This window comes from Geotrypetes seraphini, chromosome 4, assembly GCF_902459505.1.
Source record: "Geotrypetes seraphini chromosome 4, aGeoSer1.1, whole genome shotgun sequence".
Lineage (NCBI taxonomy): Eukaryota > Metazoa > Chordata > Amphibia > Gymnophiona > Dermophiidae > Geotrypetes > Geotrypetes seraphini.
This window is the reverse complement of record NC_047087.1, coordinates 21,949,494-22,237,851: the sequence shown is the minus strand read 5'-3', so window position 1 is coordinate 22,237,851 and position 288,358 is coordinate 21,949,494. Positions and strand designations below refer to the sequence as shown.

At 43.4% G+C, this 288,358-nt stretch overlaps 2 protein-coding genes across 7 annotated transcripts; both read left to right on the top strand.

The window, feature by feature from the left end:
- Window positions 1-68,976: 68,976 nt before the first annotated feature.
- Window positions 68,977-279,608, top strand: PLCG2 (phospholipase C gamma 2). Of its 6 annotated transcripts, none has more exons than XM_033941197.1 (33): window positions 68,977-69,063; window positions 102,351-102,590; window positions 154,282-154,425; window positions 158,122-158,215; window positions 163,980-164,027; window positions 169,216-169,300; window positions 173,420-173,503; window positions 179,215-179,258; window positions 183,818-183,890; window positions 185,375-185,476; window positions 187,196-187,314; window positions 190,529-190,614; window positions 192,320-192,440; window positions 196,295-196,463; window positions 197,476-197,580; window positions 208,460-208,552; window positions 209,341-209,519; window positions 211,259-211,459; window positions 214,244-214,363; window positions 219,992-220,172; window positions 223,719-223,793; window positions 228,088-228,191; window positions 231,171-231,267; window positions 239,480-239,546; window positions 239,735-239,892; window positions 247,321-247,423; window positions 252,142-252,351; window positions 255,876-256,018; window positions 257,847-257,961; window positions 265,865-266,032; window positions 270,308-270,396; window positions 275,212-275,396; window positions 278,654-279,608. In XM_033941197.1, exons 2-33 carry the CDS (start codon window positions 102,392-102,394, stop codon window positions 278,691-278,693), a joined length of 3,801 nt encoding a protein of 1,266 aa, XP_033797088.1. In that variant the 5' UTR covers window positions 68,977-69,063; window positions 102,351-102,391; the 3' UTR covers window positions 278,694-279,608. The 6 variants fall into 6 exon arrangements, with proteins under 6 accessions (XP_033797088.1, XP_033797087.1, XP_033797090.1 ...); XM_033941196.1 differs by lacking the exon at window positions 68,977-69,063 and adding an exon at window positions 69,287-69,407; XM_033941193.1 differs by lacking the exon at window positions 68,977-69,063 and adding an exon at window positions 69,447-69,590.
- On the top strand, window positions 91,079-92,839 carry LOC117359059 (dynein assembly factor 1, axonemal-like). The gene has a single exon (XM_033941200.1). The coding sequence runs from the start codon at window positions 91,214-91,216 to the stop codon at window positions 92,477-92,479; it is 1,266 nt and encodes a 421-aa protein (XP_033797091.1). The 5' UTR covers window positions 91,079-91,213; the 3' UTR covers window positions 92,480-92,839.
- Window positions 279,609-288,358: the final 8,750 nt, after the last annotated feature.

Below are 288,358 nucleotides of genomic sequence, written 5' to 3'. Positions count from 1 at the left end.
ATAGGAAAATTCAATCATCTTAAGTTTAAGTTTCTGTTTAAGTTTTCCAGGTTCTCAATTTTCCTAGATAGTAAATTTTTCTCCTTTAGTTGCAGGTTAGAGGCAACTTTTAATTCTGAACTGAATTCTTAACTTTATCCATTCTAGAAGCCTGTTGTTGAAATTTCTGTTTACACTGAATTGAGGTATTTTGAACTGTCGATATAAAATGGGTGCATACCTTATGTAAATTTTCAATGGCACTCCAGATAGCGTCCATATCCACCACGGATGGTTTTATCGGTGGTGCAGGGAGAGAAATAACTGAATCGGGTCTGAAGATTGAGAAAAAGTAACTTCCTTCCCTGCCATACTTCGAGCAATGAGCTCTCCAGCCGCTAACGCCGACTGCCAAGGAGTCGGCAAGTTGAAATCTTCATCCGGGGTCAGGGGTGAAACCTGTAGCGTCGACGGAGACAACAGCTCCGGGGCTTCATGAACTGCTGTAGGCGTCTCCGACATCGTTCCAGGATGCGGGGGAGCTCCAGGCCCAGCGAAACATCGCCCTCCAATACCGAGATCTGCCCACCTAGGTCAGCAGAGACAGCCATTCCAACAGGGACAGCAAAAGACGTTATCACTGTCTGTCGCGTCAATGAAGTGGAAGGGCAGGAAGATCGCTCCTCTGCTTACCCCTGCGCTTCGGCATCTCGGTAAGTAAAGAAAAAAATCCCAAAAGAACAACTTTTTAGACTAACGACATGACTCACTCTGACGCCATCTTGATTTCTTTCCCTCACGGTCCACTGTTCTAACCATTAGCCTATGGCTGCATTCCAGCAACAGTATTTATTTTTTAAAATTCATTTTCTATCCTGTCCTCCCCAAAGAGCTCAAAACGGGTCAATAGTGATGCTTAAACCCATTTAGTTGGTCATACAGGGACTATGCATGAGATATGTTTATGTACACTGGTGGAGGTGGGAGTGCCACTGCAGAGATGCCAAGTTACCCAATTCCAGGCTGGAGATTTTAAGACAGTCCTCGATTTTTGTTCAATCTATCCTGGTGCACTATGGAACTTGCAATGTTGATATCAGTGGACAAGATCAGGCCCTATAAATCCCACACTGCTTTTGGATATGCAAAACCCAGGACTGGTAAGAAAAAAAACAAACCCATCTCCACCCTGGAACTAGGTAATTTGGCACTGGAATATTAGAGTTTAGAAGGAGAAAGATGAAGGCTAAGGATGCTTCTGGAAGGACAGAACTGACAGTACATTTTGTAGGATTTATATATACAACCAACAAACTAAAATGTGTCTAAACAAAATTATGTGTTAGATGAACCAGTGAGCAGTAACACTAATTAACAAACTGGCCTCAAAATCCCAAAGGATACTACTCAAACCAGAGAAAATAAGCTCAGTGAATCTTGTATATTATCATTGGCCACCGGGGACGGAACAGAGAAAAAAAACCTCCCTTGCACTACAGGGAGAAAAAAAGTCTCTGATCAACCCCCCCCCCCCCCCCACCACCTCCCAATTTAAATCTAAAACTTTTAACACAAAACTAGAAGTCAAAAAGAGTAAAGTCACTTATCTTCCGAGCAGTCTTGAGGCTCACAGAGTTCCAAAATAATCCCAATGTCAATAAAGATTTTCGTGCTTGTTCTGCTGGGCTTTTTACATGATTTTCTGAGGATTATTTGTTCATGTTTGTTTGATTTGACAGTATTTGTTTTATTGAATTGTGTTTGTAACGGTATGTAAACCGTTTAGGTTTAAATTTTATACAAATTTTAAAAAATAAATAAATATATCCAAGCTTCCCTCCAAATCAATCGACGATTGTAATCCAACTCCAACTGGTACGTTACAGAACTCAGAACTGTCGTCAATATCTTTCCTCAAAGATTTTCTCTCTCATCTCTCTCAATAAGAGACCCTGCAGGACCTTGTTTCGCGGGTCGCTGCGTCAGGAGAACACCCCCTCAAGCCTTCACACTTCTCAGTGGGCAATCATGGCTCCATTTGCTAAAAAAAACAATGACGTCATCATTGGCGTGAATTATATACGCCAGGGCCAGAGGGCCAGCTCCAGAAAAAAGGACGGATTGAGACATCTGGATTTTGCTCTCATTGAAAACAATGGAAGTAAAAACCCAAATGTCTCAATTTGTCCTCCTTACTTCCATTGCTTTCAAAGGAAGTAAAACCTGTCAGGTAGCTAAGACCGTCCAAACTTGCTTTGCACAATTACATTTGTTGTGTCGTTTGAAGCCTTTGGTGCCTCCCTATGATTTCTGTACAGTAATACAGGCAATGGTGTTATCTAGATTAGATTACTGTAATGCATTATATCTTGGAGTAGCGAAGACAAAATGCCGGGCATTACAAGTGGCACAGAATGCTGCGGCACGTCTTGTGATGGGGACACCTAGGGATGCGGATATTACACCATTTTTGCGACAGTTACACCGGTTAACTGAAATGTTAAGAGTACGATATAAGGTGTTGACAATTTTTCATCAAATGTTATATGAAATATGGGATTTGTTTGGGGTTTTTAAAAAAAAAATTTATTTATAACCCGCTTTTTACAGAGCATGTCACAATTTAAACATACACAGTACAAATCATACACATTTAAAACATGAACAGAAAAAGCGACCAGCGCTTATACCGACACAGAACGTCAATTCCCATATTTCATGTTACAAAACAGGTGTCTCTACAATAACTTCTTAAAAACACCAAAATTACATAGGCACATGATTCCATTCCTGCGGGCCGATGCACGAAAATACGCTTGTTCATGTAAGGTTCAATCTCAGAGACCTAACTGGGGGAACCAGCAAGTCTGCGCAATGGACAGGGCGCAGCTTTGGTAACGGAGCATAAGACTGAATGGTGCTCATCAGGCTTACAGGTGCTTGGCCTGATTTAAAGTTTCTTTGAGGCGGGGCGCTGGTAGCCTCTTTGTGATTTTACGAGGCTTTACATTATTATTATTATTGTTTTATTGATATGTCTGTTGTAATGTATGTGATTTTGCTTATGTATGTAATTCATTGTGACCCGCCTTGGGAAAGGCGGGATATAAATAAATACAAATGATACTATTCCAATGTACTTTAAGAGGGGGGGGGGGTTTGACTATCAGCCTTCTCGGCCATTGAGATCAGAAAATGTGGCATTTTTGAGGAGTAATGCCAATCCAAGTTATGCTGAAACCAGCATGACTGGTTTTCTGGCTGTGCAGGGGTTAAACTCTGTGATTCTTTGCTGGGCCAGCTGATGATGTGTGCCGACAACGGGATTTGGAAAATTGTTAAAGACTCCATTATTTGTAACAGCATTTTTATGAGGTTTGAAGGGATTCGGAAGCAGAAGGCACCACAGACATGGCTTTTATTATGGCGTATGTTTTTTCTTGGAAACCGTCTGGGTGTAGATGGTATATAAATAATAATAATTTAAAAAAAATAACCCTGCAGGGGTGCCATTGGGGGGCACCATGTGTTGTGGAGGGTGAGAATTTTAGAACTAAAAGCCTGCCGAGCCCTCTTGCCCAGCCCCCTTCCTGCTCCACTGCACCATAGATCTTCCATTTTAATCAAGTATTTCAGCACCAGCCGAATACCTGAAGTGTCGTGTCGTGATGCACGGGATAATAAACAAAAGTGTTGCCGCAGCCCCATTAGGTTGCCCTTCAGATTTCTATTTTTGCACATGGAGAGAGAGAGAGAGGAAAAAAAAAAGAAGAAAAAAAAGTCACACTTGAGGTTACCAGTGCTCCCAGCCACAAAGCTGATGACGTCAGTGTTGCTATGGTGACCGAATCTTCAACTCAGTATATGGAGTGCGGCTCGTTCAGTGGCTACCAAGGAAACCAATCGACGTGCCCAGGCAGCACCACGCTCGCTCGGTGCATCAGCGCTAGGGGAAGATTCAGCTGCAGGGAAGATCCCAGCTCTGCCCATTATTTCTTCTCACTAGCATTTTTTTTTTTTTACTCTCCAACGAAGGGGTATTGACAACTCGGTTTGTTTAGAAAAGCACCGTGAAATATTAGCGGGTTTTCGTACAAAGCAGGGGTAGGGAACTCCGTTCCTCGAGAGCCGTATTCCAGTCGGGTTTTCAGGATTTCCCCAATGAATATGCATTGAAAGCAGTGCATGCAAATAGATCTCATGCATATTCATTGGGGGAAATCCTGAAAACCCGACTGGAATATGGCTCTCGAGGACCCCTGGTACAAAGTGAATGTGTGTATGTGTAAAGGATAAAGGGTCATGGATCTGATATACCACCTTTCTCTGGTACAACATGAATGATTTCCAACACAAGGGCTTTATTTTAAAAAAAGACCCGATGCAGAGGATAGACAATTGATAGAAAGCTCAATATCATCAATGAACGTCATAACTGCTAGTTATTATTTCTATAACACTGAAAATGTACATTTTAACATACAATTTACAGTTCCTGTTTAGAAGAGCTTACATTCTAATTTAGACAGGACATTACAGGGTTGGGGAGATTATGGCAGAGGAAATGATACAGTGGGTCTAGGTATCTGACAGCAGCGAGTGGGAGTTAAGACTTGAAAGCAATTTCAAAAAAAGTGGATAACTCCACTTGAGTGTTTTCAGTACTTATAATGTCATCTTCATATCTCTCTCTACATCCTCTCTTCCTTATATTTCTCTCCCTCTTAATTACTGTCCACTTAACCTTCATGTTCGTCAATACATTTTGTATTCTTATTGATTTGGACGTGGCCTTGAACCTAGTCAGGTATAGAGCGACTCATAAATTTTAGTTTAGACTAACTCTGTTATGGTGCAGAACCGCCTGCCTGAGGAATAGAGGTCTGCACGGGAACGGGGATCGCGGGAATCCTGCGGGTCCCGCGGGAGCCCCACGGGGATCCCCCCTAACTCACGGGGACCCCCCTCTGGCCCACGGGACTCCCACAAGGACCCCCCTCTAGCCAACGGGACTCCCACGGAGATGGAAGGTTTTGGAAGCAGGGTTCGTCCATATAATATAATGGACACGTCAGCCTTAGTAAAAGAGGGGGGTTTATAAGTTAATTACCTGAACAAAAAACGGGTCCAACCAAAGAGATTCCACAAGGAAAACAGCAGCGCAAACACAAAAGAAACTGTGGAATTGATGATCCTGTCAGAAGTAATTGCTGCTTTTTATGGGGACGGGCGGGGATGGAGGTAATTCCTTGCAGGGATGGGTGGGGACGGAGAGGATCCTGACAGGGACGGGTGGGGACGGAGAGGATCCTGAGGGGGAAGGGTGGGGACGGAGAGGATCCTGACGGGGACGGGTGGGGACGGAGAGGATCCTGATGGGGATGGGTGGGGATGGAGAGGATCCTGACGGGGACGGGTGGGGACAGAGAGGATCCTGATGGGGATGGGTGGGGATGGAGAGGATCCTGACGGGGATGGGTGGGGACGGACAGGATCCTGGTGGGGAAACATGGCCGTTTTGAGACAGCACTCTTGTGAACCTTGCTGTTTTCAACATTGTATTCAAATTGTTATAGCATCCCGACTCCTCAGGTGCCCCACTTCGTTTGGTTTCTCGTTGTGGGCTAGGTGGTTTCTCATTCCTTTGGATCTCTCTCTTCCCCTCCAGAGCTAAGCTCTTGTGGCATGAAGAAGAGGAAGTGAACTTCTGCACAGCGGGTCACTTCCTCCTCCTGTGCTGACTTAGACGCAACTCTTTATGTGAACCACAGGATCATGGTTCTTCCTCTTCCTCTTGCTACATCCTGGAGTAGAAAAGAGAGCAGCAGATCCCCTGCTACATATGTCTGCGATCATCTATCATTGCCTTTACCGACCCGGGCCCAGATGCACTAAAGCCGGCAATTGTGGCTAAACCTGTTCTGACAGCTTTAGCGACGATCACATTTGTCAACCCGATACATAAAATGGCCCTCTGCGCATTTTTCCCCTCGATTGCCCGTTTTCTCATCTGGCCATGCAAATTAGGTAAAACCCCCATGCAAACTAGCCAAGCAATTGATGCATACAAAAAAAGCAAGGGTTTAAGTGATCTGAAAAAATCAACAGGTCTGCCAACGACCCCCAACGAACGCATCAGGAATCCACCAACGCACTAGCAAAAATCATCAGGAGGGATGCCCATTCCCTCCTGCCATGCTGACAGCCCCTCCATGGCAGTGAAAGAGGAGGGATGCCCACCCCTCCTGCCACTGGAGGCCCATGCTAGGTACCCCCCATCCCCTATCCTCCCTTCTTTCCCTACAAAAAAGGCAGGAGAGATGCCCACTCCCTCCTAACACTTGATGTCCCCTGAACCCCTCCCCTAGCTTTCAAAGAAGTTGTGAGCAGGAGGGATGTTCAGTCACTCTTCCTCTGAGGCCTGCCTATCCATAATGGCGGGCCTTCCCCTCCCTGGTGCATCATGTGATGCATAGGGCATGGCCTAAGGCCCTGATTGGCTCAGACACCTCCCAAGGAACGGGGCCTTAGGCATGAGCCAATCAGAGCCTTGGGCTTCTCCCTCAGTATCCTGGAATACAAGAGGGAGGAGACTAAGGCCCTGATTGACCCAAGGGACAGGCCCTTTGGCATCTGAGCCAATCAGGGTCTTAGGCCCCTCCCTGTGCAGTTGCATTAGGAGACCCGATGATATGTCAGATCTCCGGGGGGGGGGGGGGGTGTCAGGGGGATGGGAGGGACGGAAAGCTGCCGCATAGGGGATAGGAGGGAGAATCAAATCAAATTGAAAAATCAATTCAATAGGCTGAATCGAATTGAAATTTTTTTCCCTGAATCGGGCAGCACTAGCATGGGGAACTCTCAGATATCGCAACATTAACAGGCATGTGTTATACTCGTTTATTAGATCTGCGTCACTTTTAAGGGCATTAATGTGCAACATCCTTGAACCTGCCAAAGCAGCTAAAGATACAGAAACTGGGTGGTCACCTACCTGGTGTGTGGTATGCCCTTTCCCCATGCCACAAAGCAAAGCAAACAAACTGCAGCCCTGATTGTGTGGGATACAGCTGACGATAAGAGCAGAGAACCAAGGCCATCTGTCTCCTTCCCACAGCCGTCCCATGGAAAGAAGAGCGTTGCGAGAGTTTTTTGCTGTAATCAGAAAGCGAATACAAATAGCCATTACTAGACCACATTCAGGCATAAATCACGGCTGTTTACCTCTACTGAACACCAACCAGCTGTAAGGGCACTGTTGCTCCCTCTTGTACCTACTGCAGTGGAGGTTCTCTGAACATAACCTGGCATTTTCCCAAACCAGAGGAGACGGGTTGTTTTTAAAGCAGTATCTTGCACCCCTCTCCTGGAGGCACACTAGGCTTTCCAGGATTACCAGAATTAATATGCATGAGCTAGATTTGCATATGATGCAGGTAGTGCATGCAAATTAGAGAATGGCACGGTGACAAAATTCATCACCGTTCCCATCCCCGCGGATAACCGTGGAAAACCATCCTGTGTCATTTGGTTGCCATATATGGAATCCGGGGGGAAAAGGGTTGCCTATGGTGCTCATTTTCAAAGCAGACAGATGTCTCAAAATACCTTAAAAAAAAGCACCCATCTACTAGAAATGTACAAATCCTGATAAAAGCTGGGTGACCCGGGGAACTACAGGCCGGTGAGCTTAACTTCAGTGCCGGGTAAGATAATGTGGCGTGCATGTTCAGCTTTTAGCATAATATGAGCATAAAATATCACCAACCCTGCTAGATGATGTTTTTTTACCTGAGATCTTCTCCTCTTTTTTGGATAGATTTTTTCACTCCTCTATACAGTGGTGCCTCACACAACGAACTTAATTGGTTCCAGGAGCAAGTTTGTTATGCGAAAAGTTCGTTATGTGAAACGCGTTTTCCCATAACAATACATGTTAAAAAAAATAATTCGTTCTGTAGCATAAAATATGACATAAAAAAAGATAAATTTATCTTGTTAGAGCTGGTGTTAGACACAACTGGGGACTGCAAAGTCCAGGCAGAGGCTTACGGCTCTCTTTGACCAGGGGGGACAGTTGCCCTAGTTGCACTACCCTAACCCTATTCCTGCTATGTGTGACTGTGGTATTCTGTTAGCATGATATTTCTGTGTAGCATTCTATAATAATTTGGCTTATTCAATTTTTTTGATAGTAGAGGGGATATATGTGAAGGGGAGGGGAGACAGGGGTTTTGTTGATGCTTGCTGTGTATTATAATCACCCCCCACATACTCCCCAGTACCTTTTTAATCATCCCCCCTCGGTACCTTTTTTAATTCCTCCCATCTTTCCCAGCCAGTGACGTACAGGCCAGAAGCGCAGAGATCAGGAGCAATTCCTCTGCACGCCTGTGTGGGCCCATGCCGATCTCCGAATGGCTGCAGTTAGTTCTTGTGAGTCCCGCGAGAGCTGACTGCAGCCATTCAGAGATCAGCGCAGGCCCAGGCAGTAGCACAGAAGGCTTGCTCTTGATCTCTGCGCTTCTGGCTGGGAAATTTGCTAGACCACCAGTTACGAGTGAGCGGGTGAGATTAAAGTTGCAGCAGTGGTGGCTTTTTTAAAAAAATATGTGGCGGCGGGGGGAGGTTTAAAAATATGCGGTGGCGGCAGAGGCTTAAAAATATGCAGCAGCGGCGGCAGGGGGGTTTAAAATATGTAGCGCCACTGCACAGGGAGCCAGGCGGAGAGAGGGCAGTTAAGGATGCAGCTCGGGCGACTTCGTTGTGTGAAACGAAGTTCGTTGTAGGAAGCAAGACATGAAGTTCGTTGTGCGCAGCGTTCGCTGTGCGAGGCGTTCGTTATGTGAGGCACCACTGTACTACTGTTCCACTGTATTCACACCCTTTGTTCAGGTTTAACAATATTTGCCTGTAAGGTCCCTTTTACATACACCTTTCTTATTAATACAAACTATGTACAGTACAGTTGGTTTATAGCCATCCTTTACATTTATTTTTCTCTGGAGGTTTCATTATACACACCACCCTTGGCAGCATGTTTTATTCGTTCTTCATTTTTAATTTTTGTGAAGATCATTGCTTATGTATTTTTTATATTTGGTGTTTCACTTTCCTGTTATCCAGTTGAAGAATATTATTTAAGTTTAAACATATTCCTTATTTGGCTATACAGTGTTCTGTATACATCCTTCACTGATATATAATTGCTCTTTCATATGTGATGATTTCATATATAGTAGTTTTTGTTCTTATTTGGCATTTTTAGGGGGTTAAGTTATGATATACTCTAGATGATCCTCTTAAGGGGTTCTTTTATAAGTGATGACAGAATATGTTTAATTTCTTTCTAATGAATGATATAGTAAAAGTTTTTTTAATTATGTTGTTTTAATTGTGGTGATTTTATATGTTTACATTTTTAAGGGAGGTTATTAAATATGTTTTTATTATATTTTAAACTGGGTCATATTACTATGGGGTTAATTCTTGATATCTCATTATAGATTTCTTATGTGATTACATATATATATATATTCTTTATATATGTCGTTGGAATATGATTGTTTTATATGCACATGAGAAACATAAGAGACTTCCATATGTATGTATTGATGATATGTCTTTTAAATATGACGACTTAACATATATTTGCTTGTGTGCATATAACAGTGGGTAATATAGTACCGCAATGTGGTTTTATTGTAAGGGTTTTATATGTGATGGCTATTTATGTGATGATTCAAGATGTTAACTATATTTTTTTTTAAAATTGGTGCATGTTGTGACTGATTTTAACTCTCTACACTAATTGGTTTCTCCTTTTTTCCCTTCTTATATTTCTCTCTTCCTCTGCTTTATGATAGCTTGTTTTATATTATCTTTTTCAATATTTGTTGTGACATATGTTTTTTCCTTTATCTACCATGGTTTGTATTTTTACATTCATTCGTTTTTCTTTTTTTTCTCTTTCTCCATTTCGTTACTCATATTTTCCTTCATTATTTAAATTTGATGCTATTATTTATGTTTTATCATAACACTGGTTCTCCTTCTTCTTTTTTTCTTTTTTCTTTGCACTACCTTATTGGCTTATGTTCCGTCACAGTTCGTTCATACTTAACACTAGCAGTCATTTATTATCAATTCTGTCTTTTCTGCACGCATTTCTATTGACGTGGCATGCATACTTATCACCTTTTAAAACATATATTTGTCCTCGTGCTTTTAAATTTCTTAATATTATAGTCTATGGTCAAATTGATCATCTTATTCTTAATATTTGTTATCTTTTCATTTTTATTATTATTACAACTGTTTATATAATTGTATTTTTAATATTGTGTTTTATGTTATATCTGTACCCAATAGGACCCCTGATGAAGGTTGTCCGAAACACGGACCGTGTTGGGTCCCCCGTTTGGTAAAAAGGTTTTAATATACAGTTTGCTTGTCACAATAAAATTCGCCTACATCGTTGTACGTATCTGCAGTTTTGGTTTGTTTGTTCCTGGCTGGTTTTTTTTACTGCAGACAAGGTTGGACCTCCCTTCTTTTGGTTCTGTAGCACTGATAAAGGACAGCATCTATGAACACATAGAAAAGAATGGACAACTGAAAGTGAGTCAGCATGGCTTCTGCAAGGGAAGGTCATGCCTAACAAACTTACTACACTTCTTTGAAGGGATAAACAGCCAGATGGACAAAGGGGAATCCATAGACATCATTTACCTCGACTTCCAAAAAGCCTTCGACAAGGTACCCCATGAGCGGCTACTTAGGAAGCTGTGGAACCATGGGGTGGAAGGGGATGTTCACCGATGGCAGAAAGAAAGCAAAGGGTTGGAGTAAAAGGCCAATACTCGGGCTGGCAGTGGGTCACGAGCGGTGTTCCGCAGGGGTCGGTGCTGGGACCGCTGCTGTTCAATATATTCATAAAAGACCTGGAAACGGGGACGAAGTGTGAAGTTATCAAATTTGTGGATGACACCAAACTCTGCAGCAGGGTCAGAACCGTGGAAGAATGTGAAGACCTGCAAAGGGACCTAAAGAAACTGGAAGAGTGGGCAACAAAGTGGCAAATGCGCTTTAATATAGAGAAATGCAAGGTCATGCACATAGGGAAAAAGAACCCAATGTTCAGCTACACAATGGGGGGATCCTTGCTAGGGGAAAGTAACCTTGAGAAGGACTTGGGTGTGCTGGTGGATACAACAATGAAATCATCGGCACAGTGTGCAACAGCCTCTAAGAAAGCAAACAGAATGTTGGGTATCATTAAGAAGGGTATCACGACCAGGACGGAGGAAGTCATCATGCCGCTGTATTGTGCAATGGTGCGCCCGCACCTGGAGTACTGTGTCCAGTATTGGTCGCCATACCTCAAGAAGGACATGGCGATACTTGAGAGGGTCCAGAGGAGAGCAACGAAAATGATAAGAGCTATGGAAAACCTTTCATACACTGATAGGTTAGGGGCTCTTCTCCCTGGAAAAGCGGAGACTTAGAGGAGACATGATAGAAACCTTCAAAAATCATGAAAGGCATAGAGAAGGTAGACAGGGACAGATTCTTCAGACTACGGGGAATCACAAGCACAAGGGGGCACTCGGAGAAACTGAAAGGGGACAAGTTTAGAACCAATGCCAGGAAGTTCTTCTTCACCCAGAGAGTGGTGGACACATGGAACGCGCTCCCGGAGGTTGTGATAGGGCAGAGCATGCTACGGGGATTCAAAGAAGGATTGGATAAATTCCTGAACGATAGGGGGATTGAGGGGTACAGATAAAAGTAGAGATAGGTTAGGAAGAGGGGTACAGATAAAAGTAGAGGGGTACAGATAAAAGTAGAGATAGGTTAGGAAGAGTATAGGTAGAAGAAAAAGGGGGAACATAGGGCTATGTCAAGGAACACCGGACAGGTCATAGACCTGCTGGGCCGCTGCGGACTGCTGGGTGCGATGGACCTCTGGTCTGACCCAGCGGAGGCAATTTCTTATGTCTTATGTTCTTATGAGGCATAGAAGGTTATAGGTGACTAAAAATTATGCCAGGTGTACACCTGGTAGGGCCTCCGCGTGTGCGGATCGCCGAACTAGATGGACCGAAGGTCTGATCCGGAGATGGCGCTTCTTATGTTCTTATGTTCTACACTGCAGTTTGTCCAGATATGGGTTTATTGTGTGTTTTGTGTGTGTGTGTGGGGGGGGACTAGGTAGGGCCCAAAAGTAGGATGTCCAACAGCGATTTTCAAACAGGAAGAAATGTCCATGTCGTTTTTATCCAGACCAGTTTCAGTCACATCTAAAGTGCAAATCGAGCAGCTGATCACTGGAGATATTAAAACCTGACACTTCTGTAATCTCCCAGTGATTGCTGTCTCCCTCCATCTCCCTAAAAATGAAACTGAAAGTGGAAATCAGACTCTGACAGCTTCAGGTAGGCTTTTGAAGTTATAGATATTCAAGTGCGGAAGGCATTTTTTCTGCTCCAGAAGGGCTTAAAATTACAACAACAGTTAATCTTAGTTGACAGTCTATTGCACTAATCACTGGGCCACCATCTGTCCTGTATGGATATCTGTGTAGCTAGGGTTGCCAGATTTTCTGACCCCCCTTAGCCCCGCCCCCAAGCCCTCCCTAGCCTCGCCCCCCCCCCCCCCCCACTGCCTGCTCTTGTTGGACGGGGGGGGGGGGAGGGAAGTCCCCGCATGCGCGGATGCTACATGATGACATCACACACATGCAAAAACTTCCTCCCTGCCTGACACAGCTGTCCCCCTCGAAAAGGAGAATATGTCTGAAGTTATCCGGACTTCTGGTAACCCTATGTGTAGCCATTTTCTTAAAAAAAAAAAAAATCCCTTGTTTTCCACCCCTTCATAATTTGGACGTTCTAGTTTGTAAAATGACTGTTCATACTGGATGTCTTCAGCATGTGCACATCCATCTCACATATTTTTGAACAGAAGAGAAGCCCTAGTGGTTAATAAACTGAGGGACACTGGATCAAATCTCACTAGCTCCAGGAATACAAAAAATATAAGATACCTGCAACCCTGAAGGCTATTGAAGTGATGTACATTCAGGTACAGTAGGAATTTGTCTATTCCCGGAGGGTCCACATTTAAGAACTGGGTCAGACCAATGGTCCATCAAACCCAGTAGCTCATTCTCACGATGGCCAATCCAGGTCCCTGTACTTGGCCAAAACCCAAAGAGTAGCAACGTTCCAGCATCTCAAAGAATAGCAAGATTCCGGAACCCCAATGAGAGCAACATTCCATAGCTGAGATTGTTATGTCATAATTCCTCATTCCACAGTGCCTCAGAGCCAACCTCATCAGTGATGTTACAATGGCTTGATTGTCCTATACTTGGCACACATAAGTGCATAAGAACAGCCATACTGGGTTAGACCAATGGTCCATCAAGCCCAGTAACCCGTTCTCACGGTGGCCAATCCAGGTCACTAGTACCTGGCCAAAATCCAAAGAATAGCAACATTCCAGCATCTCAAAGAATAGCAAGATTCTGGAACCACAATGAGAGCAACATTCCAGTGCTGAGATTGTGATATCATAATGCCTCCGAGCCAACCTCATCAGTGATGTTACAATGGCTTGATTGCCTATACTTGGCACACATAAGAGCAGAAGAACAGACATACTGGGTCAGACCGATGGTCCATGAACCCCAGTAGCCTATCCTCACGATAGCCAATCCATATCACTAGTACCTGGCCAAAACCCAAGGAATAGCAGTATTCCATGCTACCGATCCAGGGCAAGCAGTGGCTTCCCACATGTCTTTTTCAATAACAGACTATGGACTTTTCCTCCAGGAACTTGTCCAAACCTTTCATAAAACCAGCTACGCTATCCGCTCTTACCACAACCTCTGGCAATGCATTCCAGAGCTTAACTATTCTCTGAGTGAAAAAAGTTTTCCTCCTATTGGTTTTAAAAGTATTTCCCTGTAACTTCATTGAGTGTCCCCTAGTCTTTGTAATTTTTGACAGAGTGAAAAATCGATCCACTTGTACCCATTCTACTCCATTCAGGATTTTGTACCCATTCTACTCCATTCAATCATATCTCCCCTCAGCTGTCTCTTTTCCAAGCCGAAGAGCCCTAACCGTTTTAGTCTTTCCTCATACGAGAGGAGTTCCATTCCCTTTACCATCTTGGTCGCTCTTCTTTGAACCTTTTCTAGCGCCATTATATCTTTCTTGAGATAAGGAGACCAGAATTGAACGCAATACTCCAAATGAGGTCACAGCATGAAGCGATACAGGGGCATTATGACATTTTTAGTCTTGTTAACCATCCCTTTTTTAATAATTCCCAGCATCTTAATTGCTTTTTTGGCAGCCACCGTACATTAGGCACAAGGTTTCATTAGGTTTGGGTTTGATACCCAAATCCTTTTCTTGGGCGCTAACCCCCAAAGGGGACCCTAGCATTCGGTAACTGTGATTCAGGTTATTCTTCCCAATGTGCATCCCTTTGCATTGGTCCACATTAAATTTCATCTGCCATTTGGACGCTCAATCTTCCAATTTCCTAAGGTCCGCCTGCAATTTTTCACAATCCGCATGCGTTTTAACAACTTTGAACAGTTTAGTGTCATCTGCAAATTTAATCACCTCACTCATCGTTCCAATTTCCAGATCATTTATAAATAAGTTAAATAGCACCGGTCCCAGTAGAGACCCCTGTGGCACTCCACTGTTTACTCTCCTCAATTGAGAAAAATGACCATTTAACCCTACCCTCTGTTTTCTATCTGATAACCAATTCCTAATCCACAACTGAACTTTGAACCTGTGTCTCTTGATTTACAGTCCTCTGCACTAACCACTAGGCAAAGGGATAGGACTCGATATACCACCTTTCTATGGCTACAATCAAAGCAGTTTACATAGTAATGTATATACAGGTACTTATTTTGCATCGAGGGCAATGGAAGGATAAGTGACTTGCCCAAACTCACAAGGAGCTGCAGTGGGAATCGAACCCATCTCCTGTCCCGGCCGACTGTGCCTTCCTTTACCTCCCTCTCGCTTCCTTTACCTGCCTTTTATGATCGCTGGTGGTCCAGCGGCGAACCAGAGTAGGAGCAGCCTTCCCGCGCTCCTGCCCCATGGAGAGCCACTAGTGACTGACTGCCACGAGTTCTCGCAAGGCCTACGACAACTTATGGCAGCCAATCACTAGCAGCTCTCCACCGGGCAGGAACACGGAAAGGCTGCTACTGCTCACCATTGAACCACCGGGGATTGTAAAAGGTACATGGAGGAGGCAGGAAGGAGGTAAAAGCATCCGCTGGGCCTGCCATAAGACCTGGTGGACCAGTGGTGGGAGGGATACCTCCTGTCCTGGCCCACTACTAGTCCACTAGGTCTTATCTACAAAAGTGGATTTCTTACTAGACCTCAAACACCCAAGGCACTACTTCTAATTCTATTTGTGCCCTTACTGGGGTGGTGTTTTCATCATTGGTCTTAGCAAATGGCATGTAAGGGCACAAATAGAATTAGAAGTAGTGCCTTGGGTGTTTGAGGTCTAGCAAGAAATCCACTTATTGTAGATTTGTCCTCACTATCTGGTGTTTATATCAATTGGACATTTCTTTAAGTTTCTTTATTTAGTTGATTTGGCCACCAGGTCTTATAACATAACATAAAAACTTATTTCTGTATCGCAACACCATAAAATTCTATGCGGTTTACAAAAGAAATTCAAGTTACAATTTAATGGAAGTTTCAGTTATGGCAGGCCCAGTGGAGGCCTGAAAGGCATTGGGAGGGACAGTGTACAAGGGAGGGAGGGAAGAGGGACAGGATGCAGAGTCTGGCAGGGCAGGGAGGGAGGCGAGCTGGTTGCAGAGACAGGCAGGGCAGGGTGGGTACTTGAATATTAACCCCCTGGTTTATATTCAAGTTAACCTTTCTTCCTCCTTTTTTGGGGAAAAAGGTTACCTCGGTTAAATTCGGGTCAGCTTATCATCAAGCATATACAATATGGTACATTATTAAAGGAGCATTTATGGAACCAGTATGTGGTCTGCTCCTGTGTTCATTCAAGCACAGGCTAACAATCCTCTTGGTATGATCTACTTATACTAAAGGACATGCGTAAGGAAGAATATAGATCACGTAGGAAGATCCCTCGGAAAGGCAATAAGGGGGCTTTTACTGAAAGTAGAATGAGGCATTAATATTGACCGTGATTAGCTTCTTTCATTTATGGTAATTCACAAATCAATCTCTCCAACAGCTCATGTTGCCATGCCATCACCTCTCTGTGTGCATATGTAACATCTTTATAAGCTTTTCTTAAAATCGTTCCATGGTGCGACCTCACCTTGAATATTGTATGCAATTCTGGTCACCACATCTCAAAAAAATATAGTGAAATTAGAATAGGTAGAGCTGGGAGAATCATGTCCTCTGTGCACCTGAAACTTCTCAAATGGATATATCTTTTGTGAGGTTGAGTCTAAGGTTACTTCTTGCCCTCATGTTCTATCCATTTTTAACAAGCATTTTATGATTTGTGCTAGTTTATGACATCCCACATCATTTTATTGACTGAATAAATGCCTCAATCACGTCCATCTTTTCCGCAGTTTCCTCTTTGTGCTTGGCATCCATTGTTTAAAAATCTACAGCAAGACTCCAGATTTCAATGTTACTGGAGACTGAATACGTAACTGCACAGCGACTCTGAAATGGGCAAAACATTACAAAACACTGTTATTTGCGGTTTCAGTCTCCATCAACAATCCGTGCCTTAGATAGGTTCAGAACCATGTCCAGCTGAGATCAAGAAGCAGAGGGAGCTAGGCTTCCTGACACTTATTAAATCTTTGAAACATTTTGCGAGGGGGGGAGTACTGCTGAAAAACTCTTCAACGCTTGGCTTTATTGAGCTTCATAGTTCACGCATTGAAAAATCTCTTTAAAAAACGAGTATTCTATAAGCACGGTAAGAAGCCTGACTCCTCCTTTGCTAGTGATGTTGTAGCGCCCCCTAGGCTTCAGCACTACCCTGTCCCAGGTCAGACTTCCACCAATCTTCACCACAGGTGTGTAAAAGAAAGCCAGCGCCAATACCTGGGTGTGTGATATTCCGTGAGATCCAGGTAGAAAAAGACTCTCACACAGTTTAAAATAATAACAAATATTTATTGCACATAGAAGAATTCAAAATCTTAATTTTCGTCTGTAACAATTCGGAAAGCTGCCCTGCTAAATAAAGTGCTAGAGCACTTAAAACCAATTAAAACCCAGATTAAAATTAAGTTACAAACTAGTTAAAGTGCTCTTATTAATTAAAACCAGTTAAAATTGTATTAAGCACTACAGATGTGTAATAAAGTGCTCAAAATATGTAATTACATGTGAACCGAGTCGAGCTCCACTGGGAGATGATCCAGTATATAAACCAAAGATTAGATTAGAATACTTTCCCTTTTAGGCCCAACCCAGTGACCTGCTACTTCTACGGAAACTTTTCAGATAGGTAGTACTTTGTGTTGCCTTCCAACTGACTTCCTTAAGTACCAGGTTGGTTTGTGTTGAAATATCCCTCTCTTTTTATCTTTACAGGTACAAGAATATTTAAATGTGGACTTTCAAAACCGAGTATTACTCTCTCTTCTCAGTCCGTGTACTCAGCTCCAAAACCCAAACATATCGTTTTAAAAGCAAATTGAAAATATACCCCCCTCTTCTACGAAACTGCGCTAGCAGTTTCTAGCGCGGGGAGCCGAACTGAATGTCCCGCGCTGCTCCCGACGCTCATAGGAACTCTATGAGCGTCGGGAGCAGCGCGGCTCTCTGCGCTAATAACCGCTAGCGCGGTTTCGTAGCAGAGGGGAGATAGTGTTTGCACTAACAGAAAGAAGCAAATAAAAAAAAAAAAATAACCCCTCAGTCTTCACGCCCTTGACGCTGTCTTGTGATGGGTACCACGGGCTGAGCCTCCGCTGAACCTCTCAGGACTGCGGACTGCAGGACTGGATCCCTCAGGACAGGACAAAGTATGGAACCAACTATCCTCTCCTAACGAAATACACTTCTTCCTCCGCATTCGCTGTGATAGGGGATTAACAGAACCGCAAATACAGAAAAACCGTGAATAACTTTTTCATGTTATTCGTTGTTTTCTATTAAAAGCCATCGTGAATATGGTGAAACCGTGAATAACATGGTGGGAGACCTGGCCTGTTCCTGAAGGAGAGGCAAAACACGGTGAAGAAAGTGCTGGGAATCAGCGATTTTCTCTATAAACGCTTGGAATCGGCGATTTCTCTATGCAAGCTGATGTAATTTTGGGGGGAGGAGCCAGCAAGCTAAAAACTGTGAATAATCGAAACCGTGATTGCTGAAACCGCAAATACGGAGGGAGAAGTGTAAAAGGGAAGCAAAACCCTCACTTCCTGTATGCTTAAGCACCTAAATAAATAGGCACCTAATGTAAGATGCTTATCTTAATTAGTAAATTGATTTCAATTATGAGCTATAACAAGCTAATATTGGAAAAAATAAAACAAATTGGGCGATAGGCACCTATCTTCGTAGGCGTGATTCTACAAAACAGTAAAGTAGGATCAATGGCCCATCTAGCCCAGTATCCCGTTTTCACGGAGACTAAGTCACAAGTCAAAACCCCAAATAGTAGCAGCATTCCATGCCGCCGATCCAGGGCAAGCAGTGGCTTCTCTTAGGTCTGTCTCAACAGGAGTTTATGGACTTTTCTTCCAAGAACTTGTCCAAACCTTTTTTTTTTAAACCGGCTACATTAACCGCTCTAACCACATCCTCTGACAACACATTCCAGAGCTTAACTATTCTCCGAGTGAAAAAATATTTCCTCCTATTGGTTTTCAAAGTATTACTCTGTTAACTTCATCGAGCGTCCCCTAGTCTTTGTACATCTTGATGCGGTAAAAAAATGGATCCACTCGTACCCGTTCTACTTCACTCAGGATTCGGTAGACTTCAATCCCATCTCTCAGTGTAACTGTCACAAAACGCCATGGGTTAAATACTGACTGAAGTCAGTTTCCAACAAGAAGCTGATTGGCTCAACAACATGCAACCTGCTCACACAAAGGGATAGTAATAATAATAATTTATTTCTTATATACCGCTATACCGTGAAGTTCGAAGCGGTTTACAATAAAGATACATTTGACAGTACATGGGATAGAAACGGTTTACAATAAAGATACATTTAGTCAGTACATGGGATGCAAGTGGTTTACATTAAAGATTCAAAATACAATTAGAGAAACATGGCCTGATGACGATTCGTCCATATAAACAGGCAGAAAAAAAGCTCTGCCCAGAAACGCCTTCCACTCGATTTCCCAATTCAAACCACTTGGGCTGTCTGTGTTAAATTGGAAAATCCAGCATTATTTGTGACCCCGGTCTCATTTGGTCTTCAAGATCTCTGAGCACAAATAATTGTATTTACATTTTACATCTGTTGTTGAAGTGTAGCACTCATATTGAATGTCTAGCACTGAAGGATTTATGGGTTTAGCGTTGAAAGAATTTTCCTCAGCGTGTTGGATTGGAAATTCCTCCCCCCCCCCCTTTTTTTTTTTTTGTTTGATGAATAATCCACAGTTAAGCCTGTTAAGAAAAATTAAGTTGCACGCAGAATTCAGTTAAGCATCGCTAGGTGCTACTTGTAGGATCAGGCCCTTTGTGCCGATTTTCAGTGGCACTGCCAAAACAAACCACAGTGGAACAATGGCTCCTGCATATTACAGAAGAAACAGATAAATAAGTACAGTTAAACCTTGGTTTACAAGCATAATTCGTTCCGAAAACATGCTTGTAATCCAAAACACTTGTCTATCAAAGCGAATTTCCCCATTAGAAATAATGGAAACTCAGACAATCCAAAAATTTTAATACAAAATACTATACGTACTTGTCTTGCAAGACCTCGCTCATTTAGAACAGTCACTACACTCCCGCAGCGTCAGAGAGACAAGAACCATCGGCTCAGTTGTGACGATGTGACGCGTGTATACTGTATGTACTCTTATCGCAAGACTTTGCTCGTTTAGAACAGTCACTATACTCCCACAGCATCAGAGAGACAAGAACCATCGGCTCAGTTGTGATGATGTGATGCGTGTATATTGTATGTTCTCGTATTGCAAGATTTTGTTCATTTAAAACAGTCACTACACTCCCGCAGCATCAGAGAGAGAAGAACCACCGGCTCAGTTGTGATGTGTGTATACTGTATGTACTTGTATTGCAAGACATTGCTTGTATATCAAGTTAAAATTTAATCAAATGTTGTGCTTGCTTTGCAAAACACTTGCAAACCAAGTTACTTGCAATCCAAGCTTTTACTGTACAAAGTTTATTGGGTATGTATAATATTAAAACATTTTGAATTCACATAAATACACCTGCAGAACTTTCAGAAGGGTCTTTCCCCCCCTTGCCCCACTCAAAGTTTCAACTGGATACAAAGTCTGTGGAGTGGACACCCTCGCCGGCAAACTCTGGGGAAGAAACTCTATCGGGGAGAGATTCCCGGACAGCGATAAATAAGTCTGAATCCTCCCCAGGCTTTCACGCTGCTGCTCTCGATCCAGTAGGCTCCTTCCAGGCTGCAGGGGTGTCGCTTTACTCTCGGGACTTAACGAGATCCCATTGCCGCTTGCGCCGTTCACTTGCACATATTGTGCGTGTTGCGCTTGATCTGAGGAGACAACCGACGTGGGTCTCGTTAGCATTCTGTGACCTTCCAAGGTAGTTTGCTTCATCGGCGGGACTTGGCTAACCGCTGGGACTCGGACTTTCGCCATTCCCTTTCTCTTGCCCATTTTCTCGGCAAGAGAACCGACGCGCTCACCACCATGGAGCTCCAGAAAAATTGAACTCACCAGCCTCTCACCAAGACACCATCTTGGTGATGCCTATCTTTTTAGATGCCATTTGCAGAATTTCTCCCCTTAATGCCCACAAAATAGATGTCAGTAAGTGCTCACATACTAATGGTAACATTAGCACATGCTATATTTCAATCATTATATTGTCACAGCTATATTTCAATGGTTACCAAGCCAGGCAGTAGAAGGAACCTACAGAGCATCTAACAATCACAAATGTGGAGAAAAAAGCCTCAAATTTAAGTAGCAGCATAAAGACAGAAACTTCTAGATACCAATCGTATCATTTGTATAGGACAAATGGATGAAAAGATGGTTAAACAATCTCCTACCAACAAATCTTCAATACCTCCTTATAAACCCTCCCAGTTGGTTTTTTTTTGTGTGTTTGGGGGGGGGTGTTAATACTTTTTCATCCACTAAAGAAAATACTGCTTTTTAAGCACTGTTATTTTCATAATAACACTTTGAAGCTTTCTCTTGAGCACTTCACCTATACTTAATGTAACCATTTAATTTTTTCATCAAAAGGGGACATTATTGTCAGTCCCACCCCCAATCCCGCCCTAGCCACACCCCAACCCTACCCTAGCCCCACCCCCAATCCCGCCCCCAATTTCTTCCATTCATTTTTCATGTACACATAATATCTTATTAATTCATAATGGTAACCTTAAAATTTAACAAAACTACAAAGCACACTATACGCAGAGAAAATGTTAATTATCATTTATATTTGGGGGTTTCAAAGATGTCAAGGCAAATGACTTTAAAATATGCAATGTCACCTCAGTAACTATAGAAAAATAGACAAATATAGTGCAAAATATAGATAGCAGATATAAATTCTCAAAACTGACACCTTTTGATCACTAAATTGAAAATAAAATCATTTTTCCTACTTTTGCTGTCTGGTGATTTCATGAGTCTCTGGTTGCGTTTCCTTCTGTCTGTCTATCCTTTCTTTCATTTCTTTCTTTTTGCACTCAGGTCCAAGAATTGTCCCTTTCTATTCCTTCCCAACTTCCTTCCTATATCCTTAGTGCCCCCAGTGCCTCCTTCCCATGTCGTTAGTGCCCCTTCCCATATCCTCAGTGCCCCCAATGCCTCCTTCCCATGTCCTTAGTGCCCCTTCCTATGTCCATAGTGCCCCCCCAGTGCCTCTGTCCTGTGTCCTTAGTGTCTCAGTGCCTCTGTCCTGTGTCCTTAGTGCCCCCAGTGCCTCAGTCCTATGTCCTTAGTGCCCCCAATGCCTCCTTCCCATGTCCTTAGTGCCCCCAATGCCTCTGTCCTATGTCTTGCCTTGCCTTTGTCCCACCCCCTCCCCCAAAGCCAGCCTGCCTGCCTGCCTACCTTCTTCCCTCCCTCCCCGCAATGTCTGATTCAACCCCCCCACGCGGATTCAAGCCCCCCCCCCGCCGATCTGTCCATCCGTGTACCGCCGCTGCCTGCCAGCCTGCCTCGCCGATTCAAACCCTGGCCCGCTGCCGCTGCTTCTTGCCTTCTTCCCGACGTCAATTTTGACGTCGGAGAGGAAGTTCTGGGCCAGCCAGGCAGCGATTGGCACGAAATGCACATCCCGGATTAATAAAATACTGAATCTAACTTACACTGCACCAAAATGAATCTAACTTACACTGCTCTGCCTGTCCTTTGTCAGTAAGCAAAACTCAGATGTCTTTTCCCCACCCCCCACCTCCAATAATCCACTTTTTGAGAAGAGCCTGTCTTTAACTAGTATCTGTGGATGCGGCAAGCTCTGCTGCCCCCATATGGAATCAGCTGTTAGTACAGGATGATATATGAAAAATTGCTGGCCGGATTTTATCAAGGATTTTAGCTTAGGACAGCGCAGTAAATGCTCCAGCGCTCACAGAACTCCTATGAGCATCAGAGCACTTACTCACCAGCCCACGCTATAAACCTCCAGCTCAGCTTGATAAAATTAAATTCAGATATTTGTTATTAAAATATTAGTTTTTGTAATTGATTTTCCACATATCATACAAAGCAAACATACTTTGTCACATTTTCAACCTTAAGGAATTAAAGAAAAATATAATCAAATCTTCTGAAAAAAAAAATATTAAATATAATCCAACATGCTATTCAGCCCACAAAAAGAAGACCAAGGAGGAAAATCTAGAAGATAGATATGCAAAATAAAATTAAATATTCAGTAGAAGTAAGGCACGTTATCACCAAAGAATGGCAACGCCAAGGACTGAAACAACTACAGAACAATTACATTAATTCCACACGCCAGCAAAATATTGCTGAAAATAATACAAGAACTACCCGTAGTTCAGGTTAGTTTCAGAAAAGGTCGAGGAACAAGAGACATTATTGCCAGTGTTCGATGGATATTGGAGAAGAGCAAAGAATACCAAAACCCCCTATACCTTTGCTTCATCGACTACAGCAAAGCTTTTGACTGTGTGGATCACAATAAACTATGGAGAACTCTAGTGCAAATGGGAATCCCCAAACACATAACTCAGCTGATAGAGAGCCTATATTAAAATCAAGAAGCTGCAGTGAGAACTGAATACGACAACACTGATTGGTTGCATCTTGTCACCTTACTTGTTCAACCTGTATGGTGAAACCATCTTCAGAAAAGCAAATTTGTATTGGAAGAAGAAAATGTTGGTGTCAAAGTTGGTGGCCGAAATATAAACAACCTGCACTATGCGGATGATACAACGCTCATCACCAGCAGCAAAGAAGACATGCAGTGTCTACGGAGAAAAGTCAAAGTCGAAAGACATAACATGGGATTAGAACTAAACATAAAATGAAGATCATGAACACAGAAAATGATGAAGATTTTGAGTTTGAAGGCGATAGTGTAGAAGTTGTAAAGGATTTCAATCTCCTGGGCTCTTTCGTAAACGAAAAAGCAACTAGCAGGGATGAAATACCCCGCAAAGTATTCAAAGGCAAGGAGGTAACACTCCAAACGAAGTGCACACACTCAGTGGTCAGTTACAGATGTGAAAGCTGGACACTACGGAAACAAGACAGGAAGAAGATCGACTCATTTGAGCTTTGGTGCTGGAGAAGGATTTTATGCATGTGGTGGACCGCCAGGAAAACTAACAAATCGGTTCTGGAAGAGATCAAATTGTCTATATCACTCGAGGGCCAAATGATGGAGTTATGACTGTCTTATTTTGGTCACACCATCAGAAGAGAGAGATCACTGTAGAAGGACATCATGTTTGGGAAGACTGAAAGAACCAGCAGAACAGGGAGACCTGCAATCAGATGGCTGGACACATTGAAATTAACCATGGGGATGATGCTGGAAGATCTTTCTGGACTAGCACAATGCCGGTTTCTTTTTAGATCCGCAATTCATCAAGTCGCTAGGACTCAAGCACGAGTTGATGGCACCTAACAACAAGAAGGTACCTTATACATCATTTGACTAGTCACTAACATCAAATGCTCATTTGAAATAGACCCTTTGTTTTAAAGAAAATATTGCAGTTGAGAGGGTTAACCCCCCCCCTCCAACATAGTTACCAGCTTTCAGAAAATATTCTTATTGTTCAGCATTCACTTGCAAACTCTTGGACTTTAAGTCTACCCTGTTTTTTTAAGAAAGGCAGACGCCTAAGCAATAAGACCCATATTCTATAACAATGCCTTAACTTTGGCGTCAGTAGGTATCCTTCAGGCGCCTAAGTGAAAAATGTCATAAGAACATAAGCCGTGCCTCTGCTGGGTCAGACCACAAGTCCATCATGTCCAGCAGTCCGCTGGCGCGGTGGCTCATCAGATCCAAGACCTGTATAGTAATCCTCTATCTATACCCATTTAGATTTAAACTATTTTATTGATGATGGTTGAAAGCATACAATATGGAAATTGGTCAACTGAACAATAGAGAATCAAACAAGAAACAGAGTATTAACAAACCAAATGATAAATGGTCATCATTAGTTTTACAAAATAAAGAATGCTACTACCATGTTTTCCCCGAAAATAAGACCTACCCCAAAAATAAGCCCTAGCAGGATTTTCGGGGTAGATCTTAATATAAGCCCTACCCCCACAATAAGACCTAGTCCCGGGATTCGCAGGCCATTTCCCTTCCCTCCCTCCCATCCCTTGTGTAGCAAAACCCTTGAGCGAGCACCCGCCACGCAGCTGAATCCCCTTCCTTCCTTCCCTCCCATCGGAACCATGCCGTGAGCTCCCTAAGCAGCGTTGGGCCGGCAGCACTTTAAACAGGCTGCTTCGGCCTTGTCCGCCCATGAATGCACTCTGTCTTTACGTGGCAGAGTGAATTCATGGGCGAATAAGGCCGAAGCAGCCTGTTTAAAGTGCTGCCGGCCCGACGCTGCTTAGAGAGGTAAGTAGGGCTCGCGGCGGGGTTCCGATGGGAGGGAGGGAAGGATGGGGATTCAGCCGTGCAGCAGGTGCAGGTGCTCGGGGAGGGGGGGCGGTGCTCGCTCAAGGGTTCTGCTACACAAAGGATGGGAGGGAGGGAGAGAGAGAGGGTCCTGCTGCACATGGAAGGGAGGGAAGGATAGAAGCTGGGTAAGGGTCCTGCTGCACAAGGGATGGGAGGGAGGGAAGGGAAGCTGGGCAAGGGTCCTGCTGCATGAGGGATGGGAGGGAGGCTAGGATAGAAGCGGGGCAAGGGTCCTGCTGCACAAGGGATGGGAGGGAGAGGAGGAAAGAAGCTGCGCATGTGGGGGAGAGAAAGGAAAGATGAAGAATTGGGGTGAAGGAGAGGAAGGGAGAGATGATCATGTGCATACCCTGAAAATAAGACCTAGTGCATTTCTTGGGCATAAAATTAATGTCTTATTTTGGGGGGAAACACGGTAGTTTGCAGTCATCCCTAATCACAACTGTACCAGGGCCTTGGACTCTTATGGGCCCTGCAGATCATTATCTCAAGAACCCCCCTCCCCTTTCCCCGCTGAATACCCCAAGACAGAGAACAAGCAGAACAAGAGAAAGAAAGAAGAGAAAAAGCAAAAACAAACAAAAAAACCTATTGGGATGGGGGAGGGGGGTGGAGAGGGGAGGAGCAGATGACCAGCAAAAACTTTCCCATCCCAGGGTCCCCAAGGCCAACCCATCCATTAAGAGCTCAAAGTTTCAGAGTATTAAGAATCCGGCTACAAGCTCTAGGAGGCAAAAAATATACATAAGGTCCCCAGACTTGAGGGAAAAATTTTGTTTGTCGAAAAGAACATCGCACCCAACCCCTCTCAAGGAGCATGTAAACCATTCCGTCATGCCCAATAGAACAGGGAATGGGTCGAAGTCCACCCTCCTAGAATGACTTTTTTAGTCAGTAGACCAGCCTTCCTAATGAAAAGCTTCCCACATCTTGCTGGCAATCGGAAGGCCTTGTATTTATCTACAAGAAAGCCTACTGGGGCGAAGGAAATGGAGTGTCCCACCAAATGTTCCAAATATCGAATCATCCGCTTCCATAATACCCTAACAACTGGGCATGAAAAAAAGATTTAGGGTCACGTTGACATTTTTCACATTGTGGAGACCCCACCACTTCCGATTTATAGAATGGAACATGCGTAAAATATGCCTGGTGCAAAAAATGCCATTTAAAAGATATTTTGAAATGATTTTCAAGGCACCGATTGGTGCCTAAGAAAACGGCACTGGAATCACGCCAACGTAGGTGCTTTACAGTAGGCGTGGTTAACGTCATAAGTGGCATTAGGTGCCATAAAGCACTTATGTAGGCCTGATTCTAGTGCCGTTTTCGTAGGCCCCAATAGGTGCCTTGAAAATCATTTCAAAATATTTTTTATATGAAATTTTTCACTTAAGATAGGCGCTGGTAGGGTATCTACCAGCATCTAACTTAAGACATTGTTTATCGAATAAGGACCTTACTGCTTAGGCATTTGCCTTTCTCAAAAAACAGGATAGACTTAAGGTCCCAAGAGTTTTCAAGTGAGTGCTGAACAATAGTCTATATAATAAGAATATTTTCTGAAAGCTGTTAATTATGGTTGGTTTTTTTTAACCCTCTCAACTACAATACAAGCATCTGAAGCTATAAATCTGATGGAGCAATGGATGAATAGTTGCAAGCTCAAACTTAATTCAGAAAAAACAAAATTTTTCATTGCTTCGCCACACCCATGTGACACCACAACACGACTTTGCATCAATAAACTCAGTTACCCTATTCAATCTACCATGAAGATACTGGGCGTAACTCTCGATCAAGGCCTAACCATGAAAGACCAAGTAGACTCCTTAATCAAAAAGGGTTTCTTCACTCTCTGGAAACTTAGATCCATCAAATCATATTTTGATACGCCATCATTCAGAACCCTGGTACAATCCCTCGTACTAAGCCAACTTGATTACTGCAACATCGCCTATTTTGCAATTTTGCAAAAAAAATATGCGACGCTTACAATTGATGCAAAATGCAGCGGTCAGACTAATCTTCAGTCTAAGGAAATACGATCACGTAACACCCTACTAGCTACATTGGCTACCGATGGAAGCACACGTAAAGTTTAAGTTCGCTTGTCTTTGCTTTAAAGTACTATACGGACTAGCCCCTAAATACATAACTGACCTCTTCACATTCTCAGCCAACAAACACAAGAGAAGCTCACACTCGAACTTCGTTTCCCCTCCAGTTAGAGGATGCAAACTGAAAAAACACCATGAACACCTTCTCTCACCTAAAACAGCACTATTGGGTAAAGACCTAGAACAACTGCTTTTGTCCACTACTTATAAGGGATTCAGGAAGCGCCTAAAAACATATCTGTTCCTGAAATATCTAGACAGCTGACCCGTACTCTCTGTTTCCTCAATAAGATTCTGATGACCTACTGTCCACTTTCCCTCACCTCTTTAAGCTCAATCAACTTGTAACGTCTTTTAATCTTTTGTAAACCGCATAGAACTTCACGGTACTGTGGTATATAAACTATTATTATTATTATTATATTTTCTTAAAGGCAAAGGGTCTATTTCAAATGAGTATTTGATGTTAGTGATTAGTGTAGGTCAAATGATGTATATTGTTTCTTTCTGTTATTGTAGGCATGATTCACATCAAAGGTAGGTGCTGGAAATGTCGATCACCCTGGGCTAAGTGTTTCACGGTCAAATCCGTGCAAGACAAATGCGCGCAGTCGCAAGCGCTTAGATATTTGCGTGCAAGACAATGAAGCGCAGAATACATGCGCGCAGGTCTACATTGCGCAAGACAAATGTACGCAAGACATCTGCGCGCGGACTCATGCGCGCAGGTCTACATCACGCAAGAGACATGCGCGCGGGCAAAAACCTGGAGATGAAGAAATTTGGAAGTAGCGTCGCTCTCACCAATGGCAAGTCAAATCTGCGCAAGACAAACACCTGCTCCAGACAAAGTTCTAGCGAGATAACACTCACCCAGGACCGATACCCGTAACAGACACAGTCATGCAGAGAAAGAAGCACATATAAATAGAGCCTACGTAACCATAGTAACGAAAATGCACTCACGTGACTTATATACCAAGAGCCTAGGTAACCATAGTAACACAAATGCACCCAAACATATAAAACTGACGTTCCTTTACGTTGCTCATACGTATACGTCATGTGCGTGATTGTGTTGCTGCACTTTCCTGCACATACGCTCATATCTTGGGCGTGCGCGTGAATGTGTTTTTGCACACACGTGAATGTCTCATTCGCTTGCATTTGTTGTTGGTGCAATCGTCAGTCGCGCAAGTGTCTTGCGTGTAATTGGCACGCACGCGGTTGTCATTGCGCTGAAATGTCGGTGCGTATTTGACTGCGTGCATTTGCCTTGTGCAGATTTGATTTGTCAACGGCCTAAGTACATTAGGAATAGAGAATGACACGGTGACAAAATTCATCACCGTTTCCCGTCCCCCGCGGATAACCGCGGGAAACCATCTTCATATCATTCTTTAAGGAGAGAGGGAAGAATCAGAGTATGAATGGTCACAACCACTGACCCGCAAGCTTTGCTTTGAAGAATACTGAGATTGAGCAGCAACATTCCAGAGCATATATTGTGATGTCATAATGCCTCATTCCACCAGTGCCTAAGAGCCAATCACATCAGTGATGTCACAATGGCTTCATTATCCTTGGCTCACATAAGAATCAGAGTATGAATGGCCACAACCACTGACCCACAAGCTTTGCTTTGAAGAATGCTGGTGTAGAAGGACTGAGGCTGAAATAGACACTAGAAAATGACATGGGATTATTTCCCGCGGTTATCCGCGGGGACGGGAACGGTGATGAATTTTGTCACCGTGTCATTCTCTAATTAGGAACTCTTGTTAAGAGTACATTGATCAACTTGTTTCTGTTGGAGATTTACTGCTCCTTCAGAGCGTTTTAATGTTGCTATATGACAGCGGGAGGGCTTCCAGCCAAGCAAATTCCTTGACTGTCTGACACACCCTTCTCAAACCTCAGTACATTGTTCATGCTGGAAAGGTTGCAAACTTGTTCCAGTGAGCCATGGGAAAGGAGGAACGATTTACTTCAGCATGTTGGTAAAAAAAAAAAAAAAATTTTAATTCAGAACTGCTTATCAAATCAGAGATCTTCTGATTCAAGAAACTCTCAGAAATTTAAACTGTCTTTTCCATCTTTAAAAGGATTAAAATCTATTGGTAATATCACTCGATCTTTCTCATACTTGTACTTTTAGAATGATTTGGAATGGCCCAAATATTATTCGCGGTGTTTAATATTCGCGAGCCGGCTCTGCCCCTAACCCCCGTGAATACAGAGGGGGAAGTGTACTTTAAATCAACAGAATAATATTTCTGCTCTGATCTCAGTAGCAGACAAGCACCAAGGCAGAAGACCATCAAATACACACAAAGCAATGGTATAAGTAGATGCTTTAATGCAGAATAAAAACAAAGCCTGATGAAGCCATGCTTCACTTATAAGGCTGCACCAGAGGCATCTGTTAACCAGTAAATCAAGATTCAATAAATTACATAAATAATAAAATTAAAAATAGACAAATTACTCCCCACTGCCCACTACTCATCACCCCAGCCAGCAGTTTAACCAACCCCTCTAACTGTAACCCCTACCCTGGCATCCTGTTGTCTGTCTTGTTTATTTAGATCGTAAGCTCTTTTGAGCAGGGACTGTCTCATTTGTGACTGTACAACGCTGCTTTGTCAGGTAGCGCTCTAGAAATAATGAACAGTAGTAGTATCAAAAACATAAATAAGTACAATGATTAAAATCACTTCAAAGCATTAAAAAGTCAATTAGAATGACTTAACAGACATAAATAAGTGAATACTTAATCACCAAGATATTCCTAGGAACAGCATGAAGATGGGGGAAGCCACTGCTTGCCCTGGATCGGAGCATGAAATGTTGCTATTCATTGAGTTTTGGCCAGGTACTAGGGACCTGGATTGGCCACCGTGAGGACGGGCTACTGGGCTAGATGGACCATTGATCTGACCCAATATGGCTGTTCTTATGCACTTATGTGTGCCAAGTATAGCACAATCAAGCCATTGTAACATCACTGATGAGGTTGGCTCTGAGGCATTATGACATCACAATCTCAGCTCCAGAAAGTTGCTCTCATTGGGGTTCCGGAATCTTGCTATTTTTTGAGATGCTGGAATGTTGCTCTTTGGGTTTTGTCTTGTTTTTTTTTTTTAAATCATTTTTATTAAGAAGGGAACAACAAGGTAACAAATACAACAGGTACGCCTGAGGCGTAAATACCAAAAGATGCCAAGGTGAAAGGCAAGTACAAAAACAAAGTAGAAATCCATAACAGCACCTGGGAAAAAATCACAAAGGATATAGAATAACAAAAGAATCGCCAAGGAAGAGAGCGTCCCCCCACACACCGGAACAGGGGAGATTTAACGTCAAATACAAAATGTATGAAACAGACTCATCCCGTCCCAGTTGAAAGGAAAGAAAAGAAAGATACCAGAAGCCCCCCAGGGTCCCCCCTTAGGAGAGAAGAGATTCAAAATGCAGCGTCCAAAGGTGCCCCGTTGGCCCCCTACATTTTATAATAAAGGAAGCAACAACAAAAACCAGCCATCCAGAGCAGCTCCCCCTTCCGAGGGACTGCTCACCACAACAGGCAACACCAAAGAGCAACAAACACTCCACAAGCACACTCCCCATTCAATCTCCCCCTATCCCCCCCCCCTATGCCGGGCAACCAAAGGTAGCTGCAGAAACTCTTTCCAAAGAGCCTTATAGGCGAGCCGCTCAGGATTTAACGAGTGCCGGTAATGTTGAAGCTCAAAGCTAGCCAGATCAGACAGTTGGTCCAGCCAACTGTCTTGTGGAATTGGCCCCTCCCTTGTCCAGTGCAATAAAATAGTACGCTTGACCGCCAAGAAAATCAGGTAAACGAAACGCCTCTGAGGCTCCGTTAGTCCCTGGGATTCCAGCAGGGTCTGGTCCCCCAATAGCAGTGTTTTATAGTCCCACTCCAAATCCCTCTGCAAGACCAAGCGAAGCTGCGCAAAAGACTTGTTCCACAGGGTGAGCTGCGGGCATTCCAAAAAGGAGTGCAAGAGTGTTCCAGGGCTCCCCCCACATTTACTACACAAAGCATCGTCCCACAAACCCATCCGCATTCCCCGTTGCTTGGTAATATAGACTCTATGGAGAACCCGAAACTGAGTCTCCTGCCAAGCCCCGAGCGCACAAAGACCTGGAGAACCCGAAAAAGCTACCGGAAGGTCTCGGGTGTGTAGGAAGCAAAAAGATCACGATTCCACTGATTCCGCAAAGTGGTTAATAGGCCCTCCCGATGAGCAGCTCCAGCGAGTTTGTACCAAACAGAGAGCGACCCCAAGGAAGCAGGGATGCTCAACAGATAATCATCCAGATGTCCCCACACAACCATGCCGAACCATGTAATTGGAAAGACTATCGAAGTAGTGACGGGCCTGCAAATAAGCAAAAAACTGAGTATTGGGAACGTCCCAACGGTCCTTGAACTGCGCGAAAGAGGCAAAGGCACCGGATCCAGCATCCATCATCGAAGAAAAGGTACAGGCCCCACGTGAAGCCCAAGTCGTAAAGGGGCCACAGCCCAGCCCAGAAGGAAAGCCGGATTGCCCGTCAGTAAAAATGGGGACACCATGGGTGTTTGCCCTGAACCCTACGCCACCACCGCCACGCCAAACAGAACGGCCTCAAAAACCTCAATTTAGAGGGCAATCCCTCTCTCCCACTCATGGGGTCTCGAGGAGAATGCAACAAAGTCAAAAACTGAAAAGGTGCACACCAATCATGCATCCAACCCGGCAGAGAGAATCGAGCGGTTCCGGATACCCCCTCATGAATAAAGCGTATAAGAGCCGCCACATTATAAACTCTAAGATCAGGAAGACCAAGACCACCCTGGCCTTTAGGTAGGGTCAACTTGGCATAACTAATGTGGGCAGAACGGGAATGCCACAAGAAGGTGGTAAAGATGGAGCGTAGCTTACCAATGTCCCGTTGCAGGATCCAAAAAGGCACAGTTTGCAATGGATAAAGAATTTTAGGCAAATAGCGACAGTGGAAGATCCCTCCATGCCTCACATAGGAGTCCAATCTTCTTGATGGCGTCCAGGATGTTAACCCTATACAGAACTCGGGGGTCCGGATGAAGGTAGATACCCAGGTACCTCATGGGCTGACGCACCGGCGGGATAGGTAAGTGCGCATGCAACGGCTCCCAGGCTAATCCCGCGAGAGGTAACACCTCAGACTTGTCACAGTTAACCTGAAGGCCCGAAAGAATCCCAAAATGCGCTACCAAGCGAAGAGCGATTGGCAGATGGAGAGGAGCCTGATCAAGAAAGAGCAAGATGTCATCAGCGAAAAGGGTGAGGCGACACTCAGTACGCCCCACCCTAATCCCCCAAAGATCAGGGCAAGTGCGTATCTTAAAGGCCAAGGGTTCCAAGGCCAATACAAACAGAAGCGGCGAAAGAGGACAACCCTGGCAGGTCCCCCGTCAAAGTTCAAAAGGTGACGAAAGACCTCCATTAATAAGTAGGCGAGCTGTGGGCCGATCATAAAGGCCCTGAATCCAGTGCACAAAGTTCCCCGTCAGACCATACTTCGGCAAAACCCAAAATAAATACTGCCAGGAGATACTGTCAAACGCTTATTCCATATCTAATCCAGCTATTGCTGAAGTGCCTCCATCCCCTCATCAGTCATGCATGGTAGATAGGGCCTTGAGCAGGTTCATAGAGGCATACCTATGAGGAACAAACCCCACCTGATCTGTGTCCACCAGTTGCGGTAAAAAGAGATTTAACCGAGCCACTAAAATGGAAGCCAATAACTTGACATCCTGGTTCAATAAAGAGATGGGTCTATAAGAACCGACCTGCGTGGGATCCTTCCCCGGCTTCGGAAGTAGGGTGATGTGAGCCAAATTAGGCCTAGGGCCAGTCTCGCTACAAGATAAATGATGATAATAAGCTTGCAAAGGCTGAACCAATATATCAGACAGAATTTTATAATACTCTGGTCTGTAGCCGTCCGGTCCCGGGGCTTTAGCCAGATGCATTTTCTTAATGCCTAAGCGAATTTTCATCCGCGGAGATTGGGCCCATCCAACTGCTCTGCCTGACTCTCCGAGAGACTCGGCAAGGGGAGATCCCGAAAGAAGGTGTCTCGGTCGATTTCCGTGAAGGCACGTCTGGCATAAAGGGACTTGTAGAAAGCCACAAACTGGTCTCGAATTTGAGCTTCCCGAGTGAAACTCTCTCCCTGCTTATTCCGCACCAAGCGAATAAGTTGTTTTTTCCTATAAGGACGCACCAGGGTCACTAAGAGCCTGCCCGCCCTGTTCCCCCATTGGTAGAGCCGAAATTTCTGAAAATAAATACTATGGCGGGCTCTCTGGTCAAGGATCGCGTTGATACGGAGGCGGATGGACTTAATCTGCTGGAGAACATCTGCATCCCGACTAGAGCATATGACGACGACGCAGAGCCGCCAGATTCCGTGAGAGATCCAAAAGCTCTGCCCCCTGCTTTTTACGTCGTGTCGCAACATATTGTATTAATATGCCCCCGCAAGACCGCCTTAGAAGCCTCCCAAAATGGTGTCCGGAGTCACATCAGAGGTGTCATTATGGGAAGCATACTCAAGCCAATTGGCTCTAAGAAAAGTATGAAAATCCTTATCACTATACAGGGCGACCGGAAAATGCCAAGAGCGCTCCTCCCGCTGGTCCGTAACCCCCAAAGCCAGAACTACTACGGAATGATCAGATAACGGCGTATCCTCAATGGTAACAGTGTCGATGCGTGGAAAATAAAGAAGATGATACTAAAGATAATCCAAGCGCGAATACATGTTATGAGGTGTGCGAGAAAAAAGTATATTCACGGTCGAACTGATGGAGCGTTCGCCACGTATCAGCGAGTTCCAATTGACTACAAAGAAAGTTCACCCCCCGTTGGTCCTGGTTGCGTGTCCGCGGCTTGGCAGGAGAACAGTCCAAAGAGGGGTCAGCCACCACATTGAAATCCCCTCCAACTATCAACTGGTAAGTGGGATAGGGATATTGTGTGAGGAGACCCAGAAGCCCTGAGAAAAATTTATGGCTATAAACATTGGGGAGCGTACAGATTGCAAAAAAGAAAATTATACCCCCATAACATCAAGATAGGCTTCACTAGATCAAACACAGCAACAAAGAGTCCTCGACTTTCGGGGCACTGACTTTAACGCATGGGAGACTTCGTCCATCAGGCGCTACAAAACCAAGCTGAAACCAATAATGTAGAGGCTATGTGGTCAATCCTGAAATGCACCTTGCATGAGGCAACAAACCGCTATATAAAAACAGTAAGCAAACGACGGAGGAAGAACAAGCCCCAGTGGTTCTCTGCAGAGATCTCGGATCTTGTTAAGGAAAAAAAAAAGCTTTTATTTCCTACAAGCATACAGGAAACAGGGTGACAAAAGAAGACTATCTGACCAGGTCTAAAGCAGTCAAAGCGGCAGTCAGAGAGGCCAAGATTCAAACAGAAGAACAACTAGCGAAAAACATTAAAAAAGGGGATAAATCCTTCTTCAGATACATTAGCGACAGGAAACGAAACACAGATGGAATAGTACGTCTCAGGAAAACAGACGGGACCTATGCAGAACGGATTCTGATAAAGCCAAACTACTAAATGAATACTTTTGCTCAGTCTTTACTTGTGAAGCGCCGGGGATACCGGTCCACAATTGCAAGCAAGGCAAACCTCGGAAGACCCGTTTCAAAACTTCAAGTTTACACCCAGCAGCGTCCATGGCGAACTATCAAAACTCAAGGTGAACAAAGCCATGGGATCGGACAATCTACACCCCAGGATTCTTAGGGAGCTGTGTGATGTCCTGGCGGAGCCGCTATCCGTGCTGTTCAATCTTTCCCTAAGTACCGGAAAAGTCCCCATGGACTGGAAAACAGCTAACGTCATTCCATTGCACAAAAAGGTTGCAGAATGGAAGCTGCAAATTACAGACCGGTCAGTCTCACCTCAATAGTGAGCAAACTCATGGAAAGACTTATTAAACAAGAATTAGATACGATCCTGACCGAGGAGAATCTACAGGATCCCCAGCAGCATGGATTCACAAAGGGAAGGTCCTGTCAATCCAATCTGATCAGCTTCTTTGACTGGGTTACAAGGAAACTGGATATGGGGAAAGTCTCTAGACGTCGTGTACTTGGACTTCAGCAAAGCTTTTGATAGCGTCCCGCACCGCAGATTGTTGAGCAAGATGACTTCGATGGGATTGGGAGTGATATTTGACGACATGGGTCAATGACTGGCTTAAGCGGTATGAATCCAGAGGGTGGTGGTTAACGGTACCCCCTCCAATACATCGGAGGTGACCAGTGGAGTTGCCACAGGGATCGGTCTTGGGATCCGATCCTTTTTCAACATATACATAAGAGACCTGACTCAAGGGCTTCAAGGTAAAATAACACTATTCGCCGACGACGCCAAACTATGCAACATAGTAGATAACAGCACCCTACCCGACAGTATGGAGCAGGACCTGCTCTTATTGGAACATTGGTCCTCGACTTGGCAGCTGGGCTTTAATGCCAAAAAATGTAAGGTCATGCACCTAGGCAGCAAAAACCCATGCAGAACTTACACTCTGGATGGTGAGACCTTAGCTAGGACTGAGGCAGAACGTGATTTGGGAGTAATCATTAGTGAAGACATGAAAACTGCCAAGCAAGTGGAGAAAGCTGCATCCAAGGCTAGACAAATGGTGGGATGCATCCGTAGAGGTTTCGTCAGCCGGAGGCCCGAAGTTATAATGCCCCTGTACAGATCCATGGTGAGACCTCATCTTGAGTATTGTGTTCAATTCTGGAGACCACATTATCAAAAAGATGTGCGGAGAATCGAGTCGGTTCAGCGAATTACCACCAGGATGGTCTCGGGACTCAAGAACCTCCCATATGAGGAAAGACTAAATAAACTGCAACTATACTCGCTCGAGGAACGTAGAGAGAGGGGGGACATGATTGAGACTTTTAAATATATCACGGGCCGCATCGAGGTGGAAGACGATATATTCTTTCTTAAAGGACCTTCAACCACAAGAGGTCATCCGCTGAAAATCAAAGGTGGGCAATTTCATGGCGACGCCAGGAAGTATTTCTTCACCGAAAGGGTAGTCGATCATTGGAATGAACTTCCATTGCAGGTGATTAACGCCAGCAACGTGCTCGATTTCAAAAAGAAATGGGATATGTATGTGGGATCTCTAGCCGGGTGAAGTCTGGGGGTGGGTCATTAAGGTGGGCAGACTTGGTGGGCTACAGCCCTTTTCTGCCGTCATATTCTATGTTTCTATGTTTCTATAATTCCCCCAGAAGAAGGACATAACGGCCTTCCTTATCCTGAATAATCTTATGGACATGAAAGGGTAGCTGTTTGTGGACCAATATTGTGACCCCCCGTTGCCTACTGTTATATGCAGAATAGCCCACTTCCCCGACCCAGTCTCTGCACAGTTTCTCATTGTTTGGCAGCAGTAAGGTGGGTCTCTTGGAGATATGCAATGTCAACACCGATGCTGCTTAAGCCATGTAAATATTTTCTTACGTTTTATAGGTGAGTGGATACCGTCTACATTAAAAGTGGCTACCTGAAGATTAACCATAGCTGCTGAGAGAAAAAAGCCACCAGCACTCCCATAGTATAATTCCATCCATACATACCGGAATCTGAACCTCCCAGCTAGACTCAGCTCCAGAAAACAACACCACAAAAGCAGGAACATACCCACCAGCTCCTCCAGTCGCCCATGGAGATAACAAGCGTCCCACCCCTCCCATCCCCACCCGCCCCATACACCCCTCCACAAGCAACCACAGCCACACCACACACAGACACCGACCCCCCCCAACTCCCCCCTCCCAGAAAGCTGTCCCCCAAACAACCACCATCCCCAAGTCATACAGACCTCCATACACCCAAACCCTTGCTCACCCCTCCCCTGGATGCAAAAAGAGAATACAAGAAGAAATGTAAGCCAGACACACAGCTGCCAAGGAAGTAAGGAAGCCCCAAGAGCCCCAGACATAGCGGAAGAAAGATACTATCCAGAGGCTAAAGCAGAACTACCCCCCTGCAGTAACAAAGGTAAACAGTGCACAAAAAGGTACAACAGGTACCAACATCACGCAAAACAACAGGAAAGGGAAGAAAAGAACAGAGAAATGCCACCAATTCCCCCAGCTGCCAGGAAGGTGTGGTTCAGAAGCATCAGCCCCGTCCGCTACAGCAGAATATGGAGGTGACAGGAAAAGAGCACTGCCAAAGTTCAAGTCCACTACTCAGTCATGCCCCAAAAGTGCGAAGACTGAGCAGAGCTCCTTCAACAGGTAACCAGGAGCGGACGGGAAGAATGGTCCCAGCAACGTCCCAAGAGGTCAACAGGAGCACCCCTGCAGCACTAGAAAGTTCGGAGAAGTCACCAGCGAGTCCAGTCCCAGCCAGCAAAACTCGAAAGGACGGGAGTCCCCCCACCATCACCCAGGTAGGGTGGCCAGGAAGGCGCGGATCTCCTCCGGAGTGTTGAAATAAGCAGCCCTGTTGTCATGGAACACCCTGATCCGTGCAGGGTACTGCAGAGCAAACCGGATCTGACGTTGGTTCAGCTGGGTGCAGTAGGGCGCCATGGCGCGCCTTTTCTCCGATACTCGAGCTGAGTAGTCCTGGAATATTAAGATTTTCTGGCCTTCATAGGAAAGATCCCCCTTTGCCTTACAGCAGGTCAGTAGCCATTGTTTGTCTGCATAATTCAAAAGACGAACTATGACTGGCCGAGGCCTGCGGTCTCCCTCGCAGCGAGCACCAAGCCGGTGGGCCCTTTCCACCAATAGTGGTACACCTCCCGTATCCAGATTCAGTTCCTTCGGCAGCCAGGTCGACACCAAATCCTGCAGGCCCGCATCAGGGACAGATTCAGGAATCCCGATCAGACGGAGATTGTTGCGGCGGCTGCGGTTTTCCAGGTCCTCGGCCCTGTCTTCCAAACGCCCACATTTCTCTTCTAGCGCAGAAGCCCTCACCTCCAGAGCCCCGGTCCGGTCCTCCTGCGCTGACACCCGCTCCTCCGCCTGCTGAATCCGTGTGGCCTGCTATTCCAGAGTGTCCTTGATGCCATCCATCGAGGACTGCAGGCGAGTCAGCTTGTCGTCCAGGATGGCGGTCAGGTGTTTTTTTAATTCTTCAACCGCTGCCGATTGCAGCGTGACCGTCGGGCCCGGGAGTGCTGTAGCAGGAGATGTGGGCGTCGCCATCTTGACGGGCGTGTGTAGACCTCGTGGTGGTTTTGCTAGCCGGGACGCCCAAGTCGGCATACCTTGAAAACCGGCCAAAAAGGACAACAGCCGGCGGCCCCCAATCTGCCCCACCGGAGGATGTCACCAGCAGCGCCAGAGCCCAAGAAGTGCGGCGAAAGTGCCGATATTGAAGCCGGATGAATCGGGAGAGGTGAGCAAGCACGTCTGCTCAGCTTGAGTGCATCACGTGACCCCCGCTCTTTGAGTTTTGGCCAGGTACTAGGGACCTAGATTGCCACTGTGAGAATGGGCTACTGGGCTTGATGTGACCCAGTAAGGCTATTCTTATGTCTCTGTGTAAATCTTTGGTGAGACCTCACTCATAGTACTGTGAACAATTTTGGAGACCACACCTTGAAAAAATAAACAGGATGGAAGCGGTCCAGAGGACAGAAAATGGTCAGTTGTCGCCGTACATGAAGAAGGACATGGTACTACTCGAAAGGGTCCAGAGAAGAGCAACTAAGATGATTAAAGGGTTGGAGGAGTTGCCATACAGCGAAAGATTAGAGAAACTGGGCTTCTTCTCCCTCAAACAGAGGAGATTAAGAGGGGACATGATCGAAACATTCAAGGTACTGAAGGGAATAGACTTAGTAGACAAGGACAGGTTGTTCACCCTCTCCAAGGTAGGGAGAACGAGAGGAAACTCTTTAAAGTTGAAAGAGGATAGATTCCGTACAAATGTAAGGAAGTTCTTATTCATCCAGAGAGTGGTGGAGAGCTGGAATGTTCTTCTGGAGTCTATCATAGGGGAAAACACCCTCCAAGGATTCAAGGCAAAGCTAGATAAGTTCCTGCTGAACACGGACGTATGCAGGTAGGGCTGGTCTCAGTTAGGGCGCTGGTCTTTGACCAGATGGCCGTCACGTGAGCGGACTGCTGGGCATGATGGACCACTGGTCTGACCCAGCAGCGGCAATACTTATGTTCTTATGTTATGTTCTTATGTATCGGGACAGACTTAAAAATCTCACTATGTATACTTTAGAAGAAAGGCAGGCGAGGGGAGGTATAAGAGAGACATTTAAATACCACCATGGCATAAGTTCACTGGAGACAAGTCTCAACTGAAAGGAAGCTCTGGAATGAGGAAGCATAGGTGAAAGCTGAAAGGGGACAGACTCAGAAGGGATCTAAGGAAATATTTTTTTATGGAAAGGAGGTGGTGGTGGAGATGAAGTCATGGGATAGGCACGCAGAGGATCTTGAAGTGAGAGGAAGGGATTGTAGAGCCTAGTACAGGTGGAAAGATCCTTTACCCCAAATCTTTGGGGCCAGGCATATTTCAGTTTTAGGAATTTTGGGGATTTTGAAAGAGTAACATTACATCAGAAAAAGACAGACCATAAAATCGCTTCTCATTGCCACCCTGAGTGGACTCTGCAGTTGCAATTTTTCTGGCCCTCTGGCTTGAATTAAGCAAAGAACGGGAGAAACACATGCAGCTGCGTTGGTTTCAGCTTGTGTCACATCGGGGAAATTGACTACTTCTACTTCGCAACAAATTTTTGTCTGGGGAATTTTGGATAAATGATCTCTTGTACCTGGAGTTGGTGTGGATGGGCAGAACAAATAGACTGTATGGTCTTTATCTTCTGTCATTTTCTGTCTTTCTATACTCGTTAACAGCATTTTTTAGACATACAACAAGCATTAAATAATACAAACAACAAAATGTAGAGACAACGTTGTTCTTTATCAAGACGTTCACAGGGAGCACTGCATGTGCAACGGATGTAGGTGAAGTGGCCATAAGATGGCAGTATTTCTCCACAAACAGATTCTGACTCCAGAACTTTACTGCCATGAGAATTATACCTAATGCGGTAAAAAGAAAGAATTAAAAAGTACAGAAAATAAATAAATATAATTAGAAGGCTCTGGCTGCAATTCTAGCCTGGTCACAGGATGCAACAATTTTTATTGGTTTAGCTGTTGTAGCCCATTGTTTTACAAGCCAGTGTTCCCTGTGATCTATGTCACCATCTCTACTTTCGAAATAAAGATTGATTTAAAAAATAAAAGAATATAAGTTGAGAGAGGATCCAAGATGGCTGCTCTAAGCTGGACGCGCTGAGCTGCTCGCGTCAAGATAGCGATTTCGTTGAAATAATTTTCTAGCCGTTGATATACTTATCGCGATGCCAAAGAGAAGGGGCCGGAGCGTTGCTTCTGCCTTGCGGTGCCCCGGAGCTCCTGGTCTTGGTAACATTCAGGAACTCCTGAGGCGAATGCAGGAGGTCTCGGCGTCATCGGAAGGCAGCCTGCAGAGGACACAGGGAGGCGAACCCGCGGTGGAACCTCTTGGGCCTGACACCACTCTCAGCCCCGATGTTAGGGCTCCGCCCCCGCAGCCTCAGCTTACCAGCTCCCCTAGGGGTGGGGAAACCCCGGAACCCGAGGTACTCTCTTCTCCGGAGGCAAGTGTGGATCTGCAGGAGAGCTTAGAAGTTGGGGCAGAATCATCTCTGCAGGAGGGTGGAACTCAGAAGACATGCTCCGAAGAAAATCCACAGAACGGTGAGCACTCTACATTGATACAAGTTCCAATATTAACTAAGCCCGCTGAAGTGACTTTGGATTCACTATGGGACTTAATGGCTGACTTTGTAAAGATTATTACTCCCACCTTTCAACAAATTGAGGGGAAAATTAAGGAACACAATAAAGAATTGCTGGACTTGAAAAAAGAAATGACCGCTTCAAATCCATCTATACAGAAAATTGAAAAAGAAATTATTACATCTAAACAACTTCAAGAGTCCTTAATTAAGATAACATTAATTTAAGGAGAAAAATTGAAACTCTTGAGAATAATTCACGTAGTAATAATTTAAGGTTAATTTTCCTAGGCTTGAAATGGTAACACCTAGAGATATGCTTAAGAGATACTTGACGGAAATTTTAGAGATATCTGAAGAGATGTTACCACCATTCTCACGGGTCTATTATCTTCCAGATAAAGGACTTAATCAACAACAAAAGGAAAAATCCTCAGATCAAGAACCCTTAAATATTTCAGAATTATGAGAGACATCTGATAAGGATTTAGCATTGTCAGCCATTTTGATTATAACTCTAGCATTACCAATTAATAAAACATGGTTGTTAAAACTATACTTTAAAAATAGACAAAAAATTTTTCTTGGAAATAAAATACAAATGTTCCCAGATCTTTCACGAGAGATGAAGCGCCGCCAAGAATTTCTTCTTTTGAAACCTGGGGTTATATATTTGGGGGCGACTTTTTATTTGAGACATCCGTGTAAATGTATTGTGTGTTACCGTACTGTTAAGTATGTGTTCTTTGAACCATCTCAATTGACAACCTTTGTGGCAATGTCTCGTCTGGATGTAAGAGGTCATTGAGCCCTATAATTTGTTCAAGTAGGGGGACCTTGTTTCAGCGCTATAGCTTTCAGCATCTTGTTAAATATTATTATTTTCTCTTATGTTTCACTATATTTTCAGTAATCTTGGATCTAAAGATGAGGACTTGAGCATACATAGTTTAATATTGTTATTTTTGAATTATGAATTTGAATTATAACTTTAAAGTATTTAATGCTTTCACTATTATTGCTTTCTGTACAAGTAATACTTGGATTTAAATTGAAAATCAATAAAGATTTAAAGGAAAAAAAAATAGAATATAAGTTGATACTTTTATATTGGACTAACATGGTACAATTTTTAACATAATATAACATAACAATATTTCTTATTTACCGCAGCTACCTTGCGGTTCTGAGTGGTTAACAAAAATTAAAGTACAAGTATACACGGTATAAGCACAATTAATTAATTAAAATATTTACCAAATAGATCAGACTTCATAAATTTTCTAAATGCCAAATAAGAAGTAGAGATAGAAAGATACAGTATACACTAATTTGGTTATCCCATAATGCTGCCTGATACACTATGATCTTACTACAGAAGCGTTTATACACACATCCATTTGCATAGATGTTTTCTATTGGCAAATATAAAACGATCCATGAGATAACTGGATAATAACCCACTGAGAGCCTTGAAACAGATACAGCCGAACTTAAAAATCACTCTTGCCTCTATTGGCAACCAGTGCAATTTATGGTAATACTGTGTCATGTTACTAGCTTTTGGGAGCTAAAAATCCCTTCCTCGGCTCAGGACAAATGCACTACTCTGCTTTAGGCAATTGATATTCCAGTCAGCTCAGGGAAGGAAAAGTCCTGCATGACCCATTCGGTCTTCTCCTGTCTATAATGCCAGCAGTGTTCTTAACCAAGTAATTAGTTACAGTAATTAAATTGCTCATTTAGGAAAGCTAAGAAAAGTTGTACGAGATCTAAAACCACTATTCCCGGAAGATGAATTACATTACATTAGTGATTTCTATTCCGCCTGTGCCTTGCGGTTCTAGGCGGATTACAATTTAGAAGATGTCTGGACATTTCCAGTAGAATTGCATAAGAAGGAGTGAGTATATTACAGGTTACTGTATAGAATAATAACAGAATTCAGGTTACAGAAGATGGTTACATAGTGTTGATGGAAGAAATTACAGATGCTGATAGCTTATAGGTTTCTTAATATGTGATACAACGTTTAAGGAATAAGTATTCTGGTTGCTGATGGAGATTGTTTTTTTGGGTTTCTTAATATATGTTGGAGATATAGTTTGAAGAGAGGATTAGTTTGAGGTTTTGATTAGGCGTTACAATAGGGGTGGTATATCCGAGGGTATGATCTTGAACTAATGAGATAATGGTTAGAATGGTGGGAAGTATTTTTTAAATAGATGAGTTTTTATTTCTTTTCTGAACACTTTAATGTCTGTTGTTTTGTTCAGTATTTTGGAGATGGAAGGGTCAATTTTAGCTGCCTGTGTCGCTAGAAGGTTGTCGTATAGTTTCTTGTATCTAGTACCATTGAGAGGAGGGTAGGTGAAGAGGTTCTGAGTTCTCCTTCTTCTAGGTGGGAGGTAACGGTGTAGGCGGTTGTTTAGGTAACTGGGTGCAACTCCAAGCATTACTTTGAATAGAAGACAGTAGAATTTGAATTGGGTTCTTGCTTTTATCGGTAGCCAGTGAGATTCTAAGTATGCATTGGTGATGTGGTCAAACTTGCTAAGCGAGTAGATGAGTCTGAGGGCTGTGTTCTGGACGGTCTGCAGCTGTTTTATCATGTTGATTGGGCATGGTAGGTAGAGACTGTTGCAATAGTCTACAATACTAAGTACAAGGGATTGGACAACGATCCTGAATTGATCTTTGTTAAAGAATTTTCTTATTTTTCTTAAGTTTCGCATTGTGAAGAATGCTTTTTGGATGATTTTGTGGATTTGTGTCTGCATAGTGCAGCATCTATCTAATTGTATTCCTAGAATTACTAAAAGAAATATCCCCAGCTCCACCTGTGTTGGCCTTCCATGAGCCACCTAATCTGAAACAAAAACTGATAAAAAGCAAACTCCCTACATAAAGCCACAAAGAGAATGGCACACACCTTTGTGGTGTGGCAAGCTGCAAAATGCGTGAGCACATCTCAAAGGATCCCACGGTCATTCATATGGGAAAAACATTCGGGATAAAGGGATCCTTCCCAGGTTCATCTTCTAAAGTGGTTTATATCATTCAGTGCAAAGAAGGATGTGATATTGGTGAAACAGGCCAGATACTAAAGACTAAGATCAACTTACACAGATCATATTAAAAATTGCAATACAAATCAGGGTGTCACCTCTGTCGGACAACACTTCGGGAAAACTGACCATTGCACCGATGAATCTATGGTGAGAATACTAAAAGGAAATTTTAAGACAATCCAAGAATGTAAAACCTTTGAAATTAAAATGATGAAATATTTTGCACCTACCAGACAGGACTTAGGGCGCTAGATTCACTAACAATAGCGACTCATTCGCTGTTGGCCAATTTTGCAACAGTGATTGATTCACTGTTAAGTTTGCATGCAAATGATTTGCACGCAAGCCCACTGACTCAATCGCTCAGTGAGCGATTGAGACATGTGCAGCTTCTGCCAGGTTGTTGGGGGTTTTATTTAATGGCACAGTTATTTTGCGTGTATTATTACACACGCAAAATATCTGTCCCATAAAAAAAAATTTTAATCCAACACCACCGGCCCGCCCCCCAATGACCCCCAACAAACGCCACCCCCCCCCCCGACACGCGGTGACACACAAATGGCAGGAAGGATGCCCACTCCCTCCTGCCATGAAGAACCTACCCTCCCCCATCCTGAAAAAAACAGCAGGAGGGATGTCCGCTCCCTCCGCCCCAAACTTAAATATGGCAGGAGGGATGCCCACTCCCTCCTGTCATTGGCTCCCTGTATCTTTAAGTCATGAGCACGAGGGGTGCTCAGTCAGTCCCTCCTACTCCTCCGCTGTCTGCAATGCAGGACTTAAGCCCCTCCCCAGTGCATTATCTGATTCATGGGGAGGGACCTAAGTCCTTGATTGACTTAGATACCTAAAGCCCCTCCACTTGGGTGGGATCTTAGGCATCTGAGCCACTCAGGGACTCCCTTAGGCTCCCTCTGTATCCTGGATACAAGGGGGAGAAGCTTTAAGCATAGGGTACAGGGGGAGCCTAAGGGAGTCCCTGATTGGCTCAGATGCCTAAGACCCCCCCCAAGTGGAGGGGCTTGAGGCATCTGAGCCAATCAAGGCCTTAGGTCCCTCCCTGTGCATCAGATGATGCACCGGGGAGGGGCCTAAGACCCGCATTGTAAACAGTGGCTGAAAGAGTAGTAGAAGGGACTGACTGAGCACCCTTCCTGCTCCCAACTTAAAGGTACGGGGAGGGGGGTGGCCAATGGCAAAAGAAAGTGGGCATCCTTCCTGCTATATTTAAGTTCGGCAAGGGGGAGAGTGTCTGGTGGCAGGAGGGGGTGGGCATTCCTCCTTTCATTTTTTTTGTTCACGGAGGAAGCGAGGGGGTGCTATGTCGGGGAGGGGGGCGCTGTCGGGAGACTTTTTTCATTTTTTTATTGGGCAGATATTTTGTGTTTAATACATGCAAAAATATCTGTGCCATTGCAAAAAAAATGAAAAAAACCCAACCCTGGCAGACCAGTCAGTAACTACACCAATTGGGTTTCAAGATCAGTAAAACCCGATGCTAAATAGCCCAGCAATGATACGTGAATCAATCGTTTGGCTATTTTGCGTGGGGTTTTGTATGGCTGGATCGGAAAATGGACGATGAAGGGGAAAAACATGAAGTGGGCCGTTTTGGAATCGGGTTGGTTAGCAGCAATCGTTGCTAAACCAGTGAAAACAGGTTTAGCGACAATTGCTGACTTTAGTGAATCTAGGCTTTAATAAAGATCTGGACTTTTTTTTCACACTACAAAGACATGTAAAACTGGTTTGCCACTTCTCTGTCTCCTACTTTTACCAACCCACCCCTCCCTTTTCCTGTGAAACTATCACTGAAATGCTTTCATGTTTCCCTTATATATACTGATTTTTGTCAACCTTTGCTTATTTCTGATCTGAAGAAGGGGTTACCTTCGAAAGCTAATAAGAACATAAGAATAGCCTGATTGGATCAGACCAATGGTCCATCAAGCCCAGTAGCCCGTTCTCACAGTGGCCAATCCAGATCCCTAGTACCTGGCCAAAACCCAAAGAGCAGCAACATTCCAGCATCTCAAAGAATAGCAAGATTCCGGAACCCCAATGAGAGCAACATTCCAGAGCTGAGATTGTGATGTCATAATGCCTCAGAGCTAACCTCATCAGTGATGTTATAATGCCTTGATTGTCCTATACTTGGCACACATAAGAGCATAAGAACAGCCATACTGGGTCAGACCAATGGTCCATCAAGCCCAGTAGCCCGTTCTCACAGTGGCCAATCCAGGTCACTAGTACCTGGCCAAAACCCAAGGAGTAGCAACATTCCAGCATCTCAAAGAATAGCAAGATTCCGGAACCCCAATGAGAGCAACATTCCAGAGCTGAGATTGTGATGTCATAATGCCTCAGAGCCAACCTCAGCAGTGATGTTTCAATGGCTTGATTGTCCTATACTTGGCACACATGAGAGCATACGAACAGCCAAACTGGGTCAGAGCAATGGGCCATCAAACCCAGTAGCCCATCCACTTGGTGGACAATCCAGGTCCCTAGTACCTGGCTAAAACACAAAGAATAGGTTGGTTAGCCTGTTGCACTTTATGTTGGCTTTTAAAAATGAATAAAGATTTATTTAAAAAAAAAAAAATATTTCCTCCTATTGGTTTTAAAAGTATTTCCCTGTAACTTCACTGAGTGTCCTTAACCTTGCAGTTCTAAGTGGATTACAATAAGAGATAAACCGGACTTATTTCTTTCCCTGTAGATAGCTAGGCTAAAATTACACTCAGAAATCTGGTAATTTGGAGAGCTATTATGACATCAGGTGTGCTACAGTAGAATGACCTCTCTGCTCTTCATGGATTGGGAACGCCAGGGAACAGTCATTGCATTGAATCACTTATCCCAGCTCCCTTTGATCCTTCAGCTCAACACTGTCCTAATAACTCTCTTCCATTATATTTACCTCTCTTGTTGCTCCCCTTTTGAGGACTTTTATGTCTGTTCTGACTGCTTAAGAGTAGCGGAGATCAGATGATTTTCTCTCTACAGCCGTGAACAATCCTTTGTCTCTTGTTCCAAATCGTCTTTTATTCTGCAGGAGTAGGACTCCTGATTTGGAAACTTTAATGAGTGTCCTCTAGATGGTGCAAGGGTACTGAATATGAGTAATTGGTGCTAGGAGAATGTTTAAGAATTGTTTAGTATTTTAATTATTAATATTCTCAAGTTGCAGATTAAGATCGCCTAAAATTTTTGAGTAAACAGTAAAAGTATCATACAACGAATGCAACTATTGTTAGCATTTTTATCCCAACAACTTTATTACCCTACATCTCAATCCAAATTGCTTTTAGTAAAACTAAATTTTGAAAATGACTCATACGACCAGCATTACAAAGGGGATGGAACTCCTCTTGTATGAGGAAAGGCTAAAGAGGTTAGGGCTCTTCGGCTTGGACAGAGACAATTGAGAGGGACTATTGATTGAGGTCTACAAGATCCTGAGTGGTTGAAAACGGGTAAAAGTGAATCAATTTTTCGCTCTTTCAAAAAAATACAAAGACCAGGGGACACTCAATTAAATTACATGGAAATACTTTTTCACTCAAAGAACAGTCTCTGTAACTCATTGCAGGCAAATGTGGTAGCAGTAATTATAGTGTCTGGGTTTAAAAAAGGTTTGGAAGAACTTCTGAAGAAAAAGTCCATAGTCTGCTATTGAGTTAAGAAGCCACTGCTTGCCCTGGGATCGGTAACATGGGATGTTGCTATTATGAGGGAGAAACATTAAAGTTTATTAGTAAAAAGTGAAAGTGGTTCAACATGGGGTTTTAGCAATATATATATATATATATATATATACACACTAGTCTTTAAGCCTGTTACATTAACGGGTACTAGAATATATATATCTGTCTGTCTTTCTTTCTCTCTCCCTACCACTGTCTCTTTCTTTCTGTGTCTCTCCCTCCTCCTGTCTTTCTTTCTATCTGTCTCTCTCCCTGGCCCCCTTTGTCTGTCTATCTTTCTGTCTCTCTCCCAGCCCCTGTGTCTTTCTCCTTTCTTTCTGTCTCCCTCCCACTGTTTATCTTTCTTTATTTCTCCCTCCCTCCCGCTGTCTGTCTGTCTTTCTTTCCATCTGTCTCTCTCCCTGCCCCTATGCATCAGCATTTCCCTCCCCCCACTTACCTGTGCAGCAGCCGCAGCATTCCCTCCCCCTCCATTTCCCTATGCAGCAGCATTTCCCTCTCCCACCCCACTTCCCTGTGCAGCAGCAGCATTTCCCTCCCCCCCGCTTCCCTGTGCAGCAGCATTTCCCTCCCCCCACCCCACTTCCCTGTGCAGCAGCAGCAGTATTTCCCTCCCCTCCACTTCTCTGTGCAGCAGCAGCAGCAGCGGTATTTCCCTCCCCCTCCACATCCCTGTGCAGCAGCAGCAGCAGCATTTCCCCTTCCCTGTCCCTTCCTTTCCCTTCCCAGCAGCACGCAGCTAAAACAGCTCCCTTAGTTCCTTGCCAGAGTTATTTTTAAGTTTAAAGCTGTTGTGGCAGCTCCTTTTAGGATACCCGCCTGCGTTGGAAGCCTTCTCCGACGCAGGTGCGGCTTGTGAGAGGAGCCGCCGCCATGGTTTTGAACTTAAAAATAACTTTGGCCAGGGAGTGTAAGGGAGCCGGCCAGACCGCAGAACATTACCTTGTGGTCCGCGAGTGTGGGGCCGTTGTATTTCCTCCCAAGCTAATAGAACTCTAAGCATGCATGTGCACTCCTACCTGCCAAGACCTATGGATCACAGATCATGCAGGTAGGAGTGCGCATGCGTGCTTAGGGTTTTATTATATAAGATATAAAAAGTGGTTTTGTGTTTGCATGAGTGGGTTTTAATCACAGGATTTTAAAATGTTTGACTCATTTGTTTTTTAGTAATTCAGCAATAACAATATCCCCCAATGAAGGTCAGGTGACTGAAACGCTCAAGTAAAAACAGAGCGTCGGACAGTTCAAGTTTACAGAACCAGCGCTGGATTGGCACGTTGCCATATAAGATAAGTGTTGCTGATTTTGAGAAAACAAGCACATGAATTAAGAGAGTAAAAGTGACAGTTTTATCATGATTGGTTGGGCAGCTCGATTGATGTAATTTAATATAAATAGATATAAAACATAGATACACATTGGTATAAAAATATAAGCGATGGGATGGAGGGAATGGAATAAATGATTATCTGTTATGAACTGGACAGAATGCGGACTTGGGATAACGTATGTTATGGGAGGTCCTATGCACTGAAAACTTCATATTTTATGATAATTACCATTTTCCTAGTTTACTTCTTGAGGGGTTATTAATGAGGGTTTTAGATAAAAAGTAAAAAAGACAAAGAAAACGATTAATTAAAGAAGGCAAAGAAAATAGCTTGATGGCAGATTCATGCCAAGTAATATGACTGAGTGGTCGTTAAACATCCTTTAACCCAGTTTGCTATAATCTTACAATCTGTGGGTTGGATTTTGGACTATGAAGATCCGTTCTCTTTACTATTAGGGTTTCTGTCCGTTGCTTGTAGCCTGAATTGGCCATTGTTGGAAACATGATACTGGACTAGATGGCCCATTGACACACTAGACCCGCCCCCAGTCCAGCCCATCTCCACCCCAGTCCCGCCCCCGCCCCTTTGGTCGGGTAGGAGGCAATCTGCGCATACGCAGATGTCACACGATGGCATCATGCATGCATGCCATCGTCGCGTGGCACCAGCGCCGTCATCGCGTGGCACCAGCGCATGCACGGATCGCTTCTTGCCCGACACGATTGAGAGGAGGCTTTTTAAAACCCGGACAAAGTGTCGGGTTTGAAAAACCGTCCGGACCCCCGGACATGTCCTCAAAAGGAGGATATTTCCAGGGAAATCCAGACGTCTGGTAACCCTAGTCTTACCTATTCTTATGTTCTTACCTATTAATTTTCAATGTCCTGGTCACTTTTACTGCTTGGTTCTCATCTTTCTAGTTTTCCTCTATAATTTGTTTAATGTAACACCTCCTGTCAGTGCCATTTTCATCCCTAAGCAATAAATTTATTTAGTTATTTTTAGTATTTGTACATCGCTTGCAGCCTAAGCGGTTTATATTCAGGTATTCAATTATTTCTCCCTACCTGTCCTGGTGGGCTCACAATCTAACATGTCTGGGGCAATGGAGTGTTAAGTGACTTGCCCAGGGTCACAAGGAGCAGAGCTGGCCTTGAACCTGCAACATCAGGGTACTAAGGCTGCAGCCCAGCCCACTACGCTACACTTTTTTTTTTTTTTTTTCAATATTGATGCCATTACCTGGCAGAGCCACTAGAGGTCCCCACATTCATTTTTATTAAAATGTTCAAAAATAGGTTGGTAAGCCAAGACTTCTATTTACTACATCCAGGTGTCTCTTTCCCATTAAACCATATCTTTTTATATGACCAATAATTTTGTTTTTCAGAATAGTTTCTACTATTTTACATGGCACTGATGTCACATTCTCCAATTTATATTTTTCCTGGATCTCCCTTGGCGGCCCTTTTAAATACTAGTATTTCATTGGCCACCTTCCAGTCCTCAAATACCATAGCTTGTGTTAATAATAGTTTACCAATGACTTGTAACAGATCTGCAATTTAATTTTTCTTTCAGAACTCCTTGGTGAATCCCATCCTTTCATGGTGATTCGTTATGCTTTAGTTTATCATTTTGTTCTATGGCATCTTCTAGTTTCACAGTAATCGGCTTCAGTTCCTCTGAATCATCGCCATCAAAGAATGCCTCCTCCATGGGTTTCTTAGGACCATCCTCCTCAGTAAAGACCAAAGCAAAAGAATTTGTTATGGGGCCTATTTAAAAGCCGTGCTAACTATTAACACAGCGGTTAATGATCACTAACAGTCAACAGCCAGTAATTTCCATATTACCGCTAACACTGAGACAGAGAACAGATGGAGAATGGATGAGAAGTTCACCTTTCAGTTAATGTAAATATAGTTAATGTGCGAAATAGTGCAAAACAGTTAGCGTCAGTGATGTAGTAAGGATGAGCGGCACCCAAGGAAGTGGCGGCCTCTCCCCCCACCCTTTTCCCCACCCCCCCTGCCGCGTATGCACCCCCTTCCCTTTCCCCATACCTTTTTAACTTCTCCAGCATGAACAGCATGCCCATGTCGGTGTCAGTTCGCCGTTCTGCCGTCACTTCCTAGGCACAAGTCCCGGAAATGACCCGTCCCATCTCCGCGAGTTCTTTTCCTGTCCCTGTCCCATCCGTGCAGGCTCCATCTTCATCGACACAAGCCTCAAACACTTTACAATCATAAGCAGCAACATTCTAGAGCTCAGATTGTGATGCCATAATGCCTCATTCCACCAATGCCTAAGCTCCGTCATCGTTTGCACAAGCCTCAAACACTTTAAAATCATAAGCAGCAACATTCTAAAGCTCAGATTGTGATGTCATAATGCCTCATTCCACCAATGCCTAAGCTCCGTCATTGTTTGCACAAGCCTCAAACACTTTAAAATCATAAGCAGCAACATTCTAAAGCTCAGATTGTGATGTCATAATGCCTCATTCCACCAATGCCTAAGCTCTGTCCTCATCTGCACAAGCCTCAAACTCTTCAAAATCCTAAGTAGCAACATTCTAGAGCTCAGATTGTGATGTCATAATGCCTCATTCCACCAATGCCTAAGCTCCGTCATCGTTTGCACAAGCCTCAAACTCTTTAAAATCATAAGTAGCAACATTCTAGAGCTCAGATTGTGATGTCATAATGCCTCATTCCACCAATGCCTAAGCTCCGTCATCGTTTGCACAAGCCTCAAGCACTTTAAAATCATACGTAGCAACATTCTAGCGCTCAGTTTGTGATGTCATAATGCCTCATTCCACCAATGCCTAAACTCTGTCCTCATCTGTACAAGCCTCGAACACTTTAAAATCATGTGCTTGAGCTTACAGAAATGTGGCAGGGACAGTGACAAAACTTGCAGGGACAGGACGGCTGCGGGGAATGTCTCTGTGCAATTCTGAACTTAGGAAGACTGCGCCCAGAGCGGATTGTCTCATTGTATCCCACTTACTACGCCACTGGCTAGTGTCACATAGGCACATGTAGCTAACAGAGTTCTGTTATTTGCAATGTACTTAAGCAGTAATAACGTCCTCTGCATTAACTGAATAGGAAAATCTGCTCAGAAAAACCCCAACAGTTAATGCAGAGGTTTTGCAGTTAGTTTGCATTAATTTTGGCATTAACATGACGTTCCTGAGTAGCCCTTTCAGCGTGATCATCAATTAGTCCAACCAAGTCGCCCACTAATTTCTTGTTTCAAGTGTACTTCAGGGTGTTCCATGCTTCTTCCGCCATTTCTTTGACAGGTGGTATAGCTTGATATATATCAGAATAAGAAGTGCAGATGACACAAAACTATTCAAAGTTGTCAAAGCACTTGTGCTCTGTGAAAAATTGCAGAAAGATCTTAGGAAATTGGAAGACTGGGCATCCAAATGGCAGATGAAATTTACAGTGGACAAATGCTAAGTGATGCACATTGAAAGAATAATCCAAATCATAGTTATCAGATGTTAAGGTCCACCTTAGGAATCTGCACCCAAGAAAAAGATCTAAGGGCATCAAACAGCCCTGGGGGGGGGGGGGGGGGCAATCGTGGGAGGGAGGAATCAAAGGTCTTTTTTTTAATTTGTGGGCAGGAGGGGATTTTTTGTGGTAGGTTTCTGAGCTGTCAAGCCTTACTTTCCAGTCAGTGTCTGAGCCAATCAGTGCTCAGGGACTGACTAGAAAGTTAGGCTACAACAACTCAGACCCTGCTGAAAAGCTTTGCCCACAAATGTAGCACAATGAGGTTAGAGAATCACCCGGCAACTTTAGAAAATCGCCCAGGGTGCTCGTTTTAATATCAATGACCTCATTTGCACGGCAGAGTCAGAGTGTGCTAGGAAGCTCGGAAAAGACCAAAGTGAGATATTCTCTCTCTTTTTTTTTTAATATCTTTATTCATTTTAAAGCCAAAAATAAGTGCAACATATTATACAGACACTAGTCTTATAGCCCGTTACATTAACAGGTGCTAGAATATATGTGTGTCTTTATTTCTTTCTCTCTCTCTCCTTAGCCGCTTTCTTTATTTCTGTCTTTCTTTTTCCTTGGCTGTCCATCACCACCCCTTGCCTGCTTCCCCTGTCCATTCTCCCTTCCTGTTACCTCCCCTATGTCCACCACCACCCCTTCACTGCTCTCCTTATGCAGCAGCAGCCCTTCTCCATTTGTTTTACCTCCCCCCTGTCCAGCAGAACCTCTTTCCTTCTCCCCCTGTCCAACATTAGGCCTCCGTTCCTTTTTCTTCACCCCACCCCTGTCCATCAGCACCTCTTTCCTTCTACCCCTGTCCAGCAGTAGGCGTCCCTTCCTTTTTCTCCCCCCCTCCTCCTTCTTATCCCTATGATACACTTACCTTGCTCTGCCCCTGATCAGAGGTTCCCGACAGCCGCCCAGTTGCACCCATTGGAAAAGTTCCCTCTGCCGCATCCCGCACCTCTCCTGACGCGACTCCCGCTGTCTTTCTTTCTGTCTGTCTCTGTCCCCCTTTGTCTGTCTGTCTTTCTGTGTATCTCCCTGCCCCTTTGTCTTTCTTCTTTTCTTTCTGTCTCCCTTCCGTTCATGAAATATAAAAAAACCCAAGAAGAGGAGAGCAGAAAGGACTACAGGGTGAAACTGAAAGAAGCCAAGAGAGAGATACGTTTGGCGAAGGCACTGGCGGAAGAACAAATGGCTAAAAATGTAAAAAAGGGAGATAAAAATTTTTTCAGATATATTAGTGAAAGGAGGAAGATAAAAAATGGAATTGCTAGGCTGAAAGATGCTGGGAACAAATATGTGGAGAGTGATGAGGAGAAAGCAAATGTGCTAAACAAATACTTCTGTTCTGTGTTCACAGAAGAAAATCCTGGAGAAGGACCGAGATTGTCTGGCAAAGTTACACGAGAAAATGGAGTAGATTCTGCGCCGTTCACGGAGGAGGGTGTTTATGAGCAACTTGAAAAACTGAAGGTGGACAAAGCGATGGGATCCATCCCAGGATACTAAGGGAGCTCAGAGAGGTTCTGGCGAGTCCTATTAAAGACTTGTTCAACAAATCTCTGGAGACGGGAGTGATTCCTGGGGATTGGAGGAGAGTGGATGTGGTCCCTATTCATAAAAGTGGTCACAGGGATGAAGCAGGAAACTACAGGCCGGTGAGCCTCACTTCAGTTGTTGGAAAAATAATGGAAGTGTTGCTGAAAGAAGATAGTGTATTTCCTTGAATCTAATGGGTTACAGGATCCGAGGCAACATGGCTTTACAAAAGGTAAATCGTGCCAAACGAACCTGATTGAATTTTTTGATTGGGTGACCAGAGAGCTGGATCGAGGACATATGCTAGATATAATTTACTTGGATTTCAGCAAAGCCTTTGATACAGTTCCTCATAAGAGGCTGTTGAACAAACTTGAAGGGCTGAAGTTAGGACCCAAAGTGGTGAACTGGGTCAGAAACTGGCTGTCGGACAGACGCCAGAGGGTGGTGGTTAATGGAAGTCGCTCGAAGGAAGGAAAGGTGACTAGTGGAGTCCCTCAGGGTTCGGTGCTGGGGCCAATCCTGTTCAATATGTATGTAAGTGACATTGCTGAAGGGTTAGAAGGAAAAGTGTGCCTTTTTGCAGATGATACCAAGATTTGTAACAGAGTAGACACCGAAGAGGGAGTGGAAAATATGAAAAAGGAACTGCAAAAGTTAGAGGAATGGTCTAATGCCTGGCAACTAAAATTCAATGCAAAGAAATGCAGAGTAATGCATTTGGGGATTAATAATAGGAAGGAACCGTATATGCTGGGAGGAGAGAAGCTGATATGCACGGACGGGGAGAGGGACCTTGGGGTGATAGTGTCCGAAGATCTAAAGGCGAAAAAACAGTGTGACAAGGCAGTAGCTGCTGCCACAAGGATTCTGGGCTGTATAAAGAGAGGCGTAGTCAGTAGAAGGAAGAAGGTGTTGATGCCCCTGTACAGGTCATTGGTGAGGCCCCACTTGGAGTATTGTGTTCAGTTTTGGAGACCGTATCTGGCGAAAGATGTAAGAAGACTTGAGGCGGTCCAGAGGAGGGCGACGAAAATGATAGGAGGCTTGCGCCAGAAGACGTATGAGGAGAGACTGGAAGCCCTGAATATGTATATCCTAGAGGAAAGGAGAGACAGGGGAGATATGATTCAGACGTTCAAATACTTAAAGGGTATTAACGTAGAACAAAATCTTTTCCAGAGAAAGGAAAATGGTAAAACCAGAGGACATAATTTGAGGTTGAGGGGTGGTAGATTCAGGGGCAATGTTAGGAAATTCTACTTTACGGAGAGGGTGGTGGATGCCTGGAATGCCCTCCCGAGAGAGGTGGTGGAGAGTAAAACTGTGACTGAGTTCAAAGAAGCGTGGGATGAACACAGAAGATTTAGAATCAGAAAATAATATTAAAGATTGAACTAGGCCAGTTACTGGGCAGACTTGTACGGTCTGTGACTGTGCATGGCCGTTTGGTGGAGGATGGGCAGGGGAGGGCTTCAATGGCTGGGAGGGTGTAGATGGGCTGGAGTAAGTCTTAACAGAGATTTCGGCAGTTGGAACCCAAGCACAGTACCGGGTAAAGCTTTGGATTCTCGCCCAGAAATAGCTAGAAGAAAAAAAAAAATAAAAATAATAATTTAAATTGAATCAGATTGGGCAGACTGGATGGACCATTCGGGTCTTTATCTGCCGTCATCTACTATGTTACTATGTTATGTTACTTCCTCCCTATGTCTGTCCGAAGCAGCATTCCCTCCCCCTCCATTTCCCTCCCCCCACACCAGTAACCTGTGCACCTGCGCCTGTGTCTTTCTTCTTTTCTTTCTGTCTCCCTTCCTCCCTCTGTCTGTCTGTCCAAAGCAGCATTCCCTCCCCCTCCATTTCCCTCCCTCCACACCAGTTCCCTGTGCAGCAGCATTAACGTTTCCTCTACCCCCCCTTTCCCTTCCAGCGGTCCCGACTACAAATGCGGGCCTGAGCCCTTTGCCGCCCCCCCTTCCCTTCCCACGGGCCCGACTACACATGGCGATTCAAGCAGTGTGTGCAGCAGTCTTCACATGTTGCTTCGGGTCCTTCTACTGCCCTGATTTACTCTGGCACGTCCCTGATAACATCATCAGAGACGCGGCAGAACAAATCAGGGCAGTAGAAGGGCCCGAAACAGCGTGTGAAGACTGCTGCACACACTGCTTGAATCACCAGTCGGGCCCGCGGGAAGGGAAGGGGGCGGCGGCAAAGGACTCGGGTCCCAGGCAGCAGAAAGTTGCTGGGCTCCTCGGTGGGGGCGCTGAGCGGCCGCAATCCCTCTCCTCCTAGACCCCCCCGCTGGAGGAACGGAGATCGGTGGCTAGCTGCGGTCCCGGCTAGGATAAGCACTCCTGCGCACTCCTGCAACCACAGACCTACTGATCACGGAAGCACACAAATAGGAGTGCGCATGCGTGGCTAGCCTTTTATTATATAGGATGTTATACTTTAACAACACTTAGGGCTCCTTTTACTAAGGTGCGCTAGCGTTTTTAGCGCACGCAGGATTTTAGCGTGCACTAAACCCGCGCTACGCTTCTAGAACTAATACCAGCTCAATGCTGGCATTAAGGTCTAGCGCATGCGGCAATTCAGTGCGCGTTATTCCGCGTGTTAAAGCCCTAACGTACCTTTGTATAAAGAGCCCTTAACTTCTATCAAATTATATTTATGAGAAATACATATATCATCCCCCCCTTTCTACATATCCAACAATTGCACTCTAATTAAAAGTATCTCCCCATCCACCCTGGACGTTTATGATCAAAGGGCAAAATCAACAATCACTCCTTACAGAATTTTGTCAATGGCTCCCAAACATCCATAAATTTCCTATAATGTCCCTGTTGTATGGCCATCATATGCTCCATTTTAACAGTGTGGTATAGAGATTCCCATCAGAAAGTATAATTTAACTGATCCCAGTTTCTCCAGTTCCTCAAAATAAGTTTTATGGCAACCCCTGTCGTAATAAAGAGAAATTTATTATTATGGGAAGATATTTGGCTTTTAGCCCTCATTATCATGCCACGGTATCGTACGTCAATTCCACTGGATTTTCCAATAATTTATTCACTTGACACCCCAAATGGATCTCCAAAATTTAAGGGCTCCTTTTACGAAGATGCATTAGCGTAATAGCGCGCACTAATTTGCCGTCCGCATTAGCTGCTACCGCCTCCTCTTGAGCAGGCGGTAGTTTTTCGGCTAGCGCAGGGGTTAGCGTGCGGTAAAGCCGCTAACGCGGCTTCGTAAAAGGAGCCCTAAGTATCAAGGGACAATAGAACAGTAGATGATCCAATGTCCCTACATCGAGATGACCAAAGTGAGCTATTCTGATAATCGACTGGTAAAATACTGGCACGCTACACCGGACCATCGTTAAAGGCACGGTAAATTTTGAGAATCCGGCCCTAAGTTCCTGCCCCTCTTCCCCTTCCCCAATCTCACTGGGTATCTGAGGCAAGAAGAGATAAAGTGACTGCCTCAAGGAGTTTTGGTGCAGGTCGGGGGAGGGGGGGGGGGAGAGGGGGATTTCTGCTCTGGCTTCCTGTTCTCAGCCCACTGGTCTAGCAAACCACTTTTCTGTGCACAGGAGAACTTTTAACAGAGTGCAAACATCTGGGTGACTTTCACTTTCGTGGCAGGTCATCTAGTTACACAAAGCACCCTCAATTATGGGCAAAGTCCTTTGCACACAGGGAGAAAGGAAGTCGCCAGAACAGAAGCAAGTGTGAATAATTCACCAGTACTAGTCCTTGAAATTTGCGGACTTCAGAGTAAGCAGTGGGGAAAGCCTGCTGTCTTTTTTTTTTTTTTTTACTCCACCCACGACTTCCTGTGCCTTGCCTGCTATGACTTTTGTGTGACTGAGACAACAGGGTCATCTTTACAAGCTGGACTATGGCTCTTCGGTTGGTTCAGCTTCCGGCTCTGAAAGGGAAGATATTTTTTTCTGGTTTCCTGAGATAATTGAGGAACCAAGTCAGAAAACCCTCTTTCTTTCCGAAAATGGCCCAGTGCAATTTCTTTCACATTGTTGTCGAAGAAGCTTACAGATAAAACGACCCCCCCCAAAAAAACAACAACCACCAGAAGTAGTCAGACTGTGTTTCACCTGTACATTAAGAAATTTGTCCTTCCTTATAGATGTTTGGATTTATTACAACTTTTTAAGGCATGCTTTGCATCAGGGGTATCCAACATCCGGCCCAAGGGCCGCATGCGGCCCCATGAAGTATTTTGTGTGGCCCCGGTCGAGGGCGATGCAGTGTTTTCTTCTGCTGCCACCGGGTGTTTACCGTCTTGCCGGCTCCCTCCTCTGTCTTGCTGCAGCGTTTGCGCGTCTGTGCGGCCCCAGAAACCTTTTTTTGGCCAATGCGGCCCAAGGAAGCCAAAAGGTTGGACACTCCTGGTTTACATTCTTGGTCAATATTCAAAAGAAGTTATAAGCTCACTTATGGTCTATGAACATGCAACTTTTGTATTCCTAGACTTTCTAACTTTATCTGGATAGTATCGGACTGAAACTCAAGGGGAATGGATCGGGTCTTTCCTTGAAGAATGGGCCAGATTTGGGGTAATGCAAGGGAGGCCCCCAAATTGTCCAGATAGTAGCAATAATCAGCTATTATCTAGATAATTGCAATGTTTGTTTCAGGCTTCCTGAATAGTGGACATAAGTAAACAGCAACACTTAACTTACTCTATTCACTACTAAGGAGAAGGAGCTCTATAATTTTATTTACTGAATTTCCTTTGCTGTTCTCCACGGGGAGCTCAGAACAGTTTACATGAATTTATTCAGGTACTCAAGCATTTTTCTCTGTCTGTCCCAGTGGGCAATGTATCTGGGGCAATGGGGGGGTTAAGTGACTTGCCCAGGGTCACCTGGAGTAGCGTGGGTTTAAACACAAAACCTCAGGGTGCTGAGGCTGTAGCTTTAACCACTGTGCCACACTCTGGATTTTATTCAAGCCTCTGCACAGAAACTCTTATTCAGATACAGGAGTCCTTTTTCCGTCCCTAAGGAGACTTACAATCTAACAGTGTACCTGAGGAGCAGAGGATGAAGTGGATTGACCACCATGAGAACTGGGCTTGATGGACCATTAGTAAGGCTATTCTTATGTCTCCAGAGAAAGGAGGACGGATTGAGACACCTGGGTTTTACTTCCATTGAAAGCAATCTAAGTAAGAAGGACAGACTGAGACTTCCATTGCTTTCAATGGAAGTAAAACCCAGGTGTCTCAATCTGTCCTCCTTTTTCTGGAGTCATATGGTAACCCTAGAAGTGATACGTCCAAGATCACAAGTACCAGCAGTTCTGGGATGTGAACCCTGATTCTTACCCCTCCCTGCTTTAACCCCTAAGGTAGTCTTCCACTTGTGGGTTGTCTAATTTGTTTGAACATTTCCATGTGTCTATGTTGTTTTGAATTTTGCAAATAATGTGGTACTTTCCCGCTCTGGATTCCAAAACATCTCTCCAATTTTCTCCCTGTTTTTCTCCTTCTCCTCCCCTGTAGAGATTAACACCCATACAATTGTTTTACAAGTATTCAGATCTTCTTGCAAGTCAACCCTCTCCCCTCCCAGATGTTTAAAATTTGATGTCACCAAACTGAACACCTTTGCGAATTTTGTGTGCTTCATAAACAGGGCTGACTGTACCTCTAGGGCAGCAGAATTTAAGGGGGAAGAGGATGTGGCACCAGTGGAGCAGGACCTTTCTTCACAGTCTTTCACTCAGAGCCCTGATTTGGCCCACCCTTTCTGACAGGAAAAATGCATTGGAAGGGGTCAGACAAACCAGAGAAAATTGACCCCGTCCATCTCAGGATCATCGTCACTCCACAGTGTTTTCTTGGTTTTTCTTGGAAGGGGCCAGGACACTACAGGGCTTAAGCATTCCTACCTCCTCTTGTGCCACAATGATTTGCATTTGCTTCTGGCCCAGATGGAGGTAGGGTGGCAACATTGGCAGGCTCAGCAAAGGAAGAAGTGGGGGAGATGTTGGACACAGAGGGGAATGGGAGATGAGATGTTTGACACCTTGGGGGATGGGGAAGGCTAGAGAAGAAAAGTGACGATGTCAGGTTCTGAGGAGGGTAGGAAAAGGGTGAGGGAGATGCTGAACTGGAGGAGGGAGGGTACTGAAGGGGAGATTAGATGCTGGACACCTGGTGGGACTTCACAGGAGAAGAGGAAGGGGAAGGCTAGGGGAAGGGAAAGGAAGACAATGAACATGGGGGCTAGGGAAGGGAAAGAGATAAGCGGACTATCAAGGGTAGAATAGGGTAGGGAACAACTATACAAAAATAAACAAATATACCCCCTCCCTTTTTACTAAACTTTGATAGTGATTTTTAGCGCAGGAAGCTGCACTGAATGCTTGATAAAGCGAAACTCCACCTCACTCAATGAGAAAAGGAAAAAATTTTTCTTTCTTTAACACTTGCTGGGATCCATCATCTTCCAATATTTCCAGAAGTAAGACAAACCAGCGTCAACTGATTGGCTGGCCCGGAACGTCCTCTCCGACGTCAGAATTGACGTCGGGTGGCGAGAGTTGGTCGGCCCCTCAGGAAAGAGAAGCAGGGAGATCTGGCCTGTTCCCCGATGGCAGCAGTGGCTTGGGGGAGGGCAGTGAGAAGGGAAGCAGGTTGGGCACCCCGGCTGTAGACGATCCACGAGCCGCACTCAAGTGGCTAAAGAGCCGCATGCGGCTCGCGAGCCCGACCACTGCCCTAGGGAGAACACTGGAGGGTGGCCAGCTGTGCACCCCCTTGGGGCTTGCACTCAGGGCAAACCGCCCCCCCGCCTCCCCCTTGGTACGCCACTGAAACAAACACTTACTGATAGATCATATACCCCCCACCCCTTTTACTAAACCGTGGCAAAGGTTTCTACTGTGGCCTGGAGCATTAAGGGTGCTAAATGCTAAGGCCCCCATAGAATATAATGGATGCCTTAGCATTTATGTGCTAAATCAGTTAGTGTGCCTTAATTAAAGGACCTCTAAATGTTCTGACACTGCTATGATGCTCACAGAATTCCTATGAGCATTGGCGCATTTAGCGTCCTGTGCTGCAGTAGAAACCTCTACTTCGGCTTAGTAAAAGAGGGCCATAAACTGGAAACCAATTATCTGGTCATACCATTTCTTACTGAGCTTTTATCTTAATATACCACATGTTAAAAAAGAAAAAATCTTGGCCTTCCTTTAATGCAATGACAAGATCAGGCAAAGTTTACCCTGAAGAATTCTGGGGAAAAAATGGACAGCCACCTAGACATCACAGGAAATAATGCAAGTTCAATGTTGTCAGAATGGAACATACGTGGCCCTCCCCCCCCAAAAAAAAAAAAATCAAGAAATGCAGAACAATTACACAACCTTCGTCCTCAAGACACCTTAGCAATGCTTAAAAGATCTTGTAGAAAAATAGAAAGACAGTGGAAATATTTCAAAATTTAGAAATATTATAATGAATGGTGTGTACAATTCAAAGAAAAATGGGGAGACCCAATGATCCACAGTGAAAACAATCCACTGATGAAAACAAAAACTGTGGATACAGATGTTCTGGAGATAATTTATTAAACACTGACATATAAAACCATGAAAATTCAATTAAAAAAGTACAATGATAAAAAATACTGTGATAAAAATCCAAGCAGACCCTACACGGTCCGTGTTTCGGCGAACACGCCTTCCTCAGGAGTCCTAAAAGGAAGAGGTAATGATGAATAATGATAAAGAGAAAGATAAAAAATGAAAAAATAGAAAGATAAGAAGTGACTGTGATGCCATAATTGAATTTTTGTGGTTTTATATGTCAGTGTTTAATAAATTATCTCCAGAACATCTGTATCGACAGTTTTTGTTTTTGTTTTCATCGGTATACAATTCAAAAACTTAAAAACAAAACAAAACATAAAAACATTAAAAATCCAAAAAGGAGTACTGTGCCTGCTTGATAAGTGAGGTGGAAAACTCATCCAAGACTTTAGTTTCAATTTTTAGCAAATTAAGGGGTCCTTTACTAAGGCACGCTAAAAGGTAACGCGCCCATAGAATACGTATAATGGGCTACACGATCGGTTTGCGACCCCTTAATAAGCAAATTGCCCTCCGGCCTGATTCACTTACCTCTCCTGCGATCCGCTTCGAATCCGTGCATGCAAATTGGACAGCGACCCGATTCACTACGCATAATTTCACATCTGACAGGGCTGGCCGATCGACGGAAGAAGCAACTGCTGGGGAACAGTCGAAAACGCCCTTCTGACTCTCCTGTTCTATTGAAGCCCTGCTCTCTGCCCTGTCAGCCCCGATCTCCTGCAGCCCCGAACGCCTCCCGCAGCCCTGATCTGCCTGCCCCGGCTCTCGCGGTCCTGCACCCCTGGGCTTGCCTGCCCCGAATGCCTGCCTGACATGTCCTCTCTGCTCCCCCTGGCTCTGCCACCTTCCCTCCAGGGCGAGCCTGCGGGTATAAAGCGGGGGCCGCATGACGAAGCGGGTTAAACCCACGGGCTGCAAACTTTTAAAGTTAAAAAAAAAAGTTGCGGCTGGGACGGGTCTGTGCGGTCTGCGCATGCGTACCGATCGCACATGCGCGAGCCGTGCAAGCAGATGGGGGCGTTCCTCCGATCGCCCCCCCCCATCTGCATATTTTTGTTTCCTGAATTCATCGGATCTGCCCGGATCGGGCCCGATCGGGCAGGTTAGTGAATCCTGGCCTAAAGTAGACCAACAAGCCACAATTAGTGAAAACTTAAAAACCATCGCCAGCAGAACTAGCTGAATTCTTTCAATCCAATGTTACAAAATAAGAGACACTTTTGATATAAAATCAGACGATTTTATGAAATCCAGGCCATGTCAAGAACTGTCCACAAATTTAACCTATTACCCACCCAGCTCTGTAAAAAACTCACTACAGAAACTCACTAAAAAAAAAAAAAATCATGCAGCCTAAACATCTGTCCACATCATATCTGTTAAAATCAATCTCAGACAAAAGTACCTTATGGCTAACTTCCTTCATAAACTCAGCTCTAGAAGCAAGGCAGTACCCAGATATCACCCTCACTCCCATCTCCAAATCAGCAGGACTAGATTCTACAAGCTGGCAATTCTCATCCAATCGCTGGCATTCCACGGCTTGAAAAACTACTGGAATTTGAAGCATGCAAACAACATACTGGTAAATATGTAACTAATTAGGATGTCTTACATCTTAGCCAACATGGCTTTGGTAACTGAGATTACAGCCTCTTTAAGCAAGCAATAAAGCACAGTTACTTACCGTAACAGGTGTTATCCAGGGACAGCGGGCAGCTATTCTCAACATGTGGATGATGTCATCCATGGAGCCCCGATGTGGACAGCTTCGCAAGCCGATTTGCTTGCAGAACTTTAGAAAGTTCGCGACTGCCGCACCTTGCATGCATGAATGCCTTCCCGCTCACCCAAGGGCGCGCATCTCCTCAGTTCAGATAGCTAGCAGAGAAGCCAACCCGGGGAGGTTACAGTAAGTAAGTGTGCTTTATTCCAGGACAAGCAGGCAGCCTATTTTCAACAAGCTAACTAGATTGGGATGGTGAGAGAGTTGGCAATTCAGGAGAATAAATTTTGTAACACTGCCTGACTGAAATGGCCATCCCATCTGGAAAAAAACATCCAGACAATAATGAGAGGTGAAAGTATGAACCGAGGACCAAGTGGCAGCTTTGCAGATTTCCTGCGTGGGAGTAGATCTGAGGAAATCTATTGATGCCACCATGGCTCTGACGTTGTGGGCTGTGACTCCACTCTGTAGATGCAGTCCAGCCTGAGCGTAGCAGAAAGAGATGCAAGCCACCAGTTGTAAATGGTGCGCTTAGAAATCGTATGTCCCAACTTGTTTGGATCAAAGGAGACAAAAAGTTGAGGTGCAGATCTGTGTGGCTTAGTTCTTTGCAAGTAGAAAGCCAAAGCACGCTAACAGTCCAAAGTATGAAGAGCTGATTCTCCAGGATGAGAATGAGGCTTTGAAAAAAACACTGGAAGTACAATGGATTGATTGAGATGAAATTCCGAAACCACTTTTGGGAAGAATTTAGGATGAGTATGGAGGACCAACTTGTCATGATGAAATACTGTGAAAGGTGGGTCTGCAACTAAAGCTTGTAGCTCACTGACTCTGCGAGCAGACGTGAGAGCAATGAGAAAACCACTTTCCAAGTGAGATATTGAAGATGAGCTGTATCCATTGATTCAAAAGGAGGCTTCATCAATTGAGCAAGAACAACATTGAGATCCCAAACTACTGGAGGAGGTTTGAGAGGTGGTTTGACATTGAAAAGTCCTTTCCTAAATCTGGAAACCACAGGATGAGCAGAAAGAGGTTTCCCTTCGATTGGCTAATGAAAAGCAGCAATTGCACTGAGATGGACTCAAATGGAGGCGTTTTTGAGGCCTGATTGAGACAAATGGAACAGGTAATGCAAAACTGAAGACAAGGAGGTAGATTGGGCGCCTTGTGGTGAATAGTGCACCAAACAGAAAATCTAGTCCATTTCTGATTGTAGCATTGTCTAGTAGTAGGCTTCCTGGAAGCCTCTAGAATGTCCTGTACAGATTGAGAAAACTGTAGAGTTAAGTTGAGAGGTACCAAGGTGTCAGGTGTAGAGACTGCAGGTTGGGATGAAGCAGAGACCCCTGACTCTGTAAGCAGAGAGGGAAAAACTGGTAGAAGTAGAGGCTCCCTGCTGCTGAGTTAAAGTAGAAGGGAATACCAAGATTGTCTGGGCCACCGAGAAGCTATCAGAATCCTGGTGGCATGCTCCTGTTTGAGTTTGACAAGTCTTGAGAATCAGAGGAAATGGAGGGAATGCTTAGAGAAACTGATTCATCCATTCCAGAAGGAAAGCATCTGCCTCGAGGCGATGAGGAGAGTATATCCTGGAGCAGAACTGAGGTAGTTGTGGGGAGACGCAAAGAGTTCCCCACTGAGAAAAAAATATGATGAAGAGGCGAGGAATTGAGTGTCCATTCGTGAGGTTGCAAAAGATGATTCAATTTGTCTGCCAAACAATTTCTCTCTCTGTGAATGTAGACTGCTTTCAGGAAGGTGTTGTGATGGATCGCCCAGTCTCACAACTTTTGAGCTTCCTGACAAAGAGAGAGAGATCCTGTTCCTCCCTGCTTGTTGACGTAGTGCATGGTGACATGGTTGTCTGTCCGAATGAGGACTACCTGGTCGTGAAGAAGATGTTGAAAAGCTTTGAGAGCATTGAAGATCACTCTGAGTTCCAACAAATTGATCCGTGCTGGACCAATGGCCTGGAGTACGGAGACCATCGAGATGAGCCCCCCAAGCGTAGGGCAAGGAATCTGTTGTGAGGACCTTCTGATGAGGGGGCATTTGAAACAGTAAACCTCTGAAGAGACTGGAAGAGAGCATCCACCAGTGGAGAGACTGTCTCAAAGAAGGAGTGACTGTAATGTGTTGAGAGAGTGGGTTGCAAGCTTGCGCCCACTGAGATGCCAGGGTCCACTGAGGAATTCTGAGGTGAAGTCTGGCAAAAGGAGTCATGTGAACTGTCGAGGCCATGTGACTTAGGAGAACCATCATGTGTCTTGCTGAAATTGTAGCCAAGGAAGACACTTTATGGCAGAGCTGAATGAGAGCATGCTGACGTTGTTGAGGAAGGAATGCTCGGAGTCGGACAGTATCCAGGACAGCTCTGATGAACTGTAAAGTCTGAGAGGGCTGTAGCTGGGATTTGGGAAAGTTGATTTCGAATCCCAAACTTTATAGGAACCAAATAGTCCGTAGGGTCGCTACAAGAACCCCTTGAGATGTTGAATCCTTGATGAGCCAGTCATCCAGGTACGGGAACACCTGGAGGCCATAGTTCCATAGAGCTGCTGCCACTACCACGAGGCACTTGGTGAACACTCTTGTAGATGAAGCCAGGCCGAAAGGTAGCACTCTGTACTAAAAATGCAGATTTCCCACCTGAAATCTGAGGAACTGTTGAGAGGCTGGATGAATGGGAATGTGAGTGTAAGCCTCTTTGAGATCTACAGAACATAACCAATCATTCTGATCTAGAAGGATGTACAGAGATACCAGAGACAGCATCCGAAATTTCTCTCTGACAAGAAATTTGTTGAGGGCTCTGAGGTCCAAAATAGGACGCTGATCGCCTGTCTTCTTCGGAACTAGGAAGTAACGGGAGTAAAACCCCCTGCTCTGCTGTTCCAGCGGAACCTCCTCGATGGCACAGAGACGAAGCAGAGCTTGAGCTTCCTGAAGAAGAAGGGTGGTCTGGGATGCAGTGGAAGGATACTCTCTTGGAGGCAGATCTGGAAGAACCTGAATGAAATGAAGGGAGTATCCTTCCCTGATGATGGACAGCACCAGAGGTCTGATATAATGAGTTTCCATCATTGGTAAAAAAATGATGGAGTTGACCTCCAATGGGAAGGGGAGAGGACAGAGGCAGAATGATGGAGGTTATGCTCTCAAAAAGGCTGAGAGGTTGTAGGCGCAGCAGGAGTCTGAGGTTTCTGTTGCCTCTGCTGCTGTTGTGGTTATTTCTAAGGAGTTGCTCTCTGTAGAAAATGCCTCTGATAAGATGGAAGAGGCCTGAAGCCTGGAGAAGTGAAAGGTTTAGGCTATGATGGAAACAAATGATTTTTGATGTTCAGACAATCGTTTAGTAGCTGCTTCGTTGGAGTCCTGAAACAATTCATTGCCCTGAGAAGGGATGTTGGCCAGTAGGGAGTGACATAGAAACATAGAATATGACGGCAGAAAAGAGCTATAGCCCATCAAGTCTGCCCACTCTAATGACCCACCCCCCTGACTTTACTCCCTTAGAGATCCCACGTGACCTGCGAGGTAAGATCAAATGCATCATAGGAAGATTGAAGGAGATGCATGCAGAGTTGAGCCAGAGTGGTAGCCACATGCTGAAACTCTGAAGACGTTGTTGAGGAATATATGTGGAAATTTCAGGCAGGATATCAACCAAATGCCATAAAATAATTTTGATACAAACGATGACCAAATCCATGGTCCTGTCCTCTCTTCCAGGGGAAACAGGGTTCTGGAAGCCCTTGCAGTAGACCATCCTGTAACAAGATTGTGGTACTGCAGGAATGGAATAAGGTATTTCAAGATTTCGCTTGAAAGTTTGAGAAAGTGGGCCATTTAAGTGGGCCATTTAAGAGACTTCGCAGGAAGACGAGATATACCCATTGCCAGCATAGCTATTGCTAGCAATCAGTATTTTTGGTTGCCCTAACCATGTCAGCAAAGGCCTATGGGAAATTTTATCAATCTGACTCTGGGATGTGGATGCAGATAGACCCTGTGTGCTCATGCACAGAATTCACATACAGAAAGCATCCAGATAGACTGTTTCAAACAGCCCTAATTAAATCATGCTTAAAAGGTAACAAACCAACTTGCAGCTAAGAGGTGATGTGTTAATGTATGATGCTTAGGATATACAATGGATCCAGGTGCACAGTCATTGTCAGAGGCGCATGCTCAAGGCCTTCTGGTCTCGCTCTCTCCTAGATTCAACCCAGCAGAGGCAAGAGGAAGGATCTCCGATGCACCGCCCAGCCCAGCACAGAAGAGAGAGGATCTTCGGGCACTGGCATGTCCTGTGCGTTGGTGCTGGTGCCGGTGCCCAATCGGGGTAAGGGATGTCGTTTCGGTGCTCGGGGGAGGATGTAGGATCGCGGGGGAGGGGGGCGATGCGAGCGGGGAGGGAGGATGCCGGATCGCGGGGGGAGTATGGAGCAGCGCCGGTGGCCTTGGGGAGGGGGGAAATGGAGCAGTGCCGGTAGCCTCGGGTAGGGGGGGGGAGGAGTTGGAACGAATCAAAGCGAGTTTCCATTCATTCCTATGGGGAAACTCACTTTGATATACGAGCAATTTGGTTTACGAGCATACTTCTTGAACAAATTATGCTCGTAAACCAAGGTTCCACTGTAATGAGATGGGCTGGAGAGGACTTCAATGGCTGGCAGGGTTTAGATGGGATGGAGTAGATTTTAACTGAGATTTCGGCAGTTGGAACCCAAGCACAGTACCGGGTAGAGCTTTGGATTCTTGCTAAGAAAGAAAAAATTTAAAAATTTAAATTGAATCAGGTTGGGCAGACTGGATGGACCATTCGGGTCTTTATCTGCCGTCATCTACTATGTTAAAGTGAGAAAACCAGAACCAGAGGAGGCCACTAGAAGCACACATTATGGTTGGGAGCCTGATTGTGGAGTCTTCAGAGTAGCCCAGTGGAAGAGAACTGTTAGTCCAGATTGTGAGGACACTGAATGCACTACCCAGAAAGAATATGAAAAATAACCCACTCCCACCCAAACCCGGAAGTAAGGCAATACATGGGTTGTTGGGTTTTTTCCCCCCCAACCTGCTCTCAACCGGTCAAGACTTTAGGATGTCCACAACGAATCGGTACAAGATAACTTTTGATTACATGTATGTATTTTTCTTATATTATATTCATAGAACTTGTTTTCAATGTTTTGCATTTTAATTGATTGTTGTGAACCGCCTAGAACTTTTTGAGTATGGCGGTATATAAAATTAAATTATTATTATTTATATGCAATTGTGGATGTCCCGGCTGTAGAGAACCCCTCCCCCCTCCCCATAGAGTTTAAGAAGCTCTGCCCTAGTGGGCTGCAATAAAACAAAACAGGGGATAAATACTGCCCAGGCATTTCACAAACTGCGGTCCCAGGACGCGAGTTCAAGTCGTGCCCCCGGTCTCTGTCGGGGGCGGTCACGCCACCCCAGTGGAAGCTAAGGCTGCGCCCCAGGTGAGGCGGCGCGACGGAGGCTGGAGGAGGAGGGACGGTCCGGATTTCCCGAATGCGGGGCGGGGAGAGGAGAGCAGGCGGGGTGGCAGCCGGCAGCAGGGTCGAGAGGCGGCAGCCCAGAGGGAGGCTGGTGGGCTCCGGTCCGGCGCGTTGAAGGGGCGTCTCAGCCCCGGGATCCCGGAGGTAGGAGCTGCCTGTTACCGACTTACGGCTCAGGGAGGGGCTCGGCGTGAAGGAGGAAGTGCTGCGGCCGGCAGGGGGAGCAGCCCGGTCAAGGGAGGAAGGGCAGATACGGGCATCGGAGCAGCACCGGGCAGGGGGCAAGACCGAGTTGTTTGGTGTTGGAATGGGGTGCAGATCCGGGTAGTGCAGGTCAGCAGTCAGAGGCTGTAGCACTATCTCCTTGGTACGCGTTTATTTGGGATCCAGTTGACGGGCAGCTTCTTGTATTATTTGAACTTTTACTTCTAAAATGTGAAGGAACTGGAGATGAGTAATCCGTGCTCCAGAGAGCCACTTCCTCAGTTGATCCTCCGGCTCCGAGTTCAAACCTCGTTAACTCCAATAACGCCCCGCAAAATTCCCCTCCCCCCAGCAGAGGATTCGTGCACTTGAACCCAAAGATGCGAAATGGGAAATGACTCTGTAAACAGTAGGCCCATTTCATGCCTTCACCCTCGCTGGCAGCACACTGACCCAACTAGAAGAGCAAAGTAAGAAGCACCTTGTAGCCCCAAAAAGTTTCACAATTAGGGGGGTCTTTGGTAATCTGGAGGTAGAAGCCACCTGGGGGACTGGGAGTGGCCCAGATTTCTTGCCACACTGGAACATACTAATTCTATGCTGGGTAAAAAAGTTGTGAATCACATCACATAGGTACCAGCTGCCAATTCTGCCTGATGCATTTTTATTTTTTTTTTAAACAAAAGTGCTCAGGGGAATAACCAGTTAGTTAAGTTGTCTCAAACTCGCGGCCCGCCAGATACTATTTTGAGGCCCTCGGTATGTTTATCATAATCACAAAAGTAAAATAAAACAGTTTCTTGATCATATGTCTCTTTAGCTATAAATGACAATATTATTATTAACACTTAGCCAAAAGGAAAGATTTATAAACTGTAAAGCACGGGTGTCCAACCTTTTGGCTTCTCTGGGCCACATGGGCCAAAAAAAATGATTCTGGGGCTGCGCAAATGCTGCAGCAAGACAGAGGAGGGAGCGGGCAAGACGGTAAACACCCAGGGGCAGCTGAGGAAAACACTGCATCGCCCCCGATCAGGGCCGCACAAAATACTTCACAAGACCTCATGCGGCCTTTGGGCCGCAGGTTGGACGCCCAAGAGTTTTACCTCATGCAAAATGGTCATTTCTTTAATAAGACATTAACTTTTTTTTTTTCTGAGGCCCTCCCAAGTACCTAGAAATCCAAAATGGGGCCCTGCAAAGGGTTTGAGTTTGAGACCACTGAGTTAGTTGGTTAAAGTTGTTTCAGTTACTCATCCTAAAAGATGGAGGGGCCAATTTCAAAGTGGTTTAGCTAGCTGCTGACCTGTTAAATCGCTTGGTTGGGGCTAGCCCAGGCTTGTCCAACTTTTTTCTTTCAGGGGCCACATTTTATAACATTTGGAGGGTCAACACGCAAAGTCCACACATGCATCCACGCACACTGAATAAATAATAAGGTGATAATCTTTTAATCGGACTAACTTATTCTATTTTTAACTAGTTTTCAGAGGCCAAACTCACCTCCACATTTGTGGAACAGCCTATACATTTTAGTACATCTCTGTAGCAGTTTACGAAAGTATTAAAGATGTATTTGTTTTTGCATGCCTTTCCATATGCACAAGTGTACAGTGGCATGTGCCTTTGATATTAAGAAGCTGCTTTGGTATAAGTGGCATATAAATGATGTAAATAAATAGATGACATGATACTGTCTAGGTTTTGGCCTCTGAAAACTACGAGGGGCTGCTGAAAGGTTTTCAGGCCACCCAACCAACTTCCTCAATTTTGAGCGTTATTTTGCCACTGTAGCTGAAAAAAGTGTTATCTTATTTTGTTAAGTACCAATCTGCAGAAACTAAATTCTGATTTTTTGACATTGTTTTAGATCATTGATTGAATCATATCCACGTCATTCTCTTCTTGGCTGGGCTGAGAACTTTTCAGCATCCCCTCATAGCGTGAAGAGTTTTAGTGTCTGGTAACCAGAGCAGAGACTGTGATGTCATAATGCCTCCTTCCACCAATAAGAGCCAACCTCATAAGTGATGTCACAGTGGCTTAATTGTCCTATACTTGGCTCACTTTATTACATACGAGGCCGTGCTGAACTCAGCCCAAACAACTTCCTTATTCTGAGCGTTATTTTGCCACAGCTGATAAAGAGTGTTATCTTATTTTATTAACTACCAATTTGCAGAAACTAAATTCTGTTTTTTTTGACATTGTTTTCAGATCACTGATTGAACCATACCCATGTCATTCTCTTCTTGGCTGGGCTGAGAACTTTTCAGCACCCCCTCGTAGTCAAAAATTTTATTTAGGGCTCCTTTTACCAAAGCAGTGAATGCTGTGCGCTGAATGTGAAGCCCATGGGAATTGAATTGGCTTCTTCGGATTCAGTGCCACCACTAACTGGTAATGTTGCTTTGTTAAAAGGAGCCCTTAGTCCTAAAAAAAGGTGCCCTCCCCCTACTTTCCGCTTTTTCTTTATACTGCATTTATTAACTCTTAAAGTATATTAAAGCGCTACCACATTTCTTCATCCTCAATTCAAAATAAAATTCTTTTTCCTACCTATGCTGTCTGGCTATTTAATTTTTGTCTCTTTGTGCCCTTTCTCTGCTCCTGGCATGTAGCATTGCTCTGTCTCTCTCTTTCTCTTCGTCCCTCCTCTCCCCTGTGCCACTCATCAATCAGTACCAGGTCTGAAGGCCGGGAAGGCTGCGATTGGGATTGGGGAGGCTTAACCTATGGGTTCCCTACCAGAGATATAGCCAGCTCTCTGGTTTTATTTGGGGGGGGATGGGGTGGCAGAGATGGACTGAGGGAGAGGTAACATAGTTTTCCACCCATGTGTATAGTGCATAGTGCAAAGAAATTCCCTGCTGAGCCAAATTCCTCCTCCTGGTTCTCCTATAGCAGGGGTCTCAAACTTGCGGCCCATGGGCCGCATGTGGCCTGCCAGGTACTATTTTGAGGCCCTTGGTATGTTACCATTGTTCTAGAACGTTGCCCGCCTCACTGCTGTAACCTCACACAAGCGCTTTCTTGTGTCTGTACGCGATTGTGAGGTGGAGAGGACAATCGCATACAGATGCAGGAAAGTGCTGCATGAGGTGACAGTAGTGAGGCGGATGTTCCAGAACGTAAGGTAATCACTGAAGGCAGTGCAGCTTGTGCGTGTGTACGTAATCTTGTGAACTCTCACGAAATTCGGCACCTCTTCTTCACTTTCTGCATGTTGCACTGCTTTCAGCGGTGCATAGCTGAAATTAGAAGCAATTAAGGAAAGATTCATACCGAGTTTTACCTCATGCAAAGTTGTCATCTAATATAATAAAACGGTAAGCCGCGCATGCGCACTTCCTATGCGTGCGTCCGTTTTCCGTGAGCTGTAGCTAGGAAGTGCGCTTGCGCGGCTTACGGTCTGGCCTCGGAGTGGCGGCTGCCGGCCGCTAGCACCCCCTGCCCTCTCCGTCGCCTCCAGGCTCCAGCGGCGTGACAGTTCCCGACAAGCGTCCTTACTCCAGCAGGGGCTGCAGCACTGTAAACACGCTGCTTCGCGGCCTGCTACTGCCCTAATTTGCTCTGCCTGACACGGGCAGAGCAAATCAGGGCAGTAGCAGGCCGCGAAACAGCGTGTTTTAGAGTGCTGCGGCCCCTGCTGGAGTAAGGACGTCTGTTGGGACTGCAGGAAGGGGGCAGCATAGGGACTAAGGGAGGCAGGCAGGGATCCTGAGAGAAGCCGCTGGGCACTTTTACACACAAAAAAAATTCTCGGTAAGGCACGACGTGGAGGGGGAGGGAAATACCGCTACTGCACCACATATCCGCACTCATACATCTTTCAGGCCGCTACGGCTGTCGGTGGAGCCCGTGTGAAGCCGTGGCCAGCTGAAGGCGCGCAGGGCTGAGGAAGGGAGGGCCTCCTCCCCTCTCCGTGCGGGAGGAGCCGCCGCGCGGCTGCAAGGGACCAGACAACTTAAAAGTAAAAACCACCTTCTTTAAGTATGCTTACAACGCTTGAGATGAGACCTAACCAGCAGAGAATGGCAAACACTTCCTTAGAAGCCATTCCTACTGTATTCTCCTCCCCGCCCCCACTTTTTTAAATTTTTAATCTTGATGTATTTTTCACTCCCCTGTCCCCCCTTCTCCCACTGTTCCAGTTAGTACTTTTCAGTTTGTCAACCCCCAATCATTTTAATTATAATTTATTTTATTCAATACTAGCTGATGCCCCGGCGTTGCACGGGTATTTAATTATAGCAATAACACTGTAAATGGATTCAAATAAAGATACTTTATAGTGGTGAATGAATTATTTTTTTACAGCCTTTATAAAAAGTACAATATTCAAATTCTAATGTGAAATATTTGACAAAATGAATACAATACAACTAACACAAAACTTGATTATAAACAACATTTTTTAGTTTCACCTCCAGGAGCAAGAACATATAAATTCTTGGGTGAAGAGACCCCCAGAACATATCACCCCAGGTAGTGAGGGATCTGCATACCAAGTTTCGTTCAAATCGGTCAAGCTTTTTTTGAATTACTGTGAGAATGGCAGCGTTTTACTTTTTTTTCCATTGACATGAATGGGTGAAATCTGATGTTCTGTTTGTAGCTCCGCCCACGTGTGCAGGTGGGCCGCGAGACCCCCAGAACATATCACCCCAGGTAGTTGGAATTACTGTGAGAATGGCAGCTTTTTACATTTTTTCCATTGACATGTAATGGGTGAAATCTGATTTTCTGTTTTGTAGCTCCGCCCACGTGTGCAGGTGGGCAGCGAGACCCCCAGAACATATCCACCCAGGTAGTGAGGGATCTGCATATCAAGTTTCGTTCAAATCGGTCCCACAGCTTTTTACATTTTTCCCATTGACTTGAATGGTGTGAAATCAGATTTTCTGTTTTGTAGCTCCGCCCATGTGTGCAGGTGGGCCGCGAGACCCCCAGAACATATCACCCCAGGTAGTGAGGAATCTGCATACCAAGTTTCGTTCAAATCGGTCCCACAGCTTTTTACATTTTTACCATTGACTTGAATGGGTGAAATCAGATTTTCTATTTGTAGCTCTGCCCTCGTGTGCAGGTGGGCCGCGAGACCCCCAGAACATATCACCCCAGGTAGTGAGGGATCTGCATACCAAGTTTCGTTCAAATCGGTCCCACAGCTTTTTACATTTTTTCCATTGACTTGAATGGGTGAAATCAGATTTTCTGTTTGTAGCTCCGCCCACGTTTGCAGGTGGGCCACGAGACCCACAGAACATATCACCCCAGGTAGTGAGGGATCAGCATAGCAAGTTTCGTTCAAATCGGTCAAGCCGTTTTTGCGTGATCGAGGCACATACACACATACATACCTCCGATTTTATATATAGATTACTTTTTTTGTTTCTTTTAAACATTGTTTTTTTTTCTCATTGTAAAAGTATTGTAAACCGTTTAGGTATTGTGAGAGAGGGAAAGGGCATGATGCTGGACAGGGGGAGCAGGAAGAGAGGGGGGAAAAAAGGAAGGGAAGGCCTACTGATGGACAGGGGGAGCAGGAAGAGGTGCTGATGGACAGGGGGGAGGTAAAATAAAGGGAGAAGGCCTGCTGCTGGATAAGGGGAGCAGTGAAGGGGTGGTTGGTGGTGGACAGCCAAAAGAAAGAAAGACAGAAATACAGAAAGTGGCTAAGGAGACAGAGAGACAAAGAAATAAAGACACACACACATATATTCTAGCACCCATTAATGTAACGGGCTATAAAGCTAGTTTCTTTAATAAGACATTAACTATTTTTTTCTGCAGCCCTGCAAAGGGTTTGAGTTTGAGACCACTGTCCTATAGTAACCTGGAAGTTGGCAGGATGCCTCCAGCCACCGACTCTGGGATGCCACAAGCATGCTCAGTTCTTGCACCCACTGACTTCCAGGTGACTGCTGCAGTCCAGGAGGAGGTGGCTCAGCAGTGCATTTCATCAGCCGGCGAGGCTTTGGCATCCTTACTGTCCATTTAGCGGGTACAGTGCAGGTCTTCAAAGTCTTCAGCGGATTCAGAACACTGCGGCCAGGCTGATCTTCGCAAAAAGCAAACACGATCATGTTTCCCCACTCCTGTCTAAACTTCACTGGCTTCCAGTAATTTCCAGGGTTCACTTTAAATGCGCCTGCTTAGCTTTTAAGATCCTACACGGCATCCTCCCTCCCCTAATTCCACTATCTTAGAACTCCTTGAGTCCTGATTCCACCAGATCCACCCCAAAAACTTAAACTATCCTACCCCACGCTAAAAGGTATCCACTATGCGGGAAAATTAGGGAAATCTCTGTTCTTCAGAATCACCGAGCTCTGGAATAACCTTACTGCCCCACTACGGAATCTGGGCTCCTTCCAACTATTCTGAAAGCACCTGAAAACTAGGCAATTCACAAAAATGTAATGCTGTCTTCCCCCCCTGTACTCAACATCCAACCTCATTATGCTGTTCCTTCCTTACATTAAGCTCTTGTAAACCGCACCGAGCTCCATAATTATGGAGAGGATGCGGTATATAAACTTAAGGTTTAGTTTAATTTAGGTTTGGAGTGAGCCTGAGCCCAAAGTGGGAAGGGGGGGGCAGGTTCCCCTTTGCAACGCCACTGTTCCTTACTATCTCAGTAATGTCAGTGGCAGTTTCAGAATGAAACTCCATGCTTTCTTCGGTTCCTTTGACCCTCCCTCCTTCCCCAGCTTTTTTTTTTTTTTTTTGCCTATAAGCAGTCCATAAATTTTATACTCTTCTGTCTCCCCATTTGCCCTTTTGCCAGTGTCAAACTGATTTTCTCTCCCCCATGTGACCCCCAATCCTTCACCCGTTCTTTCTGTCATATGTATCCCTCATCCTACACTGTGTCTCTTTCCCGTCACCTGATTGACAATTACTGTTTTTGATGGATTCTTGCCTCCCTGCCACTGGTAATTTCTCAGGTTCTCTGCTTCCCTGCTAGCATTGATTAAGAACATAAGAACAGCCTTACTGGGTCAGACCAATGGTCCATCAAGCCCAGTAGCCTGTTCTCATGGTGGCTAATCCAGGTCACTAGTACCTGGCCAAAACCCAAGGAGTAGCAACAGTCCATGCCACTAATCCAGGGCAAGCAATGGCTTCCCCAATGTCTTTCTCAATAACAGACTATGGACTTTTCCTCCAGGAACTTGTCCAAACCTTTCTTAAAACCAGCTACGCTATCCGCTCTTACCACATCCTCTGGCAACGCGTTCCAGAGCTTAACTATTCTCTGAGTGAAAAAAAATTTCCTCCAATTGGTTTTAAAAGTATTTCCCTGTAACTTCATCGAGTGTCCCCTAGTCTTTGTAATTTTTGACAGAGCGAAAAATCAATTCACTTGTACCCGTTCTACTCCACTCAGGATTTTGTGGACTTCAATCATACCTCCCCTCAGTCGTCTCTTTTCCAAGCTGAAGAGCCGTAACCGTTTTAGTCTTTCCTCATACGAGAGGAGTTCCATCCCCTTTACCATCTTGGTCGCTCTTCTTTGAACCTTTTCTAGCGCCACTATATCTTTCTTGAGATAAAGACAACAGAAGTTCCGTGAAATCCTTTAACGGGATTCCTGCTTCTCTGCCATGACTGGCTTAACCATGAGGTTTAGTCGTGCTGCACTGGACATTGAGGTTAGTCTCACGGTATCGAGTCCTGCAAGACTTGATACTGCGGGAACAGCCTCAACTTCTGATACCGCGCATCTCAAGCTCTCGGTCAGACTAGTGTGGCGGGAAAGCAGGAATCCCCTTGGAGGGTCTTGGGACCAGGAAGTGATATCAGAAGGAGAACCAAGGCCAGTGCGGGCAGCAGGTTGAAGATGCTGCTCACGCCGGCAAAGTTAAAGAGGTACGGGGGAAGGAAAGGCACACGCATGCACGTTGGGGAGGGTAGAGGTTGTCCCTTACCCTCACTATGTCACTGCCCATTGCCACTTAAGTGTTTAATATTGGTTTAAGCTGCTATGTTTAATCCAGTTTAAAAATAACCCAATATTCAAAATGAAGCTTGCACAGGTCTCAGCTTTGAACATCTGGGAATAACTCCATTATCTGTGAGCCAGATGTTTACCAGCTCTGGCTGAATATTGGACCCTTAATTGATACAAAATGGATATTACTATCTGCCTTTAGAAATGTTCACTTATGGTAGATATTTATATTCCAGTCTGAGCAGTGTTGTTGTACTGTAAGCAGATTACATACAGGGTAAAGTCCCTACCCCAAAGAGCTCACAGACCAGAAGGGTATTTGGAGCAACCATTAATACCCCCCCCCCACCCTTTTAGTAAACTGTGATAGCAGTTATAAGCGCAGGGAGCCGCGCTGAATGCTCTGCGCTGCTCCCGACACTCATAGCAGCTCCCTGCGCTCATAACTGATTTAGTGTTTAAGAAAAATATTTCAGTGCTCTGGAAACTCCATACTATTAAAAAATATTTTGACAAAGTTTCCTTTCGTCTACTAGTCCAATCTTCTATCCTGAGTATTCTCGACTACTGCAATATTATTTATGTAGGCGCTCCCAAGAAAATGATTAGAAAATTAAGGGTGGTCCAGAACACGGCTGTCCGCCTTATTTTTGGCCTAAAGAAATGGGAACATGTCACCCCTTCCTATCAAAAGCCCCATTGGCTGCCATTTGAATCCAGAGTTCTGTTCAAGTTTTCATGTTTTTGTTATAAAATAACATTCGGTATGTACCGAGTTCCCTAAACTCTCATTTTAATCTGAGTTACACTAACAAGAGTTCTCGAAGATTACATCTGTTCGCCTATCCCCTCAGTAAAATTTTGCCAGTATAAAAGGTTTTGTGAAAGAATCTGCCTGGTTTGTGTTAGAAGCCTCTTCTTATCTGGATTTTAGAAAACAGATAAAAACTCAATTATTTAATAGGCCAGGGTCTTAATACTTTTTTATATTTTTATCTTGCTTTGTAAAATTCTCCGCATTCTTTTATACTGCATGCATTTTATAATTTATATATTTCTTCCACTAGATGCCTTCAATTGCTGTCTTTTTTAAAATAACTTGTACTGTTTGTATCTTATCCAATATGCTGTGAACCACCTAGAACTCTCGGGTATGGCGGTATATAAAAATAAATTTATTATTATTATTACGGTTTAGTCTAAGGGGGGGGGAGACTTTGATGTACTAAGGCGCAGTAGCTCCCATAAACTGGGTTTCTTGTGCAAAAGATGCCAAACCTCTGAAAATGTAGGGTTCTTTCACATGATTTTGTGTTTGAAACCCCATTTTCAAAAGTTTTCACTGTTGCAAGAATACAATTTTTGCATGGCCTGCTATATGCTAATTTTTTTAATTAAAATTCATTAATGAGCTGCTTTGATGGCAAATTCATGGCAACTTCATGCAAAACAACTATACAGGCAGACAGATGTGAGCAGATAAAAATATTCTACCTTCTATGGAATGTGGTTTGAGAACCAGAAGAGTTGTAGCTATCTTCATGTCCCCACAGCTAAACTTTTTTTTTTTTTTACAAAACTCATTTCTAGCTGTAGAAAAACTGCATCTGATCAGGTCAGGACATCCTGCAGGTGACCACTGACCTGAACTGGAGGTTCCTATGTCTCCAGGACGTCTCTTGGTAATAGGCTGAGCGGAAAGAAAAGTCAGTTTATTTGGCATAGGGAATGTCAGTATTTTGGAGCATTTGTGGGATTGGTCTCCACTCATTTCATCATTTTTATCTGTTCACATTATACATTTGAGTGTTTTTTTGCACTTTGCACTATTAATTATGCACCATGGAAAGTCCTTCGATGGTGTGCTGTGTTGCACCTAGCGCTCTTGCAAGAAATAAGCATTGAATGCGTGGAGGGGCATAATCAAAAGGAACGTCTAAGTCCGTTTTCGTCTAAGTCGCAAATCATCCAAAGTAAAAAAACAGCTTAGGACATATTTTTGAAAAATATGTCCAAATTTTTTTTCGTTTTGAAAATCATCTAAGTATACGTCCTGCCAATATGATCATCCAAGTCGCTAAATCGTCCATCTTTATACCACATTTTCGTCCAACTTTTTGTCCAAGTCAAAAACGCCTAGAACAAGCCCTGTTGGACGTGGGATCTGCAAAGTGATGGACTGAACACCTAAATAGTGAGGTACCTTACAGGGCACTGCTGTGAACTTTACAAAAAGGGTGCCATGTCTTCATCTCACTACAGCTCCCTTCTCAAAGTTTTCTGTACTCTATATTTCCTCTGATATCTGCATATTGTAACTCGCTGAATGTCCAGCTCTCTTGAATGTAAACCGCCTAGAAGTTGCAAGATTGTGGCGGTATAGAAGAATAAAGTTGTTATTATTATTATTATAGATCATGATGAGCCCACCAAAACACCTCCAGAATCCCCTAGACCCACTTATCTACCACCCCAATAGCCGTTATGGCTGCAGGAGCCACTTATAAGCCAGTAAAAAAGGTTTTTGGGGGTGTATAGGGGAGTGTACATGTTTAACCAGCAATGCAGTGATTACAGGGGCTTATGGGCAGGGATCCTTCTCTCCATGGGTCTCTAACCCACCCCCAAGACGGCTTAAGACGCCTCTGTGCAGCACGACTAGGCTTTCCTATGCCAGGTTGCCAGGTGATGATGTTCTGGAGGCACAATTTTCAAGTTGTGATTAATATTTTTATGGGGGAGGGGGGTCGGTGGTCTGTATTACGTGTTTGCAGTGCTTATCTGGTGACTTTATGTGGGTTTTTGTGATTTAGACCATGTTTTAAATGGTCTAAGTCACAACGTCCAAGTTCCGTCGATCCTGTGCTGTATAACTTTCGGTTATACATGCAGTACGACTAAATCTAAGCCTGCCCACATCCTGCCCAAATCCCACCCTCGACACTCCTCCTGACATGCCCCATTTAGCTATGGTCGTTCAGCGGCACTATGAAGGCCTAGGCCATTTATAAATACATCCAAAACCCGGTTTTATTATCGGCACTTGGACGTTTTTGACTGATGATCGTCCAAGTGCCGACTTAGGCCGGTTTTTGGACGTTTTTCTCTTTCGATTATGAGCTCCTTTACATTTATCTGACTTATGCAATTCACACTGAGGACTTCCAAATATACAAAAATTATTATTATTATTTGTATGTATTTATTTATTTATATCCCGCCTTTCCCAAGGCGGGGTCACAATGAAATACATGCATAAGCAAAATCACATACATTACAACAAATAAAACATCATTAAAACATCATCATATAATAATGTAAAGCCTCGTAAAATTACAGAGAGGCTACCAGCGCCTCACATCAAAAAACTTTAAATCAAATCCCATATTTCATCTTACAGAAAGATGTTTCTTCAGCATTTTCTTGAAACTACTCAATTTTGTTTGCTGTTTGATAAATGAATTGATGAGTGGTATCTGTTCTCCAAATTAGCGTGCACTTGAAGAACTATTATATATTTTGACTGCTGGTTCTTAGATCACTTGCCATAGAAAGCAAATGGGGACCATTTGGTTCCTTCAGTTTGTCTATTCTGGCCTGCCAGTAGTGCCACATGAATCCTCCTCAGCCTGTGATCATCTTCTTCCTTCATGCCACTAATATCCTTTCGTGTCTATAGCCACATGTGCCTGAACTCTATCACAGTTTTCTCCTGTCTCCACTGCTGTTCCAGAAGTGCTCCACTCTCTCAGTGAACTGACGAATTGATAGCACTTTAACATTTTCTTATTCATGTTGAACCGAGTCAAGCTCTGTTAGGAGATGACCCGGTATATAAACCGAAGACTAGACAATGGACCCTCATTCTACGGAAAGTGCTGCCTTCTAATACAGTGTATCGCAAACTGCACCCCGGCACACCAGTGTGCCTCCTGAGATAACATCATATATAATAAAATGCTAGAGCGCACATGCGGTCTCGAAAATTTGTGCAGTGTGGCGCCATGAGGTGTGCTTCTGTGGCAACATTCTAACCTCACGGCGCATGCGGGGGCTGAAGGTGCGCGACTGTGCTCTCTCCCTGTCTCGGTGCGACACCGCCCGCCCTCACTCGCTGCCTGCCCGTGTCCTCGCCGTGTCACCTCACTCACCGCCGATCCTTATCAGAACAGCCTGCGATCGTGGCTGGCTTTAAAGAACCTCGCAGGCCGCTCTCCAACCTCAGTAGCATGCTACCGAGTTGGAGAGCAGCCTGCGAGGTTCGCTAAAGCCGGCCACCATGATCGCAGGCTGCTTTGAAGAGGAGCAGGCCAGAAGACGCCGGGATGGAGGGGAGGGTAAGAAGGGGATCAATACCGGGAGCCAGGGGGAGAGGGAAAGGGGGCTGCTTTGGGGGGAGGGGTGTGCTGGGGGGAGACAGAAGAGGCCATGGATAGGGAGAGGGAAAGGGGGCTGCTTTGGGGGGGAGGTGTGCTGGGAACAGACAGCTTTGCTCGGGGGGGGGGGGGGGAAGACAGAAGACAGCCATGGAGAGACAGTTAGGGAGAGGGATTCTAGCACCCGTAAATGTAATGGGCTTAAAGACTAGTAACATAACAGATTTCTATACCGTTTAACCCTTAGTTCAATGCGGTTTACAAAAGATTATGCTATGAGTGGATACAGAGATTTCAGGTGTATCGCAACACTGGAGAGGCGCTGGCTGACTGCCCACAGGATGTGCCTCTCGCAGCAAGAGGCATGTCCTGTAGACCAGTGGTCCCAAACCCTGTCCTGGGTTTTCAGGATAGCTCTAATGAATATGCATGGAACAGATTTGCATGCCTGGCATCTTCATTATATGCAGATCTCTCTCGTAGACAATCAGCCAGTGCTAGCGCCTCTCCGGCCCTCTTCCCTGCTGGTACCTCCCACTGGGGGCCTTCAGGCATGCACGGACGTTGACGTGACGATGTCACATGTGTGTGATGTCATCACAGCCACGTCTGCATGCTTCCGGGTGCCTCAAGCCGCGGCCACTACGTTTAGTGTGCCGCAGCTCCACAAAGTTTGGGGGACACGGTTCTAATACAAGCATGCTCTTCACAGGAGCTCAGAAGGAAGAGGTTGGCACAGGTCCCTCGAGCAGGCCGTGCTTTAAACTGTGGAAGCATGTATTACAGCAGGGGTCTCAAAATCCCTCCTTGAGGGCCGCAATCCAGTCGGGTTTTCAGGATTTCCCCAATGAATATGCATAAGATCTATGTGCATGCACTGCTTTCAATGCATATTCATTGGGGAAATCCTGAAAACCCGACCGGATTGCAGTCCACAAGGAGGGACTTTGAGATCCCTGTATTACAGGAACCCACAAGAGAAAAACATTCAGCATAAGAGGATCCCACTTGCGAGTGTAGTCTATATTTCTCAGTGCAAATATTTTGAAGAAGGATGCTGTATCGTTAAATTTATAAACAATAAATAAATTTTGATCAGGCCAAACAAGAATGAATTCACATAGTTCAGTCTGCTTATCTCTGCCTTCTGTCACATCCATCAACGTTTCCAAGTTTATTCAATACTTGATATACCGTCTATCAACTAGTACCTAGACAGCTTATACTGCTAAAAAAAATTAAAATTAAAACAAGATTAAAAAAAAAAAATATATATATACTGTATATATACATGTTCAATGGGTAAGACATAGACAAACCAAAACAAGCGGATCAAGGGGGAGATAAGAATGAAATACATCGAGATAAAATAAAAAAGGGTGGTAAGTGGGGAGGATAAAACCATAGAAGGGGAGATAGCGCTTCTCTAAAGCGGTTGGTATTCATTATCGTGAATGGAATAAGCAGGTTAGAGGAATTGCCCATTCATTTGTGACTCTTATTTCCAGGGTCACTGGCCCTAAATTCTGCAACCACTTACTTCAACACTTTGATTAGAATCTTGCTGTTTGCCATTTAAGATTAAGTTGATGACCTACTTGTTTCAACCTAGATCCTAATGAGAAAGCATTGATGGATGGAAGAGCCCTTGCCTGTATAAAGCCTATACTTCAGTGGTCTGCTACTACTAGTTATCGCTTCTATAGCACTGAAAGGTATATGCAGCGCTGTACATTTTGACATTTAATAGATGGTCCCTGAGGTAGACCTGGCTATCACGCAAAGCTTTGAAAGCCCCTGGAATCGATGGTTATAGAACTGAGCTTTACAAACTTCTGAAAACTGAAATTGTGACCCCGCTTGCTAATATGTTTAATGTGATGGTCAATGCTGAAGCTATGCCCAAACATCTTAATGTAGCTCAGATCATAGTCCTCCCGAAGCCAGGGAGAGATCCTATCGCCCTATCTCAGAGGCTGTTGTAGACAAGAAAACATTAAATGGTTTCAAAGAGGGTTTGGATAGATTCCTAGAAGAAAAAGGGATTGAAGGGTATAGATAGGTATAGACCATTACTCAGGCAATGGACCTGATGGGCCGCCGCGGGAGCGGACCGCTGGGCAGGATGGACCTATGGTCTGCCTCAGCGGAGGCAACTTCTTATGTTCTTATGTAAAACTGTTAGTGAAGATTCTGGCTAATTGTTTGGCTCGGCTGTTGCCACTTCTTCTTCATGAGTCTCGGGTGGGTTTTGTTAAGGGTCATTCGGTGACTAAGAACTTGCAGAAAATATTGACTTTTTTAGAATACAGTACTAGAATCGCGTCGCCCTCCTTACTTATTAGCTTTGACGCTGAGAAGGTGTTGGAACTGCGTACGCTGGGGTTTTTGTTTGCTACTCTAAGTACGGTTTCAGGGTCGCTTTGTTTTGGAGATTCGCGTGCTTTATGCTACTCCCAAGGCCACTTTGTGGGTTAATAACTGTAGATCCTCCCTCTTTGAGATTCATAGGGGAACCCATCAGGGGTGTCATCTGTCCCCCTTACTGTTCATACTGGCCCTTGACCAACTTCTGCGTGATGTTTATTCAAATCCGGACATTAAGGGAGTTCAATTTGGGCCTCGGAGTTTTAAGCTTGCTGCCTTTGCGGTTGATCTATTCGCTCACCTGATGGACCCTGTTCATTCTTTGCAGGCTCTTTTGGAATCTATTAGGGAATATGGAGATTACGCTGGTTTTCACCTAAATCTGGTCAGGTCTGAGGCTTTACCATCATCCTTGGCCTTAAAGGCCCAGTGGGGCAATTCATTTCCATTGCGATGGACCATGAGCTCCTTTTGGTATTTGGGGGTATTTCTCTCAACCTCTATGGCACAACTTTATTCACTTAATATTCCTAACCTTTTGGCTGATACCAAGGTCCAGCATGAAGCCTGGGGTGATCTTCTGTTGACCTTGAAGGGCCTTATAGCTCTGATACGCATGGTAATTTTTCCTTGCTGGTTTTATGTGTTGTAAACATTGCCCCTTCGTTTATTGAAGAAAGATCTCCTCTGTTTATTGTCTCGTTTCTGTTGGTGTTCTCGTAATCCAAAGGTTCGCTTCCAGTATTTAGTGGGGAGTTGGTTGCAGGGGGGACTAGGGTTGCCCAATTTTGGATGCTATAATAAAGCTTGCTTATTACATCATCTGAAAGATTGGTTGCAGGGGGAACAGCAATATACTCCTTTGGATTTTTAACTGGCTTTTTACGCCCCTCACTCTTTGTCTAGTCTCTTACATTTGCCTACTGAGGAGATACTAGCGCTGTTTCGCTTGAGTGTGCTCTTGAAATGTATGCGTTCGGTGTGGGGGAGTTTGATAGGTAGGCTGGGAGGGGATCCGAGTGACAAATCAGATCTCACTGCAGGGGAATTTGGCCTTTCTGCCTGGTTGAGATAACCCTGCTTTTCTTGGTTAGGCTGAACGAGAGATTAGTCTTGTGGAGCACTTGTTGACTTTGGAGGGGTGTTTGAAACCCCTTACTGCTTTTGTTGATCAATTGGGTAGTTGTTGGGGTAACACTTTTGCCTATTGTCAAGTTAAACATTATATTCTCAACCTACCTGCAGAACAGCTAGCACAGCCGATTGAGGAGCGCCTTTGGGTTTTCTTTTCTAGGGTGGCGGTTTGCTCTACTTTGGTGTTGGCGATGTATAAGGCCCTTTTTTCGTTTGAGAGCCCTAAAGATAACGCCCGGATTAAAGAGCACTGGGGTCAGGAACTTCATAAAGACCTTAGCCACTGGGACGTTTTGTGCACCATACATGGGGTCCTGAGATTGATAACGGGAGCAGTGTTTCGCATGTGCTATGTTAGAGTGTTCTATAGGGCCTATTACACTCAAGTCCAATTAGATAAAATTGAGGGTATTGACTCTCCTCTCTGTTTGAAATGTGGTCGGGATCCAAATACCTTCGCTCATTCTTTCTGGGACTGTTGGACTGTACAAGCTTTTTGGAAATCTATAGTCCATTATCTCTAGCGTTTATTTTCGAGCCTCCTTTTGGGTATGGTGGAGCAATTGGTTTTAGACATGCCTGAGGCTTTTCATGAGCTCCCTTGGGGGGATCCTCAATGGTGTCATAAGGTGTGCTTGCAGAGATGATCCAAGATGGCGATTCGTACCTGTGACTGGTGAGACGCTGTGGGAACTATCGTTGTTCATTTTTTTGTGAACAGATCCTTTTCCCTCGTTGCGATGCCGAAGAGACGGGGTAAGAGCACCGCTGCAGTCTCGCGGCGCCCTGAACACCCCCCTCTCGCTACCATTGAGCATTTTCTACAGCGCCTTCAGAGGGAGCCCGCAGCGTCGGGGAGTCGCCCGCTGGATCCTGCGGTGTGGAGTGACGCCGAACCGGAAGTCCCAGGGCTGGATACTACTCTGAGCCCCGACCAGAGGAATCCACCTCCCCCACCGCTGAGTGCGAGCTCCCCACGCGAATGGAGTGGGTTAGAAGTAGCAGCACTCCCTGACCGAGAGGCTGTAACACCTGAGAGCCAGCAAGGAGAAGTCTCTATGGCTTTTTTAAGCCCAGAGATAGTTCCAGCGGATAGGAGATCTGAGGGAGGAGAAAACCCAGATCGGCAGACAGAAGGCAGTCAAGGTGAGCCTTCCTTAACTTTACATGAGACTTTCTTTAAACATGAAAAACCAGCTGAAGTGACTCTTGACTCAATATGGGATCTGGTTTCAAAACTGGGAGACTCACTAACTAAACAGATTAAAGAAGGAGAAAAGAACATAAAAATTCAAAAACAAACAATAGAGGAAAATAAACAGGAAATTTCCAACATTAAAGAAAAAGTAGGAGAAATTGAAAAAGAAGTAATAATGATTAAACAAGTTCAATCTACAATAATAAAAGATAATCAAATTATTAGAAGAAAAATGGAAACTATGGAAAATAATTCTCGGACTAATAGCCTGCACTTACTGAACTTTCCAAAAATTCCATCTATAAACCCAAGGGAGATGATAAAAAGGTATTTTACTGAGATATTAAATATTCCTGAGGAATCAATACCTCCTCTCACTCGGGTATATTATTTGCCTACCAAAGTAATGGATCAGCAAGCGAAGGACCAGAAACAGGAAGCACAAGTCCTTCAACAAGATTTGACAGCAATTTTGGAAACATCAGATAAAGATTTGGCTAAACCAGCAACTCTCTTATTATCTGTGGCGTTGTTGCCAGATAAGGATTGGATATTAAAAATGTTTTTTAAGAACAAAAATAAAGAATTTCTGGGTTTGAAAATACAAATGTTTCCAGATGTTAGTAGAGAAACTCAGAACCGTAGACGTCAATTTCTTCTGATGAAAGCAGGAGTTACACAGCTGGGTGGTATTTTCTTTTTACGTTTCCCATGTAAATGTATAAGGTATCGAGATAATAAATATGTGTTTTTTGAACCGGCTCAACTTACAGCTTTCTTGACGCTGAAACGTTTGGAAAAGGAAGGAACAACATAATAGTAACAACAAATGGACTTGATTAAATTGAATATAAGCTCCTTAATCCAGTCATTAGATACTTTTTCTTGTATAGAATTTATTAATTGATTTCCTTAAAGTTCACTCACAAATTCTTGGATCATTTCATTGAGGACTTGAGATTATATGATTAGAGATTTTTAGTATTATGGAAATTATTTTTCTTCTTACTTTGTGTATGATCAGATAATCTTTCTGTACAAAATGTTTGATTTTGTTAAAAATTTAAAATGATAAATAAAGAATTAAAAAAAAAAAAAAAAGGTGTGCTTGCAAATGTATTTTACAATCTTGGACGGTTTCTGGTTCATACTTTGGCCTCTTGGGAGGCCTGAGAGACGGTAGGTCACCTTTTTCGGTGGCACAGCTTCTTGATAGTTTGGGGAGTTTATCTGGCTTCCTTACTGCCTAGAGGTCGTAGTCTCCTTTTGAACCCTCTTGCCTAGTATAGCTGGAGTGCGCCATTATCTCTCTTAGGATTGGACACTGGAGGACCATTTTTTTGTGGGTGTGGGACATTTTCTTTTGTTGGGGGATGATTGGTATGGTTGCCAAGGGGCCGCAAGAGTATGGGCTTCTGAAGCGTTTGAGACCTTTTGGTTTTTATTTATTTATTTTGATTTCTATCCCGTTCTCCCAGAAGCTCAGAACGGGTTAAAAGTAGACATTCACAATCGTTTGAAAACAGACTAGTCATGACAACAAATAGGTTACAGTAGACAATAACAGCTTATTCTAGAGACCAGACTGGTCATAGCGAAGAGTACTAGAAGTATATTGAGGAAGCAGTTTTTAATGGCCCAATTGGCGGAAGAGGAAGGTCTTTACTGCTCTGCAGAAGGTCATTAGTGAGTCTAGTGACCTGATCTGTGTGGGTAGTCGGTTCCATAGCTGAGGTAGGAAATCTGTACTCATTTGGAGGGATCTCCCTGCGGGAATGCTGAGTCTTTGTTCTGCTTTGGAGCGGACGAGTTGCCTTTTGTATCCTTTTTTCCTGGGGGGGGGAGCTGCACTCTGGGACTTGGTTGGTTGGGAAAGGTTTGGGTGGGTGGACGAGGGGGGAGGTGTTTCTACTCTTATATACGCAATTTCTGTATTGTTGGCTGTTGATTCCATTGTCTTTGCTGTTTGCATTGTTTTCTTTTGAATCCACAATAAAAAGATTTGAACATAATAGATGGTCCCTGCTCAGAAGAGTTTATAGTCTTAGACAGACAGATATGACATAGGGTTGGGAATGAAGAGCCCAAGGTGAGAGGATATGAGGAGAATGCTTAAAAGAAACTTAAGAGGAGCAGCTACAAAGGTCAACAGTAGCAAATTCCATAAATGAGACAACTGAGTTACACACTTAAAGAGATTTTTTGCAGTTACTATATCAAGTGATTAATTATTAACCATGATATATCGATTCCACAACACAAATAGGATACATTTGCTGATAAACTCGCTTAACTCTGGCCTGTCAGCTGTAGCAAATATCATTAATGAGCTACCTGTGTCTGCATATTGTTTACCAGTGTAACAAATCATGGTTCATAATTTGTCTTGCACATTTGTAACAGACGTTTGAGACTGTTTGCAGTTAGTCTGTTCCTCAATTTTGACTTTAAAACATTCTTAGTTGAAAAAAATCTGTTCACAGATGAGTGGAGCCAAAAAATAAAACATTTCCTGTTACTACTACTATCCCTTCAGTTATGTCCGACCCTTGGATACTCTGTAAGCCAGTCCTTGCCATGCTTCCCTGTGTTCCATGGCTTCTTTCAATTGCTTGATGTTCATTTCCATGTCATTCTTGATGGTATCCAGCCAACGGGCCTTTGGTCTCCTCTGCTTCATTTTACCACTGACTATTCTGAGTAGCTCCTCCTTTTCTAGTGAATTCGCCCTCATCACATAAGAACATTAGAATTGCCGCTGCTGGGTCAGACCAGTGGTCCTTCCTGCCCAGCAGTCCGCTCACATGGCGGCCCCCAGGTCAAAGACAAGTACTCTAAATGAGTCCAGCCTCACCTGCATACGTCCTAGTTTAGCAGGAACTTGTCCAGCTTAGTCTTGAAACCCTGGAGGGTGTTTTCCCCTACAACAGACTCCGGAAGAGCGTTCCAGCTCTCCACCACTCTCTAGGTGAAGAAGAACTTCCTTACGTTTGTACAGAATCTATCCCCTTTCAACTTTAGAGAGTGCCCTCTTGTTCTCCCTACCTTGGAGAGTGTGAACAGTCTGTCTTTATCTACTAAGTCTATTCCCTTCAGTATTTTGAATGTTTTGATCATGTCTCTTCTCAGACTCATCTTTTAAAGGGAGAAGAGGCCTAGTTTCTCCAATCTCTCACTGTACGGTAACTCCTCCAGCCCCTTAACCATTTTAGTTGCTCTTCTCTGGACCCTTTCGAGTAGTACCGTGTCCTTCTTCATGTACAATGCTGGACGCAATAGTCCAGGTGAGGGTGCACCATGGCCCGGTACAACGGCATGATAACCTTCTCCGATCTGTTCGTGATCCCCTTCTTTATCATTCCTAGCATTCTGTTTGCCCTTTTTGCCGCCGCCGCGCATTGTGCAGATGGCTTCATCGACTTGTCGATCAGAACTCCCAAGTCTCTTTCCTGGAAGGTCTCTCCAAGTACCGCCCCGGACAGCCTGTATTCGTGAATGAGATTTTTGTTACCGACATGAATCACTTTGCACTTATCCATGTTGAACCTCATTTGCCATGTCGAGGCCCATTTCTCAAGCTTGATTATGTCACTTCGTAAATCTTCGCAATCCCCCTGTTTCCAAAATAGGTCAGTTTCTGTCTGGCAATCTTGCCTTCCAGGGACAACTCTGGGTTTATATGATCAAGAACATCTTTGTTGGTGATCCTAACTTGACAGACTACTGGCCTTGACAGACCATTGGTCTGACCCAGTAAGGTTATTCTTATTGTCTCTTCTCCAACACTGAAATGCTAGTGTGTAGGGAATGGGGCTAGATTTTTAAGGAACACCCGAACCCCGCATCCTGCTGCTGTGTTTAGTGCATCATGTGATCATCATCCTTCTCTTTCTTAGAAATGCATAATTAAACAAAACAGGAAAAAAAAAATATCAGAAGCAGACTGACAAGAGATAAACATATTCTAAATACAATGCGTTGCTTCAACGGATAGTTGTTGTAACTTCAATGCATCACTAAGAAGCCTATGTATTAATGGCCATTGACATTAATGGAGTGTTTTCCATGGTATGGCTCCTTGGATTGCCAATCTCTCTCACAATCTGGTTAAAACCAGTTTTACCTTTCAAGGAGCTCAGCCTCTGACGCTTGAAAGGATTTTCCGTGGCTGCCATCGCGAACTCTATGCAAATCATTGCAAGAAGCTCAGTATTATGATGAGTATTCCAGGTAATGCTCAAAACGGAACGCCCCGAAACTTCCTGGTCGTCATGGTTACAGAAAAAGCGTCAAATTCATTACGTGCAACGCATTGCAAGGCGCTCATGAGTATTCCATACGATGCACAAAACGGAACGCCCCGGAAGTACCGGTTGTCATGGTTACAGAAAAAGCGTCAAAGTTCGTTACGTTCGGAAGCAACGCTTTGCAAGGCGCTCAGGAGTATTCCATACGATGCTCAAAATGGACCGGAACTTCCTGGTCGTCATGGTTACCTGAAAAGCGTCGGAAGCTAACAGTTGTAGCAATGCAATCAAAACCCGAGCGAGAGGGACCTGCAGACGGGGAAATGAACGAGAAACCAGGGGAGTTGGTGAACGGAAAGCAAACGGAACCTTTGAAACACGAGGGCACGAGAAAGGAAGCGAGCCAAGAGCAGAACCTCAAAGAAAGCGGTGACAGAAAGGAAGTGGAGGAGAGGGGGCCGAGGATGACGAAAAAGTTCCTGCGAGACCACTGCAAACAGCAGAGGTTGTACGTGACTCCCTATCTGAATGACACCCTTTACTTGCATTTCAAAGGTTTTGCTCGAATCGAGAACCTTGAAGAATATACTGGACTGAAGTGTCTCTGGCTCGAGTGTAATGGGCTGCAGAAGATTGAGAACCTAGAAGCCCAGTCGGAACTGCGCTGCCTCTTCATGCAGCAAAATCTTCTTTCTAAAATCGAGAATCTGGAACCGCTCCCCAAACTGGATTCTCTTAACCTCAGCAATAACTATATCGGGACCATTGAAAATCTGTCCTGCCTGACAGTTTTGAACACTCTTCAAATTGCCCATAATAAATTAAGTACCATGAAAGATATAGAACACTTGAAAGAATGCCCAAGTATCTGCGTCTTAGACCTTTCACACAACAGGCTGGATGATCCTAATATTCTAAATATTCTAGAAGTGATGCCTCGTTTGCATGTTCTCAGTCTAATGGGAAATGAAGTAACCAGGAAAATTTCAAATTACAGAAAAACATTAATTCTTCGATTAAATCACCTAACTTACTTGGATGATAGGCCAGTATTTCCTAAAGACAGAGCATGTGCAGAAGCATGGGCCAGAGGTGGTCGAGAAGCTGAGAAAGAAGAAATGGAGAAGTGGGAAACTAGAGAAAGAAAAGAGATCCAGAAGAGTTTTGATGCTTTGATGGAGATCAGGCGACAAGCTGAAGAGAAAAAACGCAAAATGAAGGTGGAAGAAAGAGGAACATTTCTTGTGTTAAATAACAATGCAACTGATGGTACTGAAGAAAATCCAAATCATAATGAGCAAAATGAAAGAAAACAAAGCATCCAGGCTTTTGTAAAGAAATACATGAATGCCGATGAAGAGAAATTAGGTGAAATATCAAGCAAAGATACAGCAAACAATGAAACTAACCCAGACTTCATTTCTACTAAAAAGGAGATACCAAAGATGATGTCCGTTGAAGGAGCACTAGTTACTGAACTGAATAAAGAAGAGGTAGAAACAATTTCATTGGAGACCCAAGAAGACCTCCACATTGATGTATTATGATATATAGAATGTCATTTTAAAAATTCTGTATGGCTTTTATTTATGTAAATGTGTGTAAATAATCAGTGCATGTAAATAGCTATTTTAAAATACTACTAGTTACCCATCTTCAGCAGAGACACTTTGCAAGCGGGACCAAAAATTTGCAAGATTTTTTGATTTCGGAATGGCAGTACATATACTTAACTGGATGTTAGCATTTACACACGCTCTGAAGCAAGCCTACATGTCAGCTAACTTGTTTATTTGGACATGGTTTTTGCACTAGTGATTAATTGAGCAGTTGTGCTTAATTCTGTGATGTTTAAAACAAGTTAAAAATGAAAAAAATTAATACATACGTGTCTTGAAAAAAAACAACAACCCCGGAACACCTACTTTCTGTGAGCATAATTTTCTAGCGGGTCAGGAGGCACTGGTAGCTGTTTGTGCCTGTGTGTACATGACACACACACATAGAACATTCTTCCCCCCATAACTAAAACAAGCCTGCAGCTGAGCTGGCAGTCTCTGCTCTCCCTCTACTGACTCAGCTGATCATGGCTCTGGAGCCACCATTAACAGGGCAGAGGAAGAGCAACAGCTATTGGCAGGAGAAAGAAGCAGCCTGCACAAGCTACTGGACCTGCTCAGAAGAGCTCCGCCTACTGATTTTCTCTTCTGTGCAGGCGCCAGGCACAGTTCCTACGCTCTTTTACCAGGCTACTCTGCACAAATAGCATGCATATGATTTGCATGCTATTTGTGCTGAGCATCACCTGATAAATAAAAATCGCTCCCAACACGGTATTAATTACCATGCTGTCTGAGCTATGGGCATCAGGTCTTGTGTCTTTCCATGGAACTGATATTTAGGCTTTGGGAGATGGCTGGCTATTTCCCATGATTGGTGGCAAAACTGGAAATTCAATGCCTGTGCCTTATCTGACAACCAGCACTAAATTTCTGGACTTTTTTTTGGCAGGCCGAATCATAGCCGGCTAAGCCGATAGTTATCAGGTGACAAGCTAAGTCCTATGGCCAAAGAGAGACCTAATTTTTAGGCCACTCTATCTGGCTACTGAACTTAGCTGGCAAGCCAGTAATATTGGCGGTGACAGGCTATGTCGCATTACATAGCCAGCCACCAGTCAATTCGCTGAAAGGGATATTTAGTGGGAGATAGCTGACCACCTCCCGCTGAATATTGGCAGATAGCTGGCTTTGTGGTATTTGACCAGCAGGGAGCCATTCCTAACGACTAAATAGCACTGAATATCAGCTGGTATGTGCCCAACAATGCAATCTTTTGCATTATCGTATTCAGAGAAGATCTAGAGGATTTATCTGTTTGCATCTTCAAACTGTTTGTCAAGAAATGAAAGTCAATAAACAGCTGCTTTACTTTGCAGGATGTGCAAGACTAGGGTTACCAGATGTCTGGGAAAACCCGGACAGTCCTCTAGAAAGGACTGTCGGGGTTAGGGTTACCACATTTTGCTATTGTAAAATCCGGACCCATGGCCCTACCCCCAGGCCTACCCTGTAACGCCCAAGTGCTGTCCCATTCCGCCCGAGCCTTGCCCCAAGCCACACCCCCTCAACCGGTTCTCGTGTTAGGAGCCGCATTGGGAGGGCATCTGCGCATGCGCAGGTGTGACTCAATGACCGCATACATGCATGCATGCATTTGACATCATTGCATTGCATCTGCGCATGTGGTGTGTGAGACCTTGACCCTCTCTCGCCTGACCAGGATCAGTTTATCTTTTCATCAAGTCAGTTTGGGGAGTTTTAGTGCCCCATGGGACTATGAGGTTGTGGCAGCTGTGTGGAACCAGGATCTGTTCCCCTCTGAACATGTTATGCGGGACTTTGTCTTCTCATGAAATTTCATCCTCGATTGACTTGTTCCATAGTCTTGCAAGAACAGCAGTACAAGTTTCTTCTGCAGCTGAATGTGTCTCCTTACCGGGCATATGTCTCTGAGTTTGCATCTTATGCTCATTATCCCAAGTGCCAGTCCACCCCGGCAGGCTTGCTTCACATGTTTTGGTCGTATGACCAAATTCAGACCTTTTAGTCCTTTGTTGCACTGTATCTGCAGACCGTATTGTGTAAGCAGATTCCTCTGCGGGCGGATATTCTGCTCTTTTCTCAAGTTGCTACTTTGGGTTTGTCTAGAGGGGGAAATTTGCTGTTGCACAAAGCCTCCTTATTGGCTAGAAAATGTATCCTTGTGTTGTGGTGCCAAGCTGAGGTGCCCACTGTTACTATGTGGAGAACCGAGCTGTTTATTAAAATTTGAATATTTGGATGTCCGCAGGGGTGGCCCCAGTCAATCTTTCACCTGCCTTTCTCCCTTCAGACTGTCACTGGAACTCCTTTAATGACCCAGGTTACATTTCTAGAATTACCATCTTTTGCCTAAGGAAGAAGGTTTTACTCCCTAAAGCTCTAGTCCAGGGGTAGGCAATTCCGGTCCTCGAGAGCCGGAGCCAAGTCAGGTTTTCAGGATCTCCACCATGAATATGTATGAGATGGATTTGCATGCACTGCCTCCTCGAGATGCAAATCTATCTCATGCATATTTATTATGAATATCCTGAAAATCTGACCTGGCTCCGGCTCTCGAGGACCGGAATTGCCTACCCCTGCTCTAGTCAATCCAATGAAAAGGTTGCATCTTATATTTTTGTTGATTAATCTTTATTTCTGTACCTTCTTGAATTCAAAACCTGCTAGACATTGGAATGTCTGTCTTATATTTCTTGATTACTTCTTTTTTTTTTTTTTTCCTCTACAAGAGAACCTCTTTCCTTCAGTCTCTCTAGATAGGGATTATAGTCAGTTGCAGAAGTTTGAACTAAGGGCCAGATTCTATAAATGGCACCTAGCAGCGCTTACATTGCAGGTGCCGCGCAGCAGAGTTGTCTGTCAACCTCTAGGCATGGCTTATAGAGGTAGGTGCAAAATCGTGAGAACAAAACTTGTATCAAGCGATGCAGGCAGTGTGCAGTGTGGAGAGTAGCGTTATTTTTGGCTTTTAATAAAATCCTTTTTCCACCATATTTATTGGTGTCTATTTAAAGAGGCAAAGCCCCTGATGAAACCAACAGTGAAACGGTTGAGCACATCGGGCATAAAGATAAGTGCCTTTCCCTTATAGCACTTTATGCACTTTACAATCTATATATAGCCTGTTTACAATCAACATATTTTTGCATATGTCACCATGCTAAGACCAATGATGAAAACACCACCCCAGCAAGGGCACGAAGAAAGACATTAAGTAGTGCCTTGGGTGTTTGAAGTCTAGCAAAAAATTCACTTGATACAAGTTTTGTTCTTACGATTTTGCATTTGATATTTATTTACTGGATATTACTTAATTTTCCTTGTTTAGTTGATTTATAGAGGTAGGTGCCAGCATATTAGACCAGACTTTAGTTTGTCTAATTTACTGGCAACTGACTTGGACACCTAAGTTAACCATGCCTATTCTCTGCCCCTAACCATGCCTACTTTTCAGATATTGTCAAACAAATTCCTTCCCTTTTTATCACATTAATGGTGTGAAAGCTGGTAATACTTAAATAGACAGATAATCACATTTGTAACAAACTTTGCAACTGTAGGATGAATAGAGTGGCACCAGTTACACGTTATACTTTTGGCTCACCTCAACCCTGATGAAAGTTGGTGAAACAGATTTCTCGTTGGATGGGGTGGTGTTGCAAAGCTAAGTAGAAAAACTTTGAATCATCTATTTACTGCATAAAGTTATTTATATACTCTTAAAAATAAGCACTTTAAAATAATAATAATAATAACTTTATTCTATACCGCCACAGTCTAATGACTTCTAGGTGGTTCACATTGAAGAAGGCTGGACAATCAGCAAATTACAGAATGCAAGAAGTGAGGGTATAACTTATCACATAAGAAATAGATAAAAGGAAAATATGAATCTTAAGTATGTAGTATAGATCTCTTGCATGCAACCCAAGGAATAAAGCTGGACAATCTGCAAATTTTAGAATAGAGCTGGACAATAAGGCGAATTGCAGAATGAAGCGAATTACAGAATAAAGCGAGTTTCAGAATAAAACTGGACAGTCAGCGAATTACAGAATGCAAGTAAAAGAAGAAAAATATTTTAAAATAACAGGATCAATGACGATTCCAGCCAGCTTGAGTTACGTTACTCAGCTGGTATTCTGAAGATCCAGTTATCAATAGTTGCATGCTTGGAATCTGTCCATTTAAGTATTATCTACTTTTCAGATAGCCATTGTTAGGCATAAGAAGGTGTCGCTAAGCATCCTGAGAGTTCCACGTCAAACTCTTAATTGGTGATTCAGTGTTTTTTGCTTGGCTGAAAACTGGCACAGTCATTGACCACACCAATTAGCCAAATTTTAAAAAAAAGTTGTGTGCAGATTCCAAAGTTAGATGTCGCTAGGCGTCCTTGATTAGGGTGTCTAGTGGCGTCTAATGTAGGAATCCTATACAGAATCTGGCCCTAAGTGTTTCCATGTGACAGTTTCAGAAACAAGGGTCCACCTCAGAAGATCTGGGAGTGGCTGCTAGTCAGCCTCCTTACTAGGGTCCCACTGCACTCCAGGAGTGGTGACCCGTCAAATGCACGCAGGACAATTGTGTGCCAACATTTGCGTGTGCGCCAAATACGCACACTGAATAATAATAATAACTTTATTCTTCTATACCGCCACAATCTTGCGACTTCTAGGCGGTTTACAATCAAGAGTACTGGACATTCAGCGAAATACAATAAGTAGATATTCAGAGGAAATACAGAGATCAGAGACCTCAGGAGGCAATAGTATAGAAATACAATTTGCTGAGCGAAAATGTAATATGTACATTTTAGTAGGTAATGTCCGACAGGACAGGTGACCCGATAATTGCGCCCCGACAGGATACTATTTTGTCTTTTTGAGGGTTACAAAGTAACCCTCTTTTTTGAAGGGTTAGGTTTACATTACATTAGAGATTTCTATTCCGCCATTACCTTGCGGTTCAAGGCGGATTGCAAAAGATTTATGAAAGGGGGGTTACAATGGTTACATTTGTCATTACTAGAGTTGTAAAGAGTAGATCATCATGATTATGGGATCCCTTGTAGTGGATATCTGGAAGGCCCTGTTTTGCTCAGACTCTTCAGGCCCTGTATTTCTCTGGTGATTACTGGAGCTGTGTATAGAGTTGTTGTTTTTTTTGCTTCTAAACTGCTTTTGCTTCTTTCTGCAATTAGACACCTTTAGCTGTCCAAGCTGCCTTTTCACACTGTCTGCCTTGAGGATTTCAGAAACAATGACATCGAGGTCTCTTGCATGATTACTAGTTCTTCCCTTTCAAAGTGGTATTTGACTCTTCCATTTCTGCATTCCACATAAAGAATTTGCATTTGTTGGAATCCTGTTGACCGTTCTTCCAGGATTTGGATATTTGTAACTGTACGCTGTGTGTGGTGCTGGATTTCTTATATGCCCAGTCAAGCAACCAATCCGTTAGTGCTGAATAATGTTCAAAATCAGTACTGAGGCCTTGGGGGTCTGCTCTTCTTCCTGCTCTTATGCTGACTGTTTCTATGGTACTTCCATCTCTTTTTGAAATTCCGCACGACTCTCACGACCAGCAGAGTGAGACAGAGGCACCGACATTTCAGAATGATTGTTGGGGGGGTGCTCTGAACACAATGAAGGAGCTTGTTTATGTTCAATATTTGGGGGTGCTCAACACCCACTGGACTGGCTGCAGTAATTGAAAATGAATGCATTCTTTGGAATGATGGACAGCATTTACCACTGCATGACTCTGTTGTGTAATCTTTCTCGTTTTCAAATGAAGCAACATGCTGGTTTGAGCAGAAAAAACCCAGTTTCCACATCATTCTGTTTCACGACTCACAACTGCCAGCATTTTTCTTGTGTGCATTTCAGTAATATACACGGAAAGTATCTGTACATTTGACCTTGATTTTAGATTTATTTAGTATTTATAGACTAAGTGGTTTTACATTCAGGTGCTCAAGTATTTTTCCTTAGCTGTCCCGGTGGGCTCACACTCTGTCTAATGTACCTGGGGAAATGGGAGATTAAAAGAGCAGTCTGGGATTTGAACCCACCTCAAGGTGCTGAGGCTGTAGTTCTAACCACTGCGCCACTCTAGAAATCAAAGTGTAGTAAAAGTGAGCCAAGTATAGGACAATCAAGCCATTGTGACATCACTGATGAGGTTGGCTCTTAGGCATTGGTGGAATGAGGCATTATGATGTCACAATGCCAGCTCTGGTTAACAGATGCTGAAACCTTTACACTATTAGTTTATTCAGTTTTCTATACTGTTCTCCCAGGGCAGCTCAGAATGGTTTACATGAATTTATTCAGGTACTCAAGCATTTTTCCCTGTCTGTCCTGGTGGGTTCACAATCTGACTAATGTACCTGGGGGTAGGGCCACCGAGAGAAAATCTGGGCCCCATTACAAAGATTTTTGAGATGACATGTTTAAGGTCAGTACCTGAAATGAAATATAGAACATAGAAATTTGCCATATTACTATCGAGAATTTTGTTAGTGGTTCTAAAGTTAGGACAATATTGCTATTTTCTTTCCACTAACCGTCAAGTCGTTTATAGTCTCGAATCTCTCGATAACGTAGACAAAAAGACACGTGACGTCAGTGGGTCCTTTATGCTACAATTAAAGCATTTACAGAGAACTTTACCTGTGGAATTATTTCTTCCTTCACTGTCCTGTAAAGTCTTCTTTGCAATCCATGATGAATCAGCGTGGCTCGTGTCCTGTTTTCTTCTTCCTGGGATTCGGTGGGAAAGCAAGGAGTAATCTGAGCAATGTTTGAAGCTAGGAATGAACACGTGAGAACACTCGTTGATAGTCACTTTCACAAGTTTTTGTTCATTGAATCTTGAATGCACCGTATTATGTCACTCAAAAGTATTTCATCATTGTCACGGCCTTCTATTGCTTTATGCTTACTCAATGCTTAGTGATCTTGTACGCGAATGTTCTCGTGCCATTCTTTGTCTTAGTTTGTAAGGATGTCTCCTTCTTGAGACGACACGTTTTGGTTTTTGTGATGTTTCATGGGCTTCATTGGGCCCCCTTGAGCTTCATAGGCCCTGAAGCAATGAACCAGCTGTACTCCCCTCTCCTCAGGCCTGACCTGGGGCAGTGGGGGGGGGGGGGGAATTAAACGACTTGCCCAGGGTCACAAGGAGCAGCGAGGGATTTGAACCTACAACCTCAGGGTGCTGAGGCTGTGCCACACACTCCCCATGTACTTTAAAGTGAGGCCATGGAAAAAGGAACAGAAGACTAAAAGAGAGACGTTCTCTTGAAAAATGTATCGAGTAAGGTTAATGGAGAACTTCTTGTGTTCCGGAGTGTTTTCTGTAGCAAGTTACCTCATTTCAGGCTGATGGAAGGCAGAAGTAAGACATGCAAATGCCTGCCAGTGTTGCTTCTGTGACTACCACACGCAAACAAAATCCTTAGCCTACAAATGCCTACCTATGGCTAGCTAAGAAGCCTCCTAAATTGTCATTTTGGTTTGAATAAAGAGGAGACTCATTTTCCTCATCCCACTGGATTCTGCTGGCTGTAGATTAACCATATTTTTTTTGTCTCAAAGGAGTTGCTGATCAGCTAAGCTTCAGAGCGTGTCCAACGCTGCAGGCTGCACACATATTTGAATATTTTCTCTTGCTTATTTTAAATTGTGCTCTCTTCCTGGTTGCATCCTGATTGCCTCCACCAACTCTGGCTTCAGCCTTCTTTCTTGACTGGAGAGAGAGCAAAGAGGTCACTGAGTGAATAGATCAATCATCATTATTGGTGGAAAGAGCGGTTAATTAGTGGGCTGTTAATTACCTTGCCTGGGAACACATTCATCTCAGGTAAGGCAACACCACAACTTGCAAATATGCTTCTCGGAAACTGTGTAGCAGCGGGAATTAATCTGACAGGCACACTGAGATTTTGTGGGAATCTGCTCCATTTTAGAAAACTCTTGAAAGCGTATCTTTTTGCACAAGCCTTTTTCTGCTAGCTGAATCTTACTTTATACTGAATATCTAATCATTTATTAGAATGAGGACGATATAAGGTTTACATTTAGATCTCTGTCTCCTTTTGCTCTTGTCTGTGACGTGAATTTTAAGATTTTTTTGTGTACTCAAAGATTAACCATATGAGCCATTAATTGTGAGCCACTTTGGCTAAAAGCGGAATACAAATGTTTTAAATAGATAAGAGGTCCTTTTATTAAGGCGCACTAACTGATTTAACGCGCATTAAATTAAGGCGCACTAACTGATTTAGTATGCACTAACTGATTTAGCGCGCACTAAATGCTAAGGCATCCATTTCATTTAAATAAATAAGAGGTCCTTTTATTAAGGCGCACTAACTGATTTAGCACGCACTAAATTAAGGCGCACTAACTGGTTTAGCATGCACTAACTGATTTAGCGCGCACTAAATGCTAAGGCATCCATTTCATTTAAACGTTATCCGATGTGAAATAAGTAGCCAGTGTGCCTTTTTTTTTAAATCGGAGTAACGTGATTGAATTTTTTTGGCCTGAAAAATCATTTTTATGGCCATATTTTGAATAATCTGTAGTCTCTTAATTTCTTTATGTGTGAGTCCTTGATATAAAGAATTGCAGTAATCTAGAGTAAAAAATGACCAGTGAATGGACCCCTAAATAAAAATAAATAATTTGCTGTTAAAATCTTTATTTGAACAGTTGACTTATTACAGTGGCTCTTTAACAACAAAAAAATGCATTTGACAAGAGTTTTTCTGAATTTTTTTAACGAGAGAAATATGTTTTGGAAACTAGTACCCTGGGTTCTGCTTGAATGATCGACTTAAAATCAGACTCTGCATTGTTTCCTTTAATGAATAATGCTATTATTAAAATAGATCAGACCAAAAGTCAGACCATATCAGCCCTTACTACAGAAAACTTCACTGGTTGCCAATAGAAGCGAGAGTCATCTTCAAATTCGCCTGTCTCTGCTTCAAAACCTTAACTGGCTTGTTCCCGATATATCTGTCTCACCACTTTGCGTTCCCAGGCACCACTCGCACATGCAATGCCTATCTGTTTACCTACCCATCCCCAAAGGGATGCACCTACAAAAGATTCCTTAATAGAACTCTCTCATTCCAAGCTGGCAGATGGACACCCTCATCTCATCTGCCCCATCTTACTCATCCTTCAGGAAATCTCTCAAATCTTACCTCTATGATAAATTTCTCAAACCCCTCCCCTTCAAATAACCAATTTCTACCACCTCTCCTCCCCCCGATCTCTCCTTTCCTCCCCCTCAATCCAATACTTCCATCCTTCTTACTAACCCCTCCCCTCTCGGTACCCTCCCGTAATTGATACTGGTTGCATTTTCTTGTCATTCTTCACTCTGTATCCTCGCTATATATGTAACTATCATTGCATAGTAAACCGCTTCAATCGCATTATACAGTCTCTTGCACTGTATCTTCACTGTATAAATATCTCTGCTGTATATGTACAGTCTCCTGCATTGTAAATGTGCATTGTTTTTCGCTGTATAAACACCTATGCTGAATATGTACAGTCCCCTGCATTGTAAACTGCTCTCAACTGTATAGTACATTCCCTTACATTGTATCTTCGCTGTATATGTACAGTCTCTTACATTGTAAACCGCTCTGAACTGTTTGTGGTATTGCGGTATACAAAAATAAAGTTGTTGTTATTATTATTATTTACTTGAGAAACTGTATATATAAAAAAGTCCTATATAGAACCCTAAACAGGCTCTTGTGTTGTTGTTTCTTTCCCCAATCTTTCAGCTTGTTTAAGGTCCATAAGTCCCCTAAAACATATTGGATAAATGGCTAAAAGGAAGAGCACAGACTTTGCCATGCTGCCTGAATATGAGAAGAGTCTGATGAAGAGGACTCTTGAGCTGGGGACGGTCATGACGATTTTCAGTCTCAGAAAAGCTCAGCCAGAAAGAAGAACCATCCAAGTTATAATGGAGACCAGGCAGGTGGCTTGGAGCAAGACGGCAGACAAGATTGAAGGGTTTTGTGAGTACCTCAAGCGACTTTATAAGTAATCACTGTTACTAGTGTTTGGATGCTTAGAACAGGGGCGTCAAACTCATTTTAATGTCGAATTGGGTTGGAAAAAAATGTGAATCGCTTCTTCACTCTTTCCCAAAATACTAGGACTAAGGGGGCATGCGATGAAGCTACTAAGTAGTAGATTTAAAACTATGAGAGGGATCGGTGGTAAGAAGTCGAGCCAAGCACTCAAGAGCCAAAGGTATCAGATCAAACAATATGGCAGCAATATTTCACTTGACAGCATCTCAGTAAAATTCTGGGGGATGGGTGGATGAAAGTGAATAGAACTTAAGAGACAATGGGAAGAAAATTATAGTAGACTGTTTTGTGTTCTTAAGGATTGGGACTTGTATACAGCCTTTTTGAAGTTATACAACCACACTCAAAGCGGTTTACATACAGGTATGTCAAACATTTTCCCTCTCTCTCTCAGTGGGCTCACAATCTATCTAATGTTACCTGGGACAGAAGAGGATTAAGTGACTTGCCCAGGGTCACAGGGAGCCATGCAGGGTTTGAACCCACAACCTCAAGGGTGCTGAGGCTTTAGCTCTAACCACTACGCCACACTCTCTTTAGTACCATTTCTCAAGCAGGCCCTGGAGTATCTGCCAGTCTGGTTTTCAGGCTATCCAAAGAAATGGGGGGTGAGATTTACATTCCTGTGTCTATAACATGCAGACGGACAGGGCAAACGAGGTGGTGGCTTTAGGCAGCAGGTTTTGGGCCAACAAACAGAAGCAACAGAACCAATCCTACCAATCAAAGCCTCTCATATGGGGGGCGGAGTAGGGTTGCCATATGGCTGCAGAAAAAAGAGGACGGATTGAGACTTCTGGATTTTACTTTCATTGAAAGTAATGGAAGTAAAACCCGGATGTCTCAATCCGTCCTCCTTTTTCTGGAGCCACGTGGTAACCCTAGGAACGAGTGCCTGTATAACCTCAGAACCGAAAGCAGCCATTCACTCTGCCACCCCTCAATCCAGCCCCCTGCTATTCAGACTCCACCACTGCTATTCCTTCAGCAAAGCCACTCCCCCCCCCTGCCATGGCTAAAAGCCAAATGGAGCCAAGGCAAAAGACTCAGAGGAGGTGCAGCAAAGCTATCAAAGTGCCGACAGATCCCCAGGACCCCACAGGCAGAAGAACCTGCAATTTCCCACCCCAATCAGTTCTTTCTTTTTAAATTGAATTTTCAGTTTAATTACAAGCCATTATATGACTAGAGAAAGGAACAACAAGACTAGCAAAAGGTTCCTACAATGCAAGAAAATATAAAACAATACTACAAAGAGTTCCTCAAGTCCACTCAAGAGAAGAGAGAAGGAGACAATTTTTTTTTTTTTTAAAAGATGAAACTCAATCCCTCAGTATAAGAGCCAACTCATAAATGAACCCAAACCCTTACTTCATCTCATGAGCCAAAACAAATCTCTCCAGATGTAGTGGGTTGGAAAACAAGATGACAAGGAAACCGCAGCAGATGCATTTCCCAAAGCCAAGACTTTGGCTTTCAAAGCTAGGAGCTGCTTCTTACGCCACATCTGGAAATGTTTGCATATTGACCGCAAAGCAAGTCAATTTTACCTTTGAAAATCATCAATTTATCCTTCTCTGAAGCGAAGTTCTCCAATAAAGTTTCATGAGAGGAAACAGAATCTTGAGACTCCTTCAGGAAGGTGGTTAATTCAAAATCCTCAGTAAAAGTAACATTTCCAGCTTCCTTCCCGTGCACCCCTGTAAGGATTCTGGAACATAAAAACACTTACAAATAACAATAGACTCAAAATTCCCCATTTGTGAAAGAAATCTCTGTAAAAAATGTTCTTAGCAAAACCCCATGCAGTCTTTAGTTGACTTCTCCTATGAGCCTTTCCAATTGCCGACCTCATTGTCTTCTATGCAGTCAGGAACAGACCTGGAGGAAGGAAAGATCATTTGGGGGGCGGGGGGGAAGGAGAGAGTTAATGGGGGATCAGATTTGGCAAACAGAAGGGTGCAAAGAGCATTGGTGTGAATTGGTGAACTGGATGGGGAGAGAAAGAACACAGGGCTTGTTAACTAGAGGAGGAGTTTGAAGAGTGTCCAAGTCTCAAACTTTTTTTTTAGCTCTGGCACACTAAATGGAGCAAATGTTTTTCACGGCACATTATAATTGACATTATAAAATCGCAAAACCAACAAATAGTTAAATTTGAGAGTTATTTATTTTCTCAAATATAAACTTATAGTTATATAAGTTCTTTAAGCTATGTATGGGTAATTGTAAAAACAGTGAAACTAAAGTAAATAGAATAGAATTGCTAATCGATGCGATGGATGTGCTTGTTTTTAAGTGCAAATTACCGTATTTGCTGGTGTATAGGAAGTAGTTTTTTCCCCCCTTAAAACACACTTAAAATATGGGGTGCATCTTATGCGCCAGTTATCAAAATTATGAGTTGAAATTTCAGTCAGTCTAAAACTTCTGATTTATATTAATATACCGTCACATTGTTTCAGCTCTCTCTTGGATGCTTCGAGGTCTCACAAGTACGCACGGTACATGCGTTTGAGGCTTGTGCAGATGAGGGCGGAGCTTGCAGGAATGGGGTAGGGACAGGAAAAGAACTCGCAGGGATGGGAAAATGAGTTCCCGCGGGGATGGGGAAAAATTTATCACCGTGTCATTCTCCACTTGAGAGATCAGTATAGAAAATTGAATAAATAAATACAGTGCTTCCCCGTGAATTTGCGGTCTGCAATTCGCGGTCCCAGTCATTCGCGGTATTTTCCTACCGCAAATGACCGGGCAAGAGAGGGCAGCCGGAGTGCCAGTGAGTGAAGGAAATCACTCGCGGTATGCTCCGACTGCCTCTTCCTGTACTAAAGGGCCTCACCAATTAGGAGCTACATGTCAAAGCAGGAAGAGGCAGTCGGAGCATACTCCGAGTGATTTCCTTCACTCGCCGGCGCTCCAGCTGCCCTCTCCTGTCTCCCCTGCTAAAAAATGTATTTGCGATGTTTCAACATTTGCGGGGATTCCTGGAATGGAACCCCTGTGAATATCGGGGGAGTACTGTAGTGTGAAAAGCTTCAGCCTCTGATAACCAGAGCTGGTATTATGATGTCATAATGCCTCATTCCACCAATGCCTAAGAACCAACCTCATCAGTGATGTCACAATGGCTTGATTGTCCTTTACTTGGCTCTCTTTTACTACATTTTGATTTCTAGAGTGATGCCATTTAGAGAATGACACGGGGACAAATATGTCCCTGTCCCCACAGGAACTCAATTTCCCTGTCCCACGCCTGTGAGTTTTGTTGCTGTTGCTGTCCCTGCCCCATTCCTGTAAGCTCTGCCTTAACCGCACAAGCCTCAGATACTTATGATTTTAAAGTGTATGAGGCTTGTGCAGATGAGGCCAGAGCTTGCAGGGATGGGGCAGGGACAGGAAAAGAACTCGCTGGGATGGGACGGGAAAATGAGTTCCTATGCGATGGATGTGCTTGTTTCTGAGTGCAAATTAACTCAAAATGCGGCTTGACAGTCGACAAGGGAACACGCATTTCATCATCCACCATCGGCAGTTATTCTCTTTTTTTCGATTTAATTTCTGTCAGAAGTGAAAATCCAAGTTTGCAAAGATAATTAATTAATTAAGTTTATTCAGTTTTCTATACTGTTCTCCCAGAACGGTTTACATGAGTTTATTCAGGTCCTCAAGCATAAGAAGATCCAAACGGTAACAAAGCCTTGATTGCTTTGTTGCTGAAGTTAGGATAAGTACTGCATAAAAAATAAAAATAAAATTACTTGCCGTTAGTTTTCAGGGATGAACCATGTCAAAGAATGATGCTTGTCTGGGCGGTTGTATCCTTACACACACAGATGCTCATAACATTGACAGACATACATGTCATCTATTCTAGTGTATACGGTACTTATGAAGGGAATTTATAAAAATAGAGTAAAATTCTGGAATCTCCCATGGCACACCTGGAATCTCTTCAGGGCACACAAGTATACATTTAAGTACCTCACGGGATGTGTCGAAGTGGAAGATGATATTTTCTTTCTCAAGGGACCCTCGGCCACAAGAGGGCACCTGCTCAAACTCAGGGGCGGAAAATTTCATGGCGACACCAGAAAGTATTTCTTCACAGAGAGAGTGGTTGATCATTGGAACAAGCTTCCAGTGCAGGTGATCGAGGCAGACAGCGTGCCAGACTTTAAGAATAAATGGGATACCCATGTGGGATCCCTACGAGGGTCAAGATAAGGAAATTGGGTCATTAGGGCATAGATAGGGGGTGGGTAAGCAGAGTGGGCAGACTTGATGGGCTGTAGCCCTTTTCTGCCGTCATCTTCTAGGTTTCTAAGTTTGAGAGATACTGCTCTAAAGAATGGGGTAATAGCAGCAATAAATAGGTCAAAATATCCCAAAGTATATTCTAATATAAAGATTTATGCAAAAAAAAAAAAAAAAAATATGAAGAGGGAAACTACAGGCCGGTGAGCCTCAATTTGGTTGTTGGAAAAATAATGAAAGTGTTGCTGAAAGAAAGGATAGTGTACTTCCTTGAATCTAATGGGCTACAGGATCTGAGGCAACATAGCTTTACAAAAGGTAAATCGTGCCAAACGAACCTGATTGAATTTTTTGATTGGGTGACCAGAGAGCTGGATCGAGGACATATGCTAGATGTAATTTACTTAGATTTCAGCAAAGCCTTTGATACAGTTCCTCATAGGAGGCTGTTGAACAAACTTGAAGGGCTGAAGTTAGGACTAGAGGTCTGCATGGGAATGGGGATCGTGGGAATCCCCCCTAACCCATGGGACTCCCCACGGGGACCCCCCTCTAGCCAACGGGACTCCCACGGGGATGGAAGGCTTTGGAAGCAGGGTTCGTCCATATAATATAATGGACATGTCAGCCTTAGTAAAAGAGGGGGTTTATAAGTTAATTACCTGAACAGAAAACAAAAAAAGGGTTCCACTAAAGAGATTCCACAAGGAAAACAGCAGCGCAAACACAAAAGAAACTGTGGAATTGATGATCCTGTTAGAAATAATTGTTGCTTTTTATGGGGACGGGCGGGGATGGGGGTAATTCCTTGCGGGGATGGGTAGGGATGGAGAGGATCCTGACAGGGACGGGTGGGGACGGAGAGGTTCCTGGTGGGGACGGGTGGGGATGGAGAGGATCCTGGCGGGGACGGGTGGGGATGGGTGGGATTTCTGTCCCTGCGCAACTCTCTAGTTAGGACCCAAAGTGGTGAACTGGGTTAGAAACTGGCTGTTGGACAGACGCCAGAGGGTGGTGGTTAATGGAAGTCGCTCAGAGGAAGGAAAGGTGAGTAGTGAAGTCCCTCAGGGTTCGGTGCAGGGGCCAATCCTGTTCAATATGTTTGTGAGTGACATTGCTGAAGGGTTAGAAGGAAAAGTGTGCCTTTTTGCAGATGATACCAAGATTTGTAACAGAATAGACACCGAAGAGGGAGTGGAAAATATGAAAAAGGATCTGCAAAAGTTAGAGGAATGGTCTAATGCCTGGCAACTAAAATTCAATGCAAAGAAATGCAGAGTAATGCATTTGGGGATTAATAATCGGAAGGAACTGTATATGCTAGGAGGAGAGAAGCTGATATGCACGGACAGGGAGAGGGACCTTGGGGTGATAGTGTCTGAAGATCTAAAGGTGAAAAGACAGTGTGACAAGGCAGTGGCTGCTGCTAGAAGGATGCTGGGCTGTATAAAGAGAGGCGTAGCCAGTAGAAGGAAGAATTGTTGATGCCCCTGTATAGGCCATTGGTAAGGCCCCACTTGGAGTATTGTGTTCAGTTTTAGAGACCATATCTAGCGAAGGACACAAAAAGGCTTGAAGCGGTCCAGAGAAGGGCAATGAAAATGATAGGAAGTTTGCGCCAGAAGACATATGAGGAGAGACTGGAAGCCCTGAATATGTATACCCTAGAGGAAAGGAGAGACAGGGATTTACAGTATATGCGTATGCAGACGATATCCAATTAATACATCCAATTAACACCAAAAATCCACAAGAAATAATAACAATAAATGAGAAACTGTATCAAATTTATTATTGGCTGGAAACCAATAAACTTGCTTTAAATATTCAGAAATCAAATCTTATGTTCTTTCCCTGGAAAGATTGTGAAATACTTTCTTCACCTATAACTATTAAAGGCATTTCTTTAAAGATGGCTAATAATATCAAGATTCTAGGAGTAACCTTCGACAATAAAATGTCTTTCCATGATCACATAAGTCAAGTGGAAAGATCTTCTTTTTATAGACTTCGTCAGATTCGATCGGTATCAAAATTTTTATGTGCAAAATCATTGAATATCTTAATTCATTCCCTTGTAGTCTCTAAACTTGATTACTGCAATGCATTATTTATAGGCTTGCCACAGAAAGAGCTTAAGCGATTACAAATAATCCAGAACGCCGCTATTAAAATAATTTATAAAGCCAAAAAATTTGATCATGTTTCACCCCTACTTAAGAAAGCACACTGGCTTCCAGTAGCACATCGAATACTATTTAAACAATGTTTACTCATCTTTAAAGCTTTAGAACATAAAACTCCAGCCTTTATATTTAGACTTTTGATACCTTACACTACCTCTAGATCTCTTAGATCTCAAGACCAACACCTATTAGTAATTCCTTCACTAAAAGTTATTAACACAAGGCGTAACACAATCTTTTCTATAACAGCCCCTCAATCTTGGAACAACCTTCCACTGTACCTAAGACAAGAAAAAAGCCTGGCAAAATTTAAGTCTGAACTTAAAAGTTTTCTATTTTTAGATGCCTTTAATGATTAATTTTTTCACATTCTTAATTTAATTAATAGGTCAATTGTCTTCGTCTCCCTTCCTATTGTTTTTCCCCTGAATTAATGATTTTAATACTGAATGTAACCATTAAATAATTTTCCTTTTGTTTCATTATAATTTGTAGAAATACCCTCTAAATGAACTGTAATATGTATATATAAGATTATTATTTTTTTAATTTAATAATTGTAAGTATGTTACCAAAAATTTTTTATTTACTTGTACATCGCCTTGAATTTTGAATAGGCGATAAATCAAAATACTTAATAAACTTGGAAACTTGGATATGATTCAGACGTTCACATACTTGAAAGGTATTAACGTGGAACAAAATCTTTTCCAGAGAAAGGAAATTGTAAAACCAGAGGACATAATTTGAGGTTGAGGGGTGGGAGACTCAAGAGCAATGTAAGGAAATTCTTCTTTACGGAGTGGGTGGTGGATGCCTGGAATGTGCTCCCGAGAGAGGTGGTAGAGAGGAAAACGGTGATGGAGCATGGGAGGAACACAGAGGATCTGGAATCAGGAAATAATAGTAAATATTGAAGAACTAAGGCCAGTACTGGACAGACTTGCACGGTCTGTGTCTGTTTCCTGCACAGCGAGCCGGCGGGCAGGCAGGCCGAGGGGAGGTGAGAACCTGATCCAGCCGGAAGCGCGAGCCAGCCCGCCCCTACCCTGAAACCAGTGGGGGCTTTCTTCTACTTTAAATCGAACTCACCAATGGCGCACCACCGTTCCTGCACAGTGAGCCGGCAGGCAGGCCGAGAGGAGGTGGGAACCTGATCTAGCCAGGAGCGCGAGCCAGCACGCCCCTTCCCCGAAACCAGCGGGGGCTTTCTTCTACTTTAAATCGAACTCACCAATGGCGCACCGGCGAAGGCGCGTGTGCCTTAGTGCGCGCCTTTGTGAAGCGACGATCTGAGAAGAGACTATCCCGATTGACTCCAAAACTTCTGATAAGTATAATAATCTAATATAACCGCTTCAACTTTTATTATTATATTGCACCCACTATTACATTGCACTATTACACCCACTATTACATTGCACCTACTATTAAAACTGCTACACCTGTTACAAAAAAAAAAAAAAATGGCGACTTTAAACAAATACCTACTGATACTGGGGGTTCTGTATTTAAAATGTTATAGAAGGTGGTGTAACGACGAAAAAACCCCCAAACCAATCCCTATTCACTTTTCCTGGCACAGGCCAACTAAGACGAGTAAACAAATTGGCTCACATCAACATCAATTCCTATATGATTTTTCAAAACTAGGCCCACTACAAATACCCGTGGTAAACAGAGCTCGCAACTCTTTCAAACACCATAGTAACAAGATCAAGGAAAGAAAATTGAAAAAAATAGAATGCTCTAGTACACCCACCCCAACTAAATATGGTAATTTCAAGGGATATTACCTAAACACCCGTTCAATAAGAAACAAAGCTCAAATACTACATGATTGGATGGCACAAATGAACCCCGATCTCCTATTCCTGACTAAAACATGGATGGTTTCAGACACAGATTCGATTATGAAAGAAATGCTACCCCAGGGTTACAAAATAATACCACTATCTAGAAACTGGAAAAAAGGGGGTGGTATTGCGATAATTTTAAAAGAATCCTTTGACTGTAGCAAAATAGACTCAAAAACCACAAAAGACCTGGAAATATTAACTTGTAAGGTTACCAACACCCAACTGGAAGACACTATTTTACATCCCCCCCCCAAAATGGTCTAGTACTAGAGAAGAGTTCTTCGAATACCTCACCATTAACACCTAGAGCAAGTGGAAAACCAAACGTGATAGAAATTGACACTTTCTTAACAACTCTTGGTTTCTCAATACCAAAACCAGAGATAACACACGATAAAGGCCACCAATTAGACATAGTTACCTATTCGCAAAAAGAAATCCCTGACCCAAAGAGCCAACATAACATAGGGGCCTGGAAAAAATGCATCTGGTCAGATCACTACATTTGTAACTTTGATCTTTATTGGCAAAAAAAATCACCTCAACCATAATATAAAAGAAAAAACCCAAAACCAACCACAATCACCAGAAGAGGAACTATAAACCCAATAGAATTCTGAACCCATTACGAATTACAACCCAAAACTTTCCAAACAAATGGGCAAAGTTCAGCAAAAAAGTGTTAGATCAAATAGTACCGTTCCAAACATACAAAAAGAAAGAAAGGGAACTAAATGAATGGTTTGACTCTGAATTACTAACTCTAAAACAGGAACTGAGAAAACTAGAAAGAACCTGGCAAAAAACAAACAAAGAAGAAGACAAAACACACTGGAAACAAAAGATGAAAAACTACAAAATTCTGATTAGAGAAAAGCAAACAATACACTACACACAAAAAATAAGGACACCCAAAACAAATAGCAAAGATCTGTTCAAACTGGTAAACAGATTAACTGACACCACCCAAATCATGCTACAGGATAATGAATGTATGCCCTCGGCAGAAACCCTTGCCACCTTTTTCAACAATAAAATCTTAAGACGTAAGAGTGACCATACCATCGCCCTCACCCAACCTCGACTTCCAATTTGAACCCCACGAAAAAGAAACCAGAGTAGACATGCTCTGGAACCATTTTGATCCTCTTTCTAACCCTATTCAATAAATATATTAAATCAAACTGCCTACTGGACGTATGTCCTTCCAAAATCTTGAAAGCAGCTACACTAGACTTTAAAAAGGATTTATTTAACTGGATAACAACCACTCTCACTGAAGGAACATTCCACGAGGAAATGGGACATATACTAATCACACCCATCCCAAAAGACCAAAAAAACTCTCTAGCCCTGAAAAACAACTACAGACCGATAGCAAACATTTCCTTATTCACCAAGCTACTCGAAGGACTGGTCAACTTAGAACTAGTGGACTATCTAGACAAATTTAACATACTCAATGAACACCAATCAGGATTCAGAAAGGGTTTCAGCACTGAGACAGTCCTAGCCTCGATCCTTAATCACCTATACGGCTTATTCAGTAAAGGAACAAGTGCTCTGATCTTACAACTAGATGGAATAGGAATTATGGGAAGAGTAAGGAACTGGATACAGGGTTTCCTAACAAAGAGATCATACCGGGTGATTAGTGGTGGGAAAAACCCCTCGGGAGTACCACAAGGTTCACCACTATCACCCACCCTATTCAACATCTACATATCATCCTTAGGACACTTCCTGGAAAAACTAAACCTAAACTATCAGAAAATAATATTAAATATTGAACTAGGCCAGTTACTGGGCAGACTTGCACGGTCTGTGTCTGTGTATGGCCGTTTGGTGGAGGATGGGCAGGGGAGGGCTTCAATGGCTGGGAGGGTGTAGATGGGCTGGAGTAAGTCTTAACAGAGATTTTGGCAGTTGGAACTCAAGCACAGTACAGGGTAAAGCTTTGGATTCTTGCCCAGAAATAGCTAAGAAGAAAATTTTTTAAAAAATTAAAAAAAAAAAAAATTAAATTGAATCAGGTTGGGCAGACTGGATGGACCATTCGGGTCTTTATCTGCCATCATCTACTATGTTACTATGTATGTTACTATGTTACTACTACATATATGCAGATGACATTTCCATTTTAATCCCAGTGAACAATATAACAAATGAGACCTCAGAATACATTTCTCATATTATGACCAAAATAGAACAGTGGACAATAAACTTCAAACTGAAACTAAACACAGAAAAAACAAAAGTCTTCCTTGCAAGCCCAACAGACAAAATTACCATAACAACGTTACGTGTAAAAGATCGCGACTACCCGATTACCAAAACAATGAAAATATTGGGAGTCACATTAGACACACATTTGACAATGGTTGAACACACAAACATAGTGGTAAAAAAATGTTTCCTGACATTATGGAAGTTAAAGACCTTCAAAAAATACTTTGACCCATTATCATTTAGACTACTAGTGCAATCGCTAGTGCTTTCTACACTGGACTATTGCAATATCGTTTATATGGGTATACCCAAAAAAACAGTGAGGAAACTTAGAATTGTTTAAAACACAGCGGTCCTTTTAATATTTGGATTGAAAAAAAGCGACCATGTTAGCCCCTACTACAAACTGCTTCACTGGCTGCCAATGGAGGCGTGAATAATATTCAAGTTCTCTTGCATATGTTTCAAACTGGTTTGGGGACTAGCTCCTACCTACCTGCTACCTCACTTCGTACTATACAGCCCTACAAGACAAACCAGAAACTGCAATCTATTTGCATACCCAAGCATTACCAGCTGCAAATACAAAACCTTTCTGGATAGAACTTTTATGTACCAAGCAAACAAACAACAACACTGGTTAGACAACGACATTAATGGAGCAAGACTGACCTATAACGCCTTTAGAAAAGCCATAAAAACTGCCTTATTCGACAGAAATATCACCTAAAAAGTATCTACACAAAACACTAAATCAATTTCTAATATTTCAAACATGTCCACTCCTGCTTATAAGACAAAAATTTATTCTGCATGCTGTATTTCTCTTATCTCTGCATATTGTAACTCGCTGACTGTCCAGCCCTCTTCAATGTAAACCGCCTAGAAGTCTCACGACTATGGCGGTATAGAAGAATAAAGTTATTATTATTATTATTATTATATGGCTGTTTGGTGGAGGATGGGCTGGGGAGGGCTTCAATGACTGGGAGGGTGTAGATGGACTGGAGTGAGCTTTGACGGGGACTTCAGTGGTTGGAACCTAAGAACAGTACCGGGCAGAGCTTTAGATTCTTGCCCAGAAATAGCTAAGGAGAAGAAGAAGAAAAACAAAACAAAAACCAATTTTTATATTGAATCAGGTTGGGCAGACAAGATGGACCATTCGGATCTTTATCTGTCGTCATCTACTATGTTACTATATGTTAGAGATCCTTACTCCAGTATGGTTTTAGGAGTTCCCCTATGTCTCTTCAATGACTCATCACAGTTTGTCTTTTCCCCTTTTTTTCTCCCTTTTCTCGAGCAGGTTAAAAATGTTAGTAAACTTTTTCCTCTTAAGCTTTTACTACTTGCTTTGGGCACATCTCCTATAATTGAGGCAGGGATGTCAGGGTGGGTGGACCCCTCTGTGACTCATTTCCAGTCAACTTGGTAGCCTGTAGGCACCTCTCCTCTTCAGCAATGAATGGGATGAGCATGGGCTGGATTCACTGTCACAATTCTCAGAGTTTGAGTTATGCTTTCTTTTTTGGGATTTGTGGGGGTTTTTCCCACATTAATTGCAGGCACTTAAGTGCTTTGCAGGCATATAAAGTCCACATCTTCCAGCTGACTGGGAATCACACAAAAAGAAATCAGAAGCCTCCAAATTACCCAAAACACATCCATAAACATTATCTATAATGAAAAGAATTTTGACCACGTAACCATTCTCCCATAGAATCACATTCAAAATTCTCTTTCTTGTGTTCAAATTTCAAGCCAATCACTCCCCCTGGTTTATTGATAGACTTTTGATCCCTTACAAAACTTCACGATCACTTCGATCATTGCAACAACACCTTCTTACAATCCCCTCTGTTTGGCGGTTATTCTACGACACAACACGGAAAACCATATATTCAGTAGTTGCACCTACATTATAATAATAATAATTTTATTCTTATATACTGCCAAAGCTGTGGTAGTTCGAGGCAGTTTACAACAAAGAAGAGCTGGACAAGCAGTGAATACAGGTACAATGTAAGATCAAAATACAGGAGAGCATGATACAGAGGTGAGGCATAAGAGATTTTGGGAACAATTCGGTTAGGGTTGGAGAGGAGAGGCTTGAGAGGACTTAAGAACATAAGAAGTTGCCTCCGCTGAGGCAGACCAGAGGTGCATCTCGCCTAGCGGTCCGCTCCCGTGGCGGCCCATCAGGCCCACTGCCTGAGTAGTGGTCAAAACCTATCTATACCCTTGGTTACAAATTGGTTAAACAAGTTTGATTTTACAAGTTTTCTGAAACTTATGGAATTCTCTCCCCACGGCCCTAAGACGGGAAACTAATTCTAATAATTTCAAGTCCAATCTAAAAACCTTTCTCTTTAAAGACGCATATGAAATGTAGGCAAAGGGTATATCCCAGACAACCCTTCTCACCCTAATGATTTTCCCTCTACCATCTCATTTTTCTTTTTCTTTTTTTAAAGTAATGTAACCCTACCCATTTCCCTTTTGTACCATGTCCAGTCGATAGAAATTTTTAGCATGTATGTCACTACTCCTTTTTTTTTTTTTTGTAAATAATTTTTATTAAGATTTTTGTGAGTTACATACAAAACACAACAAAACAATCAAACAATAGCAGAACACTACTCCTTTTTAAATTAATTTATTTTTTTTTAAAAAATTTGGAAAATAAAGCTACATATCAAGCAATCTCGTAATAATAATAAAACTTATCTATAACCCGCAATACCTTGCAGTTCAGAGCGGTTTACATCAAGAGAAACTGCCAAGTGCAGTAGAATCCATAAATACATATAATCAATACTTAGCCAAAATTTCATTGGACAAATTTATCAAACAAGTAAGTCTTCAAGGATTTTCTGAAAGTTTGAGAGGAAATTGTAGTCAAGAACAAATCGCTTACAATTTTACTCCAGACTCCAGCCTGATAAGATAAGGTTTTATCTAGAAATCTTTTGGAAATATTGTAAAATCTTTCAACATTGGAAACGAAAGGTTTATCTAGAAATCTTTTGGAAATACAATTTTTCAACGTTGGAAATGAGAAAAAAGTATTCATACGTGTATACCAAGAGTTCACTGGGAAGACAAAGTATTCAGAAGATAAATAGATACCAAACCTACCAATGTTTTATAAGATAAGGTTTAGGACTGTGTTATTAATAATAATAATAATAATAATAATAATAATAAGAAGAAGATAATAAGATGCAGGTCGCCTCTGTATTTTATGGTTTGTACTTCTTGTATAATGGGAGTTTTGCATGGGGGTTTTGTATGGGGGTATGTATTGTCGATGGTGTATGTAATGTTTAATGTAATATTGATGTAATGTTGGATGTAAGGCTATAGCTTTGTACGTAACTTTGTAACCCGCCCTGAGTAAGGGCGGGATATAAACAAACATAGACATGAAAATTTAAAAATAATTCTGGCTTCGACTGACAGCCAATAATAAAACTTGAAACTTGTCTTCTGATGCCTCAGAAACCTTGGCTGTGCTGGCTGGATCAGGCCTTGCCGATAGGGTAGAATGCTGTTATTAGCTTCAGTGAGTCTCATACTAACTTTAGTAGCTAACTGGGATGCTACTTAGGTGATAGGCAGTGTCTAGCTTGGGGCAGGGATGTCGCTATTATACGTAAGAAGGCTGGAGTCCAAAGCACCTGTGTGTTCAGTGATGTTGAAAGAATAACTAACAGAGGGTTTTCTCATAGAGATATGCAGCTATGCCTGGGAAACCGAGTCAGGATAAACGGCCAAATCCCAGCCATCTCTGCAAGGGGTTGTCCCATTTGTAAGGGTGCTGCGGTATACAAGAAGGATAGCTCTAGGCCAGTGGTCTTAAACTCGCAGCCTGGGGGGTCACATGCAGCCCGCCAGGTACTATTTTGAGGCCCTCGGTATTTTTATCATAATCACAAAAGTAAAATAAAACAGTTTCTTGATCATAAGTCTCTTTAGCTATAAATTACAATATTATTAAGACTTAGCCAAAAGGAAAGATTTATAAACTATAAAGAGTTTTACCTTATGCAAAATTGCCATTTCTTTAATAGGACATTAACTGTTTTTTTCTGAGGCCCTCCAAGTACCTACAAATGCAAAATGTGGCCCTGCCAAGGGTTTGAGTTTGAGACCACTGGCCTATAGGAAGAGGAGATGCAAATGTTAAAAGCCTTAGCCAATAGGGAGAGGAGGAGATAGTGGATGCTCTGGATGAGCCATTTGGCCTTTATCTGCCATCATAAAGTTCTATGACATCACAATGCAGGTGTAAAGAGCCTTAGCCTATAGAAGTGTTCTCAAACTCGTGGCCCGCCAGGTACTATTTTGAGGCCCTCGGTATTTTTATCATAATCGCAAAAGTAAAATAAAACAGTTCCTTGATCATAAGTCTCTTTAGCTATAAATTACAATATTATTAAGACTTGGCCAAAAGGAAAGATTTATAAACTATAAAGAGTTTTACCTCATGCAAAATTGTCATTTCTTTAATAGGACATTAACTGTTTTTTTCTGAGGCCCTCCAAGTACCTACAAATCCAAAATGTGGCCCTGCAAAGGATTTGAGTTTGAGACCACTGTTCTAGGCTGTGAGATTGGGAGTCCAGAAATGGATCGATGATACTGGCTGTGGTGCAGTGGTTAGAACTACAGCCCCAGCACACTGGGGTTGTGGGTTCAAATTCCACACTGCTCTTTGTGACCCTGGGCAAGTCAATCCAAATATATATGCAGGTAAAAGTGAGAATCATCAAATTCAACCCCAAAATACCTCTCTTGTTTGATTAATAATTCACAAAACCTTATACTGTGTCCAAATTATGGTAGCAAAGCTTTTCTCAGTTTCAAGTTTCTGAGCCTATGAAGTCCTTTCCTTCTTTACATAGAAACATAGAGTATGATGGCAGAAAAGGGCTGGCGGCCCAACAAGTCTGCCCCCTCAAGAACCCTCCCTCCCTCGAGAATCCATCTTTTAAGCATTCCTCTGGAGCAACCCCACCTGTCTGTCCCATCGTCCTTTGAAGTCGAGCGTGGTACTGGCCTCGATTACCTGACGTAGAAGACTATTCCATCGATCAATTACCTTTTCGGTGAAGAAGTATTTCCTGGTGTCCCCATGAAATCTTCCCCCCCCCCTGAGTTTTAGCGGATGCCCTCTTGTCGCCATGGGACCTGTAAGAAAAAAGATTTCTTCCTCCACCTCAATGCGGCCCGTGATATATTTGAATGTTTCTATCATGTCCCCCCTTTCTCTGCGCTCTTCGAGAGAGTATGCTTCTTCCAGTCTTGTAGCTTTCGGGGATCTGAGGCTTTTCCTCGACTTGTTTCACTGTCGAGGTTGCAAGATTCTGTGTTGCTCATGGAAGGTTTCTGAGTGGGTCTTTGTTCGCTTTCAAGTGGTTTTGCACCTTCCTGGCATCTACGGCAGGTATCCTGCATCTTCTAGGGCAGGGGTGGGCAAACGTTTTGACTTGTGGGCCACAATGGGTTCTTAAATTTGACAGAGGGGCCAGACCAAGAGCAAATGGATGGAGTGTTTGTGTAAACTAATATAAACTAAATATAAACATTGTAACATAAAAGGTTTTGGTCTTTAAAAGGTAGCAAAGCATGAAAATGTAAGGCTTTTTGTACAAAATGAATGTACATGAAAATCTCTCCCTTCCTCTCCTTCATCCCAATTCTTCCTCTTTCCTTTCTCTCCCCCACATGTGCAGCATCTTTCATCCCCTCTCACCCATCCCCTTGTGCCTTCCCTCTGCAGCATCTTTCTATCCCTCCAGAACCCTTGCTCAGCTTCAAGTTTCAAGTTTAATTAATTTTAATATACCGACCATCGACATGCACCTGGCCGGTTTACAATGCTAAAAATGAAAAGTTACAATTTTTTTTTTTTTTTGGGGGGGGAAATGTGAACATTAAATAGGCAAATTACAAATACGAACATGAGCTTGAGGGTAAAGGGGGAGGGGAAAGTTAATAATTACATCCTTCCATCCCTCCCATCCCCCTGTGCAGCAGAACCCTTGCCCAGCTTCCATCCTTCCCTCCCTCCCATCCCTCGTGCAGCAGAACCCTTGCCCAGCTTCCATCCTTCCCTCCCTCCCATCCCTCGTGCAGCAGAACCCTTGCCCAGATTCTATCCTTCCCTCCCTCCCATCCCTTGTGCAGCAGAACCCTTGAGCACCCGCCCCTGCTGCGCTTCCGAACCCCCACTGACCCTCCATCCTTCCCTCCCATCCAAACCCTGCTGACCGCAAGCCCTACATACCTCCCTCCAGAGTAGCATCAGGCTGGCAGCATTCTAAACAGGCTGCTTCATGGCTTTCTCTCGTTGGGGCCTTCCGTGTGCTGTGTTACTGATGACATCATCTGTGATGTGGCAGAGGGAATTCCCCGATGAGAGAAGGCCATGAAGCAGCCTGTTTAGAGTGCTGCTGGCGCGATGCTGCTCTGGAGGGAGGTATGTAGGGTTTGCTGTCGGCAGGGTCCGTATGGTCGGTGGGCTGAATTAAAAAACTAAACGGACCGGATATGGCCCGCAGGCCGTTGTTTGCCCATGTCTATTCTAGGGTCATGTGTGGACAGCGCTACAATCAACTTTCGTTGCCATGACATGAGGCGGATTGTGAGCACTGTAATATATCCTGCACTGCCAGCATCTATTTGTTGGGCAGTTTTACTGGGTCTTATTACAAAACTATTAGGAAAGAGTGTACCCTCTTCGCACAGAGAGCCCACTTTCTAAGAAGAGAGTGCATGTGTAATTGATATTAGATCAGAACAACAAAAAATAAAAAAACACAGAAAAAATATCTGCATAGAAACATGAGGGCAGATAAAGGCCAAATGGCCCATCCAGTCTGCCCATCCACAGCATCCACTATCTGCTCCTCCCCCTATTGGCTAAGGCTTTTTACATCTGTATTGTGATATCATAGAGCTTTATGATTATAGAAACATAGTAACATGATGGCAGATAAAGGCCAAATGGCCCATCCAGTCTGCTCATCCGTAGTAACCATTATCTCTTCCTCTCTCTAAGAGGTCCCACGTGACTATCCCAGACTTTCTTGAATTCAGACACAGTCTCTGTCTCCACCACCTCTTCCAGAAGACTGTTCCACGCATCTACATGAAAAAGGAGGATTTCCGGTTGGTGCTCATGCAAGTCAGGTGTGCCTGAGGGAGCTCTGCGGCATGACCCTCGACTTTAATTCTATGGCAGTGGCCCCAGCTACTTTTATGACCCAATTTTGGCAAACTGCCGATTTCTGTATCTATTGGCATGCAGTGCCTAAGGTACTTAAATCTAAGGCCCCGGCAACCACGAATAAAGACACGTATGACATGATGGATCCTGAGGATGTTATTGTAGTTTCTGCACCGCACAACAGAATGCCATACCTAACCTCACTCTTTCATCAGGCATCACTCTCATAATGGAAAGATCCAACAAGGTATTAGGCTGCATCTTAGATGACACTCTCACAATAGAACCACAAATATCTAACCTTCGGAAAAAGACCATCTACACTATGTGTCAACTACGACTCACTAGACCACTTTGCTCTGATCATTCAGATGATGATCCTACCTCAACTGGACTATTGCAACTCCGCCTACCTTGGCATCAACACCACTCTTATCCATAAACTACAACTCATGCAGAACACAGCCGTTAGACTAATCTACAATTTAAAGAAATTTGACTCAATCACAACCTTCATCAGGCAACTTCACTGGCTCCCAATATCATCCCGAATAATTTTCAAATCGTCATGTATCCTACACCAGATTCTATATGGAAGCTCAGTAGCCCCCCCTCATCCAATTAGTCTCTAAAGTTTGATCAACATCAGAAAGAACCCTTAACAGAATTCAACTAAACCTGCCATCTATAAAATACCTCCACTACAAGCAAATTTTCCACTCTATGCTAACTTATCTGGCTGTAAAAACCTGGAATGACCTACCAGAAGTTATCAGGAAAGAGACAAATGGCACTACATTCAGAAAAAACCTGAAGACTCGCCTCTTTGACAACTAACGGTCTCAATTTCTGTATAGCACCCCCTTCTTCTAGTCCCCCTCTCATGTTTTTCCATGCCCCCTTCCCCTACTGCTCTCCCTTTCCTCTTTGATCTGTCGCCTTGAGCCTGTGTAGGTATGTGCGACTCACAAATATTAGATTAGATTAGATATTTCTCACTATATGAAACTGTGTTTGCTATAATTATTGAGGTTTATATACAATCCCTTTCTACAAGAGTGTGAAGTCTGATTGTTAACCTTTAGCCCTGAAATTTATTAGTGTTGGGGTCCTGTGAGGAAAACAAAGGGGCGGGGGGAGAGAGGGGTTCTATTGGACCTATGTGGGGATTGGAGGATGGACCAATTTGAGGAATGGTGTGGTGTAGTGGCTAGAGCTACAGCCTCAACACCCTGAGGTTGTGGGTTCAAACCCTGTGCTGCTCCCTGTGACCCTGGGCAAGTCACTTAATCATCCACTGCCCCAAGTACATTAGATAGATTGTGAGCCCACCGGGACAGATAGGGAAAATGCTTGAAGTACTTGTATGCAAATCGCTTTGAGTGTGGTGGTGTACAAGTCCCAATCTCTTTCCCTGATGTCATAATGCCTCATTCCACCAATAAAAGCCAACCTCATCAGTGATGTCACAATGGCTTCATTGTTCTACACTTTGCTCACTTCTGCTATTATATTGGAGGAGAGTGTGGCGTAGTGGCTAGAGCTACAGCCTCAACACCCTGAGGTTGTGGGTTCAAACCCTGTGCTGCTCCCTGTGACCCTGGGCAAGTCACTTAATCCTCCACTGCCCCAGGTACATTAGATAGATTGTGAGTCCATGAGTGCTTCCACTGCTATATTCAACATTTGTCTCTCTCTCACTGTCTACCCTCTGTCTCTCTCCTCGTGCCCTGGGCCAAACCTCTCTATTCCCCTTCATGCAGCATCTCTCCCTTCCTCCCCTCCATTATTATGTGCAACATTTCTTTCTCTCTCCCTGCCCTCCACCCTATAAGAACATAAGAACATAAGAACTGCCATCTCCGGATCAGACCCATGGTCCATCAAGTCCGGCGATCCGCACACGCGGAGGCCCGGTCAGGTATACACCTGATGTAGTTTTAGTCACCCATATCCCTCTATGCCTCTCATAAGGAGATGTGCATCTAATTTGCCTTTGAATCCCAGCACAGTGGATTCCTTGATAACCTCCTTTGGGAGAGCATTCCAGGCGTCTACCACTCGCTGCGTAAAACAGAACTTCCTGACATTTGTCCTGGACTTGTCCCCCCTTAGCTTCAAACCATGTCCTCTTGTCCGTGTCGTGTTGGACAATGTAAATAATTTATTTTCCTGCTCTATTTTATCGATGCCTTTCAGCATTTTGAACGTCTCGATCATGTCCCCTCGCAGCCTTCTCTTCTCAAGGGAGAACAGTCCTAGTTTCTTGAGTCGTTCCTCATATTCCAAGTTCTCCATACCTCTTATTAACTTCGTTGCTCGTCTCTGCACCCTCTCTAACAGTTTTATATCCTTCTTTAGGTTGGGAGACCAATGTTGGACACAGTATTCCAAGTGTGGTCTGACCATTGCTCTATAAAGCGGTATTATGACTTTCTCCGATCTACTCGTGATTCCTTTCTTTATCATGCCTAACATTCTGTTTGCTTTTTTTGCCGCTGCCGCGCATTGTGCCGACGGCTTCAGGGTCCTATCTATCAGTACACCCAGGTCCTTTTCTTGTTCGCTCTTACCCAGAGTTGCTCCTGACATTCTATACTCGTGTTCCTTATTCTTACTACCTAAATGCATTACTTTGCATTTCTCCACGTTGAACTTCATCTGCCATTGATCTGCCCATTTCTCTAACTGATACAAGTCGCTCTGGAGTTCCTCGCTATCCTCCTGCGATCTGATTGCCCGGCATAGCTTTGTGTCGTCTGCAAACTTAATGATCTCACTGGATATTCCGTCTTCCAGGTCATTGATATAAATATTAAATAGGATCGGCCCAAGCACGGAGCCCTGGGGCACACCACTAGTCACTTTCTCCCAGTCTGAGAACTTTCCATTTATGCCCACTCTCTGCTTTCTGTTTTCCAACCATTTGCCTATCCACCTTTGTATATCTCCCTCTATTCCATGGCTTTGTAGTTTCCTGAGAAGCCTTTCATGTGGAACTTTGTCGAATGCTTTCTGGAAGTCCAAATATATTATGTCCACCGGCATTCCACTATCAATTTGCTTGTTCACGGTCTCGAAAAATTGAAGTAAATTCGTCAAACATGATTTCCCTTTCCTGAACCCATGTTGACTGGGTTTCATCAAGTCGTGTGTATCTAGGTGCCGGACTATGCTATCCTTGATCAGTGCTTCAACCATCTTTCCAGGGACAGACGTAAGACTCACAGGTCTGTAGTTGCCCGGTTCCCCTCTCGATCCTTTTTTGAAAATTGGCGTGACATTCGCTATCTTCCAGTCTTCTGGTATCTGTCCAGTTCTGATTGTCAGATTGGCAAGTTTCTGCAATAGCTCTCCGATTTCAACCTTCAATTCCTTTAAAACTCTCGGATGAATTCCATCCGGTCCAGGGGATTTGTCACTTTTAAGTTTGTCGATCTGGTAGTATATCTGGTCCAACTCCACTTCAACTGTGGTGAGGCTGTCTTCTATTACTCCACTAAACACTTTCACTGCTTCTGGTATTTTAGCGGTATCCTCCTCCGTAAAGACGGACGCAAAGAAGGAATTTAGTTTGTCAGCAATTTGTTTATCTTCCTTGATGTACCCTTTCCTTCCCTGGTCGTCCAGGGGTCCCACCGCCTCTTTTGCGGGTTTTTTCCCTTTCACGTATCTAAAGAAGGGTTTGAAGTTTTTGGCTTCTTGCGCTATTTTTGTCCAACATTTCTCCCTCTCTCTTCTCCATGCATGTATCTCTCCCCTCCACCATATGCAGGATTTTCCCCTCTCTTTTCTACCTCTTTGTTTCATCTCTATCTTCCTCTCCTCCACCCCAATTCTTCCTCTCTCCTCCCTTGTGCAGAATCATTTCTATCCTATCACCTATCCCCCTGTGCAGCAGCACCCCACTGATCCTCCCATGATGACACCCGACATATCTCTGAGGCCTCCGGTGCTCTGAATGGGCTGCTTCACAGCCTGCCCCACTAGGGCTTCCCTCTGCTGCATCACTAATGACGTCATTAGTGATTCAGCAGAGGGAAGGGCCCCAGCACGGCAGGCCGTGAAACAGCCCATACAGAGCGCCGACGCTGCTGCTGCTTTAGGAGGCCTCAGAGGTATGTCATGTCTCACCGGGATGTTGTGGGTTGGAGGTGTTGGTCACAGAATTGGTGAGTCTGATTTTCTCAGACAACAAATCAGTTCGAATCGATTCACCGAAGTGAGGGCTCCTGAGGGCCACCAAAAAGTTTCAAGCTTACACATCCTATTAATTTGAAAATATCCTGCTTGTTCAGATTGGGTATTAAACACTAACAATGAATGCTAATATATAAGTGTTTTATATATTTTAAAAACTCACTTTATTTGGATTGTCAACAGTAGTAAATTCCATAAAAGAGACACTTGAGTAACACACTTAAAATATTGATTGCAGTTACTATATCAAGTGGGCACAATTGAAATTAGCACATTTACAGGATTTGAAGAGCATTTTAGCTGAAAGTTTGAGGGCCACAATGGAGTACTTCAGGTCCGCACATTGGAGACCACTGCCCTACAGATACCAAGGATGGTTTTGTCACTGCCTGCCTGTAGCTTCTTCCTGATGGGACTTGGCAGGGCATCAAAGGCCCCAAACCAACCCTAATTTTAAATCTTCACAGGAAAATGATGGTGGTCTTTTTTGTCCTAATCTGGATACCTGGAAGGGTGTTTGAGCATAGCTGACTTTTGTTGAACTTTGTAGAATCTTTCGTGCTCCTGACAAAGAGAGGGATGCCAACGTGTCGACTGTCCCTGAAACCTGGCTGTTTCAGCTCTGACCCAAGGGAGTAAGGACCGTGCTGTGAGCTTTTCCTTCCTCAGTGGGCTGCACACAGCTTGTTTTCTGTGGTCAGATATGCAGAGAACCATCAATACTAAGGGTTCCTTTTCGCACTAACCCCGCGCTACACGTAAAATACTAACGCAAGCTCTATGGAGGCGTTAGCACGGCAATGAAGCGCGCGCTAGAACCACTGACACACCTTAGTAAAAGGAGCCCTACGTGAAAAATCAGTCTGCCAAATCAATAAGCTCCACAATATGGAGGATTTTGTCTCGGAATACCACTAAAGGGATCATAATGGCTTTCACCCTTAATTCATGTGGCAGTGGTTCTCTTTCATTAACACTCCCCCGCACTCCTTACTACTCTATAATAAATAACTTTGTTACTCTTAAATAATCTCTTTTTATCAAAACTTTTCAGACTAATAAATTAATTTATTTTTGATTTGAAACTTATTTAATACTTTTTTAAAGATGTTTTGTTTATTTTTATACCTCTATTTTCACCTTAAATCATGTCGGGAATCAACATATAAAGTAGAGAATGACACGGGGACCGTTTACCGCGGTAAACTGCGGGTCACCGCAGTAAATCCGCAGGAATGGAGACATTTGCAACTGGTTTACCGCAGGAAAGGGGACAAGTCCTTTTACCACCCCGTGGGAGCGGTGAAAAGTCTTACTCCTGTGGTAAAAAAAATTGCGCCCGTGTCAGACTCGGCATCTTCTCCCCAGCTCCTCTTGTGCCTATTTTACCTTCAGGAGCCAGCCATGCCATGATGAAGACAGAAGGAACCTAAAACCAAAGCCTGAGACCAATGTGATTTGAAGAATAAAATTACCAGACAACAAAAAGAAAAAAAATAAATTTATTTTATATTTTGTGATTAGAATATTTCAGATTTGAAATATGTATCCTGCTAGAGCTGATATTTTGACATAACTGGGGACCGCAAAGTCCAGGCTGTGCTTCTTTAGCTTCCAGCTGGCTTAGGGCTCTCTCTCTGACCAGGGAGCAGTTGCCCTAGTTGCATTCTGTAGTAATTTGGTTTGTTCAGTTTTCACAATAGTGAAGGGGATATTTGTGAAAAGGAGGAGAGATGGGTTTTGTTGAACCTTGCTCTGTTTTATTTGTGTTTATAAAATGACAGTTGTCAGAGGAGATGCTTCCGCCCACATACATGCGACTGCAGGGCGACAGAGGCAGGCTTCGCCGTTATCAGTTTCTTTTCTAAAGCGCCGCGGAGGTGAGGGGGAGGGAGGGAGATAGATTTGGCCGGAGGTAGGGAAGGAGGGAAGGGGCCGCGTCCGCGATCGGTGACCTTCCCTCCCTTAAGTTTCTTTACGCCGCAAAGGTAAGGGGGGGAGGGAGATTCTCGGGCCGCTGAAGGGCGGTGAGGTGGCGAGAGGGTAGGGTGGATGCTGCGGGGACGGGGCAGTGAAGGGGACGGCAGGGACAGGGCAGTGAAGAGGATGGTGGTCCGGTGACGAGGCAATGACGGGGACATATTTTTTCCCCATGTTATTCTCTAATATAAAGAGCACTTTTACTTATCTTTGCTCTGTGTCTTTAGCAAAGGGCCCAAACTGTGTTTACACCAAAAGGTGGCTGACATTGATAATACCGACGGGTCCTGTTTCCCCGCACACGGCGGCTTCTTCAGGGTCTTTAATAGTCTGATTTTATTTGCATAGGGCTCTCCTCCTTCAAGCTTGTCGACTGTCTCTGAAACCTGGCTGTTTCAGCTCTGACCCAAGGGAGTAAGTACCGTGCTGTGAGCTTTTCCTTCCTCAGTGGGCTGCACACAGCTTGTTTTCTGTGGTCAGATATGCAGAGAAACATGCATGGTCTTCAGATCAAATGCTTCCTCCCTACAGCGGCAGACCAAAGAAAATGAACTTTTACAAAGGCCAGGTTTCCTATTAAAAATATAATCATTAAACAATTTACAATTCTGTTTCCCATCTTTCTCGAGTGGATATAACAGGATGCCTCCTTTAGGGGGTGCATCTTTAATTTGGATTGCAAAATCATTCTGTGTGCATGTAAATATTACAACATAGCTTATAGCCTTTGTGTGATACCGTGGTGGTGACTCAAGTTTCCAATTTAAACCTCAACTTCACTTCCTGCTCCTGGTTGTACAAGATTAGCACATTCCAAGTGTGCATGAAAAAATATACAGTTTTTCAGTTGTGTTCTGTATTTCTTGAATGAGCAAGTAGGATCGAAATATGATTACATTACAGTCGGCTGAAAATTTCTCACTTGAAATTTTAAGAACCTAAAGAAACTTTGTAAAGGTACCTCAAGGGCTGATGGGTGACTTGGTATTCCTGGTTCTGTCTCTGAATTGGGTCTTCCGCTGCCTGGTGGATCAGTCGGGGGAGGAGAGGAAGAAAAGACAAAGGGAGTCCACAGTCACGGATTAAGGGTGACACCTGCTGGCCGGAGTCATGGCCCAAGACTGAAGGGTTTTCGGCTACAACAACCAGACCAAATACGCTAAGAGGTGATGATATAAAATAAAGAAAAATAATTTCAGGTGGTGACAGATCCAGTCCCTACTACTACTACTATTAATTATTTCTATAGCGCTACCAGTCGCACGCAGTGCTGCACAGAGTCACAAAGAGTAAGAAAACAGTCCCTGCTCGAAAGAGCTTACAATCTAAACAGGCAAGACAAACAAACAGGATGTCTTGGATACAGTTAAAGGGAACTGTTAATCAGTGGGCTGGGTTGGAGGGCAGAAGGGAGTACAGGACAATCAATCCATTGTGACATCACTGATGAGGTTGGCTCTTATTGGTGGAATGAGGCATTATGACATCAGTTTCAGCTCTGCTTCCCAAAGACTGAAACTCTTCACACTACTACTACTACTACTACTACTACTACTATGAGTTATTTCTATAGCACTACCAGATGTACACAGCGCTGTACAGAGACACAAAGAAGACAGTCCCTGCTTGAAAGAGCTTACAATCTAAACAGGCAAGACTGACAAACAGGATGTCATGGATACAGTTAAGGGGAACGGTTAATCAGTGGGCTGGGTTGGAGGGCAGAGGAGTAGGGAGAAGGATTGAAGGCTATATCAAATAGGTGAGTTTTCAGTCTGCTTTTAAACAAGGGACAAGAAGGGGCTTGATGGACAAACTTAGGTAACATAGTAACAGAGTAGATGAGGGCAGATAAAGACCCGAATGGTCCATCCAGTCTGCCCAACCTGATTCAATTTAAATTATTTTTTTTAAAATTTTTCTTCTTAGCTATTTCTGGGCAAGAATCCAAAGCTTTACCCGGCACTGTGCTTGGGTTCCAACTTCCAAAATCTCTGTTAAGACTTACTCCAGCCCATCTACACCCTCCCAGCCATTGAAGCCCTCCCCGGCCCATCCTCCACCAAACGGCCATACACAGACACAGACCGTGCAAGTCTGCCCAGTAACTGGCCTAGTTCAATATTTAATATTATTTTCTGATTCTAAATCTTCTGTGTTCATCCCACGCTTCTTTGAACTCAGTCACAGTTTTACTCTCCACCACCTCTCTCGGGAGCGCATTCCAGGCATCCACTACCCTCTCCGTAAAGTAGAATTTCCTAACATTGCCCCTGAATCTACCACCCCTCAACCTCAAATTATGTCCTCTGGTTTTACCATTTTCCTTTCTCTGGAAAAGATTTTGTTCTACGTTAATACCCTTCAAGTATTTGAACGTCTGAATCATATCTCCCCTGTCTCTCCTTTCCTCTAGGGTATACATATTCAGGGCTTCCAGTCTCTCCTCATACTTCTTCTGGCGCAAGCCTCCTATCATTTTCGTCGCCCTCCTCTGGACCGCCTCGTCTTCTTACGTCTTTCGCCAGATAGGGTCTCCAAAACTGAACACAATACTCCAAGTGGGGCCTCACCAATGACCTGTACAGGGGCATCAACACCTTCTTCCTTCTACTGACTATGCCTCTCTTTATACAGCCCAGCATCCTTCTGGCAGCAGCCACTGCCTTGTCACACTGTTTTTTCGCCTTTAGATCTTCGGACACTATCACCCCAAGGTCCCTCTCCCCGTCCGTGCATATCAGCTTCTCTCCTCCTAGCATATACGGTTCCTTCCTATTATTAATCCCCAAATGCATTACTCTGCATTTCTTTGCATTGAATTTTAGTTGCCAGGCATTAGACCATTCCTCTAACTTTTGCAGATCCTTTTTCATATTTTCCACTCCCTCTTCGGTGTCTACTCTGTTACAAATCTTGGTATCATCTGCAAAAAAGCACACTTTTCCTTCTAACCCTTCAGCAATGTCACTCACATACATATTGAACAGGATTGGCCCCAGCACCGAACCCTGAGGGACTCCACTAGTCACCTTTCCTTCCTTCGAGCGACTTCCATTAACCACCACCCTCTGGCGTCTGTCCGACAGCCAGTTTCTGACCCAGTTCACCACTTTGGGTCCTAACTTCAGCCCTTCAAGTTTGTTCAACAGCCTCCTATGAGGAACTGTATCAAAGGCTTTGCTGAAATCCAAGTAAATTACATCTAGCATATGTCCTCGATCCAGCTCTCTGGTCACCCAATCAAAAAATTCAATCAGGTTCGTTTGGCACGATTTACCTTTTGTAAAGCCATGTTGCCTCTGATCCTGTAACCCATTAGATTCAAGGAAGTACACTATCCTTTCTTTCAGCAACACTTCCATTATTTTTCCAACTACTGAAGTGAGGCTCACCGGCCTGTAGTTTCCTGCTTCATCCCTGTGACCACTTTTATGAATAGGGACCACATCCACTCTCCTCCAATCCCCAGGAATCACTCCCGTCTCCAGAGATTTGTTGAACAAGTCTTTAATAGGACTCGCCAGAACCTCTCTGAGCTCCCTTAGTATCCTGGGATTGATCCCGTCTGGTCCCATCGCTTTGTCCACCTTCAGTTTTTCAAGTTGCTCATAAACACCCTCCTCCGTGAACGGCGCAGAATCTACTCCATTTTCTCGTGTAACTTTGCCAGACAATCTCGGTCCTTCTCCAGGATTTTCTTCTGTGAACACAGAACAGAAGTATTTGTTTAGCACATTTGCTTTCTCCTCATCACTCTCCACATATTTGTTCCCAGCATCTTTTAGCCTAGCAATTCCATTTTTTATCTTCCTCCTTTCACTAATATATCTGAAAAAATTTTTATCTCCCTTTTTTACATTTTTAGCCATTTGTTCTTCCGCCTGTGCCTTCGCCAAACGTATCTCTCTCTTGGCTTCTTTCAGTTTCACTCTGTAGTCCTTTCTGCTCTCCCCTTCTTGGGTTTTTTTATATTTCATGAACGCTAACTCTTTTGCCTTTATTTTCTCAGCCACTAGGTTGGAGAACCATATCGGCTTCCTTTTTCTCTTGTTTTTATTGATTTTCTTCACATAAAGGTCCGTAGCCATTTTTATTGCTCCTTTCAGCTTAGACCACTGTCTTTCCACTTCTCTTATGTCCTCCCATCCTAACAGCTCTTTCTTCAGGTACTTTCCCATTGCATTAAAGTCCGTACGTTTGAAATCTAGGACTTTAAGTATCGTGCGGCCGCTCTTCACTTTAGCCGTTATATCAAACCAAACCGTTTGATGATCGCTACTACCCAGGTGAGCACCCACTCGAACATTAGAGATACTCTCTCCATTTGTGAGGACCAGATCCAATATCGCTTTTTCCCTTGTGGGTTCCGTCACCATTTGTCTGAGCAGAGCCTCTTGAAAGGCATCCACAATCTCCCTACTTCTTTCTGATTCCGCAGACGGAACATTCCAGTCCGCATCCGGCAGGTTGAAATCTCCCAACAGCAGAACCTCCTCTTTCCTTCCAAACTTTTGGATATCCACAATCAGATCCTTATCAATTTGCTGCGATTGAGTCGGAGGTCTGTAGACTACACCCACGTAGATAGAAGTTCCATCTTCTCTTTTCAGAGCAATCCATATCGCTTCTTCCTCTCCCCAGGTCCCTTGCATTTCGGTCGCTTGGATATTGATCTTTACATAGAGAGCTACTCCTCCACCTTTATGACCATCTCTGTCCTTCTTCCTAAAAAGATTATATCCCGGTATGTTTGCATCCCATCCATGTGATTCACTGAACCATGTCTCTGTGATAGCAACAATATCTAGATCTGCCTCTAATAATTCTAGGCATAGTCCCTGGTTCTGATTGATATATATATACCCAATGACACAGGAGAAAACTGACATGTAAAAGTAGGGATAAGAAAAAGGATTTGTATACTGCCTTTTTGTAGTCTTACAGTCACACTCAAAGCAGTTTACATACAGGTCCTTCAAGCAATTTTCCCTATCTGTCCTGGCGGGCTCACAAGCTATCTAATGTACCTGGAGCAGTGGAGGATTAAGTGACTTGCCCAGGGTCACAAGGAGCAGCACAGGGCTTGATTGGACCCACAACCTCATGGTGCTGAGGCTGTAGCTCTAACCACTGCACCACACTCTCCTCCAAAGTAGTGTGGAGGGCATAAGGAACAAGTAGTTCTTAAGGCTTCCCAGCTATTGCCGATCCGATCCGATGAACTTGCCTGTGGACACAGGGTTTTATTTTTGCTGCAACCTCTAAAGACAAATTCCTTAACGTCTTTCCGGAGCAATGACCATTGAAAAAGGGGGGGGGGGTTCCATAAAATAGAATATGTAATGAAAGTGAGCTTGCCATGAACGTGGCACGAAGCACGAAACGTTTCCATAGAATTTCTCTTGTACCGAAGGATGGCAGAGCCCAGCGTTTGCTTCCGTCTTATCTGATATTCAAAATATTTTTTGCAATTTCTTTTCAACAATGCCTGTTTTGCTTTGCATGTTCTTTTGCAACTGTGGCTTGAGATTTGACGAGAACAAAATGCAAATCTAGGGCTGGTGTCAAAGCAAAGAAAGGCAACAGTTGGCAATGGCCATTTGGTCTCTTTCTTAAACTAGGGGTCCTTTATACTAAGGTGCACTAACCGATTTAGCGCACTCTAAAATGCTAAGGCACCCATAGAATATAATGGGTGCGCTAAATCAGTTAGCTCGCCTTAGTAAAAGGACCACTTAGTAAACTAAGCTAATCCAAAATGCCCCAAACCCTGGCCTCAGTTTGATCAGATTCCAGTGATCCCTTCTTAGCTGATGGTATATTATCTCATTTTTTTAAAAGAAAGATGCTAAGGCCACTGGCTAAAGATTGGAGAAGGTGGGGGGAATAGGTCGGTTTGTATCTGTTCCATGGATTGCTCATGTGTTTGATTATTGTACATCTTTGAGTTTCACTCAATACGAGAAGAGTGCAAATTAAGGGTCTCTTTTATTCCAGCGAAAATGTTAGCTGACGTGTCCCGTTTGGCAGGAGTTATTGCTCTTATATGGCAACTCGGTTAATTTATGGAATATCCAAATATGAGCAAATTACTCCAATTACGAAAAGGCCACATTGGCTGCTGCTAGAAGCTCACTCCGTTACAAATTATGTGTATTATTAGTCTATCGTATATTATATATGGTGTATTTCCTTATATGCAAGGTCTGATTAACTCAATGAGTGTCGGGAGCAGCGCGGGCCATTCAGCGTGGCTCCCCGCGCTAGAAACTGCTAGCGCTGTTTCTTAGAAGAGGGGGTTAATGTTGCATTATCGTTCTTGGAGCAAGATTGCTTGTAAGTCTATGTATTCACCTTGCTTTTCATATCTAGCGATGAAATGGTGGAATTCTTTGCCAGTAGAGATAAGAACCCAAAGAAATTTTATTATTTTTTTTGTAAAATGTTGAAAACTTTTTTTGTTTAGAAAATTTTTGTTGACTTGTTAGGCTGGAATTTGTGTACTTATATTTGTTGATGAGGTTTTAATTGGTACAATGCTGCTAGTTTTTAATTTATTGTATTTTAATTTTATTTTTTTTCTGTTGATACTATTTGTAAGCCACATTGAACTCTTGAGGAATATGTGAGATACTATATGATGGCCTCCTGGCCACTCAAGCAGCCAAACTAGACAACCAAATTGCCAATCTACTGACGGCATCCCTCGACTACAAGACTTTTAGAAAAGAAATAAAGACCATACTCTTCAAGAAAACTCTGAAAAAAGAAATAATACCGCAAGTCTCAAACTCCACCTCTCACTAAAGCCAACTACCCCAAACAAATAACCTTACCCATTTCGTACTCTTTTTGAAAATGACCAAATTTTTTTTTTTGTAAGTTCTTGTTGTAATACATCTTGGATAATTATTTTGTAATCCGCCTTGAACTGCAAGGTAATGGCGGAATAGAAATCCCTAATGTAATGTAATGTGTCAATGTAAAGTAAGTGTGACGGCAGATAAAGACCATAAGATAAGATTGATCCAGTTGGCCAAAGTTGACTCCCAGTGCAGTGTTGCAGACCCCAGTTGATCTTGGTCTTTATTTCTTCATAATAAGAAATCCTCCATGCCCATACCAGTAGGGTTGCCAGATTTTACAACAGTAAAATCTGATCACGTGGCCCTGCCCCAGCCCCGCACAAGTCACGCCCCATTCCTCCCCAGCCCTATCCCCAAACCTCTTTTCCTTGAGCTCGGAGCCACGTTTGGAGGGCCTCTGAGCATGTGACGCGATGACGCATCCGTACGACACCACTGCATTGCATCTGCGCATGTGCAGATGCGGCCCTGAGGTCAAAGCTTTTCAAAACCCAGACAAAGTGCCAGGATTTGAAAAGCCGTTCAGACACCTGGACAGTCCTCTAAAAAGAGGACATGTCAGGGTAAATCCGGATGTCTGGGAAACCTACATACCAGGCTTTCTTGAATTCCATCACTGGTTTTGTCTCCACTTCCTCCGTGAGAAGGCTGTTACATATTTCTTGATACATAAAAAAATGTATATTTGAGGCAAGTGGAGGAGTAACTTAGCAGTGGATTGCCAACCAGGGAAGCCCCAGCTCAAATTCCACTGCTGCTTCCTGTGATCTTGGGAAGTCACTTAATCCTCTGTAGGAGTATTTCCCTTGCTCACATTTGTGGGCCTGAAGCCTGACTAGGCCATGAATCGTTTTCTGAGCAGTACTATCATGGATGTTACAGGACTTCCTGCAGTACTGGTTTCTGGCTGACATCATCCAAGGACATGCTGTTGGTATGGAACACCTGTTGCTGGCTAACCCTGTGGGAAGATTGGTTCATAGACAACCCCGCGAAAGACAAAGGCGCACGCCAACAACTGAGCGCAAGACGGAGGTGCGCGCCGAAGAAAATTACAGTTTTTAGGGGCTCCGACGGGGGGGGGTTTTGTTGGGGAGCCCCCCCAGTTTACTTAATAGAGATCGCGCCGGCATTGTGGGGGGTTTGGGGGGTTGTAACCCTCCACATTTTACTGTAAACTTAACTTTTTCCCTAAAAACAGGGAAAAAGTGAAGTTTTCAGTAAAATGTGGGGGGTTACAACCCCCCAAACCCCCCACAACGCCCCCACAACGCGGCGCGATCTCTATTAAGTAAAGTGTGGGGGGGGTTCCCCCCCACACCCCCCACGTTGGAGCCCTAAAAACAGTAATTTTCTGCGGCGCGTGCCTCCACGCTGCGCTCAATTGTCTGCGCGCGCCTTTGTCCCGGTGCGTTTTTGACCTGACACCGGGAAGATTAGAAGGAGAGGTCCTCACTAAAAAGATTGAGAAAAGTATTTGCTTTTAGTTTTCTCATTAATGAACTATCCTTTACGGTTCATAGACAACCCCGCGAAAGACAAAGGTGCGCGCCGACAACTGAGCGCAAGACGGAGGCCAGCCCTGATAAAGAGTACCATCTGGACCAGGGTCTTTCATTATCCAAGGCTGTATATCATCTGTGGGACAGGTATCTACGATACCTGACTGATCCAGACAAGATTGGTTCCGATGGGAGTTCAGAAGAAGATCTGATGGTGTACACGGTTCTCTGAGAAAGGGGACTGGCAATAGAGAAACACCTCAGAGCAGTGCCGCCCCCCTATCAAGACAGTGCCTGGGGCTGACTGCCCCCCCCCCCCCCCGATCCCTCCCTTACTACGCTACTGTATATCTGTGTCATGTACAGATATTCATCAAGCATCTCCTGGACACCTGACCTGTGTACAGGCTTTCAAGGACTGAAGATATATGTGTCTGCTATTGGGGGGGGGGGGTTCTCTTAAGATATTTTGTATTCTGGAGAAATCCATAAAAGGGGCTGAGCCCAATTTTGTGTTCAGCAAGAAAACGTGAGATACGTACATGTTTGGTAGGGCGGTGGGGGTGGGGGGACAATGTTAAACAGGAAACACCTGCAGCCAGTGGGCAAGTGCGAACGGCATTCATTGAACAGAGGCGGGAAAGAGTGAACTCACAGTGGAGAACTCATGACTTTTCATGCTGATGTGTAAGGCTTCTTAGGTTTCACAGAATATAGAAATTCAGAAGCTATTTTCATCCGTGGGAGTTTCGTTCAGTATTTCAATTTGTTGGTTTGATAAAATACAGATTTTCAAAGGGTTTAAAATCCTATTTATGAAAATTAGAGCCCTAAATTATTGTTGTTGTTTTTTTATTATACCAAGGCTGAGTTCCTAAATTTATGCTCTTAGTTTCACTAGGCTCTGAAAATGTGGGTGGCAACAACGGCGGGTTTAGTGGAAAAAGTTAGGAGCTCATTTTCAAAGCACTTAAGCACACAAAGTTCTATAGGTTTCTATGGTACATACTTTGTGGGTCTAACTGCTTTGAAAATGAGGCCCTTAGGCCTGGATTCTAAAAACAGCACCAGTAGGAAGGTGCTCATAGACGCTCTACCACTTAATTGTTTTAATTGGCTATTAACAGCGTGGTAATTGACCGCCATTAAAAAGCAATTAAAAGAAAAAAAAAATGTAGGTGCCGTGAGGCGCTTACAAAACACGGTGCTGGAATCACATGTAACATTAGGCGCCTTCAAACGCACCAAAATACAGCCATTAAATTGTTGGCTCATAAGGGTAAATTTGATCAAGTAACACCATTATATCTTTCTTATCATTGGTTGCCAATATCATATAGAATTCAGTTTAAAATTTTGATGTTAACACATAAATCATTCCATTTGCAGCAACCGATTTATCTAAACTCGCTTACTATCCCATATGCTCCATTGACATTGTTGAGATCACTACTGGATAATAGGTTGGTTATACCATCTATTAAAAGAACAAAGTGGGAGTTTACTAGATCTAGAGCTTTTTTTTTGTTTAGCCCCAAGTTGATGGAATCAATTGCCAAGGCAAATCCATTTGGAATCAAATTTTCAATCCTTTAAGAAACTTTTGAAAACATATTTGTTTAATTGAGCATGAGCAGAATGATCACATTTATTGAAGTACCGGGTGATGATCAGATATTGACTTGAAGAAACAGTAATTCAAAATTGTATTTTAAGTCTTGACTTGGAGATATAGTAATATAAAATTGTATTTTAAGATTGTCTAAATTTTAGGGGTCCTTTTATTAAGGGGTGCACAGTGGTTTACAAGAAAATACAGCATAGAAAAGAACTCCATCAGTATATAAAGGCAGACCTATCTAAGATGTGCTAACCGATTTAGTACGCGCTAAATGCTAAGAATATAATGGATGCCTTAGCATTTAGCACGCGCTAAATCGGTTAGTGCACCTTAATAAAAGGACTCCTTAGATAGGTCTACTGTCTACTGATGGAGTTCTTTTCTATGCAGTATTTTCTTGTAAACCGCTGTGAACAGTTGTATGCTATGGCGGTATATCAAATTTTAATAATCATAAAAGAAGCAGGATTATGGGCGGAGCTGACCTGTGGCACCACTAAGCATGATTCTGTGGCGAAGGAGGCACCGGAAATGTAGGCCTCCTGGTCTGTATCCCAATTGTTTCCGGAACACCAGGGTTCTTGTAACATACAACACCTGTGTCTTCTGAATACTTAACTTCAGTGTTTAATCACTACTACTATGCTTAAATTGAGTCATCTTTTTTCTTTGATATTACTGGGTGCTAGACCACCGAAGTCTGCCCGGAACTACTGGAGTTACTGTCAAAGCTTGATACCTTGTGTTCCAACGACTGGAGCTGCCATCGAAGCTCACCCCAGCCTTTCCAAACCATCACATCATTTGCAGGATACAGACCGTAAAAGTCCGCCCAGAACATTCCTCATGTTCTAAATTACTGGGGTTTCCATCGAAGCCCTCCCCAGCCCATTGTAAACCAAATTGCCCATATATACAGGGTACAAACCATGCAAGTCTTTCAGGTACCGGCCCTTGTTCTTCAATTAATGCCATTCATTTTCTAATTAGAGATCCGCTATGTTCATCCTATGCTTGGTCACCGTTTTCCTCTCCACCACCTCCCTCAGGAGGGCATTCCAGGCATCAACTACCCTCTCTGTGAAAAATAATTTCCTAACTATAAGTTATTTTTATTAGTGCCATTTACATCACTGTGTCCTTTTATCACATATCTTTTATACTCTTTGCATGCCAGATATCATTCACAGTTTCACATTTTATCACCACTACTATTCATAACTTACATGCATTCTTAATGCACCCCTCATTATTTATAGGACCCCTGAAGAAGACTTTTTGTCGAAACGCGGACCATGTTGGGTCCTGTATCCCTAGCGGACTAGGTCCTTTAAGGCTCCTATGTGGATGATTTACTTTTATGTGGATGGAATTATTTTATGTGGATGATTTTAGTGTACCTTTGGAACTTTGATACTTTCTAATAAAGTCCATTTGGGAACATCGTCACTCCACAGAGTTGGTTTTTTTTTTGGTTTTCTCTAACTATAAGTTAATGCACCCTTTAGAGCTCAATGCCATTGACTTGGCGCAACTGTTGGTGCCCAACTTTAGATGCGCTAGTGCTGACTTATGCTAGTATTCTGCAAAATATAACGGCATCTTGGTGCCAAGAAGCTGTTATAGAATGGGTGCTAACGCATGGCATTGGAGTGCCTAAATCTTGGCACCAATTTATAGAGTTTCCACCTATGGCTTTTAATGTTGTTGTTATCATTGGGCCTATCAGGCGTGAGAGAGCAACCAAGGCTTTGCTCATATTGCATCATGAGGGTCATTCTATAACAGGGCACGTAGTCGGAGTTTTTTTAAGATAAAGGAACGTAGATACCTACATTCCTTTCTAGAATACTAGCATAAAGGATATTAACGTACCTAATGATTAGGCGCACAAACTTAGGCCTTCTTTTACTAAACCGCAGTAAAGGTTTCTACCGTGGCCTGGGGTGCTAAATGCTCTTTTTTTTAAGTTCAATATTCTTTATTTAGTTTCAAAACTTACAGAAGTAACAAAAATACACAATTGACCCAGTACATGAATGCGAAGTGGTACAAATATTCAGGGTCAATGGTCAACAATATAAGAAATAAAATATAAAATTGGTAACAAGTAACCTAGATAGAAGTGAATATAATAAGGTAATGTTGGTGCAAACGCCACACTTACATATCATAAGTCACACTTACATGATGTTGAACAATACATAGGAATACCTCATGGTATAAATGGTATGAATAGCTTTAATATATATTGTGTTGTAGGTGTATGTATATAGGTTTGTACAGACTCACTAGAAAATTTTAGTCATCTTAAGAAGGAAACAAACTGGTAAGCAAGGGTGCCCACATTTTCTCAAAGCATCTGAGTGAGTTTCTCTGTTCAGCAGCTATCCTTTCATACGTAAGGAAGTTCTTCTTCACCCAGAGAGTGGTGGAAAACTGGAACGCTCTTCCAGAGGCTGTTATGGGGTAAACTCCCTCCAGGGATTCAAGACAAAGTTAGACAAGTTCCTGATGAACAAGGACGTACGCTGATAGGGCTGGTCTCAGTTAGGGCGCTGGTCTTTGACCAAAGGGCCGCCGCATGAGCGGATTGATGGGCACGATGGACCACTGGTCTGACCCAGCAGCGGCAATTCTTATATTCTTATGTTCTTATACAGACAAAATGTATTCATTCTATTAGAGACATTTTTCCAATTCGCCAGGATGATGCGAATTGCTATTAACATTAGCAGTTGTACCAATTTCAACAGTTCCAGCGGTAAGGGTAACTGAGAATCAATTATACTTGATATAAGTAGCGGATAGGAGATTGGAACTGAGATATCTACAATGGACATTATATGAGACCATATTTGAGCCCAATAATCCCGTAATAAAGGACATTCAAACAACATATGTCTTAGAGAGCCAGTTTACAGGGCCAACACAGATCATCTTCATGTCTGTTCAATTTAGAGTTTAAGCAGGGTCAGTAGGCTCTATGTAATAAAAAGTAGGAGGATTGATATAAGGCTGCTGAACACGCTATTTTATATGGTATAGACCATATTAATTGCCATGAATCATTACATAAAGTCAAACCCAAGTCCTCATTCCAAGCATTCAGCACATTGAGTGGGCAGTGTGGTCTAAGTATCTGTAGTGTTTTATACCAGTTAGAAGCTTCATAAGAACCTAAGAATAGCCTTACTGGGTCAGACCAATGGTCCATCAAGCCCAGTAGCCCGTTTTCACGGTGGCCAATCCAGGTCACGAGTACCTGGCCAAAACCCAAAGAGTAGCAACATTCCAGCATCTCAAAGAATAACCAGATTCCAGAACCCCTCGAGCAACATTCCAGAGCTGAGATTGTGATGTCATAATGCCTCAGAGCCAATCTCATCAGTGATATTACAATGGCTTGATTGTCCTATACTTGGCACACTTAAGAGCAGCCATACTGGGTCAGACCAATGGTCCATCAAGCCCAGTAGCCCGTTCTCACGGTGGCCAATCCAGGTCACTAGTACCTGGCCAAAACCCAAGGAGTAGCAACATTCCATGCTACTGATACAGGGCACGCAGTGGCTTCCCCCATGTCCTTCTTATTGTAGACGAACTTGTAACAAAAGGCTATCAAACCAGGATAGGCACTTGACAAATCATATAATTTTATATGGTCACGGAAGGCATGTTTAAGCTGCAACCATTGGTGCTAAATGCTCTGACGCTGCTCTTACCCTCCTAGGAATTCTATGAGCGTCGGAGCATTTAGCGCTCCGGGGCGAGATAGAAACCTCTGCCGCAACTTAGTCAAAGGAGGGGGGGGGATGAATTGGGTGAATTTCTTCAAAAAGGCAATAAATAAATCCGTCTAAATAAATAAAATAATGCCATCTCTACAGCTGGTATAAGTACGTGTGCCTTATTGCTGCCTAAGTTATGTGTATATGTAGAAGCCCCACCTATGTCCTTCCTTTGCTCCACCCCCTTGCAAATATGTAAATGAGGTGGGTATTCGCAGAATGTTGCTTAGGTGCTATACTAGTTTTTATATGTGTTAGTTCTTCTGTTATGAATCTTAAAACTTGTTCAACAAGGCACCTATGATTATCTGCCAGATTATCTGGCTAAATGCCTGTTGCGGTACAAACCATCCAGGGACTGAGATCGGAAAATTGTATGTTGTTTGATACAGGGAAAATGAACATTATTCGATATGTGCGAACTAAAAAATCCCGCTTTTCAACGGCTGGGCCCGTTCTGTGGAACACTATGGGCTCCTTTTACAAAGGTGCACTAGTGTTTTTAGTGCATGCTAGGCAAAAAATTATCGCCTGCTTAAAAGGAGGTGCGCGCTAAATCCGCTAGCACACCTTTGTAAAAGGAGCCGTATGTCTGGCACGCTGAGGCTTTGCGATAATTTGTTGCAATTCAGAAAATTGCTCTAAACTGACCTCTTTGTACAGGTGTTTTTCTGGGGGTTGGAAGTTGACAATTGCTGTGGGTCTTCTTCAGTGGTTTTCCTTTTTTTACTCCATTTTGTATGAACCTAGCCTCTTTTCAGGTCTTTACGCTAGGGGGATGTTCATTAACAGTGTATTGGCATGGATGCTTCTCTAGAACAGGGGTGTCAAAGTCCTTCCTCGAGGGCCGCAATCCAGTCAGGTTTTCAGGATTTCCCCAATGAATATGCATGAGATCTATTAGCATACAATGAAAGCAGTGCATGCAAATAGATCTCATGCGTATTCATTAGGGAAATCCTGACAACCTGACTGGATTGAGGCCCCTGAGAAGGGACTTTGATACCCCTGCTCTAGAATGAGTATGACACAGATTTGGAAGTGGAGGCGGGACTCATGTTTGAATTACGTATTATTCTTGTTTATCGTCTATTTTTGCTTGCATAGTTCTGTATCATTGCTGACGTTGTTTACTTGCTTTTCAAGTTAAGACTCTAAGCCTAGACATAGAGTCCTACATCTGTCTCTTTAGGTTCAAACATGGTTGACCGACCTGTATCGTCTGCAGAAAGTCTGTAACCAGTTACTATGGTTACCAATAAAATTGTTTAAATTGGAAGTTTTTTCCCACCTCATCTCCTCACTCTTCAAAGCCTGGTATGCGTGCCCTTTCGCAGGTCTCCTGTATTCTTCAAGGCTGTTCCAATGAATTTTATGTGCACAACTCTATTTATGACGCAGCAGATACCAAATAGAAAGACTTATCTGCAATAATTTGATAATAAAATTGTGGCTCGACAAAAATGAGAAAGTCACCGTTTGTCATCTGTAACCACAGGGAAACTCATTTGTTTTTCTGTGCAGACATTTCAATCTTGTGGATATCAGTTTGCATACTTATCTTTCTGGGTGTTCTTGAGATTGAATAGAAGCTTTGAAACATTAAAAGCAGAATATTGTGTGATATAACATCAGTTGTTCAGAAGCACAAAGGACTGAGCTGCTAAAATAAAATATTAGAGACAAAATGGGCACTAAAAAAATCACAAGAACAGTCTCTTGGCAAGTATGTCGGGAAGTGTAGACCGTCTTAAAACACTCTCTTATTTTTGTGAGCATAAACTTTATTCAAAGCATCTGGAAGCCTCTAATCCAGGGGTAGGTAATTCCAGTCCTCGAGAGCCGGAGCCAGGTCAGTTTTTCAGGATCTCCACAATGAATATGTATGAGATGGATTTGCATGCACTGCTTCCTTGAGATGCAAATCTATCTCATGCATATTCATTGGGGAAATCCTGAAAACTCGACTGGATTGCGGCCTTCGAGGAGAGACTTTGACACCTGTGCTGTAAAGAATCTGCATGAGGGAGGCTGGCCTTCAGCAGATTAAAGAAAAAGAAAATCTCAATATAAGTCAACGAGGATCCTGGTTTTTCCATATTCTGTGAATATCAACCTGGAAGAGTTAGAGACCACAAGCAAACTAGTAAAAGGCTTCCATTAATCCAGGGGTGTCAAAGTCCCTCCTCGAGGGCCGCAATCCAGTCGGGTTTTCAGGATTTCCCCCATGAATATGCATGAGCTCTATTAGCATACAATGAAAGCAGTGCATGTTCAGGGGGGAAATCCTGAAAACCTGACTGGATTGCGGCCCTCGAGGTGGGACTTTGACAGCCCTGTGCTAAGCATACAATATTTATTCTGTTGCACTTTTTTTAAAGGTATATGTCGACTGTGGCTAAACAGCTAGCATGATGTCATTACCGCCATGCTAATTGGTCAGCTGTTGCATGTCCATAACGCGGGAGCCCTTAGCACCTCCTAAACGGGCGGTGGTGTAAGTGTTGCACCATTCATTTTTAAAAAAATGATCATGGGCTAATTCCAACCTTAGCGCACGGCTACAAATAAAACAAATAGAAACAAGCCCTTTTTGATGATGGCTGCGCTAGCATGGGCTGAGCGTGCGCACTTAGAATACTGTGTCCAACACTGGTCTCCATACCATAAGAAGGATATAACTCTGCTGGAGAGAGTGCAGAGGCGAGCCACGAAACTTGTTAAAGGGATGGAGCATTTGAGCTGCAAAGATCGACTCAGGAAACTGGGACTGTTTAACCTCGAGAAGAGAAGACTGAGAGGGGATTTGATAGAGACTTTCAAAATATTAAAAGGATTTGATAAAATAGACCAAGAAGCAGCATTACTAACATTTTCAAATGTGACACGGACTATAGTCTGAAACCGAGTGGCAGCAGATTCAGGACTAATGTCGGGAAGTTCTGTTTCGCGCAACGCGTGGTGGGTGCTTGGAATGCACTCCCGGAGGAGGTTGTGGCGGAGACTACTGTGCTGGGATTCAAGCGCAAGTTGGATGCACACCTTCTTGCATATCATATTGAGGGATACGATAAATCCGGGTCTCCAAAAAGGAGTGCTTAGATGGGCCGCCGCGTGTGCGGATCGCCAGACTAGATGGACCTCGGTCTGATCCGGTGAAGGCGTGTCAAAAAAAAAAAAAAAAAAAGAAAGACTTGCATCAAGAGTGCGAAGCCCATATACTAATGCTGCTTAATAAAAGGGCCCTGTAACTACTGAATGGGAGTATAGCGTCTCGGATCACTCTCAGTGGGTTTTACCAGGATGGGCTGATTCTGGGTCTTAGGGCTCCTTTTACTAAGGTGCGCTTGGGTTTTAGCGCGCGCTGCATTGCCGCTCGTGCTAACCTTGCATTATGCGCCAGAAACTAACGCCAGCTCAATGCTGGCATTAGCATCTAGTGTGCGTGGCAATTTAGCGCAGCTTAGTAAAAGGAGTCCTTAGAATTGGAAATACGGGTATCTATTCCTGAGATCCATAATGCTTTGCTTTTGAATGGATGAGGAATAGTCTGAGGTCATTTAGCTGCTGATTCGGGGAGAGCTGAAAAACACGTTGTATGCCGTGTAAACATGAGCAATTAACTCTAGATCTTGAATTAGCAATGGCAGAAGGGAAAGAAAACTGTTAAATAATGGGATCAAGGCCAAACCTAGAAGAGCTCCTTATGAAACAAGTTGGACCGAAGAAACACAATTATTAATGACTACCTGAAAAGTAGAAGCCAAGAAATATGATCAAAACTGTTTCTTGCAACTCCCAATATATGTCTCCTCTGTGAGGGGGTGCTGAAAAGTCAGGGTTACCATATTTCTTCATTAAAAAAAGGACACGTGGCCCTGCCCAGTTTTGCCTCCCAGCCACACCCCATTCTGCCTCAGCCCCACCCCCACATGGACCTCATCTCTTATTCCCTGAGCTGGGGGGGGAGCTGAGTCTGGAGGGCCTCTGAGCATGCGCAGATGTCATGCAATGATTTATTTTTTTTTCAATTCTTTATTCATTTTTAAAAACTTACAATAAGTGTAACAGCATATATAACACTTTAAACTCAGATACAACACTTAATATTCTGTTAAAATCCACATCAGAATTTATCCCCCTCCCCCCCAATCAATAACAATCTTTAAATTCAAGAAGACATACAATAATCCCCATTCCTATATACCTTACTTTAATAATCAATCCAAAATACCCTTTCCCCCTCCCCCCACCTTGGACATGCATATTTAAGGGGAAAAATAATATTCAATCATTACAATATTTTGTTAATGGCTCCCAAATCTCCTGAAATTTTCTAAAATTCCCCTGCTGTGTGGCTATTGTCCTTTCCATTTTATAAATGTGACATAAAGAGTTCCAACCCGGACAAACTGCCTGATTTTGGAAATTCATGCAGGCACTTGGACAATCCTCTAAAAAGAGGACATGTCGGGTTTCCTCAGGCTTCTGGTAACCCTATGAAAAGTTCTCAGTTCAACCAATCAACTTCCTAAATTCTGAGTGTTATTTTGCCACCGTAGCTGAAAAGAGTGTTATCTTATTTCATTAAGTGCCAATTTGCAGAAATGCGATTCTATGTTTTGACTTTGTTTCAGATCATTGATTGAACTATGTCCCACATCATTCTCTTCTTGGTTGGGCTGAGAACTTTTAAGCGCCCCCTTGTAGTCTAGCTAGGGGAAAGGAATGATCACCGAATCACAAGAACATCCTTGTGGCCATCTCTATGCTTCAGGTTCTCATTTAACATCTTAACTAGCAATATGTACATACTATGACTGTTACAGAATCCTGATTGGTAAGGATGGAAAGCATTAGTAGCCTCCCAGTTAATGAACTCCTTGAGAATCCACTGCCTCCTGCAAGAGCTTTGATGTATTCAAAGAAAATTTGATACTAGTCTATAATTCGCAGGGTCTGACAGTAATAAGTCTAGTTTCTTTAAAAGTGGACTGATCTTGACTTTTTTATCTTACTGTTTGGTAACTATGAAGGCACTCATATTCATGATTATTTTGAGGCCCAACTTTCCCGCATATTAACGGCATTAGCCCTTCAGAATGTTCTTCATAACTGGAAAAATTTGGCCAATGTTGAATATAATGTGTGGTGGAGTTCTGTATGTTTATCAGCTAAATATAAAAAAATGAATGCTGAGCAATGCAATACATTCCATTCTTATTGTAAGATTTGGTCACCTATATTATCTTACTGTGATAGGGGTCTCAATACATAACACAGGCCCGCTTTGTCATAACCCATGTATTTCTCATCACACTTATAAGTATTTTGACAGTGGCATCTTCACTATTCTTTGCTAATAGTTTATAGCTTCTTTATTACATTTTGATGTATAATATTTAGTGGCGCTTCAAATGTATACAGTCCTCACTATTGTTTGCTGGTTGCTCTATTGTGACTTGACCATTACTTGTTGTTTACTTAGAATCATAGAAACTGACGGCAGAAAAGGGCCACGGCCCATTTAGTCTGCCCACACCAATGACCCACCCCCTAACTCCCTCCGTGAAGAGATCCCACGTGCCAATAAAAACAAAAAGTGGACACATCACTGAATGCTTCCACAGATCTCCAAATCTCCCCTCATACAAATTTGTATTTAAAATATCCCCCCAAAATCAGAGACAAGGCACCCCCAACAATCCTTTATCAACCGGGGGAGAATTACGCCCGTCACTGAAATGGCACTCTGAACTGAGGACAATAGTTTTGCCAAAGAATGAGGGTTAAGTGACAAAGAGCTATAAGGCACATGATTCTCTATGATATTTAATGTTCAGTCTGTGAGAGGAACAGGTTAAAAACTGATATGTGTGTATTGACTGGCCAAACAGAGAAAGAATCTTATGTTTCAGATATTCTGCAAACTGATCTGGTAGGATCTTGAATGGAGAAGCAACCGTATTCCCTTCCCAAGCAACCTTGTTTATAATAAAAATCTTGTGAGTAATTGCCTTCAGAATAAATAATAGAGATATAACCACATTTAACTGTCCTCATCTTCACTCTAATAGAGTGTTTTTAGACGTTTTCAAGTTATCAGGAGATGGGGCCTTTTTTTATTTTTGCTCTACTCTGCACAGTAATACCTTAAAATAGGCTTTTTTTAAGAACCAAGATTTTTTAATGATTGATTTCATTTTCACCATTGACTATGGGGCTGTTTCCTTCAGAAATGATTCCTGGACTATAAACCATGACGTTTAAAAGAAGCCTCACTATGAAAATGAAAACGTGAGAGGCAGTTCAAAGCCAAAATTTTTCTCCTATAGACAAAAAGACACTACCTCCACCAAAGTAGATTAAAACTTTAGTTTATAACAAAGGTGATGATGATCCATCCATGGCATTGCACTAGATCAGGTCGGGTTTTCAGGATTTCCCAAATGAATATGCATGATGAGATCTATTTGCATACAATGGAAGCAATGCATGCAAATAGATCTCATGCAAATCCATTGGGGAAATCCTGAAAATCCGACTGGATTGCGGCCCTTGAGGACTGACATTGGACAACCGTGCACTAGATGAAAAATGAACAATAGAAACAGATCAAGGCAGTGCCCCGCACAGTACAATGCCTGTGAAAATTGCATGGAAAACCTAAGGGAATCCAAAAGTGAGCTCAGCAGTTGACTGTCATCAGTAGATGTTGTTTCACCTGTCGTGCATCTCAACAGGGAACTTTCAACTTCTGAATGTTCATGTATCATTTCCTCTTCTTATACCAGAACCTTTAGAGTGTGCTAGAAAGCATATACATTGGTGCCTCGCATAACGAACGCCTCGCACAGCGAACGCTGCGCACAACGAACTTCATGTCTTGCTTACTACAACGAACTTCGTTTCACACAACGAAGTCGCCCGAGCTGCATCCTTCCGCGCAGGCACTGCGCTTAACTGCCCTCTCTCCGCCTGGCTCCCTGTGCAGTGGCGGACCGTCGGCTCGCAGGGGCCCGGCGCCTACTGCTGATGCGTTGGGGGGAGTGGAGCTACTCTCGCCGCTTCCCCGATGCTAGAAAAAAAAATAAAAATGAACAGTTAAGTCCCAGTTTTTGCCGCTGAGACTCTGCCCTCTCTCACTGTAAAATTAGACTCTACTTAGTCTGTCTTTAAATTTAAAAAATGTGTGTTGTTTTAAAAAACAATTATGTTTTTAGATGTATCTAAATAAAAATAATAACAAAAAATTTATCTTTTTTTATGTCAGCTTAGCATATTTTATGCTACAGAACGAATTATTTTTTTTAACATGTATTGTTATGGGAAAACGCGTTTCACATAACGAACTTTTCGCATAACAAACTTGCTCCTGGAACCAATTAAGTTCGTTGTGTGAGGCACCACTGTAGTTCCGAAACATTTTTCCAGCGACTAGATTGCGTGATTTTCTGGAGTTCCATACAGGATTTTGAAAATAAGAGCTTTATCCTGGAAGTTTCCTCTTGCTCATTTGAGTTTCCAGCTCAATCAGAACTGGCCTCTATTGGACCGATGGTTCCAGAAATCTCTCTCTCAAGTCCCTGGAAATTTGTCCCCTATTTTCAGTAAATCCCCCCACCTAGCCTAGTCAAGTCAAGTGAGATCCCTTGGCTCTCCAAATCCTGATATATTTGTACCCTAACCCTAACCATTAGATGTCACAATTGAACAATAGCTGAAACCCTTTTCAACTAGGGGTTGTGAGCGATGCTTCTAAAACATAAGTGATTTACAATAAAATACTTCAAAAAGTATCATTAATAACAGAATAAGTAAACACAGATCCCTCCCCCCCAGCCTCACTTTTGCTACGGGTGGAGAAAATTCCAACATGGTATAGAACAGTGGTTCCCAACCCTGTCCTGGATTACCAGCAGGCCAATCGGGATTTCAGGCTAGCCCTAATGAATTTGCATGAGAGAGATTTGCATATAATGGAAGTGACAGGCATGCAAATCTGCCTCATGCATATTCATTAGGGCTATACTGAAAACCCAATTGGCCTAGTGGTCCTCCAGGACAGGGTTGGAACCACTGTTCTATACCCTGTTGGAATTTACTCCATCCGTAGCAAAAGTGAGGCTGGGGGGGAGGGATCTGTGTTTACTTATTCTGTTATTAATGATACTTTTTGAAGTATTTTATTGTAAATCATTTATAGCTGAAGACGTTTTAGAAGCATCGCTCACAACCCCTAGTTGAAAAGGGTTTCAGCTATTGTTCAACTGTGACATCTAATGGTTGGGGATAGGGTACAAATATACAGTGGAACCTTGGTTTACGAGCATAATTCGTTCCAGAAACATGCTCGTAAACCAAAATACTCTTATATCAAAGCGAGTTTCCCCATAGGAACTAAGGGAAACTCGCTTGATACGTTCCCCACCCGAGGCCAGCGGCGCTGCTTCACCCCCCCCCAAGAAGCGGCATCACTCCCCCCACCCGCTCACACAGCGCGAACCAGCACCCCCCGCCCAAACAACTTCAAACTTACCCCCCGTCTGACACCGGCACGCAGCCCACAGGACGTGCCGGTGCTGCTTGAATTAGTTCCTGCCTCTGCTGGGCCTTGAGCATGCATCTGCGCATGCTCAAGGCCATCTAGTTCTCCCTCTTGCCGAGATTCTCGGATATAGCAGTCCCTTCTGAGGAGTAGGCACTAGTTTAGTTTCGTTTGTTACTATTTCTAGTCTGCCTTTATCCAAAGCGGATTACAAAAATGTACATAGACAATAAAACAATCATAAGTGCATACACGACAATTAACAAGACTTGCCTTTAAGGCCCAAAACATCTTACCATATGCTAGACTTCATATTACCGAGCAAATACCTTCCTAACCATTGTTTAAGTCATTACATATCACTAAGGCCCTCTTTTACTAAGGTACACTAACCGATTAGCGCGTGCTAAACGCTAACGCATACATGTTAGTCTGTGGACCCGTTAATATTTAGGGTGTGCTAATCAGCTAGCGAACCTTAGTAAAAGAGAGGGCAAGTATCATATTTCATAATGCAAAATAAGTATTTTTTTTTTTTTTTAACATTTGCTTAAATTTCTTCAGGTCTTTTGACTGTCGTAAATATACGGGTAATTAGTTCCACTCCAAAGGAGAACAAACTTTTCCTTGTATTCTCATAATGAAGGTTTTTCGAAGATGAGCTAGCAGGCCTGTCAAGCGCCATAGAATGAATTTCCTTGATGGTACAGATGAATGCAGACTATTTGTTTTTATAGTGCTATGGTTATAACCATTGACCTGTCAGAAACCGGAAGTATCATGTCGCTGTCCAGTCCATGTGTGGTGCAAAACCACTTCCTCAAGTTTTCTATTAAGTGTGATATCTTAAGACAACACAAGCATCTCTGTTTCAAAACTTCCTCAGACAAAACCATAGCGTGTATGTTCCAGAGTGGGCCTGTCCTGCTGAAACTCTGGAGAGCCTCTATTTGTGAGATACCTCAGAAAAAAAAAAAGTATGGCGAAGTAAATTGCTTTTAAGACTTTACATTTCTTGTTAAAATGGAATGTGCCCATACTGGTGTCTTTGATTTCTGGTAATTCTTGACCTTCCCAGTAGCTTCTGATGGACAAGTGTATCAAATTCCCTCAGAAAACCTTTCTGCAGTACTTACCATTATACTATTTTCTGATGACCATCCAGTGGTTCAGTGACATGTGCAAGGTACTTAGTTTAACCTTGAGTTGGGTCTTCTCTGCACCAGATTGGCTGGAGCTAATGTAGATTTCTCAGCCCCTGGTGTTAAGGATGACACTTTGGGCCAGATTCTGTAATTGTTGCCTAAAAATGATAGGCTCCTAGTTAGGTCCCTATTACATGTCAGTCACACTTAAGTGCCCATTACAGAATCACACTTAGCAGCACCTAACTTAAAAACTTAGGCCACGGTTTTAAAAGCCTACATTATAGACTCCTAAGTCCTTTAGAGAATCGCACCTAGCGGCATATAAGTTTTTTTGAACCCCTAAACACGCCTACTTTGGTATTAGGCATCACTAGGTATCATGTGATAGGAAGCTATCTTTTGTAGAATCGCACCTAAGAAGATGGGTACCTATCTCCCAATTAAATTTAGTTTTTTTTCCAATTATGAGCTTCCTTCCCCTGTACCTCTGTAATGTTCCTGGTGCGAGAAGCAACCCCCCAAGAAGCTGTCGCGCCAGCATCAGCTCTTCAACTGACGTTACTTTCTGGACCCGCGTCTAGGAAGTGACATCAGAGGAAGAGCCAATGCTGGCACGACAGCAGCTTGAAGATTGCTGCTCATGCCAGGAACATTACGAGGGTAGGGGAAGTGGTGCACGCACGGCAGGAGGTGGTGGGGAAGGAACGTATGGAGGGGAGGGGCAAGAGAGGAGTGCCTCTCACCCTTGCTAGGCATCCTCGACTGAGGCACCTAGTGGCACTATACAGAATCTAGCCCTTTCCGTTCAGAAGCTAACCATGAGCATGCAGTGGCAGTAACTGGCCATGGCCACGCTATTTAAAGGGCCAGGAGCTACTGGGCCATTTAATTGCTTTGGTTTATTTTTAATTGCATGGCTTTATTGTTGTATGTGACTGTTTTGCTTTAATGTGAATTATTGTGAATGTTTATTTCTGAACTGCCTGGAAGTGTGATGATAGATGATAAATCTATGAAATGGCTAACAAATTATCCCCCGCTTTTAGCAAGCTGCGCTAGAGGGTTTTTAGCGCGGGCAAGCAAGGCAAGCGCTCCGACGCTCTTATTAATTCTATGAGCATGGGAGAATTTACCGCGCTGGCTCATGCTAAAAAAAACCTCTAGCACAGCTTACCAAAAGGGGCCCTATGTTGATAGAATATATCATTTTTTCCCAGCTGCCAAATAATTGCTGTTTGTGGAAGTTTGTTTGGGATGAGGAGTTTAAATTGTGGGCACCAATAAAGTTAGGAAAATCTGCTGCTGGGTTCTGAAGAAGCACTTTGATGGCTTGACCCTTGGACAATATTTCACATATATTCATCTACTTTTGCTATTTCCTGTAAGCCTATGCTACTTCCTGTTGTCTGCAGTATGATGAGGGAGTAGCTGAATCTTTGATATAGTTTTTATTCTTTTTATTCATTTCCTTTGAATACATGAAAAAAAAGTGGTCCAAAAAAAAACATTACTGAAGATCAGGAAGAAATTTAGAACCTTTCTACCCTAACTCTCGTTAGCCGTGTCGAGCTTTACGAATGTAGAGATGATGCGGTATACAAACCTAAGGTTTAGATTAGATTAGATTAGATATAATATACAAAAAGTAATGCAGATTCTCATCCACAAACTACGAGTATCTACCTAATTTACATTGGCTTTTAAAAAGCCGTGGTAGAGGTTTCTACCGTGGGCCGGCGAGGTAAATGCTCCGCCGGTCATAGAATTCGTATGAACGTCGGAGCGTTTGTCTCGCTGGCCCACGGTAGAAACGTCTTCCACGGCTTTGTAAAAGTAATCCTTAGGCTTTAACATTATGCTCACATTAATTTCTTTATCAATAACAAATGTTTCAAGCTGTGCAGGTTCAAATAAAATATAATGGTTCTTAAACTTTAAGAATTTGTTTCTCTTAAACAGGACCATAATATAAAATACAAGTGTTTAAGCCCATTACATTAACGGGTGCTAGAGTAAGATGTGTGTCTGTCTTTCTCTCTCTCTCTCTCTCTCTCCTTGGCCACTTTCTACAATACGGCCCAACAATTGTCCCTTTCTATTCCCTCCCTCCTTCCTTCCTATGTCTTTAATGCCCCCAGTGCCTCTTTCCTATGTCCTTGCCCCCAGTGCCTCCTTCCTATGTCCTTAGTGCCCCCAGTGCCTCCTTCCTATGTCCTCCCTCACTGCCTTCCAGCCTTTGTCCCTCTCCTCCCCCAAAGCTAGCCAGCCTACCTCTCTCCCTATCTTCTGCGCTAAAGCCAGCCTGCCTGCCTGCCTCCCTCCAGCGCCGAAGCCGAAGCCTGACCGCCCCCCGTACTGGCCCCCACTGCTGCTACCTACCGTCTGGCCTACCGCCACTTCAAACACCCCCTCAGTTCGCTGCCGCTGCCGCATGCCACAACTACAGCAAAGGGAAAAGGGTCCACAGCACACAAACCGCCACAGGCTCCAGCTGAACGCATCGAACACTTCCACAGAGCTACAGATCACGGAGGCAGGGATCACAAAGTTGTAAATGCGCATGCGTGCTTAGAGTTTTATTATGATAGATGTTTAATTTGCTCATTCATGGATGAGTGTAACTCATCTTGACAATTTGTACTAACTAAAAGAGAACTTGTATATTAGTCAATGAAAATTGTGTAAATTGTGAAATGTTGGTTGGGTGGGTTTTTTTAAATTGATGTATGGATTTTGATTGATTATAAATGCATATATAGTCCTTCAATGACCACCTCCAATCCTTGGTAAAAAAATGCTTTTTCAGCCTTCACATGCTGAGGAAAGTTAGATCCTGCTTCCATCAAAAACATTTTACCCTCCTTGTCCAATCCATCATCCTCTCCAGATTGGACTATTGCAACTCTATCTACTTAAGCCTAACTAAGAAAAACCTCCACAGACTCCAACGGATTCAGAATGCCGCGGCCAAGCTCATCTTCGCTAAAAGTAAATTTGACCATGTCTCCCCGCTCCTGGCCAAGCTCCACTGGCTTCCGATAATCGCCAGGGTCCACTATAAATGCGCCTGTTTAACTTTCAAAATCCTATATGGTATCCTCCCTCCCTTTATCCCTCTTTCTTGGAATTCCTCAAACCCTAATACCACCAGATCCTCCCACAAATTAAAACTATCCTTCCCCTCGCTAAAAGGCATTTCCCACACAGGAAAGCTAGGGACCTCCCTCCCCTTCAAAATCACTGAGCTCTGGAACAACCTTACCTCCCCTCTTCGGAACTTGAGCTCTCTCCAAGTTTTCCGCAAACATCTGAAAACCTGGCTTTTCTCAAAAAATGTAAGTCTCCCTTCAACTTAGGAATCAAGGAAACTCTTATATCTTGGCATCCCAAGTCCTCTAAATTTTCTTCACACTTCTACCTCTAACCCTCTGTTGTAGTTCCTTCCTATTTCTCTTACTGTAAACCGCGTCGAGCTCTACGAATGTGGAGATGATGCGGTATACAAACCTAAGGATTAGATTAGATTAGATTATTGCATTTTTGTTAGCTTTAGAAACTCAAAGATTTTAAAAAAGAAAATTGTGTATAGGGACTTCTTAACACCTGTCTATACTGTATATGAAAAAGATTTAAAATTAACAAGACCTTAGGTGCACTGCACACCCACTGTCCTCAGATAGGGGAATGGCTTTCTTCCGTAAAGGTGATTTTGCTTTCAATAATGGCTTATGTTCCGGGGCATTAGTGCTTCTGAATAAATCACTTTTGCCTACACCTTCTCGGCATCTCTCTCTGTAGTATAATATGGGGTATTGAAGCCCATCCCCAATTTCCTCACGCCAGATTGAACGGATCAGCAGCCCACATCACACACGGTGTTGGTTGTATAGTGTAGTTGTGAAGACTAGGTAACACATTTGATGAATGTACGATAAGGCATGCCCAGAACATGTTCCTTGTTACGTTGTAGAAGATTGCCTGTAAGGGTGGGGGAAATGTTGTAATACTGAGGCTTCTTAGCATTCTAGCTTCAGCAGTTCTCACTATTCGGTTTTTGGTTGTTTTTTTTTTTTTTTAAGATCTTCATTAACCACACCAACAAATAAACAATACAACACACTCAATGCGATCACTTTTCTATTTTGCAATTGCTTGGTTTGCACTAATGAATGAAAATTTATTTCAGTGGACATAGTGGACATTAAGGAAATCCGTCCAGGGAAAAATGCAAAGGATTTTGAGCGTGGGAAAGCAGTTCGCTTGAAAGAAGACTGTTGCTTCACCATCCTCTATGGCTCCCAGTTTGTGCTGAACATGTTGTGTTTAGAAGGTAATTAAAAATGTATATTGTTTTGTGGCTACATACACTGAAACACACACACACTGTAGGAAGCCAGAAACTGAATTAGAAATTGGTATACAATAGCCACAGGCAAAAGTCTCAGGGCTCCTTTTACGAAGGCACGCTAGGGCGCTAGACGCTACCGCCTCCTTTTGAGCAGGCGGTAGATTTTCGGCTAGCGCGCGCTAAAACGCTTAGCGCACTTTCGCAAAAGGAGCCCTCAGTGTAGGGTCTCAGAACTGATGCAAGGTCACAGAGTGAGAAAGTCCTGCTTCTGGCGTAGTTTTCCATGGTAACAGGTGGGGGCACTGTGATGGCGTCTTGGTTCTAATCTGAGGCCCTGCACTGACATTTCTACCTGTGATTAGTGCAGCCAGTGGCTTGAAGGTAAAGGGGAAGGTCTGGCCTGGGATCTACTCTATGCCAATGTTTTGGTAAGGGTTTTTTTTTTTTTTTGGAGGGGGGAGATGTAGTATATCTCTTCCATTCCCACTTTCAATACATACCCAGCAATTTATGGAGCTGGGCATTCCTTTTTCCCCTCCTCTCCTAGCATATTTGCGCAACCAAAACCAGCCCGTAAGCTAGATTCACTAAATCATTTGCATGCAAAATTGAGAGTGATTCAATCGCTGCTGGAAAATTGGGCAGAGAATTGGCCAACAGCGATTGAGTCGCTATCTTTAGTGAAACTAGCCCTAGATGAGCACATAGTTCCCAAGGTTATGAAGAATACTAAAATTTGGAGTCCCTGGTGATGGTATTCAGTACCTTACAAGGATCAGCCCATTGACTGGCCGTAGATTCCCACAGAAATATGCAGAGGTGTGATAGATATTTTCACAATAACTCGCTCCCACCTTTGCAGCTTTGAGTGAAACATAGAAACATAGAACTGACGGCAGAAAAGGGCCACGGCCCATCTAGTCTGCCCACACTAATGACCCACTCCCTAACTTCCTCCGTGAAGAGATCCCACATGCCAATCCCACTTTTTCTTAAAATCTGGCACGCTGCTGGCCTCAATTACCTGTAGTTGAAGATTATTCCAGCGATCAACCACCCTTTCGGTGAAGAAATATTTTCTGGTATCACCATGAAATTTCCCACCCCTGAGTTTTAACGGATGCCCTCTTGTAGCCGCGGGACCTTTAAGAAAAAAGATATCTTCTTCCACCTCGATACGGCCCGTGACATATTTGAACATCTCGATCATGTCTCCCCTCTCTCTGCATTCCTCGAGTGAGTACAGCTGCAAATTACCCAGTCGTTCCTCATACGGGAGATCCTTGAGTCCTGAGACCATCCTGGTGGCCATTCGCTGAACCGACTCAACTCTCAAAACATCTTTGTGGTAATGTGGCCTCCAGAACTGTACACAGTGTTCCAGATGGGGTCTCACCATGGATCTGTGTACAATGGCATTATGACCTCGGGCTTACGGCTGACGAAACTTCTATGGATACAGCCTATGATTTGTCTAGCCTTGGTTGAAGCTTTCTCCACTTGATTGGCAGTCTTCATGTCTTCACTAATGATCACCCCCAAGTCTCGTTCTGCTACAGTCCTTGCTAGGGTCTCACCATTTAGGGTGTAAGTCCTGCATGGATTTTTGCTGCCGAGGTGCATGCCCTTGCATTTTTTTGGCATTGAACCAGATGGTCACTGCATCACTTAGCACTGAATATTGTACACTAGAGAATGACATGGGAAAAAAAATTGTCCCTGTCTCCGCCTCATCCCCGTGAGCTCATCCCTGTCCCCGTCCCATGAGCTCGGTCCCCATCCCCACCCCATCCCTGCAAACCATCTAATCCCATCTGCACAAGCCTCAAACAATTTTATGCTGAACTTATTTTATTAAAAGTATAAAAAGAAACAATATTCTGTACAGTTGTCATTTATAAATGTTTATCAACACAACTAATATACTTTATTCTAAAGCAAAGAAAAGAAATATAATTTTTTTTTCTACCTTTGTTGTTTGGTTTCTGCTTTCTTCATCTTCTCATCATTCTATTCCTTCCATCCATTGTCTGCCTTCTCTCTGCCTCTTCTACATGGCATCTGCTCTGTTACTGTGCCTCTCCCTTCCATCTCTTCCTCCATCACACCCCCCCCCCACATGGTCTGGCACCCATCTCCTTCAGAGTCTTCTCCCCTCTCTCTCCTACCCACTAACATGCAGTGTTTACTCCTCCCTCTCCTCCCCCTCTCTCTCCACTTCCTTCCAGTGTGTTCCCCTCTGTCTTTCTCTTACCCATTCCCATGCAGTGTCTGTTCCTCTCTCCTCTCCCCCTCTCTCTAAATTAAAGCTTAACTTTATATACCAGGTCATCAACCTAAGGAAGCTCGACTTGGTTTACAACAATTAGATAAAAACTAAAGAAAATTTACAATAATTCCCTTTACAATAATTCTCCTTCCATTTCCCTTCAGTGTCCTTTGTGGTCCAGCAGCCCCTTCCCCTCACCTTTTTGTCTCACAGCTGCCCAAGCTTTTCATCAAGTCACATGCGGTATCCTGAAACTTCTTCTCTGACGCAACTTCCTGTTTCCGGTTGCGTCAGAGAAGATTCAAGCAGCCGCGCACAACTTGTTGAAAGGCTCGTGCTGCTGCGAGACAAGAAAAATGAAAATCGCCACGAAGGTGAGAGGATGGGAGGGAGATGCCCAGATGACAGCGATCAGAAAGAAGGAGGGAGTGGGATGCTGCACCGCAAAATTTCAGAATCTCAAAGAGGAAGCAAGATTCTGGAACTCCAAATAGTAGCAACATTCCATGCTACTGATTCCAGGTCAAACAGTGGCCTCCCCTATGTCTGTCTCAATAGCAGACTATGGAATTTTCCTCCAGGAACTTGGCCAAACCTTTTTTAAAACCTGATACGTTAACTACTCTTACCACATCCTCTAGAGCAGGGCTGCCCAAGTCCGGTCCTCGAGGTCTACTGGCAGGCCAGGTTTTCTGGATATCCGCAATGAATATGCATGAGAGAGATTTGCCTGCACTGCCTTCTTGGTATGCAAATCTCTCTCATTCATGCTTATTGTGGATATCCAGAAAACCTGGCCTGCCAGTAGATCTCGAGGACCGGACTTGGGCAGCCCTGCTCTAGAGCTTAATTATTTTCTGAGTGAAAAAAATATTTACTACTACTATTAATTATTTATATAGCACTACCAGATGAACACAGTGCTGTACAGTCACAAAGAGTAAATAGTCCCTGCTTGAAAGAGCTTACAATCTAAACAGGTTTCCCTGTAACTTCATTGATTGTCCCCCTACTCTTTGTAATTTTTTTGGGAGTAAAAAAATTGTTTTGCTTGTATCTGTTCTACACCACTCAGGATTTTGTAGATTTCAATCATTCTCCCCTCAGCCATCTTTTTTCCAGACTGGAGTCCTAACCTTTAGATGTTTAGTTATCTATTTACTGGTGTGTTAGTTACATGCTGATTATATTTGTTTTTATGTAAACCGCTTAGGTTTAGGCATGTTAGAAATTTTTTATTTTTTTATTTATTGAGTTTAAACATTATTATTACACATAATAACAAGGAAAGGATGTTACAGCGGCCACCAATAAAATACCATAAAGCAGTTTGATAAAAGGGGGCCTAAGAGCTCATCACAGTGCAAATTCTCTCTCACATTTTTCTTGTGGCTTGTTTCTCTGCACAGCGGATTCTCCAGAAGATGCAAATAAATGGCAGTGTGGCTTGAAAATGTTACATCAAGAAGTCCTGAGCGCTCCCACATCCATCATCATAGAGAAGTAAGCATGGCTTCCCATGGGTGATGGCTTCCAGCATTTACTTCTTGCTAAATTCAATAATGACAATTCAACACTCCGAGGCAGCTTGTCAATTGAAAAAACTTAATATGAGGAAGGGTAGGGTAGGGCACTCCCTTTTTTTTGCTTAGTGTACCAATGGGACCATATGGGAGATAAATGAGCGTGCCCATAGGTGTTGGAATGGAAAAGCCGCAGGGCCATGGCCTCCCCAAAAATTGGCGGTCACTGGTTGGTGCCCGCCCTCCCACTCGTTTCCCGATGCTGTATTTTAAATCTTTGGGGTAGCTGCCGTGCGGCGTTAACGAGCGGGTCTGCCCCCAAAAGTAGAATGTAGAGTTCCGGGGCAGGCCTGCTCAGCGCTGCGTGACAGCTGCCCCGAAGATTTAAAGTACAACGCCAGGGGTGGACTCAGGAGCTGGCAACAAGCCATGCTGCAGGATTCCGCTGGGGCTAGGGCGGAGCTTATGGGCTTCCCCAAAACAAACAGCATTCCACTGCCTATGAACGTGCGTAAGTCCAAAACAGAAACCTACCTGAAAAGCATCCACCCCCTAACTATGCCTACTTTCTGGTAGGCACCTTCGACTTTACCTCAAAGTGGTAGGCACCTTCCATCTCATTATATGCAATTAACATCAATTATGCGCTGTTAATTGCCAATTCCAGGTGCTGATTAAAACTTTTAAACAATTAAGTTAGGCACCTAATCAAGGCCAAAGTGGGCATTCTCGCATTATCCAGCCAAACATAACGGTTACTGCACCTCAACTAGATGACAGAGTTAACACGGGAGCATCTAGTGCCAGATTCAATAACTGGAGCCTAAAAGAGATAAGCAGCTAAAGTTAGGCATCTATTGCATGTCAATCACGCTTAGGCGCCCATTACAGACTCATGCCTAACTTAAAACGTAGGTGCCTGTAATGTAGACCAGGCTTTGAAAGGCCTACATTATAGGCACCTAAATCCTTTGGAGAATCACTGAGATACAACAAGCACACAACATGGAGGGCTATGTACGTCAACGCCCACAGTCTGGGAAACAAGATCCTAGATTTGGAGACAGAAATGAGGAATGCCGACCTGGATGTGGTGGCGATATCTGAGACCTGGCTCACAGACTCCCACGCGTGGGACATGGTCATACCAGGTTACAACTTGCTTCGTCGGGACAGGGAGGGCAAAATGGGAGGTGGGGTAGCATTATATACTAAAGATGACATTAAGGTCACCAGAATCACAGATGTACAGTACACTGGGGAATCCCTTTGGGTAAATTTGGCCAGAGGGAAGGACAAATGCCTATATCTTGGCGTGGTATACAGACCCCCAAAACAACAAGAAGACCTAGATTTGGAATTAATCGGAGATATAGAGAATATCACCTTGCGGGGGGACACAGTATTGGTAGGTGACTTCAACATGCCCGATGTGGATTGGGTCACGCTTTCCTCTGCTTCCGGCAGCAGCAGGAAGCTATTAAACTCTTTGAATGGAGCAGGACTCAGGCAACTGGTAATTGAGCCAACAAGGGATCAGGCAATTTTGGACCTGGTACTTACCAACGGAGAAAGTATCACAGAGGTCTCGGTGGGTGAAACTTTGGCCTCCAGTGACCACAATATGATTTGGTTCAATCTCAGGAAAGGTTTCACGAAATCTACCACATTGACCAAGGTTCTCAAGTTCAAGGACACAAATTTCCAGGACATGGGAGACTTCATTCACCAGGCGCTACAAACCCAAGCAGATACCGACAGCGTGGAAGAAATGTGGTCAACTTTGAAAACCACCATACAGGAAGCAACAAACCGCTATGTTAAATCAGTAAGCAAACGAAGTAGGAACAACAAGCCACAGTGGTTCTCTATGGAGATCTCAGACCTCATCAAAGAGAAGAAAAAAGCATTCATCTCTTACAAACAATCAGGGACACAGGACTCCAGAGTAGATTATCTGACCAAATCAAGAGCCGTCAAAGCGGCAGTTAGAGAGGCCAAATTCCGCATGGAGGAGTCTCTAGCAAAGAATATCCAGAAGGGAGATAAATCCTTCTTCAGGTATATTAGTGACAGGAAAAAGAACTCAGGCGGGATAGTACGACTCAGAAAACCAGACGGAGACCATGTGGAGACGGACTCGGAAAAGGCCCAACTGTTAAATGAATACTTCTGTTCAGTCTTCACCCGCGAGGTGCCGGGAATCGGCCCTCAACCACATACAAGGATTAAATCAGTAGACCCGTTTAGTAATTTCAAATTTACACCCAGCAGCGTCTACTGCGAGCTGTCAAAAATCAAGGTCAACAAGGCAATGGGGCCTGACAACCTACACCCTAGGGTACTCAGGGAGTTGGGAGATGTCTTGGCGGAACCACTATCCGCGCTCTTTAATCTCTCCCTTAGTACAGGTAACGTCCCGATGGACTGGAAGACGGCTAACGTCATTCCACTACACAAGAAAGGCTCCAGGGTGGATATGGCAAACTACAGACCAGTGAGTCTCACTTCAATAGTGAGCAAACTAATGGAAACCCTAATCAAACACCAAATGGATAGGATCATGGACGAGGAGAATCTGCGGGATCCCCGCCAACATGGATTTACTAAGGGGAGATCGTGCCAATCCAACCTGATCGGCTTCTTTGACTGGGTGACGAGGAAGCTGGATGTTGGTGAGTCCCTGGACATCGTCTATCTGGATTTCAGCAAAGCATTTGATAGCGTGCCACACCGCAGGTTGCTGAACAAGATGAGTTCTTTAGGTTTGGGCGACACTTTAACAAAATGGGTTGGGAACTGGCTTGGAGGTAGGCTTCAGAGGGTGATGGTGAATGGCACTCCCTCCGAGATGTCGGAGGTGATAAGTGGAGTGCCACAGGGCTCCGTCCTAGGCCCGATCTTGTTCAACATCTATATAAGAGACCTGACAGAAGGGCTTCGAGGTAAAATAACATTGTTTGCCGATGATGCCAAACTGTGCAATGTAGTGAGCAAAAGCACAACAGACAAAAAAGCAATGACAGACGATATGGTGCATGACTTACTGCTGCTGGAGCACTGGTCTAGGTCCTGGCAACTCAGTTTCAATGCCAAAAAATGCAAAGTCATGCACCTGGGAAGCCAGAATCCATGCAAGATCTACACCCTAAATGGCGAGATCCTGACAAGAACTGTAGCAGAAAGAGACTTGGGAGTGATTGTCAGGGAAGACATGAAGTCGGCAAACCAAGTGGAGCAAGCTTCATCCAAAGCAAGGCAAATCATAGGTTGCATACGCAGGAGTTTCATCAGCCGTAAACCTGAAGTCATTATGCCACTATATAGATCCATGGTGAGACCGCACCTGGAGTACTGTGTGCAATTCTGGAGGCCGCATTACCGCAAGGATGTGCTGAGACTGGAGTCGGTCCAGAGAATGGCCACCAGGATGGTCTCGGGACTCAGGGAGCTCCCGTACGAGGAGCGGTTGGGGAATTTGCAGCTCTACTCACTCGAGGAGCGTCGAGAGAGGGGAGACATGATCGAGACATTCAAATATCTCACGGGCCGCATCAAGGTGGAAGAAGACATCTTCTTCTTCAAGGGTCCCGCGGCAACAAGGGGGCATTCGTGGAAAATCAGGGGCGGGAAACTGCACAGTGACACTAGGAAGTTCTTCTTCACTGAAAGGGTGGTTGATCGCTGGAATAGTCTTCCACTTCGGGTTATTGAGGCCACCAGTGTGGCGGATTTTAAGGCCAGATGGGATAGACATGTGGGATCTATCCGCAAAGATAGATAGTGAGGATCACTGGGGTGGGCAGACTTGATGGGCCTTGGCCCTTATCTGCCGTCTATTTCTATGTTTCTATGTTTCTATGTTAGTGGCGCCTAAGTCTTTCTCCACCTCTAAACACGCCTACTTTGGTGTTCGGTGTTGATAGGTGCCGTGTGATAGGCGCCTATCTTTAGTGGAATCGCGTCTAAGAGGATAGGTGCCTATCTCCCAATTAAATTGTATTTTTTTTTTCAATTATGAGCTTGTTAAAGCTCATTATTGAAGCCAATGTACTACTTAAGTTAGGCGCCTAATTTAAGGCATCTAACTTTAGATGCCTTTTATAGAATTTCTCCCCCAGTGCCTTCTAAATAGGAGGCCGTAAGGCCCATATTCTGTAAATGGCGCCTTAACTTTAAATGAGCAATATTGGGGCATCTACAAGGAAGTGCCTGCCTGTGCAATTATCCCCTGGACTCATATATTGGGCTCCTAAATCTAGGGAAAAGAATGGCAGTCTACGTTTAGCATCATTATTTTAATACTCTTAAATTTAGATGAATTTTTGCTACAAACATAGGAAAACTTAAGCTGCTATATTTGACTGAATGTTGGGGACAAATTAGGCACTTAAGAGCCTAAATTTAGGAGCTTAACTTTCTTGTTTCAATATTGAGCCTGAATGAAGGGGTCCTTTTATTAAGGTGCGTTAACCGATTTAGCGCGCACTAAATGCTAAGATGCCCATCTACTATAATAAAACGCTAAGCGCGCATGCGCACTCTTAACTGCGTGATCCATAGGTCCCTGGCCGCCAGGAGTGCGCATGCGCGCTTAGCTGTGCCAGTGGCCGCCAGACAAATTGAAAAGCGATGGCCTCCCTGCTCTCCACCTCGCGCAGTCCTCCATCCCAGAAATATGGCCCTACCGGCCGAAATTTCTTTTTAACTTAAAAGACGTTGCGGCGGCTGCTCTCACGAGCTGCTCCTGCGTTGGAGAAGGCTTCCGACACAGGCGACGATCGTGAGAGGAGCCCCCGGAAAGTTAAACAAGCAGAGGGGACCGCGGGAAGGAAAGGGAAGGGGGGGCACAAGGGACTAAGGGAGCCACGGTACTATCCTGTCGGCTCCCAGAAACAACCTACTTCTCCCACGGCCCAGAAGACCTATCCGACAACCCTGGACACTGAGCTCAACCAGCTCCCCGCGGCCCAGCAGAGGCCCCGCGACAGAGTGCGTCGGCACCCGACTAGAGGATGTATGCCATTTGCTTTCCAGGTGGAAAGATACAGGCAAGACAGACACCCTGCAGAAAAAACCCTGCAGAAATTCTCTGTGCATCCTGAGAACACAAGCTGAAAGATAATGAGGTAAACTATAAGTAGCACAAGGGCCTGATTTCCAACAGGTGGAAACAATGGAGCCCAAATCCCACCAACGCCAGACGGAAATAGGGAAGGTAAAAGACGGAGCCTGAATATGGGTAGGGAAAAGGAAGGGAGAAGGGCTACTGCTGGACAGGGGGAGCAGGAAAGGGGTGCTGCTGGACAGGGGGGAAAGACAGAAAAAGAGAAAGAAAGAAAGAAAAGAAAAGAAAAGCCTAAGTCTACACAATATAAATGATAGCATACATTGTGTGCTAATCTTTAGCGTGTGGTAAATCGGTTAGCGCACCTTAATAAAAGGACTCCTAAATGAAGTAGAAATAAAAATGAAATGAAGTGTTTTTCCATGCATGGTACTATTACATGAGCACAAAATACCTGTTCTCTACTTTCATTGCAAACTGGGATAAATCATTAATTTGTGCGTTATATCTGACTTAACCCTTCCCCTTTTATTAAGCTGAGGTAGAGGTTTCTACTGCAGGCTGACGAGGTAAGTGCTCCGACGCTCATATTTACCATGCCAACTTGTGCTAAACGCCTTTAGCGCAGTTTGATAACAGAGACATTATCCTAATTATCTTTTCTTTTAAATTCTAGCTGGTTAAGAAAGCAGATCTATTCTGTAGATCAAACCAGGAGAAACAGGTAGATATATTTTCCATCATTTCTTTTGGCCTTTTTATCTCAGTATCTTAGTGAGGGAGGAGGTAACTTAATGGAAACTTTCAGACTGAAATAAAACTAATGTATTTTGCATAAGAAAAAAATTATTTTCAAAAACGTGGTTTAAGAGTAGCATCTCTGTACTAACCTTTGTCCTGTGAAGTAGGGAGAGTGCTTCTGGTTCTCTACTTAATGAAAAGCACAGATATGAAATTCATATTCAGTCTTGATATCCCAGTCCTAGAACTTTAGAAGAAAGTTTTGTCTGCTCAGAAATAGCAGGAAGCGACTTGCTGGGGTGAGAATATACAATATTAAGGTAATCGTTTCACAACTGTTAATATGGAAACCTAGATGTACTGTACCCTTATTTACGAAGTGTCCATTGGTTTCCTAAGACAGTGTAACACCCCCTTGTGGACACCTCTGGATCTGGTTTGACCTGGCAGGAATCTCCTTTATGCGGTGTCTGTTGATCCCTAAATGTTTGGCCCCTGGTGCTTCCACCTAAGAACAAAGAGCACTAGTCGGTGGAATTTCCCTCCCTTCCCCCAAGGGAAAATCCAAAACAAATATGACTGTGGATAAGGCTGGTTAGAAATATTTCATCATTTAAACAGTGAAATATTAAACTCTATGAAGAATGCCCATTATAAAGAACAAGAAGCATCTCATATGCAACATGGTCCTGTAACGCCTTAGTTAACCATTCAGATAAGCTGTGTTGCTTATCCCAGCCCAACATAAACTGAATAAGGAAGAATATATCACTTCCCTCCTCCCTTTACTAGTTGTCTTCTCCCTTCTCTTTTCTTGCCATATCTGGTCTCATCCATGGAGGATCTGGGTTGCCTGGCCCGCCTCAGTTGCTCTTTCATCTGGTCTCAAATCCCCGCCTCTCCTTATCTGTGGCATGTTGTTTAACTTAAGAAAACAGGAGATGCCAATTTCCCAAAAACTTGGAAAGTAGAAACAAACAGCGAAGGACTTAATTGAAGGACATCATTGTCCAGTTTTTATTGGTTCTTAGAAAGTTTACATCATTCATGATTATTTTTGACATGTAAGTTTTATGATGTTTATGTTTATTTTATATACAGTCTATGTTTGTTTTGACTCCTGAAGCAGGCCCATTTGGGACCGAAACATGATCGTGTCGCGTCTTGATATACAATAAAAGAGTCTCCTTCGCTGTTTGTTTCCTACTTTGCATGTTGTTTAGCTGCCATACCTCCTTTCCATCTGGAGGAGGTGCTGCCCCACTGCTTCATCACCACCAGTATCTCATGGAGCCTTCTCTCATTTGCAGAAGGAGAAGCCTTGGGAGAACATCGTAGCTATTGTCACGAGTTCTCTCTTGTGTAAAGAACGGCGATACTTTTCAGTTCTTGTCTTCAGACTGGTTCCATGCCAGCAGGAGATGATATCTTACTAATGCTTATTTTTCTTGCTGTGAGGGAAGTAGGGGGGGGAGGTTGAGTGGACATTTCACACCACCTTCGGCAATGACTAGAGGTGTCCAGTCAAACCCACCCAGACAATCACGTGCAGGACGTCAGCGCGCTGGATTTCAACACTATTTTAAAGCACTCTGAGGGGGGGTGAGAGGGAACCCCCCCACACACACACTTTACTTAGAAATGTTGGTGCTCCCATTTGGGGGTGGGGGGTGGGGGGAACCTACCCTTTTACAGAGCAAACAGTAATTTTCCCCTAAAAAACAGGGAAAAAGGCTGTTTCCTCTGTAATGGAAGGAGGAGGGTTTCCCCAAACTCCTCCAATGGGAGCGCCAACATTTCTAACTAAAGTGGCGGGGTCCTTCCCACACCCCTTCACAGCGCTTTTAAATAGTTAAAATCCAGTGCGTTGACATCCTGCGCGTGATTGTCTCGTGCGGTTTCGTCTAAGAGCCATGACTAGAACAGCGAGCTATCAGGATGGGCAGGGGGTTGGATAGCTCAACCTAATCCAGTGGCTAAAACTGGGGTGGCATGTTCCACCCCTTGCCACTCCACATTTGTGGATAGAAAATAGGGGTAAAACTGACCAGACGTCCTAAGGATAATATGTAAAAGAGATGGATGAGTCTTCCTTGTCCTGTCCCATGTTGTATCCTGGATCCTTAATCTTTCAGATGATCCCTTGGGGTTCTAAGTTGAGTTGTATAGTTGAAATCTGCATGACATAGATTTGACTTTGTTGTGACTGCTCTGACAGTCATGTTTTTTGACATCAGACTTTATAGAATTTGTTGTACATTTTAAAATGAATGTTTTTTTTTTGGGGGGAGGGAGGGGTTCTGATTAGATTTAGGGGTCCAAGAATTTGAATCTGGTGGATGGAACTGTGGACCCACCTTTCATCCCTTTCAGTATTTTTTCTTAAAACCTTCAGCTTGTCTCTCATCCACAACATTGTGGTTCCACTCCCATTGTTTTAGAGGGTCCTCAAATGTATTTTCTGAATACGGTGATAATGCTAGGTTCTGGTATCCACAATGGAAGCTGAGTAAAATGGTGGGAAATAGATTTTTATTTTTCACTACCCTCTTTCAAACCCATCTTTTTTTTTTTTTTTTTTTTGGGGGGGGAAAGGAGGGGCCACGGTTTCCTTTTGTTCCCTAGTGCCATGGCCTTTCATTCATAACTGCCTGGAAATTTCTTCCCTATTGTAGCTGTCCCCCATCTTAGCCCAGCCTTTAGTTCATGGTTAACTGCTTCAAATAACAAACAAGCAAAAATTGACCCTTAATACTCCACAGACCTGAAGGTCAACCAAGACAGGAACAAACCCATTATGGAGATGACGATGTCCAAGATGCAGGTCTTTATTGAAAATACAGTCAATTAATCCACATGACATGATGTTTTTTTCAATCGCGCAGAGTTTTCTACTTAGACCAGCCCATTCCCATACATGACCACTTTAGGTTTTAGGATTTGATCCACGTTTTTGCATTAGGACTTTTAGGGACCCCTGATGAAGACCATGTTGGGTCCTTAGTCCCCATTATTTGGGCCCTTGACATCTCGTCATGTGGATTAATTGACTGTATTTTCAATAAAGACCTGCATCTTGAACATCGTCGTCTCCACAGTGTTTTTACTCTGCCACTGTGCAGGAGAACTGTTCAAGGGCACTGGATAGTGGGGTAGGAATTTCAGCCATTATTTTGTGGTGACAACTACTGGCTAGATGTAAACACATCAATACCAGAATCCAGAGGGGGCTGTGGTTTGAAGCAGTTAGGAACCACTAAATAATGGCTGAAATTCCTACCCCACTATCCAGTGCCCTTGAACAGTTCTCCTGCACAGTAGCAGAGTAAAGGCGGGGGAGCGGTCCTCCCCGGGCACCGTCGTGGTGGGGCACCGGTTCCTCTCTGACCCACTGCCACACACAAGTATGCATATGAGCCTTCTTCCCTTCCCTTCCCTCCTTCATACCTACTTAGAGCCAGCTCCCACGCCACAATAAAAAATACTGTGGTAGGAATGATTTTTCTTTTACCAGCCATGCTCAATACAATAGCATGCAAATTATGTTCATGGAATTCATGCGGAGAATCGCGGGTAAAAGGGGAGAGAAACTATGCCTGGCGCTTGCTCCTCCTCCGGCCTGCCCTGTCAAAAAAAAGCAGCCCCTGCTCTCCCTGCCTGTCAGTACAGCTGACGGGAGCAGGGGAGTCCTCCATCATCTGAGCCGGCAGGACTCCCCAAAGCTGCCGCAGCTTTGGGGAAGTCCTGTTGGCTCAGTAGATCAGAGTTTCCCATTCTCTGATTAGCTCAACCGGTAGGCAGATAGGGGCTGTTTTTGGTTTTTTTTTAATTTATTTTAATGGGCATAGCTGTTGTGCTCACACAACTGTGCCCATTAAAAAAATTAAGAAGTTGCAAGAGCCCTAAACTGGGACCCCCTGACATCCCCACAAAGCACCCCTGACACCCCAGGCACCTAGCCCCCACCCCTGCCCCCACCCACCACTCCAAAACAAAATCCTGGTGGTCTAGTGGGCTAGGTCAGGTCAGACCCCCCCCCAGCTCGAGGACTCTCTACCCCCGACAACGCCTCCCTCCCCAATACCTTTTGTTGAAAATCAGGCAGGAAGGATGCCCACTGCCTTCTGCCTTGAAGGGCCACCTCTTCAAAATGTTGATCCTTCCCCCTCCCAATGTATCCTGGGATGCACTGGGAGGGGTCTAAGGTTCTGATTGGCTCAGGTGCCTAAGGCCCCTCCTCTGGGCATTGTCATTAGTAGACGGTCTTAGGGCGTTGTCATTGGTGGACGGTCTTCGAGCTGGGGGGGAGGTCTGACCCGACCCTCCCCAGCCCACTAGACCGCAGGATTTTGTGGTGGGAGTAGTTGTGAAGATCATAAAGGGAGGAAGGCTTAGAGTCAGGGGGTATCAGGGAGTCCTGGTTTTGCACCTCCCTGCCAGCAGGGCTGCATTTCTTTAATGTTGTGCCTGTGTTGTGTGTGCACAACAGTTACCGGCAGCTCCAGAGCTGCTGGTAATTAGCAGCTGGAAACAAGGGAGGATTTCCTTTTGTGCATCACCAGGAGAACTCATTGAAATACTAATGAGCTCCGCCTCCTAGGGATGTATTTACAGAGGGTTCTGGGGGTTTGGGAAGAAGGGGGCATGCACGTGTCAGGGAGTATGTGGTGGGAGGTAGAGAATGACATGTCCCCGTCCCCGCGGATAACCGCGGGAAATAATCCCATGTCATTTTTTAGTGTCTATTTCAACCTCAGGTTGTTTTACTCCAGCATTCTTCAGAGCAAAGCTTGCGGGTCAGTGGTTGTGGCCATTCATACTCTGATTCTTCCCTCTCTCCTTAAAGAATAACATGAAGATGGTTTCCCGTGGTTATCCGCGGGGACGGGAACGGTGATGAATTTTGTCACCGTGTCATTCTCTAACAGGGGGTGCATGTGCAGCGGGGGGGGGGGGTGGCTTCTGCTCCTGCAGCATCTCTGACCAGCCTGGGGGAGTGAAAGCAGACCCTCAGTAGTCCTTACACGTATGCAGAGCCCTGCCACTAGACCAATCTTGAACCTATACTTCGTATCACTTGTTAATCGTGGCAGATGAAGACATATATAAGAACATAAGCTGTAGTTACACAACCCAAGTGGTCATTGCCTTTTGCTCTGTTTAAATTCCAGCATCAGCCTTAGGGAAGTGAAGACCATACTTCCATCGGTAAACTTTAAAGGCGCCAGTGCGAAGGCCTTGAAGGATAAGTTTCTGGTAATTATTCAAAGCATTTATTAATAAGTAACCTGATGAGACTTGTATTAAATTCATTTTGAGTGAGGTATTTGGCCTAAGGTCACTGGCACACCATGCCATGTAAATAACATCAGTGTAAAGAAGAAGGTTAGAGTCAGCTTGAAATTGCATAAGTGCAGAACCTTTTAGCCTCCTCACGCGGCTGAAGTATCAGGAAAACTATGCCTTGCTGAAACAGAATAGAAATTAGAGAATGACATGGGGACAAATTTGTCCCCGTCCCTGCAGGAACTCAATTTCCCTCTCCTGTCCCCACGAGTTTTGTCGCTGTCCCTGTCCCTGCCCCTCCCCCATTCCTATAAGCTCATATAAGCCGGGATGGGACGGGAAAATGAGTTCCCGCGGGTTCAGGGAAAATTTGTCACCATGTCATTCTCTACTTGGGAGATCATTATAGAAAATTGAATAAATAAATAGTGTGAAAAGTTTCAGCCTCTGATAACCAGAGCTGGTATTGTGACATCATAATGCTTCATTCCACCAATGCCTAAGAGCCAACCTCATCAGTGATATCACAATGGCTTGATTGCCCTTTACTTGACTCACTTTTACTACATTTTTATTTGTAGAGTGGTGCAGTTTAGAGAATGACACGGAGACAGAAAAAGAACTTGCCGGGATGGGAAAATGAGTTCCTGCAGGGATGGGGATAAATGTGTTCCTGTGTCATTCTCTAATACAGTGTTCTTCAACTGCCGGTCCGCAGACCGGTGTCAGTCCGCAGAAAATTCCTGCCGTTCCGCGCAGGGCCAGTGAGATTGGTGCGCAAAATTCCTGCCAGTCTGTGCATGGCCAGCGAGAGCCTCCAACAGTAGCTTCCTCCCCTCCGTTCCCCTCCCAGCAGCTTAGTACTTGCCTGCATCAGCCCAGCCATTCACTTTGGCAGCCTGGGGCTTTTGCTGAGTCACGGCTTGCCTCTGATGATGCAACTTCCTCTTTCCTCAGAGGCGGCGTGACCCATCAAAGGACCTAAAGCTGCCTAAGTAAATCGCTGCTGCAGGCAAGTACTGAGAGCTACTGGGATGGGAGCGGAGGGAAGGGAAGGGGAGGAAGCCATTGTTGGAGGCTGGGAAGCTACTGGACCTGGAGGGAGGGAGAAGAAGAGATGCTGCTGGGAGGGGAGGAGGAAAAGGGAAGGGAAGAGAGTTACTGTTGGATAGGGGGAGGAGGGAAGGGAGAAGGGGACAGAGGAGGAGGTTAAAAGGAAGGAAACAGCTGGCAGGGAGATTAGAGGAGGGGAAAGAGTCAGGGTAGAATGGAGAGATCAGATGAGGGAAAGGGGAGAGACAGGAATGAGAAAGTAGAGAGAGATTGATGCTGGGAAGGGGGTCAGCAGAGAAATAAGGAGAGAGGGATAAAGATGCTAGATCTGGTGTAGGAGAGATAAAAATGAAGAAAGCAGTGAAGCTGGAATGAATCATATAAAAAGGAGAGAGGGGGCACAGGCTGGATGGAAAGGGGATGGGGCATAGAAAGAAGGTAGATACCATATGGAAAGGGGAGAGGGCAGACAGTGGATGGAAGGGGCAGATGCTAAATTGAAGAGAGTGAAAAGAAGATAAAAGCAGAAACCATAGACCACAAAAGGTAGAAAAAAATAATTTCATTTCTATTTTGTGATTAGAATATATCAGATTTGAAATATGCATCCTGCAAGAGCTGGTGTTAGATATAACTGGGGACTGCAAAGCACAGGCAGTGCTTCTTTAGCTTCCAGCTGGCTTAGGGCTCTCTCTGAGCAGGGGGCAGTTACCCTAGTTGCATTCCCCTAACACTATTCCTGTCATGTGTGACTGTGGTATTCTGTTAGCATGATATTTCTGTGAAGCATTCTGTAATAATTTGGCTTATTCAGTTTTTTTGATATGTGAAGGGGAGGGGAGACAGGGGTTTTGTTGATCCTTGCTCTGTATTATTTGTATTTATAAAATGACAATTGTACAGAATATTGTTTCTTTTTATACTTTAATAAAATACGTTCAATATAAAATCATAACTGAGGCTTGTGCAGATGGGATCAGATTATTTGTGGGGACCGAGCTCACGGGGACGGGGCAGAAACAGTTTTTTTAAAATTTCAGTCTTAGTAGTTTGCCGGTCCACAAAATAATTATTTTATTTCTGCCGGTCCATAGGTATAAAAAGGTTGAAGAACACTGCTCTAATATATGTCTTCTTGCCTGGACTGATATTTATCAGTGAGATTGTGAACAGCAAATGCTAATGTAAACTTCTGGTCTCTGCGTGTGGGATCCAGCTGCCTCACTTTATGGAGGTGATTTATTCACCTGGCAGTTATAATAATAATAATAATAATAATAATAACTTTATTCTTCTAATACCGCCACAATCTTGCGACTTCTAGGCGGTTTGCAATCAAGAGAGCTGGACATTCAGCGAATTACAATATGCAGATAGTCAGAGGAAATACAGAGAGCAGAGACTTCAAGAAAGCAAGAATATAGAAATATAAGAAGTATATCTGTATTATGTCAAGTACAGTTTAGAATGGGGCCTGTTTCCAACTTAAGAAAATGGAAAATATGATCTTGGATCTGCTTGGGAAGTGGTTTTTGTTGTGTTTTTTTTTTTGGGGGGTGGGGGGAGCCAAGAGGGTAAAGCATGACAATATAGAGCAGGGGCTTCAAATCCAGTCCTCAGGAGCCACAACCCAGCCTGGTTTTCAGAATTTCCACAATGAATATGTACGAAATCTATTTGTATTCACTACTTCCATTTTATGCAAATAGATCTCTTACATATTCATTTGAGGGCCCCTGATACAGAGGCAAACTCTCCCCTAAAGCTGTCATGCGGTTAAGCCATGCTGTGAATTCATCTAAATCTATGAACTCAGTCACTGGGACCAACTTGGGCCAACCAAAATGGAGACTCTGGTGGCTCACCTTATAGCACTACATACATTCTTAGAAGTGGTAGTGGCAGATTCCGCCAAGTGTGCTGTGGCTCCATTGGACCACTGGTACTTTTCTTGTCCTGGGCTGAGAAAAGAACCTGTGTTTTTGTGGCAGTGATGGTAAAGGCTCTTAGAAGCAGTTGCATAGATATCCAGTTGATATTCAAACTAGCTAGAAATGGCCGCCAACTGGTTAGCTCATATCTCAGTGAATAGCCAATCATTTTCAGCAGGATTTAACTGGCTATCACCGCTGAACATGACTGATTAGTGCCGGAAAATGCCAGTGATGTTGGGGCCATTGTTAGGCGTGACCACTGAAGTCCCAATATTCAGAACTCAACCGGCCAGGCTTAGCAGGCAAATAGGCCTGTGTTTTCATGCTAAACCAGTGTATCGCAAGCTATGTGCCACTAGTGTACCCCAGAGGATTCCAGGTGTGCCCTGAGATGCCGGCGAGGAGGAGAGACGCCAGCGCCGACTGACTGCTTACTGGACATGTCTCTTGCGGCAAGAGGCATGTCCTGTAGTCACTCAGACAGCACCGGCGCCTCTGCTCCTTCTCACATCTCCTCCGGAACCCCCCTCCCCCCACCGGCAGTAATAGGAGGCTCAGGGCTGCGGCTGGAGAACGCCCACGCATTTCCAGGTGCCTTCTATTTATTCATTTTCCACGTGCATAGAAACATCAATAGCAAAACATAACAAAGTACTTACATTTGTGCACAACCAAATCCCTCCCGCCCACACCCCCCCCCCAGTCCCCTGCCAGCAGCTTAAAAAGTTTACGACACACTGTGCTAAACCATAACCGGTTAAGTCTAAATATTGACCTAACCAGCCATGCGCTAGTCAGCATTGAAAAATCTGGATATTCAATGCTGGTTGCTGGAAAGAGCCCAGCATTAACTATCTGGGTTGAACACTGGTAGTGGGTAGTCATGGCGCTACCCATTGAATATCGGGGGTCATGTTTCCTGAAGAGATCGAAGCAGTTTATAACAAGGAAAACGTAGCAAGCAGCCAAGGTGGGAACTGGAAAATAGTAAAAGAGCAGAAGGAGGGCTGAGCACAGGAAGATTAATAACCTTCATCAACTGCACCAAGAATGGGTTTGAACCTTTGAAGACTGACTTAAGAAATTCTGTTCTGTCTTTCAGGAAGTAGGAGCTTATAAGGACGACCTCAGCTTTGAGCAGTTCCATTTGTTCTACAAGAACCTGATGTTTGAGCAACAGAAATCAGTAAGCACTGAGCTCATCCACAGTGGCTTCCTACCCTTCAGATCAGGCTCTGTATTGCGTGGTGTGGGATGCTGAACAAAGAAAGACAAAACAACAAAATCCAAATAGTACCAAAAGGATCCACAAAGGAAATGAAGTAGCAAAACAACAAAAAAGATGGTGGAACAGAGGATCGGATGTACCAGTTTTTAGTTTAATAAGTGTCCAAATAACTTAAAAACAATAATCTTAAAAAAACAATCCTCAAAGGATGTATAAATCAGATTTTCCAATCGGAAAATTCAGACCCTAGACCCGCCCTCCCAGGCGCGCCCAGTTCCACCCATCCCTGCCTTGTAATGCCCTAGCCCCACCCCCAGTCCCACCCTAGCCCCGCCCCTACCATTTGCTCTTGTCGGGCAGGGAGGAACTCTGCGCATGCGCGGCCTTCCTCCTTGCCCGACGCGATTTGAGGAGGCTTTTCAAAACCCGAACAAAGTGCCAGGTTTTGAAAAGCCACCCGGACATGTCCTCAAAAGGAGGACATGTCTGGGGAAATCCGGTCTGGTAACCTTATGTATACAGTCACAAGTGACCCACAGGATAGAAACCAAATAATGCATACAATAAACATGACCTCATCATGGGCCGTGTTTTGGCAAAATAAAATGCCTTCCTCAGGGGTCTTAAAGGGTCCACAAAAATCCAAGTAGTTAAGAGGCTACAAGCAATAAAAGAAGGACTCCTGTTCTTCTGTGGGATGAATTCTTCAGATAGCTGCTCCTTCCAAGCCTGGAACTGGGCTCTTTGGCTATCTGGGTGGAATGCTAGTGAAATCTAGTGAGGTTAAACGTGGACTTTTTCCAAGCCGATCAAATTGTGTACAAATTATGGTACCATATGGTAGAGAATGACACGGTGACAAAATTCATCACCGTTCCCGTCCCCACGGGAAACCATCTTCATGTCATTCTTTAAGGAGAGAGGGAAGAATCAGAGTATGAATGGCCACAACCACTGACCCACAAGCTTTGCTTTGAAGAATGCTGGTGTAGAAGGACCGAGGTTGAAATGCTGAGATTGAGCAGCAACATTCCAGAGCTGAGATTGTGATGTCATAATGCCTCATTCCACCAGTGCCTAAGAGCCAACCTCATCAGTGATGTCACAATGGCGTCATTATCCTATACTTGGCTCAAATAAGAATCAGAGTATGAATGGCCACAACCACTGACCCGCAAGCTTTGCTTTGAAGAATGCTGGTGTAGAAGGACCGAGGTTGAAATAGACACTAAAAAATGACATGGGATTATTTCCCGCGGTTATCCACGGGGACGGGAACGGTGATGAATTTTGTCACCATGTCATTCTCTACCATATGGCCCATCCATACATTCACCATCTCTTCCTCTCCCTAAGAGATCTTTTAGGGCTACTTGACCATCCAGATCACCTTTAGACTTCCCGATGGTGGAAGCTGTGCAAGTAATACGTCCTGTATGAAGTCAAGAGACTGGAACTCTGATTTCCCCGGTTCTATACTTGCTGCTCTGACTGTTAGGCCAGGGGTTCCCAAACCTGCTCTGAATATGAATATGCAGGAGATGAGAGGCAGTGATACGCAAAGTGGCCTGATAAATATTCGTTGTGGATATCCTGAAAACCTGACTAGCTGGAGGTCTCCCAGGTCAGGTTTGGGAATCATTGTGCTAGGCTACTCCTCAGCTCCATGTAGTATAAGAGCAGACTCAGGACTGGCTTAACCATTAGGCAAATGAGGCTGTCACCTCGGCTAACGCCTTCTGGGAGGCAGCAAAGAGTTGCTGCAATCAAAGCAACAATAGATCCCGACAGCCAGGTAGTGTTTCTCAGGTTGGTCCTGGAGTACCCTCTTGCCAGTCAGGTTTTCAGCATATCGTCAATGAATATACATGAAGTTGATTTGCATACACTGCCTCCATTATGCATATTCACTGTGGATATCTTGAAAATCTGACTGGCAAAGGGACACTCCAGGACCAACTTGGAAACATTAACCTAAAGAACCACCGTGGAGGGAGAGTAATATTAAAATAGCCATTTGGTCAGATAAAGAGCTTTTAGAAATTATCATTAAATGTGTACATTTAAAACAAAGTTAAATATTGTGATACCATGTATGCAGTGGCATAGCGAGGGTAGGAGGCACCAGGGGTGGTGACACCCCCTACCCTCTTCTCTGCCATGTGCACGCCTTCGTTTCCCCTCCCCTCCTTACCTCTTTAACTCTTCATTGATGCAAGCAGCATCTCTAACCTGCTCCTGTGCCGGCCTTGGCTCTCCTTCTAATGTCACTTCCTGGCAGGAAGTGACTTCAGAGGGAGAGCCGAAGCTGGCGCAGGCAGCAGGTTAGAGATGCTGCTTGCACTGACAAAGAGTTAAAGCAATACAAGAAGCGGGGAAGAGGAGAGGTATCGGTGCCCAGGGCCCTGTGCCCAGGGCAGACCACTCCCCTTTGCTACATTATTGCATGTATGTATTTCTACAGGATATTTCTGGGATGGGTGATATTGGGGGTAATCATGATTGTCAAGTTTAATTATGAAAATTATGGGGGTGGAATTTTTCAGCATGAAAGATGTTTGAGTTGGTAGGGGGGAATATAAGGCTGGAACTTAGCCTAGGGCAGGGGTGGGCAACGCCAGTCCTCGAAGGCCAGAATCCAGTCGGGTTTTCAGGATTTCCCCAATGAATATGCACTGAAAGCAGTGCATGAAAATAGATCTCATGCATATTCATTGGGGAAAATCCTGAAAACCCAACTGGATTCTGGTCCTCAAGGACCGGAGTTGCCCACCCCTGGCCTAGGATATCAAATACCTCTCTGCTGGCCTTGCAGATTGGAACCCTATGCTTTATGGTTTATTCGGTTTAACAATGTCTGGCTGGACTTTTCTAGTACTTGCTGGTTCTTGCTTGGGCAAAAAAAAAAGGGGGGACGAAAAATGTCTAACTTTCCCAGTTTTATTTAAAGTTTGATTGATCGCCTATCCTAGATTCTAGGCAATATACAATATTAATAAAAACGGGGGAAGACAAAAATTTGAACAAGATGTATACAAACAAAATATATAGACATAAGAAAACGAGAGGGAAAAGGAGGAACTACAATAAAGAGAAAAGATACATCAATGGGAAGAACAATAGAAACGAGAAAGGAGGATTAGTGTTCAAAAGTGTCTTTAAATAGAAAACATTTTCATGCGCCGTTGAATTTATCTTGATTTTTTTTTTCCTCTCTAATATATAATGGCAAAGAATTCCAGATTGAAGGGAGAACAAATGCAAATGTACAAAAATATATAACGAGCTTCCCTATGAAATCTTTCTCACGATAATTAAATGTGAACAAGTGTTCATCAGAAGAAAAAGTGTGCGCAGAGACCTGGAAGCTACGCCACACATATGTTGCCCCCACCATCCAATGGTAGCATATTTCTCATTGACTTTAATTTGCTTTGGTAAGTAAAACATCACAGTGCTTCATATAAATTCAAAAGACCATTAAGGTCATACTACAGCTATACAGAGCCATAGTAAGACCTCATCTGGAGTACTGTGTCCAGTTTTGGAGGCCGCATTATCAAAAGGATGTGAAGAGGATGGAGTCGATCCAGAGAATGGCCACTAGGATGGTATCAGGACTTAAGGACATCCCATATGAAGAACGTCTGACCAGGCTGCGCTTATATTCTCAAGAGAAAGGGGGGACATGATAGAAACATTCAAATACATCATGGGACGCATTGAGGTGGAGGAAGAAATCTTTTTTCTAAAGGGTCCCACGGCGACAAGAGGGCATCCGCTGAAACTCAAGGGGGGAAGATTTCATGGTGACACCAGGAAGTACTTCTTCATCGAGCGGGTGATTGATCAATGGAATGGTCTTCCACGCCAGGTGGTCGAGGCCAGTAGCGTGCTCAACTTCAAGAAGCGATGGGACAAACAGGTAGGGGTACCATAGAATTATGCTTAAAAGATTTGGGACCCCAGGGAGGGAGGGTTAGTCTTGAGTGGGCAGACTTGTTGGGCCGACGGCCCTTATCTGCCGTCATACTCTATGTTTCTAACTTAACGGTTCCAATGTGATGAATCACGTTTTGACCCTGCATCAGGGAACCTCGCAGCACTTGAGGGGGCTTGGGACCCTTTTTGGACCCTTGCCCTCCCTTTGGAGAATTTTGTCCTGATCTGACTGGCGCAACGTCAGCGGAGGGCCTGACCCGATCTGACTGGTGGGTCTTCACAAAAGCGTCCGGCTCTCAAAACTGTTTGCGGCTTCATTTGATTTCACTGAACAGTATTTCCAGTGGCAAAGTACGGCATAATTTTTTTTTTAAAAAGGTCTAAGTCCATTTTGGGCCGAGGGTGCTAGTCACCCAAAGTCGTTGGTGTCTAAATTCATTCTCAAAAATTTGTCTGTTTATATGTCCAGCTGTTTGCTGCCAAATTGTCTATCTTTATAGCACATTCTCAACCAAAAATTAATCCAAGTCCCAAATGCCCAGAACAAGAACTTTTGGAAGTGAGAGGGGCCAGCAAAGTGATGGACTGGACACCCAGACATGGCAACAGAGTAGTGGGGCACCTTACAGGGCACTGCTGTGAGCTTCACAAAAAGGGTGCCACCACAACTCCCTTGCAGGTCATGGTGAGACCCCCAAAACCTACTATACCCACCTATCTATAACCCCAATAGCCCTTATGGCTGCAGGTGCCACCTATATGGCAGTACAGATGGATTTGGGGGGATTTTGATGGGTTCATAATTTCCACCATGAATGCAGTGGTTAAGAGTGGCTTATGGGCCTGGGTCCTCCACTCTATGGTTCATTAGCCCACCCCCAGTCTACTTAAGCCACCTCTGTGCAGCTCTACTAGGCTTTCCTATGCTAGTTGTTGATGTTCCGGAGGCAGGTATGTACATTTTTATTCTGATTTTTATGGCAGTTTGAGGGGGTCAGTGATCACTGGAGGAGTGTGTGTGGGTTTGTACTTTGTCCCTGCAGTGGTTATCTGGTCACTTGTACCTGTTTTTAGATCGCCTAAGTCACAACGTATAAGTTCCGTCTAGGTAGTCTCGTTAAACTTTCAACTATCCCTGCAGGATGACAAAGTCTAGTTCAGTCCATATCCCGCCCACCTCTTGCCCTAACCACGCCTTCAAAAACGCCCCTTTGATCTCTGGGCACACAGCGGAATTCAGAGGTCTAAAAAGTCTATGGATACATCTAAAAAACCCGTTTTGATTATCAACATTTGGATGACCTATCTTTTAGGTCGTCCAAGTGCCAATTTAAGTGGGGTTTTAGACGTCTTTCTGTTTCAATTATGAACCTCATAGACTCCTACGCTTCTCCTGTAGCAGATTCAGGAATGATGCATGTCCACTTTAAGAACAGTGTGTGGTTGTGCATGCTGTATCTTAGAGGGAACACTGGTAGGGGCAGTTGGTCCTTTTGCCAGCTGGGAGCAGAGGTAAGCAGTGAGAATCTTAAAATCTACAAGTTCTGAGTTACATATAAATCCGACTTAAGAACTGCTTTAACAACGTAACTACCTGTAATTGAGATAGAAACCAAGTCCAGAAGTTGAACCTCAGATTTCCTTCATGCTTTGGTGTCAAGTTCAACTTTCTTTATCTTCAGCTGAAAACAACAGTAACTGTAGCTTGTGTCTCTTTCTTTCTGCAGGTTCTTGAGGAATTCAAAAAAGACTCATCTGTATTTATTCTTGGGTAATATATTTTAACTTAGCTTAAGTAATCTGTATAGTATAGCTAGATGAAAGAGAAGGTCATGTGATCAGTGTATCAGGTTGAATCAAGTTTACCTGAAGCAGGTGAATGCTGGTTTGTTTCCAGCTTTACAACACCCATAGATAGAAACATAGAAAGATGACGGCAGAAAAGGGCCATAGCCCATCAAGTCTGCCCACTCTATTGACCCACCCCATTAAGTCTGAATGCTAATGACCCAGTTCCTTAACTCGACCCTCGTAGGGATCCCACGTGGATGTCCCATTTATTCTTAAAGTCGAGCACACTGGTGGCCTTGATCACCTGCACCGGAAGTCTGTTCCAGTGATCTACCACCCTTTCTGTGAAGAAATGCTTCCTTATGTCACCATTAAATTTCCCTCTTCTGAGTTTGAGCGGGTGCCCCCTTGTGACCGAGGGTCCTTTGGGAAAGAATATATCGTTTTCCACCTCGACACGACCCGTGACGTACTTAAATGTCTCAATCATGTCACCCCTTTCCCTGCGCTCCTCTAGGGTATAGAGCTGCAGATGAAAGCACAGCAGTAATCTACTTGAATCCTCTGTCCTCCACTCCTCGCTTCCCAGAAACCTGGATCCAAAGTAATCTGATATGGAATTTGAGTGTATCCGCTTCATAATTTATCAGAAGCTAGGTTCCTCTTCTCTGAAAACGGTTTGCAAAGCAGTGGGGCAGTAGGGTTGTCCAATAAAACCTAAACCTGGAAAAATTCTGCAAATTGAAGTTTTTCCCTTGAATTTGATTGTGCTTGAGAATAACAGAAATTTAACTTTGCATAATCTTAGGTGCTAGTGAAGTATGCTAAATTTCTGTTATTTTCCACAATAAAGCGCAGATATTGAAGGTTCATGTAATAAAATACTGCTAGATATTTTTGCATAAAATGCCCTTTTATCAATGTATCATTGCTGAGTATGAAAACATAAAAGTTATAGCTATAATACCAATAAATATGTTCCATTAATTAAGCAAAAATAATAGCAAATTTTAAGAAAAATTAAGCTTCATGTAATCAGTGACTTTGAGCGACCCCAGGTTGAGCTTTAAAATTTTTTAAAAATTATTTTCTGATCAATCACAAATTCATGGGAAAAACTTCAATTCACCCAGGTTTTCCAACTTTAGGTTTTTTCGGGACAACCCTAGTGGGGCAGGCTTGCAGCTTTTGAACCAGTTGAGCAGATTGGTTTATGAGCTTATTAAGATTCCCATGTTTCTACTGAGCTGTTCAGGTTGAAATGCAGTAGTTGTCACAGTTAATTCATGTTATTTTCAAACATTGTTTTGGCCCAATATTTGAAGCCATTAAACTGGGCAATGTTGCTGAATGTGGGCTCTGCCTGTAGGTGGTGTCAGAACCCCATAGCTAAGCAGGTAAATGTAAGACAGCTCAAACGCTCGCTTAGCTATGCGAGCGCTAGTACTGAATATTACCAGCACCCTCATAACTATTTTCTCTTTTCGAAGTCCCGTGATCCCTCTTTCCTCCCCCTCCCCCAACCCTGTATCATGTAGAAGACCCCAGATCTACAGTGGAGCATTAGGGGCAGGATGAAGCCCCCTCACTCCTGCTCCTTGAGGTTGACTTGAGAAAATGGCTGCTGCGACATCTCACAGCAGCCTCGTGATGCTAAATAAGTACTGCAAGCAGCTGCACGAGGTTGTAGCAGCCATTTTTCTATAGCCAGCCACAAGGGTCAGGAGCAAGGATGTTTCGCTCCTGCTTCCAACGCCCCACTGAACCACTATGGAGCCAAGGTAGGCCTAGAAGGCCTCACTGGACCACTAGGGAGCAGAGGTAGGCCTAGAAGACCCCACTGGACCACTAGGGAGCAGGGTTAGGCCTAGAAGACCTACTTAGACCACAGTGGGATTGGAGCTGAAGGGATGGTGCTCCATAGGAGTGGGAGTCTTCTACACGGCACAGGCTGGGGGAAGGGGTTAGGAAAGAGGAGAAGCTTTTTCTAGGGGCTAGGATTGGGATCACGGGCCTTAAAAATCAGAAAATAAAAGTTATGCGGATTCTCAACGATGTTCAGCTGAATTTCTGATGGGACCGTAAATTAAGAAACAGCGAAGGAGACTCTGGTGTCCAATCACTTTTATTTTGTATCAAGACTCAACACAATCGTGTTTTGGCCCCAATGGGCCTGCCTCAGGAGTCTGAAACCTGAATGATGTTATGTACGCTATGCTTCTAAAGGAGTCAAAAACCAATATGATAGAGCGTTAAAAATGGCTCTCAAAGCCGACCTGGTGGTCCTAACAAAAGCTTGGCCGCAAACGTTTTACATAACTTTCTCTAAAGGAGCAAAGATAGACCCCCATAATCTCCAGCAGGCACTGCAGGACCATTTATCCCCAGATATTCAGTGCCGGAGCCCATACCACACCCGGCCCTGAATTTCTGGGGCTAAATTAGCCAGCGACGATCGTCGCTGACTTCTGCCAGCTGAATATTGGCCAGTTTCAGTCTTTTATAGACCTGAGGTTTTTTTGTATTGGTATAAGTATAAATATAGATATATATTCATACACATTGGTATAGAAACATACACAGCAGTACCTGCGGACTGTTGTATACACCATATTAAGTGCTATCATCAAATTCTATAACTTGGGGCTCCTTTTCCTAAGCTGCGTTAGCGTTTTTAGCGCACGCAGCATTTTAGCGAACGCTAAACCCGCGCTACGCGGCTAGAACTAAAGCCAGCTCAATGCTGGCTTTAAGGTCTAGCGCATGTGGCAATATAGCGTGCGCTATTCTGCGCCTTAAAGCCCTAACGCAGCTTAGTGAAATGAGGCCCTAGTGCCTCATCTTAGGTGCAATGCCTGTGTTATATCATAACATAATAGCAGTTAAGCATCTCAAGGTGAAAATCATTTTCAGTTATAGGTGTAAATACTATGCGCTGTCCTGTAACGTACACGCCAAAGTTGCTCATCCCCCTAATTCTATGCAAAGTGCCAAAAGTTGGGAAGCCCCTGCAGCAAAAGTTTTGGATTTCTGATTACAGTGGTGCCTCACACAACGAACTTAATTCGTTCCAGGAGCAAGTTTGTTATGTGAAAAGTTCGTTATGTGAAACGCGTTTTCCCATAACAATACATGTTAAAAAAAATAATTCGTTCTGCAGCATAAAATATGCTAAGATGACATAAAAAAAGATAAATTTGTCAAAATGGTGAAAATGGTGGTCTTGCTGAGGCCAAACTCTTTGACGAGGTCACACTGTTTTACCCCACATTCACTCCTTCTAATTATTTCCTGTTTCATTTCAACAGAAATCACCTTCCTGCTTTTTTTAGAAGCCATGATATATAAAAAATATTGAGTTTATCTTAAAAGGACGACTGTATACAGTGAGAGAGGGCAGTTAAGCGCAGTGACTAACGACTGCCTGCAGTGCCTGCGCGGAAGGATGCAATACATCGGCAGCTCGGGCGACTTCGTTGTGTGAAACGAAGTTCGTTGTGTGAAACGAAGTTCGTTGTGTGAAGTTCGTTGTGTGAAACGAAGTTCGTTGTGTGAATCAAGACATGAAGTTCGTTGTGTGCAGCGTTCGTTGTGCGAGGCGTTCGTTATGTGAGGCACCACTGTATATCCACACTTGCTTTCTCTGATCTTGCACTTCCAAATTGGACCCCTGAAGAAGACGTGTTTGTCGAAACACGGACCGTGTTTGGGCCCTTATTTTATGCATATGTGGATTTTTATTGGATCTGGACTTTTATTGCATCTTTGGAATCGTTTCAATAAACACCTGCATCAGAAACATCTTATCCCCCAGTTTTCTTTGGCTTTTGGTATCTCCATTTACTGTGGAACCGATGGGTTTCTGTTCTGTTGTAGTTGCTATGGCATACTTAGCCACACCAGTTTATACCAGCCATTGACTTGTCATAGTTGGGCACGCCTATGTTTCAGTATGCCAATGTGGCCTTGTGCTAGTGTTCTATAAAGTCTTAGGGACACCGTGAAGCTGTTACGGAATTAATGCTCTGTGCTCCATTGTGGTGCCACACAGAAGTCAATTCATACCGGCTTCTACGTGTAGCGGAAAATAGATTATGGTGGCATTATTTTTAATTTTGGCTTGGTATTTCCTTCTTTCCCTTCCGTCAGAAGCAAGGTTGTAGATGCTAGTGCTTTGAAGCCTTTATAACAACTAGGCACTGATTTTTTTTTTTTTTAATGTCTTATAGACCCTCTCATTCCTAATTTGGTCCTGATGCTATATTAAATGTGTACCTGAGGCAGTGGGAGGTTAAGTACTTGCCCAAGATCACATGAGCTGCAGTGGGATCTGAATTGGGCTCCCCTGGTTCTCAGCCTACTGCTCTAACCCTAGGGCTGGAAGAAACATCTGGTTCATTCTTCCCTGCTTGCAAGTAGGGTCCCCGCAACCTAACCTGATCCTTGACTGGTAAACTGGCCTGTCGGGTCTTATATGGGCAAATTAACTTGTTGAATGTCTTCCAAGTTCCTAATTTTATGGTATTCTCTTCTCTGCAGCAACACGGATCGACTCAATGCTTCAGCAGTTCATCTGCATGACTTCCAGAGATTCCTGCACCACGAACAACAGGTAGAGAGCTGTTTGGCAATGGTTCCTTCTTTATGCTACACATTTTGCAGGCTGGTGTTCTCTTATTTGTGCTTGAGACCATTTTTCAGTGCCATTTCTTGCTTAGGATCATTATTGAGAGCTTGACTCCGTCAGCTTTGAACAGATTTAGAAAGGTTCAGAGCTGTTCAGTTGGTATCGGAACTCTGAAGGGTAGTAGGCTCTTCGTTATCTGTGGCAGCTCAAGGGAAAATGCTTTAGTCAAGGTTAAACCAGTGCTGATTTCAAGGATTTCAGATCCATGACTAAACTCTTTCTAAGGAGGGCTGATCACTAACCCGAGCAGCATCAAACACTGTCACCTTTCTGCCCAGCAATTAATGCCTTGGAAAGGTCCCAGGCTTCCTGCAACCGGAACATATGCAGGTAGGGCTGGTCTCAGGGCACTGGTCCTTGACCTGGGGGCTGCCGCGGGAGTGGACTGCTGTGCACGATGGACCACTGGTCTGAACCAGCAGTGGCAACTTCTTATGTTCTTAGTTAATATCCCCGTTCCATCCCTGCGAATTCTGTCCCTGTTCCTGTCTCATTTCTGCAAGCTCTGCCTTAACTGCACAAGCCTCAAACACGCATGACTTTGTGCAAATGAGGACAGAACTTGCAGGATTGGGACAGGCACAGAGCTCGCAGGGATGGGATAGGGATGGAGAGATCCTGCAGGGATGGGGAAAATTTGTCCCCCCTAGCTCTGGGACATAGTTTATAAGAAGCTAAAGACTCTCCTCTTTGAGAACATATATACCATAGATGCATAACAATTACAACCTACCTTTGCAAATTACATAATATTGCATATTCAAGTTATTGAATGACTTCCTCATAATTTAGGTTTACCTTTAACTCACTCAACTGGATTTCAATTGAAACTACTGTACTGTATGTCTAATGTTTTCACTATACTTCCTGCTATGATGATCCATCTTCTTCCTATCTCCAGTATATATCACCTACTATTCTATCTAACCTCATTTACTGTTGTATTAGCTAAACATCCTTCGTAATCCTGAATTGTAAGTTGTCTTGAACCTAGATAGGCATAGAGCGACCCAGAAATCGTAGATTAGATTAGATATTTGCAGGCGCTGATATTCTGTGGCACTTATCCAGGCATATGCAGCTGCTACCCACTCACCAGGGACAGGTAGTGATTTTCAGTGGCATTATCTGGAAATAAAGCTACCGAAAATCATTATTGAGCTTCTAGGCGCCTAAATTTAGAAAAGACGTTTAGGCAGCAGGGATTGGGAGCAAAGAAAAATTTCAGGACTAACTAGGCTCCTAAATCTAGGGAAAGGAGTTGCAGGTCTAAATTTAGGGGCCTAAATTTTAGCTATCAAAATCTAGGGGAACGTATATCTTCAGGCCTCTCATTTAGACACTGAGCAGTTTTGAAAACTGACCCTTTGGCTGCTAGATCACCCAGTTGTTTCTTTTTGTTTTTAAAGGAGTCTTGGGCTCAAGATCTCAGCAAGGTCCGGGAGCGAATGACAAAATTTATTGATGACACAATGAGAGAAACCGCAGAGCCGTTCCTTTATGTTGATGAAGTGGGTAGATGAAATGGTTGGCTGTTTTCCCTTTTCCTCTGATGGCTGTTGAAGTGACTTCTGGTTTGCAAATGGCACCCTGCAGGCTTGACTGGCCTCTTCTTACTTTCCAGTGTGCGGTGCATGCCTTTGTGAAGCTCGATGGTTAAGAACATAAGAATAGCCTTGCAAAATTCTGTGGAGATAGAGTTTTAATTTTTCCAGATGTGACCAGGGCAACTCAATTGAAAAGGAAAGCATTTTGGGGTTTAAAAAACTTAGAATATTAGCCCTGGAAGCCACATTCTATCTTAAGTTTCCATGTAAATGTATTTTGAAATTTAAAGATTGTGAATACATATTTTGGGATTCAGTGCAGCTTGAACAATTTTTGCAATAGCATGAATCTAACAAATAGTTTCCATTTGACTTGAATAGAATAGGAGCTCGGAATGAATATTATACACCATTGTTATTTGATATTTTTAATCATGATTATGTTTGTATTTCTTAGCTGATCAGATTATTCTCCTGTGATGTGGACTTGAGAATATAGTGACCAATTGATGTTTTTTTAATTTCCTATATCATTTCTTTGTAAAATCCTTTCTTTGTCATTATTTGTAATAATAATGTTTAAACTTAATAACTAATAATAAAAAATGAATAGCCTTACTGGGTCAGACCAATGGTCCATGAAGCCCAGTTTGTCCTGTCAATGCTGTAGCATGGGAACTCACAGCAAGGATGTCACTATATAACTGATAAGTAGTATCGTGTTTCCCTGAAAATAAGACAGGGTCTTATATTAATTTTGTCTCAAAAAAATGCATTAAGGCTTATTTTCACAGGATGTCTTATTTTTTTTTTTTCCATGTACAACAATCATCTCTCCCTTCCTCTCTTCCACCCCAATTCTTCCTCTTTCCTTTCTTCCTCCTCCCTCCTTGTGCAGCATCTTTCGCTCCCTTCCTCCCATCCCCCTGTGCAGCAGAACCCCACTGACCCTCCCACTGTGAGACTGACATACACTACCTCCGAGGCCTCAAAAAACAGCAGTGCTCTGAACGGGCTGCTTTGCGGCCTTCCCCGCCAGGGCCTTCCCTCTGCCGCATCACTGAAGATGTCATCAGTGACATGACAGAGGGAAGACCTTGGTGGGGAAGGCCACGAAGCAGCCGGTTCAGAGCGCCGCTGCTGCTGCTGCTTTATGAGACCTCAGAGCAGAGATATGTCTGGTCTCACTGGGGTGGGGGGGTCGCTGAATTGATGAGTCCGATTTTTTCAGCGAATTGGGCAGCACTAGTGTCTGGGATGGAATCAGGGAGTGTCTTTAAAAATCATGCTAGGGCTTATTTTGGGGGAAACACGGAAGTAGTAGTAATGGCTTGTTATTGTTCATTTTTCTCTAGAACATTTTTAATGGTACTTAAAATATAAGTACTGAGCATAAAACATCTGGAAAAAAAGCAATTTTTGAAACCAAAAAATAGACTTTTTTCTGGTTCAAAAATTGATATTTTCAGGATGAGATTTGTAGACATTTTCAGCAAAACATTTACAGGTGGAATTGGATGTCATATCAAAAAATTCCCCTCCACATATTGTAGCACCAGCCCCCAGTAATGCAGGAAAGCAGACAGGGGATTCCTGTGTAGCCTGAAGCAGCTTAGAAGGAAGTACACATTTTAGTTCTTGGTTCTGACTAACTATAATTGTCTTTTTGTTTCCCATTCTTAGTTCCTCACTTACCTTTTCTCCAAAGAAAACAGCATCTGGGATGAAAAATATGACGAGATCTCTCCCCAGGATATGAATAATCCTTTATCTCATTATTGGATTTCTTCTTCACACAACACGTAAGATTTCACACAGCTTAATAAGAAGAGAGAATAGTGCAGGAATCTAGAGGTTTATTGAATCATGCTGTTACAGGAGAAATGTTCAGTACTGTGCTCTGGACAACTCATCTAGTCAGCTGGCAAAATGTGTTTATTCCAATTTTAAAGAGATTCACCTAAGGTACAGTTTAACATAAAACTTAGGGCTCCTTTTACCAAGGTGCGCTAGTGGTTTTAGCATGCGATAAAATGCCGCACACCTCCTTTTAAGCAGGTGGTATTTTTTTGGCTAGCGTGCGCTAATCCTGTGCGTGCACTAAAAACGAGCCCTAAGTTTTGTTAATAGCATAGCAATAGTAAAATTACACAATGTGTAATTAAACTCTGGAATTCTTTGCTAGAGAATGTGGTGAAATCAGTTAGCTTAGCGGGGTTAAAAAAACAAAAGTTTGGATAAATTCCTAAAAGGGACGTTCATAGGCCATTCATTGTTTTCGCTCCCTTCTGTGAAAGGATGTAAATATAAGAAATTTCAGGAACGATTACTATCTTTCCAGGCAGCCTCATGGACTAGGGATTTAACTCATATATTCACACTCCCAACTTCATAGCAACAATTTTGACGTGCCTTAAAAACGTATCTTTTCAGGGAATACTTCAGAAACCTTCAAAATCCTTAAGGGCATAGAGAGAGTAAATAAGGACAGATTCTTCAAACTGAGAGGAGCCACAAGCACTAGGGGTCACTCGGAGAAATTGAAAGGGGACAGGTTTAGAACAAATGCTAGAAAATTCTTTTTTACGCAGAGGGTGGTAGACACATGGAACGCGCTTCCGGAGGAAGTGATAGGCCAGAACTCTGTACAGGGATTCAAGAAGGGTTTGGATAGGTTCCTGGAGGATAAAGGGATAGAGGGGTACAGATAGAACTTGAGGTAGGTTATAGAAGTGGTCAGAAACCACTTCACAGGTCGCAGACCTGATGGGCCGCCGCGGGAGCGGACCGCTGGGCGAGATGGACCTCGGTCTGACCCAGTGGAGGCAACTTCTTATGTTCTTATGTTCTTAAGTTAGAAATCGGATGTCTATTCATTTGTATTATTAGTCTTTGTGAACCGCGTAGAACTTAATGGTATTTGCGGTATACAAGTGAGTTTTATGTTATGTTATGAGATGGCTTGGGGAAATCCACTGCTTATTCCTAGGATAAGCAGCATAAAATCTGTTTCACTACTTGAGATCTAGCTAGTTTCTTGGGACCTAGGTTGGCCACTGTTGGATACAGGATGCTGGGCTTGATGGACCTTCAGTCTGTCCCAGTATGAAAATTCTTATGTTCTTATGTGAGCCAAGTATAGGACAATCAAGCCATTGTGACTTCACTGAAGAGGTTGGCTCTTAGGCATTGGTGGAATGAGGCATTATGACATCACAGTCTCAGCTCTGGAATGTTGCTACTCTTTGGGTTTTTTGTCAGGAACTTGGTACCTGGGCTGGCCACTGTTAGAAACAGGATACTGGGCTTGATGGACCTTCAGTCTGTCCCAGTATGGCAACTCTTATGTTCTTATGACTATAAGCATAAATACAGTCTATGAGGTAAATTTGGAAATGGCAAATCAAATCATAGTAATAGGGCTAACATGATACAGGATCAAAATTATAATCATTTAATAGCTCTGTGAAACAATCATACAGGTTTATTCACTTTATATACTGCCTAATTACATATAGCAAATACAGTGGTTTACAATATTAAAATAAGGGTGAAGAAGAACTCCATTATAGATAGGACAGAACAGAACCCTCCCCAAACCTCCCCCCAGAAATAAGACAGAAAGCCCCTCCATACATCCACAGTCTTATCACATCATATCATATCTTCATATATCATTTCATATTGTATCCACTTTGTACCTCACATACTCCAGGCCCATATTCTATAAACAGTGCCCTAACTTAGGCACTGGTAGGAAAACGCCATTTAAAAATGCTTTTAAAAGAAATTTCAGTCTCACCTAAGGAAGCGCTTTACGATGCCTAATGCTATTGTAGGCGCCTAGAAAATTGACCCCATTTAGAGAATCCAGGCCTACATGCATAATCTAAACCAGTGGTTCCCAACCCTGTCCTGGAGGACCACTAGGCCAGTCGGGTTTTTGGGATAGCCCTAAGGAATATGCATGAGAGAGATTTGCATATAATGGAGGTGACAGGCATGCAAATCTGCCCCATGCATATTCATTAGGGACATCCCCAAAACCCGACTGGCCTAGTGGTCCTCCAAGACAGGGTTGGGAACCACCGATCTAAACCACATAAAGAAAGGGCTGCGATTTATACGGCCCAATGTAAGCGGTTGCTGTATGCAATCAGGGGCTGAATATTGATGCTTCATCGCAAAAACCTCAGCGCTGCCTCCAGAACACTAACCGCGAATATTCAGCGGGGATAACCGGTTACGTGCCAGTGAGCATCAGTAGTTAGCTCAGAAAGCAATTTAAGTGGGCACCTGGAAGTGCGCGGACATCTACGCAATGACATCACACTGACATTCGTGCATGCGCGAAGGCCCTGAGCTGCTTGGGGGGGGGAGGGGTGCCAGCAGAGAAGACGGTCAGAGAGAAGGAGAGGCGCTGGCACCGGCTGATTGCCTTCTGGACGTGCCTCGCCATGAGAGGCACGTCCTGTAGGCAAAGAGCCGGTGCCTCTCCTCCTCCTCAGCGTCTTGTGGCACACCTGAAATCTCATGAGGCACACTAGTCAGGCTAAAGAGAGGTCTCAAAGTCCTTCCTCGAGGGCCGCAATCCAGTCGGGTTTTCAGGATTTCCCCAATGAATATGCATGAGATCTATGTGCATGCACTGCTTTCAATGCAGATTCATTGGGGAAATCCTGAAAACCCGATTGGATTGCGGTCCTCGAGGAGGGACTTTGAGACCCCTGGTAAACGGTCAGTCTTGTTGCTAATATGTGCTGAATATCATTTCAATTGAACTGTCGTCATTATTGACATTCTACAAGACCATTGTCCTTTCAGCTTCCTGCATCAACATTCCGTCATGTCAAGCCCGTTTTCTAGATTTGTTTTAACATTTTACTTGGCATTGCCACATGCCAGGCAGGGGATCTTGTCTCCTTTAATACATGAACTGTGCTTGCTCCAGACTGCACATTAGGGAGGGGCTCTATGTCATCCACTTTCTAATTCTTACGCCTTCTTTTGTTTAAGGTACCTCACTGGTGATCAGATTCGAAGTGAATCTTCCACAGAAGCCTACGTCCGCTGCCTGAGAATGGGATGCCGGTGCATTGAGTGTGAGTTGTGCATTATTAATAATGCAGATTCACTTTTTAGCTTTCTAAAAAGTATACTGATGTTTTGCTTTGAGATCATTGTACATTAGTGTCTATTGCTGTTTCGTTTTGTGTGGTTATATGGTTTATATCAGGGATCTCAAAGTCCCTCCTTGAGGGCCACAATCCAGTCGGGTTTTCAGGATTTCCCCAATGAATATGCATTGAAAGCAGAGCATGTATATGGATCTCATGCATATTCATTGGGGAAATCCTGAAAACCCGACTGGATTGCGGCCCTCAAGGAGGGACTTTGAGACCCCTGGTTTATATGGTCACCTGTTTTGTTTTTGTTATTTGTGATTATAATTTGTAAACCACTGAAAACTAGTCAGTTGACTGGCAGTGTGTAAATGTGATACTAAAATGCAATGAAAACGAAAATAGGTAGTTATTCATATACCCCTCCCCCCCCCGTCCTTTTTACAAAACTCTAGCGTGGTTTATAGTGCCAGCCACAGAGGTAACAGCTCCAATACTCATAGAATTCCTACGAGTGTTGGAGCTGTTACTGCCCTGGCCAGCACTAATAACTGTGCTACGGTTTCGTAAAAAGTGGGGTGGAGTTGGGGGGTAATTGTTTATTCAAGCAATGATGTTCTCACAGAGCAGTGGTAGGTAATTCCAGTCCTCGAGAGCCGGAGCCAGGTCAGGTTTTCAGGATAGCCACAATAAATATGCATGAGATAGATTTGCATCTCAAGGAGGCAGTGCATGCAAATCCATCTCATACATATTCATTGTGGATATCCTGAAAACCTGACCTGGGTCCGGTTCTTGAGGACTGGAATTGCCTACCCGTGTCACAGAGTATCCACAGACTTCATATATATTCTTAATTTAAAGCAGTGGTTCCCAACCCTGTCCTGGAGGACCACAAGCCGGTCGGGTTTTTGGGATTATCCTAATAAATATGCATGAGAGAGATTTGCATATAATGGAGGTGGCAGGCATGCAGATCTGCTCCATGCATATTCATTGGGGCTATCCTGAAAACCTGACTGGCTGGTGGTCCTCCAGGACAGGGTTGGGAACCACTGATTTAAAGGGCCGTGATCTTCAGGAGCTTGAAGAAAGCATTTTGGTACTTTTCTGCATCCTTTATAATGAAAAAAGATACTGGTTTCCGAGTTGCACACTGTGGTCCCATCAATTCTTTCAGTGCCCTTCTATTGCTCTAGTGCAGGGGTAGGGAACTCCGGTCCTCGAGAGCCGGTTTTCAGGATTTCCCCAATGAATATGCATTGAAAGCAGTGCATGCAAATAGATCTCATGCATATTCATTGGGGAAATCCTGAAAACCCAACTGTAATACGGCTCTTGAGTACCGGAGTTCCCTACCCCTGCTCTAGTGGTTTAAAGAAACAGCAGTTCCTCCTGACAAGCTGAGGGGCGGGGCTATAGGTGTAGGGAGTCCTGCACGTGCCCAGTAAGCTCAAAAGCTTACCTAGCTAGGGGAGAGCACCAGCACTCAGGCTCAGTCAGGACTTTGGTGTGTGTGGAAGGCTGAACAATAGCTACCAACTACGCACTTTCTCTCACCAGGGATTTTAACCCTTCATTTTCCCAAGTAGTGTGAAAGCTTGCTTGTTGAGTAAAATTGAAACAGGATGTATTATGAAGAGAGAAAATTAATTTGTGTCTTTTTTTCCTTCATGTTCTTCAGTGGACTGCTGGGATGGCCCAGATGCCAAACCCATCATCTACCATGGATGGACGCGTACAACCAAAATCAAATTTGATGATGTGGTGCATGCAATTAAGGACCATGCATTTGTCACAACCGAGTAGGTGTTAATCCCTTCACAGAAAGGATTCAGCAGGGTTAGCTGTAAGATGTGGCAAACAGAAAAAAGCATAGTCTGAAGGGGGCTTTGGGCCCCCAACGTTTTGCTTCAGACTTTAAGAACTGCAAATAGCTACATTGCACTTAACCTTTCTTCTTCTGCTCCTAGATTATTTCTAACTCCGCCTATAAATTGTCCACGGAGTACAGTAAAAACATACAATATAAACACACATAACATTAGCATATAAAACTATTCAAAATGCAAGCAGTCGCCGGGTTAAGAACGGGTTCCGTTTTTTAAACCATTCTTAAGTTGAATTTATTTGTAACTCAGATCCTGTACAGTACACAGTCTATAAAAACATTAAAGAAACAGTCCTCAAAATAAACAACTGTAGTTTAAACAGAAAGAAAAGATAGGAGGTTACACTTACGTTTGTTCTTCATCCGTCCCATTGTTCCCTATCCAACATTTCTCCCTCTCATCTCTCTCTTCCCCATGCATCTGTACCTCATGCCTCTCCCACTACCTTATCCAATATTTCTCTCTCCCTCCCTATGCCCAACAATTTATCTCTTTCTTCATTTCCCCATGTGCACCCCATCTCTCTTTCCCTCTCACTCAGACGCCCATGCCTAATTTTTTCTATTCCCTTCCGATCCCCAACTCAGCATCTCTTTCCCTCACTCCCTCTATTCTTCCAGCCTATGCCCCAAGTTCAAGCCCCCTCTCTCCCTCCCTCCCTCCCTCCCTCCTTTATCTGAAGTTTTCTTCCTTCTTTCTGTGTCCCAATGCACCCCTCGTCCTCTCTTCCGTGTCCCAGTGCACCCCACGTCCTTCTCCTCACTTGCTTGCCTTCTACGGATGTTACCTCCTCTGGCCTGCTCCCTCCTCCCTGCCAAACTTCTCTTCTCAAAACTGCGACTGTGGGTCCTGCACGTGGCCTGCAGCTGACCCAGAAACCTTCCCAGCATAGGGTCATCTGTGGCCACGTGTAGGAACCACAGCCACGGGTTTGAAAAGTACGGTGGGGATAAGGGAGCCAGCCACAGGAGGTAAGACATATGGGAGGGAGGTAAGTGAGAAGGAGGATTTGGGGCACGCTGGGACATGGAAGAGAGGAAGAGGGTTACGTTGGCACATGAAGGGGGAAGAAGAACCCAAGTTCGTAAGTACAAGTCTGACATAAGTCGGGCGTTCTTAAACCAGGGACTGCCTGTGTATACAGCACCATGAGGCAAGCAGGTGAGTGCATCCCAATTTTAACCCGTATTTTATAACAAAATATGCCGATGTAAAGCCTAAAATACAGGGACCTGAACATTTGTGCACTGGGTGCATGCAGTATTACGGCCATTAAAAACAAAAACATATAGAATATAGATCAGTGGTTCTTAAACCTGCCCTGGGGAACCCCCAGACAGTCGGGTTTTGAAGATATCCCTAATGAATATGCATATATTAGAGATGGCAGGCATGTAAATCTGCCTCTGCCTCATTAGGGATTATCTTGAAAACCTGACCGGCTGGGGGTCCCCCAAGACAGGTTTTGGGTTTTTTTTTAAATTCTTTATTCATTTTAATACAATAAGTGAAACAGTATATAACATCCATTTGGTCTTACATACATCACTTAATATACAAAACTCAATTTCAAATTCCATATCCCTCCCCTTCCCTATTCAATAACATTCGTCAACTCAAGACAAACATATAATAACCTCCCCCCTCCCACCTTTGTTACTCTCAAAAGAAAACCAAGAAGTCCCCACCCCCTCCCCCCTTCTTGGATGTGCATATTTAAGGGGAAAAACTTGATATTCAATCATTACAGTATTTTGTTAATGGCTCCCAAATATCCTGAAATTTCTTAATGCCCCCCCTTTGTATGGCAATTTATGTATGGCAGATTTAAGAACCACTGATGTTTAGAAAGCCAGCACATAACTGATTACATCACAAATCTAAGATTAGCACATAACCAATTTTAAAACATATCTGGTCATTTTCCTCACACTGTTACGGTGACCTAACATGGCCTATTTTGCATTTAGGGGGGGAGGGGAGGCAAAGTCACTGAGTGATTAAGGGGGCAACAACCTCCCAGTCCCTCCAGTGAAATGTTGCTGAATAGCAGCTGTTTCCCAAATCCTAAATGTGCTTGGAAGCGGTTGTAACTGCCAGCGTTGATCTTTTAGGGCTTAAACGTTTAGGCCCGGATTTTCTTAGGGCACCGATTTTGGCGGCTGCCTAAAAAGTGGCCGCTGATTGCATGTCAGTCACCCCACTGCACTGTATAGAGAATTGTGCCGCCGTGAAAGATAGGTGCCATAAATGTAGGCCAGGGTATTCCCTACATAGGCGCTTTAGGCCGACTAATACCACGTCCGGCGTTAGCCACACCCACAGTGGTGTTAGATGGCCTATAGTGCCTATGTAGGTGTGATTCTGGCACTGATTTTATAGGCACTGGTAAATGCCTTGCAACTCAGTTAAAAATGTCATTTCAATGGCGTTTTTAACCGAGTTTGGCGCCTAATAATTGGCGCCAGTTAGAGAATCCGGGCCTTAGTCTCCTTCTGAAATGGGGAATAAATGTCAATGAACTTGCCATGCCCTTGTACTGCCTAAAACATGCTCAAGTCATCCCCTCCTCCTTATTTGCAGGCACTTGGGTCTAATACATGCATATCCTAGCTGTGTTAAATTGAGATTTAGATATTCCTGCAAAATTCAAGTGCTGGTTTATGCACATTTCAAATGTTAAAAGGGCTTGTGTAATAACAACAAAACAATTTGACACATATACAGTAAAGCCCGCGAATTTGCGGTTCGCAAATCGTGGACTCAGTAATTCACAGTATTTTCCGACCGCCTCTTCCTGGTACTAAAGTCATGGGTACACCAATCAGGAGCTGCTTTAACCCGCTAACTGGCGCATAAAAGCAGCTCCTGATTGGTGTAACCGTGACTTTAGTACCAGGAAGAGGCGGGCGGAAAATGTGCCCCAGCTGTCCTCTCCTTCCTTTGATCAGCTGAAAAACCGTATTCGCGGTTTTTCAAAATTCTTGGATGTTTCCAGAACGGAACCCCCGTGAATTTCGGGGAAGTACTGTAATGTCTCTAAATGGGATCACTTGGCGTGTGGCTCACTTGCCCCCTACATTATTATAGTTAACAAAACATCATTTCTCAAAGATCTTACCACTGCTTTCTGTTATGTCCCTATCATTCTGTGTACCAAAGGCTTTTGTAAACAGAAGGGTTTTTAAAAATTTTCCTGTGTCTGATAGCTGCTCGTAGACTTTGAACACCTTGGGTAAAGCCAGAGGGGGGGTGAAGATTAAACTCAAGGTTATGCTCAGTGGCATAGTAAGGGGGGAGGGTGGGGGGTGGTCTACCCCGGCCCCTTCTTGGAGGGGGCGCCAACATCTGTCCTCTCCATCTCCCCGCTCCTTCCCTGCCCCCCACTACTGCATTCACACACCCTGTTCCCTTCCCTCATACGTCTTTAATGTTTGCGGCACGAGCAGCAATCCGATCCTGCTGCTTGTGCCAGCGTTGGCTCTTCCTGTGATGTCACTTCCTGGACTTGCACCTAGGAAGTGATGTCAGAGGAAGAGCCGACGCTGGCGCAAGAAGCAGGCTGGGGTTGCTGCTCGTACCACGAACGTTAAGCACAACGGAAGGGAACGGGGGTGGGTGGGTGTATGTGGCTGGAGGGGGTGAGGAAGGAGTGGATGGGATGGGGGGGGTGGCAGAGAAGAGGGTGGGGGAGGGGCACCTCTCACCCTCGCTACGCCACTGTGCTAGGCATTCATCCTCTGTTTTCCTTCTCTGTTCCTGTTAAGCCTGCCTTTAATCCTGTCCATTGAAGAACACTGCTCATTGGAACAGCAGCGCCACATGGCGAAAGTATTCAAAGACGTGTTCGGGGACCTCCTGCTAATGAAACCTGTCGAGGCTAGTGCGGATCAGCTGCCATCACCCAATCAGCTGAAAGAAAAAATCATTATCAAGGTCAGGGTTACTTGAGGCTTTTTGGTGCGTTGTGTGAGCAGTGAGGCAAGCCAGTCAATCGGTTGAACGTTGCTTTATTTTTATATTCCGTTTAGCCTACAATTCTATGTGGATTACAAATTATTCAGTTATTCCCTATCTGTCCCGGCGGGCTCACACTCTATCTAATGTACCTGGGGCAATGGGGGGATTAAGTGACTTGCCCAGGGTCACAAGAATTAGTGTGGGATTTGAACCTCCAACCCCAGGGTGCTGGGGCTGTAGCTCGAACCACTCCACCACACACTCCCTGGTGAGCTGCCAAGACCAAAATCTGGGAAAAATAAATTGACACTTCCCCCCCCCCCCATTCTTCTCACATTGCTGTTTAGGTGTATACAGTATACTTTTTAGGTGTATACAGAAATGTATTTGAACAAAGCAAGCATTTGAAGAAAAGGGACTTGTAGCCTTCCTTACATGGCCAAGAGATTTCTGGTTTTATTCTTGTTATTTAACTTCACATAATAAGATCCCTGGGATACATTCAGTTCTATTTAGCACCTTGGAAGAGCAGAATACGTGCATGGGGCCTCTGTTTATCTGATTTCCCTTCCTATGAAGTTTCACCCCTCTCTGTTTAGAAAGTTATTTTGTCCACAGACAGAATGTATCATTGTTGTTAGTGAGCAGAAGGCTTGGACATGATCATTCCTCACACCTGCACTGGTTTTATTTCTTTTCTTTTTTTTTTTTTTTTAATTTATTTATTTATAATTTTCAAATTAACAAATCAAGATACATCTTGTACAGAAAGTGATTACAACAAAAAGAACAAATAGAAACATAATGAATTATATAGAAATCAAATATTTGTATAATCTCTCAAGTCCACCATTTTAATCCATGATGTGAATTAAACGGAATTTTAACAAAGAACCATATTATAAAAGATAAGTGGTACGTGGTTAACTGAAATTCCAGGCGCCTTATATCTCAAGCCCTCATTCTTTCCCCTTTTCCTATTTCTTAGCATAAAAAGCTGGGATCTCTGGGAGACGTGGATGTGAACACAGACGACAAAAAAGAGGAAACCAAAAAACAAGGAGAATTATATATGTGGGATGCCATAGATGAGGTAAGCTCTGCTGTACACCTTAGAGTGGGGTAATCGTTGCCGTCCCAGAAACTTTTCCAACTTATCTTAAGTGCATTCTAAGGAGTTTCAAGTTTATTTAAAATTTCTTATACCGCCTAATCAAACCTTCTAGGCGGTGTACAAAAATGTTAAAACCGTCTGTTAACTAAAATACAGTTTAAAAACACACAACAATTAAGGTACAGTGGTGCCTCGCATAACGAACGCCTCGCACAGCGAACGCTGCGCACAACGAACTTCATGTCTTGCTTCCTACAACGAACTTCGTTTCACACAACGAAGTTGCCCGAGCTGCATCCTTCCGCGCAGGCACTGCGCTTAACTGCCCTCTCTCCGCCTGGCTCCCTGTGCAGTGGCGGACCGTCGGCTCGCAGGGGCCCGGCGCCTACTGCTGATGCGTTGGGGGGGGCGGAGCTACTCTCGCCGCTTCCCCGATGCTAGAAAAAAAAAAAAAATGAACAGTTAAGTCCCAGTTTTTGCCACTGAGACTCTGCCCTCTCTCACTGTAAAATTAGACTCTACTTAGTCTGTCTTTAAATTTAAAAAATGTGTGTTGTTTTTAAAAAACAATTATGTTTTTAGATGTATCTAAATAAAAATAATAACAAAAAATTTATCTTTTTTTATGTCATCTTAGCATATTTTATGCTACAGAACGAATTATTTTTTTTAACATGTATTGTTATGGGAAAACGCGTTTCACATAACGAACTTTTCGCATAACAAACTTGCTCCTGGAACCAATTAAGTTCGTTGTGTGAGGATGGTAGGTTTTCTTGAATTTAAAGAGTGTTATTGATTAGGGGGGAGGGGAGATAAATTCTGATGTGGATTTTAACAGAATATTAAGTGTCCTATCTGAGTTTAAAATGTTATAAATGTTGTTACACTTATTGTAAGTTTTTAAAAATGAATAAAGGGAAAAAAAAACCCACACAACACTAGGGCAAATACTAAGTTTAAAAGACTAATAAACTAAAAAAATATATATATTTACAGAGACAAGAGGGAAAGAAGGGCTAGAACTACAATATGTAAAGAAAAAGAATGTAAGGAAGTACTTCTTCACGGAACGAGTGATAGAGCATTGGAACAAGCTTCCAGTACAGGTGATCGAGGCCCGCAGTATCCCAGACTTCAAGAACAAATGGGATACCTATGTGGGATCACTGCGGGAGTCCTACCAATAAATAGGGTCGCTAGGATATAGACTTAATAGAGCAGGTCAGTAGAGTTAAGGGGGCCAGTAGACTTAAAAGGGGGTCAATGGTATGGGCAGACTTGATGGGCTGTAGCCCTTATCTGCCGTCATCTTTCTATGTTTCTAAGGGAAAAAACCAATAGGGAGAGGAGCGGGTATTAAAAATCCTCGGTCCTAGGTCGTCCTTAACAGGACTGTTAGGTTTCAAAAAAGAGAAATGTCTTTAATTTCGACTTAAAGTCTGTTAGTGTAAGTTTGGGGGGGGGGGGCTAACAGAAAAAAATTGCAGACCTTAATGTATTTATATGTTTCAGTGATGGGATAGTAAGAAGGTTTTGAGCTGTAGATCGTAAAGTCCTTGTAAGGTTGTAAGGGATAAATAAGTAGGTTAGTAATGAATTCTGGCTGGTTGTTTTCTCTGGTTTTATGTTCAAATCTTTTTATTAGAATGAATAGGAAACGGCAAATAACAAATACAACAATGGCAAGGGCTAAGCTTCCAGAAATACACAAGTCCTTGCAGTGTAGAGACAAACAGAACAAACAACCCACCAGCCCCAAACTCCCCCCCCCCAAACAGCCCATTCCCCCGTACAAACCCCCCACCCCCAACAGCTAACAGAAGCTAAAAGACGTAACTCCACAGTACCAAAGGCCTGTGTTCTGGTGGCCCCCGGCAGACCCAATGAAAAGCCCATCCCCCCCTCAACGACCCTGAAAAAAAAAAAAAAAAATTAAAAGTGCGGTGTCCGATCCCAGTGTTAATAAAAGAATTTTATAGGTGATTCTGTGTTGTATAGTTGGACTTCTTCACCTTATAACCCCATTGTATTATGTAACATCTTTCTTCTCTCATGTATTCTTTCCCCATGTTTCTCCAATTCATGATGTAACTTCCTTCTTCTTGCATTTTGTAATTCGCCGATTGTCCAGCCTTCTTTCTATGTGAACCGCCTAGAAGTCAGTTTGACTATGGCGGTATAGAAAAATAAAGTTATTATTATTGTCTAAGCCGTTTCCACAGATATTCAGAAATGCCGAGGACCAAAATGTATTCTCCTAAGTTAGGTGTCTAAAGTTGTAAGCTATTTTCAGTTGAACCTAAGAGCTTAAGGGCCCCTTTTACAAATTTCTGTGTGGCAAAAGCGGTGCAGCCCATTCAGTTCATATGGCCTGCGTCAAATTGGCTTAGTTTACAGCATCTTAATTTAGGAATTTAAAAGTCAATGGAGGAATATTCAGCTCATGGCAGGAAGTTTCCACCCACAGGCTGACAACTAGGCGCATAAAGTTAACGTAGGGGTCCTTTTATTAAGGCGTGCTAACCGATTTAGCGCATCCATTATATTCTATGGGCACCTTAACATTTAGCGGGTGCTAAATCGGTTAGCGTGCCTTAATAAAAGGATCCCACAGTTTGGGGGTTTTTTTGGTGTTTTTGTAAATCTTTATTCATTTTTTAAAAACTTATAAGTGTTTCAGCAAATATAACATTTTAAACTCAGATACAACACTTAATATTCTGCAATAATCCAGTTTAGAAGGTATCTCCCCCCTCCCCCCCTATTCCATAACAATCTTTGAACACACAAAAACATATAATTATTCCCATCTCCATATTCCTTACAATTATCAAAGACAAAAATCTACCCCTCCCCCATCCCCTTCCCATAGTTAACTAGGCACATAAAGTTAGGAGAGCTCATTTAGCAAGCTAGCAGACGAAATATCGTCACTGACTAACTAAGCTGATGCTCCAGCCATGCTCTACCCCTAACCGGAACTCCACCACTTTATATTAAGATAAGCTCAGCTGATCGTGAGCAGGGGAGAAGCGGTTTGGGAAGTATTTTTGTAAAGATAATGTCCATTGATACATGCTTTCTGGAAATCAAGTTGGGGTCAAACAAATAGCTTGTTGGAAAATCCGGTGGCATTATCGTATGATACGGTGTTATTTGGTACATCAATGAGAGCTAAGAGCCAAATATCCTCTAACAATAACAAGCTATTACTCATTATGACAAGGGTTGCCATAAAGCATATCATGAGAAATTGGAAAAATTGGGATCGTCTGAATTATAGCTTTTGGTGGAACTCTTTATGTCACGTATTTAAAATGGAAAGGGTCATTCTATTGAACTTAAAGTATTGAAAAATGAAATGACTGCCTCTAACTCTTCTGTTCAGAAGCTTGAACAGGAAATTAAATCATCTAAACAACTACAGGAAACTTTAATGAAAGATAATATAAATCTTAGGAGAAAGATGGAGAATTTGGAAAACAACTCCAGATACAACAACTTAAGATTAATTAACTTTCCTAGGCTACCATTGGTACCACCTAGAGAAATGTTTAAAAAATATTTTCTTGAAGCTTTGGTGGCCTCAGAAGATTCACTACTTCCTTTATCACGAGTTTATTATTTACCCAATAAGATTAAATTGCTAAAAAAAGTCTTCGGACCAAAGACTATTGGATGTATCGGAGTTATTGGAAAAATCTGATAAAGAGGCTGTAGAACCAAGTACTTTGATTGTAACAGTCGCTCTCTCTATTGATAAAGTTTGGTTGTTAAAACTGTTCTTTAAAAATAGACAGAAAGAATTTATGGGTTGTAAAGTGCAGATATTTCCTGATTTACATTACATTACATTACTGGCTTATAATCCGCCTGTACCTTTCAGTTCTAAGCGGATTACATCAGAACGATAACTGGACATTTCCAGGAAGAGAAATACAATTACAATTAAAGGCGTAAGGTCTAAAGCAATTTTGATGAGAGGATTCTAAGAGGGGGTGAAAGGGGAAAAGGAAGGGATTAGGACGTTTGGGTGAATTTCTTGAATAGTAGGGTCTTGATTTCTTTGCGGAAAGCCTTGAGGTCAGTTGATGCTGTCAGTAGGTTGGTGATGGAGGGGTCCAATTTAGCTGCATGTGTTGCAAGTAAGTTGTCATACATCTTTTTGAGTTTAGTTCCTTTAAAAGGGGGGTAGGAGAAAGGGGATTGGGTTCTCCTCTGTCTGGTTGAGAGGTTCCTGTTTAGACGGTTGTTTAGGTGGGTGGGTGCCGTTCCGTTTAAGGTTTTGAATAACATGCAGTATAGTTTGAATTGTATGCGGGCTTGTATTGGAAGCCAGTGTGAGTCTAGGAAGGCGTTGGTGATGTGGTCAAATTTTCCAAGGGAATAGATCATTCTGAGGGCAGTGTTCTGCACGGTCTGTAGTTGTTTTATTAGGTAGGTGGGACAAGAAAGGTAGAGGATATTGCAGTAATCCAATAGACTTAGGACTAGGTATTGAACTATGAGTCTGAATTGTTCTTTTTCAAAGAATTTTCTGATTTTGCGAAGGTTGCACATGGTGAAGAAAGCTTTTTGTGTGATTTTGTTGATTTGCACCTGAAGAGTGCAAAAGCGTCGCCGTGAATTTCTTATGTTGAAGCCAGGTGTTACATCTTTAGGTGCTACTTTCTATTTACGACATCCCTGTAAGTGTATAGTGCATCACCGATCAGTTAAGTATGTTTTCTTTGAGCCTAATCAGTTGACTTCTTTCTTAGTGCTCTCCCGATTGGAGGCAGAAAAATCTTAAGCCCTAAGATTATTGATTAATCCCAGCAATCAGCCCTCTAGCTAACTTTAAATGAAAGAGTGTACATTTTGTTCAATTCTTTTCTTTTGTTTTCGCTAAGAAATCTTGGATCCAAAATTTGAGGCCTTGAGCATTTTAGTTATAAATGATCTTAATGTTATTGGAATATTTCTTGCTTTATGTAGAATTACTAATTTTGCTTTCTGTACAAGTTTATTCTTGATTATATGATTTGAAAATCAATAAATATATTTAATAATAAAATGGAAAGGGTAATTGCCATGCAGGAAGGGAATCTCAAGAAATTTCAGGATATTTGGGAGCCATTAACAAAATACTGTAATGAATGAATGTCATTTTTTCCCCTTAAATATGCACGTCCAAGGTGGGGGAAGGGGGGTATTTTGGTTTTTTTATGAGTGCAAATTGAATATGGGGGAGGGATATAGAATCTGAATTAGAATTTGCTAGGATATTAAGTGATGTATTTAAGTATAAAATTATGTTATATGATGATACACTTTTAAAAATGAATAAAGAATATTTTTTTAAAAATGGACTCGGCTGTTGTGCATGTGTGCCCCATGCTTAGGTAGAAGGCATACACTCACACAACACGTGTAAATACTGGCATATTCATTTCAAATAAACATAGAAAATCTGATTCTAGAAACCTGGAAGGTGCATGTGCAAATCATAGCTGCATAAAAGGAAGCGTCTGGGCTTATTTTAACAACATTGCTCTGTTACGTCCATTGAACAAAATGCCCAGTATCTTACATGAGAACATAAGCAATGCCTCCACTGAGTCAGACCCGAGGTCCATCGTGCCCAGCAGTCCGCTCACGCGGTGGCCCAACAGGTCCAGGACCTGTGCAGTAATCCTCTATCTATACCCCTCTATCCCCTTTTCCAGCAGGAAATTGTCCAATCCTTTCTTGAACCCCAGTACCGGACTCTGCCCTATTACGCTCTCTGGAAGCGCATTGGCTAAGGCTCTTAACATTTGCATCTCCTCTTCCTATAGGCTAAGGCTCTTTGCACCTGCATTGTGATGTCACAGAACTTTAGTAACACAGAAACATGATGACAGATAAAGGCTAAATGGCCCATCCAGAGCATCCACTATCTCCTCCTCTCCCATAAGAACATAAGCAATGCCTCCGCTGGGTCAGACCTGAGGTCCATCGTGCCCAGCAGTCTGCTCACGCGGTGGCCCAACAGGTCCAGGACCTGTGCAGTAATCCTCTATCTGTACCCCTCTATCCCCTTTTCCAGCAGGAAATTGTCCAATCCTTACGGAAATAGAAGACTTTGACAACTGCACAGACTTGCCTTTTTGGAGTGATCAAGGGTGGCAAATGGGGCTGCTTATTATACTGGAACTTCACTAGTCCCGTGCACCTAATGTTACTTCTTTTAAATCTTTTAATTTTTCATTTCATTTTATAAATAAGTAATTTTAAACTTAGCTTTATGGTGAATAGCTTTAGTTAACACGTCTCCCCTGTCTTTCCCGATGCGTTTCGAACTCTTCTTCAGGGTCGGGGTAGACTCTAAAAAATAATGATATAATATATTATACCACAAGACAGAATACTGCACCCTCCAGATTAAATCACTTATGTGCTAATGAAGCATTGTTAAAATATGTTGATGGAAGGATAGTAAATAAATGTTTTTGAGAGGATAATCTCAGTTCAATACACAAAGGAGATGGTATACTGTAAACCAACACCAGTGAATACACTCAAATAAATTAGTCTTCAGACCCTCAGAAATGCCACTATCCATTCCATTTTAGTTTCAAAAGTGGTTGGATTTACACATTATATCCTCACCGGGTCACTTATAATCTATTGTGAAGAAAGAACTTTGCTCTGACTCTTTTGCCAATAATCTTCTTATAAAGCTAATACTTAGCTGAGGTGGTGCATTCAAAGGGATCTATCACCAACATGTTTCACCCTATACTGGGTTTCATCAGGGCTCCAATCCCTATAAATAACGATAAATAATATAAATAACTACTGTTGCTATTAAAACCTTTACCAAACACCAAAACCGCTCATTAGAAATAGAGTGCTTACCTCTATGTTTGAATTGGCCGCGGCCATTTTAAAATTCATGAGTGGTCGCGTTGTGGGTAACCAATCCAAACTTAGAGGTAAGCACTCTATTTCTAATGAACGGTTTTGGTGTTTGGTAAAGGTTTTAATAGCAACAGTAGTTATTTATATTATTTATCATTATTTATAGGGATCGGAGCACTGATGAAACCCAGTATAGAGTGAAACATGTTGGTGATAGATCCCTTTGAATGCACCACCTCAGCTAAGTATTAGCTTTATAAGAAGATTATTGGCAAAAGAGTCAGAGCAAAGTTCTTTCTTCACAATAGATTATAAGTGACCCGGTGAGGATATAATATGTAAATCCAACCACTTTTGAAACTAAAATGGAGTAGATGGTGGCATTTCTAAGGGTCTGAAGACTAATTTATTTGAGTGGATTCACTGGTGTTGGTTTACAGTATACCATCTCCTTTGTGTATTGAAATGAAGCATTGTTAGCATAACCACTATTCCTGATAGCCTGCCGTTCTCAGCTCAAAATGGCCGCAGCGTCTAACTACGCTCAAAAGTAAGAAAATCCCCCTGACATCACCCCACAGGAACCAATGATCAGGCAAAAAAACCATATAGTTAAATCCACATAAATGCTACCTAATATTTAATCTATAGGAGTCATCCAGTCCCCAATTTCATTTAGCCCATGAGGCATCATGGTATGTAATAAAAACATCCACCGAAGTTCTTGAATGTTAAGAATCCGCTCAACGTTACCTCCTTCCCATCCAATCTCTATGGAATCTATTACTCTCCATCTCGGATCTTGTAATGTATGCTTAAAGAGTTTCCAATGGCAGACAAAGGGAGCTGTTTCATTTGATGTATGCACTCGAGATTTATGTTCAGTAAGCCTCATTTGGTTCATAGACAATTGCGCGCAAGACAATCGCGTGCAGACAAAGAGGCGCGGACAACTGAGCGCAAGACAAGTGAGCGCTAGTTAACTGAGCGTGAAGACAACCCAGCGCAAGACAATTCAGCGCAAGACAATTCAGCGCAAATTATTTTCTGTAATGTGCACGAGCGGGACAATTGAGCGCAAGACAACTGTGTTTGCGCTGAGTTGTCTTCGCGTTTTTGTCTGCGCGCTATTGTCTTGCGCGCATTTGACCTGTCACCATATAACAAAAGAGGAATTACAAACTGTGTTTCTTTTCGATTTAAATGTTTTGCCCGTGATTGGATGAGACCAAGAGCTGCCCGGCAATCTGAAGACCCTATGCACATTAAGTTCTGTATTATATGTAACAGCTCATGCTTGATAGTGTGGAAATCAATTGGGATCATATATATTTCAAGAAGTGCAATTCAAGGTTTTGGGTTTTTTTTCTTTTTTCCCAATTCTTTATTCATTTTTATAAAAACTTACAATAAGTGTAACAACAATTATAGCATATTAATCTCCAATACAACACTTAATAATCTATTAAAATTCATATCAGAATTTATCCCCCTCCCTCCTAATCAATTACATTCTTTACATTCAGGAAAACCTACCATGAACCCCCTTCATATATATCTTATTTAATATTCTCACCAAGGGGGAAAAAAAAGAAAAACTCTTCCCCCCTCCCCCCACCCTCGAAGTGCATTTTTAAGGGGGAATATAATATTCATTCATTACAATATTTTGTTAATGGCTCCCAAATCTCCAGAAATTTTATAAAACTCCCTTGCTGTGTGGCTATTGTCCTTTCCATTTTATAAATGTGACATAAAGAGTTCCACCAGAAACTGTAATTGAGTCTTTTCCAATTACTCGTAATCTGCTGTATGGCAACTCCTATCATAAGTAATAGTCAAGGTTTATTATACTGGAACAGATGTAGATACATATGGCAGAAGGGGGAAGGTCTGACTTGGGCATGGCCAAAATGTATACATCAGTGTATTGCAAACTGTGTGCCATTTGAGATTTCAGGTGTGCCGTGAGGCGCCAGGGAGGAGGAAAGGCATTGGCACTGGCTGACTGCCTACAGGATGCGCTTCTCACGGCGAGGTGAGGCACATCCTGTAGGCGGTCAGCCAGCGCCTCGCCTCTCCTTCTCTCCACACGTCTTCCCTTCCATCAACCCCCACTGGTGGCTCAGGGCACGTCTGGAGGGCCTTCGCGCGTGCGTAGACGTCAGCGTGAAGACATCACGCATGTGTGTGATGTCATCGTGTCAACGTCTGCTTACTTCCGGATGCCTCGAACTGCGGCCACCAAGTTTTGTGTGCCGCGGCTTGACAAAGTTTGTGAGACACTGGTGTACTGTACATGTATTTTCCCTTTGAGAAAGGGTCTTCATATCTGTGTTCATTAATATAAATGCTGGAATTTATACCTACCCCAGGGCATCACTAGGGCTTAGCAAACTGCTAGTTTAGAGCAGCACTCTACAGGAAGGATTGGGGGGAGTTGCACCCTTAATCCCCCTGTATTTACCCCCAGTGAAATTGAAGAGCACTTCTCTTTTTTTTTTTTTTTTTTAAATCTTTATTAAATTTTCAGATCTTACAAGAAGTGCAAAATAACATACATTATATTACATTACATTACATTACATTAGGAATTTCTATTCCGCCATTACCTTGCAGTTCAAGGCAGATTACAAAAGAATTATCCAAGATGTATTACAACAAGAACTTACAAAAAAAAAAAAAAAATTAAAAAATTGGTCATTTTCAAAAAGAGTAAGAAATGGGTAAGGTTATTTGTTTGGGGTAGTTGGCTTTAGTCATAACCATAACAATTAAGCACTTATAAAACATTTAGAAACAGTTTATCAATACCCAAAAATACCCCCTCCCTTCCCAATCATCAAAGAAAAGAACAAGGAATCGCATAAACATATACCCACCCTCCCATCCCTGGATGTGCAAATACTATATCAGCAAAATAAAACTACAACAATTCTACAAAAGACATCAATGGACCCCACATTAATTTGAATATTTTTGTGTTCCCTGACAAATCAGCATTCATTTTTTCATATTTATACACTAAACATAGGTTTGCCCACCAGAAAGACTGTCCCAATTTTTCCAGTTATGCGTGATTAACTGCATAGCTGTCCCCGTCATAATTTTAAAAAGTCGGCACTTCTCCAAAACTCACTCAGTCCATCGGCAGCAGTTTTGGACTGCTTGAGTTTTGCATAGAGTATTCAAGGCAAAGTCATTAAAATACCACGGACCGAGTGAGTTTTGGCACCGCAGTAAGTTTCAAGCTGATTAAAAATTTGTTATCCCACCTTTTTAAATTACAAAGCGGCTTTACAATAAATAAAAAACAGAAAGCCGGGTAGTACAGACATATTAAAATTAGTAATTGAATCTTGCCTTGATGAATGAAATTAATCACATAACTCAAAATGGACAAAAAATGGGCTGAGTAAGTTTTAGAAAAGTGCTCTTCATTAAGGGGAATAGGGACTTGTATACCACCTTTTTGTTAAGCCGACATTCAAAGTGGTGGGCACTGGAGGATTAAGTGATTTGCCCAGGGTCACGAGGAGCAGCACCAGGATTTGATCTCACAACCTCTGGGTGTAGAGGCAACAGCTCAACCAGTGAGCCACTCCCTTCCTCCTTGTTGATGAACGGTTAAGGCTCTCCACCTAATTGGATAAAAATACACCTATAGGGTTCTAAAATCGCAAACATACATGTGTAACACATAGATGCACATATTGCAATTTGCTGTTATCGAAATATTAGACTTTGACAGATGAGAAATGAAATGCTCTACTACATTGACAAATCCTCTTCTAAAATATCACGGGAACTGTATACGTCCCAACCTGGATGTCTCAAATCTGATTTATATGTTCTTTCTAAATTCAATCTTCACATGAATATTTTGCGCAAAAAATATTAGGCTTCTAACGGAAGTTATTCTGTGGGAAATGACTCTTCCAAGTATAAGAACATTCATTCTGTATTGCAGAGATGGTCTCGGCATTATTGTGCGATTTCTGACGGCAAGCTGTCTTTTGGTGATGAGATTGAGCAGAGTGGAAGCGATGATTCATCAGCCAAGGTGCCTGACTCATTCTTCTTGCTTAGGGTTACCAGACATCGGGGAAAACCCAGACATGTCCTCTCTTTAGTGGACTGTCCAGGGTCCCGAATTGACTTTTCAAATTTAGAGGGCATCTGAGCACTCGCGGATGACGTCACACATCTCCGTGCATGCTCCAGGCCCTCCAGACGCGGCCAGAGCTTGTTGGGGAAGAACAGAGGAGGTTTGGGGGGGGTGGAGCTGGAGGATGAACTGAGAGGGTCTGGGGGCGGAGCTGAAGGCGGAACTGGGTGAGGCCAGGTCAGAATAGGGCGGGGCAAGAGGCAGAAAAGGGCGGGGCTGTGTGCCAGGATTTTTGCAGCCTGAAAATGGTATCCCTATTTTTGTTGTAGCTCTGCTAAAATTTAGGGGATCCAGGCTCCGACTCAAGGCCTTGTGCAGGAAACTCTCCAGGACCTTTTGCTTAACTGTCACTAGATAGAAGCTCAGACACTTCTAGCGCATATTTCAAAATCACACAAATGTGTGTATGGCAATCTAACAGAACTAATGCAAGTGCTCCCCTCTCTTCCCCCCCCCCCCCCGTCATAACTTATTTTTTTATAAAGGCATGGAAACTGAAACTTTGATTAAACAGGAGCTCAACAGGAACTAGTACACCAGGAATGTAAACCGATGTCAGAGACTTTCTGCATCCTCCCATTTTGCCAACCGCATTGGTTTAAATAGTAGCGTGCCGATGCATATAACTTATTCTGTTTAAACTATAAATACAAGTAAATTGCATGCTTCTTGTTCCAATGCAGGAGTTGAAAGCCAATGAACTGCATCTCCAGGAGAAGTGGTTCCATGGGAAGATGAAAAAGGGGCGTACCACAGCAGAGCGGCTGCTGCAAGAATACTGTGCTGAGATGGGTGGGAAGGACGGAACGTTCTTGGTTCGGGAAAGCGAATCCTTCCCCAACGATTACACGCTCTCCTTCTGGTACTTTGCATTTTTCATTTATGTTAATTAATTGTACCCAGCACAGAACTGGCAGATGTAGTGATCTATAAGATTTTAAAATAAATAAAGAGGAAGGGTGTGGGTTAAACTTAAAATTGTTGATCAAGATAATAGCAGACCTGTATGGAGATTTGATAATACATTGCTTGCAGATCCAAAATTTTGTGAAGATTTTCAGTTAAAAATGAACGAATATTTTCAATTTAATAATATAGAGAAAATCTCTATGGAAACTTTATGGGATGCTTTTAAAGTTACCACGAGAGGGCAAATTATCTCATTATCAGCATATATTAAGAAACAGGTTAAAATACAATATTCTAATCTTGAAAAGGAGAATAAAATTTTAGAATCTAAATTGGTTGAAAAATGGGAGCACTCTACATTACAAGCTCTTTTAAAAGTTAAATGTAAGTATAATGAGACTTCTTCTAGATTGGTTAGGAAAGATTTATTTTCTCAGCAAGCTATGTATTATGGAAATTCAAATAAGGCCGGAAGATTATTGGCGAATTATCTCAAAGCAAAAAAAAGAAAGACAAAAATAATTGCAATTAAAGATGGGAAAGGAAATATTCACTCTCAAATTAGTCCTATTTTGGAACAATTTTTATAAGACTCTTTATTCTTCTGAGCCTTATTCAGATAAAGAAAGAGATGGTTTAGAATTTTTGAAACTATTAGAAGGACCCAAAATTCCTGAACATATAAAAAGAAGTTTAGATAAGTCTATATCATTAAATGAATTACAACGGCGTTGAAATCCTTAAGAGTAGGATCCGCTCCGGGTGGTGATGGTTTTACAGTAGAGTTTTATAAAGAATTCCAAAATACCATATATGAAAGCTAATCAAGTGATATTGTATAAGTTCAAATGGTATTTTCTGATACACTTGCTGTAAGATGTAAAAATGAATAAAGAATTAATAAATAAAAGTTAACCAGCTATATTGTGCGATAACTGGCAATATTCAGTGCTGGCTGGCTAATTTTAGCAGCCAAATCCGGCCGCATAAAATAGCACGCCTATCTTTAGCTACTATTAACTGAACTGGCCAGTGCTGAATATTGATTTAGCTAGTTAGGGGGTCCTTTTACTAAGGCGCGCTAACCGATTTAGCACGCACTAAAGATTAGTGCGTGCTAAATGTTAAGGTGCCCATTATATTCTATAGGTACCTTAGCATTTTTTAAACATCTTTATTCATTTTAAAACTTACAATAAGTGTCTCAGCAAATCAAAACATTTTAACTTAGATACAACACTTAATATTCTGCAATAATCCATTTTAAAAAAGTTTATCACCCTCCCTCCCCTCCCTTCTATATCAAAAATATAACAGATATACCATATAATAAAATATTTCCTAACATTTCTTTCAATTATAGAAAGACCAAACTCTATCCCCCTTCTCCCCCCCCCCCCACCGTCTTGGCACCTTAGTATTTAGCGCGTACTAATCTTTAATGCATGCTAAATTAGTTAGCGTGTGCTAAATTGGTTAGCGCGCCTTAGTAGTAAAATGACCCCCAAGTTATCGCAGGCCAAAAAACCCCAAAGATATTCAATGTCGGCCACCGGAAACAGCCCAGCATTGAATATCCACAATCAGCGCTGACCTTGGGAATTATGCGGTCTGCCTTCCGCAGGCTGAATATCACCCCCTGTATATCTATTTTATTACACTACAACATCCCTACTCTGTTTTCTCTTCCAGGAGATCAGGCCGGGTCCAGCACTGTCGAATCCGTTCCTTCATGGATGGTGATACAATGAAGTACTACCTGACTGACAATCTTACCTTCGACAGTATTTACGATCTGATCCTTCACTACAAGGAGGCTTCCTTTCGATGTGCTGATTTTGAGCTGCGCTTAATGGACGCTGTTTCAAAGCCAAATCCTCATGACTCCAAAGAGTAAGGAACTGTAGAAATACAACCATCCCTTCCCCTGCCCGGTGCCACCTTTAATACCAGCACTGAGATGTGCAAACAGGGAGTGACACCCTTTCCAGATCATAATGACATCCAGTGTCAGATTTAGGGCTAGATTCACCAATCGGTTTGTGACCCCCCCTTTACGACCCAATTTTACTCCGGCCTGATTCACTTACCTCTGTGCCGATCCGATTCTGATCCGTGCATGCAAATGAGGGGAACGGCATGCAAAGTAGGCAGGGACGCAATTCACTAAAGAAATCTTGGAAACCGACTGGGCTGGCCGATCAACACAAGATGCGACTGCTGGGGACCAGTCGCAAACGTCCTTGCCGACTGTCCTCAGCCTGAAATCCCAGCCCTGCAGCCCATCTCTGCCGCTCTGCTCTCTCTGCCCCTTCCAGCCAAGCCCTGCTCTTGCCGCCCCGACTCCCCTGCTCTCTGCCACCCTTCCCTGCAGTGCAAGCCCGGGGTTTTAAAGCGGGGCTGCACTACAGGGAAGGGCGGCAGAGAGCAGGAGAGTATAATTGCTTGCTTTTAAAAGTCCCCAGCTTTGTTAGCTATGGCTCTTCACGGCAGGGACTCACCGGGGCAGTGAACTTATGTCGGTAAAGGGGACTCTCCTGCCCCGTTCTCTGCCCCAACTCTCCTGCGAATCTCCTGCTCTGATCTCTGCCCCAAGTGGGGACGGATTTGATTCTACCGGGGATGATTTCTGTTCTCACGCAACTCTCTACTTCAGACTTCTACACAGGCAAAAAAGAAACCCTCCTCTTAGCACACATTTATTTTGTCACAGAACTATAATAGTGATTTAAAAAGTTCTTATCTATGCTGTTCATTGCAGATTGTTATATATATATCCTATATAATAAAACGCTAGCTGCACATGCGCACTCAGACCTGCGTGATCTGTGATCCCTGATCTGTGATCTGTAGGTCCGTGGTCAGAGTGCGTATGCGGCGGCCAGATTGGGAAAGCACAGCCGGCGACTCCCCCCTCCCGCCCTCACTCACCGCCAAAACCACCACCGCCAAAGCCTCCTCCTTCTCGCCGGCTCACCCGCGTTTAAATTGAGAAAAGTGCTGCACCGCGCTAACGCTGGCTTTGCCGTCTTCTGTCCACTGCGGCCCGCCCTCTCTGACTACTTCCTGTTTCCGCTAGGGTTGGCGCAGTGGACAGAAGACGCCGAAGCCAGTGGTAGCGCGGTGCAGCGCTTTTCTCACAATTTAAACACGGCGGCTGGGAAGGGGGCGGCGGGAAATGCTGCTTCTGCACAGGGAAGTGTGTGTGTGGGGGGGAAATGCTGTTTCTGGACAGGGAAGGCCAGGAAATGCTGATGTTGCACAGGGAAGGGTGGGAAATGCTGCCATATTCTAGCACCCGTTAATGTAACGGGCTTAAACACTAGTATATATATATTTTCCACAGCAAAGAGGAATCATTCCATGCTCTCAATCCAGTAAGCTCTCACACTTGCCGACGGTGGCCATCGTTTCACGACTGCAAAGCCGCTGCTTCAGGGCTCTGTGAATTATAAAAGAACGACATAAGTTCATGAATATTCAAAAAAAAACAGTAATCATAAACATTACAAAATTATAAGAAAACTACTTGAAATCATCTGCTCAAAAAGATACCACATCTCAGACCAGGCAAAAATGGTGCCTCAACGTTTGTTAATTTATGCATGACTTGTGTTCTATCTAGCTATCCATCTATCTATTGCTGACAAAATTAGGCCCTCTCTACTAAGCCACGGTAGAAGTTTCTACCTTGGCCTAGAGCTCTAAATGCTCTGACGCTCATAAGAATTCTGTGAGTGTCAGAGCAGTGGAGGAGCTCTGGGCCACGATAGAAACATCTTCTGCAGCTTAGCTAGAGGAGGGGCGGTGGGTTAGTAATTTGGATCACTTTTATTAATATAAGTAATAATGAAGTCTGCAAAATCAGAAAACTGATAAGCCTGAAAACAGAAAATTTATGCTTAAAATATTACTTACCTCCTCCCTTTTACAAAACCGCAATAGCGGTTTTTAGCACAGGCTGGTGCAGTGAATGCTCTGCGCTGCTCCCGATGCTCATAGAGTTCCTATGAGCATCGGGAGCAGCGCAGAGCATTCAGTGTGCCTGCCTGTGCTAAAAAGGGTGGGGGGGTAAATTTGTTATGCATGAAGCCATTTTAAAAGTACAGATGAAAGTAAATACACCTCTCAAACATTTAAATAAGTTTGATAAAAAGTCACATAAAATTTTCAAAGCCCCCACCCAAATTCTGAACTTTTCTGAGGTCCCTTCAGATTGTGAGGCCCTAAGCTGTAGCTTATTTAGCTTAGAGGTAAATTTGGCACTGGTGATATCTCTCTCCACTAAAGCTGTGCTGCTCATAACATAAGCCTTGTCCAATTTTTCCCTCAGTCTACTATCACTAAATCTTACATCATTTTGATACAGCAAAACAACTACTGTTCCCTCTAAAATGAACGGGAGTGCTCCACCTACAGTGTGTGGGAGGAGATGCACCGGGGAGGGGCCTAAGGCTCTGATTGGCTCAGATGTATAAGGCCCTGCCCATAGGAGGGGCCTTAAGCAACCTGGGCCAATCAGACTCTGTGAGCATTTGATTTCAACATAGGGGGTTCTTCAGTGTTTGGATGATAAAAAAAAATTTGAACACAGTTGTATTTGAGGGAAACATGCAAAGAACGCAGGGGCCACAGTCTTTGGGTCGGTGCCTGACTATTGTTGTTTTTTGGTTGCAGGTGGTATTATAACAACCTGAGCCGAGGAGAAGCTGAGGACATGTTGACGAGAATCCCCCGGGATGGTGCTTTCTTGGTCAGAAAGAGAGATGAGCCCAATTCTTATGCTGTGACTTTCAGGTATAGCGGGAATGGGAGCAGGGGAAAGGAGTGGCATAAACCAGGGATTGGTATTGAGACCGAGGGAGGGAGGCTGAGTACTTACCGGGTTGTTTCCTGTGACCAGCATTGAAGAAGGGGAGAGTGAGGCACAGTGGTTAAAGCTATAGCCTCAGCACCCTGAGGTTGTGGTTTCAAACCCACACTGCTCCTTGTGACTCTTGGCAAGTCACTTAATCCCCCCCTTGCCCCAGGTACATTAGATAGATTGTGAGCCACCGGGACAGACAGAGAAAATACTTGAGCCTGAATAAATTCATGTAAACCATTCTGGCTAAGATATAGTGGCCAAAGATAGACCTGCTCTTTATATGACCCGATTTGGTCACTAAACTTGGCTGGTCAGCTCTTAAAATTGGCAATATAGCCAGCAAAGTTTAAGCCACTGATCACTAATATCTGGCAGAGATAGCCAGCTATCTCCCATTGAATATCAGCAATTAGCCAGCCAAATGTTATTTAACCATCCAGGAGCCATTCTTGGCTGGTTAAATAGTGGTGAATATCAGATGGAATGCCTACTGGAAGTGTGGCTGCAATATTTCAAACCTCTGCATGCTCTTTTGGAAAAAAAACCCCATTGAAAGTAAATTTTCTATCCATTGTAACAAAATAGATCTAAATTCCTGCGGGACAAACTTCATCAAGAAAGTGGGGCACTTATCAAGAAAGCAATGAGATGTAGCATATTTGTCACATTCTGTCTAAATCAGCTATATTTATTTGAGCAAAAGTATTCTAAATCATGTCTGCTGGACAATAGTTTTTCATTATGGAAACTGACTATGGAAGCTCAGATTAATTATCTTGCTAGAAGTGCTTTTTGAACTTTAAGAAAATTTAGAAGTGTTAGGAAATATTTGCATCAAGATCAATTTATTTAAAAAAAATTTTTTTATACCGTTTACAAAAAAGCTTAACGGTTTACATCAATTAAAACATATATAAGATAAAAAACAAACCATGTCTTAAAATCTACATAATTAAACAATTTCTTCTCTTCAAGCGTCAACTAATAAATCACAGAAATACAGTAACAAACAGCTGAGTTTTTAACTGTTTCTCAAATTGAAACCGGTTTACACACAGTCGCAGTTGGCCCATCAGAGTTTTCCACCAGCAGTACAGAAAGTCATCGCTCTAGTGTCTGCATAATTTCCCTGCGCTATTGAAATGGATAGCTTTTGATTTTCGGATCATAAAGAGCTATTGGGCTTATAGAGTGCCATAACTTGTGAATTTGAAAATAGATTGTGGATGTTCATATGTAAACTGTGTTAAATAAAAATACAATAGCAGGCCTACTCAAGCTGGGCCCTGGCTTTGTTCAGGAAGGGTCTTCTGTACTGCTGAGAGAACAGCTCGAGCAGTGTCATTGTTGAATCTTTCCTCAGGGACTGTCTTGTAGGTGCATTTGGGTCAGATGATTATGCTAATTCTGGGTTGTAGGCTCCCTTCCACATCTAAAGAATGCGTTGTGCCTCTGTGGTCCTGTCTGATCCTTATTGCTAGTGTTACAAAGAATCTTAATGTAATTATCTGACCGCTGCTTCAGAGCTGCTAAGGGAACCGACCTCCTAAGTGGGAGTTTTAAGGTCCGCCCTCATTCTGCCATGCCCTGCCCAGCCCTGCCCATAACTCAACTTGGACCCACCCACAACTCTTCCCAGCCCCGCCCACAGCAGCACCAGCAATAGCCTCCCCTTCCAACGGCAGCAGGAGAAGCCTTTCTTTATCCCAGGACAAGCAGGCAGCATATTCTTGACTGATGGGTGACGGCACCGACGGAGCCCCGGTACGGACACTTTTAGAGTGATTGCACTCTAAGAACTTGGAAAGTTCTAGAGACCGCACCGCGCATGCGCGAGTGCCTTCCCGCCCGACCCCGACGCGCGGTCCCTCAGTTTCTTAGTTTCCGCGGAGCTAAGAAGTCGCATTTTCAACGGCTGTTGAAAAATTTTTTTCATGCGCCTTCCCGCTCGCGTAAACTTTTTCGGGTTCTTTTTACCCTTCCCTTTTTCTTTAAAAAAAAAAAAATAATAATAATAATTTCTCTTGTTTTGTCGAGTTTTCTTTATTTGACCCGGCGGGGCCTACTGCCATTATCGAGGCCTCGGCCTTCGATTTGGCAGAAGCCGTTTTTTCCGTTCATGCCCCCTCAGCCCGGGTTCAAGAAGTGCCAGCAGTGTGCACGGCCTATATCCCTAACAGACCCGCACAACTGGTGCCTTCAGTGTCTGGGTCCAGAACATCAGGCCTCTACCTGCACCCGCTGTGCCACTTTGAAAAAACGGACTCTCAAGAATCGAGAGATACAGCAGAGACTGCTTTTCGGCACCGACATGTCCGATCCCGCGTCTTCGGCGCCGGTCTCGGTACCTGTTTCGTCGGCACCCACCTCATCGACGCCACGCGATACCGCGTCGGCGTCGCAGCATGCAGGTAAGCCGGCTAAGAAGCCTTCCCCGCTGGAACGTCCTCCGGTCTCCATTGCAGAGAGTCCAATCCTGCCGACCGTGAGGCGCCAGCGGAAGCGCTCCGCCCCTATTGAGGTGAGTCCCTCGACATCGGGCTCCTCATCTCCGGGGCGTCGAGCGGCACCGCAGGTACCGCAGAAGAAAAAAGCGGTACCGGTGCCCTCCCTTGATGACCGCATTGCGGCCATCTTGCAGGTGCAGCTGAAGGAACAGCTCAAACAACTCCTTCCAGCTCTCCTGACACCGAGCCCTCCGGTATCGGTCCCCACTGAGCAACCGGTACCGATCGTGGAACAGTCCGTATTGTCACCATCCACTCCTTCGGTACCGGTACACTTGGCCTCATCGGCATCGATGCCTGTCCTCGCACCGGAGCCCAGGTCTCATCATCAATCGGTACAGACATCGGCTCCGGTGCGACCGATAACATCGCCCGGTACCGCGTCGGTGAGGTCGGGTAAGTCGGTACAGAAGTCCCGACACCGAGAACCATCCACTCCTGAGTCTCGGGACCGTGGTCCCCATGTTCGAGACCCAGATCTGTGGGGCGACTCTGAAGAACCTCTTCAGTCAGAAGGTGAGTGTTCATCAGAGGAAGACGAGCCTGTTCTGCAGGATATTTCCACCAAACCTGATTCCACCTCTTTCTCTTCTTTTTTAAGAGATATGTGTGAATCTCTTTCCATTCCTTTGGAGGCTGAGTCTAAAAAGTCCAAAGCTTTTTTGGACGCTCTTGATTTTGACCAGCCTCCAAAGGAATTCTTGAAACTCCCTTTACATGACATCCTTAGGGAGACCTTTTACAAGAATCTGGAGACTCCTCTTACTATCCCGGGAGCTCCCCGCAAATTGGATTCCCTTTATAAAGTAATCCCTATTCCTGGTTTCGATAAACCGCAACTCTCTCATGAGTCTCTTCTTGTAGAATCCACCCTCAAGAAGTCCTTAGGAGCTAGTGTCTATGCCTCTGTCCCTCCTGGCAGAGAGGGTAAAGCCATGGACAAATTCGGTAAGCGACTTTACCAGAATGCAATGCTTGCTAATCGTTCTGGTAACTATGCTTTTCATTTTTCGTTTTATTTAAAGCATCTCCTTACCACCATGGCTTCCTTTGAGCAGTACCTTCCTGTAGGGAATCGTGAGGCTTTCCATCAGTGCTCTTCAGCTCTTTTCCAGCTCAGAAAATTCATGGTAAGGTCTATATATGACACTTTTGAGCTTACCTCGAGAGCAACAGCCATATCTGTAGCCATGCGCCGTTTGGCTTGGCTCAGAGTCTCTGAGCTTGATGTTAATCATCAAGACCGGTTGGCTAATGCCCCATGTTTAGAGGATGAGCTGTTCGGAGATTCTATGGACTCAACAACCCAGAAGCTCTCGGCTCATGAAACCCGCTGGGATACCCTTCTTAAGACTAAGAAGAAACCTCCACCTTCACGGCCATTCAGACAGCAAACGGCCTATCAGCGGCGTTTTGTGGCTCGCCCCTTGCAGCCTTCCACTCAGCAACCTCTTCCAACGGCAGCAGGAGAAGCCTTTCTATAACATCATTTCCTGCTATTTGTTGCAGACATTTACAAACTCCTCACGACCATAAAGTGCAGTACTGTAAATGCATAAATCGCAACTCTCTACATCAGAGTTGTGCATAAATACATGCACTCTTATCTTCTTGAATACTAGTATGAACAGGTTAATATTACAAGAAATGTTGCAGAAACACAATGGCAAAAAACCATCTGCTAAAATCAAAATATGTGGTTGTCAAAGCATTGAGTGAGGTAAATAAATAAAGCGGGGGATATTTGACCTGAAAGATTCTTTGGAATTTGCCAAGTGTAGAAGGATATCCCTGTTTTCCGTATTACAAAGTTTTTGAAGACATATATCATTTTTGGAAGATAATCGCCAGGGTCCACTATAAATGCGCCTGTTTAACTTTCAAAATCCTATATGGTATCCTCCCTCCCTTTATCCCTCTTTCTTGGAATTCCTCAAACCTTAATACCACCAGATTCTCCCACAAATTAAAACTATCCTTCCCCTCGCTAAAAGGCATTTCCCACACAGGAAAGCTAGGGACCTCCCTCCACTTCAAAATCACTGAGCTCTGGAACAACTTTGCCTCCCCTCTTCGGAACTTGAGCTCCCGCCATCTGAAAACCTGGCTTTTCTCAAAAAATGTAAGTCTCCCTCCAACTTAGGAATCAAGGAAACTCTTATATTTTGGCATCCCAAGTCCTCTAAATTTTCTTCACACTTCTACCTCTAACCCTCTGTTGTAGTTCCTTCCTATTTCTCCTACTGTAAACCGCGTTGAGCTCTACGAACGTGGAGATGATGCGGTATATAAACCTAAGGATTAGATTAGATTAGATTAGATATATATTTTTAAAATAAGTTTCTCAATTGTTTTTTTTATCACCTTTTTTGTATTATAAGAGATATTTCACACACATCCTGGCATTTACATATTAAAATGCCTTTATAAAATTATACCCTAAAATAGGCACTTTATAAGAACATAAGAATAGCTATATAAGAACATAAGAATAGCTTTACTAGGTCAGACCAATGGTCCAGCAAGCCCAGTAGCCAGTTATCTTGGTGGCCAATCCAGGTTACTAGTACCTGGCCAAAACCCAAGTTTCAGTGTTTCCCTCCATAGTTTGGACCTATGCAGGAATAACCCAAAAGACGAAAAGGTCCCCTCCCTTTTCATAACATAGGAGAACTGAGTATTCTTTTTTTTTTTTTTTTTTTTTGCCTTACCATCTGTGTTTAAATTTTTATTGATTTTCAAACTTTGATAGTGCAATACAATTGGTAAATCATAAATACTGCATAGAACGCACTAATAACTATACAATTATTACATTAAACAGTCATTTACTCCCATCCTCATCTTAATTATTAATACAATAATACATATGATGTGATTTCAATATTAAAATTAAATAATTTAACTCCTCAAAGTACATTTCCCTTCCCCCCACCCACTGAGTATTCTAAACAGGGACCTTTATTGGACCGCAGTCTCAACAGTGATTACCAAAAACGTGGATAATTTATCACAGAGTTACTGGGAACCGGTTCTGCTTAAATTCTACAGGGCGGAAGGAAAGGTGAAGCACTGCCGAATCCACCAGGAAGGACACCACTTTGTGCTAGGGACGTCTGCATACTTTGACAGCTTGGTGGAACTTGTCAGCTACTATGAAAAGCACCCGTTGTACAGGAAGATGAAACTGCGGTACCCAGTGACCGAGGAACTGCTGGATCGTTACCAAATGGCAAGTGTCGTCTTTGTGCAATAATTCTGGGTTGCCTCGTTAGCTCAATTAGAAACTTGCAGCTTATTTTAAAGAATTGGAAAAATTGGGATAGATTAAATTATTCATTCTGGTGGGGAATCCCTGTTATATCTTTTTTTTTTCCAATTCTTTATTCTTTTTAAAACTTACAATAAGTGTAACAGTAAATACAACATTTTATACTCAATATCACACTTAATATTCTATTAATGTCCATATCAGAATTAATCCCCCTACCCCTAATCAATCACATTTTCCAAACCCCATATCTATATACCAAAATTCATTATCATGTCACCCCCCCTGTCCTCCCCCCTCCCGGATGTGCATTTTTAAAGGGAATAAACAATATTTAAACATTACAATATTTTGTTAATGGTTCCCAAATCTCCTGAAATTTCTTGAAATTCCCTTTCTGAGTGGCTAGTGTTCTTTCCATTTTATAAATATGGCACAAGGTTGCTTTGCTTTGCATTTGTGTGTTGGGGATTGGGGGTGGGGGGGTGGGAGGTGGGGGGGAGGGGGGGTAGTGTTGGTACTGTTATGCTGCTCATATTTTTGCTGTTTTTTATTGTAAAACTTAAAAAAACATATTTACACATAAAAAAAAAAAAAAAAATATGGCACAAGGAATTACACCAAAAACTATAATTAAATGGAAAAGTTTATAACATTCAGAAGGGATATTATAAAAAATTTATGGAAGTTTGGGAACCATTAACTAAATATTGTAAAGATTGATTTATTTGTATAAACTGAGGGAAACCTACACATCCGGGGATGGGGGAGGGGGATATGTTTTGGCATTTGTTAAGAAACATAGAAGGGTTGATTCAAGTATTTTTATGAGATGTTGGTTAATGAGAAGCGGATGGGAGAAAATAAATCTTGTCTTTACTCTATTAAGTATATTGTGATGTAATGATAATATTTTATGTAAATGTATCATCTTTTGTGCACAATTGAAGTTTTAAAAATAAATAAAGAATATTAAAAAAAAGAAACTTGTTAAAGCTCATAATTGAAGCCAATTTACTAATTAAGGGGTCCTTTCACTAAGGCACGTTAACCGATTTAGCGGCACCCATTATATTCTCTGGGCGCCTTAGCATTCAGCCCGCGCTAAATCAGTTAGTGCACCTTAGTAAAAGGACCCCTAAGTTAGGTTTCAAGTTTCAAGTTTTTATTAGTGTTTGATGAATCGCTTACTTAATTTCCTAAGCGATGTACAATTTATTAAAAAACGGGTAGTGAATACAATAAAATAATTTCAGACTTACAGAATAGGACTAACATGAATCGTGGGGGGTAGGGGGGGAAAAGTTACAATTCCTTGTTAGAGTTGAAAAACAATAGGGAAGTAAACGAGAGGAAGGGTAAAAAATTCAAAGATGTTAAAAGAAAAAAAAAAGCTTATGATTTCAGGTCAGTGAGTGATAGGCTGAATGCGTCTTTAAAAAGATAGGTTTTTAGGATTTTTTTAAAGGATGAGAGATCTTTTTCATCTCTGATGTACTGTGGTATAGAGTTCCACAGTTGAGGGGCCATAACTGAAAACATATCCTGTCTTCTGGTGCCTATAATTTTCAGGGATGGAACCGTTAGAAGGTTATGATAAGTTGAACGGAGAGACCGGGATGTGTTATAAGGAGTAAGCATTCTGGTTATGAATTGAGGTTCATTGTAGGTTAAGGATTTAAAAACTAGAAGTAGTATTTTAAAAGTGATGCGATGGCTTTTAGGGAGCCAATGGGAATCAATCATCAAGGGCGTAACGTGGTCATATTTTTTAGCATTGTAGATCAGTTTAACCACCGTGTTTTGGATTATTTGGACTCTTCTTTTTATCTTTTTGCGAAATATTGAGTAAAAGGGAATTACAGTGATCGATTTTGGCTATGATCAATGAATGAATTAGTATATTGATGGATTTGGGCTCAAGAAATTTAGAGATCGAACGTATCAGACGTAATTTGAAAAAACTTTAGGCACCTCTTATACAATTTTCCCTGATATGCCTATCTGTGAGCATTTCACCAGCCTGTAAGCCAGCATAAGGGCCTGCACCAGTGGCGTAGCGAGGGTGAGAGGCGCCCCTCCCTTGTCCTCTTCTCCTCCTCCCCCCAGCCACGGGCGTGCACACCCCTTTCCTATCCCATACCTCTTAACTTCCACGGGGTGAGCGGCGACACCAACTTGCTGCCCACATCGGTGTCGGCTCTCCCTCTGTTGTTGTTTCATAGGTGCGGGACCCGGAAATGACATCAGAGGGAGAGCCAACACTGGCGGGAGCAGCAGGTTGGAGTTGCTGCGTGCACCAGCAAAGAGATAGATGTACAGTGTGGGGAGGGAACGACACGTGAAGGCGCTCACGGAGGGGAAGGAGTGGGGGGAGGGGGAAGAGGATGAGGGGTGCTAGTGCATTCAGCAAGACAGCGCCCAGGGCAGATTCCCCTCCCCCGCCCCCCGTTACTACTACTACTATTTATTATTTCTATAGTGCTGAAAGGCGTATGCAGCTCTGTACATTTTAACATGTCCCTGCTCAGAAGAGCTTACAATCTACTATGACACTGGCTTGCACCTAAAGTTTGGTGTACAACACTAGACTTACACAGTTGCCGTTATAGGACTGATGCCTAGCATGCATCATCCCAGTGCCTAATACCCTCAATGAGGGCAGTTTTCCAAGTCCTTCATGAATGGCTGGTTGCCCACGTGAATGCGCTGTTTGAAAAATGTCCCCTGGAGAGCAGGAGGGACTGGGCATCCCTCCTGCTGTCATCGATTTTTAAGGTATGGGGGTGGGCAGGGGGCATCTGGTTTCAGGATGCAGTGGGCAACCTTTCTGCTGATTTTTTAAAGAAAGGGTTTGAGGAAGGGGAGGGGAGCGGTTGATTAGCAGGGCATGGAGGGGGGCAGGAGGGTTGGTTCATGGTGGCAGGAGGGAGTGAGCATCTCTTCTGCCGATTTTAGAGAAGGCGAATATAGGACCGTATGGAAAACCATACGGTGAGCCATTTTGGGCATCGGGATCGCAAATACGATCGGTCGCTAAACAGTCAAATCGGTTTAGTGACGATCGTTAGATGATCAGACACTTTAGTGCATCTAGCCCTCAGTCACATAAAAAAGCAAAGGCTGTGCACCTTTGGTCAATTTTGACAAATATATCCATGTAGGGAAACAGAAAGTTTCAAGTTTCAAGTTTATTTCTGTTTTTGATTAATCGCCTATTTTAATTTCTAAGCGATGTACAAGTTACAATAATACAATAAAGAAACGTATTACAATAACAATGTTTTCCAGTTCTGACTAACATGAGTAATAGGAAGGCAGGTAAAACGTACAAGAAAGAACGTACAAAGCCAGCAATTTGGAAAGGGGGGGAGGGGGGCGCGTTTGTTCAGGAGTCTCATGTTAAACAGTTGACTGTGTCTTCTCATGTCATGTGATTCTCTGCATTTGTCAGTTTTGCAGTGTGCTTCCCTTAATGTCTCTTTTTTTCCCCCTTTTGTATTTCAGGAAAAAGACATTAATTCACTTTATGATGTGAAGGGACGGATGTATGTGTTTCCCAATGAAATCGCTCCTTCAGTGGTACGTTCCATTGCTCCAAAAGATGTACCTCCAAAAGCAGGCTCCTTTTCTTAGGGCCTCTTCTATGAAACTGCGCTAGCAGTTTTTAGTGCAGAGAGCCACGCTGATTGGCCTGCGCTGCTCCCGACGCTCATAGGAATTCTATGAGCGTTGGGAGCAGCGCGGGCCATTCAGCGCATCTATAAGCATGGCAAACGGTATGATATATAAGCATAGCATGGCCAACATAGTATTCTATATATAAGCATAGTATAGCAAATATACGTAACATGGCAAACAGTGATATATATACAAACATAGTATGGTAGATATATAAGGGTGGATAATCTAGTATGACATGACAGTATGATATGTAACATGGTAGACCCTAGTGGGTAGACAGTGTGGCAAATATAGTATGAAAGATACTATACTATACGCTGTAGAGTGTGTGAGAAAAGGTGACAGTATGACAAAATGTGGCCAAGCATTGTCCAACAAAACCATGGTGTGGGTGGGCATAGTATATAGTAGATAGTGTGGTGGGGTTTTGCAAAGTGGAGGCTCTCTATTTTGGCACATATGGTGGCTTTGTAGCAAGTTTATACAGAGACCTCTGGTCAGCAATTACTTCCGATTTATACAGGCTCAAGTTTTTTTGTTTGCGGTTTAATTCGATACCTTTTCTACCTGGGACCCCTGATGAAGGCGTGTTAACTGAAACACAGACCGTGTCGGGTCCCTTGGTTTGTTAAAAGGTGGTAACATTAACCGCATTCAATAATTGATGTAATAAACATAGTCTGCATCTTGTACGCTTGTCTGCGGCTTGGTAGGTCAGAGCATCATATGATGGGCAATATACCGTAGAGTGCGACAGTTCATGGTACGGTGGGCCAAGGTCATCAGCATTTGAGACTCGTGAAAGTGGAGGGTTTTAGGCGACATATCTAAACGGTATCTATCACAAAGATTTAAAACGCTTGCAGCTTGTTCAAAATACGGCCATTAAAATAATCTCGGGAGCAAAAAAATATGATCATGTTACCCCTTTGCTCCAAAAGGCCCACTGGTTACCAGTTTCACACAGGGTAACTTACAAAATCGCTCTTTTGGCATTTAAAACAATGCAGACCAACTCACCAGCTTTCATAGATAGACTTCTGATCCCATACGACCCCCCAAGAACTCTAAGATCCATCTCTCAATATAACCTTCATATTCCCTCTTTAAAAATCATTGGTACACAATAGCAATACAAAGAGGGACATATACTAAATTTATAAAAATATGGGGGCCATTGACAAAATACTGTAATGAATAAATAGTAGGATTTTTCTTCTTCTTTTCTTCTTTTAAGGATCTTTTTTATGACATACATAGAGGGGGGATAAGGAAAATAATTTCTACATAATATGTTATAATATATTATACAATATGTAATGTATGAATGAAAAGTAATAGAAGGGTGGGGGGAGGGAGAGGGGATAAAATTTATTTAGAACATAATGTATTAGATATAAAAATGATATTGAATATTCATTTAATTGTATTCTAACATGTTGTACACTTTCTGTAAAATTTGAAAATTAAAAATATTATATTAAAGTAATAAAAGGGTGGGGGGAGGGTGAGGGGGAAAATCAAATTTAGATATATAATGTATTAGATATAAAAGTGATAATATGTATTTATCAATTGTACTTTAATATTTTGTACACTTTATGTAAAATTTGAAAATAAAAAATAATGGGAAAAAAAAAAAAAAAAATCATTGGTACACGTCGCACCACTACGTTTTCTGTCACAGCCCCTACAATCTGGAACGCTCTGCCTTTGTATATAAAAATGGAAAAAAACCTAAAAACTTTTAAAAGCAATTTAAAGTGCTTTCTTTTTAACGACGCTTTTAATTGAACCACTTTTCCTCAACTATTAATTTTATACTGTTCCCCTGGTCCTAAGTGTTTTTCCCTTAAATGTTCCTCACTTTTCTATTACAAGTGTATTTCTTCCCACTTATCCTTATGTTTCTATGGCAAATAGGTCAACATTTACCCAGTTTGTACGGTCTGTATTCCTGTAGTTTACTATAGGAAAGTATGTTTAATCGTCATTTTTGTGAAATGTTAATACTTTTTACTCTGTACAACGCTTTGTAGTATCGAAAAGGCGTTTAATCAAAAATTGAATAAACTATAAACTATAATATACCCCTGTGTGATAGAAGGGGCAGCACTTTCCAAGAGCCGAGTCTAAAGAACCCCAACCAATTTGAAAAAATCCTTTTTTTAAAAAAATTCTTTATTCATCTTTAAAAAGTTCAATAAGTGCAGTATAAGATAAATCATTTTACACATAGGGCTCCTTTTACGAAGCCGCGTTAGCGGTTTAACGCACGTAATAGTATGCGCTAATTTGCCGGTCGCGCTAGCCGCTACTGCCTCCTCTTGAGCAGGCGGTAGTTTTTCAGCTAGCGCAGGGGTTAGCGTGCGCTAAAAAGTTGCATGCGATAAAGCCGCTGACGCGGCTTCGTAAAAGGAGCCCTTAATATTCTACCAAAGTCTAATTCACATCAAATATCCCTTCCTCCCACATACCCAACAATTGTCCTTAAAACATAAGAAAACATAAAATATCCCCCTCCCCCTCCCCCCCCGACTTGGACGTGTATGTTCATAGGGAAAAACCAATATTCATTCTTTACAATATTTTGTTAATGGCTCCCAAATATCCTTAAATTTCTTAAAATGCCCCTGCTGTATGATTATTACCCGCTCCATTTTAAAGATTTGGCATAAAGAATTCCACCAAAAATTACAATTCAGCCAGTTCCAATTTTTCCAGTTTTTCATAATATGCTGTATGGCAACCCCTGTCATAATGAGTAAAAGTTTTTATTATTAGAAGATATTTGGCTCTTCGCTCTCATTGATGTACCAAATAACATAATATCATATGAAAAATCCTTCTTTTTTTTTAAATTCTTTATTCATTTTAACACTCACAATAAGTGAAACAGTATATAACATCCATTTGGTCTTACATACATCACTTAATATTATACAAAACTCAATTTCAAATTCCATATCCCTTCCCTTCCCTATTCAATAACATTCGTCAACTCAAGACAAACATATAATAACCTCCCCCTCCCACCTTTGTTACTCTCAAAAGAAAACCAAGAAGTCCCCACCCCCCTCCCCCCTTCTTGGATGTGCATATTGAAGGGGAAAATTTTGATATTCAATCATTACAGTATTTTGTTAATGGCTCCCAAATATCCTGAAATTTCTTAATGCACCCCCTTTGAATGGCAATTACCCTTTCCATTTTAAATACGTGACATAGCGAATTCCACCAAAAGCTATAATTTAAGCGATCCCAATTTTTCATTATATGTTGTATGGCAACCCCTGTCATAATGAGTAATAGCTTATTATTATAAGATGAAATTTGACTTCTAGCTCTCATTGATGTGCCAAATAACACAGTGTCATAAGTTAAAAAAAAAAAATTTATTCATTTTTAACTGTCCCAGCAAATAAAAACATTTTAACTTAGATACAACACTTAATATTCTGCAATAATCCATTTTAAAAAGAATTATCACCCTCCCTCCCCTCCCTTCCATATCAAAAATATAACAGATATATCATATAATAAAATATTTCCTAACATTCCTTACAATTATAGAAAGACCAAACTCTATCCACCCCCTCCCTCCCATCTTGGACATGCACTGTTAAAGGAAAATTGGTATCTATTCATTACAATAATTTGTTAAAGGCTCCCAATCATCCTGAAATTAATTCAACTGGATTTTCTAACAAATCATTTATTTGACCCCAAATTGATTTCCAAAAAGCAAGTATCAATGGACAATGGACAATCCCTGAAAACTCGACTATTTAACAAATTCTAAATTCCTATACCCAACTCTTCCTCGCCATGACCCTTCCATCTCGCCCCCTAATTCCAAGGCCCGAAACTAATTATACTTTCCACCTTGAATCCCATGCACTGACATAAATATCTTTACTGTAACCCACTTGTATCCCATGTACTGACTAAATGTATCTTTATTGTAAACCGTTTCTATCCCATGTACTGTCAAATGTATCTTTATTGTAAACCGCTTTGATCTTCACGGTATAGTGGTATATAAGAAATAAATTATTATTATTATAGAATAGAAATATAAGCAGTTGTCACACTCAGGATCCTCCTAATTCTTAAATTAAAGCTGGAGATTAGCATACCTCTTAGTCTGGCAGCTCTTCTCATCAACTACATTTCTCTTCTAAATCTTCAGAGAACAGTGAAGGCTTTGTATGACTACAACGCCAGAAGAAGTGATGAACTGAATTTCTGCAGGGGGGCCCTGATTCATAACGTGAACAAGGAAGAAGGAGGCTGGTAAGGAGTTTCCCCAGGACTACAGGTGGGGGGGAGGGGAAGGTTGTGGAGTTTATTTGCCATGAAGTCAATTGAACGGTGGTTTTCTTTTCTGTGTTGATTTGAAATGCTTTCTTCCTTCACCTCTATGTTCTCTGGCACATATTACCTTGTTTAGGGTCACCAGATTTTACTTTAGTAAAATCTAGACCCCCTAGACCCGCCCAGTCCCCGCCCTGTTATGCCCCAGTCCTGCCCCCCGCTGCCTGCTCTCGTCAGGTAAAAGGGCATCCACGCATGCATGGATGCAATGCGATGACATCACACACGACATCCACACATTCACGGATGACCTCCTGCCCGACACAATTTCAAGGAAACTTTTCAAAACCTGGACAAAGTGCCAGGTTTTGAAAAGCTGTCCAGGCTTCCGGACATGTCCTCGAAAAGGAGGACATGTCCGTGGAAGTCCAGACATCTGGTAACCCTATCTCTGTTCTGACAGTGAGGCTTGGTCAGGGTTCATAGACAACCCCGCGAAAGACAAAGGCGCGCGCCGACAACTGAGCGCAAGACGGAGGCGCGCGCCGAAGAAAATTACAGTTTTTAGGGGCTCCGACGGGGGTTTTTGTTGGGGAGCCCCCCCCAGTTTACTTAATAGAGATCGCGCTGGCGTTGTGGGGGGTTTGGGGGGTTGTAACCCTCCACATTTTACTGTAAACTTAACTTTTCCCCTAAAAACAGGGAAAAAGTGAAGTTTTCAGTAAAATGTGGGGGGTTACAACCCCCAAACTCCCCACAACGCGGCTCGATCTCTATTAAGTAAAGTGGGGAGTTCCCCCCCACGCCCCCCCCGTCGGAGCCCTAAAAACAGTAATTTTCTGCGGCGCGCGCCTCTGCGCTGCGCTCAATTGTCTGCGCGCGCCTTTGTCCCGGTGCGCTTTTGACCTGACACCCTTGGTCAGTACTGAAGTTTACTGCTTTCTGAAGTGCTCTTTTGCCAAAAAGAATACAGACCTTTTTTTTTTTTTTTAAATCTTTATTGATTTTCAAACTTTGACAGTGCAATACAATTAATTAAACATAAAATACTGCATAAAACGCACTGATAACTATACAAATAATACATAAAACAATCAATTTCTCCCACCCTCCTCCCAATTATTAATACAATATGACATATGATGTGATTACAATATTATAATTAAGTAATTTTAATCCTCAAAATACATTTCCCTTCCCCACACACCCACCCTGGATGTGTAAGGAAATCTAGGAGAGATATATGACCCTTATTGCGAGGTAACAAATGTAGTCAATGGGCTCCACACTTTATTAAATGAGCTACTAAACCCCATACATTCCGCATTCATTCTCTCATATTTATATGTGGTACACGCATTTGCCCACCAAAATGTGTCATTTATTCTGTCGTGGCTCTTCCAGTTACGTGTGACCATTTTTTAATATTCCAAAGAAATCTGAAGATTTGCAAATTAGTAGACTTATTGTATTTTTGGCCTGCTGGTTTATTCAGACTTTGGGCTTTCAGCTCAGTTGAAAATGACTTCTGTTGGCCTGTGGTATCATTTGCAACTGGCTGAGGAACTACTCCCTATTTACGTAGGGTTACTAGACATCCAGTAAAATCCGGACATGTCCAGGTGCCCAGAGGGATTTCCAAAACCCAGCAGTTTGTCTGGGTTTTGGAAGTCCCCAAGCTCAGGGCCGGGTCTGGAGGCCCTCTACGCAAGCATGAACATCGACAGGATGATATCATATGCACACGCGCAATCATGTGATATCATCACATCAACGTCCCTCCAGACTCGGCCCCAAGTTCGGCTGAAGGGAACCATAGGTTTCTACGGGGGTGGGGTGTAATGGGGCAGAACTGGAAGCAGAATGGCGCGAGGCTGGGAGCGGGACAAGGTGGATTCAGGTGGGTTTTGGTTTTGTTTTGTTTTTAAATAACTAGATTCTTCAGTATCCATCACAACTTTCCAAGAAATAGCTGTTCAATTAGACGCCATGATTGAATTGCTGCGGTATTTCTCGGAAAGTTGAGATCAGTGCTTGCTCATAATAAAACAGCCTGTTAAAAGGCTCCTGATGAAGCTGGTCTTTCCAGTGAAACGGGTCATGTCATGTTTGGCTGAGAGCCTCTACACGAGATAAGTTCCTGATCTTATAATACAATATTATGTTGTGTTGACAATTAATTTTGCTAATAATGGCGCGCTAGCCGATTTAATGCGAGCTAAATGCTAACGCAGGGATCTCAAAGTCCCTCCTTGAGGGACGCAATCCAGTTGGCTTTTCAGGATTTCCCCAATGAATATGCATTGAAAGCAGTGCATGCACATAGATCTCAAGCATATTCATTGGGGAAATCCTGAAAACCCGACTGGATTGCGGCCCTCGAGGAGGGACTTTGAGACCCCTGTGCTAACGCGTCCATTATATTCTGTGGATGCGTTAGCGTTTAGCGCATGTTAAATCGGCTAGTAAAAGAGGGGGATGATGACCAAAATTATACTTTTGAACATTATACACTTTAAAAGTTTTGAATATTGAACTGAAGATAGTTCGAGAGGTTTTTCAGGGTCCGTGATTGAAATCTGGAACCAATACGTCTGAGTTCTTTTCAACACTGATGGGTCTGAGCAGGTTTCTGAGATCCTTTTCCTCTCTTTAAATAGATCACTTGCTGCGATTGTGTTGGGGTCTTGTTGGCATTGCAATTGATATATCCTTAGAAGCACAGGGAGGCATAACGAGTCAGATGGCAGAAAAAAGCCAATTGATCCATTCCATCCTCTTATGCACTATGTAAAATTTGTTGCGTCCATGGAACTTCCAACCCTTCTGGGGTCCGAAGCTCCTGGCTGGCCCCGTAAGGCAATCAGGTGTCCAGCAATAAACAGCCAGACCCCAACTGGCAGAGAAAATAACTTGTAAATTTACAAATATTTTGATGGGCGTGTCTCTCTCATTCAGGTGGAAAGGAGACTATGGAGATAAAATACAGTGCTATTTTCCTTCTAATTATGTAGAAGACATATGTACAGGTAGCCCTGAAGAATGTGGGAACCAGGTATGTAGCCCAGAGTACTATGGAAAGTGTGATCAATGGAGCTGAGGGGGGGGGGGGGGCTGGATTTCACCGCTCTTTAAAAAATTTTTTTTTTTTACAAATTTTGTAATGATTAGACACCTTTTTGCATAAAAGTATTATAGGTATGGAAAGGGAAGATATATAATTATAATGGTGACAGGTCAAAAGCGCGCACCGACAAAGGCGCGCCGAGACAACTGAGCGCAAAGCGGAAGCCCGCGCCAAAGAAAAACAGTGTTTTAAGGGGCTCCGACGGGGGGTGTGGGTGGGTAACCCCCCGACTTTACTGAATACAGATCGCGCCGGCTTTGTGGGGGGTTGTAATCCCCCACATTATACTGAAAACTTCACTTTTTCCCTAAAAAACAGGGAAAAAGTGAAGTTTCCAGTATAATGAGGGGGGTTACAACCCCCCAAACCCCACACAATGCCGCACAACGCCGGCACGATCTGTATTCAGTAAAGTGAGGGGGGGTTTACCCATCCACACCCCCCCCCCGTCGGAGCCCCTTAAAACACTGTTTTTCTTCGGGGCGGGCTTCCGCCTTGCGCTCAGTTGTCTCGGCGCGCCTTTGTCGGCGTGCACTTTTGACTATGAACCATTATAATATTGTTTTTTTCAGTATCTTTGAATATAATATTGTATAATTTGCTTGAATTATTTTGTTTGAGGAAAGGGAGGGTGGGAGGGGGGTTTAAATTTATGTATTTATGATGATAATAGGAAAGTCAAGTGATTTATATGATTCAATTGTTATGCTATTGTATACTTGTTGTGAGATGAAAAAATGAATAAAGATTTGGAAAAAAAAATTTTTTTTAGAAATTTTACAATATTGCAAGCATAACACTTGTTAAAGAAAATAGTTGAACATTTCCAAGGAACTATATAATCAACTTAACAAACAACAAACCTCTATATTAACCTCAATTTTAGGAAATATAGGAGAGAAAAGCAAGATTAGAGAAAATTTTGGAGGGCTCAAGGAAATTATAAGGAGACAAACAAAGGGCTCTTTTTAGAAAGGTGCGCTAGGGCCTTACACGCCCAATAGCGCGCATTAAATTCCCAAGCACGCTAGCCACTACTGCCTCCTTTTTAGGAGGCGGTAGATTTTCGGCTACAGCGCGCGGTAATTTTGTGCACTGAAAACCCTAGTGCGCCTTCGTAAAAGGAGCTCAAAATTTTAATCGGACTTAGGTTGCTGAGCAAGATGAGTTCTTTAGGATTGGGCGACACGTTGACGAAATGGGTTGGGAACTGGCTTGGAGGTAGGCTTCAGAGGGTAGTGGTGAACGGCACCCCCTCCGAAATGACGGAGGTAATCAGTGGAGTGCCGCAGGGCTCGGTCCTGGGCCCGATCCTATTCAACATCTTTATAAGAGACTTGGCAGAAGGGCTGCGAGGTAAAATAACATTATTCGCCGATGACGCCAAACTAAGCAATGTAGTGGGCAAAAGCACAACAGACATAAATTCTATGCCCGACAACATGATGCACGACCGACTCCTACTGGAGCGCTGGTGTAGGTCCTGGCAACTCAGCTTCAATGCCAAAAAATGCAAAGTCATGCACCTGGGCAGCCAAAATCCATGCAAGACTTACACCCTTAATGGCGAGATCCTAACAAGAACTGAAGCAGAACGAGACTTAAGGGTAATCGTCAGTGAGAACATGAAGACTGCCAATCAAGTGGAGCAACCTTCATCCAAGGCAAGGCAAATAATAGGTTGCATACGCAGGAGTTTCGTTAACCGTAAGCCTGAAGTCATTATGCCATTGTATAGATCCATGGTGAGGCCCCACCTGGAATAATGTGTGCAATTCTGGAGGCTGCATTATCGTAAGGATGTGCTGAGACTGGAGTCGGTCCAGAGAATGGCCACCTGGATGGTCTTGGGACTCAAGGATCTCCCGTACGAGGAACGGCTGGATAAGTTGCAGCTGTACTCACTCAAGGAACGCAGAGAGAGGGGTGACATGATCGAGACATTCAAGTATCTCACGGGCCGCATCGAGGTGGAAGAAGATATCTTCTTTTTCAAGGGTCCCGCGGCAACAAGGGGGCATCCGTGGAAAATCAGGGGTGGGAAACTGCACGGGGACACCAGGAAATTCTTTTTCACTGAAAGGGTGGTTGATCGCTGGAATAGTCTTCCACTTCAGGTTATTGAGGCCAGCAGCGTGGCCTGATTTTAAGGCCAAATGGGATAGACACGTGGGATCTATTCACAGAGAAAGGTAGGGGAGGGTCATTGGGGTGGGCAGACTAGATGGGCCGTGGCCCTTATCTGCTGTCTATTTCTATGTTTCTATAGGCAGGAGTTCACTTTTCTCCCACGACTTTTGAATTACCATTTGAAGGAGTGGATATTGCTATAGGAACTGGAGGTTGCCTTGATTCCAGGAAGTTCTTTAAATGTAATGTAATGTAATGTAATTTATTTCTTATTTACCGCTAATCCGTTAGGTTCTAAGCAGTTTACAGAAAATATACATTAAAATTATAAGTAAGAAAGGTACTTAGAAATTCCCTTACTGTCCCGAAGGCTCACAATCTAACTAAAGTACCTGGAGAGTAATAAAGAAATGAAAAATAGAGATAGAGGAAAAAATAAGAAAATAAACATTCTAACAAGACTGAATTGATCTAAGTACTTTGGAAGGTAGAAGAGAGGAGAGAAAGGAATAAATGCAGAAGGAGGAACCGTTGAACAACAGAATTCTGGAGAAATTTAAATGATAAAAATAGAACAAAACAAAACAAGTGGTAAACCAATGAATAAGATTAAAAATAATTCATAAACTGGAAAGAAAAAGAAAACATTGTCTTCAATCCATGGTTTCAGCGTCAGTGATGAAGTAGAGCAAGCAAGTCTTGGAGGAGTGACCACGCTCCCAGAAAAAGGGCCTCCCCAGGGAAGAGGCCTGGCCGACAGCCCCAGGATGCCCATGTCTCCTCCCCCGCGATGGTCTCCTCCATGCACTCCTCCCCACAACACACCTTAACGGTACATTTACATGGAAATTGCAGAAAAAAAAGGTCCCTTTGAGGGCCAATACCTGAGATTTTAAAGCTAAAAAAAAGCTTTCCTTCTCAGTGGTGTGGTTCTACAAAGGTCAGAAAAAATCATCAAAGCTCTTACGTGTAATTACCAGACGTCCAGGTTTCCCCGGACATGTCTGGGGGGGTCCGGTCAGCTTTTCAGAACCCAGCACTTTAATCCGGGCTTGAAAAGCTTTGAAGAAATCAGTGTCGGGCATGCGTGGACGTCCTGCCCAACAAGAGCAGGCAGCGGGGGGGGCAGGGGTTGGGGTGTTACAGGGCGGGGATGGGTGGAACTGGGTGGGCCTGGGGGGCGGGCCTAGGAGGTCTGGATTTCCCGATTGGAAAATCTGGCAGCCCTACTTATGTGCACCATAGAAAAAGTGCCTGAGCAAAGAAACAGCACAAAATAATTTAACCTGTGCAAATATCCTGCTTTTATCTCATTCTTGTTCATCGATTGTACAATTGTTCAGTAATTAAAGTGACCTTGATCAGCAATATCTATATGTCAAGTTTCTCTTCCTGTCAAGTGAAACAAGGGTAAATGACTCTTCCTTTAAAAGGGTTACTTTTGTGTTCTTGATCCTGTAGCTTTAGTTAGCCAGAGAGGCCTAAGATGTGAAAAGGCCAGGAAAACAAATTACCCTCCTGTGTCTTGATGAGGTCTCAAGAACAGGATTGGGTTACACTAGGGCTGTCCAACCTTTTGGCTTCCCTGGGCCGCAATGGCCAAAAAAAATGATTCTAGGGCCGCACAAATGCGCAAAAGCTGAAGCAAGACAGAAGAGGGAGCCGGCAAGTTCGGTAAACACCCGGGGGCACCAGAGGAAAACACTGCATCGCCCTCGACCGGGGCCGCACAAAATACTTCATGTCGCCACATGCGGCCCTCAGGCCACAGGTTGGACACCCCTGGGTTACACAATCAAGATTTTTCTGCATGGAAGTGCATAGACAGGCCTCCAGTGGATCCGAAGCTCCAGCTATTCAGTAGCAGCTTAGGATCAGTCATATATTCTCCATAATTAGGGTTACCAGACATCTGGATTTAACTTGTCCTCCTTTTCGAGGACATGTCCAGGGGGGTTCATAGACAACCCCGCAAAAGACAAAGGCGCGCGCCGACAACTGAGCGCAAGACGGAGGCGCGCGCCAAAGAAAATTACAGTTTTTAGGGGCTCCGACGGGGGGGTTTGTTGGGGAGCCCCCCCCAGTTTACACCCCCACCCCCTAGCCCTGCCCCAGCTCCACCCCTCACTGCCTGCTCTCATCAGTGAGGCTTAATAGAGATCGCGCCGGCGTTGTGGGGGGGTTTGGGGGGTTGTAACCCTTCACATTTTACTGTAAACTTAACTTTTTCCCTAAAAACAGGGAAAAAGTGAAGTTTTCAGTAAAATGTGGGGGGTTACAACCCCACAACGCCCCCCACAACGCCCCCACAACGTGGCGCGATCTCTATTAAGCCTCACTGATGAGAGCAGGCAGTGAGGGGTGGAGCTGGGGCAGGGCTAGGGGGCGGGGATGGGTGGAACTGGGCAGGCCTGGGGGGCGGATCTAGGGGGGGGGGGTCCAGATTTTACTAGAGTAAAATTTGGCAACCCTATCCATAATACCCAATTCCTGAACTTGGTTTCTGCTTATAAACTGGTGAAGGGTTGGGAATGCCATGGGGACATCATTTTGCAGCCTTTGGGTGGAGGAAAAGGGGTGGGAGAAGAAGAGAGCTCAGTGGGAATACCTAGCGGCCATATTTCAGAAAGAGTCATGGTCTCTGGTTATGGCCAAAGAGTGCAGCAGCTTTGATAGCTGGGCTAGATAGAAGGCAGACAGGGAATGAATGGAGTGAACATGGCTAGCCTCCTTCTATGTGAAGGACCTGGGTGTGATTTCCAAGCCAGGCTTCTCTTCTCTGGACTGGTTGGGGCTGGCAGAGCTGCAAGAAACAGGAATGGAAGGGGAGCCAGGATGGTAGGGAGCAATGGCATACCAAGGGGGGAGCGGAGGAGGGCGGACCACCCCAGGTGCACGCCCTAGGGGGTGCACAGCCAGCCGGGTCCTGAACCTCCTGGGACCTACACTTCAGCGCGGCTGCTGGTCCACGCCCGTGGCCAAGAAAAAGGCTAAGAAGCCGACGGGAGTGGCGAAAGAGTCCTTTAAGGAACACCCTCCCGATCTGGCTGTATCCCGCACCCTTCATGACGCCACCTGACAGCATTCTCAGCTATTGGTTGACCTTGCCTGGGCGCTGCGACTGATTGAGGCATCTGGGTTTTACTTCCCTTGAAAGCAATGGAAGTAAAACCTGGATACCTCAATCCATCCTCCTTTTTCTGGAGCCATATGGTAACCCTACGTCTCACCACCAACTGCTCAGCTCTATAATCCTTCCCTGTCCCTCAGAGATCTACTGTGCTTGTTCCATTCCCTCTTGAATTCAGATGTCTTCATCTCTACCACCTCCTCTGTGAAGCCATTCATGTACCCACCACTGTTCCCCGTATGCTAAGCAGGAATCCTCTACCTACCAGTGGGGGTGCTATTTCACTATCATATTTTCAATAATGCGAGACAAGCAAGCTCTGCAGAACTCCAGGGAATTTGCCTGTTCTTAGTGATTGGAGGTACAATATTGAAGCGCTGCCCCCTGCTGGCAGCATTGCATTTGGAGGACTCCCACTCAGCTTAGAGGGAACAGTGGTACCCACCACTCTTTCTGTAAATAAATATTTCCTTACCCTGTGGCTTCAGTCCAGAGTCTTTTCACTGAAAGAGGTCCGCTGCCTTTACCTTTATACCTGGGAGGTATTTAAATGTTTCTACTATTTCTTGCTATCCAGCTTTTCCTCCAGGGTATACATGGTTAGAAAGTCTTTATGATCCAGACTGTTGACCATTTTAGTAGCCTCTGTCTATATCAACTCCATCCAGTTTACATTCTTCAGAACTTGGCATTTCCAGAACTGCGCACACTACTCCACATGAGTCTCACTAGAGCACCTCTTGCTCTTGATGGCCATTCTTCTCCATGTGCACTCAAACATCCTTGCTTTCACCATAGACCTTGAACTATGGTACATTATCTGTTCTTTTTCCTTCTGCTGTTTAGGAATTTGGCAGTGGTTGTAGGAAAGGCTTTGCCTAAACAGGAAAAACACATCCATAAGAACATAAGAATTACCGCTGCTGGGTCAGACCAGTGGTCCATCATGCCCAGCAGTCCGCTCCTGTGGCGGCCCTTAGGTAAAGAACCAGAGCCCTAACTGAGACTAGCCTTACCTGCTTACGTTCTGGTCTAGCAGGAACTTGTCTAACTTTGTCTTGAATCCCTAGAGGGTTTTTTCCCCTATAACAGCCTCAGGAAGAGCATTCCAGCTTTCCACCACTCTGGGTGAAAAAGAACTTCCTTACGTTTGTACGGAATCTATCCCCTTTTAACTTAGAGAGTGCCCTCTCATTCTCCCTACGTTGGAGAGGGTGAACACCTGTCCTTATCTACTAAGTCTATTCCCTACATTATCTTGAATGTTTCAATCATGTCCCCTCGCAGTCTCCTCTTTTCAAGGGAGAAGAGGCCTAGTTTCTCTAATCTCTCACTGTACGGCAACTCCTCCAGCCCCTTAACAATTTTAGTCGCTCTTCTCTGGACCCTTTCGAGTAGTACCGTGTCCTTCTTCAAGTATGGTGACCAGTGCTGGACGCAGTATTCCAGGTGGGGTCGCACCATGGCCCGGTACAGCGGCATGATAACCTTCTCCGATCTGTGTGTGATCCCCTTCTTAATCATTCCAAGCATTCTGTTCACCCTTTTTGCCGCTGCCCAGACCAAGGAGAACTCATGCACACTTTACCCACCTCCCCAATCAAAGGTATACAAAGCAAAAAAAATGTACGACGGACTATTAGCCACCAGAGCAGCGAAACTAGACCGCCACCTCTCCAATCTGCTGACTATGACGCCCAACTACAAAACATTCAGGAAAGAACTTAAAACCCTTCTATTCAAGAGATTTGTCAAATGATCTAACTAAACCTGATCGACCCTCCACAGATCCCGATGCATACTACATCTATTAACCATGGAAATGCCCAGGCCAACTCTTGTTGTAAACCGCCTAGAACTGAAAGGTATTGGCGGGATAGAAGACACCAATGTAATGTAATGATGTGCCCTCATATCAAATGCATAACCTTGAGCGGGGTACGGTTGACTCTTTAATCTTTGAGAATGAAAACGCAGCTTCATTAGGTGTTCCTGCCAATCAAATGGCAGCCTAGATCACTGTCAAAACAATTAATATTTTTGCTAAAAAATGATTGTAAATTTTTAAGAGTTAGCCTAATGAAAAGGGATAATCTGGAATGTAAAATGATAAATGATAACAAATGGACTCATCTGTTTATACTTATAATAATAATAATAATAACAGCTTATATACCGCAGTACCGTGAAGTTCTATGCGGTTTACAAAAGATTAAGTAAAGATACAAATTGACTTACTTTTAAGAGGGTAGAAGAAAGAGAGTAATAGGACATGAAATTCATTGTTAAGGAGAAAGTGATCAATAGGACAAGTTAATCGCTATTGAGGGGAGAGAAAGAGTGGATCAGCTGTCTAGATGCTTTAGGAAAAGGTGTGCTTTTAGACGTTTCCTAAATTCCTCATAGGTAGTGGGAGAAAGTAATTGATTTAGTTCTTTACCCCATGATGCTGCTTGGTGTGCGAGAAGGTGTTCATGGTGTTTTTTCAGTATGCAACCTTTCACTGGGGGTGGAAACGAAGTTGGAATGTGAGCTTCTCTTGTACAGCTAGGGTCGTTTTTCAGCTTTTAATGCCATCAACCTTGTTTCCAAATTTATTAATTGCTTCCCAGGTGCAGTGGGGAGTATATTACATTACATTACATTACATTACGGATTTCTATTCCGCCTATACCTTGCAGTTCAAGGCGGATTACAAAAGAATTGACTGGACATTTCCAGAGATGTAAACATTTCAGAGGAGATTACTGGACATTTTCCAGTGAGGATGCAAAATTTTTTTTTTTTTTTTTTTTGGATAACTGGAATTTTATGACTTAGCATATGTTTTGCTGGGGTTTTTTTTTCGCAATTTGAACCAAACTTGTTTTTCTTGTGCAGATTATTGAAGGCAGTCCTCTGGGGTCCCTGTGCAGGGGGATACTAGACCTCAGTGAATATAATGTTGGTAAGTACAGTGATCACGTGCCCTGTGTCGCCTCTGTTCTCAGTGCTTGGCACGAGGATGGGCAGGTTGACAGATTATTACTTGTTCATGCGATTATGGACTGAGAAGCAACTTGTAAAGGATTAAATGAGAACATGAGATTGGGCGGTGTTTAACCACGTTGGTTTTTTTTTTTCATATTCCTATAGTGAAAAAGCAGCAAGAGAAGAATGAAAAACGCTTTGTCTTTACCCTGGAGCCCAAGAATCAAGAGGACCACGAAGTGCAATTTGCAACTGACTCAGTGGAGGACCTGTTCGCCTGGTACCAAAATATTTGGGAAATTGGGAGAAAGTCTGAAGTGGAGGTACCAGTAAAACCATAAACATTTCTGCTTTTTTAAAAAAATATTCTTTATTCATTTTTTTTTTTTTTTTTTTAATTCTTTATTCATTTTCAAAATTACATTAAGTGTAAAATATATTCATTCACAGTAACAATAAATACATCACTTATAAACAATCATTGGTACATTATATAAATTTTTATCCCTTCCCCTTTCCCATCCCTCCCAATCATATATTCCATTATTATATAATATATGTAATAATAAAATACCCCCCTCCCTACATCCTGAACTGATAAATAAAAAGGAAATAATTTTACTTAATCCTTACAATATTTTGTTAATGGTTTCCACACATCCTGAAATTTCTTAAAGTATCCCCTTTGTAAAGCAATAAATCTTTCCATTTTATAGATATGGCATAAAGAATTCCACCAAAAGTTATAATTTAATCTCCTCCAATCCTTCCAATTATATGTAATTTGCTGAATGGCAACCCCCCCGGTCATTATAAGTAATAATTTATTGTTGTTAGCAGAAATCTGACTTTTTGCTCTCATTTCCATACCAAATATCACAGTATTTATTCATTTCTAAAAGCTTACAATAAGTGTAACAGCATATATAACATTTTAAATTCAGATACAACACTTAAGGGCAAATTCTATAAGAAGCGCCCAAAAGGTAGGCGCCTACTTAGGCCCTGTTCAGCGCGATTCAAGTAAAATTGGGTGCTGTTTAGTGAATCCTGCTGAGCGGCACCTATTTGGGCAGCTAGTTTGGAGGCGCCCAAGAAATAGGCCAGCTCTAGACACAACTAAAAGTTAGGCGCTTAAGCGCATGTGAGCGCTTAAGCACGCTTAAGAGCAGCGATTCTGTAAGAAGGCGCCTAACACGTAACCACGCCCACGCCTAACATGCAAAGTGCCTTTTTTTGTGTGAAGGCTGCCTAAATTTTTAGAGGCGCCTTGTTACAGAATCGGGCACCTATGTTTCAATCAGTGCTGATTAAAAAGCCTAATTGAGCTTGTTATTCAATTTAGATTGGCGCCTCCGAAATAGGTATCTAACTTTAGGCCCTGGTTACAGAATTTGAGCCTTAATATTCTGTTAAAATCCATATCAGAATTTATCTCCCCCCTCCCCCTAATCAATAACAGTCTTTAAATTTAAAAAAACCCCATATAATAATCCCCATTCCTTTATACCTTACTTTAATAATCAGACCAAAATACCCTTCCCCCCACTCCCCACCTTGGACATGCATACTTAAGGGAAAAAATCATATTCATTTCATTACAATATTTTGTTAATGGCCCCCAAATATCTTGAAATTTTCTAAAATTCCCCTGCTGCGTGGCTATTGTCCTTTCCATTTTATATGTGCGACATAAAGAGTTCCCAAAGATAAGAAAAAAATCCCTGAAGGGTATATACCACAGAAAAATACTATAATATCAGAGCAATGTACTCAAATTACAAAGTTAGAAATATTGTACATATTTATTAAATTTAAAATTTGCAAAAGTATCACAAATTTTTCATGGAGTAACATACATAAAACACCATATAAACACTACAAACAAACCAAGCAAACCAGACAAAATATAACATATAACAGGCACTATCAAACCAAGCTGGTAAAAGCCACACAAAAGATCATACAATGATATATAAATGTAGCTGTGTTCAAAAATTCATAAATCACTTAGCTTAAGTTCAAAGTCTTCCCGGATCAATGTCCACGAGGAATAAAGCAAGCAAGCTGATTGTGGGCCATCCAGAAAGGAAAAAGTCAAAAGACCAATATCCCAAACAGATTAGAGTTCAAATCCAACCTTCATACCACAAAGTGCAGGTGCAAGTGCAAACGTGCTGTCAGTAAACAGTATGATAAGTTGAATAATCCAAAAAGTCTCAAACCAAGAGGACAGAGGGCATTTTCAAAATCTTCGCAAGCAGAGATGAAATGCCATAAAGGGCAACCAATCTTCTAACATTTCCTCACACTTCCTCAACACAGGCCGTGTTTCGATGAAATCTTTGTAGGAAGCGGAAACCCGAGGTACAATTATACGATGGGAGGGATATTATTGAATGAGAGTAACCAAGAAAGGGACTTGGGGGTAATGGTGGACATGACTATGAAGCCGACGGCACAGTGCGCAGCGGCCGCTAAGAAAGCAAATAGAATGCTAGGCATAATCAAGAAGGGTATTACAACAAGGACGAAAGAAGCTATCCTGCCATTGTATCGGGCGATGGTGCGCCTGCATCTGGAATACTGCGTCCAATATTGGTCGCCGTACCTTAAGAAGGATATGGCGTTACTCGAGAGGGTTCAGAGGAGAGCGACACGTTTGATAAAAGGGATGGAAAACCTCTCATACGCTGAGAGATTGGAGAAACCGGGTCTCTTTTCCCTGGAGAAGAGGAGACTTAGAGGGGATATAATAGAGACTTACAAGATCATGAAAGGCATAGAGAGAGTAGAGAGGGACAGATTCTTCAAACTTTCGAAAAATAAAAGAACAAGAGGACACTCGGAAAAGTTGAAAGGGGACAGATTCAAAACGAATGCTAGGAAGTTCTTCTTTACCCAACGAGTGGTGGACACCTGGAATGCGCTTCCAGAGGGCGTAATAGGGCAGAGTGCAGTACAGGGGTTTAAGAAAGGATTGGACAATTTCCTGCTGGAAAAGGGGTTAGAGGGGTATAAATAGAGGATTACTGCACAGGTCCTGGACCTGTTGGGCCGCCGTGTGAGCGGACTGCTGGGCGTGATGGACCTCAGGTCTGACCCAGCGGAGGCATTGCTTATGTTCTTATGTTGTCAAGAGGAAGAGAACAACAGACAGGGAGCCAAAACCAAATGCAAAGCACAACGCTGAGTACACAGCTGCCACAGCAAGAAACTGTAATTAAGGCTCTTCCAGTTTTTCCAATTATTCGTAATTTATTAAAGGCAGTTTATCACAACTAGCAAAAGAAACAACAGGGGAAAAAAATACATCACAGTTGTGCATCACAGGCTGCATGCCCACCCTGATGTTTTGCCAAGTTATGATGGTTGCCCTACAGCAGTGTCTCTCAGACTGTGTGCCACCAGAGATTCCAGAATTTTCCTTTATTTTTAAGAATTCCCTTCATAAGTATACACGAGAATAGTTAACATGTACATTGCGTACTCAAGATTCTGTCAATGTTATGAGCGTCTGTGTGCGTAAGGATACAACTGCCCAGACAAGCATCATTGAAAACTAATGGCAAGTCATTTTATTTTTATTTTTTTATGCAGTAGTTATCCTTACTTGAGCCACAAAGCAATCTAATCTAATCTAATGCTTGGCTTTATATACCGAATCATCATTCTATGAAAGCTCGACTCACTTTACAATAGTTAACTTAAACAGATAAGAACCATTAGAAATACAATAAAACCTTGGATTGCAAGTAACCTGGTTTGCAAGTGTTTTGCAAGACGAGCAAAACATTTGATTAAATTTTAACTTGATATACAAGCAATGTCTTGCAATACAAGTACTTACAGTATACACACATCACAACTGAGCCGATGGTTCTTCTCTCTCTGACGCTGTGGATGTGTAGTGACTGTTCTAAACAAGCGAGGTCTTGCAATACGAGCGCATACAGTATACACGCGTCATGTCATCACAACTGAACCAATGGTTCTTCTCTCTCTGACGCTGTGGAAGTGTAGTGACTGTTCTAAACGAGTGAGATCTTGCAATATGAGAACATAAAGTATTTTGCATTAAAGTTTTTGGGTTGTAAAACGAATAGTCTGAGTTTCCATTAGTTCCTATGGGAAAATTTACTTTGATATACGAGTGCTTTGGATTACAAGCATGCTTCTGGAACGAATTATGCTTGCAAACCAAGGTTTGATTGTAGAACCAAATTTCAAGATCAATTTTCGAAATGTTTAGTAAATAAAACAATTTTTAAAGATTTACGAAAAAATTTAAGCGAACCAGAACTCCTTAAAAGAGACGGAAGATCATTCCAAAGTTGGGAAAATTTAAAAATCAAAGATTGGCTGAAAATCTTAACTCCTTTAATCCCTTTCCTGGAAGGAAGGGATAATTTAAATTGTTGGTTGTCTCTTGCAAAAGAGAATCTATAAACATTCCACGATAAAGGAATAAGAGGAGTAAGAATTCCATATAGGATTTTAAAAGCAACACAAACACATTTAAATTGAACTCTGAAATAAACCGGGAGCCAGTGAAGCCTCTGGAGCAATGGAGTCACATGGTCAAATTTACGTTTCCCAAAGATCAATTTCGCAGCATTATTCTGAATCAGCTGCAATCTATAAAGGCAGGTTTTTGTGATACTGAGGTAGATAACATTAAAATAATCCAGGCGAGACAATATAATTGACTGAACTAAAATAGAAAAATGACGATGATGAAAGAGATGTCTAACCTTCCTCAGCATACGCAGATTAAAAAAGCATTTCTTGACCAGAGTTAATTTGACCTTTAAAAGAAAGTGAGGAGTCAAAAAAGACTCCCAAAATCTTAGCAGAAAACTCAATTTGTAGAGAAGATCCAGAGACCAGGGCTCCAGAAAGTCTCTGTTACCGTTTCGATCTTCTTATCTTTGCAAACTTGGATTTTCAGCTCTGACAGAAATTAAATTGAGAAAAAGGGACCGACTGCAGATGGCGGATGATGAAATACGTGTTTGCTTGTTGACTATTGAGCCACGTTTTGACTTACTTTGAGCTCAGAAACAAGCACATCTTTCGCATTGATTAGCAATTCTATCTACTTTAGTTTCGCCGTTGTTACAATTACCCATACATAGCTTAAAGAACTTTCAACAAATAACTCTCAAATTTAATTTTTGGTTGCTTTTGCAATTTTATAATTTCAATTATAATGTGCTGTGAAAAACTACTACTACTACTACTACTACTATTATTTCTTAAAGTGCTGAAAAAGGCGCACATAGCGCTGTACATTTTAACATACAATAGACGGTCCCTGCTCAGAAGAGCTTACAATCTAATTTAGACAGGACATTTCAGGGTTGAGGAGATTATGTAAGCAGAAATGATACAGTGGGAATCTGGGAGCAGTGAGTGGGAATTAGGCTTGGATTTGAACGCAGCTAGGGAGGGAGCATGACGTATTGATTCAGACAGCCTGTTCCAGGCATAAGGCACCACAAGAAAGAAGGGACGGAGTCTGGAGTTGGCAGTGGAAGAGAAGGGTACAGATAAGAGGGGCTTGCCTGACGAATGGAAATCACGGGGAGGAGCATGGGGGAGATAAGTGAAGAGAGATATGGGGGGCTTCAGAGCGAACGCACTTGTAAGTCAGCAAGAGGAGTTTAAACATCGGAGATGGGCTGGGAGCCAATGAAGCGACTTGAGGAGAGGGGTAATGTGAGAATAGTGGCTCTCACGGAATATGAGTCGCGCAGCAGCATTTTGAACGGAAGAGGAGAGAGACGGGCTCGCGGGAGGCCTGAGAGAAGTACGTTGCAGTAGTCTAAGCGCGAGGTGACGAGAGCGTGGAAAAGGGTTTTGGTCAGTTTGCTCCGTTTAGTGTGCCAGAGCAAAAAAAGTTTGAGAGACCCTGCACTGCAGCCATATTGTAAACCAGTTTTTATGCCTCTATCCTAGGTATCTTTTTTTTTCTTTTTTTAATAAAATCTTTATTCATTTTTACAACTTACAATAAGTAAATCAAGAAATAACATTTGATCTTAAAACATCACTTGATTTCCTATTACATCCATCGTAAATTAATGAAATTTATCCCCTCCCCTCCCTATCATTTCATATACAGTCACTTATATTATACAATATTTTTTATTATTCATCCAAATCTTTAAGAAAGAATCAGAAAACCCCCCAACCCTACCCCTCATTATCAATTATATTATTACGGGAAAAATGTTATTTATTCATTACAATAATCTGCCAATGGCCCCTAAACATCTTGAAATTTACTAAAATGTCCATTCTGCGTGGCTAGTGCTTTTTCCATAATAATAATAATAATAACTTTATTTTTGTATACCGCAATACCACAAACAGTTCAGAGCAGTTCACAATGCAAGAGACTGTACATATACAGCGAAGATACAGAGAATTAATTGTCAAGTATAATGGTAATCAGTTTCAATTACAGGAGAGTACCGAGAGGGGAAGGAGAAGCCGGAGGAAAGGAAGTACATTGGATTGAGGGGGGAGGAAAGGGAAAGACCAGGGGCATAAAGAATTCCACCAAAAATTGTAGATTAATCTACTCCAATTCTTCCAATTCAATGTAATATGTTGAATGGCGACTCCAGTCATAATTAGCAAAAGCCTATTATTTTTTGAGGATATTTGACTCTTTGCCCTCATTGACATGTCAAATAAAATAGTAGAAGAACGCACATTTTCTTGAGAGGGTGGCTTGAATCCTGTGCTGTAGTCAGCAGTAAGCCCCTTTCTGCTATCTCCTAATGCTTTTGTCTCTTCTCAGTGATGTAGCGAGGGTGAGAGGCGACCAGGGTGGTGACATCCCTCCCCTGACCTCCCCCCCACCTCCACATGCTCCTTTCCCGCCCCCTCCTGCCACACACGCAGCTTCCCTTCCCTCTGCAACATTCCCGACGCAAGCGGCCACCCCCCAAGCGCAGATCTAGGAAGTGACATCAGAGGAAGAGCCGACACCGGCGCGACAACAGGTTGGGGGTTGCTGCCACGCGCCGGGAAAGTTCCAGAGGTACAAGGGATGGGAAAGCAGCATGCATGCGCTGCAGTGGGGGAGCGGGGAGAGGGCCGGGGAGGAGCACGGGTGCCTGTGCCCTCACCAAGATGGCGCCCAGGGCGGACTGCCCCCACCCCCCCTTACTACGCCACTGTCTTTTCTCACGCTTTAGAAGACACACAGTTTATTTATATATCAATCTTATAGCCCACATATCATAAATTTCTTTCTGGGTTACAAGTAAAACAGAATAACAAATGATTTTCAGTTGTGCGTAGATGTTCGAATTATACATTTTAAAGTACGTCTTATACATTATGTATGTGAACTTGTAATCCGCTTGGTTGATAGGTGGACTAGAAATTTTAAAATAAATAAATACTCCCCCCCTTTTACTAAACCGCGATAGCGGTTATTAGTGCAGGGAGCCCAGCTGAATGCTACGCACTTCTCCTGACGCTCCTAGAGTTCCTATGAGCGTCGGGAGCAGTGTGGAGCATTCAGCGCGGCTCCCTGCGCTAATAACCACTATCGCGGTTTAGTAAAAGGGAGTTGGGGGTAGGTAAATGAACTGCAGCCAACCAGCAGCCCTATTGTGGACTTTGGCGGCAGTGTCATGGACATGGGCCCTGCTGCTTCTCTGGTGGATGCCTTTAGACTATTTGCACTGTATACAAACAAGCTAACATGAACTGCGTATGACTTTTTACAGGACAGTGTGGTGAAAGGCATGGAAAAGAATCAATCTGTCGCAATAGAATTATCTGATATTGTCGTCTACTGCAAACCAGTGAGCAAAACCAAGGAGAATTTCGGTAGTATATTTTAGATAAGTATAAATTGGTATGCATTGTTTAGAAATGATTGCTTTTTTTTTTTTTTTAGAAACGTACCCCTGAGGCAATGCCTGGGTATGCGGGGGACCAGTTCTGATCGTGTGGAAATCTAGCCATGCACCATAGCTTATGGACGGAGCACATATGGCTGGATTCAGTACACTTCTCCCTCTGTATTTGCTGTGATAGGGGATTAACAGAACCGCAAATACTGAAAAACCGTGAATAATTTTTTTATATGTTATTTTCTGTTTTGTTTTGTTTTTTAAATTAAAAACCATCGTGCATATAGTGAAACTGCAAATAACATGGTGGGAGACCTGGCCTGTTCCTGAAGGAGAGGCAAGACACGGTGAAGAAAGTGCCGGGAATCAGCAATTTTCTCTATAAACGCTTGGAATCGGCGATTTCTCTATGCAAGCTGATGTCATTTGGGGGGAGGAGCCAGCAAGCCAAAAACCGTGAACAAATTGAAACCGCGAATGCTGAAACCGCGAACACGGAGGGAGAAGTGTAAATGGCGCTGGGAAAAACTTGCATTCATTGGTATTCTATAAAGGGCGCGCCAGGCTGAGCAGTGTTTAGAGCAGTGTCCTCCAAACTTTCTCAAGCCTCGGCACACTAAAAGTAGTGGCCGCGGCTCGAGGCACCCAGAAGTGCGCGGATGTCGCCGTGATGCTACCACGTGCATGCGCCAAGGCCCTTCTGATGGGCCCTGAGACCCCAGTAGGGGGGTGCCAGCAGGGAAGAGGGCCGGAGAGAAGGAGAGGTGCTGACACCGCAAAACGCACATCCTTTAGGTATTCCTTATGTAGGTTGGAGGCATGAGGTCACCGATGTTGCCCCCAAAGCTACTGCTACTTCTCCTTTCTAATGCACAGTGCTGTACATTAAAACATACAAGAAACAGTCCCTGCTCAGTAGAGCTTATACTCTAATCAAACAGACAAACAGGACAAGTAGGGGGTTAGGGGGTTTCTCAGTCCCGGGTACTATACAAACAAGTGGGGGTTAGGGGTTAAAAGCAGATAACCAGGTATGTTGCACCGCTTTAATAGCAGTCCTGCCTCTGGTTAGCTGTTTGGATATATGACACTAAATATAGCTTCTGGGCACCAGCATGAGGCCCAGTACTGACCACCCAGGTCTAACTCAGCCAGCAGAAGCCAGCATTTCAATACTGCGTGAAAGCAGTTGATGGATCAGGAAACCATATTGCCCTTTTCTCGTTTGCTTGCTGATTTGAATATGCTTGAATTCACTAGGGGGCCTTCTTACATGTTGCTGCTCTAGCCAGAGAATGCAGTTCCCGTAGCATGTGGGCTACATGGATGACATCTCTGCTCTTATAGCCATTCTGATTCTGGGCTAGATGCACTAAAACCTCCAATCGTTTGATTTGCCAACCCAATTTGCTCTAAACCAGTGTTTTTCAACCTATTTATACCCGTGGACCGGCAGAAATAAAATAATTATTTTGTGGACCGGCAAGCTACTAGGACTAAAATTTTAAAACCCCGTTTCCGCACCATCTCTGTGAGCTCGGTCCCCGCAAATCATCTGATCCCATCCGCACAAGCCTCAGTTATGATTTTATATTGAATGTATTTTATTAAAGTATAAAAAGAAACAATATTCTGTACAAATAATACAGAGCAAGGATCAACAAAACCCCTGTCTCCCCTCCCTTTACATATATCCCCTCTACTATCAAGAAAACTGAACAAGCCAAATTATTACAGAATGCTACACAGAAATATCATGCTAACAGAATACTGCACTCACACATGACAGGAATAGTATTAGGGGAATGCAACTAGGGCAACTGCCCCCTGGTCAGAGAGCATCCTAAGCCAGCTGGAAGCTAAAGAAGCACTGCCTGGGCTTTGCAGTCCCCAGCTATGTCTAACACCAGCTCTAGCAGGATATATATTTCAAATCTGATATATTCTAATCACAAAATAGAAATAAAATTATTTTTTTCTACCTTTTGTCATCTCTGGTTTCTGCTTTCATCTTCTTTTCACTCTCTTCCCTCCAGGGTCTGCCCTCTCTGTCTCTTCAATCCAGCATCTGCCCCTTCCATCCACTGTCTGCCCTCTCCCCCTTCCATAAGGTATCTGTCTTCTTTCTATACCCCTCTCCCCTTTCCATCCAGCCTGTGCCCCCTCTCTCCTTTTTACATGATTCATTCAATCATCAATTTCTCTACTTTCTCATGCCTGTCTCTCCCCTTCCCCTCCTCTAATCTCCCTGCCAGCTGTTTCCTTCCTTTTTTCCTTCTCCCTTCCCTCCTCCTCCTGTCCAGCAGTAACTCTCTTCCCTTCATCCCCTCCCAGCAGCATCTCTCCTTCTTCTTCCCTCCAGGTCCAGTAGCAGCTGTCCCTTTTTTCCCCTTGCCCAGCAGCTTCCCAGATTCCTTTCCCTCCTCTCCTCCCAGCAGCATCTCTCCTTCTCTCTCTCCAGTTGCAGCTGTCCCTTTTTTTTCCCTTGCTCAGCAGCTTCCCAGACTCCAATAGTGGCTTTCTCCCCTCCCAGCAGCTCTCCTTAGTTCCCAGCGCAGCGATTCAGGAAGGCAGCCTCAGGTCCTTTGTTGGGTCGCGCAGTCTCTGAGGAAAGAGGAAGTTGCATCATCAGAGGCAACTGCGACTCAGCAAAAGCCCCAAGGCTGCCTTCGTGAATCGCTGCGCTGGGAAGTAAAGGAGAGCTGCAGAGAGGGGAGAAAGCCACTGTCGGAGGCTCCCCATGATCTCTCCTGCCAAGCGCGGACCAGCTAAAAATATCTCATCGATCTTGCCGGCCCTGCACGGACTGGCAGGAAATTGAACTTAATCAATCTCGCCGGCCCTGTGCAGACCGGCAGAAATTTCCTGCGGACCGACACCGGTCCACGGACCGGTGGTTGAAGAACAGTGCTCTAAACAACTCACTGTGTGGTTTTCTGTGCGGTCCTACATTCTCTGTTTCTGGCATGCAAATGAGGTCATTAATATTAAAACAAGGCATCAGATCGATGCCCTAACCATGCATGCCAGAATCGGGTCAGTCCTAACTCGACAGGTCTGTCTGGGTTTTTTTTTTCTATGGGCACAGATGTTGTGTGTGTGAGTATGTAACACACACAATATCTGGCCCATAAAAAAAATGCCATGCCGAAACTCCCCAGAACCAGAATGGAGGCAGGAGGGATGCCCTATCCTTCCTGTCACCATGCCCCCCCTCACACTCCATGAACCTCCCCATACCTAGAACTTAGGTGACAGCAGGAGGGATGCCCAATCCCTCCTGCTCCTCAGGCCCACCCCTCCAAAATGGCATGCCTTCCCCTTCCTGGTGCATCCTGGGATGCATAGAGAGGGGTCTAAAGCCCTGATTGGCTCAGATTCTTAAGGCCCCTTCCAGGGGAGAGACCAATGGCAGGAGGGAGTGGGCATCCCTCCTGCCTCCATTCTGTTCCAGAATGGGTTGTCGGGGAGAGCCATCATCAGCAGGGTGAGGGGCAACTGGTTGCCATGGGCACGGGGACAAGGCCATTCACTGCCCCATGGAGCAAAGGATCTGATGCAAGTTGCTTCCCTTCTCACCCCTCCGGGTCAGCAGCCCCCTCACGATCATTCATACAACAGCCCCCCTTGTGTTCACAGTTGCAGCAGCAGCCACTCCCCTTGTGAGTTCAGCAGCCAACCCCCCTCCCTATCGCAGGTCATACAGCCCTTGCACCCAATACGTTTACCACTGCTGCCAGGGATTCCATTTATAAACAGGCCCTGCTCCGCCAAAGTTGACCCAGAAGGCTTCCCTCCGATATCAGAACTGACATTGGAGGGAAGCCTTCCGGGTCAGCCGGGGATCCCAGTTCCCTCCTTTCAGCTGGGCTGCTTCTTCCTGCCTTCAGCGGCATTTGTTTGCAGAAGTGGCAGGAGGGTGCTTTGAGGCTTCCCCTGCCGCTCAGCTGTTCAGGCTTCCCCAAACCAGCTCTGCGCATGTATCCAGGTCAGACAAGATTATGGTGAACCTCCATGCAAATCATTGCATGGAAACTTGTTGGAACATCGATCGCTGTTCCACAATCAGCCGAAAAAATTGGTCAACAGCGACTTGCACAGTCTTAGTGACTGTGTTTAGTGCATCCAGCCCTCTGTTTCTGCAGTGTAATTTGCAAACAGGAGTAGACAAAAGAAAGATAGCATCTGATTATGATACATTAATCAAACAAACTTCCATGACAAATGTTGGTATGTAGGTCAGCTGAAGTGGTTGATTCAGTCCTGCACAATGCATTATAGACTTGTAGTTTTTATCTAAAGAAAATCAATGGAACAGTCAGAATTGTAACTCAATACAAGCAGTGGGATCAAACTAGGACTCAATCAGTCTGTTTGGTTGATCTGGGTGAATCATCAATCCTAGGTCTAAGGCTGGTATCCACAACAGAGGAATTTGTTCCTGGAGGAAAAGTCCATAGTCTGTGATTGAGAAAGACACGGGGGAGCCAATGCTTGCCCTGTATAGGTAGCATGGAATATTGCTACACCTTGGGTTTTGGCCAGGTACTGGCGACCTGGATTGGCCACTGTGGGAACGGGCTACTGAGCTTTATGGACCATTGGTCTGACCCAGTGAGGCTTTTCTTAGGTTCTTATGGTCTTGTCATTGTAATTGTCAAAAAATAAACCTGCTTCTTTCTTTCTGCACAGACAAGGTGGACTTCAGAGAAGTCCGATCTTTTGTGGAGACCAAGGCAGAAGGCATCATGAAACAGAAGCCTCTCGATCTGCTGAAATACAACCGGAAAGCACTAACGAGGATCTACCCCAAAGGTCCACGGGTGGACTCGTCCAACTATGATCCTTTTCGCCTTTGGCTCTGTGGATCTCAAATGGTTGCGCTCAATTTCCAGACTGCAGGTAAACCCTTTTCAGAAGGGCCCGGTGCCGCCTTTATCTCGTTGGTTTGCTGTATTTCTTGGCCTTTGTAGAGTAAGTCGGTAGGGATTTCTGCTCATGTAGCTTCTTGTGTTGGACTTTCACTGCATGAGAACAGGAAGGCAAGTAGAGGAAGATGAGACAAACCTTTACACAGTGACAAACAATCAAAAACATCGTTAGCAACATTTATTATAAAAAGAAACACAGTAAAAGTTATGCTTATACAAGGAGGTACTCTGCCTTTTGGGCCTATCCAAGGGCTAAAGCAAAGATCACATTCCTAATCTTCTGGATCCTGAGGGCTGGGGGGAAGACGTTTCAGGGCTGTGCTTAGGTGAAATGATTTTTGTGGGTTTGAGCTCTCTCTCGTTCCAAGCACTCCATAGTTACCCAAATGAGTCTTTACTGGATGAATGAAAGCAGAAAAAACGGTGTGGTAACCATGTTAGTCCACTTTTAAAGGTTACTAGCTGATTACCTGGCGTTGCCCGGGTGTTTATTTATCCTAAAATGACCCACCCCCCATATGCCCCACCCACCCCCACATGTCCCACAGGAATGACCGTCTCTGTGGGGCTGAACTTGGACTTAAGCGGCATTGGGAGTGTCAGTATTCATGTCAGTGAGCCCGAAAACTATGGGTTAGACCAGTGTATCTCAAACTGTGTGCCGAGGCCCACTCGTGTGCTTCCTGAGATTCCAGCTGTGCCGGTGCACACTGAGGAGGAAAAGAGGCGCCTGCCAGCTGACTTCCCTACGTGGTAGAGCGCCAGCGCTGCCCAATTTGCCAAAGGCCTGCATGTTCCCTCTTCTCCCTAGCGTCCTCCGGCTTCCCCCCTCCCCCCGGCCTCCCGGTCCCACCTTTAAAGCTGATTACAGCAGCCTGCAGAGGATCGCCGGTAGGTAAAATGATTTTATTTTCAATATAGTGATTGAAATGTGTCAGTTATGAGAATTTAGATCTGCTGTGTATATGAAAAATGAATGGAAAAAATTGCATTACAATTAGTAAAGGGGATGGGATCTGGGGCAGAGCTTGGGTGGGCCTAGGGAGGTCTGTGGTTGGGGTACTCAGTTGATATAGGGGGTGCTTAGTTTGAAGTAGTTGAGAAACACTGCTGTAGGCAATCAGCTGGCGCCAGTGCCTCTCCTTCTCTCTGGCCCCCTTCCCTGCTGGCACCCCCTACTGGCATCTCAGGGCCCATCTGGAGGGCCTCTGCACATGCGCAGAAATCGGCGTAATGATGTCACGCATACATGTGAAGTCATCACGGCGACATCAGCGCACATCTGGGTGCCTCAAGCCATGGCCACTACCTTTAGTGTGCTCCGACTCGAGAAAGTTTGTGAGACACTGGGTTAGACACTAATATCTGTCGTTTTTGATAATTTTCAAATGTCACTCCCTTCCACCCCCCCCCCTACAGTATTTTACCCCAGATAGTAAGTGATATGTATACCAAGTTTGGTTGAAATCTCTCCATGCGTTTCGGAGTTATACTGAAACATACATACATACACACACTTACAGATACATCCGATTTTTTATATATATATATATATACACACTATATATATATATATATATACACACTAGTTTTTTAGCCCGTTACATTAACGGGTGCTAAAATAGTTGTGTAGACTTAGGCTTTTATTTTCTTTTCTTTCTCTTTTTCTGTCTCTCCCCCCTGTCCAGCAGCACCCCTTCCCTGCTCCCCCTGTCCAGCAGTAGCCCTTCTCCCTTCCTTTTACCTACCCATATTCAGGCTCCCATTTCCCCTTTTACCTTCCCTATTTCCGTCTGGCGCTGGTGGGATTTGGGCTCCGGGGCAGCTGATGTGCATCGGGTGCTGACGTACTCTGGCGCGGGGCCTCTGCTGGGCCGCAGGGAGCTGGTTTGCCCACACTGCGACTGTGGAGCTCGGTGTCTGGGGTTGTCGGGTAGGTCTTCCGGGCCGTGGGAGAAGTAGGTTGTGTCTAGGAGCCAACAGGATAGCGCCGTGGCTCCCCTAGTCCCTTGCCGCCCCCCCCCCTTTCTTCCCTTCCCGCGGTCCCTCGATACATACCACAGCTTGTTTAACTTTCTGGCGGCTCCTCTCACGATCGCCGCCTGTGTCAGAAGCCTTCTCCGACGCAGGAGCGGCTCGTGAGAGGAGCCGCCACAGCGTCTTTTAACTTAAAAAGAAACTTTGGTCAGTAGGGCCGTATTTCTGAGATGGAGGACTGCACGAGGTGGAGAGCAGGGAAGCCATCGCTTTTCAATTTGTCTGGCGGCCACTGGCACAGCTAAGCGCGCATGCGCACTCCTGGTGGGCAGGGACCTACGGATCACGCGCTTAGCGTTTTATTATAGTAGATAGATAAATAGAAGTAAAATTTTAAAAAAGAAGATAAAATGATACCTCTTTTATTGGACTAATGTAATACATTGTTTGACTAGTTTATGAAGGCAATACCTTCCTCGAGTCGAAAGCAGCAGAACAAAAAAAACCCGTTAGCTCCACAGACAAAAAAATATTTAAATCCTCATCTGGTGACTTTTTCCAGTCTCCAGTCTAGAACTCTTTCTCCTCTAGTCTCACAGTCTAGAGCTTGTTATTCTGTCCTCAGTGGTGTAGTAAGAGAGGGTGCAGAGGGGGGTGGTCTGCCCCGGGCGCCATCTTGGTGAGGATGTAGGCACCTGTCTTCCTCTCTGACCCCCACCTTTCCTGCCCCCCACTGCCACGCATGCACACTGCTTCCCTTCCCCCCGTACCTCTGTAGCGTTCCTGGCGCGAGCAGCAACCCCCAAGCTGCTGTCGCAGCAGTGTTGGCGTTTCCTCTGACGTCACTTCCTAGGAATGACTTCTAAGGAAGGCATGTCCTCTAAAAGAGGGGAAAACCGGACGTCTGCTAACCCTAGGCATGGGAGAGGAAAGAAAGCAAAGAGAAGATATAGGACTTGTTGAGGGGGAGGGCAGGGAAGGGAAGCAAAGGAAAGGTGCTGGACCAGGGGATTGAGAAGTGATGGAGAGATGCTTGACAGTCCTCCGCCAGCATTTCTATCAGCAATATTACTGTTGAATCATTAATGGCAGGTAAGCACCATATAAATTCAAATATAAACAGATTACTTGAATATAAACCAATGGGGAAATGTTATCTTCCGTCTCTCCTTTCTTCCCTCCCTCTTCCCCATGGCATCTGCCTTCCTTCAATCCCTCCCTTCCCAATGTGATCCACTGTTGAGCTGGGCCAGGAGAGATCCTCCTAGCACTCCTGCCCAAGTAGTCTCTACCAGAAATGTCTACCATGAGATCCTGTGGCAACCGTGTGAGAAAAACACACGGTGAGCTGTTTTGTGCATCAAGTCGGCAAATGCGATTGTCGCTAAAGCAGTCAAACTGGTTTAGTGACCATCGCTGACTTTAGTGCATCTAGGCCTGAGGTTGTTGTTTAGTATAGAGATATATCTGGACGTTGAGTTGCTGGATCAGTTCTTGGTTATCTCTGCCCTTCCACAGACAGATATATGCAAATACACCACGCCCTCTTCTCACTGAATGGCCGAAGTGGGTATGTCCTGCAACCAGAGTGTATGAGAACTGAGAACTACGATCCCGTGTCAGATTCAAAAAAGAGAACACAACTTATTTTGACAGTGAGGGTAAGTAAATGTGGGAGGGGTTTTGCTTTTTTTTTCTTGGGATTAATGGGTTGGAAGATCATATGAAATGTAGCTTGCTACATTTTTCAAGCTTCAGCTACAAGATGTAGTGTCGCTAGAAAAGGTTCAAAGAAGAGCGACCAAGATGGTAAAGGGGATGGAACTCCTCTCATATGAGGAAAGACTAAAATGGTTAGGGCTCTTCAGCTTGGAAAAGAGACGGCTGAGGGGAGATATGATTGAAGTCCACAAAATCCTGAGTGGAGTAGAACGGGTTCAAGTGGATCGATTTTTCACTCTATCAAAAATTGCAAAGACTAGTGGGACACTCAATGAAGTTACAGGGAAATACTTTTAAAGCCAATAGGCGGAAATATTTTTTCACTCAGAGCACTAAAACATGTTGACAGAGGTTATGGTAAGAGTGGTTAACATAGCCGGTTTTGACTAGTTCCTGGAGGAAAAGTCCATAGTCTATTATTGAGAAAGACACGGGGGAAGCCACTGCTTTCCCTGTATCGGTAGCATGGAATGTTGCTACTCCTTGGGTTTTGGCCAGGTACTAGGGACCTGGATTAGCCACCGTGAGGATGGGCTACTGGGATTGATGGACCATTGGTCTGACCCAATAAGGTTATTCTTATGTTCTTACAGAATGAGGCAAAAAAAAAAAAAAAAAAGTAACCCCTTAGAGGTTATTTTTTACTATTTACTCAGCAACTACTTTGAATTTCAATGAGAAATTTTACGTACTTATTTAGTCATTATACTTACTTATTACTGTTAAACAACATTCAATTGTCTTAAGCTGTGTGGATGTAACTGACATTTAGCATTGCTACCTAGTGATTTTTTCACGTTAAAAACTATCAAGCTAAAACACAGTAAAATAGCAACATTCTATTGTATTCTATTTATATTTCACACTTCTCATAATCGATTCTAGGTGGATAACAACAATTAAAAAATATACCCCCTCTTTTACAAAGCCGCACGGTAACGGCCCCGAAGCCCATAGAGATTTAAAGTGGCTTCGGGGCTGTTGCCGCGCGGCTTTGTAAAAGAGGGGGATAGTGTCCAAACAAAATTATTCATTTACCAATCATTAAAAATAAAAAAAAAATTTATAACAATTTTCTAGCGGAGAAGGAGTAGAGGCGCCAGCGCCGACTGACTGACTGCAGGACGCGCCTCTCGCCGTGAGAGGCACGTCCTGTAAGCAGTCAGTCGGCGCTGGTGCCTCTCTTCTACGCCGGCATCTCGTGGCACACCTGGAATATGCCGGGGCAATCAGTTTGCAATAAACTGGTTTGGGAGAATGTTGGGAATAAGAGAAGAGGAACAGAACAATTGTTTACATTCTAACAAGTCGAAACCTTTCCATCCTCAGAGCTGGAAACGTGCTATACAGCAATGGCAGGAAACTTCTGCCACATTTTAATTATTTCCCTGTCTGTTCCAGTGGGCTCACCCTCTATCTAATGTATCTGGGTCAATGGGGGATTAAGTGACTAGCCCAGGGTCACAAGGAGCAGCATGGGATTTGAACCTACAACCTCAGGGTGCTGAGGCTTTAGTTCTAACCACTGTGCCACACACTCCCTCATGACTTTCCGCGCTCCAAACATCAACCCAAAATCTAATCAGATCCCTTGGCAAGTCTGATTTGACGAGGACATCTCCTCACGACGCCTTTGTTGTGCCTTGACTAGGACTAATGCTTACATATTAGTATGCAAAGCAAGACAGAGCGGACTTGCAGAGCCACAGAACTCTCTGAGCCATTCCATCTTGCTAAACCTCTAATGCCCCCTGCTATCATTTCCAGGTAATAGCTGCCCGCCATCTGCCCAAACCTGGTAGGAGCATCACCTGCCCATTTGTGGAGGTGGAGATCTGTGGTGGAGAATATGATAACAACAAATTCAAGACAACCGTAGTGAGTAAGTATGTAAACTTTTTTTTTTTTTTTTAATGTTTTGAGGGTGAAGATAGGAAGAGTTTGAAAGCGTCATCAGGGGATTTTATTAAAGCTGCTGTTCAACTGTGATCTTTACTCAGATGTACAATTATTTTTGCCCAGTCGTACACGCTGCCAGTCTAGGGAGTGAAAATGATTTTCATTCATTTGAAGTTTTTATTTTTGCTTATTCTCTCGTGTGTTATAAGGAGAAAATGAAGGAAATCGGAACAAAGAGTGAGACATAAAATTCAAAAATTCAGCAACTTAGAAAAGGGTGACAATTAACTGCAGCAGTGTGTTCATATGATTTTTTGAAGGATGGTTTTGCATTTGGTTTGAATTATCTTCTGGTTTCTCAATAACATACTATGGACTTTCCCTCCAGGAAATTGCCCAAGCTACGCTATCTGCTCCTTGGCCCCCATAGACTGGCATCTCTCGCTCCACTGGCTAAGAATCTCTTTCTCCCTTCCCATCCTTTCTGGTCTTCGTCACTCCCTCGCTCTACCATCCCCCAACCCCCACTTGCAGGTCCTGCATCTATGTTTCCCTCACCCCACCTACCACCTCTCTCTCTTAAACCCTGAATCCCTTCCCTATTCCCCATGGTCTGTAATCTCTCTTTCCCTCTCTATGCGGTCAAGAATCTCTTCCTTTTCAACCCCGTTTCTGGCCTGGGCTTCCTTTTCCCCTCTACTTACAGGTCCAGCATCCATGTTCCCTCCCTTCTCCTCCTCCCTCTGTAGGTCTAGCATCCATCTACCCCTTCTCTCCCCCCCCCCACACTTGCAATCCAGGATCCATATCCCCTCTTCTCTCCCCCCCACCTGGAGTCCAGCATTCATGTCCCTTCATCTCCCCACAGGCCTAGTATCCATGTACTCTCCTCCCCCTCCCATTTGTTAGCATCCATGACCCTGTTCCCTCCTTCTCTTCTGCATGGGTCTGGCCTCTCTCCAACTGAATGACCTCCCCCCCCCCCCCCCGTCCTCTCGTGAGATCAGACATACCTGAGGGCCTCCAAGAGCAGCAGCAATGGTGGCAGCTAGCCAGCAGAGGCAGTGCTGGAAACAGGCTGCTTGTGGATGGCATTGCCAGGGTCTTCCCTCTGCCACGTCATCTATCTACAGGAATTGATGCAGCAGAGGGAAGGCTCTGACAGGGCCAGCCGCAAGCAACCTCTTCATAGCACTGCCTCTGCCGTTTGGCTGTCACCACTGCTGCTTCCTTGGGAAGCCCGCAGGTATGTCTGACCTCATGGGTGGGAGGGGGGGTTGGTTGGTTGGAGGGAGAGAGGACAGAACCGCATGGAGGAGAAGGAGGGGACGGGCAGAACAGAAGATCTGTGTAGAATTGTGCACGGATGGGAAATTCTGTGCCATGCAGTTGCACAGAATTCCACCAGGAGTAGTCTTTGTCTTTCAGCCCTCTTTGCCTACACAGCCTTTCTCTCCCCTTCCTTGTTCCTATCAGTGCCTCTCTCTGTCTCTTACCCTCCTACCTTATCAAGTTTCCTTCTCCAGACCTGGGTGAACCAGAAGACCTCAATCCTTTTTTTACCTTTCCATCATTTATAGGTTCTACCCACAAGAGATTCTTATCCAAGCTCCTCACCTACCAAGCCACTTCAAAAGATCCAGATTGGAGTCAACCAGTCCTCTCCTCAACCTCTTATATGCATTTTAGAAAACTCTTTAAAATATTCCTCTTCTCAATCTAATCATCCTAATTTAATAACCCAAGAAAGGGACTTGGGGGTAATGGTGGACATGACAATGAAGCCGTCAGCACAGTGTGCAGCGGCCGCTAAGAGAGCGAATAGAATGCTTGGTATAATCAAGAAGGGTATTACAACCAGAACAAAAGAAGTTATCCTGCCATTGTATCGGGCGATGGTGCATCTGCATCTGGAGTACTGCGTCCAATATTGGTCGCCGTACCTTAAGAAGGATATAGCGATACTCGAGAGGGTTCAGAGGAGAGCAACACATCTGATAAAAGGTATAGAAAACCTTTCATACGCTGAGAGATTGGAGAAACTGGAACTCTTTTCCCTGGAGAAGAGGAGACTTAGAGGGGATATGATAGACTTACAAGATCATGAAGGGCATAGAGAGAGTAGAGAGGGACAGATTCTTCAACTTTCAAAAAATAAAAGAACAAGAGGGCATTCGGAAAAGTTGAAAGGGGACAGATTCAAAACGAATGCTAGGAAATTCTTCTTTACCCAACATGTGGTGGACACCTGGAATGTGCTTCCAGAGGATGTAATAGGGCAGAGTACGGTACTGGGATTTAAGAAAGGATTGGACAATTTCCTGCTGGAAAAGGGGATAGAGGGGTATAGATAGAGGATTACTGCACAGGTCCTGGACCTGTTGGGCCGCCGCGTGAGCGGACTGCTGGGCGCGATGGATCTCAGGTCTGACCCAGCGGAGGCACTTATGTTCTTATGTTTTCCCTCATTATTGAGAAAACTCTCCCATTCTTTTCCAAACTTACTTTTCCATTGTTATCAGTTTTGTGATCATTTGCAATACTTCTGTTGCCTTGTTTTCTAATCCTGTAAACCACTTTGAACTGTAAGGCTTATGCAGTATGTAAATAAAAAATTATGTTATGTTCGCTCACCAATTTCACTGTCAATCCAAGCACAACTCTCTATTTTAACTGTCTTCGGTCCCAGACGTCTGTACCTTATCCTTCTCTCATCCCCTACTTTCTCTTTTACCGTGTTTTCTCCAAGCACTTCACCTGCAGGCAGCGTCCCTCCTAACACTGTAAGAAGCTATGGTTGCACCTAGTGTGACTCACCCGCTGGTGCCCTACCCCCCTACCTGCTTCACCACCTCTGATGAGGGAGACAGTATGTTTGGAGCAATTTTTGTGCCCCTCCAGTATGTGTGCATTGTGCGGCCATACGACCACACTGCCCACACAGCCTTTGGTACAGCACTGTCTTCCCCTCCTCCAGGTCCTGGGTGATAATATGCACCTCCTTCTTTCAGCCTTCAGATTCTGCTTGATTCCCTTTGGCCAATGCAGAAAACAACCACTGACTCAGAAACATAGAAACATAGAACATGACAGCAGAAAAGGGCCACGGCCCATCTAGTCTGCCCACACTAATGCCCACCCCCTAACTACCTCCATGAAGAGATCCCACATGCCAATCCCATCTTTTCTTAAAATCTGGCACACTGCTGGCCTGAATTACCTGTTGTGGAAGATTATTCCAGTGATCAACCACCCTTTCGGTAAAGAAATATTTTCTGGTGTCGCCATGAAATTTCCCACCCCTGATTTTCAACGGATGCCCTCTTGTTACCGTGGGTCCTTTAAGGAAAAAGAGATCCTCTTCCACCTCAATACGGCCTGTGACATATTTGAACGTCTCGATCATGTCTCCCCTCTCTCTGCGTTCCTCGAATGAGTACAGCTGCAACTTACCCAGTCGTTCCTCATACGGGAGATCCTTGAGTCCTGAGACCATCCTGGTGGCCATTTGCTGAACCGACTCAACTCTCCGCACATCTTTTTGATAATGCGGCCTCCAGAATTGTACACAGTATTCCAGATGGGGTCTCACCATGGATCTGTACAACGGCATTATGACCTCGGGCTTACAGCTGATGAAACTTCTACGGATACAGACCATGATTTGTCTAGCCCTGGATGAAGCTTTCTCCACTTGATTGGCAGTCTTCATGTCTTCGCTAATGATCACCCCCAAGTCACGTTGTGCTACAGTCCTTGCTAGGATCTCACCATTTAGGGTGTAAGTCCTGCATGGATTTTTGCTGCCAAGGTGCATGACCTTGCATTTTTGTGGCATTGAAACTTAGTTTCCAAGTCTTTGACTAATGCTCCAGCAGGAGTAGGTCCTGCGTCATACGGTCGGGCATTGAGCTTTTGTCGGGCACTGTGCTTTCATCTGTTGTGCGGTTGCCTACTATGTTGCATAGTTTGGTGTCATCGGCGAATAATGTAATTTTACCTCGAAGCCCCTCAGCCAAGTCTCTTACAAAGATGTTAAATAGGATCGGGCCCAAGACCGAGCCCTGCGGCACTCCGCTGATCACCTCCGTCGTATCGGAGATCTTGCTCAATAACCTGCGGTGTGGGACGCTATCAAACGCTTTGCTGAAGTCCAAGTTCACGACGTCCAGGGACTCCCCTATATCCAGCTTTCTTGTTACCCAGTCAAAGAAGCTGATCAGATTTGATTGGCAGGACCTTCTCTTCGTAAAACCATGTTGATGGGGATCTTGTAGATTCTCCTCGTTCAGGGTCGTATCCAATTGGCGTTTGATTAGTGTTTCCATAAGTTTACTCACTATCGATGTGAGACTCACCGGTCTATAATTCTCAGCCTCAGAGAAGACTTATACACAAGCGTTAACTCTGGTGGAAGCCATAGCTGCAAATTGTATTAAAATGTATGCTGATGAGGTAGAACCATAGAAACATGATGGCAGATAAAGGCCAAATAGCCCATCCAGTTTACCCATCCGCAGCATCCATTCTCTCCTGCTCTCCCTATTGGCTAAGGTTATTAACATTTGCATCTCCTCTTCCTTTAGGCTAAGGCTCTTTACACCTACATTGTGATGTCATAGAGCTTTATGGTTATAGAAACATAGAAACACGATGGCAGATAAAGGCCAAATAGCCCATCCAATTTACCCATCCACAGCATCCATTCTCTCCTCCTCTCCCTATTGGCTAAGGCTCTTAACATTTGCATCTCCTCTTCCTATAGGCTAAGGCTCTTTACACCTGCATTGTGAGGTCATAGAGTTTTATGGTTATAGAAACATGATGGCAGTTAAAGGCCAAATGGCCCATTCTTGAATTCAGACATAGTCTCTGTCACCACAACTTCCTCTGGGAGACTGTTCCACGTATCTATCACCATTTCTGTAAAAACGTATTTCCTTGGATTACTCCTGAGCCTATCACCTCTTAACTTCATTCTATGCTGTCTCATTCCAGAGATTCCTTTCAAATGTACATTTACGCCACCTAGGTATTTAAACATCTATACATATCTCCCCTCTCTCGCCTTTCTTCTAAGTATACATATTTAGGCAATTTAGGTATTCAGTGCTTCTGCCAACTTTTTTTTTTTTTTTAATTTCTTTATTCAGTTTTGCATATTACAAGTGTATCAGAAAAATTCATATAATCTTATAAATACACACTTGATTTTCTTCATGAACACTTATACTTATATTCCTATTTTATAATGATTTAAATATTATGTAATACATTTAATAAATATGACAAATGTAAATAAAATAGAAAACCTCCCCAGTCCCTCCCTACCTATTTCAGAAAATCTAACCTAATACATCAAAATGCCAACTTTTAACACATGCACAACTTGAAAATTGTTGCATGAAAGTCTGGGGTAGAGAAGATTTTGCGGAGATAATTTTTTGCCTTTCTTTCATATTGAAGTGCTGTTTTGTCCTGTTTGCAAATGGAAAAAAGCCCATGCAAATTGTTAAGGTAACAGCAAAAATGCAAGGAGTGGAAAAGCCACAAATAACCAGGATGAGAGCAGGAGTCCAAAATAAAATCACTTTATTAAAACAGTATATAAAAAAATGAAGCACCATATTCCAGATGAATGGATGTACTAAGGACTCAACCCTGTGCTGCTCCTTTTAAAATCATGGAAATTTGGATTAAAACCAGGTTGATACACACAAACGTGCATTAGTCTCCTGCTACAAAGCATGATTATGCGTATCAACCTGGTTTTAATCCAAATTTCCACGATTTTAAAAGGAGCTGCCCAGGATATACGGACTCCTGATGAAGGTATAGGCTGCCAAAACATGATCTGTATTGGGTCCTTAGTACATCCATCTATCTGGATTTTGCTGCTTCATTTTCTATATAGTGTTTTTAATAAAGTGATTTTATTTTGGACTCCTGCTCTCATCCTGGTTATTTGTGGCTTGTCCACTTCTTGCATTTTTGATCTGACTTTTGTGGTTTGCCACCCCTTTGTTTTTCTAGATAGTAAGTAAAGTAACAGTTTTTAATGAGTGTTATGTGTAGGTCGCCAAAATACTCTTTATTTCACTTTATATCCTGGATTTGAGATCCTACCATATATGTTTTCCATGACCCCTCCACATGTGTTTTTTTTTCCTTAAATGTTTCTTTTTCTTTTCTTAAAAAATTTGTAGTTCACCCCTTTTGCCTTTTGTACCAATTTGTAATAGAATGTCAAAATTTGTCTATATTATCTTGTTTTGTCCTCCCCAATTTGTTAATTGCTATTTTAAAAACAATTGTTATACGCATTGAAATATATGATATTGCGTAGATAACAAATCCCAATAAAACTTGAAACTTGAAACATGGGCACTTGTCTGAAGAAAACTGAAAGTGAAAGTACATGGCCGCACCTGTTCTTCTGCACCTAAAGATGAGCCTCTCAGAAATTTCAAGTGGAAACCATTTTTACAAGGCTCATCTTTAGGCGCAGCAAAACAACCACCAATTATGCTGACACTTTTGTTTTTAGTTTGGACATGCTCACAAGAAGCCGCGCTTACCTGAAATCTGGTGCGCACTGTATTTGGCATAATCCCCCCACATTTGCCACATATGAAATTTGCATGCAGATTTCTTCCTATGTGCTGCGGTATTATGTTTACGGTAGAAACCACAGGCTCAAACAGCCCTGTGCAGCTTTCTGCATCTCCCTCACAGGCTAAAGACGTCTGCTGTTATCACTATAAAAATCTTTTTTAAAACCCCCAAAACGCTAAAGTCCCACTCTCACAACTGCATTTTAAAATTGGTCTGATTGGGTAGGAAAACTACAGTTATCCCAAAACAGATAAAGAGAGTACAGTGTATCAAAGTTGCTCGTGATGGTGGCAATGTAATAATAATTAATAATAATAATAATAATTTTATTCTTATATACCGCCATACCCAGCGAGTTCTAGGCGGTTTACATTAATTAGATTAGGATCCGCATAGACATGTAGATTTACAACAAATTTATCGGATTTACAACAAATTTAGCCAAACTTGGCAGACGAAAGAGGAAGATTTACAACAAATTTAGCCAAACTTGGCAGATGAAGAAGGAAGATTTACAACAAATTTATCGGATTTACAACAAATTTAGCCAAACTTGGCAGATGAAAGAGGAAGATTTACAACAAATTTAGCCAAACTTGGCAGATGAAGAAGGAAGATTTACAACAAATTTATCGGATTTACAACAAATTTAGCCAAACTTGGCAGATGAAAGAGGAAGATTTACAACAAATTTAGCCAAACTTGGCAGATGAAAGAGGAAGATTTACAACAAATTTATCGGATTTACAACAAATTTAGCCAAACTTGGCAGATGAAGAAGGAAGATTTACAACAAATTTATCGGATTTACAACAAATTTAGCCAAACTTGGCAGATGAAAGAGGAAGATTTACAACAAATTTAGCCAAACTTGGCAGATGAAGAAGTGAGAGGGTAGAAGAGGAAGGGGGAGAAAGGAGCTATCATGGAGGAGGGGATGAGCCGAGCAAGGGGCCCTGAGATTATCTGAAGGGTTGGTTAAGGGTCTTGTTTGCTGAAAAGGTAGGTTTTGAGTGATTTTCTGAAGTCGAGGTAGGTGGGGGCCTCGAGTATCATTTGGGCTAGCCATGGGTTCAGCTCGACTGCTTGGTCAGCAGGAGACCAGGTGTTGTTGAACCATATCCTTTAAAGATTCCAGAATACTCTAGATTTCAATATGACGCCTAATGTGATAATTAACAAAATTGACCCAGATTCGTCAGGAGTAAATCATGCAGCCCTGAACAGTTCAGTTCCTATGTGGTCTTCATAACATTTTTTGCTCATTCCAGATGATAATGGGCTTAATCCAGTGTGGCCGCCACCTCAGGAGCACGTGACATTTGAAATTTATGATCCAAATCTAGCATTCCTGCGTTTCGTGGTGTACGAAGAAGATATCTTCAGTGATCCAAACTTCTTAGCTCATTCCACCTTCCCCCTGAAAGGAATCAGAACAGGTAAGCTTCACCGAGTGCCTGCAGAACAGTCAGATTGGAGTTCATGTTTAGGGTCAGTAGGAGAAACCTTCCACTTTGAAACTGATCCCTGTTGTTGACTGGCTAAATTTTGTCTGGGCGAATCATTGACTGTGCAAAATTCAGCTAGATAATTAGAGGCAGCGATGGGGGCCCTCCTCAGTTAGTTAGATGTTGGCCGGTCTGCTGATATTCAGTGCTGGCTGGCTAAAGTCACCCAGTTAATCCTGGTCAGCCAAATAGCAGACTTAAAATTAACTGGAATGCATTGACTGTTTTCAGTAACCAATGAAAAAAAGTGGCCTTGAACAATGGACTTCCGATGAAGAGCCAGGAGAATGACCAATTGAATCGGTTTATTGTTCAATCCCCCTTTTTTTCATTGGTTATTTCCTCGTGGGCTTTTCCTCTGTTGGACTTTTCTGTACCCACTTGATTATTCTCAGACCAGATGTTCATCCCCACCATCTATAGCAGAATATTTCAACAGAGTTAAGTGGTTAACTTTATGCACGTTTTCAGTTTCGATGCGACACAGATGATGAAGGACTGTCGATGCACTCTGCTCTTTTAGAGATTTCCATTCAAATTCACAACATTGGTACCATTCTAAGTTTCAATTATTCATTGGTTGACCCCTGACGCAGGCAGGTACACTGAAACACAGCTCATGTCGGTTCCATCAATAAAATTCATTGGACTGGATGTGAAGGCCCCTTTGTGCTTCTTTCTGTTCCCTGTGTGACTTGTACTTGGGTTCCATCTCTTCTTTTCACGGGCTGAGGACTGCTCCAGAGTAGAGCTTGCCAATTCAGGGAAAAAATTTTGATTTGATTTAATTTGATTCAATTCACTTTCAATGGCACAGCTTTTTAAGTTTAAAGTTGAATCAATTTTTATTGTAAAACTAAACAAGCCAGATTAATACAGATCGATCCTGCACAGTCAATGCTAACAGAAAACCATGGAAAATAAGAAAATACCATTTTATTGGACTAATCCATTTTTGAATTAGCTTTCAGAGGCCAAAACCTCATTCTTCAGGTTAGTACAGTATACTGTTGTTATGGTATCCTATCCTGACCTGGTTTGTAACAAAAAATGTATTAAAATTAGTCTAATAAAAAGATTACTTTATTTCCATTTTCTCTTTAAAAACATCTATCAATACAGCTACAATAAAGCAACAACAACAAAAATATTTTTTCTGCCTTATGTCGTTGCTGCTTTAATCATCCTCTTCACTCTCTTCTTTCCATCCAGCGTCTGCCCTCTCTCTCAGCCCCTTCCATCCACTGTGAACCCATTCCTCCCCCTGTGGCCCTGCCTCTCCAGATTTTGCCCCTCTGTTCCCTCTCCTCCTACACCGCTCTTCCCAGGGCAAGCACTCTCTCTTTTTATCTCTCCATTTGTGGATTTAGCATCTTTCCCACTTTTCTTATTTATTTTTATTTTATTCTTATTATTTTTAGTATTTATGTACCACTTATAGTGTAAGTGGTTTACATTCAGGTACTCAAGCATTTTTCCCTGGTGGGCTCACAATCTATCTAATGCACCTGGGGCAATGGGGGCATTAAGTGACTTGCCCAGGGTCTTCTCATTTCTCTTTCTCTTCCCTCTACTTTTCCAGCTCCATTGACCCAGCACCTCTCGCACTCTCTTTTCCTCCTTCCGTGACTTCAGCCTCTCCCACTCTTCCCCACTGCCTTATCTAATCTCTCTCTTGTCTCCAGACCATCTCCTCCCTGAAATCCAGCACCCTCCATCCATGCCCCCCCCTTCGAGGTTTAATAGCTCCCCCATTCTCTTCCCCTCCCCTCCCTTACTTGCTCTCTTTCTTTGTCACTTCTTCTCCCTCCCCCTCCCCAACACACACACCTTAGGCAGCTTCAGCCTTCACAACTCGCTGCTCTTGCTGATGTCGGGCCTTTCTCTCTGCTGGGCCCCACCTACTTTCTCTTTCCACGAAGGCAAGACCCGGCAGAGAGAAAGGCCTGATGCTGGCAAGAACAGTGTGTTGTGAAGGCTGTCGCAGCAGAGAAGTTCCTGGACCATGATGACACCAGCCCTCAGAGCACCCCCTTATTGGCCTGCAGTGAATCGGTAAGTCCAATTTTTTACGAGAATGAATGGATTTGAATCGATTCAGCCGAAGTGAATCGGTGAATCGATTTAAATTGGGAATCGGGCAGCTGTACACCAGAGCCTCAGACAATACAGCTTTGGGCAGGGTGATGAAGCAGACAGGATCATGGAAGGTTCCATTGCACTCCAGAGGGGAAGGGGACAGGTGAGGGGCAGAAGGTAGTTGCTATGGTATTGGGAGGGTGGGGGGCTTTGGGAGTGGGCAATGTAGCGGGGTGTTAGCAGGCAGGAAGGAGGGCAGGTAGCAAGTGTGGAAATGGGTTTAAGGTGACAGACCTGGGATGGACAGAAATGACAATCAGGCTGACAGACTCTCAAACCAATTACAAATTGGGGGAAGGGGTTATTTACTAATGGTATGCATGCATTAGCACTGTTGTTACACATTTTCTTTTTTTTTCTTCCAATTCTTTATTATTTTCAAAACTTACAAATGTAACAGTAAATACATTTTATACTCAAATATCACACTTAATATCCATTTCAGAATTAATCCCCCTACCACCCTAAACAGTCACAATGTCCAACACATTAAATATCTACAATAAACCTCATATCAATATACCAAAATTCATTATCATACCAGACCCCCCCCCTCTTCCCCCCTCCCGGATGTTTAAAGGGGAAAACAATAATTAAACATTACAATAATTTGCTAATGGCTCCCAAGTCTCCTGAAATTTCTTGAAGTTCTCTTTCTGAATGGCTAATGTTGCGCATTTTCTGCTGCAGGGCCCGTTAAGTTCCCAGTAAGATCTCCCCGATGCTCATTTTCAGTCCTACCATTTTATTTTTCCTGTTCTTTAGGCCTAATCTTTTTTTTTTTTAAGCATGGATAGATGTTTTATAGGCATGATAAACTTTATTCTTATCCTGTTGTCTCTCAAATCAGTGATAGTACACATCGCTAGAGTGGTGCCTTCGTAGGTCCTGTTTGAGAGTCTCAGAGTCCTGGAAATCAATTTACTTGATGAAGGGAGGTCTAGATCCTGCCTCCACCTAGTTATTGAACACAACAGGATAACTGACATAAAGCAGAGTCAAGTCAAGGTTCTAGCACCAGTAGGGGATCTCTTAGTTGGTAGGGCAGTTCCGCAGGTGACCATGGCAAGAGTGTCTTTAGCGAGACTCTTCTACAGCAGTTGCAGTAAAATAATCCATGCAATATCTGGCCCATAAAAAAAATGCCATGGCGGTCCCCTCAGAACCAGAATGGAAGCAGGAGGGATGCCCACTCTCTCTTGTCAACACGAACCCTCCCCCCCCCGTGCCAGCCAAAATCAGCAGGAGAGATACCAAATCCTTCCTGCCACCACGAACCCCCCCACACCAGACAAAATTGGCAGGAGGAATGCCCACTGCCTCCTGCTGCCGCACAGCCCCTCCCCTACAAGGTCCCCCACCACAAGGTCCTCCGAACTAACCCCTTCCCTCTCCTGCTTCCCTTCCTAAAAGAAAATTGGCATGAGGGATGCCCACAGCCCCCCCCCGAACCCCCCACACCCCTGAACCTGCCCGGTCTATGGAACTTAGATGACAGCAGAAGGGATGCCCAATCCTTCATGTTCCTCAGGCTCGCCACTTCAAAATGGCAGGCCTTCCCCTTCCCGGTGCATCCTGGGATGCATGGGGAGGGGTTTAAGACTCTGATTGGCTCAGACACTTAAGGCCTCTTCCAGGGGAGGGGCTGGTGGCAGGAGGGAGTGGGTATCCCTTCTGCCTACATTCTGGTTCCGGAGTGGGTCATTGCAGAGGGCCGTCATCAGCGGGGGGGGGGGGGGGGGGAGAGGGGTGGAGGAGGGCACGGCATTTTTTTAAATGAGGAAAATATTGTGCGTGTATAACACATCTGTGTTAGAGAATGACATAGTGACTGTTACCCATGGCTAGCCCACCGGAAAGGGGAAAAAAAATCAACTGGTTGCCACGGTGAATAGCCATGTCCCTGCCGTAAAGGATTGGCTGCGAGTTGCTTCCCTTCCCACCCCTCCGGTTCAGCAGCCATTTTTACAACGTTCAAGGCAAGTGGTCAGCACTGTTGATGCTTCCATTCTGTAGAGTACTACTGTTGCAATTTTTTTACTACTTCACTTCATATATCATTTTCAGGTTTCAGGTCAGTGCCTTTAAAGAATGGTTATAGTGAAGACATTGAACTAGCATCTCTTCTGATCTACTGCAAAATGGAGCCAGTCCTGGTAGGTGAAATCCTAGGCTCTGTGTCATCTTGTTTTCCTTAATTCATTGTGCTCAGCTATGGCACTAGGTTTCTAGAAATATTATTGCTAGTGATCAGGAGTTTCTTAGAAGTACATAGCGCTACCACATGCCTGAGAACTCTACTCTTTCCCTTCCCCCCACCCCCATCATCTACCTACTAGAGTAGTGTCTCGCAAACTTTGTCAAGCCATGGCACACTAAACGCGGTGGCCGCGGCTTGAGTCACCCAGAAGTGCATGGATGTTGATGTGATGATGTCACATGCATGTGTGACATCATCAGCACATTGGAGAAGGCCTCCATACGGGCCCTGAGCTGCCAGTGGGGGGTGCTGGAAGGGAAGAGGCGCGGAGACCAGCCGGCACCAGTGCCTCTCCTCCTTCCCGGCATCTCACGGCATACCTGAAATCTCGGCAAGCACATAGTTTGTGATACACTGCACTAGAGGAAGTGTGTGTGTGTGTGTGGGGGGGGGGGGGGTTAGGTTTTCTGTTTGTGGTACACTCCTTTCCAGTCACATACCTCACAATAAATTCTTACTCTCACCCTTTTTCCTTTGTTCCCCTCACACTCCTGTCTCTTTCCTTTCGTTTCACTTCTTTCCCTTCACAGACCCCCCACTTTAGCCACCCCCAAAAATAAATAAAACAAATCTTTCAGCCTAATTTAAGTTTGTCAGTTTGTGGAGACACATTTCATGGACACAGTGTGGGGATCTCTGGCTTATAGAATCACAAGACTGCTGTGAGAACTAGTGGTGACTCTGAGTCAGAATGCAGGTCCTCCACAGAAAACCTTTTCCAGTATTCTCTTATCCATGGATTTAAAAAGGCAAATGACAGATTCATCCATATCTAATATCACAAGCGATGTCTATATATTGCAGTTTCACATCCATGCATTTCTTGTCAGTTTTGACATTTGTCTTTTTGGAGTATCTCTAAGATTCCTTATACACCAGTCCATGAGGACGGGAGGTGGGATGGATTTTGATGGGCCGTGAATGGATAGTTTTTTTATGGCCATTAAGAGGGAGGAAGGTTTGCCAAAGCAATCTAGATGTAAAATAGAAAGACAAATGAAGGCCTGGTCCATCTGCCATATCATTCAAAAACTCCTCAATAAAATATGATACGTTAATAGTTGGGTCTGTTTTGATTTTTGGAAATCCATCTGCCAGCACATAAAAGGAAAACATAAAATTATAAAGGGGCCAGAGACATTTATAAAAACAGAATGTGCTGCAGGTACATAATACCGTCCTGGTTATTAGCAATCTATAGATTACATCAGTGACCGCACAGTTCCTGAAGAAAATTAGCACAGCTTCAAGTGTTACATTTTTTTCCCTTGTGTAATTCCGTAATTTTTCTTCTACAGTTTTCCCAGTATTACAAAAGAACACAAATGAAAATTACATTTAGCACTTTGAAAGTGGTTTTTTGTTCACATGTGTCTTTTATCAACTACACTGCAACCCCTCCCCCCCATGAAAATTATTTTGTGTGAAAGTGCCGTTGAAGTGGCAATCTTCCCAATGGAATTTGAAAATTTTTCTCTGTAACATCGCTGTCTGTGTATAGTCTCTTCCTCTGTAAACCGCTCTGAACTGCTTGTGGTATTGCGGTATACAAAAATAAAGTTATTATTATTATTTTGCCGCTGTTTTCCTGTATTTTCTCCAGGGGATGACTGTTTAGTACTGTCTTTTTAAAAACTTGTGCAGCGTCATTTTTCAAAAGGACACACAGGAAGTAATAGCAAAACATTGAAGCAGTTATTTTGAAATTCTAGAGACTCTTCTTTTTTTCCTTCATACAGTATTACAATTTTAAGAGATTATACAATATAATCTTTTTTTAAAAATCTTTATTCATTTTACAACTTACAAGTGTATCAATAAAAGACATTTGAAATTGAATACATCACTTGATTTTCAATCATAATCAACGTTAATTAATAAAATTTTACCCCCCCTCCCTCCCACCCTTATCATAACATATGCAATCACATATATCATATAATATATTATTTTCTACTAATCTAAACATTTAATAAAAGATCAGAATTCCCCCCACCTTCACCTCCTCATTTACAATTGTACTAATAAATGGTATCTATTCATTACAATAATCTATCTATTCCCCTCATCCCCCCCCCCTCATTTGCAATTGTACTAATAAATGGTATCTATTCATTACAATAATTTGTCAATGGTCCCCAAACCTCTTTAAATTTATTATAATTCCCTTTTCGTATAGCTATTGTTCTTTCCATTTTATAAATGTGACACAACGAATTCCATCAAAAACTGTAATTGAGTTTGCTCCAATTCTTCAAATTACTTGTGATATGTTGTATGGTGACCCCTGTCATAATCAATAGAAGCCTGTTTTTTTAGATGAAATTGACATACCAAATAAAACCGTATCATACGATATCATGGAAACACTAATTAAAAGCAAATTGGACACGATCTTGAATGAAGGGAATCTTTGGGATCCCAGTCAGCATGGATTCACCAAGGGTAGGTCCTGCCAATCCAATCTCATCAGCTTCTTTGACTGGGTAACAAGAAAGTTGGACTTGGGAGAGTCTTTGGACGTCGTGTACCTGGACTTCAGTAAAGCTTTTGACAGTGTCCCACACCGCAGGCTGCTAAGAAAGATGGAATCGATGGGGTTAGGAGAGACACTAACTGCATGGGTCAATGACTGGCTGAGTGGCAGACTTCAGAGGGTGGTGGTTAATGGTACCCTCTCTAAAACATCGGAGGTGACCAGTGGAGTGCCGCAGGGCTCGGTCCTGGGTCCACTCCTTTTCAACATATTCATAGGGGATCTGACTCAAGGGCTTCAAGGTAAAATAACACTATTCGCCGATGACGCCAAACTATGTAATATAGTAAGTGAATGCAGTTTACAGAATTATATGGCGCAGGACCTGCTTACATTGGAAAATTGGTCCTCAACCTGGCAGCTAGGCTTCAATGCTAAGAAATGTAAGGTCATGCACCTCAGAAGCGCAAATCCATGCAGGACGTACTTCTTGAACGGAGAAACTTTAACTAGGACTTCAGCAGAACGAGATTTAGGAGTAATCATCAGTGCAGACATGAAAACTGCCAATCAAGTGGAGAAGGCTTCATCTAAGGCAAGGCAGATATTGGGTTGTATCAATAGAAGTTTCGTCAGCCGAAAGCCTGAAGTCATAATCCCGTTGTACAGGGCCATGGTGAGACCTCATCTGGAGTACTGTGTGCAATTCTGGAGGCCACATTACAGTAAAAATGTGCGCAGAATTGAATCGGTTCAGCGGACGGCCACCAGGATGATCTCGGGGCTCAAGGGTCTCTCATACGAAGAGAGACTGAACAAATTGCAGCTCTACACTCTCGAGGAACGTGATCGAAACATTTAAGTACCTCACGGGACGTGTCGAAGTGGAAGATGATATTTTCTTTCTCAAGGGACCCTCGGCCACAAGAGGGCACCCGCTCAAACTCAGGGGCGGAAAATTTCATGGCGACACCAGAAAGTATTTCTTCACAGAGAGAGTGGTTGATCATTGGAACAAGCTTCCAGTGCAGGTGATCGAGGCAGACAGCGTGCCAGACTTTAAGAATAAATGGGATACCCATGTGGGATCCCTACGAGGGTCAAAATAAGGAAATTGGGTCATTAGGGCATAGACAGGGGGTGGGTAAGCAGAGTGGGCAGACTTGATGGGCTGTAGCCCTTTTCTGCCGTCATCTTCTATGTTTCTATGATAATGCCACAGGATTTTCCAATAAACAATTTATTTGGCCCCATATTGATTTCCAAAAGGACAAGATACATGGACAATAGAATAATAAGTGATCTAGAGTCCCTGCTTCAAGATTACAATGCCATCTATTAGACTTAGAGCTATCTAACTTTTGTAATCGAACTGGGGTCCAAAATGCTCTATGTAAAAGAAAAAAACAAGTTTGTCTCATAGATGTGGACACTGTACTTCTCATCCTCTAAGTCCAAATTTGTGACCATTGAGATGCAGAAATCTGATGCTTAATCTCAATGCTCCAAATATCCCTAAGACCAGTTTTAGGCTTCTTATTTAAAAATCCATTTATCAATTTATATCACTGTGCGGCTTGGTGTCCCAGGAAGTCCACCTGAAAACATAAAAATTCCAAACTACAGTATATTGATTGCTAAGATTTTTCCATTCAGGGAACCCCACCTGAATAGCCTGCTTCAGTTGCAACCATCTGAAACTTTGTGATTTATTAAGACCATATTTATGTTGCAACTGTGAAAAATCAGTTTATCATTAGAAATAACATCATCTAAAATACGTATACCTGCTATCATCCAATGCTTCCAAATGACCTTAAATCCGCCAATTTGAATCTTAGAGTTTAGCCATATAGTTTGATTTGTCGATTTATATATTGGAATAGATCAGGGGTAGGGTACCATATTCCAGTCGGGTTTTCAGGATTTCCCCAACGAATATGCACTGAAAGCAGTGCATGCACATAGATCTCATGCATATTCATTGGGGAAATCCTGAAAACCCGACTGGAATACGGCTCTCGAGTCTGAATTGTGTTCACCTCCAGTATCTCCAAGAAATTGCAAAGGAATCTCTTAAAGTAGCTCTGAAATTACAAAAAATCATTTTGTACTTGTCCTACACAACTTGTAGCTGTATTTTAAGCATGCAGACATGATGCATTTTTAAAGAATTTCTGACCATTTGGGATTTTTTTTTTCTTCTTAATTATGATGATGAATTTTGTTCTGCAGGCGAGTGAAGAAGAACTGTATTCGTCATGCCGGCAGCTGCGTAAACGGCAGGCGGAATTGAATAATGAGTTATTCTTATATGACACCCATCAAAATATGAAGCATGCCAACCGAGAGGCCCTTGTGAAAGAGTTCAGATCCAATGCGAGCCAGTTACATATGTACCAGGAGACCTGCAGCAAGAGGTATTTCGTACTTCTCTGCACTACTGTTGGATTCGACAGCACTCAGAGCTGACTTAGGTTACATCCTACTGACCGACAAGTTAGTTTGAGGCGAAAGATGTGTTCTGTCCTCATGATGTGTGCAATCCATACAGAGTAGAGAATGACACCCACAGGAACTCAATTTCCCCATCCCGTCCCCACGAGTTTTGTCGCTGTCCCTGCCCCATTCCTGTAAGCTCTGCCTTAACCGCACAAGACTCAAACACTTATGATTTTAAAGTGTTTGGGGCTTGTGCAGATGAGGACGGAGCTTGCAGGAACGGGGCAGGGAAAGAACTCGCTGGGACAGGCCGGGAAAATTAGTTTCTGCGGGGCCGGGGAAAAAATTGTCCCCGTGTCATTCTCTAATACAGAGTCAAATACAGGAAGGGGGTTTCATGGTGTTTCAAAGACCCAACTTATACCCTGAATCCCAGAGTTTAGTTTCAGACATGTATTGTTTTTTCATACACATTTCCACCTTGTAGTACATATTTTTACTATTATTTTTGTAGAAATTTTAATGAAAAATCTGAGTGCATTAGCAATGGACTACTCTATTTTTATTGAGCAGTACATTTTTATTTAGAGCTCCTCCAGACGAAGAAAAATACTATAGTTACGGACTCTCTCTACTCTTCTACCCACCCCCTCACCTCTCCCTCCCTCTTGGGTCTCCTTATCTATACCTGTACCGAGACCCTACCTCTGCTCATCCCTTGAGTTCTCCTTGTATTCCCTTCCTTTGTTCTCAACTCTGACCTTACCATGGTCCTTTGTTATTTGTATTCCTATGTTACTTGTAATTGCATACTTACCTCTTATGTGCAATTAGAGAATGACACGGTGACAAAATTCATCACCCTTCCCGTCCCCGCGGATAACCGCAGGAAATAATCCCATGTCATTTTCTAGTGTCTATTTCAACCTCGGTCCTTCTACACCAGCATTCTTCAGAGCAAAGCTTGCGGGTCAGTGGTTGTGGCCATTCATACTCTGATTCTTATGTGAGCCAAGGATAATGAAGCCATTGTGACATCACTGATGTGATTGGCTCTTAGGCACTGGTGGAATGAGGCATTATGACATCACAATATCTGCTCTGGATACCAGAGACTGTCATTCTGTAATGTCTGTTTCAACCTCGGTCCTTCTACACCAGCATTCTTCAGAGCAAAGCTTGCGGGTCAGTGGTTGTGGCCATTCATACTCTGATTCTTATGGGAGCCAAGGATAATGAAGCCATTGTGACATCACTGATGTGATTGGCTCTTAGGCACTGGTGGAATGAGGCATTATGACATCACAATATCTGCTCTGGATACCAGAGACTGTCATTCTGTAGTGTCTGTTTCAACCTCAGTCCTTCTACACCAGCATTCTTCAAAGCAAAGCTTGTGGGTCAGTGGTTGTGGCCATTCATACTCTGATTCTTATGGGAGCCAAGGATAATGAAGCCATTGTGACATCACTGATGTGATTGGCTCTTAGGCACTGGTGGAATGAGGCATTATGACATCATAATATCTGCTCTGTATACCAGAGACTGTCATTCTATAATGTCTGTTTCAACCTCGGTCCTTCTACACCAGCATTCTTCAGAGCAAAGCTTGCGGGTCAGTGGTTGTGGCCATTCATACTCTGATTCTTATGGGAGCCAAGGATAATGAAGCCATTGTGACATCACTGATGTGATTGGCTCTTAGGCACTGGTGGAATGAGGCATTATGACATCACAATATCTGCTCTGGATACCAGAGACTGTCATTCTGTAATGTCTGTTTCAACCTCGGTCCTTCTACACCAGCATTCTTCAGAGCAAAGCTTGCGGGTCAGTGGTTGTGGCCATTCATACTCTGATTCTTATGGGAGCCAAGGATAATGAAGCCATTGTGACATCACTGATGTGATTGGCTCTTAGGCACTGGTGGAATGAGGCATTATGACATCACAATATCTGCTCTGGATACCAGAGACTGTCATTCTGTAGTGTCTGTTTCAACCTCAGTCCTTCTACACCAGCATTCTTCAAAGCAAAGCTTGTGGGTCAGTGGTTGTGGCCATTCATACTCTGATTCTTATGGGAGCCAAGGATAATGAAGCCATTGTGACATCACTGATGTGATTGGCTCTTAGGCACTGGTGGAATGAGGCATTATGACATCATAATATCTGCTCTGTATACCAGAGACTGTCATTCTATAATGTCTGTTTCAAGCTCGGTCCTTCTACACCAGCATTCTTCAGAGCAAAGCTTGCGGGTCAGTGGTTGTGGCCATTCATTCTCTGATTCTTCCCTCTCTCCCTAAAGAATGACATGAAGATGGTTTGGGACGGGAACAGTGATGAATTTTGTCACCGTGTCATTCTCTATGTGCAATCTCTTCAGTTAACTGCTGTTAACCACATCAAACTTCATGGTGTATAGCTGTATACAAATAAAAGTTTATGTTATGTTATGTTAAAGTATACACTGTTCCTTCTCAAGTCTTGCCAGTGGGGGGGGGGGGGGGGGGGCGGGGTGCTGTTTCACTAGCATAATTCCTTGCTTGCCGCTGCTCTTTATTTGTTTGTCTTGCTTCCCGTGGAAAATTATTCTCTTTTTTAATTTGTTTGATTTTTGAAGAACATTAAGGTGATCATTACTAATTAGAGTGTTTACTGCGCATAGGGCATCAATTAAAAACTGATGCTCTAAGCGTAGGGTTACCAGACGTCCAGATTTCCCCGGACATGTCGGATTTTGAAAAGCTTCCCGTCAAAATCGCATCAGGAGGGGGCATCTGTGCATGCACAGATGCAACACGGTGACATCATGATGTCATTGCATCGCATCCGTGCCTGCACTGATCATGTCATCTGGGGGCGGGGCCGGGGGCATGGCCATGGTTCTAGATTTTCCTTCGGGGAAAATCTGGTAACCCTACCTATGCAGTCATGACGACACAATAGTTACATTGCACACTGGTTCTAATAGTGTTTAACTTGTACTTAAACTAAACTACTTATACTTAAACTCTACTCTTAATTTGCTGTATACTCCCTGTATTTAAATTACTACACAGTCTTGTATGTCCAAACATTTAAACCTATTGTACTTCTTATATGTCTAATTACTCTCCATTGTGTATGTTCACTTGTAGACTGTTCTGAGCTACTGGGAGGACGGGATAAAAATCTAAATAAATAATAAATAAATATCAAGAATGGTTGATTTTTTTGGTTTTTTTTTTCAGGTTAAGAGAGAAGAAAGTCAGTAACAGCAAATTCTATTAATTCTACTCCTAGAAGAGCAATTTTGATGCAATTCACCAGAACAGAGATGTCTTCCCAGCTCATCAGTAGTCAAACCCTTTTTTATTCCAAGTGAATGTCCCAGGAAGAGAACAAGATGTGTGGTTTTTATTAACTTCCTTTTCCTGCAAGCCCGAGGTTCTGTTTTAATAGATTGTTCTGCATAGAACATACACGTAGTTCTGCAGTCTCTCTTCTCAGGTTAACCCTTACAATGAGGTTTATGACTGTATGGATTAAGGGAAGTAAGAGCTTGATGAGTAGTGGGTGTTATTTATTAGTCACTGTGAAAGCACTTTTAATTTAAAAAATATATATAAATATTAAATATATATATATATAAATACTCGGACAGAAATCTCAGCATACACAGCCCGATGTGCAGTGTAAAACCTCCGATTGTGTATATTCACACAAAAGAGCCCCTCTCTAACTCAGGTTGATGTTACCTTGGAATTCATGGTGCAAGATTCACTGTATCCTCTTTCTTATGTACAGAATTCTGTAGAAATTATAGATATTTTTTTTTTTGTAAGAAAGCTTTTACTGCCACATTGCTGACTGTTGTAAGAACTACTCCAAAAGTGGTGTGTACCGCTCATGGCATCAAAGGAGGAAGTGAAGGCGAGTTCTTTCCAGTACTAATACAGTGATTTAAAAGAAGCTGAGCCACCTCTAGCCATGCAACTGCTCTCAAGTATTGCCACTGAAATTTTCAAATTACGTTGCATGTACGTGCCAGGCCTCAAAAATGACTCATTTGTTTAGAGCACAATGACGAATGCTTGCAGTACTGCTGTTTGTTGTACTACTTTTTTCATGATACCTGAAGGACACATGGATATATTTTTAAGCAAGGAGCTACTTTGCTAAATTAAAATCTCTTCCTTGGTTAGAGAGTGTTTGGTTTTGTGGGACTAATCCCTTTTATTAACCTACGGAAATAGATCACAACTATCTTTATTACATTAGAATATCTTCCATTATACTGTGTCGGTGTGCAAATGAATCATTTCCTGAATGACAGGAATGTTTTGACTGAACAAATATGTTGTATGAACATTACAGGGCCTGTTTCCTAAAATTCAGTAAGATTTTGCACTTACACTGCATGTTAAAAGTGAAAATTAACACACAGTAAGTGCAAAGGCTATGTAATAACTCTTGAAAGTGCGTCTATCATATCCCCCACAGTTACTGCACAGAAATGCCCCTTACCACATGTTAAGCTCATTTGCACTTAGCTGCTGTTGAGGAGGCATTGAGGGGCAAATTAAATAAAAGACGCCTAAAGTTAGGCGTCCATATATTTAGGCGTCCAAATAAATTGAATAATAAGCACAATTAATGACTTTAACAAGCAATAATTAGAACTTAGGCGTCCAAAGGCTATGCACGATTCTCAGAAGCAATATCTACAATTTCATGGACACACTTTAGAAAAAAACACATCTAACGGGATGGATGTGGTCTTTATATAGGCATCTCTTTGCAGAATCGTATGACACTCAGCCTTCTTAAGCATTCAAAGATGTCTACATTTTTGCCTAAAATGTAGGCGTTGCAAAGCCAAGTTTATTTCTGGGCATGAGTTGGGTGTGTTTTAGGCATGCCAGAGACATCCACATATAGGTGTATGGGTCTTCTGTTTTATGGGGTAAAGAGTACTCTCTTTGATAATAATGGAAAAAGATGTTTAATAATGTATTACTCAAGCAAAGCACATGGAAAAAATATTTATTGCATGCTAAACCTCATTCCCAAAGATTAAAAAGAAGAAAAGAAACACTACTCACAGTGGCTATGGCTCAGAGCAAGTAGACATATTTGTCGTACAATCTTGACATCATTGTGACATCATAAATATGCACCTAGATGACAGATTTGTCACAAAAAAATAGGAAAATATGCTGTGGATTTCAACCCACAGCCTTGGGAAGATGGAAGAAATGCATTTAACCATTGAGCCACATCAGGTTCCTGCACTGTGTGTGTGAGTCTCCTGCTGTTACATTACCCCAACACCTTCAGGCCATCCCAAACCACAACATAAATGTTTGGAAAGAGCCTTGGTGGTTTCAAATCCACTGCAAACCCTCCTGGTACTTTCACACCCTACTACTACTACTACTACTACTTATCACTTATATAGTGCTGAAAGGCATATGCAGTGCTGTACATTTTGAGATTTATAGACAGCCTCTGTGTGGAAGAGTGGCTCAGTTGTTAAAGGTGCTTCTTCCATCTTCCCAAGGTATGGTAGGTTCAGGTTCAAGTCCCAAGGGTGGTCAGGTACACCAGCACATATTCCTATTTTTTTTAGTGACAACCTGCCATCTAGGTGCATACTGATGATGTCACGATTGTGCATCAAACTTGTCCATTTGCTCTGAGCCACAGCCACTGGTCTCACCTGCAATGTGTGGGCGTGACTGAGGAACACAGAAGCCAAAAGGAAAGGTACGTTTGATATTTATCCTAGAGAAATGACTGCTTGTAAATCAAGACGATATGAGCTTGGCTTTTGAACTGACATGAGGTTTAATGCCCGAGGCTAGAGGGGAGGATGGATGGATCAGCAGCCCAAGGATCAAGGAAGGCAGGCAGGCAGCAGAGGTGACCCATCAAATTCGCGCACAACAATTGTGCCCTGACAAATGCGCCCCGACAATTGCATGCATTGAATAGGAGGTGACCCGTCAAATGTGCCCTGACAATTGCGCTCCATACTGCCCTGATCGCAATCCACAGCAGATACTAATTTGTCTTTATGAGGGTTACAAAGTAACCCTCGCCCACTACACATAAAAGATTCACTTGCTATCTAGTATTAGGGTAAGGTTTCATGATTATGGGAACCCTTTACATATATGAATATGTAGAAGGCACTGATTTGCTCAGACTCCTCAGGCCCTGTCCCTTGGGAGGGCTTGAGGCCCCTCAGGGCCCTCCCAAGGGACAGGATCTGAGGAGTCTGAGCAAATCAGGGCCTTCCACAGTCCATGTATGGCAAATTCAGATTGGTGTGCACATTTCACAGGGCATAATTGTCATGCGCACAATTGTTGGGGCACAATTGGGCGCGGATTTGTCAGTGTGCCGGCAGCAGAACACATTTTTCTTGTTTGGGAGAGTTCATTGTAATATGTTCCCATTACAGATCAATTGTTGAGAGATAGACCACCAAATGAATGGTTTGACTCAGAACTACTAACCACCAAACAGGAACTAAGAAAACTGGAAAGAATCTGACAAAAAACAAAAGAAACAGACAAGACAAACTGGAAACAAAAAATGAAAATATACAAAAATCTGATCAAAGAAAAACGCACAAAGCACTATGCACAAAAATAAACAGTGAAGAGTTGTTCAAACTAGTAAAAACGTTAACAGATACAACACGAATCCTGAAAAAGGACGAGTGCACCCCACCTGCCCAAATCCTAGCCAACTTTAAAAAAAAATAAAATCACAGACCTAAGAGCAACTCTACCCACACCCACAACAAATACACTTCACTACCTCGAACCCCACAACCAAGACTCCAGAGCAGACATGATCTGGGACCACTTTGAGTTCCCAAACTGGAATCAGTTCCTAAATTTATTCATAAATACACCAAATCAAACTGTCTTCTTGACGCATGTCCCCCCCAAATCATGACAGTTGCCCCACCAGACTTCAAAAAAGAACTATTTACATGGCTAACAACTGCCCTTACAAACAGAACATTAAACAAGGACATGGGACTAATACTGATCACTCCTATCCCCAAAGACCAGAAAACCTCCACAGCACTGACATCCAATTACAGACCCATAGCAAGCATTCCCCTTTTCACAAAGATACAGGAAGGATTGGTCAATCTACAACTAGTAAACTACCTAGACAAATTTAACATCCTTAGTGAACACCAATTACATTACATTAGAGATTTCTATTCTGCCATTACCTTGCGGTTCAAGGCGGATTACAAAAGAGATGAAAAATGTTGGGTTACAATGGAAGAACATTTGTCCTTTCTAGAGAGGTTATGTAGTTTCTTTGTGGCGGGAAGAGAAGGGGTGGGGGAGGAAGGATGGTAAGTTTGAAGTTAGAGCTGTTTCAGGAACTTCTTGAAGAGTATAGTTTTTATTTCTTTTCTGAACGTCTTGTAGTCTGGTGTCATTATCAGTAGATTGGAGATTTGGTTATCTAGTTTAGCTGCTTGAGTGGCCAGGAGGCCGTCGTATAGTTTTTTCCATTTTACTTCTTTGATTGAGGGGTGTGTGAATGATTGAGATGGTTTGGATGAGGCGGTTGTTCAGGTAGGTTGGGCTGTCTCCGTTTAAGGTTTTAAATAACATACAGTAGAATTTAAATAGTATTCTTTCTTGGATTGGTAGCCAATGTGAGTTGATGTATGCTTCTGTAATATGGTCGTGTTTTCTCAATGAGTAGATGAGTCTCAGAGCTGTATTTTGGATTGTTTGTAGTTGTTTAGTCATTGTAGCAGGGCAGGGGAGGTAGAGGATGTTGCAGTAATCTAATAGATTTAGGATTAGGGATTGTACTATAAGCTGGAATTGTGTTTTTTTGAAGAATTTCCTGACTTGTCTTAGGTTTCTCATAACTGCGAAGGATTTATTTATTTATTTATTTGCGGTTGCATGGTGCAGCATCGGTCTATAGTCATTCCTAGTAGTTTTATGGTAGTTTGAATGGGATAGTTGATTGTGTTAATTTCTATATTGGTTATGGTTGGGACCTTGTCGTTTTCGAGGAGGATGAATTTAGTTCTGTCTGTGTTGAGTTTCAGTTTGTGATCTTTCATCCAGGTTGCTACTGTTTCTAGTGTTTGGTGTAGTGTGTTTGTCATGGCAGTTTTTGGTTGATCAAAAGGTATGAGAATGGTAATGTCATCTGCATAACTGCAGGTGGTGATGCCTAGATTATTCAGGTATGTTCCAAGAGATACAGTGTATAGGTTGAAGAGAGTAGGAGATAATGGGGATCCTTGTGGTACGCCGCAAGGGTTGGACCAAGGTTCAGATTTTTCTTTTTCTGATTTTATTCTGTATGTTCTGGATTTTAGGAAGCCTTCAAACCAAGAGTATACTTTATCTGAGATGCCTATTGCATCCAAAATTTGCAGTAGGATGTTATGATTTACCAGGTCAAATGCTGCGGTAAGGTCTAGTTGTTAGAGAAGCATTTTTTTTCCTGTGCTGAGGTGTTGTCTGGCTGTGTCAATGAGGGAGCCTAGTAATGTCTCTGTGCTGAAGTTGGATCTGAAGCCAGATTGCATGGGGTGAAGTATATTATGGTCATCTAGATAGTTGGTGAGGTGTTTGGCTACTAGTCCTTCTGTCAGTTTGACATATAGAGGTATTGAGGCAATGGGTCTGTAGTTGGATGGTTGGTCCTTTTGGATCTTTTTGGATTGGGGTGATGATGATTTCACTGAGGTCAGTTGGGAAAAGGCCGTCAGTGAGCATGGTTTGTATCCATTGCAGAAGTAGAGTACAGAATTTTGTGCTAGAGGTTGTAAGGAGATATGGTGGGCAGTGGTTCAGGTCACAGGATGTGTGGCTGTACTTTTTGTAGAGTTTATTGAATTCAGACCATTGTATGTTGGGGAATTGAGACCATGTTCTGTCACCTGCAGTTGATTCTTTATCTGTGGGAGGAACTGTGAGTTTGTTTAGGTGGGATGGGGTACAATTGAGGGTGGCTCTGGCATTGTAATTTTGTTATTGAAGTGTTCTGCTAAGAGGGTGGCTGAGGGGGGTGGGGTATTGTTAGTGGTTATGTAGGGTTTGGTGTCTGTTAGGTCTTTTAATATTTGGAATAGTTTTTTGGTATCTTGGGTTTCTGTGCCTATTAGATTAGTATAATGTGTTTTTCTCTTGTCCTTTAGTAGTATTTTGCATTGTTTGTTAGTTTTTTTCCCAGGCGGTTTTCGTGTGATCTAGATTAGTTTTTCTCCAATCAGGATTCAGGAAAGGATACAACACAGAAACTGTCATAGCCTCCATTATAAACCACCTTTATCATCTTTTTAGCAAAGGCAAAAGTCTTTGCAACTAGACCTCAGAAGTGTGTTCGACCTGGTAGACCATGAAATTATGCTACTGTGCCTTGATGCAATGGGAATCTTGGGAAAGGTAAAGAAATGGTTCCAAGAATTCCTAACAAACAGATCCTACCGAGTAACCAGCAATGGAAATTACTCCAACCCATGGAAGAACCCGTCGGGCGTGCCCCAAGGCTCCCCTCTATCACCCACACTGTTCAACATCTACATTGCATCCTTAGGGCACCTTCTACAAAAACTAAACTTAAAGCACTACATATATGCAGATGACATATCCATTTTAATCCCCTTAAATGACATCACAAATGAAATTATAGACAACCTCTCAAACACAATGGCAGAAATCGAAAAATGGACCACCAATTTCAAACTGAAACTAAACAAAGAGAAAACAAAAGTCTTTTTGGCAAGCCTCAATGACAAAATTACGAGAACATCGTTAAAAATAAACAACCACGAATATCCAATACCATAAAAATACTGGGTATCACTCTAGATACACACCTTACTATGGCCGACCACACAAACTTACTGGTGAAAAAATGTTTTCACACGCTGTGGAAGCTAAGAACTATTAAAAAATACTTCGACACAACATCCTTCGGGTTGCTGGTGCAATCGTTGATCCTATCCATCCTTGACTACTGTAAAATCGTCTACCTGGGCATCCCACAAAAACCAGTAAAAAATTAAGATTAATACAAAACACTGCTGTTCGCTTAATCTTCGGACTGAGAAAAAAAAGACCACATTAGCCCCTACTATAAAAAACTGCATTGGCTATCAATAGAAGCGCGAATACTATTCAAAATTTCATGTATCAGCTTCAAATAAGTCTGGGGTCTAGCACCTTCCTACTTGCAAACACACTTCATTCTGCACAAACCCACACAAACAACCAGAAACAAAAATATCTTTGCATACCCAAAGATCACAGGCTGCAGATACAAATCCTTCCTGGATAGAACCTTCATGTTCCAAGCGAATAGACAGCAAGTCTGGCTGAGAAACTACATAAATGAACCCAAACTGACCTACAACGCATTCCGTAAATCAATTAAAATCGCCCTATTCGACAAATTCATTGACTAAACAGACAACCCTCTCTCACTACGATATTCCCCGTTGTAAACACTAATTCAATCTCAGTTAACTCCAATTTTCATGTATTCTTTACCCATGGAACCCCAATTAGTATATAACTTTGCTATCTTGCTTCCTGTTATTCGCTGACTGTCCAGCCTTCTTTTAATATGAACCGCCTAGAAGTCACTTGACTATGGCGGTATAGAAAATAATGTTATTATTATTATTATAACTGGCACCTAGCTCCTCACATATTTATATGTTTTGTCTACTTTATCAGGGAGAGAGGGAGTGAGAGAGCAAGCAAGTGAAGAATAGCTCAGTGTAAGAGCCTGTTACATTCTTCTCTGGTTGGGAGTGTGTGGTGCAGTGGTTAGAGCTACAGGTTTAGCACCCTGAGGTTGTCTCACTGTTCTTTGGGGCAAGTCATGTAATCTCCTCATTGCCCCAGGTACACTAGACAAAATTTGAGCCTACCTGGACAGTTAGGGAAATATGATAAAGTAGCTGAATGTAAAAACAACTTAGGATATAAGTGGTATATATAAATAAAAAATAAATAGTGGTGCTCCTTGGGAAGGAAGAGCCTTGCCAGCAGCCTGTAGTCTTCCTCTGTAAAACTGGACTGCCTCCTGCATGCCATTTTACTGCATACAATTTTAATGTAAAAACAGAATAAAATTGCTGTTCTAAAGATGTCATGATGCTAAAACAATTCTGAAAAGCAAGCACCATTCGATTCTATAAAGGACGTCTAACACTTAGATTCGCTCAGCACCACTGAGTGTAATTCTTTGTTGTGCATCTATGCCTAATAGAATTGCGCTGTACTGCTGGACATCTAAACGACGCCATTTATAGAATTTTTAGGCGTCATTTATAGAATTTTTACCTAAGTGCATATATGTTGACTGCCCAGGTGACAATGCGCACAAATTCCTGCACACTAACTGCAATGTGCAATCCACAGACAGTCTCCGCTCTTACCCTTCTCGGTCCCCACCCCATCATGTGCTAAGCAGTTAGCATGGAAATTTTTAGCATGCTGTTTTAGCACAGGGTAACCATTAGGGAAGGCCTGCACTAACGGTTAATGCGTACTAAACCCCACTTTGTTTAGCACGTGATAGTGAACAGGGCCCTAAGACTCCTCACAAAAATGAAAACTAGGGCTATGTGCTCAAACATAATCCAGGGTCTTGCAGACATCACACATGTCAAACACTGGCCCGCCAGACAATTTCAAAATTTCACTTAAGCTGGCCTGCCGGCAGACACTTTTTTAACCCAATCAGGTAGAAACTCCGCATCAGCTGTAGGATCACGTGGCTTCCTGGACTCACATGAAAGCAGCCTGCAAAGGATCACTGGTCAGCTGTAGCAATCCTAGCAGGCTGCCGTAGCTTCAGCAGCACGATCCCTCTGCTGCGCTCCTGTACATCAGAGGAGGGGTAGGACTGCTGCAAAGGGAATGTGCTGTGGAGGCCAAAGGCAGCCTGCTAGGATCACTACAGCTGACCAGCGATCCTCTGCAGGCTTTAATGTGAAACCGTTAAGCTAGGAGGGAAGGAAAATGGAAGGAAAAAAGGAGACCCTGGCAAGAGAGTTATCAGAAGACAACCAGAGCTTGGGACCACAACATGATTTGAATAATGACCAGACAACAAAAGGTAGAAAAAATAATTTTATTTTCTGTTTTGTGATTACAATATGTAAGATTTGAAATGTGTATGCTGCCAGTGCAGACAGTAGGCGTGAACTAGGACCTAAAAGAGAGAGGAAAAGTCTTTATTTATTTCTTTTGTTTACATCACAGAGCCAGCGTGGGGTTGGAGAGGTTGTAACCCTATACTTCGACCAAGGGGTCCTTTTAAAGGTGCGCATTTAGCATGCCCTAAATTGGTTAGCGTACCTTAATAAAAGGACCCCTAAGTATCTTAATTAAAAATTCAGCTCATGACAGCCTATGTTTCAGATTTTGGCCCCTTATGTGATTGAGTTTGACACTACTGGTCTATATGTTTATTTCAAAAGCTTGATATACCACCCAGCCTCATCGGATCATGGTGGTTCATAATAAAAACAGATTTAGTTGAAAAGAACTCCAATAATTAGACAGGAAAGCCTAACCCACACATTCTGATAAGAATTACAAACAGACACCCTTAGAACATTGGTATCATAAAGTCATATTTAACCACACGCATTGAAAATCATGTTCAATCCTCTAAGGCAGTGTATCGAAGAATGTGTGCTGCACGAGATTTCAGGTGTGCCATGAGACACCGGGGAGAGGCGCCAGCAAGGCACATCCTGTAGGCAGTCAGCTGCTGCCAGGACCACTCTTCCTCTCTGTACTTCTTCTTTTTCATCACCTCCCACTGGTAGCTCAGGACCCTGTCTGGAGAGCTTGCGCAGACATCAAGGTATTGACACACTTCCGGGTGCCATCGAATCGCGGCTACCAGATGGGCCTTGAGCCGCC

Bases quoted from the DNA above. Each gene is read 5' to 3' on its own strand.
- LOC117359059 (XM_033941200.1), top strand. From the start codon at position 91,214: ATGCAATCAAAACCCGAGCGAGAGGGACCTGCAGACGGGGAAATGAAC.
- PLCG2 (XM_033941197.1), top strand. From the start codon at position 102,392: ATGGCTAAAAGGAAGAGCACAGACTTTGCCATGCTGCCTGAATATGAG. The intron at 208,553-209,340 runs GTGCCTGACTCA...GTTCCAATGCAG, and splicing joins GCGATGATTCATCAGCCAAG to GAGTTGAAAGCCAATGAACT. The intron at 228,192-231,170 runs GTAAGGAGTTTC...TCTCTCATTCAG, and splicing joins AACAAGGAAGAAGGAGGCTG to GTGGAAAGGAGACTATGGAG.